We start from the raw sequence: 288,358 nt of genomic DNA on the forward strand, positions 1-288,358 counted from the left end.
TAATTAATAAATGCACAAGAATAAGTAGGCTCATAAAAACATAAATTTGTTTAGAGCAGCGCTTCTCAAACATTACTGTTCATAAGATCCATCTAAAGAGCTTAGTTAAAATACAGATTTCTGGTCACCACTCTTAGAGACTGATTCAATAAGTCTTATGTGGATCCCAAGTAGTTGTCTCCCAGATAATACTGATGATCTTGGGACGGTATTTGTAGCCAACACCCGAATGGTTAAAATATCCTCTTTGTTAATTGCTTAAAAACGAATTTTAGTGCCATATTGCAGTATAGATTGTAAATCGTAAGAGAGAAGTTATGGTGTATTCAATGATTATATTTACCAGTGCATGCAGACCAAGGTTAGAAAGACATTTAATCTAAACAAAAGATGAAACTAAAGGTTTGGAGTGCTTAAAATATTAAACTTTCACCCATTTAAACATTTAATATATATTATTGAACACCTACTAAGGATTTGTATGTTGATGTATGGTGAGTTCTATGAGCTTACACTCAAGACACTCTAAGACTATGCCTGCATGAGCTTACATTTTTGAAAGTGAGATATAAGTTAAACAAAGAAACACACAAATAAACATATACTTACACATCCTGATAAGTTCTCTGTAAGAAAAAAGGGTACTGTGGGAGTCTATGAGGTCTAATCTTTCTGAGATAAGATAGTTCATGATAAAGCTCCACATTTAAAGTTAAATTTGCATGTTGAGTAGAAGTCAGCAAGAATTAATTAGTGGACCAGGAAGAAAGAGTATCAGGCTCAAATACCCCTTAGTATATTGAAAGAAGACTAGGGTGCTAAGGTACAGGAAGAAAGCCAGCAGCAGGGTAAGTGTGGGTAGGTCTTTGTGTTCTAGGTTAAGAATTGCACATTTAATCTAAGTGCAGTTGGGAGACATTGAAAGAATAATTTTAAAGATCTCACTTTTTTTTTTTTTTTTTTTTTTTTTTTAATTTGAGAGAGAGAGAGCACCAGTGGGAAAGAGAGCAGTAGTGCAGGGAGGGGCAGAGGGATAAGGACAAGCAGACTCCCACTGAGCAGAGAGCCTGACCCTGGGCTGCATCCCTGGACCCTGAGGTCATGACCTGAGCCAAAGGCAGACACTTAACTGACTGAGACCCTCAGGTGTCCCTAAAAATTTTAGATTTTTAAAGATCACTTTTTTGAGAGAGCACACGTGAGTCAGCAGGCTTCACACCAGTGCAGAGCCCAACATGGGGCTTGATCTCATGACCCTGAGATCATGACCGCAGTGGAAACAAGAGTCAGTTGCTTCACTGACTGAGCCACACAGGTACTCATTAAGATCACTTTTACTGCTGTTTAAAATGGATGAAGAAACAGTGGAATAGAGAGACCATTTAAAAAATCTATTGGAGTTTCCCATTTAATAGACAATGGTAGTATAAGTCACTATGTCAGTTTTGGTCTTGCTTCTATAAGTTAACTCGAAAGCTAATCTATCTTGAATACCCTGTGCCTGCTATTTGACATACTGCTATTTCCAATACATGCTGGATATCTTTAAATAATTGGTGATCATCAGTGGAAAGTACATATTTTCAGAAGCTACTGTGAATTTCCTGTTTTTCTTCCTTAAATACCTATGAGGTGTCAGCTCCTGGTTGGCTCATGACACCATTCATAGGCCATGGACTGGTGAATCTGTGGTTAAGACCTCAGGTTTTGAAATCATACTGCCAGAGTTCGCAAGATCCTCCTACTAACAAAGTTATTTGGTCTTAGTCTGGCTACTTAACTCCATTTTGATTTACCATCTGCAAAATGGCAATTAAGTAAAGTACTGAGCACAATGTAAAACAGAAGATCCTCCACAAGCCTTAACTATTATTAAATTTTTCATGTATAAAACTAAAATTGAAGACTTTTATAGAATTTTATTTTTTATAATTTTGAAGCTTTGCTGGAAACATCGTCTCTGATTACAAATGCAGGTGATGATTTTCATTTGGGGAAATATCTGTTGTAAATATTAATTACATATTAAGGTTAAGAACTTCTTGTATCTTATTTAATTTCATCTAATCTAGTTCAGGTCAGTCACTGATGTGTTAAAGAGAAAGAGGATGAAAAAAAGTACTGATAGTTGAAAGTTGGAGTTTATTTCAACAGTTATTTTTTTACTAAATAGACAATAAAAACTGTAACAAGCAGGTATCTGTAAAAACAACTGCACATTATGTTAAACAAAACAGAACCTGTGATGGTGCACAGTCAAGCCAAAGGTAAACCTGGTGCACAATTCACCTGAGAGGGAATTGATCAGAATATGGGGAAAATAACAGTAATGATATAAAACAACCCAGGGAGAATAAAGTAAAATTATTAATCACCTTTGAAGTTCCGACCTCAAGTTTTCCAAATGTATCATTTAGTATCACTGAGGTGTGCTGTGAGTAAGGATCACTCGGTGAACTACTTCAAAGACTGGTCCCATTATTATGAATTATTACCTTCTAATGGAGAGAACAGAACTACTTACTGTATTTTAACAAAATGTTCTATGCTGGTATTACCCTAAGTCTTCTAAAAGCAACAAAATTGATGAACAGCTTTACAAAAAGAAATTTCACCCATTACTAATGGTTTAGGAAGAAATTTTACAGGGGTCTGATACATCTCTGCTTGTCTATTATTCAGCGAGTGTTAATATTCAAAACATGAATGGCCATCCCTGTAATAGAACAGTAAAAGCAATATCAACCAGGAAAATATTGATTACTTTCTTTATGAATATTGCTTATAACTAACAAAATCCCTTTGTGTTATGAAAACCAAACAACATAATATGAACTAAGATATGGTTTAATAAAAGGTAATGATGTCTAGGGTGCCTGGGTGGCTCAATTGGTTGAACATTACACTCTTGATTTTGGCTAGGGTCGTAATCTCAGGGTCGTGAGATCTTTCCCTGTTTCACACTCCATGCTCCTCTTCTCCATGCTTTCTCTTTCTTTCTCTCCAAAATAAATAAATATTTTTTTAAAAGAAAGAAATCATGTTTGAATTGTGATTATTTAATTTCTTAGATATATATATATGGGTATGTATATACATATATATATAAATATCTTAATATTCAAATAAACAAACATTCACATAATAGAATCATGAATCAAATCCTTTCTTTTACTCATTCAGTAAAATATTTATTGAGAGCCTACTATGCATTTTTTTTCTATATGCTTGGATTTGGGCAATAAAATTAACATATCAGACCTCATGGTAATTTCTTCAGGGGAAGATATGTAATAATATTGTTAAATTGTAGATATTATAGATGTACTATATATATACCAAATATTTTATGTAATGAAAAATAGAATAAACAAAACAAAATATTAAGGGGATCAAAGGCACCCCGGTAACTATTGTTCTAAAAAAGGTCACCGGAAAAGGACTCTGAAGAAAGTCTGAAATTTATGTTTTGTTTTTAAATTAAACTGTAAAACTTAAAAACTAAAATCTTTTTTTTGGTGGGGTTTATAGCTAAGTTAGACTAACCTCAAGATTTGTTGCTTGTCTGTGGGCAGATGTAATTTAGGAGGCTAAATATTATAGTAGTGCATTGGTTTTCTCCAACTATTCACAGAACATATTTGCACAATTTCATAACACAAACTTTAAATTTGAGCCACTTTGGACAACTGGCAATATGATTTTAAATTTGAAGATGGGATACATACCTGCTGGATATCCTTGTTTTTTGTTTTTTTTTCATTTCCTAAAGGTGGTTTTTACTTCTTGTGTCTGTATTTTTAAAAATGACCGCTGAATGATATATTTCATCTTGTTTTTGAAATCATCACACAGAGCTCCTATGAAATGCCTCAAATCAATACTGATTTAAAACAAATAAACAAACGCAAAAATGAGGAGTCTGAATAAAGCACAGGAATCAGAAAGACATCTGGTAAAAGAACATTCCAGGCTGGGGGGCAACCAGTGGGAAAGCTTTGGGTGGAAGCTGCCTTTAGATATTTGGGAACTGGCAGTACAGTCACTGCAATTGGATCAGAGTGAGTATGGGGACGAGCAGGAATAAGCAAGTTTGAGGAGGCAACTAGTGGCCTGATAATTTACAAAGGACAGTAAGTCCTAATGTGAAATTTTAGTTGTTTGTGTGCCAAGAGAAAAGGAGCCATTGAAGGTTTTTGAGAAGAAAAAATGACTATTCCAAAACATGTCTCCAAGAACATTTCTGATTGTACATGGAGAACTGACTTATAATGGCACAAAAGTAGAGGTGAGAAGACCAGTGAGTGAGCCATTGCAGTCACCTCGATGAGAGACAGTGGTTTGAAAATAATTCCAGTGGTGGGAACTGGTCAGAATCCAGGATATGGGACATATTTTGAAGAGACTTCCCTAATTTCAGTGTTTGAAAAAGGAGACAGTCCATGCTACCCCATTAATAGTAAGATAAAAATCCTTATGCCTTATGATTTTTTTCATGATCCATCCTCTGTCTCCAGGTCCACTTGCCCCGTTTACCATCACAATACCATATTTCCATACGTGTGTGATTTCCACCCCCGTACTTCCAGATCTATTTTTTTTTTAATTTTATTTATTTATTCATGAGAGAGAGAGATAGAGAGAAACAGAGAAACAGAGACACAGGCAGAGGGAGAAGCAGGCTCCATGCAGGGATCCCGATGTAGGACTTGATCCAGTGTCTCCAGGACTCCTGGGCTGAAGGTGGTGCTAAACCACTGAGTTACCGGGGCTGCCCTGGATCTGTCTATATTTAATGGTTGTACCATCCCTTCTTTCACGCCTCCAAGCAAATTCAAAGTCCCCATTTGGGACTCTCTTCTTTTGTGAAACTTCCCCCAAACTTCTAGGGCAGGATAAGGACACCCTCCTGGGCTGTTTCAACATTTTAAGCTCTCTCTCTGTCTCTGTCTCTCTCTCTCTGATGCACCTGCACACATGCAGACATGCTCCCAAGACACACATACACAGTCACACAAACCTGTATCTTATTGTATTCTACTGTTTGTGCACTTTCATACTAGAATCTATAGACTTTAGACGGCGAAAGACATGATCATTTTATTTTGTGTCATCCACTTCTAAATCGGGTCCAGACACACATTAGGTGCTCAATAAACTAATACCTCAGGACTTTTTCCTTAATCTTATATTGGTTTCATAAAGAGATATTTTATGATGCCTAATATAGTATGTAATAATTTATATTACATAAATATTTATGAAACATTGAATACTTGATGGGTTATATGTGACTACTTTATTAAAGTATAGTTTCTTAGAAAAAAAAGACTTTTTTGAGAACTGTCTAGAAAAAGACTGATTTTTGCACTCTTTGGAGTGCTGGTGTACTTAGAATACAAAAGCTAAAGGAAAGCACTCTGTATTGTTAAAAAAAATCTTCCTGTCAACAAATATAAATATCATGCATTTATTTTGTTGAATCAATTTTTGAGAAGTATACGTGAGATCACTGAATGACAAAACATAAAGCCTTCTACATTTGCTACTATTATTTAAAAATTAACAATACTATAACCTCAGCAATTTATTAACATCTTCATCAAGTAATGATATAGAAATCTCTATTTCTGAGGTATACTTGCGACATATTTCACATACACTTAATAACTTCTATTGGAATGTGAAGCTATTGATGTTGTTTGTTTGTTTCAAAAAAACACACACTTAGTTTTGCAAAAATGCATCTCTACCCAGAAGTGTAAGATGACATAAAATGTTCTCTCTTTAGGATTTCTGCCTCAGGAATTAAATGTTTTCAGAGAACACATTGTACTGAAAGGAGAAGATACTTTAATACATAGAAGTAGAAAAGAACACAAAGTTCTCATTAAATCCTGTGAAGACTGTGATGGTGATTTTTGGATATTCTGCTATTGAGTTAAAATAAAACTCTTTCAAGATAACTCTTTCCCTTACAGTATATATGCTCCACAGAAATGTTGGATCTAGTAAATATACAGGACACACATTGTCCTTCAATGATAGCCATGTACTGGGATATATTCTATAGAACACATTCTATGGTAAACATTGTGACTTGCAATTCAGATTCATAAAGGGATGAAAGATATTCAAAAAGAGTCTGTGACACACAAATAGCAAAAAAAAAAAAAAAAAAAAAAAAAAATAGCCCATGCTTCAAAAGTTTTATTTAACTCAATTTGTGAAGGATCTAGTAAGATACTACAAAAGAAAAAGCACCAGACTTCTTTACTCAGCTAAAGAATGTTGAAGTGAATTTACAAATAAATGCCAAACTAGCAAAAGTGATTCATGTCCACAGAGCAATCATCACTTGCATTTCTCTAGACAAACACTGAATTTCTATGGGCAATAATTATCTGTTATACTATGAGATTTTGTTTTGCTTTGTCTTGTTTTACAACTTAGACAGTTGTAAAATAGCTCAAAGATAACGAAAACCAAAACCAAAAACAGAATCGGGTAACGCTGAAGGACAAGCTTTAAACGATGCATAGTTTTCCTGGAAGAAACCTAATGTATTTTCATTCCTTTAGCTCTTTCATAGCAAGCTGTGGGCATGAACTGAGGTACAGGATTTTAGTGTACAAGCTCCGAGAATGCGGAATGAATGAAAAATATCTCCAATATACTGTCTGAATTTAAATTATCATGCTATATTATTTTAGTTGATAGCCTTTTCTCCTTATTGATTAATCATTTTAAATTCAGAAATTATTTTTATTTTTATAAAGGTTCTCAATTCTACTCCTAGAATTTAACCAGCAAAACACAAAAAAAGAAAAGGCATGTTAATATATGAACTTTAGCTCAGACTATTGACAGGTTTAATCATGAGATTCAGATTTAAGCAAGGGAAGAGGCGCCTTCACATGCTTCACAAAGATAAGCGTTTTAATTATTGAAAACCATTGTGGAAAGATTCTTCTAATCCCAAGTGAAAAAAAAGAGAAACAAATGAGAGCCTGAAAAGAGGCCATTCAGGGAATTAATTTGGAGAAGAGGTGAAGGTGGGAGGGGAGTTACAGTTGGGCCTCTTTCATAGCTATCTATGCTTTGATGTCTAGGACTTCTTAGTAACTACCCCTCCAAAGTGAAACTTCCGTAAGTATTAATTTATTAATTGAATGGGCTTGAGTGAATCTTTAACATCAGGATACTACTGAAACACAATTGGTGTGTTTACCCTTACATGATTATATATGCTCTAAAATGTCTAAAGAATTATATTATGGTAACAGCATGTACACTTGCACACTGCCTAGCACACTCTTTGATATTGAATATTTACAGAAAATACATGTCCCAGGAATATATTACAATTTTATGGATTAATTTAAAAAAGGGTGGTTTTGTTTGTTTTAGACTACATTTATTAAAGCATCTGTATTTCTAGGAACATTAATTATGGATTTATTTGGAAGTTCTCCAATGTAACATCGTTTAGCTTGGTAGGATAAACTTTTTAAATCATGCTTCAGTTTCCCACACAATAGTAAAATGACATGGATTTTAAGTGTTGACCTGCATTGGATTTTGATTCATAGAATTCAACTTGGACTCTCAAATTGCCATCTTTCCATTCTAACTTAGTGTAACCCTATATGCCTATAATTCTAGAAAAAATAAGCTTGATTTTCTTTTTTTCTGATTAAAAAAATAATACATATATCCAAAGAATGCAAAGAATTCCACAGTGAAGAAATAAGTCATGTTAATGGGGCAAACAGAAATACACCTTTTTTTCCTGCTTTGTATGTTTTATTTTATAGATGATTTCTCATGTCTTAGGGCACAGAGGAAATACTTATTGTGCATTCTTGTTAATTCATCCAGAATTCAGAGATACTTAATCCATTTTAAATTATGAAAGACTAGTTTACGAGTAAAATATTTGGATGTCACTTATTCTAAATTTTTCTATTTCTGGCTTCTGATAAACAATTCATTTAACACATATATTTGCATTTCTACTCTCCATAAAACATATTTCTTTTTATTTATTTATTTATTTATATTTATTATTTTTTTTATTTCTTATTTATGATAGGCACACAGTGAGAGAGAGAGAGAGAGAGAGGCAGAGACACAGGCAGAGGGAGAAGCAGGCTCCATGCACCGGGAGCCCGATGTGGGACTCGATCCCGGGTCTCCAGGATCACGCCCTGGGCCGAAGGCAGGTGCTAAACCGCTGCGCCACCCAGGGATCCCCATAAAACATATTTCAAAAACAAAATGTCAGATAGCCAGTTGGTAGGACATGAGTGGCACAGAGATTCTCATAAATTGCCAAAAGATGTTAAGTTAGAGGCTATTTCACAGATACTGACATAGGCCAGTTCAGAGCATGTGCAAAAAAGGATGCAGGTGGCCCTTTGTGAAACACAGCTACAGAGAATGGGAGAAGAAAAAAGGCCAAAGTGAAGGTTAGTGGAAAAAAAAAAAATGTGTGTACTGGCTATAATGGTCAACACCTTTATTCACTTACTTCCTCTCTTCTGTTTGAAGATTAGTAAATTGTTAAATTTTTAACTTCATATTTTAGCAAATTGGCAAGGGTGTAATTCTATAAATTTTTAAATTTTAATTTTAAATTGCAAAGGGCCACCTGCATCCTGGTAAGTTTATAAATTGTAAACATGTGGGGATCCTGGGTAGCTCAGTGGTTTAGCACTTGCCTTCGGCCCAGGGTGTGATCTTGGAGTCCAGGAATCGAGTCCCACGTCGGGCTTCCTGCATAGAGCCTGCTCCTCCCTCTGCCTGTGTCTCTGCCTCTCTCTCTCTCTTTCTCTCTCTCTCTCTCTGTCTGTCTCTTGAGAATAAATAAATAAAATCTTTAAAAAATAAATAAATTATAATCATGTAAATTATTAAATTAGTAACTTTATAAATAAAAATATAAATTTGTAAGTTACTCATGTTATGAATTAGTGAATTCATAAATTCATCCCTCTGAAGATTAGTATATTTGACTCCCTAGAAAAGCAAGTTAAGTAAAATTCAAGGTTGCCTCCCAGGGAAGAGAGAAGGGAATTGTAATCAAGAGTAGGAATCTGTTTTGCATCTGAGAGAGTCCCATTGAACTGCCCATTCTCATAACCAATGCATTCTCAAAGAAGCCATCTCCACCAGCCAGAGGCAAGAGTGCCCCATCCACATGAAAAGCCAATAATGGTTCATGGTCACAGAGTCCTTAAATCAGAGATGTGAGATACAGCCACAAATCACTAGATTTGAAAAATAACCCCAGTGGATGCATAGATAATTCAAAAAGAACTTTAAAAATCCAATAAACTTAAAAATCATGATAACAAAGAGTTACAACGAAAGTGCTAAAAATAATAATTAAAAGAATCTATGAAGTTTAAAATTAAAGACATTAAAAACTTTAAGACTTCTAGAGTCTGCAGAAAACAAAAGAAGAAGGAAATCAAAGAAAAAGCTCTAAAGTTGAAAAGAACACAAACTTTCATAATGAAAATGCTTTCTGAATGTTTCAACCAAGATTAAGAAAAATGCCCTAATATTAGGAACAAGGCAAGAGTATCTCCTCTTTCACTACCATTTCTTTTCAACATCTCTGAATTTAAGGTGGTTGCTTTGGCTCCTGCCATTGTATCTGCATTCCATACAATTAAACGGAAGAGAGAATAAGAAACACACTTGCAAGTCTTTTAAAGGCATGGCTGCTGTGTCATGCATCATTTCTGCTTTCATTCTAAGAGAATCTCATCACACTAAAAGGGAAGTTGAAAAATATAATCTTTACCAGGGTAGCCCTGTGTCTAGGAGAACTCTAGTGTGTGAAGAGGGCAAAAACCAACAGACACAGTCAGCTAAAAATCCCTGTCATGTGTATAAATCAACACCTTTTTCTCTATAGTGGGAAGATCTTAAGTTTAATTGATCAAAATTCTGCCACCAAAATTTTGCTCCTGATGTTTCTGCCTCATGGTTCTTAGAATAGCAAAACTATTTATCACTGCTCCAGGACTGTCTTTTATGGCAGTTTCCAGGTGAGCTTTTGGATTTGGCATATTTTTCTACTGAATGTAACAGGCAAATATTTCACATTTGGATGTGATAGCATTGGTCTTCTTGCGCCAAAATAAACAAAACAAAACAAATAAAAATGTGCCCATACCCAGTTTGGAGCTCTTTCTCTTTTCCAAAGGCCAAATGTAATATATAATTAATGTTTTTTGAAACAGCAGTTGCCATTGTTCTCACCACAGGTAGGACACAATCTGACACTATATTATTTTAACTAATTGTGTCAGTCAAGGTCTTAGTGATAAACAACAGAAACTGTCTAAAACAAAAACAAAGTTAATAAGAATAATTACAAAGATGTGGGAGGTTTCTAGAATGAAGGGCTAGGCTAGGAGATAACAAGTGACAAACCTGCTCTGAAGATTTTAGAGCCCAGAAAAGAAGAGTCATATTTGTGACTAGATAATTGAATGTTTGTCCTCATCACTGTCTTTGTGTCACCAGTTCAATAGTTAAATATTAACTCAAGTCAAAAATCCTCTACTGGAGACATAGAGGAAGTATTGGTCCACTTATTTTGTAAATAAATTTATAATATTATAAATATTATTACTTGTAAAGATATGAGAATTCCCCTCAAAGAGAAATATTATGATATATAATAATAAAAAAGGTACTTAAATGCTCAATAATAAAACCAAGTCAACTACTCACATCAGTGTAGTTTATGCTAAACTCAGGAACAAAATTATAATTTCTCTGGAGATAATGATCATCTTCTCTACTTGGAAAACTTGGGCTTTCTAACTTGAGATATTATAGATTTTTCCAGAGTCACAATTGGACCAACACTCTTCACCTTGTCCGGGTTGGCACCAAACAATCATGCGATGGGGAATGTCATTGCACTCTTTGAATAGCACCTTGTATAGATTCCTCAAATGTGTCTGTGACAATTGTCCATCAGAATTTTTATAGACGTCCAGCTAGTTTCCTCCTCCGTCCTTTTGAACAAATAATTCCTAAGTTCTAATCACTAGTATGCATGTTGGGAATAAAGATAATCACTAGCCCATGCTCCAATACAACTCAGGCTTCCAAGCCATTGAATGACCATTAGGATATCACCTAACTCTTATTCCCAAGGTTTTTGAAAGTGTGTATTACTCTTATATTTTAGCTTTGCTTTTTTTTTTTTTTTTTTTAATCCTTATGGGTTAGTTCTTCATAAGTCTGTTATAGTATATGTCTACTTTCAATAAACTATTTAATGTTATATAATTTGTGGTTTGAAGACTTGACCAGCTGGCATAAAGAAAGACTCTTTTATGTGTACTCACTTGTTGTTTTACTAGATATTATACGGATGTACCAGGTTTAGCAGATATGGCATAGTTCAAGAAAACCCGATTTCCTGTATTAGACTAATGTCCCTAAAAATTGGAGACTTAGCTCATTACTTGCTTACTCTTTAGCTCACATAACAATTAATTGTGGTGCGTGATCTTACATGAAATGATTTCGGCATCCTAGCTCTTTCCAATGGCGGCTTGGCCATGCCATCAATGTCAGTATTCTTTGCTGGATCTTCAGTATCTCATAGGGTAAGAAAGGGAGTACAGAGAATCACAAAGCTTATGTCCATTCTCTGTGCACTAAAACTCAGCCACATAGCCATACCTCACTGCAAGAAGGCAAGGGAATATAGTCTAGTTGTATAATAAACTTTCCGGGAAGGAAGACAAAAAGAGATTGATAAAAATAACTAGTGAATCTCTGCTATTGTCGTCTAGACAGACCAGCACTTTGGAGCCTTCTTGTTAATGGTTGTTGAAAGTTTAATCAAAACCTATTATGGTATCTCAACAACAAGCACCTCTAGATAATTAATTTCTAAAACTATCCTTTTAAACACTGTTGTGAATTATCAAGGGCTCCTATTTTCAAGCAGATAAAGTGTCTCATGATAAATAGATACTGTCTTTCCTTCGACCTTTCAGGCATCAGGGTCTTGTAATACCAAATCCTCAAATCCAGCTCTGGTAGTCCTGGCTCTCTTGACAGCAATTTAGGGCAACATGAACAGAGTACTTTTTTAACACATTTTCACAAATAGCGATACTTCACATATACCTGAATAAGGTCTGATTTATTCCTCTCTACCACTACAGAGAAAGTAGTTGGCTTAAAGGGCACAGGAGTATTTGTGTTAATCAGTAATTCTTTAATAACAAATACTTAAATTATTTCTTTAGACCCTACAACTGTGAGAGCCAGAACCATTATAGTCTTTTAAGTCGGCATCTCCCGTAGTCTTCCTCTGGTGGCACTTGACCTCTGAGGGGGTGGGAGGCCATCTTCTTGGTTAGTCTTTACACATGTGCTCAACTTTCCCTAAAATAATAATAAGTTAAGGAGTTACCTATATTGCCTGTACTCAGACTTTTTTCCTTTAAGAGCTTAACATTTTAACTCTAAAAGCCTTGGTATTCTGAGTTTTTTGAGATGGACAAACAGGGCTTCAAGGTGCTGTGTTGAATCGTTGGGGCAGTATCATGTAGAGTCTTAATGGTACCTTTTTGGCCTTGTTAATTACTTATTATTTCTGTTCTAGTGACCTTGGACATATTTCCTTTCTTTCTTTTCTCTTTCTTCATATGAAACAGTTTAATTTAAAAAAAAAAAAAAGGGACACAAAAGTCCTTGTTCTTGTATTCAGCATTTTTGCTAAATTATTCTACCTTGAGTAGCTCCAGTAATTAAGCATCCTCTAATTTTGCTCATTTTTCTCTTCTTTCTAACAAAGCCACTAATATTAAAATGAGAGATAAACTTTTCCTCTTTTTAGCACATGACTATAACTTGATGAGATCATTTCTTTTAGTTCTGATATTCACAAATGAGAGCAAACAAATATTCAGGAATATAATTTCCATTGATGAAGCAGCATTTGTCTTAATTTAGCAACCTGTATTAAGCACCAATTTAGAAATACAAAGTTCTTGTACTGAACTACATTAGTGAATGAAATTAACAAAAATCCTGGCCTTTTTTGAGCTGTTATTCTAATGGGGTGAGAAGAATAGTAAACACAATAAATAAGTAAATCTTATTGCATGTGAATTGAACAAAGCTCCATCTCCTCCCATCCTCTCTTTGACTGTTTTGTCTCTTCCTGAAGTACTTTTTCTTTCCAGATTGGCTGCTGCCTAGAGCCAACATATCACTTACCCTGGAATTTCTGGACTCTCATTTTTAAGGGCTGCCACTACCATGGCTGAAGCTGATTACCTAGGTTTCCAGTTCCTCCCATCATTTAAGGACTTTAAGAAAATTTATGACATCCCAGAAGGCCACCAAAAAGGGAAATCATTCAACATTAGCTCTAGTTCATTCATGTATCCAACAAATGCTTTTCTAAACACTTAAGTCTGACCAGACACTGTTCTAGTTCCCTTGGAGACATCAGTGAACCAAGATCTCTGCCCTCATGGAGCTAAGAATCTAGGAGGAAGCAGAGAACCAACAATAAAGTGTCTTCTTAAAAGGTGGCAACTACAACATTGAAGGAAAAAAATAAATGTAAAACAGGATAAAGGGGATTGAGACAGCTGCAGGTGGAGCAGCTATAATTTTAAAGAAGGGAATCAGGATAGATAGGCTTCAAGAAGGAGGGAGCATTTGATAAAAGACTTGGGGGTAAGGTTCGAGCAGAAGCAGTGAGGGAAGAGCAGATAGAAGAAGACAAAGAGGGGGATCCCAGGGTGGCTCAGCGGTTTAGCGCCTGCCTTTGGCCCAGGGCACGATCCTGGAGTTCCGGGATCGAGTCCCACGTCAGGCTCCCGACATGGAGCCTGCTTCTCCCTCCTCCTGTGTCTACCTCTCTCTCTTTCTCTCTCTATGTCTACCATAAACAAACAAACAAACAAACAAATAAATAAATAAATAAATCTTAAAAAAAAGGAAGAAGACAAAGAAGTAAGTAGGATCAACTTGTAGGGTATCAGAAGAATCTTGGCTTCCAGTCTAAATGAAACTAGGGATTGTTGCAAAACTTTGAGCAGTAGAGTGAAGTGTATGATAAAAATGTATATATGTGTGTGTTTGTGTGTGCATATGTATACATACCATTGGTACATAATTCTGCTGGATAAATAACTCATATCTCCCTGAGCTGGGACTTCAGGCCTTACTCTTTTATCTGTTTCCCTTAGATTCCAAAAGTTGTCAAAGGTATGATGGGCAAGAGTTCACACCTACAGTTGGCTCTACTGCCTGTCCTGGCTATCCTTCGTTGTCTTGTCAATTTCTTCTGTCCACAACTCTGCATCATATATCAGGCAACTGAGCTAGTGTATACTTCTTAGCTACCCATCAGAATCAAGGACACGTCTTGATAGGTGGCATTACTGAAATACCTTCTTGCGCAGTCTTCCCAATTTAATAATAATAAAAAAAACACATAAGTTGTATGGTAGATGTAAAAGTTAAGTTGCCCATGCGATAGCTTTGAATTATCCTTGACTTCATTTTGATCAGTTTAGGACATAATTTTCACTTTTTCAAACTTTTTCTTTGGGAGATGAGTCTTCATTATAGTTGTGTGGATCTCTGGTGACACAGATATTTCAGTTTTATCACACAGCTTTCTCTTTCCCAGGGTGAATGGAGCTATGTCTAGGCAGTTCAATTACAGTCCCATGGTGTACCTAACGCTATGCCTTCTGACATTCAGGTCCTTCAACTATGCTTATCTCTCTTAACTTCTTTGAACTTGTACTCATCTTTTCCCCTTAGAATACTCTTTTCCCTTTTTAAAACCTGGTATCCATTAAATTTCCCAGAACATCAGCGTACAAGAAGTCCAAGTATAGGTGGATTGTGCACATTCCAATGTGTATTTTAGGATGCATATATACATTGATGATGGATGAATATATAGAGAATGTAGCTATTTAACAAAACAACTGGCACATCTAGATAACCCAACCATCATACTGGCTATGTTAAAGAAGTGCTATTCAAAATAGGAATAAGTTGCCTTAAAATATAATGAATTCTTAATCACCTGATGGGTGATAGATATCTATCTCACCTGAGATAGATAGAATGTGCCCATTGTTAGGAATGCTATGGAGGAAGTCTCTGAATTTGTTCAGAATGACTGCTACCAAAAGGAAGTCTCCATGAGGCTTTTTATCCAAGGAAAATAATTGGTTACAAAACCTGTAGCTTTCACAATTTAAGACTTCTAAATTTTTGAGGTCAAGGTACAGAAGGCCAATGGCAGAACAAACATTAAGGGAGTAAGAAAGAAGTAGTTTGAATTTGTCATTTTCCCACCTGGAAACCAAGGGAAGAACATGATTGAAGTGGGGAGATTTCAGTCAGGAAATCAAGACCTTAAAGACAGGCTTTTAAGTGAGTTTTCAGCAATAGTAACAGGCAGAAGGACTATAAGGAAAAAATCATGGCACCAGGGGTCAAGAGGACTGCCATATCCAGATACTCTGTTCCAGTAACTCTGTCTTTTAGGAAATGAGGTTTTCCCAGGGTACAACTCTCTGAGAGCGTACAAGTAAGAACAGTAACAGGTGAATGCCTGAATAGGACTGGTTAGGATCTAGAGATCTGATAGCTGACCATCAATTCTGGGTTCTTCACCTATGATTACCATTCACAGACACACACACACACACACACACACACACTCACACACCACTGCTTTTAAAGAAAACCACATAACTATTTTCATCACGAAAGTTCTTAGATGGGAAAATATATTGTGTACCTTCTCAAATTTGATATTTTGACTTCATTGTTTTGGTAGCTCTATGGAGCAATATCTATACTGACAACGATTATTTAAGTATTCATATGCTGTCAGAATGATTCTGATGTCAGAATCATGAAAATATTCGGAAACATAGTACAAGTTATAAACCGTCCTTAAAACATTTTGAGAAATTTGCCTGAGCTTAATGCAGCATAGATTGACACGGTGCAGTGTTACAATCCTGAACCGGGACTGAAAGCCATTAGAATCGAGTGGATTTAAAATTTTGCATTTTGTTTATAGGGTAGCTATTATTTTAACTTCTTTTCATGATGATAAGGAGGACACATAAACTTATCTGCAGGAAACAGGCTGCTCATTTCAAAATTCCTTCTCACGTCCCACAGTGCAATCATCTAAAGCCAAGATGCAGTTATGCAGAACACAGATGAAGTTTCACTCTGTATTACAAATGCATTCATTTAAGCATGTTCTGTAGGAGACCACTAGAAGGTAAAACTATTATCCTTCCTACTATGAACATAAAAATCTTATTTTTTCCATTTAACTCTTGATAGAATAGTATGAAATTCAATTGTGACAGAGATAGCTATGAAAATATTTAACCTATTCTCTTTCTTGATGTACTATGAATCTCTAGCAAAAGTGTCTTGAAAATTGAACTCAAGGTCAAAAGTCCTGGGGTGAGGAAATGAAGAGAGGAGGTGAGGAGAAATAGGAATGGTCAATTTTAATGTCTAAGGGGACAAACTCAGTTAAGCTGTAAATAAAGAAATCAGTAGCTTCAGTCTTTGAAAGAATTTTTAAGTAGATTCTATACACGAAATATGAAACACTGAAAAGGCAGAAGTCTGAGTGGAAAATATTTGTTCTTCATGGGGCAAGGAGGTAGCTCTTATCTTAGCTATTTCCCTGCTGATGATTTCAAGTTAGACTACTCAAGTAAAGCTTTCTATTGATTTGTTTAACTTTCAGAAGTTAGCATCTGGGAATAAGACCAAAACTTAAATAAAAAAAAAAAAAAAAAAAAAGCTCTACTTCAGAAAGTTCTCAGGGAAAATCCTGGGAAAGAATATAACTCAAGTTGATATATCTATAGTATTGGGGGAAAATTTTTTTTTTCCAGTAGAAGAAACACATACAAAGATAAAGATATCTTTTTAAAATTAATGTTTCAAAATTCACCAAGGATTTATTGTCTCAGGCTTTGTCTTTACTCATTTTTCAGATCAAAGGCTTCACATTTTTTGGATTGAGGTTAGCATCCTATTTTGTGTATAGCAGATAACAATGAATAATTGCTCAAATAATTGTCTGAAGACCTTATAGTCTATTGCCTGATATATAATAAGCATATAAGACATATTTGTTAAATCAGTGAAAATGAAAAAATGCTCATATATATGCTGGAAATAAATTGATATTGAAAACATTGATTTTTGTAGATGGCATCTAAATTAATTGATAAATTAAAGAAAAATGTGAATTATACATCTCTTATATATAAGACTAGTTAATACAAAATATATGTGATTATACAGCAGATGGAGCTAGAATAGAACTTGGCAAGTAGATATTGTGTCCTTCTGAGTAATATTTGGGCTCTACATACATATTTACTATCCTACATTTTCCTCTTTCTTCAAAAAACTTCTTAGACTAAGAGTTGATACTTTCAATTCATTCATTTATCTCAACTCATGAGAATCTCGTGCCACCACCATACTTCATCAGCACAGCCTAGCTGTGGTCACCAATGGCTTAAATACAGTCAAAGGATGTACTGTCCCACTGATATTTCTTGACTTCTCTTTTGCACTAAGCATTGACTGCTCCCAGCTTTGGAATCAGTCTTTCCATGATATTATTAAATGTTCACACTTTGTGTTTTCCTTATATTTTATTATATGAATGGTCTGTATTCCCAGAGATTGCTTTCTCTTGCATTGGTGAATTTCTCTACAATTAAAGTTTAAGCTGCTACCAATATAACAAAGAATCTCAAACATATACCTATATCCAAGGGTCATCTTTAATTGTCACCTAAACACTTCTGATAGATTATCTTAAAATCAATTCACATTTAACAAATCTAAAACAAAACTTGCATTTTCTTTTTCACTTTTTATTCCTCCTATTTCTTTGCCTTAGATGTCGGCATCAATTACTCAATCACTCATCACACCACAGGGGTTGCCATGGTATCTTAAATACTTCTCAACCGACCATCAGTTTTGGTCAATGTCAAACACACTCACTCTTTTGAACAATACTCATTGCCCAGTTTGAGTTCAGACCTCTTCTTCTCACCTTCCTTTTGCCACAGTCTCACCATTGGACTGGCCTTCCATCCATCTCAAACTCACTGTGAACACCTGTGCTTCCCATATAGGGGCTAATCACAACTCAAAACAAATCGACATTTTGCTTTGAACATTTTTAAAACTACAGATTCATTTTCAGTATAAGATAGAATTTGAGTTTCTTAGCACAATATATGAAACTCTCAAAGAGCTGGCATTTTTCTGGTATTTTCTGCAAATGGTATACTCCAGTCATGTGAGACTACATGTGACTGTTTAGGTACAAGGTGATTCATCATAACTCTGTGCCCTTGAATGTGATGTTTCATCTGCATACAAGACCATCTCCTTTCTTCTTCACCAGCCTGCCTTTTAAAGTTCATAGAAGTGTCATATATATTTTTTAAATTTCTATTTATTTATGATAGTCACAGGGAGAGAGAGAGAGAGAGAGAGAGAGAGAGGCAGAGGGAGAAGCAGGCTCCATGCACCGGGAGCCTGACATGGGACTCGATCCCGGGTCTCCAGGATCGCGCCCAGGGCCAAAGGCAGGCGCCAAACCACTGCGCCACCCTGGGATCCCTAGAAGTGTCATATATTATATGAATTATTTACTAAGTTCAGCTCCATCCCATCACAATCCCTCACTCTAAGTCAAATGAACCTCCAATGTACTCCAAATACAGTTTGGGAATATCTCTGTCAGATACTCATTATGTTACACAAATATTATCCCCTCATAGTCCTCTCTGCCTGATATACTCCTAGAAAACATGGATAAATGGTATTTTGTTTACTTTTATACACAAAGTTCACTAGTTTTAGATGCTTAGCTTACTATGTGATATATATTGTAGATACTTCACTTTTTAATTGGACTGACTTGAAACACATAGCATTAGAGAAACCAAGGGATGGGGAGAACACTTCCAGGTGTGACACACTGTGATTGGCTCACAAATAGTGTGAGAGGTGTTAGTGTGTAATTGGTTAAGAATAGATTATGTAGGGATGCCTGGGTGGCTCACGGTTAAGTGTCTGCCTTCGATTCAGGGCATGATCCTGGAGTCCCAGGACCGAGTCCCACACTGGGCTCTCTGCATAGAGCCTGCATCTTCTTCTGCCTCTCTCTCTCTCTCTCTCTCTCTCTGTGTCTCTCATGAATAAATAAATAAAATATTTTAAAAAAGAATAGATTATGTATTCAGACTGACTTTGGATAGAGTCCTTGTTCACCTGCTCTGTGAACAGAGGAAAATTGCATTATAGCTCAAGATGTCAGTTTTCTCATTCTTAAACTAGACAGAATGATTCATAATAATAATAACAAAAGTAACACTTACCTTATAAGTAGGGTTGGGTGGGTCCAGATCTTTTGGGCCTGAAGCTTATAGCATTTTGTCCTTTAAGAAATGGAATACAAAACTATAAATAAAGATTCAAGTACAAAAATAATTGTATTTATAATGAGAAAGAAATCCTATCAAATTATGCATTTTAAAATCTGATAGTTTATCAACATTTCAGAAAAAATAATAGAACTTTTATTTTTTATTTTATTATTATTTATTTAATAATAAAAGTTTTACAAATCAACTGCCTCACTTATCTCTGTAGTGTTTTTCTTTCAGCATTTGGTTTCATATATTTTTATTGTTTCTTATTATAACCAAGATTTTGTAATATTCTATATAAAGAAAATAGAAGAGTCATTTAGTTTCTCTTCTTGGTTTATCAGTGTTTTTATTGTCAATGATTTAGACTTTTTTCAAATTTATAATTTTCACTGGGTAAAAATTATTAGTTCTGTCAAATATGGAAAACCTCTATTTAATTTTCATATGGCCTATGACATTTGGAAGAACTTTCTATAGGCCATCAACTGTCTTTGTACATTTCCAACCTTGTTTCTCCCCCACCATCTCCATAGCCCACTGTCTGCTCCAAGGTCTTCCTCTCATAATATTGCATGAGTTGGTAATGTGGGCTGTAAGAATATTTCTGGAAGCCAATTCTACTTCATAGAATCTAGTTAACAATAATTTATCTATATAAAGAAGACACTGCAAACCAGAGGTATCTTCAACTCAACTTCCCCTTCACTGGGATCACTAGAATGCTCAGGCCACTCTATCACCACTAGATACTCAGGCGAACTTTGACATATAATAGTTTTTGTTGCAAAGAAAAATTTCTCTCATCAGATGGCTGTTAAAATATTTCACTTTTGCAAAATTTACCAAAATATGTGATTACATAACACAGTGTTAGGATCCTTCCTCAGGCTTTGGAAAAAACCTGTTCAAGTGGGTATGAGAAAGTCAAATCCATAGTAAGTTTTACTGCTGGTATGATCAAACCTAGTAAAAATAAAATACTGAATAGTGTTTGCCCTGTTATGCAGGTGCAATAAAGATCTACTGTATATAAATTATTTTTAATGATTTATATACACTGGATCTTCAAGCTACAAGCTCTACAAGCTAATTTAGATCTGTAAAACCATACTGTTCAGATTAATATATTATGTTTTGATATACTCTGTGGAGATAATGAAGAATTCTTAATAAAAAAATGTAGCTTCAATGAGTTTATTCATTTGAAGAACTGAAAAATAAAGTTGAGAAAATAAAACAATACTTGTAAAAAATTTTATGTGGCTCATGAGAGTTTCTCTTTATTCATGGATATGTTTATGAACAAGTATTCCAATGTGTTAACTTAAAAAGGAATATATTATTACAAAGCAGATGGCAATATCAGTGTTTCTGTAAGGTCATAGACCAAGCTACATGTTTATCTGAAGTCTTTCTGGTGATCATGGACTCAGGGTAAGGGCACTTTGATTATCTTAGTAGCTACTAAATACACTTGAAAAAAAACTCTGATAATGGGGCACCTGGGTAGCTCAGTCAGTTAAGTGTCTGTCTTCATCTCAGGTCATGATTCCAGGGTTCTGGAACTAAGTCCCAGGTCAGTCTCTCTGCTCAACTGGGAGTCTGCTGCTACCTCTTCCTTTACCCAGCTCATGCTTGCTTGCCCTCTCTTTCAAATAAATACATACATACATACATACATACATACATACATAATAAATAAATAAAATCTTAAAAAATTGATGATGTCCACTGTGACTATATGTGAATCCATCTGATACCTGCCCAGGCGGAAGGATTTTTCCAGATTGTCAATCAGGGTACTCTACTAAACAATCTTGGGGCATAGTCTCTTGGAATCCAATTTGTCTGTGAAGTCATGCCATTTTACAATAGGTACTTATACAAAATGAGAAATTAAATAACTGGATAGAGAAAGGGAATTCATCAAATCGAAATTTTCCAAAGCAAGAAGTGGTGTTAGCCAGAATAAAGCCCTGACTTCAGTGTCATTCTGATAAGGTCAAGCAGTTTCCCTCAAGATGAAATATAAAGAAAGAATTATTTAAGTCTTTTTGTCATTCTGTCCTCACGTTAGACTGGTAGTCTGTATAAAAATAAAATTCTACATTGAATGTCATTTCCTTGAAGATACTATTCCAATAACTTCTACTTTTCAGTGTTGTTTTTTTAAAAAAAGGTTTATGTAATTCTAATTTTCATTATTTGTAGATTTTGGTTTTGTTTTTTCTTCCTCTCAGCTGTTATCTGTTATGTTCTTATTTACAGAACGCTGTGTATATGCCATAGATCTTCATTTACTCTCTTGGGCATCTGATACATACTTTTAATCTAGAAATCTCTTTATTCTGAAATAATCTAAAATTTTGTACCCTTTTGTTTAAAAACTGTTTCCCTAATGCTTCCTTTGTTTTTTGTTTTAAATTACTAAAAGAGAAATGTTGGATCCTTCAAGTTAATGTTCTGAATACTTTTGTTTCTCTTTCTGTGATTTTTTACTGTATTTTATCACCTAGCTTTTAATATATGTTTGGAAAAAATAACTATCATATTTTCAATTTCAAAGAGTTTATTTCTTTTACTATTACAGGCCCTTTTGTACATCTTTTGGTATTGCTTTTGAAAGTCCATCAGAGAGAGACAAATATCATATGATTTCACTCATATGTGGAATTTAAGAAATAAAACCGATAAACATAGAGGAAGGGAAGGAAAAATAAGACAAAAACAAAGAGAGAGACAAACCATAAGAGATTCTTAACTATAGAAAATAAACAGGGTTGCTGAACAGAAGGTAGTGGGGGAAGGGAGTAACAGGGTGACAGGCATTAAGGAGGGTACTTGATGAAATGAGCACTGGGTGTTATATGCAACTGATGAATCTCTAAATTCTATTTCTAACACTAATAGCACACTATATGTTAATTAAATTGAATTTAAATAAAAATAATTAAAAATAATGGAAAAAACTAAAGAAATTAGAATAAGGTATGAATTTAGTGATGTACCTTGGTTACAATTAATGAACCAATATTGATATATTATCATTAACTAATGTAAGATATTAATAATATTAGGGGAAAACTGGGTATAGGGTATATGGGAACTCTGTACTGTCTCCACAACTTTTCTGTAAATCTAAAACTGTTTTAAAAATTAAACCTGTTTGAAAAAAAAAAAATAAACCTGTTTGGAAATATGGCTATAAGGTTGCACTGAATTCCACAAATGTGTTATTAAACTATTTTTAAATTACTAAAACAACAACAACAAAAACATGAGTGAATGTAATGTCTCCTTGTATTACACTAGGATTTTTCATTTTTTTCTTCTACATCTTACATCAGTTTCCACAGTGCTTTTTACATTTTTTTATTGAGGCAGGGAGGTTGGCAACTACAAAGTATTTGTATTATATGTCTGGGGTGAGAGGCAAGATCTGGTCACTTAGACCTCCAGATTCTCTCCTTCCAATTTGATTTCTCTGAAGAATAAATTTCTGTCATATGGCCTATGTACAGCACCCATGAACATAGTTGGAAGGGAAACTGGTTGTTCCAATATTCTAATAAATTCTTGTATTTTTTACTTTATGCTACCTATCAGTTCTAAGGTCAAGGTTTTTGTTGACTGGTTTGGGTTTTTAGGTTCTTCAGGGTAAATGGTCTCTCTTCTCCATTCTTCCTAGGTTTTAGTTGCAGCTTCCTTTGCCCCGAGAAATTCCTTGATAAATTCCTTTCCACTCCTCTATCTTTGCCTTTCAAACCTCTGTTGAAAATTTTCATCTACTCTTCTCTTTATATTTCCATGTTGATACTTTTACAATTTTTATCTTAGTATCAGTGGGTCTTGGGCAGGAGAGGATAAAAAATACACACATGCCTCCATATTTTTAAGAGAAACTATCAAGTAAGCTAAAAATTTTAATGTATATTCTTGAATATTGAAGATTTTTGGGTAGGTTGAAATGACTTCGTATTTTCCTTAATTTTTTGAGAAGTTAAAAGTAATGTGTTAGATGAGGCAGATAGTACACATTCTGAGAGGAATAAATCCCTAAGTGTTTCTAGGAATATGCACTCAATTGCAAGCCTCCCTTTCCATATGCTGTCATTTATATATAGAAGCACAAACTCCATACATTTGAAATGGCCAGATGGCAGCTCTTCTCTTCATTACTGAAATGAAACAGGGAATACAAGAGTTCCCTGGTGAAAACATACTGCAGTATTTTGTTTTAAAACATATAGTTTGAATTGAACATAAGCTTGCTTCCAACTTTTTTTTAATGTGCGTTCTCTTTTTTAGAACTACACTGACAACAAAAGAAATGCACTGAATTTGGTAGCCTGATTTTTTTTTTAAGTTAAAAGGGAAAAAGCTAAGTAATATTAGCATAAACATTTGCAACTGTTACCTAAGAGAATTCTGATAGCTGCCTCAACTCTCTGTGTGAAATTATTCTTGCATGGCATTTGTAATTGTTTCTGTCAGGAAAATGGAAACCTTGCAGATATTTACTAATGTGCCTTGGAGAGCATGTAACCTTGGAGATTTGTGTAATGTACCTTTGGAAATGGAAATTCTACAGATAGTTCATAAACTAACTCCTCTGACTCGTGATAGCTAAATTCTTCTTGAGGCAATATCTGTCCTTGGCGAAACCTGTTTTGTCACTATTTTATTTATAAACAACAAAAGAAACTGGATGGTTCAAATACGATCAGATATGTTTATTAGACAACTTTATGCAGATCATGAAGTTAAAATTTTGTACTTATAAGTGCCCTTTTTAACTTTATAACTAGGGTCATAAATGATGTGTGACCCAATCTCCCATTCCTACATAAATGGTGATACAATTACATTAAAGACAATGTAGGCCTAAGGTAGATGGGCAACTCTGCCTTAATGATGTGAATAAAATCACATAAAAGCTTTCTACGTAATACTTTTATTTTTTATTTGAAATAACTCTGTGGTTTTATATATTCATGACATTTTCATTTCAATTTGATTCATAGGAAACATTACTACTAAAAAGAACTAAATGAGACTTTTCAACATCTGAGTTATAAGAAATTGGACAATGAGAAAACTGGGAAACGTGAGTCCTGGGACACCGGGGTGGTTCAGTGGTTGAGTGTATCTGCCTTCGGCTCAGGTCATGATCCCAGGGCCCTGGGATGGAGTCCTACATAGGGCTTCCTGCAGGGAGCCTGCTTCTCCCTCAGCTGTATCTCTGCCTCTCTCTGTGTGTGTCTCTCATAAATAAATAAATAAAATCTTAAAAACAAAAAAAGGTGAGTGCCATGTAGAAAGAACAACTAGATATTGATTGTTTTAGATTTTAAAATTCTGGTGTTTATCATATTTTTCTAAAATATAATCACCTAAAAGGCAAATATTCTTATATACTTTCTTTTCTACCTCTCAGGGGTTTAATACCTAAGTCTACATGATCCCAAGATTACTGCTAGGATCGGCTTGAGCAAAAAGAGGCACATTTTATCCTGATGGGATGTGACTAAAGGGAAAAGTGAGAAATAGAAATAATGAGGACAGTTATGCAGAAAAGAGATGCCAAAAGTAGAGCACTGCTGGTCTCTTGACAGCAAAGTCATCTTCTCACTGAGCTAAACAAAGCTATGCAATTTTTTAAAAATCAAAATTCAACTCAATTACTAAAAACTTGAACAGAGCACAAGCTTTTATCATGGGAATTTACTATACCCTCTTTGAGTTTTTAATATATATCTTAGAATTTTAGTTAGCAAGACTCTGGAACATAGCCATGGTCTTGGAAGAGAGCAGATGACTGAAATGAATAACCAGCTCTCTCCAGAGCTTAGCAACAAAAGGCAACCTATTCCCTAAATGCTTGTTCCTTCAAATTTTGAAGTTCCATGGTTCCTCATGGCAACATCTCTTCTTCTGAACATAAATATGAAATTAAGCATACATTCTGAACAAATAAAGCTTGTCATTCTGGCTTCCCATTCTGTTTTTCATTTTACAAAACAATAAATACATAGATGCAAACTGAGTTGTTAGGAGCATCCTCATCAATACTAGCAGTAGATGACTTCATGTCTAAGGATCCAAAAAAATAACACAAAATTTTAGAAAGTAAAGGTAAGTTTTATTTAAAAGAGATGTATCGCTTGAAAAAAATGGTAATTTTAATTTTTTTCCTAGATGAGTTATTTTCAGATTTTTTTCTCACTAGTACAAAAAAAAAAAAAAAAAAAAGAGGTGGATGGCTCTTTGCTTCTCTAGTCACATAAACCTATTCTCCTCCCTTAAAACTCCAACGGAATATAAGGCAAATAAAAAGCAGAGCTATGTAAAAACAAACAAAACTGTTCTCTATTTTCCAGAGTTCAAGAGAAAAAAAAAGGAAGTAATTGCACTTTCTCATTTGTGTCATTAAGAGCAAAAGTGTATAGATAGGTGGATGGATGAATAGGTGGATGGTTATGTAATAGATACATATGTATGTACGTAAGAAGAAAACTCATCATTTTAATATCGTTCAGTGTCTCTTTAATGTTAAGAATATATTTAGAGGATTCTAATCTCTGCAGTTCTACTTTTAATAAAAGAGCTTAAATATTAGAAACAATACAGTTCTGTTTTCTAAATATTGTTCCCATTACCTCCCATCTTGGTACCTGGACTGTTTTGTTATTATAGCACAGCAGGCCTTCCTGAAGAGGCAGGCACTTATACTTCACTGTGAGCCCCCTTTCTGGTAGCAATCATTTCCACAGCCTAAAACTTCCAATCCAGGAGCAGCTGCTTCAATAATTAATATTGTAATTGTATTTGTAATTAATAATTACAATAATTCAATAACCAAGCACAATGAAACAATTATCCTTCTGCTCATTTCCCCATTACTTGAAGACTGCAGAGAAACCCACCATTTAAGCAAAAGTAAAAGAAACACACTATTTAAGCAGAAGCATTTTATAAAAGTTCATTAAAAAAAACATCATTTGTGGGGGGGTGCGTCCTGCAAAATTTTTGTTTTCAAGGGAATTAAGGAGGAGGGTAGCTTCTTACTAAGTGGAAATAAATAACTGACCTGTGGAAGAATAAACAAAAATGAAACTTTCTGAATGTAATTTATTAACTTACAAGTAAGTTGTCTTGCAATTACTTCTCATATCTATACTACTTATTGAAAGATAGTCTTTTGTAATCATTTTAGTTCTTAATAAAAGAAAATATGACTAACTCTTGACATCATCTTCAAACTTATTTTCTAAACTTCACTTAAAAATTCTGATTTAACAAAATAATAAAATATTTTTTGTTGCAGGAAGAAACAATTTCACTATCAGTATATCATCTAATAGTTTAGCTTCAGTTAGTTTCTAGTGATCTTTGTGTTGGAGGGTGTGTATAATGCACAAAGGATTAAGACAAAATTTCAAAACAACTACATTTTCTGGCTGAAAAATTTTGATGACAACCATTTATTTTGGACTGAACATTTATTCAAATTATTTTCAAATTGAACCTTTGGGATATTTAGGGTTTCTCAATTGCAGAATTCTTGACAGTTGGGATGGAATAATTATTTGTGGAATTGGTCCTGTGCACTGTAGGATGCTTGGCCTCATCTCTGTATTTTATCCAATAGATATCAATAGTAGTCCTTCCCTTACTCATGACAACCAAATGTCTTCAGAGACTGACTATTGTCCCCTATGGGGCAACATTACCCCAGTTTGGAACTGGGACTAAAGCATTCTCTTCTCCATTATCATGGGCGTGGTTCTACTTTGAGAGAAGACTCATCTGTAGGGCTAGAGTCTGCTATTCTGTTGCTTTTATTTGTAACTTTATACTCCTCAGTTAGGACATCTGCTCTTCAGTGGCTTTAGGTGTCAGCCACTTGCTCTTTCTATCTTTTACCCATCAATTTTGTAATCATATACGTTTAGTGAACCAAATATTGGGAGAGTTAAGTGACAGCAATTATCCTCCTTAGAATCTTGGAAGTTATAATAATGACAGAAAATACTAACAACGATCTATATCATGTTAAAATTTATTAATTTATCTATATATTTCTATCTCAATAAGTGGAATATATTTATAGAATTTGTAAGCAAAATATTATTATTAATAAAATACAGTAAAACAAATAAAAATTGGTACACAATGACTTCCAGGTTAAAATATTTTTCTACTCCTATAAACTGATTCTTGCATCAGAAGATTCTAAGTTCCCCAAGAAGCTAAGTCCAGGTTAAATTACCCATGAGAGCATATTTATTATATCCAGAAGGCTAAATTTACTCAGGTATGAAAAGAGACAAGGAGCTATCTCAATGGCTTTTGTTTACATAAGTATCAGCTTCATTGTTCTTATTTTTTCATCTGAAAATTATAGGGTTTGTCATAGAATTAAATAAAGAAATAGGGATCCCTGGGTGGCGCAGCAGTTTGGCGCTTGCCTTTGGCCCAGGGTGCGATCCTGGAGACCCGGGATCGAATCCCACGTCGGGCTCCCGGTGCATGGAGCCTGCTTCTCCCTCTGCCTATGTCTCTGCCTCTCTCTCTCTCTCTGTAACTATCATAAATAAATTTAAAAAAGAAAAATAAAGTACAATAAATAAATAAATAAATAAATAAATAAATAAATACATAAATAAACAAACATAAAGTAGTTAAAATAGTACCTGGCACACAGCAAGTAGTCAAAAATCTCTCTTGATAATGTCTGCTACTCCAATTATTGAAATGTCACCAATAAGTTAATAACAACCAAAACTTATTTTGAAGCTTAGAACATTCCATGAAATCCTAGCACATATGTCTGATTGCCTATTAGGCATCTTGTTTGTTCATTCATTCATTCCTTTAAATATTATTCTACATTTCAACATCTTTTAGACACTTCAAATAAAATATATCCCACCTTAAAATTTAACCAAATACTTCTCTTTCTCTGTATTCTCTAGCTCTGTCTACATTCTTGTTTTTAAAAATATTATATAGGTTTTTTTTAATATTATATCTCTTTGATTAATTCTATTTCCCCAATTCTTCACACTTCATAGAGCCTTATCTATCTGGGATTTCTAAAATATCTCCTAACTTGTTTACCTGCTCTGATATAATCTTCACATTACTGTACACAGTGATCCTTCTAAAAGAAATAATCTGATGAAGTAACTTCTTACTTAAAATCTTTCAGTGGTTTTCAGGGCAATTTAAGATAAGATCTGACATCCTTAGTATGCTATAGAAAGCTCTTTATGAACTGGCCTCTATTCTTTCTAACCTTATCTTTTGCCTGTCTTCACCTTGAATCAATCCCCTGTTAGAGTCCTACTGAAATACTTGAAATTGATCAAGTCTGTTTGTGCTTTAAAGCCTTAATTTTAATCCATGTGTCTCTCCATCTGCTTGGAATGCCTAATTGTCCATATGCACTGCCCTATTTTCTAACCTTTTGTTGAATTAAAGACCAATATTGGGTTCCTCCATTTTACCTGAGACTTATCTCTTTATAATGTTCATTATATTACATTTATTGTACATATTTATCTAATTCCTCCTTAGATGGTGTTTCTTCAGGGCTGATTATATGTTTTTTTTCTGTAGCCCCTAACATCTCACATTTTTAAAACTATATCTATGAATGAAGATGTATAAAGTAAGAGTGTTTAAAGACATACGATTTATTGTCAGTATACTGTAAAGAACAGTGATTTTTCTTATTCAGATTGGTTCCTACTGAATGGATCCTAAAAAATGAACATGTGGCTTAAAAAGATTTATGGAAATAAACAACAAACAAAGGATAGTTCCAAGTATTAAAAATGAAAAAAATGCAACCCATTCACTTTCCTGTACTTAATTTAAACTCCTTTTTTGTATGGTGGCAACATTAATGATGCAAAGAAATAAGCTAAACATACAAAATCTCAAGAAAAATATGGGGAAAAGGAATTTTATCCAAAATCATAATTATTGAACTATGGTCTAAATTTAGAGTGTTCCTGGAGTTATTACCTAATAACAGTAGAATATGTATACAATTTAAAAATGAAGAAACATAAAAATCCTATAATTTTTGGAAATAAGGGAATGTGTTCAAAAGTTTGGAAAGTACCAAGATAGATGTCCACCAGCAACATTTACAAAACATGTTGGTAGGAAATATTCAAGAACATACTTTGAATGATTGCACAGATGCAAGAAGAAAAAGAAAGAAGAAGGAGGAGGAAGAAGAGGAGGCAGAAGAGGAAGAGGAGGAGAGGAATTATTAAGAATGATCTTGAAGGTAGTCACATTATAGAGCATCTGGTTGGTTTAAGAGCAATATGGAGCATGAGTAAGTGAATTCAAAGTGAATAGGAGACACTATTCCCAGAGCCAAACTTCAGTAAGAAGGATTAGAGATGCTTACCAGAACACACTGCGTATCCAGATTTTGTCATATACTGTATTATGAACTAAAAGTTTTAATAGATTATATTCTATCAACAAATCCTCTGTCCTTTCATCAAGTAATAATTTAAAGAATCCTCTAGGTGGATTATGAAATTCTGACATTATGCCTAATGATCAGAGTCAAGATTCTGGAATTCACATGGATTGAAAGAACAAATATTGCTAAAATGTCTATACTACCAAAAATAATCTACACATTTAATATGATCTATACCAAAATATGACCAACATTTTTCACAGAGCTAGAACAAACAATCCTAAAATTTGTATGGAACCACAAAATACCCTGAATAGCCAAAGCAAACTTGAAAAAGCAAAGCAAAGCTGGAGGCATTACAATTCCAGACTTCAAGTTATATTACAAAGCTGTAGTGGTCAAAACAGTATGGTACTTACAAACACACACAGATGGATGGAACAGAACAAAAAACCCAGAAATGAACCCACAACTATATGGTCAATTAATCTTTGACAAAACAAGAAAGTCTATCCAATGGGAAAAAGGCAGTCTCTTCAACAAATGGTAATGGGAACATTGGACAGAAACATGTAAAAGAATGAAACTGGACCACTTTCTTATACTATAGACAAAAATAAATTCAAAATGGAGAAAGATGTAAATGTGAGACCTGAAACCATAAAATCCTAGAGGAGAACACAAGTAGTAACCGCTTTGACATTGGCCAAAACAACTTTCTTCTAGATATGTCTCCTGAGGCAAGGAAAACAAGAGGAAATATAAACTATTGGAACTTCATTAAAAAAAAAAAAAAAAAAAAAAAAAAAAAAACTTCTGCACAATAAAGGAAACAATAAAACTAAAAAGCAATCTATGGAATGGGAGATATATATATATATATTATGTATTACATATCTATATATATATCACATGCTTTCTATCCATTCATCAGTTGATGGACCCTTGGGCTATTTCCATAATCTGACTGCCTATTGTTGATAATGCTGCTAGAAACATCAGGGTGCATGTATCCCTTTGAATTTGTATTTTTGTAATCTTTGGGTAGATACCCAGTAGAGCAATTGCTGGATCATATGGTAATTCTACATTAAGGTTTTTGAGGAACCTCCATGCTGCTTCCCAGAGTTGCTACACCAGTTTGCATTCCCACCAATAGTACAAGAGGGTTCCTTTTTTCTCCACACCCTCACCAACACTGTTGTTTGTAGCGTTGTTGATTATATATATAAAATCAGCCATAAAAATAAAATCTTGCCATTTGTGTATTATGGTAGGTGAATGTATAGAGTGTGTTATGCTAAGTGGAATAAGTCAGTGAAAGACAAATATCATATGATTCCACTCATGTGGAATTTAAGAAACAAAACAAAAGAACAAATGGGGATAAAAGAGAGAGAGAGAGGCAAATCAAGAAACAGACTCTTAAAAATAAAATAAGATAAAAAACAGGAAAACCATAAGAGATTCTTAATATAGGGAGCAAACTGAGGGTTGCCTGAGAGAAGGAGGGTACAGAGATAAGATAATTGGGTAATAAGCATTAAGGAGGGCATTTGACATAATGAGCACTGGTTGTTATATGGAACTGATGAATCACTAAATTCTATCCTGGAAATTAATAATACACTATATGATAATTAAATTTAATTTAAATATTTTAAATTTTAATTTAAATATAGTTTTAAAAGAAACAGACTCTTAACTATAGAGAACAAACTGATGGTTACCAGAGGGGAGGTGGGTGGGAGGATGAGTAACATAGATGGTGGGGATTAAGGACTGCACTTATGAGGAGCACCAGGTGATTTCATGGAAGTGCTTTTTTTTTTTTTTTTTTTCATGGAAGTGTTGAATCACTACACTATATGCCTGAAACTAGTATATTACACTCTATGTCAACTAACTGGAATTTAAATGAAAACTTAAAAAAAAATATTCTGGAGCTCAAATTAAGACAAAATACAGTGAGCAAAAGGCTTTCCAGAATTCACATGTAACAAGTCATACTTAACTAAGCACCTTGACTGTATATGAACATGACTGCATGAACATGGAGACGTAGAGAAGATCAACAAAATTTAAGTGAATGAATGTATTAATGTATTAATCATCTTGTTTCTCTTTAACTTCAGTGTTTTTTTTATTTTATATGTATGATACTGCAACCCTAGGTGAATTTAATCATGCTCAAGTAATTTTTTCACAAACATAGCATGTTATCCCATTTATAATAGAGAAGAGATTTGTCACATTTATTTTCCACAATATCTCTAAAAGTTTCAATAGTCTTTTGTTATATTTTCAAGAGTAAACATTAGCATATAAGCTATATACAGGTCCAGGTTTTCAATATTCCATTCAGCAATTTTCCAAGAAGTCATGTGTGATGACATTGTAAAAACGGCATGAAGTTTTCCTATCCCTATGCTCATGTCCTTTGCAGCCGGACAATTTTCCCACTAGAGGTGAGGTCTATTTCTCCACCCCTTAAATTCTGGCCTGTCCATGTGAGTCGCTTTGGTCAATGAGATATAAGCAATTGTGATGCAAGCAGAGGCATACAAAGTACTTGTGCAATGATGTCATCTGCTTTCTGGGCTTGCACTCTTAAAACCATCATGTTAAATAAAGTCAAACTAGCCTACAGGTGTGGATTAGAGACTAGATGGAAGAGAATCTAGATGCTCTGACCGATAGCCTGCCAGTCACTGGGCAGAATGAGGCCATCCTGGGTCATTCAGCCACCAGCCATTTACCAGCTGCAGGAATATGTGAGACAGCACAGACTATCACACAAGCCAAGTCAGGTCAGAAGAAGCACGCAGCTGATCAACAGAATATTGACTTAAATAAAAGGTACTTTTTAAAGTCACTAACTTTGAGATAGTTTGTTTTGCAAACTGTAACTGTTAACACAGTGAATAATCTCATAGATCAAAAACAAAGCACCTCTATACATGAATTTTGTTCTGACAAAGAAGGCTTTTAACATAATGTGTAACAAAATGAAAACAATGATGTAAGAACATTCAAGATGAAAAATAAATCCTCAAGCTTGATGACTCATTCTTAACTGCTAGATCAAATTCTACATCAAATGATACTATTAATTGATTCTTTTTCCAAAGGTAATTTATATCTATTTTGTTCTTCCATAGTGTTTTTACTGTTTTCCTTTTAAGACATTTAATTTATCACTTTACTGTATTATTTCTGCATGTGAGCATTCTTGTCTCCTCCACTTATTTTAAACTAGATGAAGGTAAGGGTTTTTTTGTTTTGTTTTTTGTTTTTTGTTTTTTGTTTTACATTACACCCTCATTCTTTTTTTTCTTTAAGATTTCATTATTTTTTAAGTAATCTCTACACCCAGTGTGGGGCTCAAACTTACAACCTTGAGATCAAGAGTCACATGCTCCACTGACTGAGCCAGTCAGGTGCCCCATCATTTCACTCTCATTCTTGTTGTGAGTAACACAGTGTTTGGCACATAAAATTATTGAACCTTATTACTTCACTGGAAATTTTATTATTATTATTATTATTATTATTATTAATTATTATTTATGTAGTGTTCTTTCAGTACCGTGTTTCAAAACTTATTCCTTGAAATAAATTTATCTATATGGAATATTACACATTAACAGGCATTTCCTAGATTTTACCTGAATAAATGCTGAAACCTTAAAACAAACTAAAAATAAATACTAGGGAGTATCTTGTGAAGGCTTTATTTGCTTTTTGTTGAGCACACCTTTTGTTATAGGTGTGCTCATTGCTACTGGGTGTTGTTTCTTTCAGCTCCCTCAGTTGCCCGAGCAAGGAAATATGTGTGTATATCAAGCTATGTATATATCTGTATCTCTAAGCATCTAAATCTTCCATCTGTATCTATATTAAATTAAACATGAGTTCCTTTATTGATGTCTGCAACTCCAACCCATGACCACATGGATCATTCTAAACTCTTCTTGCTTATCTGTAAACTCCCACTGAGAAAGTAAGAATGCTGGCTCTCCTTGTCTGTCATCAATTTACTTAATTTTTCAGTACCAGTATCAATATTGTTAACCCACATGCCCTTGGGATACTCTATTAGCTAGAAGAAAGTGCTTATGTTCAGTTCCTTTTGCTTTTAACTCACAGACTCCATTCATCTCCAAGATTACTGAGGTCAGCACCTTTTCTCCCACCTTCGTTAGTGAGGTTGTTTCATACATTTGTAATACAGTTAAATTCTCTTGTCAAAGTCTATATTCTTTACTGGGATTCCCTGAACTCCTAAATGATTCTTTTAAATTTGCATACATTAAGTTTCACTCTTTGTGCTATAAATTGCTGTGTGTCTAACAAATGTATAATGTCATATGTCACCATTCCAATATCATGAAGAACAGTTTCACTAGCCTAAATAATCTCTTGTGCTTCACCTCTTCATCTTTTCCACCATCCCCCAGAGCCCTAATATCCACTGATATTTTTCACTATCTGTACTGTTTTGACTTCCAGAAAGTCATATTATCGGAATCATACACTATGCAGATTTCTTAGACTCTTTTTTTTAAACATAATTAAGTCAAATTTATTTCACAAATATAAGGATTATTTTATTTTATTAATTATAATTTTAATTTTAACTCCACTATAATTAATATACAGTGTTATTTAGCTTTAGGGGTACAATATAGTGATCCAACAATTCTACGTATTATTCTGCAGTCATCAAAAAAAGTGTACTCTTCATCCCCTTCATCTATTTCACTCTTCTCCCCACCAAACTCCCCTCTGGTACTCATCTATTTGTCCTCTTTAGTTAACAGTCTGTTTTTCGGTTTATCTCCCTCTTTTGTTCATCACTTACATATAACACCCAGTGCTCATCCCAACAAGCACCCTCCTTAATACCATCACTCATGTAGCCCATCCTTCTGCCACCTTCCCTCCATAACTCCTAAGTTTGTTCTCTATAGTGAAGAGTCTGTTTTATGGCCTCCCTCTCTTTTTTTTTCTCCATTCCCCTATATTCATCTGTTTTGTTTCTTAAATTCCACATATGAGTGAAATCATATGGTATTTTGTCTTTCTGTGACTACCATAAGACATCATCTCACACCTGTCAGAATGGATAAAATCAACAACACAAGAAATGGCAGGTGTTGGTGAGGATGTGGGGAAAAAAAAAAGGAATCCTCTTGCACCACTGATGGGAATGCAAACTGGTGCAGCCACCCTGAAAAACAGTATGGAGGTTTCTCAAAAACTTAAATATAGAACTACTCAATGATTTAGCAATTGCTCTACTAGGTATTTACCCAAAGGATACAAAAATACTGATAGGAAGGGACACAAGCACCCAATGTTTATAGCAGCATTATCAACAATAGCCAAATTACAGAAAGAGCCCAAATGTCCATTGACTGGTGAAAGGATATGGTTATATATCCTGGTGACAGAAATGGTATATCTAGGGATGCCTGGGTGGCTCAGTCGATTAAGCACCTGACTCTTGATTTTGGCTCAGGTCATGATCTCAGGGTCTTGAGATAAAGCTCTGCTTCAGGCTCTGCACTCAGCCGGGAGTCTGTTTGAGGATTCTTCTTTCTTCCTCTCCCTCTGCCTCTCCTCTCAAATACATACTTACATACATACATACATACATACATACATATATACATACATACATAACATAAATCTTTTAAAAAAGAAAATACACACACACACATACACATACACACTGGAATATTACTCAGCCATTAAAAGAATGAAATCTTGCCATTTGCAATGATTGAAGTTAGAGACTATGATCCTAAGTGAAACAAGTCAGAGGTTTCTTTTATTTAGTAATTTATACCAAAACTTCTCCAGTCTCTTTTGTGTTTGGTAGGGTTTTTAAATTAACAGACTATTTTCTAGAGCAATTTTTGGTTTACAGAAAAATTAAACAGGAAGTAGAGTTTCCATACACCTCCTTTGCACATATGAGTGTAGTACACTTATTACAACTGATGAACTAATACTGATGCTATTATCAACCAAAGTCCATAGTACATTAGGGTTCACTCTTTGTACTGTAATGTGAGTTTTGACAAATGTATCATCATGTCATGTATCTACCATTACAGTGTTGTACAAAACGGTTTCATTGGCCTAAAAATCCCATTGACCTATTCTTCGCCCCTCTCCCTCTCCCGCCCTCAGCAACACTGATCTTTTTACTGTATTTGTAGTTATACTTTTTACAAAGTGCTGTATAGTTGGAATCATACAGTATGTAGTCTTTTCAGACTTTCCTCACTTATCAATATGCATTTAAGGTTCTTCCATGTATTTCATAGAACAATAGCTCATTTCATTTTATTTCTTAATAATATTGTTTTGTGTGTATATATAGTTTGTTTATTCATCCATTGAAGGAAATCTTCCGATTTTTGGCAATTATGAATAAAATTTTTAAAAGTATTCTTGAGAAGGGTTTTGTGGTAACAAATTTTGAGCTCATTTTGGTAAATATCAAACAGCACAATAACTGTATTATATACTGAGAATATGGATTTGGGCTTTTGCTCTTGCTTGTTTGTAAAAAGCATCTGAGCTGTCTTCCAAAGTGGTTTTTAATAATATCTTTTCCAAAGTAGTTTTTAACTTTAGTAAATTCGGCATATCAATGTTTTTTAAAACAGATTATTCTTTTGGATTTGTGTCTAAAAACTCACCACCAAATCCAAACACAGCTAGATTTTCTCCTCTGTTGTCTTCTAGAAATTTTATAGTTTTGTATTTTAACATTCAAGTCTATGATCAAATTTGAGCTAACTTTTTAAAAAGGTATAAGATCTAGGTCTAGATTCTTATTAATTTTATTTTTGGCACATGCATATCTAATTTTTACACTACTGTTTATTTAAAAGATTCTCCTTCATCCACTAAATTGCCTTTGCAACTTTGGTTTGAGGACTATATTTGTATGAGTCTAGTTCAGGGCTCTCTCTTCTATCCTACTGATTGTTTTGTCCACTTTTTCACAATTACATGCCATCTAGAGGTGCCAGGGTGGCTCAGTTGGTTGTCTAACTCTAGATTTCAGCTCAGGTCATGATCTCAGAGTTGTGAGATCCAGTCTCACATTGGGCTCTGTGCTCAGCAGGGAGTTTGCTTAAGATTCTCTCTCTCACTTTCCATTTACCTCTCCCTCTCTCTCATGCACAAGCTCTCTCTTTCTAAAATAAATAAACAAAAGCCAAACACATGCCATCTAGATTAATGTAGCTTTGTAATAAGCCTTGAAGTAGATGATGTCATTTCCCCAACTTTGTTCCCCAAATACTGTACTTCAATATTATGTTGATTATTCTGGGTCTTTCGATTTTTCCATATATAAGTAGAATCAGTTTGTCAATATCTTCAAATAATATACCAATATACTGTTTTGATCTGGACTGCATTGAATACATAGGAAAGTTTGGGAAGAGCTGACATCTTAGCAATATTTAGTCTTCCAATTCATGAATATAGGACTTCTCCATTTATTTAGATATTCTTGAATTTTTTCATCAGAGTTGATAGTTTTCTGCATATCAATCCTTGACATAATTTTTAGATTTATACTGAAGTATTTAATTTTTTGGTGCTAGTATAAACAGTATTGTGTTTTTAATTTCAAATTTCAATTGTTCATTACTGGTATATTGACAAAGCAAATGATTTTTATATATTAAAGCTGTGTTCTGTGACTTTGCTATAGTTGCTTATTAATTTTAGGAGTTTTTTGTCTATTCTTTGTGATTATTTTTACATAGACAATCATGTCATGTGTGAACACAGTCTTATCTCCCATTTCAAATATGTATTTCTGTTCTCTTTTTGTTCTTATCTTAATTCACTAACTCAGATTTCCATAATTCCTATTCCATTAAATAGGAGTGGTGAGAAGACATCATTCCCTGTTCTCAACCTTAGTGGGAAAGCATCCAATTTCTTATCATTAAATATAATGTTAGTTGTGGGTGTTTTGTAGATTTCTTTTTATCAAATTAAGGAATTTCCTTCTATGTGTAATTTGCTAAGTGTTTTTTTATCATGTATGTGTTTTGGATTTTGTAGGATACTTTGTTGGCATCAATTGAGATGACTTTTTTTTTTTAGCCTGGTAAGATTATGGATTGCATTAATTGCTATCCAAATATTGAAACCAGTCTTGTATACCTTGAATAAATCCCACTGGATTAGAGTACAGAATTCTCTTTACAGATTACTGAACTCCATTTGTTAATATTTTGCTGAGGATCTTTGCATCCAACTTTTTTTGAGAAATGTTGTTCTGCAATTTTTTTTTTCTTTTCTTACACTGTTGTTATTTCACTTTGGCATTAGGTTTATGCTGACCTGATTGAACAAGGTGGAAAGTGGTTCTTTGCTTCTGTTATCTGGGTAAAATTATAGAGTATTGATATAATTTCTTTTTTATATGCTTGATAAAATTCAATAAGAAAATCATCTGTCTGTACCTGGTGCTTTCTCTTTTGGAAGTTATTTATTATTGACACAATTTATTTAATAGATATAGGTATTTTCAGATTATACATTTCCTCTGAGGTAAGTTTTGGGAGTTTTCTGTTGTTAATGTCTATTAGGGAATTGGTCCCTTTCATTTATGCTATCAGATTTGTGGCCATAAAGTTTACATAACTTTATTACATTTATCAAAGATATAAGTGGTGATAATCCCTTTTTCATTTATAATTTTAGCAACCTTTGTCTTCTCTCTTTTTTTCTTGGTTACCCTGGCTAGATTATTATAACTATCTCTGATCTTTTCAAAGAAACTACTTTGGGTTTCATTGAATTTTTTAATTGATTTCTTGTTTTTTTTTTATTTCATTTATTTCTAGTACAATTATTATTTCTCTTCCATTCACTTTAACCTTGATTTTTTTTTCTTCTTATACTTTCCTAAGGTGCCAACTTAGATTATTGATTTGAGATCTTTCTTCTTTTTAATATGTGCATTTAGTGCTATACATTTACCTATAAACACTACTTTTGCTGCATCTCACAAATTTTGACAATTTGTAATTCACTTTAATTTAGTGCAAACTAATGTTCACTTCTCTTGAGATTTATTTTTTGGCTCATGTCTTCTTTAGGAGTTTGTTCAGTACACATCAGTTGAAACAGTTGAAATCAGAGTTCTCTCTCTCTCTCTCTCTCTCTTTTCGTGTTTTTCTTTTGTAATTGTCTTACATTGGAAAATTAAAAATTGTAATGATCCTGATGGTTTGAATGAGGCTTTCATTTCCTAGAGAAAGTTTTTGTTTATTTATTTAGGTTTATCTTGGGAAGAGGTAAAAATTAACAGTTTAATGTCCAACCATTTATCTTTATCCTTGATAAAGGCCCCTTGATCAAGCAGGCATGTCCAATGATTCCTGCTTGTTATCACTGTGACTGACACACTTTACCTCCAAAGTTAAAATATTCTCATTGTTCTTAAGAATTTTTTTTTTCAGTGGAAATTTCATTATCCATCTATCTTGTTTACACAGACAGACGCTAGTGTGATTTTATGATACTGGTATTTCATTCTTTGAAGTATTTCTTAATGCCTTTTTAAAAAATTTTTTTAAAATTTTTATTTATTTATGATAGTCACAGAGAGAGAGAGGCAGAGACATAGGCAGAGGGAGAAGCAGGCTCCATGAACCGGGAGCCCGATGTGGGATTCGATCCCGCGTCTCCAGGATCGCGCCCTGGGCCAAAGGCAGGCGCCAAACCGCTGTGCCACCCAGGGATCCCTCTTAAAGCCTTTTTAATGGAAATGTTTTATGTGGCTTCCTGCAGGCCATATTTAAGTATTGGCAGAGAAGGTTGCTCATAATACATCCATTCTAACATTTCTAACTCTCCACACCACATCAAGGAATTTCTGGCATTTTAGTTTTATTTAGCAAAGTCACAAATGAGTCCAGCTTTCAGTCCAGTAATTGTTAACAATTACCTCCAAGCCTTTGTGTTAATTTATTTGAATTTAGGATTTACATTGAATTTAGGATGTTATAGTTGCATCTGTTTCAGCAAATTGATCATATCTAAAACTGTACTTCTTTTCCTTACATTCCCAGAATCCACTGCCACATGTATTCCACAGATCTGCAGCTAACCAATTTGAAAAATCTTGCTGTGTATATTGTGTATATTGCTGTGAAAACATTTTTTTTTTAATTTTGCTTTTTTAAATTCTCTCTTCCTGACACCAAGCTCAAGCTGGGAGTTGACTCTGTTTTTAAGTCTATCAAGGTGCCATGGTGAGGGTGGATGTAAGAATTGAATTCCTCTTGCCAGATAACTGTCTTAAGCAGCAACCCCCCCCACCCCCCCACCCCCCCCACCCCCCGCCAAGATCTTAAAATAAAGCAGAAATATCTTCATGATGCAGAAAAAGAGGATAACAATGGATTGTTAGTGAATTCTGTGGACCAGGGAATCTGAGTCATCTGAATCTTCCCATATGTTTTCATTCCATTCCATAGAGTCCTTAGAGTTATATCTTAGAAGAGTTATCTTTCCCAGCAATGCCCTAACTTTCCCTTAAGGAATCTGGTAAAGGTTTAAATAAAAAATAAAATCCAGAAATTCACAAAATCAAATGTTGAGTTTACTTTTTGGCTACATTAATGCTCTGGCAGCAAATATTGAGATTCTTTATAATGCTTATGCAAATTTCATGGTTCTCAGACTATGCCTTGATCTGAGAATTTGGGATTTTGCATATATCATTCCTTTTCTGCAAGCCCTCCTGCATAATTAAAGGTGTGAAATCAATCTCTTACTCTTATACAATTCATCTGAATAGCCTCTTGGTCCCCCTATAGCTTTGCTTACAACAAATATTTTATTCAAAGCAGTTATAAGAAATTTATTTATTTTGGACTGCATGCCATGTGCTAAAGCCTCATGTTAGCTGAATTCTTACTGTTTTCAGGATTGACCTGACCAGAAAACAAAGTAAAATGTTCCCATGTATGGAAGGTACATTGCCTGGAACCACTTACAGTCTTACTTATGCATGTTCGGGGACCTTAGCTGCAACAAGAAAATTCACTTTGCCTCATTTATGCAAAAAAAAAAAAAAAAAAAAGATTTGTTAAAATAAAAATTAGGAGAAGCTTGATAGATAGAAAGTACACTGGGATAATCTTGATTCTCCTCCCCCAGAAACAGTTCCCAAGTACCACCAGAGAATAGCCTCTTGAGGAAACTACTGGTGCTGCACTTTCCATCATCAAGCATTAAATGAAAGGTATTCACCTTTACAAAACCACTTCTCAGCACCAATTCTACTTCTGCCTAGCAGGTCAATCAATCACACAAATCCTGAGGTTCTTCCAATCCTCTGTTACCATCTAGAGCAGCAACACTGGGCTTGCAACACAAAGTCTTTGCCATCAGTAATTTACTATGCACAAAATTTTTGTGTGTCTGATTGGAAAAGTATAGATCACATATCCACCTTTCATTTGCTAGGGAATCTGAGAATTCAAATTCTGGCTTCTGTTTCTGAGAGACAGGATTGATGGAAATTTCGCCAGTTATGGAAGTACTATTCAAGAGGTGATCATGAATATGACAAATGTCGATTACAGTAACATGCTACTACTGTTGGACTCACTCTTCCTGTTGTGTTTACCCATTATGATTTTTGAGTCACCTTTGCTTTTGCTTCATTTCTAGAACAGCCTCTCTCACAGGTCTGCACTGTTGACTGTCATCATGACTCTTGGCTTCAGCATTCACCATTTATTGCACTCTTGCTGGAAGTTTGTCTCCTTTCCTATTCTCTTAAGTAAATCCAATGCATGAGACTAGTGTAAGCAAGGAATATAAGGAATACAAGCAGACAGCTACTAATAAGAGTGAAACAGAGCTTTAATCACTGAATTTAGACTCTAATTTAGGCCCAGTCATAAGACTGAGCACTGATATTCTTTGGTTTTGAAAATTATCCCACCTTCAAAAAGGATTCCTTCTTTGGCCTCAGGCCAGAATTAATGGTGTGAAGAGAGCAATGGCATTAATAAAGAGCCCAGCTCCGGGATGCTGGTGTTGGTCTTTCTTTTGCCAGCATGGGCTTACCACACCTGTTATTAAAAGAGGTGCTCAGGCAGCAGGGCAAGGAACGACAGAGACAACATCGGCAGGAAAACTCCAGTTGCCAGGAAGAGCATATAATTATCTCTGCTCCCCAGAGCATGATTTCTTAACCAAGGATTGTTGAAAAACACACGTGCTAGGCTCCACTCTGTCCAAGGTACTGATTTAGTAGGTCTGAGTTAGTGCGTGGGCACCTGTAATTTCTAAACATACAAAAAAATATATGTTTCACATGAATCTGAAACATGCTCTTTGTTTTAAAATACTAGTATAATGGGGGAAAAGATACCTTTTTTGTGGAGAGAAGAATGGGAAGGCTGATGTTCTGTATTTGGTTAATATCTAGAGTGAAAGACAAAATTGGGAGGAATTAGTGTGCCTTCCGTTGTAGTCTCAGAAGAAATCTTGTGTAGAACTGGGGAGAAGGTGAGGGGCATAAATGGTCAGAAAGAATTACAGCTCTATTTCTTCAAGATTCTGGCCACTGAAATACTGAAATGGACATAAAAGTATCCAAACTCTCACTACAATGAATAGATTATAATATTTTAAAATATTTTAAGTTATAGAGTTTTGCAGTATATCTATGCTTCCTCAGCTACTTTGTATTCACTAGTAATACTTCTCTGTAAGGTGGCTAATTATTTAAATGAAAAAATTTCAGGTAGGAAATAGAATTCTTAGGGTATCTATTCAGAAGACAATTGACTAATGATATGTTTTATTTACTCATATTTACCCATAGGAAATATATGCTTCCCATTATTTTGAACACAAATAATGCTATAAAGCAAAGTATAGGAATAGGCCCATGCATGTGCAAAGTCTAATAGAACACAAATTAGTATTTTATATTTTATCATTTCTCTGTTATCTTCTTTGAGGTTCTAAGCCCTAAAGTCTAAGTTTAAACAATAACTAGACAGATACTATTCCTTACGCATTTCCTTCTAACAGCTCTTTTGGAAACTTAAAGAGAATCAGAAAGTTTTATTTTTGCAGGTATACCTTCCTACATTCAGATATTAATTTTAGCCTCAAAGCTCCTGAAAGAAGTTGTTAAGATCTTTATAGGAGGAAAAACTATAGGGTTTTGAGACCTGAACAACAAAGACTGGCAGGCACAGATCGCAACCTCTATGTATTGAGGGCAGAGTTAAGTTGATTAGTTATCTGAGTTTTATATGAGGGACTCTGTGTTTCTGTTGACCCCTTTTGTTCAGCGCCTTGTGGATGAAGCTGCTGAGTTTTTAATCTCACATATTCTATCACAGTCTCCATTAGAGATGTAATCACTCAACTGTCAAATCTATTTTGAAAAGGATTTTGGAGAGAGAATACAGTGATTTATTCTTTACTTCTCTGAAATGATCTTTTCTGAAAATCGCACTACAAGCATACACAGGGGATAGTGTAATACAATCTCTGACAGCATTAGTTTGCTAACCTTATCCAATAAAGAGATTCTTCTTACAAAGGTTTATCATATTACCTCATCTCGTGTTGGTATTGCCCTCTTTGAAAAAAAAAATCACATGTTCAAAGAAATGCAAAGAAAATAATATCTTTGAAGGGTAAACACATATTCTAGCATTTTCAGGTAACATGAGCAATGCAGCAGGCATCTGATGCTGGCACACTATCCATCTACTATCATACACAATACACAAATGCATACATTGTACTGAATGTAAAATGCACAATAATAAGCCCAATCAGAACAAGAATATTTACTTGTCATTAAGATTGAATGGCATAGATTTCTATCCAACTTTATAATTGGAGCATCGGGCACTCTAAATTAGCAATGCTATAGAGTATGAGTGCAGTGTGAAGGCATAAAGACCATGAAAACTAGAAAATTCTAAGTTGTCATTTGCACAGATAATAAAATAAAATTCAATCTAAGAAACATTAGCAATGTTGGGGTGGTGCTTTTTTAATCATTTGGAAGAAGCCTCCTACTTGAATGATAGCTGATATTTTAAGATCTTGAATCTTTTTATTTTTTTTCCTGAAACTACTATTCATCCCATGGGTGAGGAAGGGATCCTCTCCTCCACCTTAATAAATCAAGGTGGGTGAATACACAACACCCAACACCAGACAGATGGCATCGACAGCAATTTGCTTGTCACATATACCCTCCCACAGCTTGTCAGAACCACATAGGGTCTGAACTCAGGAACAGAGTAGATAAACAGAGGCTGTGGGAGGAAGGTTCTGTAGTAAGAAGAGGATGAGGTGACCCTCAGTTGGCAAAGCCTTCTTTAAATAATTCTGCAGGCTGGCAGGGAACTTATGCCTGCCACTTAAGGATAAGCAGAATGTATGCCTGGTTTCTATGATAAGGAGAAGTGTTTGGCTAAGGTATCTTATCCAAGGAAACAGAGTGGGGAGACAAACTGGTGGTTTGGCCATTTGAAGTCCTCCCAATTTTTCCAGATGTCAAGGCAGCACTTAACATTGAATCTTAATTTCAGACCCTACACCACATCATTGAATATGTTTAAAATGATTACATAAGGGATCCCTGGGTAGCTCAGCGGTTTAGCGCCTGCCTTTGGCCCAGGACGTGATCCTGGGGTCCTGGGATCAAGTCCCACATCAGGCTCCCTGCATGGAGCCTGCTTCTCTCTCTCTCTGCCTGTGTCTCTGCCTCTCTCTCTGTGTGTCTCTCATGAATAAATAAATAAAATCTTAAAAAAAATAAAATGATTACATAATATTTTACATTATTCTCTTCTCATTTTGACTCACATTCCTGATGAATGATACCTGGAATATGACCCATGAAGATGTTTTAGTTTCTAAAATCTGTGCCTACCTGGTTTAGTCATCATGGAAGCAATTTATTTCTGAGTTAAAACTGGGCTTCATTTGATACTTATGTGAAATTCTCACTGCCAAAGATTGACAGTAACATTAAAGATATATTTTACTATATCCATATAGCAGATCTATGAATTTATCATTAAATAGATAAAGAGAAATCACAAGTTCAGATTTCAAAGACCCAGGGACTCACACCCAATACTGCTCCACTAAGAAGTTGGTCTATGGTAGAATTAAGTAATGGCTTCATCTTTTCCTCATTCTGTCTAGTAGAACAATACTTATCATTGTTGATATATTATGGACATTTAGTCCTGCCTTTTACAATCATGGCATACTCTTTGTTAGTTTATTTTTTAAAATTTTTATTTATTTATGATAGTCACAGAGAGAGAGAGAGAGAGGCAGAGACATAGGCAGAGGGAGAAGCAGGCTCCATGCACCGGGAGCCTGACGTGGGATTCGATCCCGGGTCTCCAGGATCACGCCCTGAGCCAAAGGCAGGCACCAAACCGCTGCGCCACCCAGGGATCCCTCTTTGTTAGTTTAATGAATATGACTTTTCTATAAGATAATCAGACCCAAAGTAGTATACACCTCTTTGAAAAATCATACATAATTTTAGCAAATTCTGATCTAGATTTTAGAGTGACTTTTCAAAAGTCAATAAAAATGCAAATGTGTTTAGTGTGAACATTCAACATCAATGCAATTGTTTCACTACAATTATTCTGCATGCTATACTTTAGAAAACATTTAAGACATGGCCAATTGTTCATGGCATTTCACTGAAAAAAACACACTTTCACTACGCTTTTTGTGTGAAGAGAATTTTAATTCAATAAGCTCAAATATACATATTATTGAGTTATATCAGGAACATATCATTGCAAGGAAATTTTATTTAATTTTTAAGATTTATTTATTTGAGAGAGAAAGCGAGCATGTGAGCATAGCAGGGGAGGGTCAGAGGAAGAGGACAAACTCAAGCAAACTCCAGGCTAAGCACAGAACCCCACAGGGGGCTTAATCTCAGAGCCCTGAGGTCACGACCTGAACTAAAACCAAGAGATGGTCACTTAACTAGCTGGACTATCCAGGCACCTCACAAGGAAATTTTATTTTTAAATGAAATAAACATAGATTGAAAGTTTATAAAAAGTGAATAGTAAAATATTTAGGGATAAATATGTAAATAAATTCCCCCAGAATAAAAAAATTGTCCATATAATTAACAACTTGTCCATTATGAGTAGCCTTCCAAATGAATTATAATGTTATATATATATATATATATATATATATATATATATATATATATTTCTTTTGCTTGTAAAAAATTAACATGCCCATGTTGAAAACCACACTGACATTAATGCCCTTTGAATGGGGCAGTGCTCGTTTGGCAGGGTATGGTCATATTCTTATTACTAGTTTTTGTGCTATAAGAAAGAAAACAATCTCCTATAATTTTAAAGGCAGAGCATATGATCTGAATCATGGTTCAATATAACTGGATGCAAAGTTTAAGAAACTTACTATAATATTAAATTTGTTTCAGTGGTTATGCTGATAATTTTATGTAATGGAACACAAAAATTTCCTTAAACAATAGATATTTATTATTGACTCATGTAGTTGAAAAATCCTTAAGTAAGATGAGCTTCAAGTATGGCTCAGTTAGGTGGTGGGATACCAGTAGATCTGCTGTCCTCCACCGCCAACTTATTTGTCTTGCTCTTGGGAACAGAAATCATAGTGACTGGGTTTCCTACTCACTTCCAGAAGGAAAGGGAGGACTTTCTGAGCCATAGGACCTTTGTCCTAAACCTTGTTTGTATTAAGCCAATTTAGCCTATATGAATACTTCTGAAGCCACCATGCCGGGCAGAAGAATTCCAGGTGCTCACTGATTTAAATTGGGAGTCTTTTTTGACAAAATCATCCTTATCAGGTAAATGGTATTAACTTGACTGTTTTAGACTACCCAGAAACTGGGCTAGTCATAATGAGAGTAGATAAAATGAGCTTGGCAATAACTACAATAATGATCAAGGAATAGTATAAGTATTATGCCAGGAGTTTTTCAGGAAATGTAAACAATGTTAATTACAATTTTTATAAAATATTAAGAGCCAGAAAATTATATTTATATATTTATCATTATATCCATAATAACCTGTGCATTTGCTTAATAAACCTAATAAAACTTATCCTTCCCCTCATATCAGGGAAAATAAATTTGTTATAATATGATGCTTTTAATAGCCAATATAAGGCTGTTTTTGAAAGTATATTTTTAAATGGAAAACAAATCTTATAGGAATTACATTTTTATTACTTTTTTTCCTGATGATAGGATAATCTACATTTATCCAGAGGGATATGTTTCAAGACCTCCAATAGATGCTTAAAACCAGAGATAGTACCAAACCACATACAGTACCTATATATACCATGTTTTTTCTATTTTTTTCTGGTTTTATACTATGATAAAGTTTAATTTATAAATTAGGCACAATAGGAGATTAACAATAATAACTAATAGTGAAATGGAAAAATTACAACAATATAATGTAATAAAAGTTATATGCATGTTTTTTGCTCTCTCAAAATATCCTGTATTGCTCTCACCTTTCTTGTGATGATGTAAGTGGATGATAAAATGCCTACTTGATGACAGAAAGGGAGGTGAATGACATTGGCATTGTGAACTAGCATTAGGCACTACTGACCTTCTGACAATACATCAGAAAGAGGATCCATCATCTGCTGCAGGACCATGGTTACCACAGGTAACTGAAACTGCAAAGTGAAACTGAGTAATGGGGTCTACTGTACAATTTCATTTAAGACAATATGGTAACGTGGGAATCAGTAAAGAACAAAATTAATATCACTGTTATTTCAGAATTTTAGAGTTCGAACTATCAATATAATAGTGTATTTTATTTCAGTCTTTTTATTTTAATTAATTGTGTAGAGAGAGTGGGGGAGAAGGGGCAGAGAGAGAGAGAGAGAACATCCCAAAGCAAACTCTGCACTGAGCTCAGAGCCTGAAGCAGGGCTCAAACCCAATGCCAGGCTGGGGATCATGACCCTGAGATTAGGACCTGAGTCAAAATCAAGAGTTGGATACTCAACTGACTGTGCCACCCAGGTGCCCCTCAGTCTTTTTTTCTATGTATAAATATATTTATAAAATTAAAAGAAATAATTTTGGAATCACATTGTACAATCTCCTTTTTTCTCAAAATATGCTCTCTTCTTTCTTCACTCATTATATCAAATCATGACCATTTTATATTGTCATTAAATATTTCTCCAAAGCCTGGTTAATCCATGCCTGTTGCAGCTGATGGATTTATGGTTGTATATTTCCATTTCCCTTATTGTTTTGCCATCATTCTCACTATTGGGAATTATACTGCAATGGATAGCCTAACTCAAACTTCTGTTACATCTTTATTTCTATTTTAGGATTTTTTTCTTTACAAATAATATTGCTATTTTAGGAATATCTGTCTCCAGTTTTACTACTCATGCATTACTTTGGATATGTTCCATTTCAATGAGAATCTCATTGACAATGAATATTTTATCCACTATATCCTCACTTCTCTTAATTTTGATGTATAACAATTTGATGATTCCAACATTCACCTTGTGGACATAGTAAATACTATTTTGTAAATGTTTACAATTTTCTGTGCATTGGAGGTTAACAAAAGGCAGAACTCTCATAAAGGTCAAATACGGACCCTAGAGGCTATTGGCCTGAAGAATAGCAAGGGCAGAGAAAGGAAAGGAAGGCATTGGGGAGGAACATGCTAATACCCAATAGTCCCTGGTATATTATAGTTTTAAGTGGAGTATCATAGTTCAAACCAACATTCCAATTTTATGTTTCTACAGTTTTCTTATATGTAAAAGTTTAGAAAAAGTACATTATTTTTATAACTAGGGCATGTTCCACAAACATCCGAGTTTGGATAACCCTTTATATATTTTATTGACTTTACTTTTTTAAATGGTACACTAAACAATGACTATTTTTTGATGGACAAATAAAATGATACAAAATTGAAGAAATTATTTTTATTTCATTTAGGAAAATAATATTATCATTGGTTGCATTCTTATTTTATATGCTTTTAAAGAACCATGAGTATACTGCTTCGGGATAGGAGAAAAGGTTTTGTTTACATTTTGAGTACATATTTCAGTCCAATTATTTATTGGGTAAGATTTTATATTCCGTTCACTCTTGCTTTGGGATAAAGCAGTGGAGTTTTATTCTTCTGCTTATTTCAGTATCAAAATAAGCTAGCAGAATAAATAAAATACTTTGTTAAGTTTCAAGAAAATATTCAATATCTATTGTCATTTTGAATGGCAAGACATTTATCTTACAAGTTCATGTGGTGAAGTGAAAATGGAAAACAAGCCTCACTACCAAATATGGGTTTGTCAATTATGAGAAAGATACCCTAAAAATATAAAGAAAAATAATTGTAATTATCTATGTCCAATATGAAATTAATCTGTTCAAATTGCTTTTTTTGTTTCCCTAGTTTCCTGTCCTTCTATCTGAATGAAGCAGGTACTTATAATTACATGCAGCGGTGCACAGGGTCCTCCTTCTTCCCTGATACCAAGCTTTAATGAATTTCATTATTCTTTTTTAATTTACATACTCTTGCAGAATAAAGATTCCCAAATCATTAACTAATTTGATATGTCTGAAATACCAATTCAATTGTCTGGTCCCCTGAGATTTTCAAATATCTTGTTCAAACACCTCTTAACTTAGTTTCTTAATTAGATACACCGTGATGGATGGGCTTTTATACCATAGTCTCAGAGGAACAGCAAATCAGCCTAATTTTTATGACAATTTAGGAGACTTAGATTAAAAGTCATTTAAAATAATCAAGTCAGAGTTTGTGAAGAAATATTCAGGGTCCCAGGAATAAGTGTTTAATTTACAGACATCTGAAGTGATATGAAAAATGTTAAGGATGCTGATCATGTTCTGTTAATAAATGCTAAATATTACTAAATGAGGTTAAAAATATATGTTATTTGGTTTTAAGGAAAAACACTGCTTTACAAAGATATCAGGTTTATAGAGAAAAAGGATTAAGATATTAGAGATTATAATAAACAATGCTGTAAAAATTGTTAAAATTTGCAAAGGGCTTATTTTTCTCCTAGTCTCCACAGGAGTCAAAAAGTATGTCACTTTTATCTATATCATTCTTCTATTTTCTATTTCCTTTTCTGTAAAATGAATGTAAAATATCTATGGTAAAATAAAACAAGACTGAAAAAGAGTTTTGCATGTGTTTTACTAAAATTTGTCTGTTTTTTATAATGGTATTATTATATGTGTGAAGGTTTTGATATAATGATATATATGTATATATCAGAATTCTACTACATAAATCATGTTTTAGAGAATCTGATTTAAACTACTCAGAAATTTCATGCATTTAATAAGGTTTAATTTATTTTTGTTAATAAATCCTCCCTAGTCACTGAAAACAACAGGCTATCTATAATGTCACTTTCTACAAACTAATTAATAGAATGCACTTGAATATTACAGCAGAGATAATTTTAGAGGAATTCTAGAAATATTAATTTTGTCATATTATGTCATTTTATAAGGTCTTGGCAAAGAGTAGGCACTCAATAATTATGTACTAAATGAAAGAATTCTGGAATACATTTTAATCATCTGAATATCCACTAAATTGTGCATATTTCTAGCCTGACAAGGTATTGTAGTGGTGGAGAAATAATGAATTCACATTTAAAAAGCCAGTATAATTAAAAATGCAAAGGCAACTAAGCACTGTAATATTCTCTCATATTTTTTAAAGATTTTATTTATTTATATGAGAGAGAGAGAGACAGAGCACAATTAAGGGTAAGGAGCAGAGGGAAGGGACAAGCAGACTCCCTGCTGAGCATGAGCTCTATCAATCCCAGGACCCCGAGGTCATGACCTGAGCCAAAGTCAGATGTTTAACTGACTGAGCACCAAGGCACCCCTAATATTCTCACATACTTTTCACTTAGTGTGATATATCAACGTATAAACATTATTTTCTATGTTTTTCCAATAAAATAATTTGTGTTAGGAGATACCTCAAGCAAAAGTTGATGGCTTTTAAAATATAGGCAATAAATTGTTTAGTCTAAAGCTATTGCGCTTTGGAATTTCCAGGAAAGGTTTATTGAAATCTCTTGGATTACATAGAATGAAAAAGTAGCAAGCACATCAAACTGGAATCAGGACTTAGGATTTAGCCCCCTCCCATCATTAACTTTAAATAATAATTTCAACTTTTATGATTGCATTTTCTTTCTCTGTAATCTAATGAGACTAAGCAAGTCATTTTCATCTGTAAAATTCAATGAATTTGAAATTGTACATTTGTGGCTTCAGTATTATAATGTATTTATATAGTAATTATATATGTGTTGAAAGTATGTACACAGAATAAATATATTACATATATATTATATACTGAATATATATAGAATCAATGTATAAGAACCACATACATTATTTTTACAATATAGAAAGCATACATTGTATATAACATCTGTGTACCCCTGTGTGTATGGATGTATATAGAGACATGTATTATATAAACACCCAAATATAAGGTAATACATAATCAGTACCTAATAAAAATATTCAGTTACTAAACAATTGCTTATAGTATTAGTGTTAAGTTAAAACCTTAGAAGATTAGACTGAGTCATGTGAAGAAGCAATATATTAAGACCAAAAATATAGAAGTGTTCAACTAAGAAAAATAATGGAAATAATAGACAGTGACCTTAAAATAGTAATCACAAATACGCTCAAAGATTTAAAGAAAATCTTTAAATCTTTGAGCGTATTTGTGATTTTTTTATTTAATATTTTTAAACATAATGAGGAAAGAAAAGAAAAAAAAAGAACTAAACTTTATAGAAATAAAACCCAAAAGGTCTGAAATAAAAATTCATTGGATGTAATTAACTATAGATGAAATGAGAGAGAAGGAAAGATCATTGAACTTGAAAACAGAGCAATAGAAACTATCCAAAGCAAAACACAGAGAGAATATATAGACTAAAAATAATTAAGACTCTTGGTATAATTTAGGAAAATACTAAGCTGTGTAATGTATATGGAATTAGTATGACACGGATGGGAAAGAGAGGTAAAAAAGGCAGAGAGAAAAAAAAAGCCAACTAAAGAGAAAACGGCAGAAAACCTTCCAAATTGTAAGAAAATCTAGACCTACTGATACAAGCTCAATGAACTGAAAGGAGTATAGGCACCTAAAAACACAATTAAACTGAAAAAACTAGTGTCAAAAATAATATTTTAAAACAAATAAAGTCTCTATATGCAAAGGATTATGAATAGAATCCTCAGACATATTATAAGAAATTATACAGTCAGAAGACAAAAAAGGAACATTTTAAAGCGCTGGAAAAATAACAAACAGTATACCAACCATTGTTCTTATTTAGAATAACATTCTAAGATAGGGCTTTTGTTTATGTAGATTTCACTTTATATCTGTTAGAATGGCAATTATCAAAAAACCAGAAGCAAATGTGTTAGAGAGGATGTAGAGAAATTGAAAGCCTTGTGCACTGTTGTTGGGAATTGGTGCAGCTACTAGGGAAAACATCATGAAGATTTCTCAAAAAACTGAAAATAGAACAAATATATGATTAAGAAACTTCACACATAATCAAAATAATTGAAATCAGAATATCAAGGAAATATCTGCACCCCCATGTTCATTGCAGCATTATTCACAATAATAGGTATAGAAGCCACTTAAATGTCCATTGATGAATGAATGGATAAAGAAAATTTAGTATTTGCACACAATGGAACGTTATCCAGTCATTAAAACAGAAGGAAATCCTGCCTTATATGACAATGTCGATGGCTCTGGCATGATTTCATTTATAAGAAGTATTAACTTAAAAAAAAAAAAAGAAGTATTAACATAGTCAAATTTGGAGCACGCAGGTGGGGGGCTTAGTTGGTTACGCATATGCCTTTGGCTGAGGTCATGATCCAGGGTCCTGGGATTGAGCCCCTGAGTCAAGCTCCCTGTTCTTTGGGGAGTCTGCTTCTCCCTTTCCCTCTGCCATTCCCCCTGCTTGTGCCCACTCTCTCTAAAATAAATGAAAGAAAGAGAGAAAGAGAGAGAGGGAAAGAGAGAAAGAAGGGGGAGATGAGGAGATACTCAATGAGTATAGTGTCAGACAAGTAAGATAAATAAGTTCTAGAGATCTGCTGTACAATATTGTGCCTATACTTAATAATACCGTATTGTGCACTTAAAAATTCACTAATAAGATAGATCTCAAGTCAGTGTTCTCACCAGAATAAAAAAATAAAATAAAACTGAAAAAATTTAATACCTCTTTATTGATTGAAAGTAACAATAAAATATGCTATATTTTAAGGTAAGGAAATATTTCAATTAACATATGCATACCAAAGTCATTATCAAATATCACCTCATATCTGTTAGAATTGCTATTATTAAAAAGATAAAAAAATAACAAATATTAGCAAAAATATGGAGAAAATGGAACTCTTGTACACTATTGATGGGAATTTCAATTGATACAGCCACAATGGAAGACAGTACAGAGATTTTTCAAAAAATTAAAATAAAAACACCGTATAATCCAGCAGTTGAGCTTTTGATATTTATCCAAAGAAAATGAAAATACTAATTCAAAAAGATATCTGCACCCTCATGTTTATTAATGTATTATTTACAGTAGCCAAAAATGGAAGCAATCTAAATGTCTATTTGTCAATTCACATATAGATATGAATATTATTTATCCTTATAGAAGAAGGAAAGGAAATCTTACCATTTGTGACACATGAATGGACCTTGAGGGCATCAGTTAGACAGGGAAAGACAAGTACTGTATGATCTCACTTGTATGTGGAATCTAAAAATAAAGGCTCATAGATAGATAAAGAGAATAGATTGATGGTTGCCAGAGCTGCTGGGCAAGGAGTGGGCAAAACAGGATGAAGAGGGTCAGAGGGTACAAAATTCCAGTTACAAGATTTAAAAATTCATAGTATAACATGGTGACTATAGTTAATGATACTATATTGTATATTTGTAAATTGCTAAGAAAGTAGATCTTAAAAGTTCTCATCAGAAAAAAAAATTAACAACTATGATGACCCATGCTAATGATTTATTGTGATGATCATTTCATAATATATACAAATATTGAATCATTTTGTTGTATACTTGGAACTCCTGTAATGTTAAATATCATTTATATCTCAATTAAAATTATATATATAAAATGGGAGGACATTGGCAATGTCTTAGATTTTGAGAATCTCTTAATATAAATATGAGATAGCTAGATTCTCATAATTATTTCTGCATTCAATCCATTATGTTTTTTTTATACTTCAAGTATATGAAGAAAATCTCTTCCTAATACAGATAAGTAATTTGAGAAGTTAGAAGTATTCTAAAAACTTTTTCAGATAATCGTGGATGTTTTCCTTTGATATAATGTCAAAACTTGACAAGTGGTAGCTTTTTTTTTTTTTAAGATTTTATTTAGTTATTCATGAGAGGCACGAGAGAGAGAGAGAGAGAGAGAGAGAGAGGCAGAGGGAGGAGCAGACTCCATCGAGGGAGCCCAACGTGGGACTCGAACCTGGGGATCCGGGACCACGCTCTGAGTCAAAGGCAGATGCTCAACCACTGAGGCACCCAGGCGTTCCGACAAGTGGTAGCTTCTTAAAGATTAATTTCAATAAGGAATCTGAAACCATATTAGTGTACTTTTTATAATTTGTTACTTTAAAATTCATTAGTCTACTTTATACTTTGAATGGATCTTTTTCATATGAATGGTTTTGTAGCATCCTTCATTGGTCACTTAAGAAAATATCAGTCCACAGAATTATGTAGCTCTTCCAATATATAAAAAACCATATTCAAAATGAATTAATTTTAGTTTATAACATAAGTAGACATAAAATATATAATAATAATATTGTCCAAAGGTAAGAAAGGGAAAATTACATTTTTGTAAGATTCTATAACTTAAGTATAGAATATATTTTTTGAAAGTCGACTGTAAGAGAAGTATTGAAAATTTCATCCTCAAGTATAGTTTTGTCTATTTACCTTATCAATTCTATCATTTTTGGCTTTATGTAAATATATCTATTAGGTTCATAATATTTCTGATTATTTATCTTTTTTATAAATATCTCCTTCTGTCATTATAACATTTTCTTATCTATGATAATTTTTCCTGTTCTAAATTCTACTAAGCCTCTTAATTACTATGTAATATGAATGTTACTTCTCTAGGTATCTTTTGTAGAGTGTTTTGTGTAATATATTTCCTTGGCCTATTTAGATTTAAACAATGATTTTATTTTAAAAGTGATTTTCCTGTGGAAAACATAGTTCAGTCTTTTTGTAGTTCATGACAATTTCTGCCTTATACTCTTGAGCTTAAACCATTTATATATAATACTCCTATCACCATGATTGAGCTTAAACTGCTCTTCGTTTTCTATTTTTGTTTTTGTTCTTTGCTTCAGTTTTTGCATTTTCAGCCTTTATTTGGATTAATTTAATGCCTTTTAGTATTGTTTTATTGCTACTATTGGTTTAGTAATTATCTCTCTGTTTTTTCTTCCTGTTATTGCTCTAGGGTTTACAAAATGCATGTTTTTTAAAGAAACATACATTTGTTAATGTCAAATAAATATGATAATATAAATCAAAGACTACTAGTAATATCAAAATTTGATTAATTAAAAAAGTTACATTTATAAATCATCCTTGTTTGTACTACATTCGTTTTTGAATATTTTGTTAAAATATACTATTTCTGGGCAGCCACAGTGGCTTAGCAGTTTAGTGCTGCCTTCAGCCCAGGGCATGATCCTGGAGATCCGGGATTGAGTCCTATGTGGGGCTCCCTGCATGGAGCCTACCTCTCCCTCTGCCTATGTCTCTGCCTCTCTCTCTCTAGCTGTGTATCTATGAATAAATAAATGAAATCTTTAAAAAAAATGTTAAAAAATAAAAAAAATAAAATAAAATAAAATAAAATATACTATTCCTTACCCTAGGAAGTTATTGAAGCCTTGAAGTGCATATTTTCACAAATTTCAAATTAGTGTACCAATAAATACTAATTACACTTAAATCATTTTATTAATATGTAGGCTTATTATAATAGTCCTATTACCCATAAAATTCATTTTTTAAAATGGTATGTTTTTTCAGAGGTCTATTCCAAACAAAATTCATTTTATTCTAAGTAAGATTCTACAGAATTGTGCAGTAAATTTCTGACAACTTTATATGGGGCTGACAATGAGGCAGTGGTTGTAGCAAACATCAAAAATTATTCTGGACCTGAGCTTAAGTGACAGACCAAAATTGTTTGAGTCCAGGCCAAAGCTGTGCTCAGATTTGTATAAGTGAAAGATATAAGAAGCAGTGATTAGAGAGGGAAAGAATAAGAATAAGCGAACCTGAATTAAACTGGAAGGCAGAGAGTGACATTAGAGTACAGAATTAGAAGGCGGAATGAATGCAAAACAAAGACTTCTCAGCATTGTCAAGGAAGTCACTGAAATATTCTCTCTGTGGGACATTTGTAGAAATAGCTAGCCTTGTACTAATGGAATAACAATGCATAAAAGCCATAAAAAAAGAACAAAAGGTGCAACTTACCAGAAGATATATGCTCAGTATGTAAAACCCAAGGAAAAATATGGCTCTGACTACAGGCTTTAAAAGGTAGCACATCAATCTCTGAATAGGGAAGAAAAGCAAATAATTCAGAGTATTTCTTCTGAACAGATAAAACAAAGTCACAAGAAAAAGAACATGTTTTTCTACTATTTCCATATGGAATACTATGGAAAGAAACTAGAAAATAGAATGTTTTTACATTGTATATATTAAGAAGAGATATACCTCCAGCTACTTAGGTCTTTATGTTTTTAAAGAAGTTCATTTCTATACAGACCAGTGAGATCACATGTGAAATATGAATAAAATCTATCTCTTTCCTTAGATTTGGAAAAATAAAACAAAAAGTGGCTAAAATAAGGATTAACAGGGGAGCCTGGGCAGCTCAGCTGGTTAAGTGTCTGACTCTTGATGTCAGCTCAGGTCATGATCTCGGGGTCGTGAGATTGAGACCTGTGGAGGTTCTCTGTGCTGGGCATGGAGCCCGCTTGCAATTCTCTCTCCCTCTCTGTCGGCCTCTCTCCCTCACTTGAATGTTCTCTCTCTTCTCTCTCTCTCGCTCAAAAAAAAAAAAAAACAAATTATATAAATACTGATTTTTTTTTTTTTTATGGATAGACATTATTGTCAGTGACTAATCATTATCTGACGAAGTATATCACTGATTAAGGCAAACAAAAAGTGAATGCCTACTGGCACCTGGTGACCATAGCTGATTTCTAATGCAGTTGAATTCACTACATGCATCGTGACTAATCACTGGGGTGGGTGTTTTTTTGACACAGTTTTTAGACACCATTTGTTTTCTATAACTCTTATTTTCATTTTCTGTGTAACAGTCTATGGAAGAACGGCTTCAGACCACTTAATTGTTGTTCCTACCCATTCAGTGGCCTGAGCAATGGGACCTGTGGCGCAGGCTTCAGCCACAAGCTGAGCACGCCAATCTTCAGTAGGGAACAGCCAGGTAGGCCACCTGCATGCCTTCAGACTGGTCTGCTACCCCCAAATTCTTCCTCAGTCATACAGCCTTTTCAGCAGTGGCCTGCTCTTCCTTTTCAATGTCTTCAAGATCTCTGGAGAAGTACGTATCAGGCACGACCTTCTGTGTGTGCTGCCACATATGCACAGAACTTCCTAGGCCAGCATCCACCACATCAGACCCACTGAGTCAGCTCACTTATTGCGTGGGATGACAAAGTCCACAGAGAGCAGAGGCAAGTGTGTGTGTTATACAAAGCACTGGTAAGCAGATTAACAAAAGCTGCCTCTGTGAGGGGCTGATGCCTCAGCCCTGGCATCAGCTACCACCAGAAATTACAGCTCCCAGAGGCCTCTTGATCTAATTAGTGAAATTTCCAGGAGTGAAGCAGCCAGGAGTAGGAGCAGCTCCAGGACAGCAACAAACTTTAGCACAGCTCACAGGCCAGTGTTCCTGGAGAATATTGTAGCCAAACCAATGTGAATTTGCTCCTTGGCGAGTCACAGATAGAAACCACACTGGGTGAGTTGTCACGCAAAGGAAATTTTGCAGCAAACAAGCAGACTTCAGGGAAACACTCCCCAAGCTGTGACCACGCCCCGCCCCCCCTCCTACCCCTGAGCAAGGGTGGATAGGTTTCTATTATTTAAGGTTGGAATAAAAAAGGGAATCCTTGTAGAGGCAATCCTTGTAGAGGCAATCCTTGTAGAGGCATAAGGATGCTCATGTCCCTTAAGGAAATATATATATGTTGGGTGTTATGTAATTGAGGCTTGTGCTCCTCCTTGGGCAGAGATTTTAATATTACAATGAAGTAAATGTAATTGATGGTCATTCTGGAAATCATTCCATAGTTCATCTCCACAAGCATGAGTGGAGGGAGTATACTCAAACTGCCATGAGTGGTCTGGGCTTGCTAGACGTCTTGCCAGGACAGTTGCTCTTACTTGAAGGGTGGTTTCATTTTCCATTGGCCTGAGTTAAGAGATAAGCTGGAGAGGAGGGCTTAAGGAAAAATGTGGGACAAAGGTCAGTGCGTACAAGCATGTGGGCAGTAAAGGTCAGGTCTTGTTCTAGAAGGTGACAATATGACCCTGACATCATTCAAGATTCCCATGGCAATAATGGCATGAGCTGCCAGCAGACACTCCTAGATTCCCTTCAGATTCATGATGTAAATGTCATACTTTTCCTTTTGTTTAGATGTACTGTTCCATTTGGAGGTCAAGGTTGGCACTACCTTGGGTTGGATTTCTACTATAGGGATTTGAGGACATCCCCTTCCTTCATTTTCAGGACATCAAGAGCTCCGGACATTCTGAAAGTTGCCCTTTAAGTTACAATGTGAACCCAGAACAGCACTGTATAGACCTCTCTCTAGGTAACACAGAAAAGCTTGAAACTCTAATTTTGAAAGCCCTTGTATACAAAGTTAAAAGACAAACCACAGATTGGGAATAGATACCTGCAATGCACCTAACAAAGATGCATTGATGTCAAGAACATAAATAGAACTACTACAGAACAAATAGTAAAAGACCAATTATAAAAAAAAGGATATATAGGGTGCCTTTTAATCTGCTTTTTAAAAAATATTGCCACATGAAAATGGGGCATCAAAAAATGTTTGTGCCAATTGTTAAAACATTTTTTTCTGTCTTTCATCTAGTTTTGTCTGAAAGTTTGGTGGATACTCAAAGGAATAAATTATATATATATATATATATTTTTTTCTGACTTTATTCTGTTTCTCCCTTAAGAGAAAGCATTGTAGTCCATTGTAATTTATTATATTATATTTGCATTGGCCAGATCTGGTTAAGAGATATTAGAACTTGGAAAATATATTGCTGAAAATAGAGACATATGATTAAATCAACTTGCTTTTCTGTTTTCTCCATACTCTTATTTATACATATTGAAATGGACAAATGCATCGGTGTGGCAATGAGAAACTCATTGTAAAATCTTCAAGATAATTTAGTCTTAAAATCTTTTTACTTTTATTTGTGGATGGGTTCAGGGTAGAAAGAATTCCCATCATTGCTCAAACAGATAATTTTCTAATGTTTAACAAAAGGTAAGCAACACTTGTTCTAGTTTGTGACTGTAGCAGAGTAAAGTATGTTTATGGGCAGTCCATTTAGTGCTCAAGAGCAAGATGAGGGCAGGAGGACATAAATTCTGTTAAAAAAGAAACAAGCCCAAAATGGAGTCCTTGTCCACAATAGAAAACCAAGATTTAATTGCTGTTTCGACCTATCTCAAGAATATGACCTTTAATAGTCAATCTGAAATTTCCTGATCACCATTAGTGAAGTCACCTGTATCATAAGCACCCTGCCATTCCTTTTCTACCCAGAAGATGTCTTGACCTGGAACAATCCTTTCTTTTCTCTTGCAAATAACTCCTTGCCCCCTTTCTTCCTATAAGAAGCTTCCATTTTGTACAACTCCTCAGAGCATCTCTCTACATGCTAGATGGGATGCTGCCTAATTCGTAATGGCTTTGGGATAGCTGCAATAGTAGCTGGAAACAGATAAGAGAATTTTCAATGTCCTTTTGAAGCTTTTAACACCAATTGCTGGGGAAGCATATTTTGCAAAACCGACTCTAGACCCTATTTCTTTCTCTTATGCTGCTATATTCCATGGGATTTGAATTGATATTTGGACAAGTTTAATTAGGTATTGGGGGAGTAAGAAGGGGTGAAAAAGACCTCCCTTTCTCTAAGTAACGTTTTACTTTTCTGACTTTTCCACATTCTTCAGACATGTTTTCCAAAGGTTTTATTTGAAAAGTACTTTTATTTTGCTTTATTTTTGTTAAAGGTTAGTAGTACTCTAGAAAATTGAAAATTCAATAACAGCTGAAGGGGAACAGAATGTCACCCCAAAATATGCCTCTTTGGCATCAGGATTATTTTGAGCTGAATATTTTTGAGCTGAATATTTTTTTTTTCAAACAGTAGACAGGAAAAGCTCTGAAAATGACATTTATAATTACAAGAAAAATCTCCATTTGGAAGGGCCTCTCCCCTCTATACCAAAAGAGGATGACTCTAAATCTCTCAAAACTATTTATGGAGAAGGCAATGACTTCTATCTGCATAACAACTTTGCCCTTGTTTACAGTGCTTTCTCTGATAACCTCTCCTACCTGGCTCCAACAGCCTCCACTCCAACATATTTTGTTTTTAGGTAAGATGGTATTTAAGGTGACCACTTGGGCCAATTTGGGGAGTTACTCATTTTCCTGGGTATTTTCCATATATACAGGAGTATGTATGTTACTAAAGTTCTGTTCTTCTCTTGTTAATCTGTCTTCTACCACAGAGGGTGTTTCAGCCAAGAACCTAGAAAGGCAGAGGGAAAATTATTTTTCTTCCCTTACATAGCATAGGACCAAAGTATACTTAATAAGAGAAGGAAATCAGCAGCTTTTGTTTCATCAGTAGAGAGATCTCATTTCAAAAATCAATTGTTCTGCATATATATCTGTAATCAGCATTTCTTTAACCTGAAATTCTTAATGAATCTTTAAGAATATTGCTGTCTCGTGATTTAACTGGCAGAAAGATGCACATTGTAAACAAGCTTCCTTTGTTTGCTTGTATCTTTGATAAGACAAAAGGAGTTTTGCATTTTGCATTTGTTTTAAATTTAGTTTTCCAGATATTTTGAATTTTGGTACGGTTGATTATTTTTAAGTAGTCTACAAAAGGATCTCTCCTGATGCATTTATATTATATTTTCTCATTAATGTAGCCATTAGTATTCATCAAATCAGTATTGGAAGATAGTCTTTAATTGACAAAGATTTTGGTGCAACACTAATTAGAATTGAAATTTTTGAAAGAAAACTGGGTAATTACAGTTCAACACAAAATGAGAAATGAATTGAAGCTAAAGGAGTCAAGGAGTTTGATAGTTCTATGCGCTAATTCAAGTTACTAGACGGGGAAGAAGCTGAAAACACACAGCTGATAATGACTCTCAGCTTAAAAAGCATGCCTAATCATTAAATACATATGAATAAAAAATAGTAAACCAAAATCTAAGCATATCATCATTTCTTTTAATATCTTTCTTAACTGAAACCATAATATACCTGAAAAGTTGTTTCTTTCTCTTTTTTTCCATGAGTGTCCTCCATCCTAAGCAGTCTCTTATATTCTAGACTTTTGAATTTTATTTAGAAGAAAGTAACTAAAATACACACAACATACATATTGAAGTATTAAAATAAAATAAAAATCAGCACTGACTTATATATTCTCACTTAAAAATAAATGTAAAACAAAACTAACAGTAAGCATTTCTATGTTCTAAATAATATATACAAACTGACTTGTATGATAAATTTTGTAACATCACTATTATAACCTTAACATTACAAATGAGGAATCTAAGGAAAAAAGAGGTTGAAAGTTTGCCCAAGATTATCCAGTGAGCAAATGACTCTCAAAAACCTATATAATCTGGCTCCAGAAATTATATTCCAACCAGAATGATATTTTGTTGTAATCACTGTACAATACTAGTTTTCAATGTATTACAATAGTGATTTTTTTTGCACACAAATATTGATAAAAACACCTTTGACATGGATTTCCTATTTTCATTTTATTCAAACATTAACCTTCGTAACACCACAAGGCAAACTGCTGAAACTCTTCAAATTTGTCTTTCATTATTTTCCAGTAGAATCTGATATATGTAAGAACTTACTGACTAAAGTGTTTCTATATATTAAGGCATTTTTCCATATCATGTTGCTGTGGACTCAAATAAAATAGGTGAGTTTCTACATTGTGTTGTCCTTTTTGAGAAAAGAAAGAAAGAATCTTTTTTTAAGCAGTATATTTAGGTGGCGTTGTCTGTGGAGTTTTGTGAATCTTCTACGGTCCAGCCCTCTGCTATGCCAGGGAAGTTTAAAAATCCTTAGAGGATTAAGTCTATTATAATAAATATTCTTTCACTCTTCCATATAGATGACCTATTTTTTTTCTTTCTCTCTTCATTTCTCTTCCTTCTTCCCTGATATCTTATTCCATATTTTCTCCTACTTTGTCTTTCTTTCTCTACTACCATGTCTCTTAGTTCCTATGGTAGATATACAGTTTCTGTCTCATTTCAAACTACATGCAGAAGTATGACAGAATCGTTCCAAGATTAAATTTTGTCCTGAAGTATAATTATTATGCAGAGATATTTTAACAAAAGCTAGCTTTGAAGCTAAAACCTTTATATTTGTGAAAGAATTTGGATATGCATTTTCTTATTCATTCCTTATAATACTCTGATAAATAAACACTTTCAATGAAGAAAAAGAATAGATTAGGTGATGGCCCATGGCCTCAAAGTTAGTAACTAGACAAAAAGAACCTAGCCCCTTAACAGTGCCTCAGCCTGCGATTTCTCTGACACGCTGCTCATGGGCGCAACAGGTAAGCTGAATGGGATTAATGGAAAATCAAGTTGTTATCATGTGCTATGTACTGTTGGTGTTCACAAAGAAATATGCGATATTGCCTGCCATGTAATTAGGAGCCAACAATATTGACATGTACTTCTCAAAGAGAGTACAGCCTGAGTGAGTGTACAGTATAGTATACAGTAGTTTTCAGAGTCGTTTGGAATCCTTGTCCCAAATAGTTCCATCAATGGTGCTCTTCAGGCCCTGAAATTAGAGTCACTATTTTCAGGGTTTAAGACTTTTTGGTCTTTGAGAGGTTCCCATGTCCCTATATGCATTAAAAATACATGCTAAATTTTTTCATAGATGGCTAGGACTTTAGTGTATACAACATGAGATACACACCTGGTGGATGACAACATGAGATATACACCTGGTAGATGACAGAAGCACAAGATAGGAAGGATGGGATGAGGGAGTGGAGTCCCAGTTTATCATACTTTCAATTAGTGCTGGTTTAGTTGCCAGTCTTGTTTCATCTTTGACAGTTCTCATCAAAGAATAACAAGATGTCCTCTTAGAGAATTATATAACTCACTTGCTCTCTAATTCACAATCAATATCAGATGTTGTTCCAAATTATTTCTCTTTTGAAATTGTCCTATATTTCTATAAGCTCCTTGTTTGGGAGTGTTCTTATTTCAAGGACTGAGCAGTTCAATGGCCAGGAGTTTTGCCTGTTAGATTTCTCATTCAGGCCTATCTGTGATGCAAGTTTTCACATTAATTGACTGATGGATCTTATTATACATTAATTTAAAGGACATTTCCTTTGATACAGTCTATTACTTAGAAGGGAAGATGAATAAATACTGTCTTCATCATATCAAAATGTATTCATTTAGAGAGAGAGATTTTTTTAAGGTATAGAACTCAATAAAATTATACAGTACTATATCTTCTAAGCCATTTTGTCACCCAGACTGAAAGGCTTATGCTTCTTTTGTGATGCTAATTGCTTCCTATAATATTGTCTGTCACTGGTGCTTTCACCTACTACATCATCAGGCAACTAACTTCAGCTAATCTCATCATATAATTTAATCCTTGATGTGAATGACTGAAACAATCCTGATGCATTAACTGACAGTCTAGATATGGTTAGGTTTGTCATAGACTTGCAGAATTTAAACCTAAACAGCGGGGATCCCTGGGTGGCGCAGCGGTTTGGCGCCTGCCTTTGGCCCAGGGCGCGATCCTGGAGACCCGGGATCAAATCCCACGTCGGGCTCCCGGTGCATGGAGCCTGCTTTTCCCTCTGCCTGTGTCTCTGCCTCTCTCTCTCTCTGTCTCTATGAATAAATAAATAAAGTCTTAAAAAAAAAAAATAAACCTAAACAGCTAAACATATCCTTAGATATCATCTGGAATAACCACATACTACATACAGAGATAATTAGGTTCCAAGTGTCTTTCCTAAGATTATTCATTGACAAGAAAAGAACCTCTTTCTCAAATTACCAATTCTTGGCCATTTAATTCAATTAACAGCTCATAGGAGGTCTTTAAATTCCTAAAACCAAAGACTTTCATAGAGACTTCGGATGTCATGATGGTTTGGAGGGGGCGTTGGAGAAAAGGAAAATATTTTTGACTAAAACAGTTTTTTTTTTTTTAATTAAAACATTATTTAAAATCATACCACAAACAAAACTGCCCTGCTGTGACTAAGTATCAGGAGGAGGGTGTGATGTTAATTTAATTAGTTTCTCCTTTTTTTTTTTTTTTTTTTTTTGAGACTTTACCAAGAACACTGTCCTCATTTGGGTTAGTGAATTGCCCAAATGCTGTATCTAAGTGTTAATGAATTTATTTAATTTGATATGATATCTAAATGCAATTAAAGTAGTGTTTCGATAGAAGACTCCCCAAACACCTGACTAAAGATTAAACCATTGGATTTCCTGACCCTCACTCTCTGGGGTTAGGAACTCAATAGGATACAGGAAAACAAATCTTTGAGTTTCCTAAATAAAAAGGGATTTTGTATTTCAATGTAGACTTGGCATTTAACTGGTTATTCTCTCTTAAATAGAAAATATGGTCTCTGACATTAAAATGAAAAGTCTGCACACATAATATTATTTGCACTACAGTAAAATGTTTTGTTGTCAAGCATTACAAATTCAGATTGCATGGCTTCCTTATAGAGTCTGTACTTCTCTCTCTGATCAAATACTTCTATACTGAATGTCACTTTAAAGAAGCCAACATTTGAATCTTTGTGTATTCTCCTAGCTGCTAAACAAACTTCAGAAGCAAAGCAAAGCAGTGACCTTGAAATGTCCCCTTTGCCACAGTAAAATCACGGTTAGTTTTTCTGTGGTAGAGAGTTTGCAAGATGTAGTATTTCTCTTTTATATCTGGATCTCAAATCGGATGCATTTTCTCTGAAAATATCATTTTAAATGAGTTTAAAAACACTTTTTTGAAAAATAAAAAGGAACCTACTTTAGACTCTTTTAATTTATGCCCAAAGCAGCAAAGGTAAGAGTTCAGCACATAATTAGCTTAAAATATACCCTAGAACATATCTGACTCATCATGCTTTAATGAGTCTCCATAAGTAGATGATCTCTGCAAAAATAAAACAGAATACTGATTACAGAGGCCTTGACTCCTACCTGAGTAGAAAAACCTGTGAGGTGTATCGCTGGAGAAAGTTTAAATGTCACAGAACAGAAATGAAAACAAAACTTGGCAATTTAATTTTCTTGACTTGCCAATGTGTAAGAAAGATCTAAATCAATAGGAATTTAGTATGTAGGCAGAGAAATAGTTTCTTCTTGTCACATAAACTAAAAAAAATATTCAATTTTTGTTAGGAAAAAAAGATGACATGCCTCACCTACATCTCAGAGTGGCATATTGTATGAAAGAAACTAGAAGTAAAAATATTTGGTGCTTATACATAGTCATGATTTAATGTGGCACATTAAATTCTACATTTAAATCCCTTTGTTAGGCAATGTTTGCATAATTCTTTAGGTAGAAAATGCAGCAATATGCATTAGCTCATTAGTATACCTATTTCCTATACAGCATTACATGCTGCTACTAAGAACTTTGAAAATTTTAGAATATTATGTTTAAAAACTATTTTTTTTTATATCTGACGTGTGTGTGTGTGTGTGTGTGTGTGTGTGTGTACAACTATCCATGGGAAATTTGAAACTCCAAAAATAGAGAATAAAAGAAAGTGAAGGAAAGTGAAGGGAGGGAGAAATGTAGACAAAATAAAAATTATGAAAATTATTAATCTTTGATTTTTTTTTTACTATCTTTGCTTAGCAATCTGGAAAACTATTTTACGTCAAACATTAGAGGATATGACCCAGGAGGTGAGTTTCAGGAATGTGGTCTCATAAGCATGTGTAAGACATCTGTTTGGGATACAGAGGCTTTTTCCTCTCCATGGAAAGGAAAAAGTAAAGAAAGACAAATGCATTAATTATAAAGTTGATGGAATTTTTGTTTTCTCTATTCCTCTGACAGCTGGGAAAAGGGATTTTAAGTAAAAGAAATGATTTTAATATTCCCTAACAAGGGTATTAACAAACAAGGGAACATAGAATTTTATTCCCATGTATTGTTTATCTTTGAAGGAAAACTACACTGATAACTAGCAATAGGGATGCCTGGGTGGCTCAGCGGTTGAGCCTCTGCCTTCGGCTCATGGTGTGATCCTGGGATTCTGGATCGAGTCCCACACTGGGCTCCCTGCAGGGAGCTTGCTTTTCCCTCTGCCTATGTCTCTGCCTCTCTCTGCATCTCTCATGAATAAATAAATAAATCTTTTAAAAAATAACAAGCAGGAATATGAATATTACAATAGGTATAAGATTATTGCCATATCAGCTCAATCTAGAAAATAATGTCAACTGATGTAATTACTTTTTTTTCCACCAATGGCAATGTCAAAATCTTAGACAGAAACAACAAAAAAATCAGTATATTCAATCCATAATTAAACTTTATAAAACATTTTGAGTTACTACTACCTACTGGGGACACTGAAAGATACATGAGGCCCAAGAAGAAAGATATATAAGGCCCAAGTTCACCTGCCAACAAAGTAGTGGCATAATCAAATAAATTATTATAAATTATAATTAAATTTTATATGATTGCAGAGGAAGAAGTCATTAATTCAGGGCAAGTCAAGAGTGTCAAAGAATTTATAGAGAAGTGGACATCTGTACTATTCCAATGTTTGAAAAGGACTTTGATTCAAAGTTAGGGAGGAAGGAAATCATTCTAAGCATTTGTGGTAGGTTGTAATATATCAAGACTAGGTATGAGGAATAAAGAATTATGAAGGGAATGTAGTTGTGGTGAGAAAATAGAACACAGAATTTATTAAAATAGTAGCAGGTGTTTCAATGATTTTGTAAACATTGGTCAACTAAAAATGGAAGACAAGCAACTGGGAAGTTCGTGTGCTTCTCTTTTCCCTTAGCAGCATGAATGATGGGATGCTGTTGGGAATTAAGATGGAAGAAAAGACTACAAGTGAGGGCCAATGTTCTCATGAGATGTATGACATTGTGAGGTGGCATGGGGAATAGTTAGATGACATGAGGATATTCTGGTCTATCTTCTCTCACCTCTTGATATTTAAAAATCCTCTATGTAAGGATTATATGGAAAGTCATGAAAAATTCTGTAGAGACCCAGGAGGTCTCTTAGCAAGGATTATGGGCAACAGTTGGCTCAATGCAATGGTTCAGGAGAAATCAATTACAGTAAAGTGAAGCATAAGGGGTTCTTTTTTAAAGATTTTATTTATTTGTTTATGAGAGACACACAGAAAGAGGCAGAGACATTGGCAGAGGGAGAAGCAGGCTCCCTGCAGGGCCTCTGATGTGGGACTCCATCCTGGGACTCCGGGACCACATCCTGAGGCAAAGGCAGATGCTCAACCACTGAGCCACCCAGGTGTCCCACATAATGGGGTTCTGAAGGACATTTAGAACATGATAGAAGATAGGCAACGGGAAAGGCTTAAAATTTGCTTGTTAACAAAGGGTGACCATGAGGTCATATCTAGATTTTCCTGACTTCATATTTTGAGATAAACTTTTTAAAGATTTTATTTATTTATTTGAGAGAGATTGAGAGAGTGAGAGCATGAGCAGGGGGAGAGGCAGAAGGAGAGGGAGAAGAAGCAGACTTCCCACTTAGTAGGTGACTTGAGGCTCAATTCTAGGACCCTGAGGTCATGACCTGAGCCAAAGGCAGATGCTTACCCAACTGAGCCATCCAGGTGCCCCGAGATAAACTTTTAAAAATGAAGTTGTTTTATGTTTCCAGAAGCTATAAGATCCTAAGTACAAAAAGAGAATAATTGTGATAAGATTTTAAACTAAGGCATCAATTTATTATTGTCTCTGCCTCTTTTCTACCCAAATGAGGTCTAGTATTTTCCTCTTAAAATCTGTCCTGATTTTCGCAGCCTGCATCAGTATTCCATTGTCAGAACACCTGCAGTCTGATTTGTATGCATTGTCTTGCACAATCCTTAATAAGTATGTGCCTGGAGATGGCATCTTCAGAGGTGTATTATATGTTTTTACCTGCCTTGATTAAAGCAGTGCTGACTATATAAGAGCTATTCAGTAAAGGCTTTCCTCTTCTAATGTTGAAATGGCCTTAGGATAACAAGCTAATGACTGAGGGGTTGTAGGTTATGCAAGAGCCTTATAGCCTATTTCTTCTTCTGAAAATATCTATCCTTATGTCAAAAATGTTTTCCAAAGCCAGTGGATTCTTCTTTTTTGATTCAGAAAATTACATATACTCCATATACCCACGTATATCTATATGTATATACATATATATGTAACTTTAAATGGCTTGGTCAATTTTCTAAAATATTTGGAAACCTAGATGAACTGTGTAGCTTCCAGTATGACTGCAGTAAAAATGGCAGAAGAATAATTAATCTTCATTTAATTTTACTGGACATTAACAAAAGAAGAAAGGATAGTACATGAAATGGAAGTAAGTGGCTAGAAAACAAGAAAAGCTCTATTTTTGTGAACACACTCACGGGCCCACACTTGATTAAAATGATGAGTTCCCTGGGGTCCCTGGGTGGCACAGTTGGATGAGCACCCAATTCTTCTTAGTTTCAGCTCAAGTTGTGATCTCAGGGTGGTGAGATTGAGCCCTATATCAGGCTCTACGCTTAGCACAGAGGCTGATACCTTACTTTCCTTTTCTCTCTGCCTCTCCCCATGCTTGCTTTCTCAAATAAATAAATATTTGAAAAGAAAAAGATAAATTTCCTACAGGCAAGAAAACCAGACAAGATTCATGACCTGATGTTGACACAGTAGGGGAATTAGATTTAATTCAATAAATGCGTATCGAGCTCTACTATGTGCCAGATATTCCTTTAATCACTGGGATACAGTAGAGAACAAGACAATAAATCCCAGATTTTACAAACTATATTTTAATGTCATACAAATATATAATTACAGATTTATAACAATTAAATTCCTTTATAAATATTCTATATTTATATAGATGTGTGTTTATATACATCTATATCAAAGTCCACAGTATATATTAACTTGGATTACCTGGGTATTCAAAATTCCAATGTGATTTTTTTTTTTCTAATCACTTTGTGCTGGCATTAGTTCTTCACTTTAAGGACTTAAAAATGTTGAGGATTTGCAAATTATATTACTTCTGCGGATATTATTAGCTGTGGGTATCACTGAAAGGAAACTATTTAATTAACTTGTGAATAAATTGATAAGTCCATAGAGTATTATCCCCCCTAACTATTTTGGGATCTGTCCTTGTCCTTCATTGTTCTTGAAACTTGTAGTTGAAAATATAGTCATTGTCTCTTTATAAAACCATACTTTATAGGATTACTTGCTAAAGTATTATCATTATCATAAATAAAAACATGTTTGTTGTAGAAAAAGAGCAAATGATTGTAAAAAGACTTTGAATTAATCCACAAACATTTAGATTCATTATGGTGCTTTTGGTACTCAAGTTTGTTACATTTAATAAAGCCCATAAATTTGAGGAGAGGAACTAGGAAACCTCAAAATAACAGCTTAACACATTTTAATCCGACTTTTAGATGGATGAGTTAATAAAATATTCAATTATTTGAATCATTTCCTTGCCCCTTTTATAATTCTATACCAATTTTTCCAATTCTGGGATTTGGCTTTGATTTTGTTGAAATTCATAGACATTTCTGTTGGGTGGAGGTTTTATATCTCACTGAAGTTTGAGTGGGCTATTTGTCAATCATACATTTCTACCACCCAGAATGCAGGATTCCTTACCAAAGAGTGTCTTGTGTTTCCTCTTTCCTGGCAAGGGACAGCCCCTACACTCAAGTATAGTACCCCAAATTGTCCTATGTATGCTAGACATCTCTTTACAATTTTTACGATTTTTAAATACAGCCAAAAATTATTCAATATTTTTTATCATTGAACGAGTGCCTGGATACTCTCCCCTTAAATAGTAGTGGGTTTGTGACTACTTTAACCAATAAGTATAGCAGAGATTCTAAATGTCTTCTGAGATTGGGTTATAAAACCAAGTACTATCCAATATTGTTTGCAAAAGCACTTGCTGTTGGAACTCTGAGTTTCTATGTGAGAGTCTGACTAAAAAGTAATACAAATATAATTTATTTATTATTTCATACAATTCTAATGTTACTCTAATAAAAATAGATTTCCAGTCATCCTTGCCAAGATACCACACTTGTTAGTGAAGCAGCCTCAGACACTCTGCCAACAGAACAACACCGCTGACCTCCATCAACGCCACATAGATCACATGAATTATCCCTTCCAGATTTCTCTGAATTTCTGATGTGCAAAAAGATGTGATTTAATAAGATAATTACTCTTTTAAACCACTAAGTTTGGAGTAGTTTCTTATGCAGCATTAGATAACCGAAATGCTTCCTATCAAACCTTCCTTGATTTATGATCCATTTAATTAGCTCTCAGCTTTTTAGTTGGAAGAATGTTACTTGCATACCCATATCATAAAACATCTAATCAGATATTAATTGTTGGTGATACAATTTTAATATATTTCCATCCCTCAAAATCATCCATATATGAAAATGGATAAATATCTGTAGTCTAGTTACATACTTCTAATGAACATAGTATAGCCATCAGAATTGGAGAAACAGAGAAGGGTTTGAGGCAGAACATTCTAGTGAATCCTTAAAAAGACTAGTAAATGAATTTGTCCAAACTTGTATACATCTAGGATTAAATTTTTAACTAAATTCAAAGAACACCTATTCTACTTCCGCAAGAGCATATTTTCTATAGTCACTGGAATTTCTTTCCAAAATAAAATAACACATTTTGAGTAAATAATTAACGTCTGGGCTGGTTGGGGCTGATAAAGGCCTTTCTAGAATGATCTTAAACTCCCATAGCACCGTTTCCTTGGAAACAACAGAGCTCAAATAAATGAGAATGTAATATCAGCCTCATTCATCAAGCAAAACTACACCTGCATTAGGGAAAATATGAATTGGCATCCAGGCCTGAGGCTTGCATGACTGAAAAAGTATTAATGATTGGTGGGAAATAGAGGACACAGCTTCTATCATATTGCTCTTGTCCATGAGGTTGTACATAGCTCATTCGAGGGGAAGGCAAAGGAAACTGTGTACGTGGGTAGGTACCAGGAATCCTGATGAAATGATGATGTACTTACTGTATCTACTGTCTTGCATTCTTCTATAAAATTAGGTAAATGAAGTGAACAATATTAGATTAAAACTATTTGTGTCTTATAAGTCTGATTGCCCACTTGCATTTATAATCACAGTAGAAGTACTAAAATAATGAAAATGCCATTAATAATAATAATCATAGTTAATAAAACACTGAGCACTTTGTATATGCCAAACACTCTTCTAAATACATTGCTATATTAACACATTTAGGAATCACAACAAATCTGTGAGTTAGGTACTACTTACCATCTACGGTTTTTATAGATGAGAAAAGAGAATCACAGAGGGATTAAGTGGCTTGCTTACATCCCACAATAACCACAAAATGGCTGAATGAGGATTTGAATGTAGGCATCGTAGGTCCAAAATGCACACTTCATAAATGAGCATCTTGCCTCTTAAAATTCCAATAATATCTTACTAGAAATAGTAAACAGACATTAATATTACAAAGGAAAACTCCCAAATCTCCTGAGCAAGTGCTCTTAGCCAGGGAACTCACTAAGAGATAGAAGAGACATTAAGTCTTATGGGAAACTGGATGATTATCCATAAAACATAACTTTGGGGGTAAAACATTGTGTTATTAAATTACTCTACCAAGTATAAATAGTGAAAGATATCGGGGTAAATGTCCTTAGGTACTTTATTGGCAAGGCCACACATAGGGGCCTAATAAACGTTTGGTGATGAGAAGATCTTTGCACAGATAGTGAAATGTGACTGATACTAGCAGGAGTAAGAAAAATGTTATGAACCAGGAGGAAATACTAGGAATCTGTTAAAGAGAAACAAATCTTCAAATCAGTGGAGCAATGACCACAGGAAGAAACCAGATCAAGCAATTGAAAAGATATCGTATTATTTAATTAAGCTAGTAAGGTATAAACAACTGTAACAAGTCACATTGATTGAAGAAGATATGCAATTAGGCTAAAAATTAAATGCCAGAATATGTAACATGACTATCTTATAACCACTTGATATGTTGCTCAAACATTAAATAGGGTAACACTTTTTAACCGCTGATTAACCTATGTCACATTACACATACAATATAAATTATCTGTGAGTGATGAATGATCTACAATCTAATGTTGTGGTTAGGTCAAATATGACTATTTCCAAAAATTAATTTAATAAAATTCTGGGAAACATAGACTCTATGTCATAGTTAATAGTAAATGTCAATCTGAGCGTAATTGAACATTCAGCTATCTGCCAGTCAAAACTAAAAATAATGGTGAACTTCATGCAGCATCAGAGAAAATAAACACATATATGACTGTAGAAAAATAGCCAAGTAGATAATATTTGTGTTTCTAAAATACTACTATCCTTTCCCTGAAGATTATAGATGAGAGGGTATTAAACGCAGATGAAAAAGAAGCACTTCAGAGGTCACTGTAGACGTCCAACCTAGGGATGACTGCAGCAGTGAGGATGAAGAGAAGTGTCTGGAATCAAGAAGCATTAAAGGTAGAATCAGCATAACTCAGTGACTTAAAAGACCACAGGGGAAGGAAACACAGACAGTAAATGTGCCTCCTGAATTCTGGGATAAGCAACTAGCCCGTTAGTGTGGATGCTGCCAGACTGTATAAGCAGTGAGCTCTCCCCGGCACTCTGAAGATCTCGAAGGTGACTAATGTGTGGACTTTGTCAGCAGAGGGACTTGAAATCTAGTTCAGCTTATAAAGAGTACAAGGACTCTCCTGTTTGGGCTGCAATGCAGGGGACAGGTCACTAGATTAAGTGCGTTCAGTTCCATTAACACAGTAGACAATCATTCATTTGCCGTGACTACAGTAAGATAAAGACACTTTCTAGTTATTTGCTTTTGGTTACTACTATTTCAAATATTTTTGTTTTGAAAATACACTATACCTCTATATATGTTTATAATACTTTTTGTAGTTTCATAAAAATAAAAATTCATAAAGCCTTCCTTCCATTAGCTTTTTCCCCCATTCATACAGTGATGATGAATGGTTTAGATCTAAAGCTTTATTTGTGAAATTTATATATATTTATATACGTATATGTATGTAATGTTTCTTTTTCAGGTCACACTTTTCAAATGATTGGCACTTGGGATGTTTAAATAAGAGGCCTGGGGCTTCTATAAATATAGAAACAGAGCACAAATTAATAGCAATTTTTGTTATTTTCATTTATAAAAATGAAAATGTACAATAACATTTTAAAATGAGTTACTGCCTGTATTATGGAAACACCTTCTATTTATGGACTTGAGGGATAGATGAAAATCCTATTTTTTTGAAGGAATACAAAATGTTATCTGTTTTAATTCAGACATTCACTAAGGCCCTACTTTGTTCCAGGCCTGTTGGTAGCAATGGAGAGAAGATGGGTAATAAAACAGACGAGGCCCCTGGCAGAGGCATAATTAAACAAGCCATTGTATTACAGAGCATTAGGCCTCTGAGAGAGCACATGAACTATTCCTGTCAGGGAAACAGCATGTGTCAAGGCTACACTGTGCTTGGCTGATTTCAGAAAATGAAATGGAGTGCAGCCCCTCTGGGCATGTGAGAAGGTGTAAGTAGTGGGGCCGAAATGGGAGGAAGCCAAAGCATGAAATCATGGCCAGGTGATGAAGAGTCTTACGAGCCAAAGGTGTATTTGAACTGTCCCATTTGGGCAAGCGGTACCTATTCACAGATGTTACATGAGGGAGGGACATGTGATTTCTGTGTTTTAGGAAGGTCCCCTCTGGCTACAATGTGGAACTAGGTTGGGAGGGAATAGGAACGAGAAACAAAAGGAGATGCTGCAGGCAGTTGCAAGAATTCAGGCTAGAAATGGATGTCACCTGCTTGAGAGAGATGGCGACAGGAACTTAAAGACCTAGAGGGCTGAGGGGGGGATAGGAGAACTACTTGATGATAGATTGCCGAGGGGTGAGTGGTGGAGGGGGGCGGAGACCAGATGACACTCAGATTTCTAATCAACCAAAATATTTACTTAGGCAGTGCAAATAGCATGTGCATAATCTCTTCTTTTAAGTTTACTGGCATTATACAGATTTATTCACATAGATCAAGGTACTACATTCCTTCTTTAGTCTACAAATACCTCCTAAGCCTTACCACTAAGTGCACTGGGGATGTAGCAGTGAGTGACCAAAAAAGCTTTTGATGTGCCAGTATGTTGAAGAAGATGTATGTAGATCCTTGAATTCTAATATACTAATTGAATTCCTGGTGACTCTGTGGTAGAGCTGTAAAAAGCGCAGGCTGTGAACACAGTCAGGTCTTGAACTCTTAATTCTTCCACTTATTGACTGTGATGTTAATTAAATTATTCAAACTCTAAGCATCCATTTCCTCATGAATAAAAGGGAAATGATAATTCTATCTCAGGTGTTGAGATTTTCAGTTAAATTTGTTGCCATAAAGTTATTTTCATTCCTTCTGCCCCTCAGAATACAACAAAAACAACTAGAATGATCAAGAGATTAAGAGAATGGAAGAGAGGGAGAAAGAGAAAGGAGAAGGACAACTTCCAACGAAACAAGGAAATTATCTCATTGCCTCATCACATTATTTTGAAAAAAGTAGCTGCTAGACACAATCATTTTTTTGTATTAAATGATAAACGATGCCAAGAATTGACACATACTTCAGGATTTTGGAAAGGTTCTGTGTTATACATGTCTAATTCTGAGATATTTAGTGCTCAAAGGCAGATCTGATGATCCGACCACAGAATGAGAGAGTAGTATAGTAGAGACCCAGCTCAACTCCTAGAGAGGGGCGGGTAGAGCTAAAGAAAAAATGCCTCTCTACTGTCTGTAACACAGCCTCTCAGCTGAGGGATTGGCCTTGACCAAAGGCAGAGTGATGTAGGAAGGAGAAGCTGTGGGAGACAGACATTCTAATAGGTGCGGAAACTATGTCCCCAAAGCAGGGAATGATGAAAACGGAGATCTGTATGATAGGGCACAGGGCAGGGCAGAGGTGATGGAAGGGTATTGAGAATCATTTAAAAAAAAAAAAAAAAAAAGAAGAATTAAAAAAAAGACACTGCAGTTGAAATTTGGGCTGAAACAATTCCTTTCACAAACCTCACTATAGGATTTAACATATCTGAGATGTCTTTGGAATCAAGAGCTCCAATTCCTCGGGGTTCTTTTTCTTTTCTTTTTAATTAGCATTTAAAACATATGCAGAAAATAGCAGAAAACATACACTTACACTCTGACGAATGCTTCTAAAGCAAACATCCAGGTAAGTATCCAGTGAACACCAGGTTGAGAAATAGAAAATTGTCTGCAGCCGGAAGCTCCAGCTCTCTCTTTTTCATCATTTGTCCTTCGTCCTTGCCAGAAGTCCTACATGCTAATATTTATGAGAAGAATTCCCTTCCTTTTCCATAGCTGTGCCACTTCTCTATGTTCTCTCTACACAATGTGATTTAATTCCGTCTATTTTTGAACATATGCAAATAGATCATATTATACGCATTTGTAATGTCAACATTATGTTGTTAACATTCATCCATGCCATTTTATATAGGGGTAATTTATTCATTTTTATGGATATATACAATCTTCTATTGTGAATATATATCACAATTTACTTAATCATTATATCTTGATGTCTTGTTCTAGTCCTATTTCTGCTTCTACTTTTTTCTCATAACAAGTAGAGGCATTTAAAATTTGTGAGATAGTTCTCCTAATGTTTCCTAGCAGCACTACATATTTGCCTTGAGGAAAACACAGAATACATAACAGTAAAAAAATAAAAAGTTCTCCATTTAAAGAAATTCTCCTATGTTGTTGGGTTTAAAATTCATAGCAGCCCTGAGAAAGAGACCATCTCTTCATTATCAGAAACAGTAAAATCATTCTTTATATTCACAATTTGTAATTTAGAGTTAAATTATAAAGTACAGAAATATTATTATGAAGACAGTATGTAAGTTTCTGATATTAAGTCGTGAAACAGGATGGTCTGATAGATGAGATAGTGTAGTACAGGTTCTTTGGGTTATGAGGTCATAGGCCACTAAATCTAGCTTGAAAAAAATGGTATTTAATTGTGAAGCCTATCAAAAGGACATGTACTATACCTTTATGAATAACTGCAGATAAATAACTACATAAAACATGTTCTGTGGCAGCTAGAACAGGGAAGTAAGGCAAAGGTTTTGCTCTGTCTCCTGAAGATTGCAGCAGTTTCTCTCATTTTTGCCTCATTCTATATTTCCCTCTTGTAAATAACCCTCTTTCCCCAATGTTATTTGGAATTGACTGAGGAGTTGAAAATATTCGTGTTTCACTGCATGTACGTTTCTTTCCTCCTAACCCTGTTCTTTCATTTAGCCACGAATTATAAGATTATATTTAGCCCTGCCCAAGACCTTTCTTTTTCTTTTTTCTAGGTAGAAGATATGAACAATCAGTTGTATTAATTTTACAATAAATTGTCTTGGGGTTAATAATGTATTATTTTAGCAACCCTCAGTTGAAAATCTATAACTGCTTCTTATTTTTCACAAACAGAGCTATCCATCTCTTTGGATAGCACCTAGACTACCCAGTTATTGATTGTTTATAAATACATAATAGACTGTTCTTTAGGAATCATTTCCCCTATCATTACATCGATTACTTGGCCTATCTGGTAGCCTTTCTCTTAGGTTAAAAATGTGGGTGGTGAAAAGTGTGCTACTTAGTCCTCAATTGTTTCCTAATTCCATTTTCAGTATTAACTTTTATAAAATTTATGTTATTATTTTCTTCCAGTTTTGTTGAAAAGTAATTGCCATACAATACTGTATAAGTTTAAGGCACACAGCACGATGGTTTGGTGTACGTATACTGTGCAACACTTACCACAAAAGGTTCAGCTAACATCCATCCTCTCATATAGATTCAATAAAGTGAAAAGAAAGAACAAAAAAGGGGAAAAAACAATTTTTATGTGATGAGAACTCAGGATTTACTTCTTTTTTTTTAAGATTTTATTTATTCATTCATGAGAGACACAGAGAGAGAGAGATTGAGGCAGATACGCAGGCAGAGGGAGAAGCAGGCTCCATGCAGGGACGTGGGACTTGATCCCAGGTCTCCAGGATCACGTTCTGGGCCGAAGTCGGCGTCAAATTGCTTGGCCACCAGGGCTGCCCCAAGATTTAGTTTCTTAACAACTTTCCTGTAAGAGATACAGCTACGTTAGCTTTAGTCATGTTGTACCTTCCCTCCCTAGTATTTATTTATCTTATAACTGGAAGTTTGTATCTTTGACCAACCTCCCCAATTCTCTTTCAATTAATACTTCCACATTGGATAATCACAAGTTTGATCCCTTTTTGTATGAGTTTGTTTGTATAAGATTCCACATATAAGTGAGGTCATAGAATATTTGTCTTTGGCTTATTTCACTTAGCCTAATGACTTCAAGATCCATCCAAGTTGTCGCAAATGTTAGGATATCCTTGTTTGTTCATTTTTTATGGCTGAATAATACTTGATTAAATGAATATACTGCAGCTTGTTTATCTGTTTACTCATCATTGAATGAATACCCAGGTTGTTTCCATGTTTTAGTAACTGTGTAAAAGCTGCTATGAACATGGCAGGTGCAACCACCTTTTCAAGTTAGTCCTTTCATTTCCTTTGGGTATATTTCCAGAAGTGGAATTTCTGTATCATGTGGAAGTTCTTTTTTTAAGTTCTCAAGGAAACTCCATACTTATTTCCATTGTGGCTGCACCAATTTACATTCCCAACAGTGTATAAGGGTTTTCTTTTTCCACATCCTTGCTAGCATTTATTATCTCTTGTCTTTTTTGATGATGGCCATTCTAATAGGCATGAGGTAATATCTCATCATGGTTCCAATTTGCATTTTCTAATGACTAGTGATGTTGAGTATCTTTTTACATACCTGTTGGCTTTTTGTAGATCTTCTTTAGAAAAATTCTCTTCAGGGATTCCTGGGTGGCTCAATGGTTGAGCGTCTGCCTTTGGCTCAGGGCAAGATCCTGCAGTCCTGGGATTGAGTCCTACATTGGGCTCCCTGCATGGAGCCTGCTTTCCCTCTGCCTACATCTCTGCCTCTCTCTCTTTCTCATGAATAAATAAAAAAATAAAGTCTTAAAAAAAAGAAAAGTTCTCTTCAGGTTCTCTGCTCATTTTTAAATTGCATTCTATACTTTTTTTTTTTGCCACTGAATTGTATACATATTTTATATATTTTGCTTTTTTTTGCATTCGACTTAATTTTATTCATCTGTAATATTTTATATATTTTGGATATCAATTCCTCATCAGATATGTGGTCTGCGAATATTTTTCCTATTGTGTAGGTTGTCTTTTCACTTTGTGAATAGCTACTTATGCTGTACAGAAGCTTTTTAATTTGATGTAGTTTGGTCCCACTTGTTAATTTTTTATTTTGTTGCTTATGCTTTAAGGGTCACATACAAAAAAATCATTACTAGGATCAAGGATCTTTGTTCTATATTTTCTTCTAGGAGTTTCAAGGTTTCAGGTTTTACATTTTGAGTTAATTGTTTTTAGTGGTGTAAGACATGGGTCCAGTTTTATTCTTTTACATGTGAATACCCAACTATCCCAGCACCATTTATTGAAGAGACTTATTTTTTTCTTTATTGAGTATTATTGGCTCCCATGTCAAATATCAATTGGTCATTTATTCTTGGGTTTATTTTTGAGCTCTCAATTTAGTTCTACTGATCTATTTGTCTGTTTTTTTTTTTTTATGCCAGTATCATACAGTTTTAATGACTATAGCTTTATAGTATAGCTTGAAGTCAGGAAGTGTGATACCTCCTGCCTGTTTTTCTTTCTCAGCATTTCTTTGGTTAGTCAGAGTTTTTGTGTGTGCTCTTCCATATAAATTTGAGAAGTATTTTAAATTTTTTTTAACTTCTGTATTAGAAGCCATTGGAATCCTGATAAGGACTGCATTAAATCTAGAGATGGCTTGATAGTACCGACATTTTCACAATATCAATTATTCAATCCATGAGCATTATGGTGTACTTTTCCATTTATTTGTTTCTTCTTCAATTTCTTTCATCAATTTTTTTCTAGTTTTTAGCATAAAGATCTTCAACCCCTTCATAAATTCATTCCTAAGTATTTTATTGTTTTTGATACTATTGTAAATTGGATTTATTTATTTATTTATTTATTTATTTATTTATTTTTCAGCAATGTCATTGTTAGTGATTGCACACTACTGATTTTTGTATATTAATTTTATAATCTCGCAAATTTACTCAATTCATTGAATGGTTCTTTGGTTGAATCATAAGGATTTTTAAACATAAAATCATGGCATCTGCAAATAGAGATGACTTTACTTCTTCCTTTCCAAATCTGATACCTTTATTTTTTCTTGCCTAATTGCTTTTGTTAGGATTTTCAGTACTGTGATGAATAGGAGTGGAAAGAGTAGGCATTCTTTTCTTGTTCCTGGTCTTAGAGGAAAAGCTTTTATCCTTTCACCCTTATTTAAAATAATTCTTGCTATTTCTGCAGGTGAATAGTATATAACGCTGTGAAATCAGCTCTGTTTCTTCATTTACCTTTTACTGTTAATTATTTCTCATACAATTTCTTAATTTTTTAGTCACACTGAGAAATGGTATAGGTAGCTAAATTACAATGGAAGCCAGGATATATCATTTCAATATCTAAAAAGGGTTATAAGAAACCCAAATTTTTCATAGGAATAGTAAAAGCAGGTGCTAATTGAAGAATTTAGGATGGGATGATAGCATAAGCTGTGACTACAAGGAAAAATGAGAGATATGCTGCCTATAACACTGGAAGTGACAAGAGATGCCATTTTAAGAAGTCTATAACAAATGATCAAGATTTTTAACATCTTTATTCCAGTTTTGTAAGATTTCAAAGTTACTTCAATCTATTGAATAAAATTATTTTAAATTTTTATTTCAAGTTTTATTAACCTATGCCTCTTTTCCACTGTTCTCTTATTGATATTTATTCCCAAACATAGGTATCAATTTACATTTGATTGAGCTTAGAGTTTAGGATGTTCCCATTTTGTAACTAGACAGGAGTATTAAACAAAAAATACTCTTCTTTGATGATACTAAGAGGCTAAGCTTAACATCTTCTTTGGCAAATATGTTAACGTCTTGAAAAAATAAGTTACACTTTTAAAACTATTAGGGCTAGGAGACAGAGCTCTTAATCTGCCATTTATTAGTTTTATGATTATCCTAATCTTTTTGAGTCTTGATTTTACGATCTGTAAAATGAAAATAATATCTGTCTTTTAGGTTAATTGGTGGATTAGAGATAATATGTGCAAAATATCTGAGTGCCTACTTTCTAGTAGGCATTGAAAATGTTTGATATGACTCAGGAAACAACAAATGTTGGCAAGAATATGGAGAAAAGGGAACCCTCTTACATTGCTGGTGAGAATGCAAACTGGTATAGCGACTCTGGAAAACAGTATGGAGATTCTTTAAAAATGGAGCTACTCTATGACCCAGCAAATGCACTAGAAGGTATTTATCCAAAGGATGCAGACATAGTGATTTGAAGGGGCACATCACCCCAATGTTTATAAAAGCAGTGTCTACAATAGCCAAAATATAGAGTCCAGATGTCCAAAGACAGATGAACGGATAAAGAAGATGTGAGGAATATATTTATATTCATATATATATATATATATATATATACACATATATGTGTATATATATGTGTGTATATATTTTATATGGAATGTTAGTCTTCAAAAAAAAAGAAACCTTGCCATTTTCAGCAATGTGGATGGAACTAGAGGGTATTATGCTAAGTGAAATAAGTCAGAAAAAGACAAATATATTATATCGCTCATATGTGGAATTAAGAAACAAAGCTGATGAGCATAGGGGAAAGAAAGGAAAAATAAAATGTGATGAAATTATAAAGGGAGAGAAACCATAAGAGACTCTTAAGTATAGGAAACAAACAGGATTTCTGGAGGAATGGGTTAACTGGGTGGTAGGCATTGAGGAGGGCACTAGATGGAATGAGCACTGGGTGTTATATATAATCGATGAATCACTAAACTCTACCTCTGAAACTAATAATACACTATAAGTTATTTAATTGGTTTTAACTAAAAAAAAGAGAAAATTTTTGCTATGGATGATATTCTATGACAGATTAGTCAGTGGTTGGATTACAATAGAATGCTTATTTTTTAATACGTTATTATGATTAACATAATTTGTACTTTGTTCTATAATCCTGCAAAGTAAGAAATCTTCTAAGGGATGCCAATATCACATCTAAAAAATATCAGTGATGTTAAATCTTTTTCCTATTGTCTTGCCACTATGGCATGGCAGCAGACATTCTCACAGTCACTATTTTGGTGATTCTAAAATGCTTATGCTATGTATCAATTAATTGCTTAGTGAAGTAGTGCGATTGTCTCCATCTCAATGTTCACATTGGTTAGTTTGTTAGAATCCCAACAGAGAATATCATAGAATCAAAAGTAAAACTTAATCTTCTGTTGAAAACAAAAATTATTTTTTAAGACATTCCAGAGACATGGGCATTTAGTTACTTAGTTACTTCTAGGAAGTAAGAGGTACTCAGCCTAACTTACCCATGCTATTTTCTGGACAGTTCTCGTTATTATAAAAATATTTCTTATATTGAGCAGAAATTCAACTGTAACTGCTATCCATTAGTCATACTTCCATTCATTGCAGCAGCATAAAACAGATTTATATCTTTCTCCACATTATAGATATGAGGAGAATTTTTCTGTGCCTGTAAGTCAAGTTCAAATTCTTTTGGCATGGTCTATATGTTTTTCTAATCTACTTACCAGCTACTTCTTCCCTGCATATCACATTTCAGCAACAGTAGGTAACAATCTGTTTTTTTGGTCTACATGTACTCTTTCCAAGGAATATTGGAAAGTATTTAAAACTGGTATTATCTCAAATATGCCTCAAAAAACAACTTCATGCTATTCATTGGGTAGTTCTAAAACGACATCATTTCTCCCTTGATAAAATCCTATTTATAATAAATGATCCAGGTTTCCCATTTTGTGACACTTAAAATGTTCTAAATTGAGGGACACTGGGTGGCTCAGCAGTTGAACATCTGCCTTCAGCTCAGGGCACGATCCCAGCTCTGGGATCGAGTCCCGCATTGGGTTCCCTGTGAGGAGTCTGCTTCTTGCCTGTGTCTCTGCCTCTTTTCCTAGGTCTCTCATGAATAAAGAGACAAAATCTTGAAAAAAAATGTTCCAAATTGGAACATCAACTCAATTAATTTGTGTTAAGAAGAATATTTTGGAAGAATAAGGTAATATAAGCATATTTGAATATGGAAAAAATTGGAGAACTTTTAGAGCAAAAATATGCTCTCTGAGAGGAGTGAGTTCATGTGGTCTTTATCTGATGGACTGTCAAATTGCCTAAGTGAGTCCTTAGCTTGCAAAAACACTATTAAAATTGTAAATGTAAAATATTTAGAAATAAAGGAACGGTTTAAGTTTCTGAAATGAAATGAATGGATACACATGATAAATATCAAATTTAGTTATATTCTGAAACAAATCAAAGATCATTAGATGCTACACAGTTAGTTGCTAAGTACTCAGCTTTTCTGCCTCCTCCAATTAAATTTTATATTTATATTAGAATATTTTTATTATATGAATTATATATGAGTAATAGAAATAAGTATAATATAATAATTATTTAATCCATGTTTCTACATTTTGTTGCTGTTTAGCTATGGCTAAGGCTCCAGGATGCTTTTGAATTCTTTCTCAGAAAGCTCACTTAAGTATTTTGACAGTTCATCAGATAAAGGCCACCAGGAATATAACTGTAGTGTAATAAACAAAGTTTATTAGATTTATAACTTCCTGCAGCAAAGGAGAGAAAACACCATGAGAAACTATGGATTGGATATCTTAGTAAGAAGGGAGAGAGGCGTTTCATAGGATTTGGGTGTACACTGAGTAACTCCAAAGTGGGATTCCAAGAAGGCAAGGATTAACTCTGGATTGAGTATCAGATGTGAGTAAATTATTGTTAAGAAAATAGCAAAAAGATAAAGGGTTGTGTGACCTTGATTGTGTCCCATTATCAATATTTTAGTTTCTAATAAGAATACCATAGTCTGACTACTAGCAGAGCTGAGACACAGACTTAATGTGTTAAGAGTTTTGGAAATAAACATATATATCTGAAGAAAGCTCTAGCTGAAGCTTTGGATGTAGGTTGGTATCCAAGGATGCTTCTCTGTGTGACCCACTTGGCCCAGATCCTTCAGACAAGAAGGACATATTCCATTCTCTCTGCTATGACTTCATAGCAAAGTTTCTGAGAGTCTTTGGTTTTAGAAAGCAAGGATTTTTAAGCACTGTGTTCTTCATGTTGATAAACAAAAGATGTACAATTTTATTCTGATGAAAGTAGAACTATTTAAAAAAAAGAAAGTAGAACTATTTATTTAAATACACTAGAATGCTCAGGTTTAAACTATATTATTTTTACATATAGAGCAATCACACTTATTAGAAAAATAAAACTACTCAATTAAAGTAAATAAAAAGTGCTAACTTTTCATTTCATTCTCAGAAAACAATTTGAGCAACCTTCAGGAGATAGATTGCTTTGAAAGACTGTGTATTATTTTGCTTAATTGATTAATGACTTTTGAAATTTTAGCTTCAGGGACTTTTGAAGATTAATTTAAAATATAATACTGCTATTGATTAAAATAATAATTGCCTTATTATTTAAAGGTTGTCTTTCTCCTTCAAATGAACTTGTACTATTTCTTAAAAAAAAAAAAGTGCCAGATCATCAACATCTGAGGTAGAGTCAGAAAGAAGTGTAACTTGATAGTATTAAAGTATATCATTTTAGCATCATTAATCTTTACTTTTCAAGGAAAAGGCAATAACTAATGGGTGAAATTGTTATAACCCATGAAAAGTTAGAGAATCCTCAGTCTGGAAGTACAGAATATCTTTCCTACTACAATTCCATGCAAACATTAATAATTTTTTGGATAAATGCAATGTCAGCATCTACAGACTTTGAATAAAAGCAGTTTCCTTTGCTTAATGAGCTAATGTAACCTGTTAATATTTCAGGTCACTACCTTGAGAGCTTTCAGTACTTAAGTAATTTGGACTCACAGAAAATGAACAGAGAGAACAAATAGATCAATACATGATTGCTGAGGCAACGGCAAATTTGTAGCATTTCACTTTTCAACATAAGATTTTAAGAAAAGACAAAATGTACTGCGAAAATGGAAAATATTCATTGCCAAACAGCAAAGTTATTCCTGTGATAAAACATAAGCCAAAATATGTTGTAAAATTGGCTTGTTATAAAAGAATACTTAACCTTAATGAGATGCAGGCAGGAGATGTGTTATAAAACAATCTGCTATGTATTCAAATTGGGAAAAAGACAGACTTATCCTGTAGGTGTCCAATGAGGTATAGTTATGGAGACCTTGTCCTAGGGTGATTTCATCAATAGGGCAATGATCTAGCCAGCACCTAGAGGCTAATGATACTATGATGCATCAGTAATTTTTAAATTCCATTAACCAAGGACAAAAAAAAGTTAAATACCTCATTAAAAATGTACAATTACAAAATAAAATTATATGAAATTATTAAAGTTTTAGAAGTGATAATACTTATAGATTTGTATCTTAGGTTTAATCATTTATATTACTATCAAAAGCTATAATGGGTATGTAATAACTTTAATTAAAAATCTCTATACAAAGCAGTTGGTATTTGATAAAAATCAGAATGTATACTATAGATGGGGGATTGGAAAACTTCAGTTTAATTTGAATTTCTATAATGTCAACCTAAGGCTAAGAGAAGCCACATGCCTATGGGAACCAAGTTATTATCCCTTGGTGCAGCATTGTCTATGATTGCTGGCTTCACTGACTACTGGATATCAGAACTTTTGCATATTCACTTGGCAAAGAGCCCCATACTGTGTAACTGGGCCCATTGTGGTAATAAGACAAATTTTTAATTATATATGTGTGTTCAGAACTAAGGAGAGGAAATATTCATCAGCCTCCCTCAAAATCCCAATAATCTTTAATGAGAATTTTGAAGCTCTGAGAAGTCAAATAATAATCACAGTGAATTTTTTTTTGCCTCGATGCACTCTCCCTTCCCATCTTCTCCTCCTCTTCTAATAGAACAGTCTTGAGAAAATGAATTTTGAGGTATTAATTTAGCTCGAGAACAGAAGTACATGGCATATCATTTCCAAACTGTGTACTCTAATTTGGACTGCTAACGTAGTGGTTGCCTCCAACCCATGGAGATGGCAAAATTATCCATCTTCTCTAGACAAGTCTTAACAATTTTGTACAAAAAAAAAAAAAAAAACCCAAGTTACATTCACTTTCTTTTCTCTGTTCCAAGTAATTTTTTTCATTTCATGTTTTTATTTCCTTGCATTTCTAGACTTGTCTCCGAATTTATAGTTTGCTTAAAGAAGCCCCACAGAAGCACTTTCAGTATCCATGGTCACATGTCCATGAGGATTAGCATCTGGGAAAACAATGTATTCTAAACCAAAACAATACTCTTCAAAGCTCTGAGTTGGGTCTCCATCTTGATAAAATAATTTAAATGACTAATACTCTTTGGCACTGTTTATGATATTTAAGATTTAAGGCCAATAGCTAAAGACTATTTGATACGTATATTCAGGCTCAGCTTCACTTTCATATCTCATGGCTGATTTTGATCTGCATTAGTAACAACTTCAAGAGTCTTCACTTGATAGGACCTGAGCATCAAGCCAAACCCGAGGCCAGTCTGACTCTACCATGGAGCCCCAGGTTCTGCTAATTGCTCCAAAGTCTTGAGTCTAAGTTCCTGGCCTCCTGATGCACAACAGTGTTTCTGAATCTCATCCTTAATCCTTCTTTTCTTCTTTGCCATTTTAGTGTTAGACTTCTGTTTCCAGGTTAAAAGCCAAGCATGGGCTCATGCAATCCCTGCCCCAGAGAACAGAAACTAACCCATAGTCTTAATACTGGGAGAAGAGCCTTCCACCTCAAGGTAGAATTTATTTAATAAATAGGTTTGGGGACGCCTGGGTGGTTTAGCACCTGCCTTCGGCTCAGGGCGTGACCCTGGAGTCACAGGATCGAGTCCCCACATCAGATTCCCTGCATGGAGCCTGCTTATCCCTCTGCATATTTCTCTGCCTCTCTTGCTCTCTCGCTCTTTCTAACTCTCATTAATAAATAAATAAAATCTTTTTAAATAAATAAACAAATAAATAATAAATAAATAATAAGTTTGTTGTGTTAAACTGTTAGTTTCTGTAGATGTAACTTTAAATAAGGCAAATATGACTCCACTGTTATTTAAGTCAAAGAATGTGAGATGAAGGGGATCCCTGGGTGGCTCATCAGTTTAGTGCCTGCCTTCGGCCCAGGGCATGATCCTGGAGTCCCGGGATTGAGTCCCACGTCTGGCTCCCTGCATGGAGCCTGCTTCTCCCTCTGCCTGTGTCTCTGCCTCTCTCTCTCTCTCTCTCTCTCTCTCTGTGTGTCTTTCATTAGTAAATAAATAAAATATTAAAAAGAAGAAAAAAAAGAAGGTGAGATGAAAGCCAGTTACACAAAATCAGGTTATGATAGATGCTATTTAAGAGAATGATGGGATATTGTGAGTCCACTCCGACCATCCTCCTCCTCAGGACAATGAATGTAGCCTTCTTCAGATTTTTGGTTGTGTGTTCTCTTTGCCAACTAAATATCAAAAGTCAATGGAGCCGCTCATTAATTTATTCTTAAGTCATATTATATCTCACTTGAATATTAAGATTCTACTTTATGTCAGCCACTCTATGCCAGGTCTTAGGTCTAGTGATGACAAACTAAATACGATCCCTGCCTTAGCTAAAACACAAAGTATCATTAACTTATATGATGAGAAAGGACAGGTTAGTATGTGAGAGGTGGACAAGGAAATTACTCTGGTTATGTTGAACTCTTATTTATCTATCTATCCATAAATTGAATCTAACTCTTTAGATTGATTTTTTTTTTTGGAGGGAAAGTATCCAGCCCTGGCTATTCCACAGTCTGCTTTCTTACCCCTGACTACATGGGACTACAGTTTTTACCTACTCATTCTAACTTCCACTCTACCCCAATAGGTGACCAATTATGTATGTTCTGGTGAATCTCTTCATGTCATATACTAATTTGATGTTACTAGTAACCTCCAGAAATAGAGTTTCACTAATCTCTTAAAAGTGAAAAGTAAATCTGAAAGAGTAAAGAAAGTTTTGGGAAACTTAAACATAGCCAAAGATAATGGAGAAAAAATATATTAGATGTAGATGTAGATGTAGATATGTGTGTGTGTGTGTGTGTGTGTGTGTACAGAAAATCCTATACAATGGAAGTGATCTTTTAGCAATCTATTACTGGCAAAAAATATTACAGTAGTAACTTTACATGCAGCAAGAATTTGAAAATTTTATTAAATACATTTTGTGAATTGCTGCACCACTTTAGGAATCTTGTATTTTCAACAGGAATATAGAAATTGAAGCAATATTGGTCAATATTCGCAATCCTTCTGGTAGAGATGACTAACAATAACCCCAGTTTTACATTTCCATTTACATATTAGAGAAATATCCCAGAAAATAGCTTCCTACCCAGTACATTCCCCAGCTTTGGTGCATCTAGGAGTGGGCATATGACTGGTTTTTCTCTGCCAATGAAATGTAAACAGAAGTGATAGGTGTCATTTCTAGACCAAGGTTTTAAGAAACTAGTGTTTATTCCCCATATTCTTCTTTTTACCAGCTATAGTTAAATTAGATGTGACCACAGATGGAGGAAGCCTGGCATCTGCATCACAACATGGAAGGAGTGATCTGCCCATGGGGAACAATGCTTTGATATCTGATGTAAGCAAGAAATATTTTTGTTTTTTCCTGACGTATTAGAGCCTACATATCATAACAGCTGCTGTTACACTAAGACACTCTTGCCATATATTGTAAAGATAAGAAGCACTAACAGTCAAGTTTTTATTCTTATTCAAATTAACTAAGTCTCAAATCTTGGATCAAACGTTTTGATGTGAAGAGATGACTTTAAAAAGTATTCAAACTATTCTAGAGTGAAGCAGTTTCTGGAGATAGAAAGGGAGAAACAATTTACATCAAAGTTTTTGAAAATATGTGCCTGAAATCTTACTAAATATATGTTCTTCCAAAAATGTGTTTCATTGTCAAATATATTTAGAAAACAACATATAAAGTATCCCATGGCTAGAGTCACAGTGCACTTTATCACATTAAAGGTGTTAAAAGACCCGAAAACATACTGCTTAGTATTTATTAATCCCATGTTTTTCAAACTTACTTGACAAGGCAATTCTTTTCCCCTTGTAATACCTGTTAATAGCCCATGGGAATGTGCTCTGAGAAATATACTAGAAATGTTGGCTATAATTTACTCTGAAATGAAATTTAGCCTCACATGAGCCCACCATGCAAACTGATTACCAAATTTTACTGGCTGTATTTGCTTTTGCAACAGCAAATAGTGGTTCACCTCTAGTCACTGGTGTCAGAGGCTAGGAATTGAATCTCGATTTTATCACTATACTTGCACGAATGGGAACAATTTTATCTGGGCCTAAGCTTCCTCTTTGCAAGATCTGTTTGTTATGAAGATTAAATTGGTTGATGGACATAAAGTTCTTATGTGTATAGCACATAGTAAGCATTTATTAAATGTAGCTGGTAATATCTATTCCCCTCTTTAAATAGTAAAGCTACAGAGGAGGAGTAGAAATCCAGCAGAGTATAAAAAAATAAGTAAATGCCATCAGCCCAAAGAGTAAATGGGATGCAGTGAATGGATACATCCCCTTTCAAAATAAAAACAAGAGATTCATTACTAAGGGAGCAAAATGATAAGGACAAACAAAATCTGATGTTATTATTTTGTATTTTTATAACATTTCCCCAATGTGTCTTTATTTTCTTCTTTTTAATGCCTTTTCTCCTGAAATTAATGGTAAAAAAAAAAAAAATGCCCTTAGATGTAATCAAGAATGTTCGAGATTTCTTGAAGAGATGTATGAAAAGAAAGTAGTAAGAAGGAAGAGCCTGGAACTCCTCTATGCTCCTTAGAGCAATGAGGTGTGGTCAAAATATGGGAGGTGGCAGGCATAGGGAGCTCAGAGCCTAATTAAGTCTCAAGAGAAATCAAGACTACATCTGAATTATGAAGAAGAACGAATACAGAATTATAGGAGGGCAGTCTATAACAATAGGGACCTTTCATCTCTTTTTTCCTCCCTGCCTTTAGTATTTTTTTTAAATCCCAGTGCTTTGTCTTCAGCTTTTTACAAATATTTTAAAAATATTTTTAAACAATGGGATTTTTGATCTAGAAGCTCACTTTGGAAAGATGAGATCATTTGTTTTGGGAAATGAGTGTCTAAGGGAAGCAAAAGCAGCAACAATCAGGTAGACAATTTAAGTAAAGCTTTGACCCCTGGGCTCAGCACAGATGAAGAGTCCTTGTGTAAAACAACAGATAGGGAACTTAAGCACCCAGTCCTGGGCAAAATGTTTCAAACAATACAAGATATGTAGAGAATAGGAGACCTTTGAGCATAGCATGTATTTGTTATTTGTATCTTTCTTTCCGTACTGCCTAGACCACTGTCATGATTGGAGAAGGTGTTAAAGACATATATGAAACATATGTCAACATATATCAAGTTCCCAAATCCCATTTGAAGCAAACTATTAAACTCATACCAGGGAGGGACAAGGGAAAGACTCCAATACTTGTAGATAACTATCCTGTACACTAGCTGCATTTTATTTTGTGAATAACATGCCAAGTTAATCAAAATAAACGTACTTTTCTTCAACTTCTCCATAAATTAAAGGGTTTTTTAAAAGCCTTCTTGGCCTTCTCATGGTGACCTGACACCCACTTTTCTACTTTTTCTCAACCGTGTCTATAGTTTTAGTTATCCTTTGCATGAGTAAAACATGAATTTCTTCCCCAGAACAGCTCTTTTCTCTGGTTCCTGAGTAATTTTTTAGCTACACATATATGTCCAAAATAGAACTCTTGACCTCCAACCCAAATCCATTTAATTTGCAAATTCATAAGTTAGGAATTACTTATGGCAATTCTCTGATCTTCACCATCCACATGAAATCCACCATTGAGTCCTTCTACATGCCATTAAATCATCTGAAACATCAGTTTTATGATTATATAGAATTTGATTTTTGATCCAAAATTTATTTAACCATCTTTGAGGTAGTTGTTTCTCATATTTTTTGTCATATGTGACATGCTTAGCAGATTTGGTTGATATAAACCTCACCACATTTTAAATGGAATTGAATGTTTTTATACATCCTAATAAATATATATTGAATAATAAATAAATCAATTAATAAATTCTTTAGCACTTCGCTATTGATGGTTTTATTTTATTTTATTTTATTATTTTACTATTGATGGTTTTAAACCTTATAGAAGACATATGTCACACAAAAGTAGAATTGGTCTTTAATAGAGGAAAATAACGGTGATGCTAAATGTTTTGATTACTTTTGAAACTAATAGTGTTGAATTTCCTTCACTCTCCATGCATTTGTAGATGTTTTCATCAGGGTCTCAAGATTTGATGCACAAAAGACACATGACGATTGTTAACCTTACAGAACTTATAGGCGTTTCAGATTGCCCCTAGATTAAACTGCTCCTAGAGAAGCCCAATTAAATGCTTTTTTATTGATCATATTAAAGGAGACACTTGCTTTGTGAAAATGTTTTCTTGAAATGGAAAAAAAAATTTGGAACATATGATATAGAGATGGGTAAACTATTTACAGTTGTTGTTTTTCTGAACATGATTATCATCATAACTACTACTTACTGAGTACTGACTATAAGAACTGTATTAGGCACACTCAGTGTTTCTTCCTGATGATCCGTTGCAAATGATGATTATTGTTATTGTTATCAGCATTTTGCAAAGAAAAAAACCTGAATCTCATGTAGTTCAAGACATTTTTCCAGGGCTACTACTGACACAGAGAACTGGTATCACCTATTATTAAAATATTACTTAGAATGCTAGATATGGCTAAATTCACCACCTTCTGAAAATAGACCACTTCAAAGACATGGACAACAAAAATTATTTCATCTTCATTTCCTATATCCTGTGTTTGAATCAATTTATTGATAATTATGTATCCCATTGGAGTCTTATAATTTATGATGATAAATAAATTGTATTGAGCAGCTTATATCAATATATAATATATAATTATTTTATATAATTATATAACATAATTTATATAATTATAAAATACATATAATATTTATATATATATATAAATTGCACTGATTTAGTCATTACAAGAAATCTGAGATAATTTCCGCTGTTTACTCGTTCTGTGACTTTTTACTTCCTGTGTGATCTTGGACAAGTTAATTGAACTTATGGTGCCCACATTTCTTTAAGAAATCTATCTCAAAGAGCTGTTGTAAAAACTAAATTAATTAAATCATCTAAAATAATTAGCATACACCGTCCTCTGGAAAACCAGCACTGAGAACAACTGCAACAGTCAAAGTTCTAGCTGTTTTTCCTGTTGTGCTCGAACATTATCTTTCTGGCAAGACTTCCAATTCCCCAGCTCAGTTAGAAGTCTGATAATAAGGTAGCTCTGGTGGCTCAGCGGTTTAGCGCTGCCTTCAGCCTGGGGTGTGATCCTGGAGCCCCAGGATTGAGTCCCACGTTGGGCTCCCAGCATGGAGCCTGCTTCTCCCTCTGCCTGTGTCTCTCTTCCTTTTTCTCTCTGTCATGAATAAATAAATAAAATTTTTAAAAAATTTAAAAGTCTGATAATACCCTGATAATATAAGGGTTGCAAGCTAAGTATGTTGCTAGCATTAACGGAAGAAAATCAACCAGAGCACCCTTAGCATAAGCCTTTATTCTAGAATGCTAAACATGAAAAGTTTCAGAAGAACATCTAACTTGAGAAAAGAGGGTGAAATGTTTTTTTGGGGGGAGAGTGGGGGTAAGTGGTGAGGGGGTTAGCAGCAGGAGGCTGTCTAAAGTTTAACCAGAGAACTGTCAGCTGAAGTATAGAAATTTGGGAATGGGATTAAATAGATGGTTATGGTTGATTAGCAGCTACTATTTGGAGAATCTGGACTTAATTGAGAAAAGTTTTTTGAGAGTTAGCAGGCATTGTTTGGACAGTCTGGATTTATCTAGAGGGGTGAAGATGGACAGTTAGAAGTCAATGTCAAATGCGAGAGGATGGGGCAAGTGGAACTGCCAGGAAAAGGATGTTCAAAATCTTCGGGAGAAATTCTCAAGTTTCATGTTTTTACCATTTTTATGTTTACAGTTGTTTTCTTATAATTTTTTTCCTACAAGAAAATGTGACTTTCTGCAAGAGAGGAATTGTTATTTTTAATTTTTTCCTTCAATTTACATTTGTGGATTAAATTAATAGACTCTTAGGTCCCATCTTCTATATACATATAGTTTCAGAAGTTTAGGGTAACTCAGGAGTCTCAGCTAGAATGGCTTAGCCAATCCAACATGTGCAGGTCCACTTAAAATGGGAAAACTGCATTCTTAAGCCTCATGCTTGGAAAATATTTCACAAAGTACATTCTGTGAAGTACTAGGTTTGCAGATTACATATCAACAAAAGTTAATGAGGAAAGGTCGTTGTTAAAATGTTTAGAAAATGATGGGCCCCACACTGTTAAATGAATGTTCTCTATGTAAATTTTTCTAGGTTTTTTTTTTTTCTTTTTCTATGATCATGTATTATGGCTAAGGGGAATGTATTATGAAACGTATCTAAGTTCATTTTAAATGGGATTCCCTTCTTTTTCATCTAATTCCACCTTTAGGTACAAGTATCTGACAATACATTTTCTGGAAAATGTGAGTCTAGGATATTTTTTGAGACACATTTCTTAAACACAGGCTTATCATATTAGTTCTGCACAAGCTATCTCGATATCAGAACACAGCAGGAAAATAGAAAAAGCTAAGGCCTGCAAAACCCACATCAAAATCCTTGTTCCTTAGTTCTCAGTGGGAAGGAATGCAAGCCAAGGTCTTATAATTGTTTTCTTACATATAACAAAATAACACAGCAAATTACAATTCTGTAATTAGTTTACCAAACTTCTTCCTCTCAGTTCCAAATTCCACTTTATCTCAATTAGCACAAACCATCTCTCTTTTCATAAACAAATAAATAATGCCCAGAATGATTACTTTTCTTATCCAACAGCAAGAAATAGACTCAAAGATGGATAAATGCCCAGAATGTAAGCCTTTTGCTTCCCTAGGCGGCCCTATTGCCCAGGGCACCTGACTGCCATGCACTACTTTCTTTCCTCAGATTTAACTCCCATCGGTTTCTACAGAAACCCATTAGTTCTCAAATACCAGAGACCTCTATCACAGGCAGGTTACTTAAGTCTTGGAAATGTATCTACTCTCTTTCTAGGTAGGTCTTCTACAGCCACCATCTTCGGCAAAATTTAGTCCTCTTAATTCTATTTAAATCAGAGAGTCATTTTTGGAAAAAGGACTTCACCTAGAACCATAGGTATAAAACTTAATAAGCCTTTCTCACCTCATAGATCTTTCTCTGTGGATGTGTGAGAGATGAGAACATGAACAGCTCCTGACCTCAGTTATAGTAGATTTTATTTTTCCTAAAGAAGAAAACACAGGAACTGAATTAAGGTACAAGAAGCCTATATTCTAGTGTTCCTTTACTATAGCAATTACTCTTTAATTGCATATTGATAAGTGAATGTGTTCACTTGGTAAATGAATCAATAATACAGATAAGGAGACCACATGGGCTGAAGGAAGGCCCCTCCCCGTACTTGCTATTTTGTTAGTGGCTTGTGGTGTGTATGTTCCTACAGACCTATTTCTAAACATTTACTTTTATAAATCATGTACTAGCCCAAAACATATAATAGTGTTGTGTCTGTTTTTCTGTAAATAAATTGTATTTCTTCTTTTTTTTTTCTTTCTGAGCGCTGTGTATGAGATCTTTCCAAATTGGTACATATGGACTCACTACATTAATCTTAACTACAACATAAGGCATTTCTGAAGTTTCTATTTGTGTTTTTTCTAGATTTCAGTTCCTCTAACGAAAGTCTCCATCTTGTCCTTTATTGTTTTGAACACATTATATATTGTTTTATTACTTTTTGTCTACCAAAATGTAATATAAGACTCCCCTGCAGCGGGTCTTTTCTACTGGCTCTCATTTTTTTTTTTTCATTAGTAATTTAAGTTTAAATCATGGTAAGACTATTAACTTTTTATGAATGCCAATTTTTGTAAGTATAAAAAAAAAAAGTAGAGAGAATCTGTGGCTCTGAATAGTAATACAACATTCTCCAGAGGAAACTGTAGTTTATTCCCGTCAGGAATGGAGTTTCCTTTGAACTCTGCTTCAGTTCTGAGGGCTTGTCTATTTTGATGCATCATTACTCCTGGTGTGTAATTGGTCACAACCGAAAGTCTGGAGCATTTGCCAAGTCCCTTCCACCACTGCAGGATCTGAAACTGACTTCTTTCTTTCTGACCTTGGAGACTAATGAAAGCTTTGCTTAGGTTTTTGGACTCTGTGCTGCTTTGACAAGTGCCTCAGGTGGAAAAATGTTTGGCTCACATCTCTTCATGTCCCTTTTTTTCTCCTGTATCTTCATTTCTTCACTGTTTTGGTAGATCTGACCCCATCAAGCTTATAATTTTAAATATTTTTCTTAGCTCTTTTAGAGCATGTCTTATACAAATGAATCCTCCACAGCCAGAAATTAAACTACTCTCAGATGGTTTTTAAAAACTTATTTTTTTAAAGATTTTATTTATTTACGAGAGAGAGAGAGAGAAAGAGAGAGGGAGAGAGAGAGAGAGAGAGAGCAGAGACACAGGCAGAGGCAGGCTCCATGTGCAGGGAGCCCAATGTGGGACTCGATCCCAGGTCTCCAGGATCAGGCCCTGGGCCCAAGGCAGCACTAAACCGCTGAGCCACCCGGGCTGCCCCGGTTTTTAAAAACTTAAAAGATGTTCCTACCACTTGTAAATGAAATAAATAGAAAATATCATAGTAATGTAACTTTGGCAAAGATAAAAAAATGTTGACGATATTCAAGTATGGATAAGAAATCACATTCGTGGTCATATTTTAGGACTGTGAATTGTACATTATTTTTATAAGCAATTTAGTAATATCTATCAAACATTTAAATACTCACATATTTTGATCTCTTTTCTCTTCCAAAAATATATCTTAGCTGTACACTCACAAAAACGTACTATATTATAGGCCTGAAGATGAACTTCAGCACTGTTTATAGTAGCACGTGTCTACAAGCTACCCAAATATCCATTACTAGGGATTGATTTAACCAAGTTTTGTGAACTCAGGCAAGAGAATACTATGTAGCTATTAAAAATGTGAGATAGAAGTATCTAGGTAAAATTATGAATAAAAAGAACATTTCTCAAAATATATTATAATCTTCACATTATATTAAGAAAAGAGATGGGGCACCTGGGTGGCTCAGTTGATTAAGCATCTGCCTTTGGCTCAGGTCATGATCCCAGGGTCCTGGGATCAACCCCTGCATCAGGCTCAGCCAAGAGTCTGCTGCTCCCTCTGCCTTTTCTGCCACCCCAGTCCCTTGCTCATGCTCTCATTCTCAAAGAATTTCTTTTTTTTTTAAGAAGAGAGACAATATCAGAAAAGTATTGGATGTGCCAATGTTTGTTGTTAAAATGATGTCTTACTAGATGAATATGTGTACTTGTAAAGTGTGTAACTACAACAGTGGTTGCCTCGAGGATAAGAATGGTAAAGGTGACAGGAAATCTGAAATTAGGGATAAAATGTCATTTTACTTTTTACTGAACTCTTTATCCTCACATACTATTCTCAGTATTTGCTTACTAGTTTACTATTCAAATGTATTCAATTAAAGTAGGATAATTTTCCCCCAGTAGTGAAGTGGATGCAACCTAATCACTGTACCCATAGAATTGACCAAGAAATTAGTTATTGATCTCTCACGTCCCTTATGACATTAAGTACAGTGTTACAGCTATATGTGTGGTAATAGGTAAAATGAATGGTCTATAGATTCATCTCAACCTGGGCCTTCTGTAACTAACTTATGATGAGCAACATAGGACTGATAATCAATATTGAATAGGAGGGTTTTGTCTTTGGGAGAATTATTAAATTATCTCCTAACTTTTGAACATATAGTTAATATTTTAATTTCCTTGTAATAGGTGAGCGTGACCAGGCAAAATCCTTTGATTTATTTAAGAAAGTTCCTACAAATCTCTTCTTAGCCTTCTCAAGAACAAGTTTTTGTGCCATTTTTTGATGCATTTTTCAATACTAATATGCTAGCCCAGCATTAATATGTATGGAGAATACAAAGTTTAAAAAGCTTTCAAATATATATTAGCTATCTTCCAAGAACAGTATGTTTTACGATTCTAAAATAGGACAGTGTACTATATTTTTATTTTTATTTTTTAACTAATTTTTTTAAGATTTTATTTATTCATGAGAGACATACAGAGAGAGAGGCACAGACATAGGCAGAGGGAGAAACAGGCTCCATTAAGGAAACCTGATGTGGGACTCGATCCCAAGACTCTGGGATCATGCCTTGAATCAAAGGCAGGCGTCAAACCGCTGAACCACCCAGGCGTCCCAAGTCTATATTTTTAAATCTAAAACCAAAATCAGTTACTTTATTTTTTTTTATTTTTTATTTTTATTTATTTATTTATTTTTAAATCAGTTACTTTAATTAGGAATTTGGATCAATAATTCAGATCAGAATTTTGATATAAAAACAGATATCTTCAAGGCTACTATTTAAGACCTAAAACACCCTAAGGCCTTTGTATGGCAACATTATATTTCCAAGCATCTGAAAAGGGTCTAACTACCCTGCTGTATGACTGAGTTACTCTCTGATAGCTACTTCTGATAATACTTTAGAGCTGTGTAATGGATAATGTGAGAGCAAATGAAAAGACTCAAAGAAAATATATCTGCACTTCCTCATGCGATCACCGTCTGTGCAGACAATTTAAACATTATGAAACATAATTGGCAGTATCTTTATAGTTTAAAGAAGAGATGCACTTTTGTCTTTTGGATCTTGAATTATTTACCACAGTTATTATGAAACCAGCTCTGACAGTATTAAGAGAGCTTAGTTCACCCTCTCTAGGAATACAGGAAAAAAATCCAGTCCCATGTAACAGTGATTATTTATGGGCTCCCTTGTCTATTCCAAGAGAGAAGAAGGTAGTCCCTGAAAAATATAACCAGTTATATTCTGCCTTCAAATGCTGATGAAATTGGTGATGGGGGCTAAGGAGTACACTCGTGATTAGCATTGGGTGATGTATAGAATTGTTGAATCACTATATTGTAAATGGGGAACTAATACACCGCTGTATGTTAAGTATACTAGAATTAAAAGAAAAAAAAAAAGAAGGATAATGCTGATCCTAAAATAGGTAAGTGGGAGAAAGTAGAGACACAGGTACATATCAGCCATCACATGGAATAAGGTACTTTAAAACCTAAAAATCACAAATCTGGAAATTAAATTCTTTTAGAAGTCAATCATGTGAATCATACCTCACTTTGACACATGGGTCATTCATGCACTTAATTTATTGTTCTTTTGAATTTTCACTGTTACAAGAAATATGAGCTGTGCATGAAGAAATCATTACACTCTAACAGATTAGTTTTGTATAAACCTTATTTTTTAAATGAATTGAATGTTTTTAACATAATACCTGCTTTAGGTATTACACACTAGACTGACAAAACATTGTGATTTTGATAAAATTTGCATTTAGTATAAATGCCAAGATCAATATTTCATTAATATTCCACATGTCAACCAACTAATTCTGTCTTTATTTCCATATTTATCAGGCATGGTATGTTTTTCTCTTTGTTTCAGTAAAGTATATCATCTTGTTGTAGTATTTTATATTGGTATAAAAAATACTCTCAAAATTGATTGGGAACCAAGTCAATGTGAAGATAATTAAAATGGCAATTTCATAGGAAGCATGTTACTTAGTTTCATAGCAGATAATTGTCTATGTTGAGGCCATTTAATTTGGGATAGATGAAAACAAAAGTTTCATTCCATCACTCGGTTAAGTAATTGAAGTTAGTATAATCCATTTCTAAAATCAGAACAACAAAAAATTGAGAAAGGCTAATCTTTTTCTATGCTTATTATGAAAAGACAGATCTTCCCTCGAAAAGAAATATCATTGAATCATCTTACATTCCAAACAAAGCTATAGAAAATAAATGTAATTTGATAAGAGAAACTTTTTTTTGAGAAAATCTAAGCTGTGTGAGAGCAGATATTTTGTCTGTTTTGTTTATCGCTAATAAAATGAGCAGTATATATTTTATATATCATTTTGTCTGTTTATTAGCATAGGACCTGCTATGTCAAACCTCCTTAATCTATATTTGTTGAATAAATTTAAAAATAAAGCAGCATCAGAGATTTCCAACATAAAGAACTTAATCATGGAACTAATTAGTTTTAAATAAATTCTTATCTTATGAAACTATAATTATTTACTAATATTCAGTACTTATATCAAGTTTCTGCTTATAATGATGTAGTGGGATGGGTAGTGTCTACCCTAACTTCATGACCCCTAGACTCTCACAAGGTGAACTATTTATTTATTTATTTATTTATTTATTTATTTATTTATTTTAAAGATTTTATTTTATTTTTATTCATAAGAGACACAGAGAGAGAAAGAGAGAGGCAGAGACACAGGCAGAGGGAGAAGCAGTCCCCATGCAGGAAGCCTGATGTGGGACTCGATCCCCGGTCTCCAGGATCACACCCCGGGCTGCAGGCGGCACTAAACTGCTGCGCCACCGGGGCTGCCCACAAGGTGAACTTTAAAAAAAAATTAGGTATCCTTGCAAGTATAATTAAGAATCTTGAGATGATATCATCCTGGATTTAGGTTGGGCCCTAAATCCAATGACTGTATCTTTAAAAGAAGGAGAGAGGGCAGAGAGAGACACAAAAGGAAAAGCCATGTGGAGATGGGGGCAGAAATTGTAGTTATGCTGCCATAAACCATGGAACACCAGAAATACGGAATGCTGGAAAAGACAAGGAAGGGTTTTCTCCAGAAACTGCAGATGTTGCTGGGACACCTGTGTAGCTCAGTCAGTTTAGCGTCTGACTTAGCTCAGGTTATGATGTTAGGGTCCTAGGATTGAGCCTCTGATAAATCTAGCAGGGCGTTGGGCTCCATGCTCTTCAGGGAGTCTGCTTGCCCCTCTCACTCTCCCTTTCCCCCTGCTCATGCTCTGTCTCTCTGTCTCAAATAAATAAATAATATATTTTAAAAATAAATAGTAAAAATAAAGAAAAACTGCATGGTAACATGACCAAGCTGACACCTTGATTTTGGACTTCTGTTCTCTAGCACTATGAAAGGGGAAAAAAATGCTGTTGTTGTTATGGTTTTTAAAGCACCAAGTTTGGGGTGATTTCTTGCAATAGCTTTAGGAAACTAGTACAGATATAGAAAGGTAGGAAGTACATTATTCTCATGCTTACAGTAACAAAAAGTCTGATAATCCACAAAATTATAACTTCTTTTAAATCCATCAAACCACTAAGTTTGTAAGGCTCAAAAGTCTAAGAAAAGACACCAAAAAGAGACAGGAAGCAAACACTCAATTTCTTGGGGCAAATAGTAAGCAGTTGCCATATGAATTAGTAAAGCAATTCTGCTAAATTTATCTAGAGAATTTATAAAGCCTGACAGTGGCTACTGTGAGAGAATAGAACCCACGGGAACTGTACCCCACAGTGGAAATTCACAGTGACTTTCAGACTCTTACCAGTGAACCAATAGAGTGGTTATGGGAAAGATCTAGGGCATAGCAGGGCACTGGGAAAGCCTTCCTCTTGTGGTTTGATTGTGGGAGAAATGAGCTGCAGCAGCCACAGCAGGAGAGATGAGCACCTCGCCTGGATGCTCCTCTGTTATCTCTACTTAAAGTTGTCAATGGATGGGAAAACAGCAAATGCAGTCAACATTAGGATAAAAGCCAAGAAAAAAACTGTATTTGAGATAACAGGAGGGAGCAGATATTGTAGAATTCCTACTTCTGGGCAAGGGACAAGCTAAAGAAGAAGCCCCGCCCCTCGATACTGGGACATAGCACACCTAAAACAGGTAATAAATCAAAATAACAGATAATGGCTCTCCCATTCATATGCACCATCACCACTATGGGGCCAGCTGGTGTCCAGTAACAAGTAAGGGAGGTTTTCTCCTGGGATGGGTCAGAAGCATGGAGAAAGCAACTCTCTAAGGAGCAGGCATAGAAAGGAAGACTTTATGCTAAGGGTGGGGTAAATACTATGAAAAATTCTCTGGCAAATCAGCTCCCATACTAAGCACAAAGTAACTAGAGGAATATAGGCCTAGGGAAGAACTGATAATAGTCATAGAAACAACAGATCCCAAAGTCAGCTCAATTCATTATTTCTGATTGAGAGAACTGCCCACCCTAAAGACATACCATAAAAGAGGTGTGCCCACAGAAATAATTACGATTTATCACAATCTCTACCGCTCTATAGAGGACTTCAGCTTTCAACAAAGAAATTGAGACACCCAATAAGCAAGCAAAAGCAATACATTCTCAAAAAACAAATCAAGTGACAGCATCAGTCTCAGAGACCCAGAAGTTGGAACTATCAGACAAGGAATATAAAAATAGCTAAAACAGTTATGATTAATATGTTATATACTTTAGTGTAAAAAGTGAACAATGTGCATGGGTAATTTCAACAGAGATATATAGAAATAAGAAACAATAACAGAAATAATAGAAATAAATAACATGATAATAAAGACAAGAATGCTTTCAACAGGCTCATCAACAGACTCCTGTCTGTGAAAAAAAAGAAAAAAAATGAACTTCATCAAAGGCACTGTTAAGTGAAGTAAAGACAAAACTAAAGACTGGGAAAAAATACAAAAAAAATCTATTGGGTGAAAAAAATCTAGAATATTACTAGCTCTTAAACATCACTAATAAGAAAAAAAATACTAAATAAAAATGGGTAAGGACTTAAGGAGACCCTTCCCCCAAAAAGGTAAAAAGATGTGACATGAAAGGAGGCCTATCATTAGTCATTCAGAAAGTGCAACTGAAAACCCAGTAAGATATCACTGCACAATTATTAGAATGGTTAAAGTAAAAAATGGAAAATATAAGATCTGAAAAATATACAGAGCAACTCAAATTCATATACTGCTGGTGAGTATGACAATTGGCACAGTCACACTGAATAGTATGGCAGTTTCTTATAAAGTTAAACATAGGCTTACCCTATTCCCAGTAATCCCACTCATAGCAGTTCGCCCAAGTAGAATAAAAACTTTATGTTCACCCAAAAACCTATCTGTGGCTGTATATAGCAGCTTTACTCATAATTACCCAAAGAAGAACGAATCCCCTGTCCCATGGTTATGGAACAAAAAAACAAACTGTGAGATCTCTGATCAATGGAATACTACTCAGCAATCACACAGATAGGATTAGTTACTAACACCATATGAATGAACTTGAAATGCAGAATGCTAATGAAATAACAAAATAAGCCAAAATGCTGTGTGAGTTAATTCCACTTATGTGGCATTCTGTCCTTCTTCCCCCATTTCATTCCAGTCTTTCCTTGAATATAATTTCATCAGCAAGAACTTAAATCCACAGAGTCTACAAGAGCTCACAACATCCCTATAGTTCTGTAGTGCTTACTTATATATTACTTTCTACTTATGTATATCAAGTATTTACTCATTTACTATATATATATATATATAGTAAATAAGAATAAGTAAATATATATATATATATATATATATATATATATATATATATATATCCCCCACTGGAATATCATTCCTATGAGGAGGGAAACATTCTTATCCTCATTTGCCTAGAGTAAATGTTCCATAAATGAATGAATGAATGAATGAATGGTTGGTCCTGAAACAGGAGGAGAGGACTGACAGTTATATCAGCGATAGCTTCCCTGTGTGATAGAATATTTAGGTCTAAATATAACTGTAAAGACAGTGGTCTGCTCTGCACAAATTGCAAATCACAGACAAGATAATGGGAAGCCTGCCATTTGAACAAATCCCATTGCTAATGAAAGAGTCACACAAACAGGTGGAGTCTGAGGAATGAGGAATTATACATCTAAGCCTCCTGCGAGATTTCATAAGTATTTGGGAAAAATGTTTCCTGTTTATCATGTGATTATTACTCTATCTTTGTTTCTGTAAAGGTGAACACATTTTTATTATGAACTTTATCATACTTATATTTATACTTTTATACATATATACTTTACAAATCTCTGTTTACAAAAACATCAAAATTTTCATACTTTTAATATGTCTGTGGTACGTGTGTATGTTTCTGAAAGTTTTCTATAACAATAAAAACAGGTGGAACTTTACAACTCATTTATCTTTGTCCAAGATCCCTACTAAGAGAAGCTAAAAAATACTAGTCCGGAAGAATCTACATACTAAAATCTACATATTGATGCATAGATTACTAAACACCTAATAGGGATTAGTTGCCTCGATATATCTTAAAGAATGTTTTGCATGTTGCCTGCATGCATCTAACATGCTTTATGAAATGTTCATTTCTGGCTTCTTATCCATATATAGGTATTTGAAGCTCAGTAGTGAAAGCATCTCTGGTTTTAGTAAACTGCAAAATGAAGACGTGTTCTTGTCGAATAAAGAGATACAGCTTTCTGAATTGTTATATTTTATTAGGGATAAAGAATCCTTTAAGGGGCCTTCATAATAAGGTCAATGGCATGATGGGATGACAATTGATAAAAAGCCCCTCTAAAATCATAATGTTCTTAAAAGCAATCAGTTGGTAACTAAAATAAGCACAATTAATAAACATAATTAACCATGGTCTAAAGATTCAATTAAATGGAATTGTGGAATCATCCCAGTCAGATGAAAATATATCAATTCCCTTTGAGACTAGCTGGATTAAAACAAATTTTACTTCATTTGATAGTGTCTAATTTTAGTAATTAATGAATCGGACTCTTGGGAATGCTTCCTTCTATCTAACTTAAATAGAGTAAGCTAATGAGTAATTAGTCCATCTAAATGCCTTGTAAGGTGTAATCCCTAAGTTCCTTCTAGATTCTCTTTGTTCTGTTTGCATCTTAATTGTTTTACTTTAAGCTATTTTTAATTTTGTGGCACATTCCTCAATTAAAAAGATAGGTAAACATGAGCAAATACTTCATTTAATATTCTATCTCTGGTCAATGGAAGAACAACCTTTTAAGTCTTCAGAAGACAGTATTTCCTTCTTCAGCTTTCCAATAGAAAAATCATAATTCTATATTTAAAAAAATAATTTCCTGTTTGTTTTAGGTCTGAGAATTTTATTTTCTATTTTCTAAATGACTTCCATGGAAAGCCTCAAAATCCAATCCCTGGCTCAGCCCTTCAGTTGTGGGCATCTATAAAGCTACCTCTTCACTTTTGCCTTAGACCCACCCCCTCCCACCCCCCAACTGTTACAGAAAATTTACACAATGAATAAATGTTCCCCTCTACCATCTCTTCAACCTCTTGCTCACTATTGATTCTTACCATGACATAATTTGCAGGGTTCCATACAAAGTGAAAAGGAGAGTTCCTTGTTAAAAATGGGAGTGGGGAGCAGGTGTACTAAAGTACTAAGATACAAAGGTTATCTCCTTCTTTTAGTCTTTCTCTCAATCTCTTATGATATTTGCTATTTAAGGTTGATTTAAGCAAGAAAAGTTAAAAATTTAAATTATCATAAACTTTTCCATGCGATGCTGGATTTGACTGTGTATAGAGTTATTTAAATTATATGGTTTTCCAAATTATATAATTTGTATTTCGCAGCTTGTTTACAAACAAGCTTCTCATGCTCTGGCAGGTCAGAGCTGACAAATACCTCCAGATTCAGGAAGGTCGAAAGGAGGAAGAGACAATCTCCCGAGGCATGGGGCTTGTCCAGGAAAGGCTCCCTTGGCATAGAGATACTCTGCAGACACCGGGATACTCTGCAGACATGGGGATACTCACTGGACAGGTGAGTACAGACCCTCACAGTCATGTAGATGTCCTGTCCCAGGATTCAGGCCTCCTCCTTGCTGAGAATAATCAGCTGCCAGATTCCCCTTCTCTCCAGCCTCAGGACCCACGTGCTTCAGAGCCAGGCATCTCCCCTTCCTGTGGCTCTGCCATCATAATCTATGATGGGCCTGCCTTTAAACTTTCATGCCTAGATGCACTATACTACAGTTAAGAATGGGCACGAGAGTTGCCTCCACCAAGCCTAGCAGGTCACCCGCTGATCCTGCTGCTGCCAGACTCCACCCAAGATGCTCCAGAGTGCACACCCTGGCCCTAGTATTCATGCAGGTGGAGGTTGACAGCAGAATGATGGCCTCCTTTCCTTTCAAATGTCACCTGGTCACTTGCCCCAAGGCAGGGCCAGGAGGAATCGCAGGAGGTGAGAGATTACATAGTCAAACCATTTCCAGATGGTGGGGAGCCACCAGGAGGCAGGACTAGTCTTCAAGTCCCTGTCACACACTCTTTTCTCTAGCAGAGTTTACCTACAAACCATAATTCAATGATTAAATTGTTAGTAATTTCAAGACAGGAATAGCAGAGCATTTAACCAGGGTCAGGTATATTTCTGAGCCTGGGCCTCATGTAAATGCACAGTTCCCATGCTCATGGTATAGGTCCTCTTGGTATTTAGTTGTACTCAAATCTCTCCAATGCATTAAAAAAAAAAACAAAACAAAACAAAAAAAACTTCTTCAATATCACTCCCTGCTCCCTCCACCATCCCTTTTATCACTTCCCAAAACCCAAATATCAAAAATTTGCTTACACCTTTTTCATTTCCTCAAACTATACCATTTTTGCTCCAATCCAATATGGTTTCAAGACTCTCTTTAGGCCAATAATAATCTAAGTACCCCCAAATCCAGTGAAAATTTTTCCATCATGTTATAGTAGTTTTCAGCAACTTTCAAGATTTTTGACTTCTTCTTTAGTAGCCTCTGTTCTTGTTTCCATGACAACACATATCTAGGTCTCTTCCTCCCAGTCTGAGCTCTTACCCATATTCTCTTGCTGCCCAGATCTCTACTCCATTTAAAGCTCAGTTTCCTACAGATTTTGTCCTATGCCTTCATATATTTTTAGTGTATTTTCTCTTTTAAAGCAATTTTCATTCTTGGACAGGTTTTTGATGGCTACCAAATACACATCTTTATTCCTGATCTGTCCTGAGCACTTCAATGTTGTCAACATCTCTGCTTGGATGTTTGGAAGACAACTCATTGTTAAATAGAATTCAAGATCTCTCTGAGCGGTCTTCTTCAATGTTCTCTCTCTTACTGAATGATATCACCATCCATTTACTAAAACTAGAAATCTCCTCGTCATACCAGGTATCTTCACCTTATTCTTGTGTCTCATCCAGTCTTGTAACAAATTCTCACACTTAACTCCCAAATACCCCCCTAAATCTTTAACTACTGTCCTATAATCCATTTTCAACATCATCCCTCTAGTGTAAACTACAGTAATGTGTCACCTGGATGACTGGAATGGTCCCTAACTGTTGCCCACTCTTTGTTCTTTAGCATTGCAACCAACATGATCTTTATAAAATATAAAATTAGTTATATTTCTCTCTGCCTAAAACCCTTGATTGACTTCCTATTGATTCCAATAATGTATGGGAAACTAACATACTTGAATGCTATTTGTGGTAAGAATAATAGGTACCAAGATGTTCATGTCTTAATCTCCAGAACCTGTGAATATGTTGCCTTAACGTGGCAAAAGATATTTTGCAGATTAACTTAAAGATCTTCAAATAGGAAGATTATTTTGAATTTTCCATGTAGGCTGAATGTAATCACAGTGTCGGGGATATGACAACCAAAGTCAAGAATCAGAGGATACACTGGGAGAAAGACTCTACTAGCCCTTGGTGACTTTAACAAGGGATAAATGGGGCTATGGGCCAAGGAATGAGCATTTCCTTGCAAAGGGCAAGGAAATGCATTATCCCATAGAGCCTTTAGAAGGAGCAGATAATATTGAAAGCTTTATTTTAGGCAAGTGAGAGCCTGTCCAAAACTGTAACATAACAAATTTGTGTAGTTTTAAGCCACTGTTGTAACTTTTTTACATCAGCAATAGAAAACTAACACACTTTTGCAGAAAGAAGTATATTGTATAAACAGTTTAATTAGGTCTTTATATTTTGATAGAGATTGCCCTTCTTTTTTTTACATGTAATTAATTCAGTCTGTAATAAGGATTTGTTATGTGAAATAAAAACCTTGATTTGTTCTTCATTAAGCCATTTTAAAAAAAGAAACTTCCTTAAGTTCAGTTGCTCTGTAAACTTTGACTAATTCTTAGTGAAATAGTTTTCTATTCCTTAGAGAAAAATAGTGTCCAATTGATCAAAGGCATAAGATACTGGCCCATCCTGCTATTAAATTATGGTGCAATGAACCCATTACTTCCATGTCTAGCTATTGTACAATCAGGTTAGCTTGAACAGAGTTACATAGCCTGCAGAAAGAGCAGATGGAAAACGCTAGTGCAGATAGCATAAGAACCCTTAATAATGTAACTTTTAAAATGTAATCACTGCCAATTACTTTTCTATGACTGGCATTTAGAACATAACACCAATATAACAATGCTAACCCACTTAGAGTAAACTTAATTGGTCTGTGGAATGACAGCTTGCTTATTTTCTATATTTGTAAAGCATTTGGGGCTTATTTGAAAGAGTAGTTAATGTCCATCCCCAGTGTCATCTCATTAATGACTCCTTTTAACTCACACACACACACACACATACACATAAAAGCTAAATTAAGTGACAGCTTCGCATTTTTGAATTGTTTCTCAATCCACAGCTAAGACTAAACACTGTCCCTCTGAACAATATGAAAGAGATTAGAAACTTATTTCAATGATTTATCAAGTATCCAAAACTTTAAGAGATAGCTGACTTAGGCAGTTAAAATTGTAAAGATATTTCACGTTTTCTGTTTCAGTATAATTACTTTATAATTACTTTAGTTCTTTGTTTTTAAAAATTTTAAATCCTTTGTTTCTAATGATAATGAATTCCCAGGCATCATTCAATTTGATGACATGAATCAACATAGATTTTGTAATATACACACCTCTTTGTTATGTATTGAATTTAAAACCGTATTGGTGAACACAGTCCCTTAACAATCTTTACTTCCTTAGCTGAGACAAACAGAATGATTTGTGAAGGATGGACTTTTAGATCTCTTTGAATCATCAATGGCAAATATGGACACCTTTCCTTACTGTGTCTAAATATATTACTTGATATCACTGCCTTCATTTTTCCACTCAGACTTGAAAAAAAATATATTGAGGGTTAGAAATGATTTTAATTAATGTAACATTGCCATTGTTTTCTTTGTCTTTTATCTTCACATACATTAATTCAACAGTTATTGAGCACCAATTGAAAAGCAGGCAAGAAGCATTGGAAACACAACCACAAGTAAAATAAATAGGAACACTCATGGGGCACACATTATAATGGGTAGGAGAAAGAGGATTTAAAGTTCAAGAATATGAATAAAATAATTACAGATTATAAAATATTTAATGAAGAAATAATCAGATGAGGAATTAGAGAATGAGAGAAGCAGAAGCCTGATCATAATTTCAGATAGATTTGGCAGAGAAGGCCTATCTGCACACCTGAGGTTCAGATAATGAGAAATGGGCAGCTAGATAAAGAGCATATGGAAGAGCAGTCCACCCCCCAAAAAATAATGATCAAGCCTGCCTAAAGAAGAAATGAGATTGGCAGGTCCACATATGAGAAAAGAATTCAATATGGTGACTCGATTCAGAAAGATAAAGAGTGTAAAAAATCAGATAATAGTATTATGATTTACTTCTTTACTTGGCTAAGATATAAATTTTGAATTTTCATTAACTGAGGCATTTTCTATAAAAAATGAGGTGATCTATGTTTTTAAATTATTCTGGTTTAAAATCATTCTATTTTAGATCACTTTGGTTGGTAGATTGAGAATGGTTAGGGGTGGAGAAGTAAAAGCAGAGGGATGATTTGAAAGGCTTTTACATACATTAAGGTGAAAGATGATTATAGTTGAACTAGGTTACTGCCATTATGAAAAGCAGAGAAATTAAATACATGTTTTGAAAAAAATTCATGAAACTAATTCACAAAGTACTAGGAAAATGAGAAAAATAAAGGTTTTGATTTAGTATTTGAAACATTTGTGCTGAATGAAATCATCTGAAGAAAGAACATAGTGAGAAAAAAAAAAAATCTTCCAACATCTCAATATTCAGAGTCCAAATAAAGGAAGAAGAACCAGCAAGTGATGCCAAGAAATGCCTGATGGGGTAACTGGAAATCCAAATAAATGTGTCCCATTGACTGAAGAGAAAAGAGAGAAGGGACTGGTTAATAGTGGCCAATAATGCTAAGATGCCAAGATAAATCAAGAGGGGGAGAACTTTGTTGGACAATGGCCCTGTTATCACTTGTGATGAGATGGTTTGCTGGGGGTCCAGTAATAAGGCTTGGATTGATAGCCTTTCAAGTGAATATCATATTGTTGATCTGCTTATTATGCCACATCCTAAATTGAGAAAATCTTTATTCACTTCAATGAGATTATATAATTGAAGAGTAAAGGAGTAGATGATCACATAAATTTATTATACCACATCCTAAATTGAGAAAATCTTTATTGTCTTCAATGAGATTATATAATTGAAGAGTAAGGGAGTAGATGATCACATAAAATGTATTTATTTTTAAATTTCTAGGGTAGGATTATTAACCATACAAATGTATTGTTCTTTATCCCTTTCTGCCTTTGACTTAACTAGAAACCCAACTGAACATTCTCCCAAAATTCCTTTTCAGACACTGAGCATCATGGAGAAGGGAGGTGAATATTATCACTTTGTTCATGTGTTGTTGGATTCTAATGGCAACAAGCCTCTATGCTTTTGCCATGTTTTTTTTTTTTTTTATTGTTTATGATACTACACAAAACAATTGCCTTAATAAAATTTGCTTGGTTCATTTCAAAGATCAATAGTGTATGCTGATGACAAAATTGCAATTAAGAAAAGAGTTGGATTTATTCCAATGTAATTTTTTTTATTCTTTTTTTATTCCAATGTAATTTAAATGAAGTCAACAATTTCACAATTTTAAAATACTGCTTACATCAAATTATGGCCTATTTTAATTGCGTTTTTCTTTTCAAAAAGGCTTAAATGCTAATTATCTGAAATTCCAATATATATGTTTGAAAAAATCAATAGTAAAATTGATTTTGAGGTTGTAAATGAAAATCACTTTATCCATTTAAACTCTTCTCCTTCTTTACACATAAATGTCCATTTTTATATGTGTGTTTTCCTTCCATTTTGCTTTTATGTTTAAACTTCAAAGTTTTAAGTAGGGGCACAATATGATTCATTGTATTCAATGAATGGAAGTTAAAATGGAAATACACATTCTTACTAGATTTATTCATGATTGTGTCCATTATATATTTATCAATACGTCTGAATGTATACTTGCTAACAATTTCTTCTGACCATCAACGTTATCCTAGGCTCTTTTATACCTGAGATGATTGAAAATGATCCTGAATAATTGTTCCTTTTTTTATTTGGAGCATTAAGATTTGAGTTCTCTTGCTACCATGATAAAAACATTCTATCATGGATGCAAAAATCATCCTGATATTAAAAATACCTGCAGAACATTCTATTCCATGTTTTTGTTGTTATCCCTGGTTATAAAAATTCATAAATGTATAGAAATCACCTATTGGGATTGGATCATGGAAGCCCTGATGTATCAGACTCAGCTACTGACAGGTTTTTAAATTCAACTTTCTGAATGAGGAAAGCGTGACAACCCAGAAGTTGGTGATAGACACTTCTGTATAACATGTAGTGGCTAAGTGTCTCTCATGTCTCTCATATCATAGGGTTTTTGTGTTAAAGTTTCAATGAATATTAAGTACAAAGCGATGAGCAGTTACTAAGGGTTTGTCATTCTCTCGTTTTTATTAAGAAACCTGCCCTGTGACTTCTGTTTCAGAAATTTTTCCTCTCTCTCTGAATTTGTATTTCGTATTGTTCTTCCTTACACTTTATAGTTACATAAAGTTATTGGTGAATATATTATTTTTAATGTGATACTAACATACATAGGTCAGAATTATCCTTTAGAATCTTTCAAGTAAAAAACACCAAGCCATAAGTAAAATATATTTATTCTAGGAATAAATATATGTCTAAAGATAGTTAGAAAGCACAAATCATATAATCAGGTTACATGATTACATTATCTGCATAATCAGTCTTATAATAAGCCCCCAGTTATCTTTTTACCTTCCCACTTATTAGTTTCCATATCAGGTCAATTATAGAGTCATATATGACTTATTTATGAAATTTCTCCTGAATCTGTTGCTCTTCTTTATTCCCATTATCACTAACCAATATCAGATCCTAATCATCAACTTTTTATGACTCTAAAATAACTTCACAAATGATCTTTCTGCATTTTCCAACAATGAGTCATCTTTTCCCCTAGAATTAAGCTGCTAAAATAGTGTTCCTAACATTGATCACACAGCTACACAAACAAAAAATCATTAGAAAAGCATACAATGCCCTTCACCTCAACAACTCCTGCTCACAAGCTTCCTTTCTAATCTTATTTATCAAAATTCTTAGAAATACCAAGTGGTAAGCTCTTATATAATAAAGATATAATTTAATCAATAATTTCTATGCTATGATGACTGCATTTCAAGTTCTCATTTCTTGTAATGCTCTCACCTGGACTTTTATGCTAGGTATACCTGCTTGAAAATCCTCATTGCTTTCCAAAGGAATTGTCACCTCTCTCATCTTCATAATGTAATAGATGGCCATTGCTCAAATACAACCTCAGAAAAGACTTTCCTTAAACTCCTAGGATTCTTTTTCTATTGTCTATTCTCTTACCCTACCTTATTTTTTTTAATATCATTGACTTCTTTCTCATGTTACATATTTATCTTTTTTATTGTCTTCTTCATGAAAAAGTTAACTTTAAGAGTCTTTATCACTACTTTATTCCCACAGATTAGAATACTGCTTGTCACATATTATGCCTTCAAAACTGTTTTTTTTTCTTAAAATGATGAATAGCTGTACACAGTACAAGTATTAAAGAAACATATCATTTTATGGCAAGTATCCATATAAGGTTACATTTCAAATACATTAGAAAACTATAGTATGTTATTATTAGTGTATTATTCTTATGAACACTGGTATGGGAAAAATTGTACACCATAAGTGTCTTATCAGTGAATATTGAGTTATATATCAATTTTAATATCATAATTAGTTATATTCTGCAATAATATATTGTGTTATTCATATATCCTACTGATTATTTCTTTTATTTTTTATTAGGTAATCATTGATCATTTCTTTCTCTCACTCCTATCAAATAGTAAAAACAAATTGTTGTCCCCAAAAAAACAAAATACCTAGGAATAAGCTTAACAAAGGAGGTAAAAGACATATACTCTCAAAACTATAAAACATTAACAAAATAAATTGAAGATGACACAAACAAATGTAAAGATTCCATGCTCATGGATTGGAAGAACAAACTTTGTTAAAATGTCCATACTGTCCAAAGCAAACCACAGATTTAATATAATCCCTATCAAAATACCTACAGCATTTTTCAAAGAACTAGAATCCTAAAATTTGTATGGAACCACAAAAGACCCCAAATAGCAAAAACAATCTTGAAAAAGATTGAAAAACAAAACTGGAATTACCACAATTCCAGATTTCAAGTTATCCTTAAAGCTGTAGTAATTAAAACAATGTGGTATGGTATTGGCACAAAAATAGACACGTAGATCAATGAACCAGAATAGAAAGAAACAAACCAATGATTAAAGTCAACTGGGGCACCTGGGTGGTTCAGTTGGTTAAACATCTTGCTTCAGCCCAGGTCATGATCCCGTGATCCTAGGGCCCTGGGATCCAGTCCCTCTGCAGGCTCCCTGCTCAGTGGGATCCTGCTTCTACCTATCTAACTGCCCCTTCCTCCACGCATGTGTACACACACACTCTCTCATATAAATAAATAAATAAATATATTTTAAAAAGGTCAATTAGTCTGGCAAAAGAGGCAAGAATTTCCATGGGAAAAAAATCTCCTTAAAATATTGGCATTGGGAAAGCTGAACAGCTACATGAAGAAGAAAAAAAAAAGCAAAAAGAAACCAACCACATTCATATATCATATACAAGAATAAACTCAAAATGGATCAAAGACCTAACTGTGACACAGGAAAACATAAAAATCCTAGAAGAGAGTACAGGCGATAATATCTTTGATATCAGCCACAGCAACATTTTCCTAGCTACGTCTCCTGAGGAAAGAGAAATAAAAGCAAAAATAAACTATTGGGACTATATCAAAATGAAAAGCTTCTGCACGACAAAGGAAACAATCAACAAAACTAAAAGGAAACCTACAGTGGGAGAAGATATGACATATCTGATAAAGAGTCAGCATCCAAAATACATAAAGAACTGATACAACTCAACACCCAAAAAACAAATAATCTAATTACAAATCAGAGGACACGAACAGACATTTCTCCAAAGAAGACATCCAGATGGCCAACAGACACATGAAAAGATACTCAACATCATTCATCATCAGGTAAATGCAAATCAAAACTACAATGAAATATCACCTCATACCTGTCAAAATGGCTAAAATAAAAAACACAAGTGTCAACAAGTATTGAAAAGGATATGGAGAAAGAGGAACCTTAATGCACTGTTGGTGGGGATGCAAACTTGTGCAACCACTGTGGAAAACGCTATGGAGATTCCTCAAAAAATTGAAAATAGAACTACTCTATTAATTGGTATTCACACTACTAGGTATTTACCCACAAAATATAAAAACACTAATTCAAAAGGCTATATGCACCCCTATCTTTATTGCATCATTATTTTCAATAGTCAAATTAAGGAAGCAGCCCAAGTGTTCAACAATATGAATGGATAAAGGTGATGTGTATGCAATGAAATATTATTCAGCCATAAAAAAGAATAAAATCTTGCCATATGGATGGAGGTAGAGAGTATAATGCTAAGCAAAATAAGACAGAGAAAGATAAATGCCATATGATTTCATTCATGTGTGGAATTTAAGAAATAAAATAAAGGGGAAAAAAAGAGACAAAGGAAAAAAACAGACTTAATTATAGAGAACAAACTCTTGGTTACCAGAGGGGAGGTTGGGTGGAGGGATGGGGAGAGATAGATAAAGGTGATTAAGAGTACATTGATCATGATGAGCACTGAGTAATGCATAGAATTGTTGAATCACTCTATTTTATACCTGAGACTAATATATAACATTGTATGTTAACCATACTAGACTTACAATTTTAAATTAATTTCAAAACCCAAATCATCAGTAAAATTGAAAATTTTTCTATTTTGAAAAAAAAAAAAACACTATGAATGCCACCTCAAATATTAATAGACCACATTAACAGACCACTAAATGGAAAATAATAATGCTATTAAGGCAGGTATAATTGTTATACTGGGCTTTATTATAATTTATTTCTGAGTATTGTTTGAGAAGAAAATCTTATACATACTTATAAAACTTAATTGATATTTAGCATGTCTATATAAAAAATAGTGAATACTTACATAATGAATATACTACTTTAAATAAAGTGCATCTGTACATTTTGGAGCTTTTATCAGGAACTTTCTGCCAAGTATCTGACTTCACAGGGCACCAAAGAGACCTAGCCTGAGGGTGGGATAGGAATCAAAACGTATCTATACATAGTCAAATGCGATTAAATCAGTTTTCATGTCTGAAGAGCTTGTTCTTATCTGCTTCTAGGACTCTTAGTACATAGACAAAAAATCTTTTTGATTTCTTAATCATGAATAAAACTTACATCATTTTCTTTCAAGCATACTGTGTAGTATGCCAGCATTTCCTCCTTGTTAAAGCCTGTCAAGCATGGGGCCTTATCTCACAATTGATATACATTTTAAATTGCCTGACTTGCCTGCAGCTATCAACTCAGACATACTTTCTATCAGATACAAAATATCACAGTGAAGCAACACTGTAAAAACTAGCTTTATTGCCTTTTCTTGCAATTACCATGCTCATTCTTTGTAACTATTGAGATTTAACTGTATTTGAACTTGCTTTATAATAATTGTTTTCAATGAGATGAGGCAGCAAAATCCATTATCTATATGTTTCTCCATAGACTCATAATATCTTCAGATGCAGAGTTTTCAAGCTTTACATTAATAGATGTTGGTAGCATCAGCAGCACACAGACTGCATAGATTCTACAGAAAAAAAAAAAAAAAAAATCAAGTAACAAAAATTAGTACCGAAGATCTTTGGTTACCAAATTATTTTGTGCAACATATCTAGTGTCTCTGAAAAGTAAAATTTATCATGAGTAAAAACTAAAATTGTAATATATATTTTAGCAATTAACATTTTTGGCCCAAATGAGAATATATTTATGCATTACTTCACTGCAATAGACAAAATATTTTTGTCTATAACATGTGTAGATATATTTCAAAATCAGACCTATTCCATAGAACTCCACGTTTGAAACTATTTTTCTTAGGTTTTCCGAGATTACTATCTTATACTTAATTATACATGAGATAACATGGAATGTTAAAAATGTTATAGAGATTTGTTTTTTCTTAATACATTTTTCCATTTCCTTCTTCCTATAAAAACACTATTTACCTCTCCCATTTTATTACATTTGCCTCATTAGCATAACATTCTGAAGAAAAACATATTCACAGTTTCTTGTCTCTATATTTTAACTTGAAAGTAAATACTTCTGATTTTTGTTGTATTTGTTATTAACATATCTAGCAGTACATAGTTTCACAGGCCATGGGGTATTGTAACTAGGTCTGCAAATATCTGCGTGTGTACTTCAATGCTATGAGAACCGTCGTGTCATAAAGATCTGCAGTTCTGTTAAACTTTCATGAAGTCTTTCATGAAGACTTCTCTAAAATAGATCACATTAGCCTAAGAACAAAGGTGAAAATAAAGTTTGACTCATTTTCTAGTAGTGAAACTTGATAGTTCATTTTCACTGAACATGCCATTGTTTAATATTTATACACTGTTTCCTAGAAATAAGTCTCTAAAAAAGCAAACAAACAAGCCCAAGAAACAAAACCAATAAAAACCAAAACAACAGCAAAATGAAGATGGCTATGGGGAAAGATCTCTTTTCTGGGATGCAAAAAAACAGAAGTTACCAAAAAAAAAAAAAAAAAAAAAAAAAGCAACGTTTGGGCATAACAAAGACCACTGGTGGGAGTTGGAAAGAATATGAATTTGGAACCTAACATCTGTTGAATATTAGGTCCTCTTCCTCTTGTTTTTTTTTATTACATTTTTATTGCCATATTGCAATGTGGCACTATTAGAAACACTCAAAAAGAGAAGGTATGAAAAGATTAAGACATCATAAATTGACCAAATAGTTGAATCTTATCAAAAAACACACTGTTGACATGTAGTACTCTTACACTACAACAGGCAGACTTGTGAGTTTACAACAGAAGTCTTCTGTATTTAAATAGGACACAAAAATGAAAAAGATTGAGTCAAAAGACTACTGGGACATCCTTAAAAATGGAGTAGGGTCGGTAAAGTATCCTCTAGATGGAGAAGGCATATGAAGACTGAAAAATGATGCAAGCTACTCCATAGCATTTACACAGCTCTATCGAGGGTAACTTACAGGTAGAGGGAATCAGGCCAACAGACGATCAATGCTCCAAAACCATCCTCCCCAATGTCCAGACCTTAATCCACAGCTTTTATAGGGCAAGGGTTGGTGTGGTATTTGTAGTGAGGTCTAAGGGTAGTCATCTAAACAGGCACATTCTGTGTGTGGGAGGATAGCTGCTACTGATCGGAAATGTTGCCACCTGTGTGCTGGTCATCTCTACTAATTAGCTCAAGTGGCGCCTTCTGTGTGCTTTTAGGGAAGCTCAGAGCAAGCCTTCCTGCATTCCAGCCTGGGCATACCTTAACCTTCAAGGGGCTTGGAACATATAATAGCTCGAAGGGAAGTCACTGCACAGACATGAACACAGGAGGGCCAGTGTTGTCGGTACTCCTACAGAGTAGTAGGTCAGGATCTGAGCTTTCATTAAATATTTTTCACCGACACAGATCTCTAACCCTTAAGTTTTTTGTTCACACTTCATGATAGGTACTTAAAATTATCAAAATTAAATGTGAATACGATACAAATAAATCAACCATTGCAGTTTGGCAACCGCGAAAGTAAAAACCACAGGCCCTGCTTCCCAGCATGTCCAATCATACCTTCAAGAGGCAAGTTCTCATAACTCCAATTTTGGCTTTAGGTAGTTTTCTCCAAACTCTAAAAATAAACTAGATTGCTTTCTAGATTGATGACAAAACTTAGTACAATTTGTTTACCTATCATAAAATGTAAAAACAGCTTATGTATTGTCTCACTCTACTTTTCCATTTTCCTCCTTTGTCTCATTGTTAAGTTTCATTAATACTTTTGGTTTTTATCTTGATTACCTTTATATATTTAAAGAAAACACAGATATGTATTTTTGTTCTATCAAGTTTGAGTAATATGTTTTGACTCACAAAATTGGAACATTAATCGATTGGCCTTACCACTCAACTCTTTTATTGGTTTAAATTACATTGTCCAATACAGAAATGGCTAGCATGGAATAACATAGAATAAAGGGGAGCATCTGTAAATAATGAGTAGTATTTAGCCAATAGGGAAAAATTTAGGGGAAACACGTTGAATGCATTAAATAATTTATCTTAGGAGAAAAATGCTGTGAGATCATAATATAGGAGTTAAGGGAGCATTAGAAATCAGGTTGTAGAGGCAAGCAACTGTGAGAACATGGAAAGATTTTTATGCCTTAAAAAATACCTTGGGAACAGCCTGGGTGGCTCAGTGGCTTAACTCCACGTTCGGCCCAGGGCTGATCCTGGAGACCCGGGATCCAGTCCCACGTGCTCTGCCGGGATGGAGCCTGCTTCTCCCTCTGCCTGTGTCTCTGCCCGCCCCCCTCTCTGTGTCTCATGAATAAATAAATAAAAATCTTAAAAAAAAAAAAAGTACTTTGGACTTTATCCGTGTGCAAAACAGAGATACAGAAACAAACCTCACAAATTTATGACAGTTCTTCCTGTGAAAAGCAACAAATATTTGACTCAGAAGGAGCTGAAAGGGAGAAAGAATATGAAAGTCATTCATCTGCCTTAACTCCACCTTTTTGTCCTGCATGGAGGTCTGTCCTGTTTGGTGGCCTCTCCACTGGATACAGTGCAAGAGCCTGTGTATATAAGGGGATTGTTATTGTAGGTATAGAAGATTTTCCTTCTTCAGCATCCTCTAATTACTATACATTCTGTACATAAATCGTACATTAAACTCATAACTTCCTACACAAATAATGAGATTTCAACCCAGAATACAATCGCAAATGTGGCCTCTTTGGCTGAGAGTGTCTTCTTCCTGCCACATACTTTTTAGATACACCTTCATTCACTTGTCAAACATATATTCACCTTTGAATCTTATTTTTGGGGCCTTAAAATGTGCCTCTTATAGGAGAGGCACTTAAAACTTATGTTGCATCTTAAAACTTGCTCTTATAGGAGGCCTGCTGTGCCACCCTAAGGTAATTAATCCCTGCTTTCGTCATTGTCTTACAGTGACAGATCCATCTGACATTACACACAAAACGGAATAGGTAATCAATAAATGTTGCTTAAGAATTGGATGACCAAATTTCTAAAAATGTATTAATTAAATATGATTGAAAGCATGAGTTGGGAAGGAAACTTCATTATGCCTGATTTTATCACTGTATTTCAGCCTGTCTGGTCTATTCTTGATAATTTACAAAAAAAAATTTTTTTAAATAAAGAAGATTTATATTTTTATCTTCTAAGGGGAAGAAAATCTCAAGAACCCTCATCATTTGATAAGAAATAGGTCCCAGGGAAGCATTTGAGACATTTATAGAAACAGTATCTTCACTAAAATGATACTCAAAGTAATCAGTAGTATCCAAAAAAGGGCATTTTTAACTATGCTTTTTATCATTTAATCTACTTTAATGAAGCTCAATGAGAAGCTAATATCTATGCAAAGTATTATTATGATCTACTTTACACAAAGGAAGAGGCACAATGTAGTAAAGATTTTCACTTGTCTACGTTCATTTGTCTTTTTGCTATTCCTTTGCACACTAGAACTACTGGCTTTTAGCTGAGCACAAATGCCCCTTCCCTGTCCCCAACTAGGCTCTTTTTCCCTGCTTACCTTGCAGGAGGTATGGTTAAGTGATGAAAATTCTGGCCAGTGCAATGTGAGCAGATGTGAACTCTGCATTTCCAACCATGCCCTTCAAATATATGTATTATGAGTGCCCTCTGTGTTTCTTGGTCCTGTTGACTGGGAAAGTGAGAGATGGATCAACCACTCCGGGTGCAGAGATGAAATCCACATGCATACGATGCTGGTGTCATTTTGCCAGTCCTGCAATGTTTACGTCTGGATTGCTACATGACGGAGAAATAGGAATCTATCTTGTTTGCACTACTGTATTTATGGATCTCAGTGTTGCAAAAGCTTTTTGTAAATCAATACCAACAAAACAGAGAAAACTATCATAAAAAAAAGTCTCTGAAAATGCAATGTAATTAGAGAGGAGAATTACATTATAGGACATTTTGGCTATTAGTCTAGTGCTTAGGCTACTAATAACTCTATTTTTTTGTAGTGGGGTTATAAGTAAAACAAACAAATGTGTTCGTTCAATGAATATTCACTAAATAGCTAGTGTGTACTATTTACTGTGCCATTCAAGTAACCACAGGGAGTACACTTCTATTCAGACAAATTAGGTTAGCCTGGAATCACATTGATTCAAGTTGATTTGGGAGGAAAAATTGCTTTTTGCTAAATGATCATTGCCTAGTATGTTTTGGACTCAATATATGAGAGGCAGAATAATGTGAAAATATATAGCTGAGAGGAACCTGTCTCACTCATTCTTTTATATCATCTCCCCTTGCTTCTCCTAAGTAGTAGAATATTTTATACCCATATATAAAGCAGTTTATACATGTTGATAGAACAGGATTCATAGCAGGTGGGTCAGAATAAGTGAATCGAGGGAGTTAGGAGTGGATAAGAGGTTAACAGAATCATGCAGGCATGAGTCATGCATAGGCAGCTATATCATCACTCCTAGATGCACTTTACTTGGAGTTATCAACAGTGGCTCAAGGAAGGCAATTGTAAAATTAGATGGTGTCAAAAATCTAATCTTGCAAGTGCAAGGGAAGAAATTAACAAAATTAGCCTTCTTTATAATGAAATTTCACGTTAAAATGTTTTAATAAATTAGGTTAAAGAAGGTAGCTAAAATTTAACAGGCTACTATAATCTTGATAGAATATGAATGGCTAATAATGCTGCTGCCTGTCTTATCTTTGAGCAACAGCTTTATGAAAACAATTTTATACAGACATTTAAATTTAATAAACTTATGCTGAGCTGTATGCAAGGCACTATAGGAGATAGAAAGATGAAAAGGCATTGCCTCTGCTCTGCTATGGATCATAAGTGATTAGAAGAAATTAACAAACATAGAGACAAGATAAACTGATGATTGTTATTGTTTAATTGAAATATGATCATTTCTTTGACAAATTATGCATCTTAGAATCCCATTCTCAGAGGAAAATATGAATATACTTTGCTGCTAAATTAAAAAAAAGACAATCTAAACTATATTTTTCTAAAACATTTAGGGCTCCAAGCAATATTTGTCAGAGTAAATCACAGCACAATGAACTTAGCAATAAGATATGTCTAGTATAAAACACTGGGAGTCAGTCTAGGGAAAATTTTAAAGTTTATTTTTTAAATGGAATAAATGCTTTAGTTTCAAATCAGGCAAAATATTTTAAAGTAAGTTTGAGAAAACTCTGGGAATACATCATTTTACAACTAGGTTGATCATAAAAAAATATGATTCTTTAACATGCTCAGATGTACCTTACAATGACTCACTGGGCTGTGGAAACCAACACATTTTCTTCCCAATTATTTTTGAAGGGTTCCTGACAAATGTTTTCTTAGGAAAGAATGACAGACCGTCTTCTTTATTTTGTTTTTATGAGACTCTTATTTTTATCCTGTCATAGAGGCAAATGGCAGACCTATGATTTGGGTAAGCTACGTAACAGAGGCTCAATTTGCAAAATTTATGACATAGCTTTCTTTAATCTGTCAAAGAAGGCAGGTTATATGGTATTTCGATAAAAGATTAAATTTGGTTATATATGTTAATGAATTCCCTCCTGACAATCTTAAAAAGGTGCCAACAATTGCTGAAGTAGAAACTCTCCATGATATTGAAAGCCTAAGAAAACTCTCCCAAGTGTAAACATTTCCACTTACTTTTGTCATCATTTTGAAAAGTTAACTATTGATAAAAAAATAATTAACAAATTCAGTAAAATATGGCTATGTGTAAATGCATGTTTATTAGAATATCTTAATATTTGGGGCACCTGGGTGGCTCAGTTGGTTAAACACCTGCCTTCAACTCAGGGCATGATCTCAGGGTAACTGGGATCGAGTCCCGCATCAGGCTCTCTGTTTATCAGGGGAGGCTGCTTCTCTTTCTCCCTCTATGTGCTCATGCTTTTTTTCTCTCAAATAAATAGATAAAGTCTTTAAAAAATACCTTAATATTTGAAATTTAAAAGGTCTTGCTTTAAACAACAAAAGATTATTATTCAAATAATAACAAAATATTGTTTTAGAGTGTTGAAAGTTAATAAAATTTTGAAAATATATTGTTTTAAACCGACATTTTATTGCTCTACTTATAAAATATGTTTTTCTTTGAATGTTTAAATTGACACATGACTAAATCATATAAGGCAAATATTTAAATTCTTAATTTGGTGAATTGCATGGTGAATACTTCAATTTGAATCTTTTAAACTCCTTTTAGTAGTTATCTAAAATGCAGTCTGCTCTTTTTGCAGTTGCATTCATTGATTTTCTAATAAATTTCATTCTTCTGAACACTGATGCTCACTTAGTCTGATGAAAAATGTTGCTAAAGGCCCTTGCACTGTCTGTACTACGAAGTATGTCCACTTCTACAAATCATTTCAATCTTTTGCAAAGGCTGACATGGAGGGCAGAAAAAGAAAAAGAAAACTGTTGGAGAAAACCCTTTCAACATGGAACTTAACTTGGACAGTCATAGCACTCATTCACTATTAAACAAACAAACAAAAAACAATGAGTTTTTTAGAATGGACCATGACATTTTCTAGACCTAGCCAGGTATGGGTTGAACTATTTTCTCTTCAGAGTTACTTAGTACAGACGCTCTCCCAGTATCTACCTAAAAAAAAAGTCATTTATTTCCAAGAAAGAATGCTATTGTATGCTTCTTTCAAAATATGTGTTTGAATTTCAATTATTACTACCTACTGCCCCTGGCAATACTAAGGAGACATTAGTAAAGTTAATGATTGCCAAATGACAACTATATTGATATGAAGGCCCTCAAGAATGGGTAAATTCAATCTTAAATACAAATACCATATTTCTCTGAGTTCCTCCAACCAACTATGCCTTCATGCAGCCGATAGCGAGCAAAGGGCAGCAATTAACTGATGTCACCATTCTCATGCAATACCTTCTGGCAGAAGATTAAGACATGACTGTGGGGATGTTGATGCAGACGGTGATGATGATGATAATAAAGATTAAAACTTTATCACATATTTATCGTGTGGGCACATGAGATTGGATCATACACAAAGCTTTTGAAAATCTAAGTCTTTATAGCTGAACTTGTAGCTTCTAAACCTTACAAAGAAAAAAAAATAGAAACCTGGCTACATATACAATGACAACAGAAAACAAAGATCTGTGAGGACTTGGGGCTCACTGTTAGCCTCCAGTTACTTTTTAACTTATTTTCTACAAGGTTTTATTTTAATTCAAATTTTAACCAATTTAGTAGAATCTCAAAATCGAATTTCCCAGTTGTAAAGTTCTTTTAAAAATAAGCTAGGATTTATGCATGTCTTCTGAATATGTTGATATTAACTACTGACTTTCCATCTTCTAGCCTTCATATCACTAGTCACAGAAGAGTACAATTTTTACACTACTATGACTATATAAATATACGCAAAGTCAAGTAATAAATTGATTATGGCTCTTTCTCATGACACTTATTTTTCTTGGACTTATAAGTTGTCTGTTTTTTAAAAGATTTTATTTATTTGAGAAAAAGAGAGAGAGCACCAGTGGGGAGAAGTGCAGAGGAACAAGCAAACTCCCCACTGACTGGGGAGCCCCATGTGGAGCTCAATCGTAGGACCCTGAGACTGATACAGGAGAGCTTGGTTCTTGTCTCACAGAGTCGAAGAATGAATCTCCTGGACCACAGAGAGTGAGCAAAGCAATACAAATTTATTAAGCAGAGATACAGAGAAAGCTCTCAAAAGTGAGAGAGGTCCCGACAGGGTTGCCATTGAGGGCTTTTATGGCCTCTTATAGGGAACTGACCAGAGCACTTGGTAAATTTCTTGTCAATACCATGTTGGTTATTTAGAACAAACATGGTGGACTTGTAGCTATCCTAATAACAATCAAGATGTTTTTGTAAATATCATGAGCCCAAACAAGATATTCCCTTATCTCTGGTTAATATCACCTCCATAATATTTCTCTACATTTGGGATTTCTGTGAGCCTAGTCAGGGAGCCCATGGCCTTGAGATTCTTGTGCCATCTTGGTTTGAGCAGGAACTATAGATAACACGTTAATCACATATTTCTTTGTGGTCTGGTGAGTTTCTGTGATTAGTAGTAATTAAAGGGGGATACTCCCTAACACTTTGGAGCTAGGGAGCCAGGTTTTGTTTGTTTGTTTGTTTGTTTTGGTTTGTTTTTTTCTGTTTTTACTGTCTTATCTCTGTTTTCCTGGGATGGGTAGGGGCCTGACTCTGGGACCTTTCCCTTATCTTTCCCTGCCTAGCCCCATCTGCCCCTCGCTCTTCCTACATTGAGATCATGACCTGAGCCAAAATCAAGAGTCAGATGCTTAACCCACTGGGCCACCCAGGTGCCCCTAATTGTCTTAGTTTTTATTTGCTTAGTTTTCTAATTATTTCAAGCATTCTTACAGTTGGGTGACATACTAATCACTAATTTTTGAAAATACTCAAATGTCTTTCAAACACTCAAAATATTTATGATTTCTCTTTTAAAATTCTCTTTGTCCTTTTATTTCTTCTCCACCTGCACTTCCTCTTCCCTTTACTTTTCTGAGAACCTCTTCCCACAGCTCTCTCTTTCCACTGTAATAAGGAGTGATTCACTGTAAGTACTGACATCTAATGCCATCTGGGGACTCTCCTTCCTCCATGTCCTGTATCCCATAATCTTATTTTTACTTTACTGCCTCACTTTAGTGGTGCCCACCTTTCACAATTTTATAAAGAATGGGAAACAATGACAGATTTAAAACAACAAGACATTTTTATGATTCATTGCTGAAAATTCCTTTATTTGCCCTCATCTTTGAGTTATAGTTTGATAGGTCACGGGATTCTTAGGCTAACAAGCAGTTTCCTTTGAAATACTGGATATATTACATCTTAATTTTCAGGCTTATTGCTGAGAAGATGGATGCCATTCTTCAATTCCAAAAATCTTTTAAGAAGTTTCCTCTAAACCAAGGTGTTCTGAAATTTCACAAAAACGTGATATGTATGTGTGCATATATATGTGTAATTCATCATGTAGTACATGTAGCAGGCCCATTTAACCATCTAAGGACTAAAATCTGGGGAATATTTTTATATTTTTATTTTATAATTACTTCCTTTATGTTCTCACTTCTTTTTCATTCTTTTTTTCCCCCCTTTTCACCACATGTTCTTAGTGTCAGAGGTTGGAATGTCTAAACTTTCTTTTCTAAATTTCATCTGTTGATCTTTTTTACTATTTTCAGAGTAATTTCCCTGACTTTATCTTCCAACTTTTCCATTGCTTTTATAGTTTTGCCATTATTTTTTCTTTAACATATTTAAATTCTAAAAGCTAACTGTTGTTACTATAATGCATGTTTATATATCACACTGTTCTAGCTTCACAAATATAATATTACCTCGTAATTTGAAGTGATATCAGTGACCATTTGGAAACTTCCTACACTCTCTTTTGTTATTTATTTTTTAAGATTTTATTTATTTATTCATGAGATACACACACACACACAGAGAGAGAGAGAGGCAGAGACACAGGCAGAGGGAGAAGCAGGCTCCATGCAGGGAGCCTGATGTGGGACTTGATCCCAGATCTCCAAGATCAGGCCCTGGACTGAAGGCGGCACTAAATTGCTGAGCTACCTGGGCTGCCCTCTCTCTTTTGTTAAATCTCTTTTCGGTTGATGTTGACATTGCCATTGTTTTATTGTTGATGTTTCCATCTGTCTCTTTCATCTTGGAGGTTTTTCTAGGTCCCATGGTTATTGATTCTCCACTCCTGGTTAAAATGGAGTCTCTAAAAGCTAATTTAAAACTGAGTTAAAAAAAAAAAAAAAACTGAGTTCATAGGTCTCTTATATAGAGGGTAAGCTAATGTAAAACTATGACAAGAATTAACATACATTAACAGAGAATGATTAGTTATACAACTTTTTTGTTGGGAAGTCCCAAATATCATGATCTATAAATTCTCAAAGAGTCCAATTTCTCAAGCTGAAGTTCTCTAAAATATTGGCTGAGGTGTTTGTGGGGTGAGGTGTACAGAGGAGAGAACTATGCCTCGCTGCCCACATTCTAGTGCTATCACACATACTTTCAACCAGTCTTCCTGCTTTTTACTATATGGTTACCCACTAGATGGTATCTACCACTTTTGTGTCTCTAAGATTTTATAGCAATGGAATTGCTAACTCTTGTTATAACTTGTTCTCTGTAGGGATTAGGCCAGAACCTCTTTTGTTGAGTCAGTTGCCATTATCCATCTGTTTACTCTTTCTCAAAATGTTGACATCATTCATCTCCTATCATCTACTCTTGCATTCTTGATTGGTGGATTTAAACAGTTGGTTAATCTATCATTTTATTGAAAAAAAAAATCTATCATTTTATTGACTGAATTGCCTAAAAAAATTTGCTGATTTCTCTTTTCTATAAAGCCAAGTCTGATAACTTGTATTTTCCTCAATTATTTTCAATTATATCATGACTTTAATTTGCACTGCCACAGAATGAAACATGATTTGGTGCTGAATTTTAGTTTCTTTTGTATCTGTGTTCATGTTCCCTCTTAATTTATAAGGGTTTTATTTTTATATTTTTATTGGATTAGATAAGGTCTGTTTAAGTTTGATTTTTTTTCTTTTTTTAACACAACATACATTTCTAATACTGAGTCTACCAGTAATTGTAACTTTGGCTAACTGGATGTTATATGTGTTAATACTTGAGTGCACAAGAGACTACTGAGAACATAATTTTCCTTTCTTCTAAAATGTCATATCATAGGTCCTTTTCCCCCCTTTTCTTTTATAATGATTATTATTGTATATTCTTTATTTTGGATATTTCATTTATAATTCATTTAGTTCACCTATAATTCAATTTGTAAACATTGTAAAAGTTCCATGTTGTACCCCTCATAGTTATTATTTATTAAGCCAAACGCATTAATCATATTATTTAGAGCAATTATATACTCATTCATTTCTTCCCAACTTGATTTGTCAAAGGCTGATCCATTTTTATCATTTTCTGTTAATATATTTTAATTTCAGAATTTCTTCTAGTTTAGTTAAAACTAGATGTAACTCATTTAGTTACAATTTAGTTATTACTCATGCAGAAAGATACATGATTATTATATTTTAATCATGGATTTAATATAAAAAATGTAAATTATATGTTTCCCTATCTAATGTTTCTGGACTTAGAACATAATGAGTCATTTAATAAATGGCAGTTTTTACTATTATTACACTTTCCCAAGTTTTAATTTTTATATTTTATAATATGATGTTAATAATTATGCTGACACTACTCATTACTTCTGAAAATTGTTGCATGTAAGGTGTTTCAAAATGCCTGACGAATATTGAGAACCCCAAAATTTTAGCTTTCTTCTTCTGCCAGTTTTTTATCTCCCATCCTCTGATCTTTTTAATTTTCTTTTCATCTCTTTAATACTCATACAATTATATTTCATTCTTTGAACCAACTTTAAAGCTTTGCTTTTACTGTAATACAGGAGCTTAGCCATAGATCAAACTTTATGTTCATGATATCAAGCTTTCTTCTGCCTTCCTCTTTTTACTCTATAAACCATATTTCTATTAGTTTTTTTTAGTAACTTTCAACAATGCATTTAATTTTTATATTACTGTAGTTGCTATGTTTAAGGAAAATGTTTTTCTAATTATCAGATCAAGATTGAAGTAGCTTTTATCCTCATATAACATAAGAAAATTAACTTTTTATTTCTACACATGACTTTTCCATTACTCTGGTTATTTTTAAATGACTAAATTGCTATGTGTTTTTATTATGTGTATTTTATTATCAGGATACTTCTAACCTTAAAGTTTGCCTTGGAATCTATACATGACACTTATGAAAATAAATTAACTGATGCAAATCTACTTGTGTTTTTCCTCAATCTTGCATTCTGTTTTGATCTGCCTCTGATTGACTGTGATACAAGCAAATTCTGGTAACTGTTTTCAGAAAGCTATATATTCTGAGTACTTACATACCTAAGAGGGTTTTTTGTGTCTTAAACATAAGACACCTGGCAACAGTTGATGGTTTATTGATCTTTTTTTTTCTTATTATGAAAATGCTAAATTTGCTTCATTTAGTTTATTTTTTAGAGAGAGAGTATGGAGAGGGACAGAGGAAGAGGGAGAGAGAATCACAAGCAGGCTTCCCACCCAGCATGGAGCCCCACAAGAGGCCAAACACAGGGCTCAGCTAATGACCCTGGGTTCATGACCTGAGGCAAAAACAAGTCAGATGCTTAACCAATAGAGCCACCCAGGACCCCTGCTTCATTTAGTTTTTGCAGTAAACATACCTGATCATAGTTTTAAAAAATATCTTCCCTTATTTTTTATTTATTTTTATTTTTATTTTTTAATATTTTACTTATTTATTCATGAGAGACAGAGAGAGAGAGGGAGGCAGAGACACAGGCAGAGGGAGAAGCAGGCTCCATGCAGAGAGCCCGACATGGGACTTGATCCCGGGTCTCCAGGATCAGGGCCTGGGCTAAGGGCGGCGCTAAACTGCTGAGCCACCGGGGCTGCCCCCCCTTATTTTTTAATGTATGTTTCTTTTATTTAGCCATTGTTCCCCGCCCCCCTCCCCCGGGTATCTGTATCATTCTTTATTTCCAAATTCCAAGATTTTTAATTTTGTAATCAGCAGAAACTTGTCATATGAGGAAACTTTTCACTTCAATTAAGTTTTGGGGCATAGTTTCTATTAATTTGTCCCTGTGTTCTATTTTGACGTACATAATTGACATAATAGTTCCTTTTTATTCTCATAACTTTTATTTTTCACATTATTTCAACTTCATTAATTTTCTTTATTTTGAATCATTTTGGAATCCATCTTAGGTTTTTTTTCAAAAAGTTATTTTACATTTTTCTGTGATATTAATTCTATACTGAAATGCGATTTGTTTTATATTTTAACGATCACATAATGATGGATGGAGTATCTGAGTGATGGACATTAAGGAGGAAACATGATGTAATGAGCACTGGGTATTACATAAGACTGATGAATCATTAAACTCTACATCTGAAACAATAATATATAATATGTTAACTAATTGAATTTAAATAAAATAAAAATTTAAAAATACATTTTATCTCATAATAACTCCTTAGTGATGGAAAGCAACGTGTTATTTTGATAGAAAATAGTTTCAAGCAATTTAAAAAATCTTAATGCAGATCTTTACATTTAACTATGTGAATGTTATCATGCTGCTTTTGGCTCATTATTATAGCCATAGTTGAGGTCCCATTTCTGGATTCTCTATTCTGTTCCATTGATCTATGTGTCTGTTTTTGTGATAGTACCACGCTGTCTTGATGATTACAGCTTTGCAATAGAGCACAAGGTCCAGAGTTTTGATGCCACCAGCTTTGGTTTTCTTTTTTCTTTTTTTAAGATTTTAATTTTTTATTCATGAGGAACACACAGAGAGAGAGGCAGATATATAGGCTGAGAGAAGCAATCTCCTGCTCAGAGCCTGATTCAGGATTTGATCCCAGTACTCCAGGATCATGACCTGAACCAAAGGCAAACACTCAACCACTGAGCACCCAGGCGTCCCTGGTTTTCTTTCTCAACAATCCTTTGGCTAGTTGGGGTCTTTTGTGGTTCCATATAAATTTTAGGATTATTTGTTCCAATCCTGTGAAACAAAGGTGATGGTATTTTGATAAGGTTTGCATTGAATGTATAGATTGCTCTAGGTAGCACAGGAAACATTTTAACAATATTTGTTCTTCCAATCTATGAGCATGGAATGTTTTTCCATTCCTTTGTGTCTTCTTCAATCTCCTTCATGAGTATTCTATAGTTTTCTGAATACAAATCCTTTCCCTCTTTGGTTAGGCTTATTCCTAGGTATCTTATGATTTGGGGTGCAATTGTAAATGGGATTGACTCCTTAATTTCTCTTTCTTCTGTCTCATTGTTAGTGTATAGAAATGCAGCTGATTTCTGTATATTGATTTTATATCCTGCCTGCCACTTTGCTGAATTCTTGTATCAGTTCTAGCAACTTTGGAGTGGAGTCTTTTGGGTTTTCCATATAGAGTATCATGTCATCTGTGAAGAGTGAAAGTTTGACTTCTTCCTTGTCTATTTGGATTCCTTTTATTTCTTTTTGTTGTCTGATTGCTGAAGCTAGAACTTCTACTACTATGTTGAACAAAAGTGGTGATATTGGACATCCCTGCCATGTTTCTGACCTTAGAGGAAAAACTCTCAGTTTTTCTAAATTTCAGATGATATTATCTGTGGGCTTTTCATATATGGCTTTTATGATATTGAGGCATGTTTCCTCTCTCCCTACACTGTGAAGAATTTTTATCAAGAAAGGATGCTGCACTTTGTCAAATGCTTTTTCTGCACCTACTGAGAGAATCCTGTAGTTCTTGTCTTTTCTTTTATTAACATGGTATATCATGTTGACTGATTTGCAGATATTGAACCACCCCTGCAGCCCAGGAATAAATCCCACTTGGTTGTGATGAATGATTCTTTTTATGTACTATTAGATTCAATTACCTAGTATCTTGTTGAGAATTTTTACATCCATATTCATCATGGATATTGGTCTGTAATTCTCCTTTTTATCGGGGTCTTTGGTTTTGGAATCAAGGTAATGCAGGCCTCATAGAATGAGTTCGAAAGTTTTCCTTCCATTTCTATTTTCTGAAACAGCTTCAGAAGAATAGGTATTAATTCCCCTTTGTTTTGTAGAATTCCTCTGGAAAGCCATCTGGCCCTGGACTCTTTTTTGTTGGAAGATTTTTGATTACTGCTTCAGTTTCCTTGTTGGTTATGGGTCTGTTCAGATTTCCTGTTTCTTCCTGTTTTAGTTTTGGTGATTTATATGACTCTAGGAGTGCATCCATTTCTTTCAGATTGTCTAACTTGTTTACATATAGTTGCTCATAATATGTTCTTACAATTGCTTGTATTTCTGGGGTGTTGGTAGTGATCTCTCATCTTTCATTCATGATTTTATGTATTTGGGTCCTTTCTCTGTTATTTTTGATAAGTCTGGCTAGGGTTTTATCACTTTTGTTAGTTTTTTCAAGGAACGAATTCCTAATTTTATTGATCTGTTCTACTAGTGGTTTTATTTTTTAATTTCTATATCATTGATTTCTGCTCTAATCTTTATTATTTCTTTTCTCCTGCTGGATTTATGCTTTATTTGCTGTTCTTTCTCCAGCTTCTTTAGGTGTAAGGTTAGGTTGTGTAATTGAGACCTTTCTTGTTTACTGGGGAAGGCTTGTATTGTTATATACTTCCCTCTTAGGACCACCTTTGCTATATCCCAAAACTTTTAAACAGTTGTGTTTTCATTTTCATTTGTTTCCATGAATTTTTAAAATTATTCTTTAATTTCCTGGTTGACCCATTCATTCTTTTGTAGGATGCTCTTTAGCCTCCATGTATTTGAGTTCTTTCCAAACTTCCTCTTGTGATTTAATTCCATTTTCAAAGCATTGTAGTCTGAAAATATGCAGGGAATAATCCCAGTCCTTTGGTACCAGTTGAGACCTGATTTGTGACCCAGTATGTGATCTATTCTGGAGACTATTTCATGTGCATTCAAGAAGAATGTATATTCTGTTGCTTTAGGATGGAGTGTTCTGAATGCATCTGTGATGTCCATCTGATCCAGTGTGTTATTCAAAGCCCTTGTTTCTCTGCTTAGATGATCTGTCCACTGCAGTGAGTGGTGTGTTAAAGTCCCCACTATTATTGTATTGTTATTGATATATTTCTTTAATTTTGTTATTAACTGGCCTATATAATTGGCTGCTCCCATGTTAGGGGCATAAACATTTACAACTGTTAGGTCTTTTTGTTGGATATCCCCTTTAATTGTGATATGGTGTCCTTCCTTAACTCTTATTACAGTCTTTGGTTTAAAATCTAATTTATCTGATATAAGGATTGCCACCTCAGCTTTCTTTTGATGTCCATTAGCATGATAAATGGTTTTCCACACCCTTACTTTAAATCTGAAGCTGTCTTTGGTGCTAAAATAAGTCTCTTGCAGAAAGCATATCAACAGATCTTCCTTTATTATACAATCTGTTATCCTATGTCTTTTGATTAGCCCATTTACATTCAGAGTAACTATTGAAAGGTATGAATTTAGCTATTGTATTTCCTGTGGAGTCACTGGTTCATGCTGCTCCTTTCTGAACTATGTTACTTTAGGGGTCTTTCTTTGCTTAATGGATCCCTTTTAATATTTTTGGTAGGTTTGGTTTGGTGATATCAAATGCTTTTAGTTTCAGTTTTTCTCAGAGATTTTTATTTGTTCTTCTATTTTGAATAACATCCTAGCTGGATAAAGTATTTGTGGCTGCATATTTTTCTTGTTAAGCACCCTTGATATATCATGCCAGTCCTTTTTGGACTGCTAGGTCTCTAAGGATAGATCTGCCACCAGTCTAATGTTTCTACCCTTGTAGGTTATAGATCTCTTGTCCCAAGTTGCTTTCAAGATTTTTAATTTGTCTGTGAAATTTACAAGTTTCACTATTATATGTCAGGGTGTTGACTTATTTTTTATTGATGGGGGAGGGGATTCTCTATGCCTCCTGGACTTGGATGTATGTTTCTTCCCCCAGATAAGGGAAGTTCTCCACTCTAATTTGCTCCAATATACCTTCTGTCTCCCTCTCCTTTTCCTTCTTCTGGGATCCCAATTATTCTAATATTCTTCACTGTACGGTATCATTTATATTTTAATTCTCTCCTCGTGATCCAGTAGTATTTCTCAGCTCTTTTATTCTCCATCATTTTTTCTTCAATATCACTAATTCTCTCTTCTTCCTCATTTAGCTTCCATTTTTATTGGATTTCATTAATAACCTTTTTTTTATTTTGACTTGATTTGATTTTAGTTCTTTTATTTCTCCAGAAGGGGATTCTCTGGTGTTGTTTATATCTTTTTCAAGCCCAGCTAGTATCTTTATAATTGTTATTCTGAACTATAGTTCCAACATCTTACTTATGTCCACACCAAGTAAGTCTCTGGTGGTCAATATAGTCTCTTGTTCTCTTTTTTTGAAGTGAATTTTTCCATCTTGTCATTCTTGCAGAAAATGGTCACTTTTCTATTTGTAGAATTGCAGCTATTCTTTTCTAAGATCTCCAGTTGAGTTTGAAGGTGTTCAAAATGATTTAATAGCTCTCTAGTTAAATTTCTGGTACCAGACAAAACTAAGGTCTCCTATTCTTCCACCATCATGGACTCCAATCAAGATAAAATGTATTTTTAAACAAAATATGACAAGTACACCTATTGTATAGTTTTTCTCTGATAAAAATAATAGCACTATATTTATGCACTGCATTGATCACACAAAACCTGAAACATTATGTTTCTATTAAAGTAGTTCTTTAGAAACAAGAAAATCCAAAAATCAACCCTAATATAAGAATTCTGAAGATCTTGTCATAGAAAATAATTTAATGAAATGAATAAGTGACCCACAGTGTTTGAAGGCACATTAAATGAAAGGACTTGTCTTGTTTTGTTTCTCCAGAAGGCTAAAACCTGAATATCCATAACAGTTCAACATAAAGAATCATCTCAATTTTAGCTTTCCCCAATGCAGTGAATTATTTTCCTAGAAATAGTCACATAAAAACAGGATTATAGAAGGGGTTTTACAGTTTCTTTTCTTACAACATCAAATCTATGCTTGGACTCTAAAATAGGATTTGGTTTCAATGATAAAACTATTGATAAAACCTGACAAATTTTTAGTAACCAACATACAAAAATGGGTGATGGACTGTATAAAGCTTGCTAAGCTCTTTATCATTTCACCACTGACTAATTCATTCATTTAAAAATATCAATTATATATAGCCTGTTCAAAGTGCAATGTTCAGCACCAAGAACACAGCAGTGAAGATAGACGTGGGCTTGGCTTGTTTGGATCTGTGGTAGGTGGAATAATATTCCTCTCCCCAAGATATACACGTCCTAATCCCAAGAGCTCTGTGAATATATTACTTCACATAACAAAGAGATTTTGCACATGGTTTAGTTAAGGATCTTGAATTTGGGAGATTGTCTTGGGCTCTTCAAGTGGGCCCAATTACAAAAAAAAAAAAAAAAAAAAAAGTCCACATAAAAGGGATGCAGGAGGATCAGAGTCAGAGAAGGCAATGAGATGTTGGAAGCAGAGGGAGAAAAGGTAATATGACAATGAAATGAGAGTTGAGAGTAGTATGGAGCCATAAGCCAAGAAATACAGATGGAAAAGATCACTGCTAATTACAACCAATATATATATAACTTTCTTTTTTTGATATTACATTAGGTTTTACAAATACATTTTTTATTTGTTACAAATTTTTCTTTGTATAAAATCTAAAAATACAAATTAAAGAAGTTAGTTTTTCAGAAGTAATTTATGACAGATAATCAATCCATTTGAGATGGAAACAACCTTCTTAATTTTGACTTCATGTATTGCATTATTAACAGGCAGTACATTTTTAAGTGGGATAAAAATAAAAATAAGGCTATTGATCATTTATTACAGCAAGGTAATACATTTTATATATCATGTTATAGTTAATCAGTTCATGGGCTTAAACTTCTTATTTGGTTTTACCTCTGAAAGACCTGAATGCCCCCAATATCCATTCCTTATAACTAGAAAATAAGAATTTAATTTGTTTCATGTTTTTACCTACTTCCTGGCCATTTGGATTGTGTCCATAGGTGACTTTCATTGTATCCATCAACTGTTTCATGATTCCATGGACTAAACTGGCTTCTACATCTTCACTAACTCTTCCTTTGTTCTGTGCACCTTCTGAAATCCAGGTCACATACTCAATTTGTTTTATGAAACCACCAACCACAATTTTATATCAGTTTATTTTCAGATATTGCCTTTTCAGGTTTTGACCTAAAAAGTTAGATGTCAAGCACTCAATTATTTCTTCATACCCACTAAAATCTTTCTGCTATTGCTGTATTCTTCTCTGAAAATTCTTTTCTTGATACACAACAGACTTTTATAAGATTATTTCAGATTGTATAACATTTAAAATTAGTATGGCTATATAAGAATAGTTTGGCCTTTAAAGTATAATTAATTGTATTAACTGATTTACAAAGATACTTCAGAGTAACATATCTATATTTGATTCAAAAATAATATACAATTTATTTTTACTAAATGTACTAAGATGTACTAAGATTACTAAATGTACTGAGAAGTTAAAATTATCTTTGAGAGGTGGTATTATTAACAATTTAATATTTTCTCTTTTTTAAAATTTCAAATAATTCATTATTTATAAAAATGCATCATAAAAAGTCTCTGAAACATTTACAGAAATTAGGTCTAACTAGCATTTGGAACAAGATTTTTTAAAAGAGAAAGCAGAAGTCGCTAATAAATTAAAATTAATTTTCCATGGACTGTCAAAGGCTTCTATCCATTAAAGATCCTACTTTTAAAATTTTACATATTACTGTAAATATGCACATGCTTAAATTAATTTTAAGAAAGAAGTGAAGTATATCACTTTATAAAATATCCACAAATATTCTCACGCATCTCTGCAATCATATAACTAAGAATTTTTAAATTTCACTATCATTCTGCAAATTGTGCATATAATGTACTTTGAATCACTCTTCCCTAATAAAAGCCCACATGCTACTTGCTGATTGCTTTGGTTTTTAGCACCATTAGACAAAGTTCAAAGAAAGCTCTGTACTTGTGCTCTTAGCTTGAACTTGACTTGTTCATTAAATGAATAAATGGATGAGAACTGGTTGCATTTAGCCTGAAGTATAATAATACTTTTTGATTACTATTTATATGTATAACTGATTCTTTGAAGTAAACATGTTCCTTGTTAATAATTAATTGGGACTATTGTTTTATCCGATTCATCTGTTAACAGGATTGGCAAAGGATCTATTTCACAGCAATTGGTTATTATAATTTAAACACAAATCTTTTATGTTATCAGCATATATTCATACCTGTAGGGCTCCAAAACAAAACGAGGAATGCAAGGTCACAAAGAATTTTATTTCCTTCACTATTGCATCGTGGCTTGAAATGAAAAATTTTGGAATTGTTTCCCTATTGAGATGGCTGTGTTGATGATGACAAAGAGAATCTTGAAGTCTAGGAGGCTTTTTGTTTTCCAGCTTTGTTGAAATATAATGAATAATATTGTATAAGTTTAATGTATACCATGATGATTTTGTATACATATAGATTGTAAAATGATTACCACAATAAGGTAAGCCAACACACTGATCACCTCACATATTTATTGTGTGCGTGTGTGTGTGTGTGCATGTGTGTAGAGGGGCCAATGTGGAGAGGTGTGTGTGATAAGAACAAGATCTACTCTCCTGGCAAATTTCAAGTGTACAATACAGTATTATTAACTATAGTCATCATACTGTATATTACATTCTCAGAACTTATTCATCTGATAATCAAAAGTTTGTCCCTTTGGCTAACATCCTCTCATTTGCCAACCCCTTCAGCCCTGGAAACCACTAACCCACTCTCTGTTGTCATGAATTCAACTTTTTTAGATTTATAGGATGTTTTGAGAAGATAACCTTTTTAATGTCTCTCCAAATATCAATACCAAGATGGTATTGGTCTAGAATAATAAACTTTAATCATTTGTTGACAATTACATATAGTTAAACTGACTTGTTATCTGACAAGTTTTATATACCAAGACTAGAACTGATGAGGATTCATTTTTTTTTCAAAGAAGTCAGATATGCCAAAGGAAAAGTCATTTCTGATGCTTCATGAGTTAGAATCAAGTGTACGATTTACACTTTTAAGGGTTAGATTTGGAAGTCAAGGAACATGTCTTTATGTCTTTACAATTCCTTACTTGATCTAGATAAAAGCTCAATGCTCAGGTGAAATAAAATATAAACAGCAAAACAAAATAATTAAAAATTGAAAATCAAAAAAATATGTATTTTGGTCCCTTACCTTAGATTTGAGTCTGCACACAGAATTCAAATAGAAACTGATTGATAAAGAAGGCCACTATCTATAATAAAGAAGTCTATCCAATAAGAAGATCTAACAATTGTAAATATTTATGTCCCTAACTTGAGAACAGCCAAATATATAAATTACTTAATAATAAACATAAATAATCTTACAGGTAATAATACAAAAATAGCAGGGGACTTTAACATCCCACACAGCAACAGACAGATCATCTAAGCAGAAGATCAACAGGAAACAAGGACTTTGAATGACACTGGAACAGATCGACTTAACAGATAGATTCAGAGCATTTCATGCTAAAGCAGCAGAATACACATTGCTTTCAAGTGCACATGGAACATTCTCAGAATAGATCACATGCTGGGTCACAAATCAGGCCTCAACCAGTACAAAATGATTGAGATCATACCATGCATATTTCAGGCAATAAAGCCAGTTGAGTGTCTGCCTTTGGCTAAGGGTGTGATTCCAGGGTCTCGGTGGGGAGCCTGCTTCTCCCTCTGCCTGTGTCTCTACCTCTCTATGTATGTTTCTCATGAATAAATAAATAAAATCTTAAAAAAAAAAAGAAAACCTGGAGACATCACAATTCCAGATTTCAAGCTGTATTACAAAGTTGCAATCATCAAGATAGTGTGGTACTGGCACAAAAACCAGAAGCAGATCAATGAAACAGAATAGAGATCCCAGCAATAGACCCAAAACTATATGTTCAACGAATCATCAACAAAGCAGGAAAGAATTTCCAATTAAAAAAAGAACAGTCTTTTCAATAAATGGTATTGGGAAAACTGAACAGCAACATGCAGAAGAATGAAACTGGACTACTTTCTTATACATAAGAAGAAATTCAAAATGGATGAAAGACCTAAATATGAGACAGGAAACCACTGAAACCCTAGAGGAGAACACAGATAGCAACCTCTTGGCCTCAGGTATTAGCAACTTCTTACTTGACACATCTCCAGAGACAAGGGAAACAAAAATGAACTATTGGGACTTCATCAAGATAAAAATCTTCTGCACAGCAAAGGAAGCAAAAGTAAAGGCAACCAATGGAATGGGAGAAGATATTCGTAAACCATCTACCTGAAAAGGGGCTAGTATCTAAAGTCTATAAAGAACTTATCAAACTCAAAACCCAAAGGGCAAATAATCCAAAGAAATGGGCAGAAGACATGAATATCCATTTCTCCAAAGAAGACATACAAATGGCAAAAAGACACATGAAAAAAATTCTCATCATTCATCATCAAGGAAATACACATTGAAACCACAAGATATCACCTCATATCTATCAGAATGGCTAAAATTAACAAGTCAGGAAATGACAGATGTTGGTGAGAATGTGGAGAAAAGGGAACCCTCTTACACTGTTGATGGGAATGCAAACCGGTGCAGCCACTTTGGAAAACAATATGGAGGTTCCTGAAAAAGTTAAAAATAGAACTACTCTACAACCCAGCAATTGCACCACTAGGTATTTATCTAAAAGGTACAAAAATACTGATTCGAAGGGGCACATTGACCCAATATTTATAGCAGCATTACCAACAATAGCCAAATTATAGGAAGAGGCCATATATTCATCAAGCGATGAACGTATGTATGTATGTATGTGAACAGACAAACATACACACATAATGGAATATTATGCAGCCATCAAAAAGAATGAAATCTTGCCATTTGCAATGACATGGATGGAGTATATTATGGAGTATATTATGCTAAGTGAAATAAGTCAGTCAGAAAAAGATAAATACCATATGATTTCACTCATCTGTGAAATTTAAAAAACAAAACAGATGAACATAGGGGAAGTGAAGGTAAAATAAGGTAAAAAACAGAGATGGAAGCAAATCATAAGAGACTCTTAACTATAAGGAACAAACTAAAGTTTGTTGGAGTGGAAGTGGGTCAGGGGGATGGTATAACTGGGTGATTGAGCATTAAGGAGGGCACTTGTAATGACCACTAGGTGTTACATGCAAGTGATGGAGCACTAAATTCTACTCCTCAAACTAATACTATACTATATGCTAACTAACTTGAATCTAAATAAAATCTTGAAGAAAGAGACTGATTTATTCAGAAGCAAAATATTATATTTCTGGTACACAGAAGTATAAAGATAGAGATATCACCAGGTGGCACTGCAATTCACTCATGATAAAAATAATAAATGTATAATCAATACAGAGCTGAGAGATGGTCACTTTGTCACCTCACTCCCATTTAAATACTGCAAAGATAATGGCACCCACCACATCAGGTACTGGTTATGGACAATTATATCTGATGGATGCAGTGGGCAGATGCATTTTAGTGGATGAATCAGAGACAGGTAAATAACACTTATTCTACAAAAATAAGAAAGGAATACTTATTTTTTTAAATAAAAAATATATATAGAGATTACTCTTTCCTCAACTCAACTCTAGGTAATGTATCTTTTCTCAATCTTTACAATTTTCAACAGGCTAGAAGAAAAGTGGTTTAAGTTTTAGCAAGTAAATTTGGAAGAAAACTAACACTAATTGTAGGGTTTTAAATAGACCCACATAAGTGTATTTCTCATTTTAAGAAAGGAAGCTGGTCTGAGCTACAGATCACTAGATTTTTGTCCATAATATCAATATTTTTTAAAGTTTATGCTGATTTTTTTACAAATCATTATGAAAGCTTTAGAGATAGTGTTTTTACAAATCTGTATTCATAGCATAGAAGTCATTGGATTGCACAAATCACAGTTTTTGCTTTTGTCGAGAAAAATATGATTTTTCATTCCTAAGATAGCCTCAAGAAAATTACAGATGTATTGTACTTACAGAAGATACAAAATGAGTAGAAAACATCAATTATAACCATCAGTGCAGTAAATTAGTTTATACACTTAGCTAGTTTTAAACAAAGAAGTTTTGCTCTTTGTATTTCTCATAAAAAACGAAGGGTAAAATGTAGTGTGTCCCCTTCTCTGTTACATCATAGGTAAGCAATGTCTTCTAGAAGAGTAGAAAAAAGTTCCTAGTTCAATTGGCATGCATTTATGTTTTAATGTATTGTGATATGTTTAAGATTTCAACAATATAGATATTTTTGTATGGAAGTTTTATTATTCTGATAAAAATTCTTGATATTGTATTTATGAGTTTTTCTGAATTATGTATTTTGGTAGGTGAAAATTGCATTGACAGAGTAACTTTTGTATAATTTCATGTGAAGTAGGGTCAACAGTTTATCTGTGTAACTATTCAGATGATTTCCAGTTACTAATCAACCATGCACATTTCTTCAAAAACCTTGTTTTATAACTAATAGATTTTCTCATAATGCAATGAGCTTGTCAATATTTCAATGCAAATTGGTGTGACACTATTAAGTTCTATACTCACTCACCACTAAATTACTCTTAAATTTTTTTAATTTTTCTTTTTTTTTTCTTTTATGATAGTCAGAGAGAGAGAGAGAGAGGCAGAGACACAGGCAGAGGGAGAAGCAGGCTCCATGCACCGGGAGCCCGATGTGGGACTCGATCCCGGGTCTCCAGGATCGCGCCCTGGGCCAAAGGCAGGCGCCAAAACGCTGCGCCACCCAAGGATCACTAAATTACTCTTGACTCATAATTAAACACTTGTTCTAAGCATGTAAACTCCTCATTCTCCACAGAACAACCAACTTGCTGCACGTATTTGAATACCAGGAACTGGCTTCATAAGTTGAGTCTCAGGTCAAGATATTCCCCAGGCTTATCAGAGAACACCTGCACAAAATTCATTGTGATCATTACCCTCTTAAGCCAATGGACCAATATTCTGATTATGAAAAGTGTTCCTACTAAGATATCTCAAAAACTTTTAGTTGTCATTATGACTTACTAGGGAAGGTAAATTGCATCATGCATCCAGCGGCCCCAGTGCTGCACATGAGATCCCTTTTGCCTTTGCAAACCAGCCTGGCTAGAAAGCCTCAACATTTGTACTGGCTGCTTTCAAAGAGCGTTGATCTCATCCCCCGCGATGGTCACGTCATCATTGTGCTGATGAAGGCAAGTAGGTGCTGCGAGGCCACGGTGCAGGAGGCAGCTGGAGGCTTGTCATTCGAGGAAGTGAGGACTTCATTCCAGCGTCACGTTAGCTCCTTGGAAGGACTGAGGACCCTAGTGGCAGCTGAGGAAAATTGTTTCTTGAATTATAAGTGCATTAGCCAGCTATGTATAGATGGATCATTTATTGGTGATTATGTTAAGTGGTAAAATACAGTTTTCGTTAATCCAGAGTAAAGGAGAATTGAGGGATGAACTCAATACCCAATCCCATACTGAATCTTGTACTGGCAGAAAAAAAGCGGGGGTGGGGGGTGGGGGGAGACTAGAGTGGGTTTATTGACAAAATTGCAATTAGGTTAGTAGATTAGATAAAAATATTCCTTTAATAAATTTGCTAAAGTTGGTAGCTCTAATATGGTGAGATAAGAGAATTCCTTACTTGTAGGAAATATGTCCTGAAATATTAAAAGATAAGGTCTGGGATGCATGCCACTCACTTCCAAATGGTTCAGAAAAAAGGTTAAGTAAATAAATGAATCAATGATAAAGACAATGAAGTTAAATGTTAACTGTAGGTCAATTTGTATAAAGCATCATCATTTTTTCTCCTCCTAGTCTCATTACTTTTCTGCAATTTTTTAGTTATTCCCAAATAAAATGTTTCCAAAAGAAGAAGATAGTAAAATTTCACCCCCCCACCCTTTCTTTTTGAGGAGAAATTACCCTTTTAAATGAGAGGATAACACAAAGCTGTAAAAATAATACAAAGTTCCAAATTATTTGTTCAAATAAGGACTGTAGTGGAAGGGGACTGAAGAGAACCTCTGACCACCCCCCTAATTAGGACTCCCCCTGCCCCTGCCAGCCTTTCATCACTTCTCTGAATCATTAATTTATACAACTTTAGTGAATTATGAGCATACATGTTTGTTTTGATATTGCCCTTCTTTTTAAGATCTTGGTCTAAGACAGGAATCAACCAACTATAGCACTTTGGGCAAATTGCAGCAGAGCCTGTGAGCTAAAAATGGTATATATATATTTTATATATATATATATATATATATATATATATATATATATATATATATCTTTTACATTTTTAAAAGGTTATAAAGGGTGGAGGAGAAAAAGGAGAAAGAGGAGAAGAAATGTGTCAGAATCTTTGTATGGCTTACAAAGCATAAAATATTTACTATCTGACCCTTTATATACAAAGTTTGTAAAAGTTTGTCTATAAATTTCTTAAGGACCGAACTGTATGCTCCACATAGGAGCATGTGCCAGTTACTTATTGAATAAGGAAGAGATCATTCAGATCTAAAAAGTATTGAAGACAATTTCACATAGGATGTAAGATTTATACTCAACATTCAGATATATGCATTGAATATATAGGTTAAAAAAAGCAAGATGCTGTGGCATTTCTGGGAAGAAGAATAATGCAAAGTCACTAAGGTATAGAACACATAGCACTTAGAGCATTTAGAAGGAAGTCCCAGTCATATTTCTGAAAGTTTAGAGACCCATTTTGTAATTGGCATTTATTTTTATGAAATATTCATGTGGATTTATTTATTTCTTGTCTTCACAAGTAAGGCTTTCTCCTCAGTTAACCCAAGGCTTCCAATTCCCAATGGTAGAGGGAGGGGCGTGTATTTTACAATTAATCTGGAAAGAATGCAAATACAAACAAATTAAAATTTAGATTCTGAGAGTAAAAATATAAATTTTGCAGAGGGTTAACAGTCTTAAAATGAAACTATTGAGGAAAAAGTATATGTTGAGTTCCTTTATCATTTAAAATGTTATTGCATCGGGCAAGTAAATATAAGTGCTCTTTTCAGACTGAGGGAATTTTTTTTTTTTTTTTTTTTTTTTGTAAATCAGGGAAATGAGGAAGATGGACAGTAGAGGGGAATAAAGGCTTAAAAGTGCATTTCCCTGCCCTTTGGGGTCCATGCAGTAAGAGAGAAGCATATAATAGAGTCTAGGTGAGTAAGGTAGAATCCAGCTGTATCTTTTGGGTGGAGACCTTGATGTTGGCAATTGTTATAAGTGGTGCGGTAATGGTGTACAGACAGTCATTATGGCTAAATAGATGTGTCTGTATCAATTTCCTGGATCCCCATGGCCAGGACAATTTCTGGTGTGTGGTGAGAAGCACGGAAGAGCAAGCAAGACCATTGGGTCGTCAAGCACTGCTACTTGGATACCTAGAACATGTCTGGGGCTATGAGCCAAGTGTGACCCCCATTTCATAGGCCAGACATGAGATGGAGTTAGTGACCAAAAGCAAGGATTAGTGAAGATCCTTTGGGCTCTAGTGGATACTTTTTTTTTTTTTTAAGATTGTATTTATTTTTTCAGGAGAGACACAGAGAGAGGCAGAGATGTAGGCAGAGGGAGAAGCAGGCTCCCTGTAGGGAGCCCAATGCGGGACTCGATCCCAGGATCCTGGGATCACGCCCTGAGTCAAGGGCAGACTCTCAATCACTGAGCCACCCAGGATTCCCTAGTGGATACCTTTTCTACTGCATGACCCTTCCCCTGCCATATGAAAAGTAGGGGAAAAAGTTATTTTTTGAACCAATAACAACAATAACAAACAGAGAAATTCAACTTAAAAACTGTATTAATGTCTCAGTCAGCTGCAATAAAAAAAATACAAGAGACAGGGTGCTTAAACAGCAGATTTATTTCTCACAGTCTGGAGGCTGAGAACCCCACCATCAAGGGGCTAGCAGACTCAGTTCTTTGTAAGCATCCTCTTGGCTTGCAAACAGCTACCATCTAGCTGTGTGCTCATATGACCTCTTATTTGTGCATAAATAGAAAGAGAGGTTTCTCCCTTCCTTCTTAATTACTCCCCAAAGATCCCAATTCCAAGTACTGTCACTTTGGGGGATAAAGCTAAAACATATGAACTGGGAGGGGGAGGGAGGGCAGAAGGCGCAAACGGTCAGTCTGTAACAAGGAACAAATGTTTAGATGATGTGATATCAGAAGCTTTAAAATTGAATTGACTAAAATTAGTTCTCTCTCCCCACCTCTATGTCCCAATAAGTGGGAATTTTTAATGAAATATGATTTAGAATTTTTTTAAAGATCTTATTTATTTATTCATGAGAGACACAGAGAGAGGCAGAGACACAGGCAGAGGGAGAAGCAACCTCCCTCTGGGGAGCCCAATGCAAGACTGGACCCCAGAACACCAGGATCATGCCCTGAGCCACTCAGGCACCCCATGATTTAGAATTTTTAATATGGCTTATGATTTAAAAAAATAGCATAAACTAGTGAAAGAGTATGGCATAACAAAAGAAATGTGGATTTTAGGGTTCATTCGGGTACTTAGTTTCATTGTTGTTGTTACTCTTGACTCCAGCATCTACTCTGTAACTGGGCAAGATATTGAGTTTCTTTGATTTGGAATTTTCTCTTTCTTTAATTGAAATAATAGCACTTAATTCACAGGGTTTCTTTCTTTCTTTCTTTCTTTCTTTCTTTCTTTCTTTCTTTCTTTCTTTTCTTTCTCTTTTTTTTTTTAGAGGATTAACATCTCTGCCCAGAGGTTTCTCAGAACCTAATAGTTTCTCAATATTTGTTATGCTCACACAGCACAACATTGTGGAAAGTGTACAAAAGAACATTTTGGGGAGCCAATTATTAATGCCCAATCATTGAGAGACACATAACGTCTCTACCATATTTCTCATATCTCCAGTCAGATAACAATTAGAGAAATACCATAAAAATTATTATTATTATTATTATTAGGCCAGAGGGGAAAAAGAATCATTCATAATTCTACAATTCAGAGAAACACCACCACTAATATTAAACATTTTTTATATACTTTCAGTAAGATACATTCTAGCAGCTTTTATTTCTGTATATATGTATTTTAATTTTCTTGAGTAAATACTTAGAAGATTCATATAATGGATGGATATTTACCTTATGAGAAATTGACAGATTAATTTCCAAACAGGTTGTCACATTTTCAATCCTAGAGATACTTGAAAACTTCAGTTGCACTCAAAAATTAACTTAGTCCTCCCCCAAATCCTTTGAGGTCAGTTTTATCATCACAGACATTTATAATGAGCAAGTCAGGCTTTGAACCTATCCAGTTTGATCCTTGCTTGGGTTCTTAACCATTATGTTACACCAGCTCACAGCAAACCCATTTTAATTCTATTCCATCTGATTGAGAAGGTAGAAATTAAATGTGATGGGGAATTTAATCTCTTGGTTTTCAGAAGGAACCTTCCACTTCCTCTGGCAGCATTTGCTCCCACATATGACCCCTCCTCTGCTATACGGGCTTCTGCCTCAGTATCTGCTCATTTTTTGTTCTTCATTCCAAAGGCAGACTAATCCAATGTCCTGCTCAAGAGTGGGTCCCTCTGCTGTTCTGCTTTAGGTGCTTTACTGTGAGTCTCCAACAGCCCTTGAGTGATTCACAGTGTCCTCACTTGAATGAGAGAAATCATCTTCCCCTCCTATAACCCTACGTTTTGGTGATCAGGCCACAAAGCCTGCATGCAGTCTCATGTGCTCAGATTCCTAGATCTTTTAGTAAGACAATTTCTTAAAGTGTTCACTTCTTTGCTCTCCAGTCTTATTGTACATGACCCTAGATACATGGAAGAAGCCAAAGAACAATTCAAGCAGCGCAAACTCTGACCTTGAGCCATCCTAGTACATCGGACTTTTACCATCATTGACTGAGTTAAATAAATCTTAGGAGGCCCTGTCAGTCACTCTCTCTTCTGCTATAAACATGCTCAGAAATGATGAAATCATTCTTTTAAGCTAACGTGAAATCCAAAAAACAAATTCAGATTTAAAAAAAAGTCAAGATTGCTCTCTAATATTGTAATATTTCTTGTTTGCTTGAAAATTTCAGTTATACTGACATTAAAGCCATATTGATATGGTGGGGAATATCCAAGGATTAATATAGTTCGAATGCTCATTCTAGAAATACAATATTATTACCAAATGGTGGTTCTGACTTCTAAGGCATAGATATCATACTACACATTGGACTGTAAGACAGTACCAAGACTGTCAATAGTAGGTCTTGCCCTTTTACTGGCATGTTCCTGAAAAGTAAGCGTAAGCTATATTTTTCAAGGTTCCTGATGTCATTGAAAAATAAGCTTTTGAAGTCATGGAATTGGGGTTATTAATATATAATTAATATAATACATATAATATATATTTTAATATATATTAACACTTAAAATAGTAACTTTTATTCAAAGTCTTAAAAACATAAAAGAAAGAAAGGGAGAGAGAGAAGAAAAAAGAAAAAAACAAAGAGAGAAGTTATATCTAAGTAGCACCTATACTGCACCTATCTCTGTTCTAAGTACATTTATAAAGTCAACTAATTTCAAGAACAACTCTGTGAAATAGCTACCATTTTTATTCCTGCTTTCCAATGAGGAAATGAGGCAAAGATATAAAGTTCCTCATTTAGGATCATATAGCTTTTGGGATTTGAGCACATGCTTTCTGGTCCCAATGTAAAAATGATTAGGCTCTAAATCCATTGACTACTTTTCATTCTTGGGGGAGGGGAGTACATATTTTCTTGGAGCCAAAAATAGAAAAATCACTAATTTGGAGAATATGGATAATGACATCTTTGGTTCTTATTCTACAGATTTGAACTTAGTCATGGACTAACTGCTCATTGGCCATCTGACAGGCTTTTATGTTTTTTCACAGAATGAAATGGAAGGACTTTTTTTTTAATTGTTGCTGCTACTCTCCCTAACTAATTATGCTTTAACTTCATCCTGAAGGAGAGTTTCCAAAATGGAGAAATTATAAATAATACTTTCATGCATATCCAGTCCTTGTGTGGCAGAAAGCTTAAGTCATTCTTACTCTTTCATTGTGGAAATGAATGCACTAGATACCACTTCACTAGTCAATTGTGATCTGCTCATGGGTGTTTGATGACCTAGAAAAGTTTGTGAACATGGAAAATAGAGGATTTTACCCTATGTTTGCTGTGTGTCAGTACTTACATATATGTAGCCTTAACAGTGGCATATTTGATAGAACTGGGCATTGGACAGTATAGTATGTTTGAAAAGGAGGGCAATACATTTGCTGATATGCCAAGTGGACCAATTTGAGGCTGGTTAATAGATGACAAATGGGATGGAGTCTAAGAGTATTTGGTCTCTGTCCTAACTGCCTAGCTTCCAGTTTTGTATCTGATGCTTATTAGCTATGGGACATAGGAAAATTTAAATAATCTTTTGAGGTCTCAGTGTTATTGACAGTGAGGTGGTAATAATAATAATGCCTACCTAGTATGGCTATTGGGAAGATTAAAAAAGATGGTCCGTGTTGAGTTCTGTATTGTGTCTGACTTATGGAAAGCCTTTTTTTTTTTGGAAAGTCTTAAGTAAGGGTTAGCTTTCATTTCCTCTTGATAATTAAATGTCTCCTATTGTATCTTCCACACTCGTTATTTGATCTATTTCAGGAACAACAGATTATAAGACAAAAAATATGCAAATCATGGTTTTCCATCTAAAGTCTACTGATAACTGGATTTCTGACCTTTGTCAGGTCACTCCTTTTCTCAGGCTTTCAGTTTAATTATTGGCAAAATGGAGTAAGACTAATTCTAGTCTCCACCAGGACTATAATTTTATAATTTCTTATTGTCTAAATCTTCACATTATAGTCACCAAAATGTTGGACGTTATAAGTCTTAAACATGATTCAAATAAATCAGTGATTTGTTTTCATAGAAAAATATTCCTTTTGTTGCTTTGATAGTTCTATGATTTTCAGTTTTATTTTTGCTGAAAATACATACACTTTGTTATTTTCCAAAAGAAAAATATTTTATGGGGTTAAATACATGCGACATTATGGTTTTCAACATAAAGAAGTGGGTAAATCTAGTACATCATATTATTAAAGGACAGATTCTGAGACAAAATTAAAATCAGTGTATTCTTTTTTAAAAGGATTCATTTATTTTAGAGAGTGAGCAGGAGTGTACACATGCAAGTTGGAGGAGGGGCAGAGGGAGAGAATTTGAAGCAGATTCCCTGCTGGGCCTGGAACTCCCATGAAATCATGACCTGACTCAAAATTATGAGTTGGAGGCTTAACTGACTAAGCCACCCAGGTGCCCCTAAAATCAGAGTGTATTCTTATTTCATCCTTATATTATAGACACAAAATGAGTTACAAAATCTGTATCTACTGTTATCACTAATATTCTCAATTCCTCCATTGCTCACAAATGATATAGTAAACTGATAAAAACGTAATCAGTAAATATATAAACTTAAATTCTTTTTTTTTGTTGTTTTTAAAGATTTTATTTATTTATTCATGAGAGACACAGAGAGAGAGAGAGGCAGAGACATAGACAGAGGGAGAAGCAGGCTCTTCACAAGGAGTCTAATGCCAGACTTGACCTGAACCAAAGGCGGATGCTCATCCACTGGAGCCACCCAGGTGCCTCAAATTCTTTCCTTTCTGATAAAAATTTTCAGTGAATTTCCAACCCTTAGCGTATTTGCTTCTCACAAAATAATTCCTTAAAGTTCTACTGAAGTTATCCAATATTCTTTATATACAGAAAGATGAATATGTACATATATTTTTATTTGAAAATATGAGGATTTTATTTGCTTATTTGAAAGAGACTGACAGAGATAGTGACAGAGATGGTGAGAAAGAGCACAAAGAGGGAGAAGAGGGAAAGGCAGGCTCCCTTCTGAGCAAAGAGCCCAACTTGGGGCTCCATCCCAGGATCCTGGGATCATGATCTGAATCAAAGGCCGACGCTTAACTGACTGAGCCACCCAGGTGCTTCTTGAAGTGATTTTCAAGACTTGTTGCTTAGAAACTTCTTTGGTATCAAGAGCTAAAATGAGAAAGATAATTTCTAATATATTTATTATGTCCATTTTCAAAACAGTATGGGACCATATATAATTTTGATTTATTTCTGGTTAGTCCTGTGTTGCAATGAGGGGCAAAAAGTAGGGAAGCTAGTCATCATTGCTCAGTTCTGACCTTTCTGTGCCATTTGCTGCAGAAGCTGTGGTTTCGCTTCTCAGGGTTGGTTGTGGTAGAGATTGTGGGTCAGAGTTCTACTATCCTATAGAGCCTGGATATTGTCCTTTTGTATACTTGGTCGTTCAATAAGTTGAAATAAATCACTTTTCTCCAGTGTTTTAATGGAATCTAGCATTTTGGTAGTTGCATGCATTCTTTAAGGTATTCATTATTTGTTCAAGAATGACTGGCTGAACACGCTTAAATCCTCTAAATCATTGCTTGGAAATATGCAGTGCATTTAGAAAATCTGGTTTACTTAGAAATTATATGGATTAAAGAACAGTCTTACCAAAAATATCTACTCTTTTTAAAAATAATGCTCCCTATTATGAAAAGCCATGTGAGAATTTATTCAACATATTCAATGTTGCCTATACTGAAATTTTATGAACAACATTTCATTAAAACTTTATATCTTTATGCGCAGCCCCAGCGGCCCAGCAGTTTAACCCCACCTTCAGCCCAGGGCAGGATCCTGGAGACCTGGGATCCAGTCCCACGTCGGGCTCCCTGCAATGGAGTCTGCTTTTCCCTCTCCCTCTGCCTGTGTCTCTTCCTCTCTCTCTCTGTGTTTCTCATGAATAAATAAATAAAATCTTTAAAAAAAGAAAAAGAACTTTATATCTTTGATGTTAAAAAGAAGGAGGTCAATGAGTTGACGAAAAAAATATTTCAAAACCGAAAACTTTCTAAGTTATGTTAACAGAGACATGCTCTAATGCTCTAATCCAGTGAGTTGTCACTGATGTTCTGTGTGCAGGTTTCTTGTTTTATAAATAAAGTGTTATTGTAATACAGCTAACCCATTCCTTTAAGTACTGTGATTGCTTTCTATACAACAGTAAATTGAGCAATTGCAGCAGAGATCATGTGGTCCAGAGCCTAAAATATTTGCTCCTCTATCCTTTACAGAAAAAGTTTGCTATAACTCCAAGAGGATAAATCGAAATATGTAAAAATATAATATATGAGTTCATACCAATGACTTGAGGCTGCGGAATCAACCCTTGAGATAGATACAATTTATTAAGCATTACTGAACAAATTAGGACATTATTAGAAAAGTAAAGTTCTTTATTTTCCCTATTGCAAACACAGAATTCCATTAGCTCTTCAGAGGAAAGACTCCCTTCGAGCTGGTTTTGTCTTCTACTTATAGGTTGCATCTGGATCAATTAAATCTTTGTCATGCATGAATAATTTCAAACCCTTAGGTAATTAGAACATTCATTCTGCCTCACAGTTAACTCTGAGATTAAAAAGGTAACTTTATTTTCTTTAAGCCCACTCATCAAGCTTCAAAGTGCTCACATTTTCATACTAATGAAAAGATGACTGAATAAGAATGAAAATCATTTATTAAATACATCAATTAGCTAATAAAGTAGTTTTCTAAATGTTTGTATGTCTGTATGTATCACAGAACCTGAATTTTTATGTTTTAGTTTCTTACACATAAACCATTTTTTAAAAAGATGACTAATTTTTCTTTCAATTTATAAGCATTTACTAATGACTGTTTTTTCTTTATATATTCAGAAAAGACTGCTAGGTGTTATCACACGTGAGCACACACACTCCTACACACCTTTGCATTTGTTGAGCACCACATAAGTAGATTTATTAGATAACTGAGTCCTTATTTTGTAAGCTACCAAACTACACACTATAAGCAAATAGTAAAATATGAATAGATTTTTAAAATCAATCATATAGATAAAAATCACTCTAGAAAATATTAGAAGAAAATAAAAATAATTTCTTATTTTCAACATATGTATTTTAATAACATTGTAAAGGGCTTTTTTATTGTAGTACATACTTCAGTCTATCACAGTCTATTTTATAGACACAAGTATACTTGTGTCTATAAAATAATTTTTTTGAATAGATTTTCAGCCTTCTAATTTTGCTGAGTCATCAAAACCTACCATGATTTATTGTATTGCCTTGTGAATTAGTAATATTTAGGAAGCAAAATATGTATCACTATGTGGCTCTAAAAAAATTCTGTACCTTTGGTTCTTTTTATTTATCAGTATTTCTGTTTTTTTCTTGCTGGAGATTATCCATTTTTATGCCACATATGTTTAATTCTATATTGATTCTGCTTGCTACTTTTGTCTAATTTCACAACATAAAAATATTTTTAAGTACCTATGCACCTAAAAAGTGGAGTAGCTTTTAATGATTTAAAAAAAAAATCACATTTCATGCTCTGAAAGAATCCAATCTGTTTGAAGTGAACGGTATATATACAAACAATTACATTCCTCTGATAAACGTTACAATACATTAAAAAAAAACGCAGAGGCGAGAGAGAGTAATTTTTTGAAAGCATATTAGAAATGTATCATAAAAGTGGTATGCATAATCATCAAAGTAAAAAATATGTATGTATATAGTAGCTATCGACTTTTTAAAGCCACAATAGATGTTATCTGTACTCATAAAATAAGTAAAATTAATATATCTTAATGTATCTTTTTCATGCTTTATTTTCCCAGATACAAACCTTCATTACATGCCTGAATTAGATATAAACAAAATATTAATACAAATAATGTAAATTATGTGCTTATTTAATATCTATGTTTATCTATCAATCTACCTATGGAGATATACATCATACTTTCATATAAAATTTATAAGAGAAGTAACCTTTTTGTTTTTGTTCATAAATATAAAAAGAAATATCTATATCTACTTTACCTGCATTGATAACTGTCTATCTCTCAGAAATCATTCTTATAACTTTTTATTTTAAATACTGGTTGCTCTACTCATGAATTGTATGAATAGAAATGTGTATTCCACACTGTGATTTATCATAACATTGAGTAATGCCAGCATTGTGTTACTGTTTTATAGAAATACACACAAAAATGTGTGATGTATTTCAATAGTTGAAGAGTACCTCCCCCAAAAAAATTACAATTGAAGATGACACAAAGAAATAGAAAAAACGTTCTATGCTCATGGAATGAAAGAACAGATATTGTTAAAATGTCCATGCTACCTGAAGCAACCTACATATTTACACAATCCTTATCAAAATACCACCAGTGTTTTTCACAGAGCTAGAACAAACAATCCTAAAATTTGTATAGAACCACAAAAATCCCCGGATAGCCAAAGCAATGTTGAAAAAGAAAACCAAAGCTGGAGACATCACAATTCCAGATTTCAAGCCGTATTGCAAAGTTGTAATCATGAAGACAGTATGGTTCCAGTACAAAAACAGGCACAGATCAATGGAACAGAATAGAGAACCCAGAAGTAGACCCACAACTCTAATGCTCAACTAATCTTTGACAAAGCAGGAAAAAAAATCCAATGGAAAAAAGATAGTCACTACAACAAATGGTGCTGAGAAAACTGGAAAGCCACATGCAAAGGAATGAAACTGGGCCACTTTCTTCAAAAATAAATTCAAAATGGATGAAAGATCTAAATGTGAGAAAGAAAATCATCAAAATCCTAGTAGAGAAGACAGGCAGCAACCTCTCTGAACTTGGCCATAGCAAATTCTTACTAGACCTGTCTCCAGAGGCACGGGAAACAAAAGAAAAATAAACGAACAAAAAACAACCCCAAAAAACCCCACAAACTATTGAAACTTTGTCAAGATAAAAAGTATCTGCACAGTGAAGTAGACATTCAATGAAACTAAAAGGCAACCCACAGAATGGGAAAAGATATTTGCAAATGACATATCTGATAAAGGGTTAGTATCCAAAAATCTATAAAGAATTTATCAAGCTCAACACCCAAAAAAACAAATAATCCAGTTAAGAAATGGGCAGGAGACATGACTAGATGTTTTTCCAAAGGAGGACATCCAATTGGCTAACAGCCACATGAAAAGATGCTCAACATCACTCATCATCAGAGAAATACAAATCAAAACTACAAAGAGGTTATCACATCATACCTCTCAGAATGGCTAAAATTAACAACAGGAACACCCTCTGGAGAGGGTGAAGAGAAAGGGGAACCCTCTTAGACCATTAGTGGGAGTGTAAGCTGGTGCAACCACTCTGGAAAACATTGTGGAGGTTCCTTAAAAATTTAAAAATAGAACTACCCTATGATCCAGCAATTGTCCTACTAGGTATTTACCCAAAGGACACAAAAATATGAACCTGCACTCCAATGTTTATAGCAGCCTTATCAACAGTAATTTCCAAATTATGGAAAGAGCCCAAATGTCCATTTGCTGATGAATGGATAAAGAATATTATATATATATATATAAAATATGTATATTTATATATGTATGTATATATGTGTATATATACACACATATAATACATATAAAATACATATATATATAATGGAATATTATTCAGATAAATAAAAGAATGAAAGATTTGCCATTTGCAATGACATGAATGGAGCTAGAGTATATTATGCTAAGCAGAATAAGTCAGAAAAAGACAAATACCATAATATTTCATTCATATATGGAATTTAAGAAACAAAACAGATGAACATGGTGGGGGGGAGAGAGTGAGGCAAACCAGAAAACAGACTCTTAACTATAGGAAACAAACTGAGGGTTGCTGGGGGAGGTGGGGATGAGTTAAATGGGTGACGGACATTAAAAAGGGCATTTGTTGTGATGAGCCCTGGATGTTATATATAAATGATGAATAACTAAATTCTGCTCCTGAAACTAATATTACACTATAAGTTAACTAACTGGAATTTAAATAAAAACTTGAAACAAACAAACAAAAATACAATCATTTATTTGGAATTCAATTCCGGTGACTGCTCAGAAATTATAAAATGACTAACAATTCAGTTTGCATATTTACTGTAATAACCCCCACTTGCATGGTGTTATGTATAGTTCTTCAAGGAGTTTTTAATTAAATCAGCATCTTTTGTCCTGAAACTACCTTTGAGATTTACCAGACTGGTGATTATTATCATTTTTTTAAAAAGAGGAAGCAAAAAAAAAAAAAAAAAGAGGAAGCAGAAGTTCAGAGAGTTTAAACGACGTTCCCATGGATACAGAGTGCTCTTAAAAAGAAGGGCCACAGTAGATGTATATTTTTTTATAGACAGGATTCAAGGACAGCAATATGTTTATAATTTAATTTGATCTATAAACTGAATGCTAATGTTTTGTTCTATTGTATGTTTATGTGAGCAAACTTGAGAGTAAAATTAAGAAAGTATGTGTATTGTTCTCTTGAAAATGAATATTATCTAAAATAATCAAAACAACAGCACTTTTTTCTTTACTCAATCTTTCTTGTGATTATTTTAAAGTCTTTCAGTTTACAGTCTATTTGTCAAATTTCTTACTTTGTGTTAGAAATCATATAATCGGTATGATATTGGACTTACCACATAGATGAACGTGTACTTATAAATTAGTTTTCTTAAAAAATACATATCTATAAAACCTGTCAGCAATAAATGTGAATTCTGCAGCTAATTCCAAAGATACAAAATTAGAAATAGAAAAAAAAGGAAATACAAGTAAAGTTATATTTAGTATACTTGTACATCTTAAGGTACTTTTAAATATAATGATGTCACATTTAAAGATAAACATTCAATTATTGAATGTGTTAGCTAATCTTTTAGATCCTTTTGATCACCTTATACACGATCATGTAAACACATTTTATAGGGAGCCATTTAAATAGAAATCCCACATTTTAAGAATTTACATTCTAAAATATTCTGACATAACTAGAAGTACTACAGAAATCCTAGTAACTAAATAAATTAGTTAAGAAAGATGATATATTTGCTACAGTTATGGCCAATTTTTTTATTATCTTGGGAGGAGATAGAAAATGAAATCCATAGTTAATCCTCAAATCTGCTTTCTGCAGTTACATTCGATCTGCTGCTGCCTTGCTAAAACTTTCAGCAGAGCTGATCAGACGTCACATCAGCCGAAGAGAATAACCTTGTTTCTCCTTTCTCTTAGACCACTTTAAGGAGGAGGGCAAATGGAGGGAGGCTGACAGCAAAGAAAGGAAGGTCTCTGTCTTCGTTATTCACAAGACAATTTAGACCTGCCATTCTGAATGGCTGCCTCTTGCGTTGCTAGGCACATATGGGTAGTTCTAGGCATCAAGTTTACTTTGTGATTGGAAACCTAAAACAGGACTTGGATGGCCCTTGAAGGGCCGCCACAACTGATACTTGACTGTGTTTCATGATTGGAGAAGCAGCTGAATGTGTGGAACAATTCACACAGAATTCTGTTGGCATTCAAGCTTTGCCATTTGTAGCCATCACTTATGGACAAGTACCTTCAATCCTGTCAACCTTGGTTTCCTCAGTACTTTAAAGGAGCTTCTAAAATCTACCTCAGTAAGTTTGTTGTTTGGATTACAGCCTGTGTGCTTTTCCTGACACGGTGGCTTAGACATAGAAGGGGAGGAATGAAAGTGCCCAATACCATAAGAATGATCGAGTTAAGATGAATTTAGTCTGGGGCACCTGGGGAGTGAGCTCCGATTCTTGGTTTCTCCTCAGGTCATGATCTCAGGGTTGAGATCAAGCCCTGCATGAGGCTACGTGCTCTGTGCAGGGTCTGCTTTGGGTTCTCCTTCCCTCCCTTTCCCCCTGTCCCTACCCCCCTCAAATAAATAAATCTTAAAAAAAAAGGATGAATTTAGTCTTCCTTTAACAATAATGGGCTATTTTCCCAATTATAAAAGAGGGGAGGAAAGTATTTCCCAGTTCTAAAACATGTCCACTAGTGACTTCTTTCCAAAAAAAAAAAAAAAAAAAAAAAGGAAGAAAGAAAGAAAGAAAGAGACCCACAACTGTTAAAAATATATTTGTAAGCCTTTTTATTTTTATTTTTATTTTTTTTAAATCTTTATTTTATTTTTATTTATTTATGATAGTCACAGAGAGAGAGAGGCACAGAGACACAGGCAGAGGGAGAAGCAGGCTCCATGCACCGGGAGCCCAATGTGGGATTCGATCCCGGATCTCCAGGATCGTGCCCTGGGCCAAAGGCAGGCACCAAACCGCTGCGCCACCCAGGGATCCCTGTAAGCCTTTTTAAAAGAGATTTATTTATTTATTTTGGAGAGAGAGAGAGAGAGACCATGCTCACAAGTGGGGGGGAGGGGCAGAGAGAGAATCTCAGGCAGACTGCTGGCTGAATCTGGAGGTCCACGCCTGTGATCTCAAGATCCAAGATCATGACCACAGCTGAAACCAAGAGTTGGACGTTCAACCCACTGAGCCACCCAGGGAACCCTATTTATAAGACTTTTTGTGAACTATGCTTTCTTATTGGAAATAGTTTAACATATCTGTCTGCTTCAATAGATGTAGCAAGCACTACAAAACAAATCTGTTGGACAAAAAGGAACTTGGACTAAGATTATGGTCTAAGTACAAGAATCAAGAACTATTCTATTCAGTTAAATGATGCTTGCAGGACCTAAACCCTGGTCCTATGCAGGATGGGGCAATGTCCAGAGCAGGAATGCCAATGCCCTATCATGAATTATCTGAAGTCCATGGCTTATAACTCACTCCTCTCTTATAGGTAAATATAAGAGTAATAGGATGATCAATGGCTAAGGTCATCTTGTTTTAGAGAAAGCATTTGTGGAAGTGAGAAGGAGGGCATGAGAGGGAAGAGCAAAGGCATGTTAGAGAAGGAGGCAGAAAAAGAGGAAGGAATAAAAGAAGGAAAAGCATTAGCTGAAAGAGCAAGTGAGCATAAAGAGAAATATAATTTGACTAATTCATTTAATATCTTAAGTTTATGCTCTACAAAAGCAATTTGTTGCTTTGATTTTTCTAGGATTTAGACTTTATGGTCCCTTCCAGCAAAAGTAACTCCAAGGGAGTGGATTATAGTACTGATTTTAATAGACTACCGAAAAACAAAACCTATCTTCCTTTTGCCCTACCAAAATTTTACTTAAAATAAGCTTCAGTGCCAATTCAAAATAGAGAAGAGGGAGAAGGTACAGTGCATGCAGGGGGTAAATTTCTATTTGCCAGTGATGTCCTGTTTTCTAAGCACTTCCAATACATAGATGGGGTGAGGAGGCTGATTTCCCCCAGAAGCATTCCAGTTACCTGGTATGTGACAGTGGCAAGCATTCTTCCATCAGACCCAGAGCACCACATACGAGTTGTAAGTCAGGAGACACTGTACCCTTTAAGCACAAAATCAATCTCTCGAATAACCCACCATCCCTATGGGCCCAGGACCAGGCCTAACAACCCCATTTCAGAAACTCCTTTGAGTTATGATGTGACCTTCAGAAAAATCTTTGTTAAATCAAAGTATATGACTTGGGAGGTTTAACAACCTGGTGTCTTATCAGTTTGAATTAGATAATTAGCTGTCATAAGAGCCCCTTGAGAGAGAAACAGGTTAAGTACATTTAATTGAGCAGAAGAATGAATAGACATGGAAGGATTTTCACATATCACAGCCATGCTGCCATCTGTACTAGTAGCACACAGAAAGCAGGAACCTCAGAAGGATTTAGAGTATCTACTAAGGAGAAACCTACAGAAAGAAAAGATAACAGCAAAGGCCAAAGTCGCCACAGAGGAAAAACAAAAGCACAATTGCCAATCCTCCGATTTTGCCTAGACTGCCCCTGGCCTGGACGTGACCTGTTCATTTTTACCCTTGTTCTAATGGCAGACTATGAACAGTGGCATGCTGGAGACAGCAATGAGTAGTCACATAACACAGCAGTAATGCAACTTCTAGAAAAACCTCCTGTGTAATTCTAAAGATAATTAGGTTGCAGATTCTCTACAGGCAGAAAAACAAGCAAAAGCGGTACAGTGGAGTTCTCAGTTTTCTTGATATTTTTTTTTCTCATTTGTCCTTGCCATCTTAAAGAGAAAAGAATGGCTATATTTCTTTCAAAACAGTAGAGTTCCAATTTCTAGATTTTTTTCCCATCCCTCCAGCTAGTTACAACTAAACCTTATAGACATTTTACAAAACACAAAGATGAAAGGTCTGTGAGGTGGACAGAGGGTGATGCAATGGAAAGGAACCTCAATACCTCGGGACTGATATGGTGTTAAGTTCCTTAGGTTTTCCTTTCTCCTCATACATCCAGACCAATAACTAGAGAGGTTAGACACCCAGAAATGCTAACAGGTGTAGACGAGAAAAAAGACTCACAAAAGACTCACCTCTCTGGCCAAAAACCCAGGAAAGAAAGAGCCTAGCAAAGCAGAAAACCTTGAACAATAACCACTCTACTCCAAACAAATACACAAAACAAACACAAAGAAACAAAATCTGTAACCTTCTCTCAGCCCTGACAGCAAAGGCTGGGTGGCAAGTTTAGATGTCCACCTTTGCTAGATAGTTGAAGTGCCCCAACACTCCGGCCAGGGTGTTGCTAGAGAAGGTAGAGTAGCAGCTATCACCTCTAGGAGTTGAGTGAGCTAGAGCTCACGACAGTGGAACCTAGGCAGTCACCATCTCCAGGTAGGAACAAGTGATGTCCTACCTCTTGCTCCACCAATGTCACTGGAGACCACATGGAAGCCTACATCCATGACCATGTGGCAGTAATCAGCTGGCATCCATCTTCATCCATAAGAGTAATAAGATGTAGTAAAAGTAGTAGAAGTAATAAGTGATAGAAGAGGAGGCCTACTGAATCATGAGATTCAACAGGATCCTGAGTCTTTTAAAACAATACTCAACACATTCAGGTTTCAATGGAAAATCACTTGCTATATCAAGAAACTGATCTCAGAGATTTTCCCCCACAAAATTTTGGCATTTATTCATCCATTTATCATTATTCTTATTTTAAATATTTATTCTTTAATGTGAAACCTAAGTCATTTCACACAAATACAGAAATATGTATGTTATATATATAAAATATTCAAATTATATCCAGAAGTTTTATATATATATTTATATATTTATTTATATATTTTATATTTATTATTTAAATTTTATTTTATAAGCCAAATTATATCCAGTTTTATATATGTAAATATATATTTATATATTTATTTTTATATTTTATATTTATTATTTATTTATATATTTATTGTTTATTTAATATTATATATATATATATATATATATACCCCTTATGGACTTGAGCTTCTAGCCATGATATAGTATATGGATCAGATTTCTCTTCCTGTCATAAACAACTAGAAAACTAGACAAAATATATAAAATGCTCATTATTAAACATTAATAAGCCAAAAGAAATCCTAAAAATCTTCAACTAATCCAAAAGAAGGCATAAAATGAGGAAGACATGAAACAGCAACAAAAAACACACATAGAAAAGAGAAAATGAAGGCAAGATGATAGACTTGAATCCAATCATATTAATACATTACACTAAAAATAAACGGTCAAATACTTCATGTAAAATACAGACGGTTAGATTGCATTTAAAAAAGAATGAATGAATAACATACTATATGCTGTCTATGAGAAACTCACTTTAAATAAATGGAACATATAGATTAAAACTGGAAGAAGGAAAAAAATGGTGCTCATTATGTATCAATAAGGGCCCAGTGACAATAAGGGCCCAGTGAAGAAACAGACACCGTAGAGTAATTTGAACAGAAAATTTTTAGTATAAGGAATGATGATAAAAGGGAATTAGAATAAGGAGGAATTGGCTAGTAAATACAGGGAACTCTAGAGAATGCAGGAATCACAGAGGTTAGATCCAGACCTTGTAGGAAAGAGCACAGCCAGCAGAATTTGTTAGAAATCTGACTGCTCAATTTTGCTAGAAATTCATCTTCTAAGGCAAGAGTTGGCAATCTTTTCTATACAGGCCATAAAGTAAATATTTTAGGCTTTGTGGGCCTCACAGACTGTGACAACAGTCAGCTCTGCAGTTGTAGTACGTAATTTAAAGGAATAGGCATGGCTAGGTTCCAATGAAACTTTATTAACAGAAACACCTGGTGGGCTCGATTTGGCATGTGAGCCATAGTCTTCCAACCCCTACACTATGATATCAGGGATTTGGGTTCAAAAGTTGATGTCTCACTGGAGGTGCTCAGCCACAGAACAACTTATGGGGGAGAGTGGATGCTGGAGGAGCTTTCAGCTGCTGAATGCTACCCAGAGCCTGGTGCCAGGGAAGCCCATCTTGCTATAGGAGCTGGGTACTGGGGAAGCTGTGCGTGCTGCAGGAATCGCTTATTTTTCCAGTGTTTTTTTGCCAAATAATTTTTTAAATCCCATTCAGATTCTTTTTTTTTTTAAGATTTTATTTATTTATTCATGAGACACTGGAGAGAGGCACAGACATAAGCAGAGGGAGAAGCAGGCTCCCTGTGGAGAGCCTGATATGGGATTCAAATGCAGAACCCCAGGATCATGCCCTGAGTCAAAGGCAGACACTCAACCACTGAACCACCCAGGCATCCCAAAATCCCATTCAGGTCCTAATATAATTTAAGAATTTACAGTCCTTTTATTCCTCTATTTTCTTTGTCTTTTATAGCTTTTGTTTCAATAAATTATTATATATTTCTTCATATTGATGTGGCTTATTTCCTGACAACTTTCCTTTTAAATATATATTTTTTCTTCTTGCAATTCTTAATATGATCCCTTTTAAAATACAGTTTTAACTGCTTATTGCCAAAAGATGCACAAGAGGGACTAGATGCAAATGATTGCTATGCCTTATCCATTCATTTTTACTTCATAATTTTATCTTATTTTTTGAAATCGCTACAGCTTCAAATTGTAGGGTTGTCATCCCTCTCATAGTGATTAAGATATAGAATGTAATTTGAAAATATATATCTTAGGTACAGAAAATATTCTTTTTTTTTTACAGAAAATATTCTAATCTGAATTTACAAAGGTTAAAAAATCAATCGTGAATCCTGACTTTTAGAAAATGTCCTTTTGCATCAATTAAGATATTCCCATTTTTTTTTCTCCCTCAAACTGTATATATAACTTTAAGGAAAAGAAATTACCATTAAGTGGGTTGTTTAAATTGTACATTTGGTTTTTATTTTTTAATATAGTTTTAGAAGCAACACTTATTGTCTGACATATAGACAATATGGATATATATTAACGTAGTTTATTATCTAAAAGTTAATTTGGGGATTATCCTGGAAATTATTTTTTGAATAAATTCATATTATAAGTAAATATATAATTTGGATATTTAAAATCCAGCTGCATTTCTTTCAATCTTATTTTTAGTATTTTTCTAGTTCACAAGGTGTACTTTAGATATCAATGCAGAGAAAATTAAAATGATTAATTGCTCTATCAGAGAAAAACAAAAGTCACAATGTCTACATTCAGCATCTATCATGTTTTCTATTAGTCTTTCAGAGCTAGTTTCTTTAAGATTTATATTCTACTTCTATGCAATCATAATCATCAAAGAGAGTGTAATGAGACATCGTCAATTTAATTTAAATTTTCAAAAGTGCCAAGTTGATTGATCTTTTAAAGTGCCACAGGGATCTTGAAGGTAAACATCCTTTTCAGTATTATTAGTTCAAATTCGGTGGTACAGTGGATCCTATGAGAATATTATGAACACTGAATCCTACACAAGGTTTTATATGCTACTGAACTAAATTATAACATATGCTTGAAAGACTAACAGTTAATTAACACAATCCATGCAGGAAAATCAAGAAGTCAATATGATAATCTCACAAGAGGTCTTCAAGCTGTTTTTTTTTTTTTTTAAGATTTATTTATTTGAGAGAGAGACAGAATGTGTGCACAAGGGGGGGAGGGGCAGAGGGAGAGGGAGAAGCACTCCCCACTAAGCAGGAGGTCTGATGGGAAGCTATATCCCAGGACCCCGAGATCATGATCTAAGCAGAAGGCAGATGCTTAACTGACAGAGCCACCCAGGCACCCCTAAACTATTTTAAATATGCAATTTAAAATATCATATCTGCTCACAAAGCATGAAAAAAAATCCATGTTGCAAAGGTCCTAAATAAATAAATGTAATTTAAAAGTATAGGCTAGGAAACTGGCGGTATGTTGTATGTATTCAATTATGTGATAAGTAATTAGTCAAGCTTCTTTCTGATAATCAAGACATTGATGAATCATACTCGCACTGAACTTGAACTTGATCCTCCCACTGTTTCTGGGTCTAAACTTTCCTTCTTGACAAAAAGCTTCATATGGCAACAGTTTAGCTTGCTGGCAAGTAGGTTCCTAGAATAAATAGATTTTTTTGTTTTTGTTGTTCAATACTAAAAGTCTCCCATGTCTTTGAATTATTTTTTAGGTTTAAGGTAAAAATAGCAACAAGTATCCTATATGACTTTAAGGTTCTAGGAATAGATACAGAAAAAAAAAAAAAAGATTAACGCAGGAAAAAATATTCTTAAAACTAAACCAAACTTTGTTTCTTTTTTTGTTTTTTAAAGCTTTTATTTATTTATTCATGAGAGACACAGAGAGAGAGAGGCAGAGACACAGGCAGAGGGAGAAGCAGTCTCCATGCAGGGAGCCCGATGCGGGACTCAATCCCGGGACTCCAGGATCACACCCTGGGTCAAAGGCAGGCGCTAAACTCTGAGCCACCCAGGGATCCCCAAACCAAACTTTGAAAGTTAATTCTCTTTGATCAGTTCACAGTATGGAGAGGGAAAACTACCCCCATGATTTTAACTGGCATGCTCCAGCATAAAGAATCATTTGCCAGCTGTAGAATAATTAAAAAGGGGAAAATGGGAAACAGAAATACTAACATGTAGAAACAATGGGAAGCAGCTGCCACAAAGAAGTGTTAGAATTACTGATGTTTACAGGTTGAGAGAGGGGCCCCTGGGAGTTGGGACCCAGACCTCACACAGCCTCCTGGTGCTATCCCGAGAGCTCACCCAAAGCTCGTTCAGCAATTGTTAGCAAAATGAAAATGGGAATAAACTACTGATGTAAGAGTGGGGAAGGAAAACATAAAAAACATGCTTCAGAGAAGGATGCTGACAAGAACAGGAAGATGCTGTGTGTTCCTTTTTCCTTCGGAAGTCAATCTCCAGTGTGCACCATTGTCCGCAGAGACCCAGCCCCTGATCACAAACCCAGTAATATAGAAAGTGGGTTTGAAACCTGGATAATATTTAACAACTGGCCTAACAGTGCAAGAAAATCCAATATCCTTGAAGTCAATCCAAAATTTGAAAACATCACTCTATCTGAGCATTTTTGTGAAAGAGTGCTACATTTCTAACTCATTGTGGGACTGTGTCTCAGAAATTCCAGTCGAGTGGACTCTTTTAGTTTCCCTTGCAATGTTTCCATTCACCTACAGGTGAAAAGGTTTTCTCACTTCGTGTGTTGGTAATTATCCAATATGATTGAAGCAATTCTTATTTTCTTTTCAATTATTTTACAGTTTTGATATCCACATTTCTACTTGTTTGATTTACCTGGAACTTATTTCCAGTTTGATGTGAGGCATAGTTTTATGTATCACTGCTCCCTCCCCACGTGGGTAGGCAATTACCTCAGACAATATAGTGAATAACCAAGATAGATATCCCTGCTCCTAAATGCCACTTCTGACATACATCGAGAACCCAAACAGCTGTAGGTATGTTAGAACCAATTTGTTCTGTTTGCTTGCTCAGCCTCTATTCTTAGTTTTTATTTTTCCATATGAATTATAGTATAAATTCTATCCATTTTTTGAAGAAAATGCAATTGCAACTTTGTATGTAGATCAAAGTAATTTGAGAAATATCTATTTTTACAATATTTAGTTTTCATTTGCATATCCTTTTAAGTTCTTACTTTATTTCTTTCCTTTTCTTCAATAGTCTTAGTAAAACACCAACACATTTTCATTAGCTTTGCTTTTTGGTGAATTATATCTTTTGATATTATTATACATGGCATTTTTAAATATAATAGTTGTAACTGAGTTCTCTTATACCCTGAATCCAGGTAATATTTATTATGGTACAATTGTCACAATTAATGAATGAATATTTAATGAATCAATATTTAACATGTTGTCATTAACTAAGTGCCTATACATTATTTGGATTTCATTAGTTTCCCCTAAAGTAATCTTTTATGTTCTGGTATCATATCAGGGACACCATATTGCATTTAATCCTAATAACTCCTTAGCCATCTCTGGTTGGTTTCTCAGACTTCCTTGTTTTTGAACATCTTAAATGTTTTGAGCAGTACTAGTCAGGTATTTTTAGAATATCTTTCAAGTGAAATCTGTTTGATGTTTTTCTAATGACTACACAGTTATGGGTTTGGAGGAGGAAGATCAGAGAGACACAGTGCCATTTCATCAGATCCTATCCAGGGCACCTACTATCAATATGACAATCATTACTGATCGACATTAACCACGGCTTGAGGTAGTGTTTGTCATGCTTCTCCATTGCAAAGTTCTTTTTTTCCTCTTTTTTTTTTTTTTCTCTCTTTTTTAACCTTTTCATAAAGTAGACTTTGGAAGGAAATCACTTTGGTCAGCACACACTGCAGGGCAAATGAGTCATACATGAATGGTGTACATAAAATTGCATTTTATATTTCTTTGTGGTAGATAAAAATACTTTCAATTTCTATATATTAATGTTCGCATTCAGTAACTGTTTTAATTTTTCTCTAATTCCATCAATTTGTAGATTTTCTTTCATTTTCTACATAGACTATTATGTCCTCTAAAATTTATCCAGATCCATTTCTTCCTGTTTCCGATCTTTGTACTTTTATTTTTCTCTCATATCCTCATTTGCTGGCTCTGCCTGTTAGTAAAGTGGAAATTTTAAATTTTCTTTGCTTTAAATAGAATAAAATTCTACAGTTTCACAATGAAGCATAATGTTTTCTGCATATTTTAATATCTTTAGCAGCATATGGAAGAGGTCATTTTCTTCTAATTTTCTGAAAGGAATTTTTATCTCCTTTTAAAGAATTAAAGATACATTTTTTGGAGGTTATGCAAATCTTTATAATATTTGGTAAATTTACTTTTTTATATTTTTTTATTTTTTAAGATTTTATTTATTTATCCATGAGAGACACAGAGAAAGAGGCAGAGACATAGGTAGAAGGAGAAGTAGGCTCCATGCAGGAAGCCGGACATGGGACTTGATCTGGGACTCCAGGATTATGCCCTGAGCCAAAGGCAGGCACCAAACTGCTGAGTCACCCAGGCATCCCTATTTCGGTAAATTTAAATTAAAAATATAACTTGGACACCCATAAAAATGAATTATTCTGTTAAATTTTAATAAATGGTTTTCTGTTGTTATTGAAATAAAATGTTTTCTCTTTTAATTTGTTAATATCATGATATAAGGTAAAAGTTTCCTCAATATTTAGCCATAATATGTTCTCCAGATACACACACACACACACACACACACACTCAGTTTTATTAGTTATTATAAGTAATATTTTTAAAAGCTTTCATTATTTTACTATTTATAATGCTATCTGAAGAGCTTTAAAATATGATTTTGGCTTTATGGTGTTCTATTCAACGTAAGACAGAGTGTATTTCTCTGGATATTTACAGGTATGGCCAATCTTATGACCAATCTATGCTTTCAGAATAAGTGATTTCAAAGTAAGTGAATGACAACTATTTTCTCAAAAAAAAAAAAAAAGTATGTAAAATACTACCAGATATAAAAATTTTTATAAAGAATCAATGTAGGGCAACCTGGGTGGCTCAGTGATTGAACATCTGCCTTCAGCTCGGGTAGTGATTTTGGGGTCTTGGGACCAAGTTCCCCACTGGGCTCTTCCTGTAGGGAGCCTGCTTCTCCCTCTGCCTATGTCTCTGCCTCTCCCTCTCTCTCTGTGTGTGTCTCTCATGAATAAATACATAAAATCTTAAAAAGAAAAAGAATCAATGTACTATGAGATTTTAATTATATTTTAGATTCCCTATTCTCTAAACTTCAATTTGACTCTTCAAACTTGGTATATAAGCAAACAGGTTTGGAAATGTTGAAGGTCAGATAAAGTTCAAGAAAAAATTTCAATACAATGTTAGATTTGAGAAAATTATGTGGATTTTGATCAGAAGAGATATGTTTTTGCTATATAGACCAGAGCAGAGACAAGCGCAATTCAAACTTTGGCTCTTCAAAGAAAAACATTGTAAACTGACTGCATGGAAAAAAAGAAAGCAATTGAAATCTTGAGCATTGAGAAATTCATTTTCAATAAGAACTCTTCTTAAATCAATATAAGAAAATTAAAAAGTATAAATTTATATTCATGCTCACCATATTCTTAATAGCTTATTTGTAACCCCCAAAATACAGATAAGACTTTTTTTTAATAGAAAAGAACAATTTGCAATTTGGTTCTAAGGATCTCTTGGTCATAGTGATTATTTTATAATGTATTTTATTAGAGAACTTAGGGGATTTCTTTTTTTTTCACTTTTTAAAAAATAAATTTATTTTTTATTGGTGTTCAATTTACCAACATACAGAATAACACCCAGTGCTCATCCCGTCAAGTGACACCCCAGTGCCCATCACCCATTCACCCCCACCCTCCGCTCTCCTCCCCTTCCACCACCCCTAGTTCATTTCCCAGAGTTAGGAGTCTTTATGTTCTGTCTCCCTTTCTGATATTTCCCACACATTTCTTCTCCCTTCCCTTATATTCCCTTTCACTATTATTTATATTCCCCAAATGAATGAAAACATATAATGTTTGTCCTTCTCCGATTGACTTACTTCACTCAGCATAATACCCTCCAGTTCCATCCACGTTGAAGCAAATGGTGGGTATTTGTCATTTCTAATGGCTGAGTAATATTCCATTGTATACACAGACCACATCTTCTTTATCCATTCATCTTTCGATGGACACCGAGGCTCCTTCCACAGTTTGGCTATTGTGGCCATTGCTGCTAGAAACATCGGGGTGCAGTTGTACCGGCGTTTCATTGCATCTGTATCTTTGGGGTAAATCCCCAACAATGCAATTGCTGGGTCATAGGGCAGGTCTATTTTTAACTGTTTGAGGAACCTCCACACAGTTTTCCAGAGTGGCTGCACCAGGTCACATTCCCACCAACAGTGTAAGAGGGTTCCCTTTTCTCTGCATCCTCTCCAACATTTGTGGTTTCCTGCCTTGTTAATTTTCCCCATTCTCACTGGTGTGAGGTGGTATCTCATTGTGGTTTTGATTTGTATTTCCCTGATGGCAAGTGATGCAGAGCATTTTCTCATGTGCATGTTGGCCATGTCTATGTCTTCCTCTGTGAGATTTCTGTTCATGTCTTTTGCCCATTTCATGATTGGATTGTTTGTTTCTTTGCTGTTGAGTTTAAGACGTTCTTTATAGATCTTGGAAACTAGCCCTTTATCTGATACATCATTTGCAAATATCTTCTCCCATTCTGTAGGTTGTCTTTTAGTTTTGTTGACTATATCCTTTGCTGTGCAAAAGCTTCTTATCTTGATGAAGTCCCAATAGCTCATTTTTGCTTTTGTTTCATTTACTTTTGTGGATGTATCTTGCAAGAAATTACTGTGGCTGAGTTCAAAAAGGGTGTTGCCTGTGTTCTCCTCTAGGATTTTGATGGAATCTTGTCTCACATTTAGATCTTTCATCCATTTTGAGTTTATCTTTGTGTATAGTGAAAGAGAGTGGTCTAGCTGTTTGGAAAGATAGAAAGAGATGGAGTACTTCCAAATTCATTCTATGAGGCCAGCATCACCTTAATTCCAAAACCAGACAAAGACCCCACCAAAAAGGAGAATACAGACCAATATCCCTGATGAACATGGATGCAAAAATTCTCAACAAGATACTAGCCAATAGGATCCAATAGTACATTAAGAAAATTACTCACCATGACCAAGTAGGATTTATCCCCGGGACACAAGGCTGGTTCAACACTCGTAAAACAATCAATGGGATTCATCATATCAGCAAGAGAAAAAACAAGAACCATATGATCCTCTCATTAGATGCAGAGAAAGCATTTGACAAAATACAGCATCCATTCCTGATCAAAACTCTTCAGAGTGTAGGGATAGAGGGAACATTCCTCAACATCTTAAAAGCCATCTACGAAAAGCCCACAGCAAATATCATTCTCAATGGGGAAGCACTGGGAGCCTTTCCCCTAAGATCAGGAACAAGACAGGGATGTCCACTCTCACCACTGCTATTCAACATAGTACTGGAAGTCCTAGCCTCAGCAATCAGACAACAAAAAGACATTAAAGGCATTCAAATTGGCAAAGAAGAAGTCAAACTCTCCCTCTTCGCCGATGACATGATACTCTACATAGAAAACCCAAAAGTCTCCACCCCAAGATTGCTAGAACTCATACAGCAATTCGGTAGCGTGGCAGGATACAAAATCAATGCCCAGAAGTCAGTGGCATTTCTATACACTAACAATGAGACTGAAGAAAGAGAAATTAAGGAGTCAATCCCATTTACAATTGCACCCAAAAGCATAAGATACCTAGGAATAAACCTCACCAAAGAGGTAAAGGATCTATACCCTAAAAACTGCAGAACACTTCTGAAAGAAATTGAGGAAGACACAAAGAGATGGAAAAATATTCCATGCTCATGGATTGGCAGAATTAATATTGTGAAAATGTCAATGTTACCCAGGGCAATGTACACGTTTAATGCAATCCCTATCAAAATACCATGGACTTTCTTCAGAGAGTTAGAACAAATTATTTTAAGATTTGTGTGGAATCAGCAAAGACCCCGAATAGCCAGGGGAATTTTAAAAAAAGAAAACCATATCTGGGGGCATCACAATGCCAGATTTCAGGTTGTACTACAAAGCTGTGGTCATCAAGACAGTGTGGTACTGGCACAAAAACAGACACACAGATCAATGGAACAGAATAGAGAACCCAGAAGTGGACCCTGAACTTTATGGTCAACTAATACTCAATAAAGGAGGAAAGACTATCCATTGGAAGAAAGACAGTCTCTTCAATAAATGGTGCTGGGAAAATTGGACATCCACATGCAGAAGAATGAAACTTAGGGGATTTCTGAACCCTTTCATCTCAAATTTTTGACTCAAAAGATACAGCTAGACTTTCATAATTTGCACTTAGAAATAAGTTTACAAATGTTTGATAAGTACTACATGGTTTTGTCAGAGCTCATATTGTGTTTTTTTTTTTTTTACATTCATCAATTCAAGATTAGTTTTGAAAGTGAATAGGAAATTCCCAAACTGGGAAGATGGGAAGAGCATCTGAGGCAGAGGGAAGAGTGTATGTGTATTCTCTGAGATAGAATGCATTTTTGGGGCATCTGGGTGGTGCAGTCAGTTAATGTGTCAGACTCCTGGTTTCTGCTCAAGTCTTGATATCAGGGTTAAGATCAAGCCCCCGTTGGGTTCTGCACTCCCTGTGGAGTCCGCTTGAGTTTCTCTCTCCCTCTCTCACTGCTTCCCCCTCACACCTGCCCCACATTTGTGTTCTTGTGTGTGCTCTCTTTCTCTCTGGAATAAATAAATAAAACTTTTTTTAAAAAAAAACATTTTATTTATTTGAGATAGAGCACAAGCAGACAGAAGGGCAGAGGGAGAGAAACAAACACACTGCTGAGCAGGGAGCCCGATGTGAAGCTCAATCCCTGGACCCTGAGATCATGATCTGATCTGACCAACTGAGCCACCCAGGTGCCCATAAATCTTAGAAAAAAAAAAAAGAATTCAGTTTTAAGGAAAGGGCAGTTACATATATCTGGAAAATCGGGTTTATTGGAGCAACTGCAGATGAAGCTAAAAAGGCAATCATAGCCAAATTATAAAAAGACATTTTGCCAAAACAAACTATCTTATATACATCAATGTCATTCTCAGTAATTTTGTAATTGTGCATAACAACTAAGATTTGCAGTATGCTTCACCCACAGACAATAAAAACACTCGTAGATTCAAGTCACAATTATACTTCTATTGCCAAAAATTATTAGTAGTTTGAAGCTCTGTAATATGTCTCACTATAGCAATTTAATACATATTGGTGAATGATAACAAGTCTTTGATTTCCATGAGTATATTTGGATATAGGGCATTGTGTTTATTCATTTATTTACATATATGTGCAGGCATTCAACAAATGTGTTAGTTCTCTTGTATGCTAAGCACTGTGCTAAAGCCTGTGGTGTAAAGATGAATCAATTCAATTGACTCCCTAAAGTGGTCAAATCGATAGGGGGAGATAAAGGTAAATGTATGTCATTAGTCAGGTTATACATTTTTTTAGCAGGAGTATATGCAAAAAATTGTGGAAGTAACAGAAAAAACATTAAAGAGAAGAACCTAGAGAGGAGGATACTTAAGCCAGGACCCTGGTTGGATCAATACTTAAAAATGTTTTTACAAAAAAGAGCAGCGCTGCATTTCACTTAACCTAAACTACTTATTGTTCGCAGAAGATACGAGCCATAAGCTCTTTTAAAAATATATTTTTTACTTCAATATAATTTAAATTTACAGAAATATTACAGGGGTTCTACAAAGAGTTCTGGTATTTCCACACATCCGATTTCTGTTATTAACATCTTATATTAGGATGTTACCTTTACTATAATTAATGAACAAGTATTAATATATTTTAACTAAAGTCCATACTTAATTCAGGTTTTCTTAATTTTACCTAATATTCTTTTCCTGTTCCCATTCATGATGCTACACTACATTTCAATGACTACATTTCCTTGGCTTCTTTTGGCTGTGACAGTTTATCAGAATTCTTATTATTTGACACCTGTGAAATGTTTTAGGCATTCTTGTCAGGTGTTCCTAAAAATATCTCTCAATGAAAATTTGTGCGATGTTTTTCTCAGGATCAGACTGGGATTATGAGTTTTGAGGAAGAAAACCACAAAGGGAAAGGGTCGTTCTCATTACATCATACCAAGGGTACATATTATCCGTATGACTTATCACTGTTGCTATTGATCCCCTGGCTGAGGTAACATTTGTCAGGTTTCACCACTGTAAAGCTGCCTTTCCTCTCTCAATTTTACACTGTATTCTTTGGAATGAAGGCCCTATGTACACTCCTCAGGTAAAGAGTAGGGAGTGTACATAGCTATATAACTTATTTATGTAAAATGTAATATATATATGTAATATATATATACTATATATAATATATATTATTTTAAATTTTTCTTCATGAGAGATTTGTCACTTCATATTTATTTATTTACTTACTTACTTACCTATTTATTCAATCATTTGTTTATATTATGGATTCATGGATGTTTATTTTTCTTTGGATTATAACCCAGTAACTTAATTTAGTTTATTGCTCAAATTTCTTCAGCTTTGGACATTGGGAGCTTATAGTTGTCCCATTGAATATCTTTAAAATTTTTATTTACTTATTTTTAAATCCTTGTTTACTTTCTGGCACTGCCTCTGAGATGCTTCAGATTCATTTTGGACATTTCTCTGTGCCCTGAATCAACCATTTCTCTGAGAAGCCCAAGCTCTTTTTTAATGGAGAATGGTATTATAATCCAAGATCTGGGTACTAAATGTGTTCACTGTTACTGGGGTGTCATTGCTTCTGGACCCTCTCAGCTGACAAAGTAAGGAAATACATACATATTTATGCACTATATTTTTATATGCATATTTTGATTGCTCCCTATTATACTAAATTTTCAGTTGTATCTCTACTATAGCTGAAGCGAACATTAATTATTTCAAGTAAAGCCTTAGGAACATCTATCTGTTCAGTGAACATTTTAATAATATCTTTAACCTTTCTCCATTCCTTGAAATAAAATTTATCAGAAGGTATGAGAAATTAGAAAATAAAAGAATGTAAATATGCCTAAAAGGATAGTCTTGCTGCCACTGAAAAGAATTGAGCCAAGATTGTATTTCCTCTAAAATGTAGTTTTACAATTACTGAACATATATGATTAAAATATATTAAATTATAGCTATAAAAGGCATTCATTTTGTTAGAGCTGTATATGACCACATGCTCACCTACGTTTCTCTCCATGGACAATGACACAATTATCTGTACTCAGAAAACATACACAGTACTTAGAATTTTCTTAGTCTGTGAAAGCTGCTTATATTTGAAATTAATGTCATCAATGTCAGTTAAATTAAGTGTCTCAATAAGATGATCTTCCAAGATAACATGTATATAAGCTCCAGCACGTGGAGAGCTCACAAGGGAACCCTAGAGTCTTTAACTGAAGATAACTGATTTATGTAAAATGTAAACGGATTAGACAATTAGTAGATGATCACACTGCTTCTCATGGAGTGAGGAGCTACCATCATGCTGGCCTGCCTTGTTTACCATGCCAAACCGATTGTGTTTTGTGTTTAAAGATAATGGCTAAAGATTGTAATTTCCCTTTAAGAAAGAGAACTGGGCTGAAGGTTGCATTTTTGTACCATTTCCTAAGAAAATCATCAAACTTAAAATAGTATTGCTTGGATTTGAGGATGTATGTAGTAAAGAAATATTAAAAAAAAAACAAAAAAAATAAGGCTGTTCTTTCATTGTAGGGACATTTGGAGCTTTTCCTACTAATGTGCTATGTAAGAGAATGTTTATACCCATTCTTTAAAAAAAAAAATTAAAAAGCTACAAGCTGTATTGAATCATCCCTCTTTCCAAAATTCTTATTTAAATTCATTTAATATTTATGTTCTGGTAATTGATCACATGTCAAATTTATATTGAAAAAGCCAAGTTTTCCATTTTGGGAGTTGATGGTTAGCAGAGAAAGTATTTTAGTTTTGATGAACTGGCTAATCTTTGTGGGTACTAGAAAATCACTTTAATAGATTTTCATACCAAAATATGTATTTTTTATTTTCCCATGAGAGTTTTGCTGATTAACTTTTAGAAATTTAGATTGAAATAGTTGTTAAATATAATGGGGATATGGTAATTATGTTGAAATATAAAGCCTTAATCCTCTAAGCCATACAAGAAACTATGAAAGAGTATTATTTACAATGCATATGGTGACACTGGAAGCCTTCTGTTTGTTTCACTAGACTTTCTGCCTTTCAGACATAGCCTTCTCTCCGTAATCAAATACTCTACAGGATTCTCAATTGGATAATAAACTCTAAAACTACAAATCCTCCCTTACTTTCTTGAGACCTTCTGGTCAAGGTTTTGTAATATGTCTGAACCATAAAAATGAATCTCTTTTTTCAATTTGCTATGCTCTCTGCTTTTGCAAATCTTGTTGGTATAGTCACAGACTTCATGAAGGATAACTGTCAAGAATATTGGTTGACTTGAAATATGTTATTGAACTGCATGTCCAAGATAACATCCAGTGGCACTTGCTGAAAACTCTAAAATATTCTTTGGTCACTGATTTACTTGTGTGTGTTCAGTAGATCAGAATTCAGTCTAACTTGCACAAAGATTGAGTTTTAGGTTACTAAAAGTTGCTCATTTTTTTTCTTATTCAGTATGAATTTTATTTTGAAGTAAAATGAGATGCTCAACATAATGCACTTAACCCTGTGTCCAGCATGTAGTATGTGTTTAATAAATATTAATTATTATTATAATACTGTTTAATACAACCACCTAAAATGTTTACACTGAATGGATATTTATTTATTTATTTAATTTATTTATTTATTTTTTAACAAGTTTAGTATTTTATTTTATTTTATTTATTTTTTTTTTTTTATTGGTGTTCAATTTACTAACATACAGAATAACACCCAGTGCCCGTCACCCATTCACTCCCACCCCCCGCCCTCCTCCCCTTCTACCACCCCTAGTTCGTTTCCCAGAGTTAGCAGTCTTTACGTTCTGTCTCCCTTTCTGATATTTCCCACACATTTCTTCCCCCTTCCCTTATTTTCCCTTTCACTATTATTTATATTCCCCAAATGAATGAGAACATATAATGTTTGTCCTTCTCCGACTGACTTACTTCACTCAGCATAATACCCTCCAGTTCCATCCACGTTGAAGCAAATGGTGGGTATTTGTCATTTCTAATAGCTGAGTAATATTCCATTGTATACATAAACCACATCTTCTTTATCCATTCATCTTTCGTTGGACACCGAGGCTCCTTCCACAGTTTGGCTATCGTGGCCATTGCTGCTATAAACATCGGGGTGCAGGTGTCCCGGCGTTTCACTGCATCTGTATCTTTGGGGTAAATCCCCAACAGTGCAATTGCTGGGTCGTAGGGCAGGTATATTTTTAACTGTTTGAGGAACCTCCACACAGTTTTCCAGAGTGGCTGCACCAGTTCACATTCCCACCAACAGTGTAAGAGGGTTCCCTTTTCTCCGCATCCTCTCCAACATTTGTTGTTTCCTGCCTTGTTAATTTTCCCCATTCTCACTGGTGTGAGGTGGTATCTCATTGTAGTTTTGATTTGTATTTCCCTGATGGCAAGTGATGCAGAGCATTTTCTCATATGCATGTTGGCCATGTCTATGTCTTCCTCTGTGAGATTTCTGTTCATGTCTTTTGCCCATTTCATGATTGGATTGTTTGTTTCTTTGGTGTTAAGTTTAATAAGTTCTTTATAGATCTTGGAAACTAGCCCTTTATCTGATATGTCATTTGCAAATATCTTCTCCCATTCTGTAGGTTGTCTTTGAGTTTTGTTGACTGTATCCTTTGCTGTGCAAAAGCTTCTTATCTTGATGAAGTCCCAATAGTTCATTTTTGCTTTTGTTTCTTTTGCCTTCGTGGATGTATCTTGCAAGAAGTTACTATGGCCGAGTTCAAAAAGGGTGTTGCCTGTGTTCTTCTCTAGGATTTTGATGGAATCTTGTCTCACATTTAGATCTTTCATCCATTTTGAGTTTATCTTTGTGTGTGGTGAAAGAGAGTGGTCTAGTTTCATTCTTCTGCATGTGGATGTCCAATTTTCCCAGCACCATTTATTGAAGAGACTGTCTTTCTTCCAATGGATAGTCTTTCCTCCTTTATCGAATATTAGTTGCCCATAAAGTTCAGGGTCCACTTCTGGATTCTCTATTCTGTTCCACTGATCTATGTGTCTGTTTTTGTGCCAGTACCACACTGTCTTGATGACCACAGCTTTGTAGTACAACCTGAAATCTGGCATTGTGATGCCCCCAGATATGGTTTTCTTTTTTAAAATTCCCCTGGCTATTCGGGGTCTTTGCTGATTCCACACAAATCTTAAAATAATTTGTTCTAACTCTCTGAAGAAAGTCCATGGTATTTTGATAGGGATTGCATTAAAGTGTATATTGCCCTGGGTAACATTGACATTTTCACAATATTAATTCTGCCAATCCATGAGCATGGAATATTTTTCCATCTCTTTGTGTCTTCCTCAATTTCTTTCAGAAGTGTTCTATAGTTTTGAGGGTATAGATCCTTTACATCTTTGGTGAGGTTTATTCCTAGGTATCTTATGCTTTTGGGTGCAATTGTAAATGGGATTGACTCCTTAATTTCTCTTTCTTCAGTCTCATTGTTAGTGTATAGAAATGCCACTGACTTCTGGGCATTGATTTTGTATCCTGCCACGCTACCGAATTGCTGTATGAGTTCTAGCAATCTTGGGGTGGAGACTTTTGGGTTTTCTATGTAGAGTATCATGTCATCGGCGAAGAGGGAGAGTTTGACTTCTTCTTTGCCAATTTGAATGCCTTTAATGTCTTTTTGTTGTCTGATTGCTGAGGCTAGGACTTCCAGTACTATGTTGAATAGCAGTGGTGAGAGTGGACATCCCTGTCTTGTTCCTGATCTTAGGGGAAAGGCTCCCAGTGCTTCCCCATTGAGAATGATATTTGCTGTGGGCTTTTCATAGATGGCTTTTAATATGTCGAGGAATGTTCCCTCTATCCCTACACTCTGAAGAGTTTTGATCAGGAATGGATGCTGTATTTTGTCAAATGCTTTCTCTGCATCTAATGAGAGGATCATATGGTTCTTGTTTTTTCTCTTGCTGATATGATGAATCACATTGATTGTTTTACGGGTGTTGAACCAGCCTTGTGTCCCAGGGATAAATCCTACTTGGTCATGGTGAATAATTTTCTTAATGTACTGTTGGATCCTATTGGCCAGTATCTTGTTGAGAATTTTTGCATCCATGTTCATCAGGGATATTGGTCTGTAATTCTCCTTTTTGGCGGGGTCTTTGTCTGGCTTTGGAATTAAGGTGATGCTGGCTTCATAGAACGAATTTGGAAGTACTCCATCTCTTTCTATCTTTCCAAACAGCTTTAGGAGAATAGGTATGATTTCTTCTTTAAACGTTTGATAAAATTCTCCTGGGAAGCCATCTGGCCCTGGACTCTTGTGTCTTGGGAGGTTTTTGATGACTGCTTCAATTTCCTCCCTGGTTATTGGCCTGTTCAGGTTTTCTATTTCTTCCTGTTCCAGTTTTGGTAGTTTGTGGCTTTCCAGGAATGCGTCCATTTCTTCTAGATTGCCTAATTTATTGGCGTATAGCTGTTCATAATATGTTTTTAAAATCGTTTGTATTTCCTTGGTGTTGGTAGTGATCTCTCCTTTCTCATTCATGATTTTATTAATTTGAGTCTTCTCTCTCTTCTTTTTAATAAGGCTGGCTAATGGTTTATCTATCTTATTAATTCTTTCAAAGAACCAACTCCTGGTTCTGTTGATCTGTTCCACAGTTCTTCTGGTCTCGATTTCGTTGAGTTCTGCTCGAATCTTTATTAACTCCCTTCTTCTCTTGGGTGTAGGATCTATTTGCTGTTTTTTCTCTAGCTCCTTTATGTGTAAGGTTAGCTTTTGTATTTGAGTTCTTTCCAGTTTTTGAATGGATGCTTGTATTGCGATGTATTTCCCCCTTAGGACTGCTTTTGCTGCATCCCAAAGATTTTGAACGGTTGTATCTTCATTCTCATTAGTTTCCATGAATCTTTTTAATTCTTCCTTAATTTCTTGGTTGACCCTTTTATCTTTTAGCAGGATGGTCCTTAACCTCCATGTGTTTGAGGTCCTTCCAAACTTCTTGTTGTGATTTAGTTCTAATTTCAAGGCATTATGGTCCGAGAATATGCAGGGGACAATCCCAATCTTTTGGTATCGGTTCAGACCCGATTTGTGACCCAATATGTGGTCTATTCTGGAGAAAGTTCCATGTGCGCTTGAGAAGAATGTGTATTCAGTTGAGTTTGGATGTAAAGTTCTGTAGATATCTGTGAAATCCATCTGGTCCAGTGTATCATTTAAAGCTTTCGTTTCTTTGGAGATGTTTTGCTTAGAAGACCTATCGAGTATAGAAAGAGCTAGATTGAAGTCACCAAGTATAAGTGTATTATTATCTAAGTATTTCTTCACTTTGGTTAATAATTGATTGATATATTTGGCAGCTCCCACATTCGGAGCGTATATATTGAGGATTGTTAAGTCCTCTTGTTGAATAGATCCTTTAAGTATGATATAGTGTCCCTCTTCATCTCTCACTACAGTCTTTGGGGTAAATTTTAGTTTATCTGATATAAGGATGGCTACCCCTGCTTTCTTTTGAGGACCATTCGAATGGTAAATGGTTCTCCAACCTTTTATTTTCAGGCTGTAGGTGTCCTTCTGTCTAAAATGAGTCTCTTGTAGACAGCAAATAGATGGGTCCTGCTTTTTTATCCAGTCTGAAACCCTGCGCCTTTTGATGGGGTCATTAAGCCCGTTCACATTCAGAGTTACTATTGAGAGGTATGAGTTTAGTGTCATCATGATATCTATTCAGTCTTTGTATTTGTGGACTGTTCCACTGAACTTCTTCTTAAAGGGGAATTTTAAGAGGCCCCCTTAAAATTTCTTGCAGAGCTGGTTTGGAGGTCACAGATTCTTTTAGTTGCTGCCTGTCTTGGAAGCTCTTTATCTCTCCTTCCATTTTGAATGAGAGCCTTGCTGGATAAAGTATTCTTGGTTGCATGTTCTTCTCATTTAGGACCCTGAATATATCCTGCCAGCCCTTTCTGGCCTGCCAGGTCTCTGTGGAGAGGTCTGCTGTTACCCTAATACTCCTCCCCATAAAAGTCAGGGATTTCTTGTCTCTTGCTGCTTTAAGGATCTTCTCTTTATCTTTGGAATTTGCAAGCTTCACTATTAAATGTCGAGGTGTTGAACGGTTTTTATTGATTTTAGGGGGGGATCTCTCTATTTCCTGGATCTGAATGCCTGTTTCCCTTCCCAGATTAGGAAAGTTTTCAGCTAGAATTTGTTCAAATACATATTCTGGCCCTCTGTCCCTTTCGGCGCCCTCGGGAACCCCAATTAAACGTAGGTTTTGCTCCTCCTCCCCTGCGCGGCTGGCTCCGCCCTCCTCCCCCTCCCCCTCCTTTAAAAAAAAAAAAAAAAAAAAAAAAAAAAACGTAGGTTTTTCTTTCTCAGGCTGTCGTTTATTTCCCTTAATCTATCTTCATGGTCTTTTAATTGTTTGTCTCTTTTTTCCTCAGTTTCCCTCTTTGCTATCAACTTGTCTTCTAGGTCACTCACTCGTTCTTCCACCTCGTTAACCCTCGTCGTTAGGACTTCTAGTTTGGATTGCATCTCATTCAATTGATTTTTAATTTCTGCCTGATTAGCTCTAAATTCTGCAGTCATGAAGTCTCTTGAGTCCTTTATGCCTTTTTCTAGAGCCACCAGTAACTGTATAATAGTGCTTCTGAATTGGCTTTCTGACATTGAATTGTAATCCAGATTTTGTAACTCTGTGGGAGAGAGGTCTGTTTCTGATTCTTTCTTTTGAGGTGAGGTTTTCCTTCTAGTCATTTTGCTCAGTGCAGAGTGGCCAAAAGCAAGTTGTATTGGGAAAAAGAGAAAAAGAGAGGAGAGAAAGAAGGAAAGAAAAGAGAAAGAGAAAAAAAAGGGAAGAAAAAGAAAAAAAAAACGAAAAAAAAAAAGAAAAAAAAAGGGAAGAAAAAGAGAAAGAAAAAGAAAGGAGAAAAAAAAGGGGGTGGGGGAAGGATACAAATCAAAAAGCAAAATAAAACAAAAACAAAAACAAAAACAAAAACAAACAAAAAAAGAACCCCCGGGGAGTATCTTCTGATTCTGTGTACTTTAAGTTCCTTGGCTTCTCCTGGAAGTTGTCCGTCTCGCTGGTGTTCTGGGGGAGGGGCCTGCTGTGCTGATTTTCAGGTGTTAGCAGTTGGGGGAGCTGCTGTGCCCCTGCCTGGTGCAGGGCTCAGTGGGGGTTGTTTACCCCGTGAGGCCGCAGGAGGAACAGCCCCAGTGGCGGGGCAGCTCTGGAGCTCTGGATTCAGCTCCGGCAGGAACTCCGTCTGCAGGGCCTGGAGGCTCCGGGGCGGGGCCGCTGATCTGCTCAGCTGGGGCAGGAGCGTCCTCGCTGTCCTGGGCCCTCCCGGCCTCTGCCTGTCCCGGGGGAGGCGGGATCCTGGGCTGTGTCCCGGCGCCCTGTGCTCCGGAGCCTGCGCTGGTGGATTCGCGCTCCCGGGCCGCGCAGCCCCCTCCACGGAGCCGCCGCCCGAGCCCCTCCGAGCTGCTCCTGGAACCGCGCAGCCCCCTCTGCACGGAGCCTCTTCCTCTGCCCGAGCCCCTCCGAGCTGCTCCCGGGGCCGCGCAGCCCCCTCCGCGGAGCCGCCGCCCGAGCCCCCCGAGCTGCTCCGGGTCCCGCCGGTCCCGCCCGGTCCCGCCGTGCGCGCTGCAGCCCTTAGGGAGCTCGGCGCACTCTCCCGGGGCGCAGGTGCCTGTTAGTGTCCCGGGAGCCCGAGGGCATCCCCGCCCTCCTGGGTCCTGCTCCAACTCCCCGCGAGCCCCTTTCCCCCGGGAAGGTCGGTGCAGCTCCTGCTCCTCCGGGACGGGGCTCTCCTGTCCTGGGGACACTCGCCCCGGCCTCAGCCCGGCTCCTCGCGGGGCCCCTCCCCCTTGGAGGCCTTTGTTCCTTTATTTCTTTTTCCCCGTCTTCCTACCTTGATAGAAGCGCGAACTCTTCTCACTGTAGCGTTCCAGCTGGTCTCTCTTTAAATCTCAGGCCGAATTCGTAGATTTTCAGGATAATTTGAAGGTTTTCTAGGTAGTTTGGTGGAGACAGGTGATTTGGAGACCCTACTCTTCCGCCATCTTGCTCCTCCTCCTATTTAATTTATTTTTTAAAGATTTTATTTATTCATGAGAGAGGCAGAGACATAGGCAGAAGGAGAAACAGGCTCTTCATGAGGAACCTGATGCAGGACTTCATCCCAGGACCCTAGTACCATACCGTAAGCCGAAGGCAGATGTTCAACCACTGAGCCACCCAGACATCCCTAAACAGGTATTTATATAATAGATTAGGTAATTGAAACTCAGATCATTTGCTACTTTTCCATATCTGGTAAGTAACTGAACTTTTTTTTTTTTTTTTTTTTTTTTTTTTTTTGAGCACAGATATCTCTGACTTCCTAGTCCTCTGAAATGGTCAAGCTATACCAGCACACACACATAGGTGCACACACACATTTTCTTAGTGTAATTAAGTCAAATTTATTAGTTTAATTTTCTAATTATTAAGATGGGACTGAAACACATTTTTATTTTATTTCTAAATGAACGGACTTTTCACAGTGAACCAATTTACATGGGATGCCATTCATGCCAATCATAGCTCTAAAGTGGGAATATAGAAAGGTGACAGAGAAAATTATGGTCAAGTTGGGGGAAAGTTTCCAGTTTCTTACCAACTTTGTTGGAATAGGGTTCATGATGTTGGTGATAGAGCAAGGGAGATTGAACTATTCTGCTGTCTGTCTGTTCTTGAAAAGCTGGGTCTGCCCTATGTAGGAAGAATAGGAAAGGCCCCAGGAATGACATGGGATGGCTTCCCTAAGAAAGAGCCATGAAGGGGAACTTTTTTTTAGTAGACTAACTGGATGCTGTAGACATTTAAAAAGGCTAGTTGTCCATGAAAAATAAGCCACTCATACATAGTATATGGTCAAAAGCTGTTCATCTTTTTTGCTTCAAACATAGCATTTATTCTTAGATGCCAATCAGATATTATTTACTTAATTTTAATAAAAGGTTTACTGGTTTCACCTAAGTTAGGGCATAATATAGTGGCTGGAAGAAGAAAAGCTCCTTATGGTATGTCCAATGTAAATCCTCTTTGGAAATTGTCCAAAAGGCAATTTTCCAAGATTTTCACCAATAGACACATGCACACACAAACATTATAATTTCAAATAATTATGTTAAGCCTTGCCAGTATTGACAAAATTAATTTGAAAACTTCATTTTCAGATTACACAGCATGGTTGACGATGAATCGCATTTAAATTTTACTAACGATTTTGTGAGCTCATGTAATTGTCCCCTTCCTCCATTATCATTTGATCTACATTCAAAGAGTTGTAACCTTACTCAGGAGAGTGGGACCTCTTTGGTATGTCTGCTAGGTCTGCAAAGCAGCATATAATTCAATTTGAATGTTTTGAGGTAAATCAACACAATGTTTAAGTTTAGAGTAATGATTATAGAACATTTGAACCAATCTGTTAATTTACTGAGTTCAGTTTCTATTTCATTTTGTCTTATAAGCTATATATTGAGATAAGAGACTATAAATGTAATTCATAAATTTCACAAGGTTTTTAAAAATTTTATTTATTTATTTATTTATTTATTTATTTATTTATTTATTTGAGAGAGAGAGTGAGAGAGAGAGCATGAGCTAGGGAGGGGCAGAGGGAAAGAGGGAGAATCTCAAGCAGACTCTGTGCTTAGCATGTAGAGCCCAATGCAGGGCTTGATCTCATGACCCTGAGATCATGAGCAAAGTTGAAATTGAGTCAGATTAAAAAAAAAAGAAAGAAATTGAGTCAGATGCTTAACCAACGGAGCCACCCATGCACCCATGCACCCTCACAAGTTTTTAATAGTATGCAAGTAGTAGATTAAGGCTCTAGGGATGTTATTGAAGGCAAGTTGAATATTGTGAACTCTATATTTTGTGTCCAGCAGATGAGTCATGTATTGAGAAAAAAGGATAATCATTTTATAGTGTTACTTGAGAATATTTTAGAAATTCTTCTCCTCTTCATTTTGATATTTCTTTTTAACTTTGGCAAGTTTAGAGAAAAAAGAAATTGAGACACTTTGCATAAAATCCAGGCAAGGGAAAATGTGGTAAATTAAAATTCAGAAATATCACCTCAATAATTTCAGATCATCATAAATGTTCTGAAAGTAAATTTAAAATATGGCACAAGAGATTTAAGTAGCCTAATGTGTACCATGAAGAAAAATAGGGTGATTTAACTAAATAGTATGAAAAGTAACTCTATAGGAAATTCCAGTGCTCTATCTCATGATGGAGCAAAATGCATGGTACTATTGGACCAAAAATATTTCCTGGAAAAAGTAGCACCACTTGTTCAAAGCCTTATAATCTACTTGGATAAGATAGTATGACTTATTGAAGGTCAATTTGCAGTAACAGCTCCACCGCCAAAAACTTAAATGACAGTTGTCGACACAGAATATGGTTAAGGAGCAAAGATTGAAGAAATTTATTTTGAATGAAACTCTAAACTATCCTTGAACTAAATAAGTAGGAGTACTGCTATTAGTCTTGTGAAAGATAAAATTGTGTCAGAATTTATTTTTCAATTGACTTTAGTTTTTCCAAAGGGAGCCTGCTACATGCATGGGGTTTGTCAAAGTCTATGCATTGCAACTCAAATGTGCCCCTTGGTTTTTAGAACTGATTGCATCCACTGCTGGAGCTCCATTCTCACTGATGGGGTTAGAGGTTGGAAGAGCACTTAAATATGTCACTTCAAGGTAATTCAGCTCTTCTTTCTATTGAAACAATCTGTGTGTGTGTGTGTGTGTGTGTGTGTGTGTATTTAGGCTCATTTTTGTACCTCCTGTTTTTTTTAACTACTCCATCCTTCAAGATTTTTTTTTCTCAACACACTCTCCTTAGTCCTCAGATGCTTAGCTTTTTGGCACAACCTTTGCTGGCTCCTTTTGATGCTTTGCTGTCTCTTCTCTAATGTCAGAACTTTTTCCTTCACTTCTTTTACTCAAGTAACCCACCAACTGTCCTCTCAGTACAGGCAATGCTCATTGGTTGTTCCCAAAGAAGTTCAACAGTCCTCCTCTGCTGACCAGGGTCCCCTCCTGGAAGTTTACTGATCTTCTCACCCACTGAAAATCAGCCATCAGTGCCTTGGGGATGTTCACCCTGCTGTTTCTGCTACACACTGCTTGCCTCTCACCAATTCACCTCTCTGGAAGGCAGACTGACTCTTAATAACAAGTTGCTTTACATCTGCCCCTGGGGTACTGGTGGAGATTTCACCTCTTATATTAACCACACCAGCCACTAGATTAGAAATAAGCGAGTTTCTGTCCCAGGTCATATTATTGCCCAATGATGTGATTCACCATTTATAATTTACTGTAGCCATTCTTCTCTGTCTTGGCAAAAGATTCCCTAATGACTTGTTTTTGTTTTTGCTGTTGTCTCTTGTTTTTTTGTTTGTTTGTTTTTGTTTGTTTGTTTGGCTTTGGTTAAGCAAGAGTAATAAGAAACTATATTCTATCTCTAGTTCTGAAAATCTCTCAGATCTTTCCCTCTCTATCTTCTCTAGCACACAATCCAGAGTTTTAAAGAGTTTTATGGGGAGGGTAACCAGGAAATTCATCAGTCACTTGTCCTTTCATTTTCAATCTTTCCATCTCTCTGTGATTATACATATTAAATACATAACAAATATAATATGTAGGCATACACAATAGATGAGATAAGTGAAAAAAATATATGTAATCACCAGGGGTCAGACCTGTTTCTTCTCACTGCAAAATGACCTACTAGTATTATCATTGTTTGCAGTTTCAAAACCCACTTTACATTTATCACTGTCCACTTATCAACTGATGTTATTTTATGAAATTATTCATTGCAATTTCTTCGCAGTTATTTGAATTTGGTTCACTAGACAACAAATGAGTCAAAATGTTACATGTTCTGATCCTTTGGGATTACTTATGAATAGCTGAATCTGTGGTAGTCATTATCCTTTGTCATTATACTTAATGATTTTTCTAAATTATATTTCCCCTTTCTAACATTCTGTAACCCGTTCTGTGTTATTTAGGAATGGCTCCATTTGCACACTGTATAATATTATAAACTGTTTTGATTCATCCTAATTGGAGAGCTTTTTGCTCTGGCTTAGTATGGTAACAGGAGAGGGACTTGAATCCAACTAACTATCAAATTTACTTGATAGTAGCACTATGTCCAAGCTGAAACCATTTTTTGGTAACTAAATATAGAGCAATTATATTCGATGTGTAACATCATTACATGTACTATGGCTCTATGTTTTGCCAATCAATTTAACCTTTAACTTTCTAAATAGAGTTATTGATATTCAGAGAGCTCTTTGTCACACAATCATTCCACTTATTTCACCAACTGTTTAAGTAATAGAGAAAGCATTATATTTAACAGAAAGAAAAAAAAAGTTTTGTAAAGAGGGGACAATAGAGAAAAATGCCATCTAAATAAAAATACATAGCAATATAGTAATTGTAAATTTAATTTTCTTAAATCTATCAAGAATCTAGATTTCTTTCACAAAATAATGGACTGCACCACTTAGGATTTCATTTTATTCCACATTTATGTGAACTTGTAAAATGGTACTATCAATCTATATGTAATATCAACCTTTTATATTACTTTTTTTATTAGTACTGTTTTTACAAAGCATTTTACCTGTGTTTCTAAAGTCTTTTTTTTTTTCTCTAGAAGATATAACCAGCAAAGACACACATTTTCTAAAAATAGTGTGGCAAATTATATCATTGCCTTTCCTACTTGATGATAAACTGATTTTAATTTTTCAAAGGATTTAAAATTAGGTTCCTGTGACTTCCAGCAATAACTTTTAGATATGTATCTCATGAGAAAATCACAAGGAAACTTAATTTTATATATTAAAATGAAAATAAGTTTTACTGAAATGTTTTGAAATCATTTTAATGAAATGTTAAATGGAAAGATCCCAAAAACTCAGGAATAACATATTTCTGTGCACATACTTCATGGAGAATTGGAATCAACATACTTTGCAAATTTTTCAGATGCTTTCTGTGATACTCTAAGAGATCAGAAGAAGTAGACGCTAGGTGTATGGAAAGATACAAGTGGTAGAAGAGAGGGCCTCTTCACTGTGTTTTGTACACTTGACCAGAGAAGAACAAAGAAGAAAACCCAAGTGGGTTTTCACAAAGCCTATTTTTATATTATAATAGCTCCTGTTTTGTTTAAGTGGCAAATTTTACTTCCGATGGAAAGTCAGATTCGGTTTTGTTATAAGTTCAAAATATCCAATTTAAAAGGCCTGAGAGAAGATTAATAAACATTATTTTCTTTTGAAAGAAAGAAAGGAGGGATGGAGGGATGAGGGAGGAAGGATAACTGAAAGTCTTCTATTGTCCTACAAAATAAAATCCTTGGCTTAACCTTAAGATTTCATGAACTTGGCCATACATAGATGGTATGCCTTCATTTTTCAGTCCATGTTTTTGCTAAAAAAAAAAAAAAAAAAAAAAAAGTGAGATATATTCTTGTTCCTAATTTATATTTTCTCAGGGCTCAAAAGCATTGTCCATCCACCAGTCTTCCTTTCCTGGTAAATGGTAATCCCGTTCTGTAGTTTAAGATAAAAATCTGAAAGACACCTTGACTTCTCTTTTATAACCCAGATTCTGTTTGTCTGAAAGTCCCATCAAATCTACCTATGAAATATATTTAAACTTCAACTTTTTTTTCTTTTTTGTATCATGACTGGTGTACCACTCTGGTTCAATCCACTGTTCTTTCTCCCAGGTGACTGCAATAGCTTCTTAGTAGGCCTTAATCTTTTGACCCTTGAGATCCTACTCTCAGAGACCAGTGTGATCCATTTAAAATAGAAGTTGAGGGATCCCTGGGTGGCTCAGCGGTTTAGCACCTGCCTTCAGCCCACGGCGTGATCCTGGAGTTCCGGGATTGAGTCCCACATCAGGCTCCCTGCATGGAGCCTGCTTCTCTCTCTGCCTGTGTCTTTGTCTCTTTCTCTCTCTCTGTCTCTCATGAATAAATAAATAAAATCTTAAAAAAAAATAAAAGTTGAATCATGTCATACTCTGCCAAAATCCCTCTGCTGTTTTATCAATGACAGTAAAAGCCAAATCCCTTACAATGATCTACAGACCTTTGCATGTGCTGTCCCCTCTGAACACTTTCCTCCTAGATATCAGCAAGCCTTCCTTCATGATCTTTTTTAGATTTCCACTTAAATATCATCTAATCATAGAAATCTTCCCTGGCCATCCTCTACCAAATATTCACATACTCCTCACTACTTGCCTTAAACCCCTTAAACCCTTACCCCCCAGTTCTTATATCTATATAATAAATTGTGTTAATAATCATAGCAGGTATTGCTTTAACATTATGTTCCACACATTATTCCAGGAATTCATTTAATCCTTATAACAACACTAAGGGACAGTTTTATTATTCCATTCTATACACGGGAAATTCAAGGCATGGTGATATCAAGAATTCACTGTAGATTACAAAGCTATAAAGTGGCAGGGCTGAGATTCAAACCCTCACGGTCTGTCTCCAGTTTCTGTGCTTTTTTTCAGTATGTGAAAGGGACTCATATTATAGACACTCTTCTAGATAATTCTATTGATTTGTTTATGGTTTGTGTTCTCTTGCAAGAAGGAAAACCTCGAAGGCAGAGATCTATGATTTTATTAACTACCATATCCCAGTTCTTAGACCACTCCCGGCTCACAAGAGATTATCAATAAATATTTACTGATGGATGATTCTGCGTCATCATTCACACTATTCCTCTAACTAAATAGATGGGTTTGCTGACACCCCTGGTTAATTTTAGCTTGAATTTTAGTTATATCTTCAACTATAAGGTCAGTTGTTTTAAACTGAACACATTCCTAATGTTCTCTGTTGGTTATCACAAATCTTTGTACATGATGTGATAAATTAGTCTTGTTCTGGACACAAATGGATAGATTTATCTGGAAGAAGGTATTACTCAGGATAAAGAAATCTCAAAGAGTAGTTACCAGACAAGGAAACATGTTTATAAGGATGCATCCTAACTATACTTAGAATTGTATCTATGTTCTCTCACTCCCAAAGGGTGATAAAACATAAAATAATCAAGCATATAGTTTTGTCATATTGTACTCAAGTAGAACATTGAAAGAAACTTTTCTGGCCATATTCAGTCGAATAGGTTCTTTTTTTTTTTTTTTTTTTTTTTTAATTGTGATAGTCATAGAGAGAGAGAGAGAGAGAGAGAGGCAGAGACACAGGCAGAGGGAGAAGCAGGCTCCATGCACCGGGAGCCCGACGTGGGATTTGATCCCGGGTCTCCAGGATCGCGCCCTGGGCCAAAGGCAGGCGCCAAACCGCTGCGCCACCCAGGGATCCCTCGAATAGGTTCTTTATCCATTATTTTGTTTTCACTATGTAAAAAATATGTTTTAAATTACCAAAGGAAATTCTTATTTTTTAAGAATGCATATATTTAATTTAAATTGTATACATATATGCAGTATGTATAGTCAACATTTTTATGCATGGCACGTTTTGAATATACTAATGAAAAATTACTGGAATATGCAATTTAGTAACTGTAATTGTAAAGAATAATAACCTAAGAATCTAACCAGATTAAAAATCAATTTAGTAAGACTTTGTTACATTCCCTTCATATCCTAATGGTTTTTAGGTGTACACTTTAGTTAATAGATAGGTATGCTAAGTAATAATTTCTCATGCAACAGTTATTCTGTTGACAAAATGAAAATGCTTTCATATTGCCCGTGGAACAACTCCATGATGAAGCCATACTAACTTTTATGAGTTATGCAGACAAAATGAACTTCTGTGACAGATGACTTCATAATTGCTTGCTTTTTAAATTACTTTTACAAATCATTCAGCAAAACTTGGTAACAGAGATCAGGATATAATATTCCATGGATATTGATATTAGTAAAAATGAAGTAACATTGATTACCTAAAGTTAAATATGTTTCCCCTATTGAGAATAGAAAAATCTTCCAAAATCTTTAGAATGCAGTTATTGTTAAACTTAAAATCTAGAGAGTATTATCTTTTCTTTTTTTTTTTCTCCTCTATGTGCTGGGCACACATAGTGCTGAAATTTCCACACATTGTCATGTTTATTCCTTATAATCAATATACAAGGTTGAGATACTTATCATTTTACAAATTAAGATTGCATGACTCAGAGACATTAAATATCTTACATAAGACAATACACGGGGTTATCTAGGATTCAAACTTTTTCCTCAACTCCAAAATCCAGCATAACTAATAGTGACAACTAATATAGCTAAATTTTGTAATTTTCATAAATGAATATTCTAATACATATTGTAAGCCTAATTAAAAATAAAATGTTGAGCTCACAATCTCTGGGGGCCATGAGAGCTTCCCCTTCAGGAGGGTAACTGCACATGGGTCCCAGCTGCTGCCCTCTGCCATCCTTGGTGCTAAGGCCAAGTCCCCAGGGACTGCTCTCAGCCAATCACTGAGCATGGCACCTTGTTCCTGGGAGACACAAGATTCCTCGAGGTTGATACTGGCCACAGAGTGCATAGTGATTTTCCTCTCCTCCATCGCTCAGCGTTGGATTTGCCCTCCCTGACTGCTCCAGACCCCTCCATATTTTCTCTCAAGTCTTTTGTCACTAGTATAAAACCCTTATACACTGAATTCTGTCTGGGCACGTGCTGTTAGCACTCAGAATAACATACAAATCATTCATCTAATAAACGCAATAATTCTTGGCCTCTAGTCTGTTCTCACTTTGTACCCTCTTTCAAATTTAAGTATTAGATTGAAAGAGAATCTACTTTAATCTCCTTCAGTCAAAAGTTATATTACTTTTCTCTATGTGCACCATTCTAGTAGCACTTTTGTTCTAGAGAAATGTGGGTATATGGTTTGTCATTTCTAATAATTCATAAAAATACATCTGTTTTAACATTATACAATTCATTGTGCCTGGTACAATGCCTTATATAATTAACATTGAAGAATTCTTTGTATTTATTCATAGGTTGGGAAACCATAGCCCATGGCCAAATTCAGCAGGCTGCCTGCTTTTATAAATAAAGTTGTATTGGACCATAGACACACCAATTTGCTTAAGGATTATCTGTGGTCACCTTCCCATTACAACACCAGAGATGTTGTCCTTCACTACAGACCCCAAACTAGCCAATACTGAACTATTTCTTCCAGAAGATGGAGTTAGTTTCCTGCAGGCCTCTGGTAACACATTTCCATTAACTGATTAATAAATAACCATGTTTTACATGTGTTTCTGTTAAAGATACCATATTTAGTATGGATTGTTGATTCGTTAACATTGAGCTCTTGGCCAACAGCACTATAGCTCATGCCTGAAAGAAACTTATCTAACACATATATTTTTCCCTAACACATCACAGTCCTCTTTTGCTTCAGAACACCAGACAGCAATTCAGCAGTGTGTATAGGGGCCAACTTAAGCAACAAACTCACCAACAAAAGTCACAAAAAAAGCAAAAAAAAACCATAACACTAAATATATCGCACAAAGGACACTTGTTGATGCATGAGAGTTGAAACCAAAAGGCAGAGAACTACCTTGTCAACTACAGTCAGGAATGTATGTTGTCTGCAAAGTGGGCAAATATTGATCTGAGGGTTATAAGTAAATTTGAGTAAATAGACAAATTTGTGAATACAGAATCAGCAAATAAGGAGGTTTGACTGTAGTTGAATCTGAAAACTTATGGCCTACAAAGCCTAAAATATTGACTGTCTCGCTCTTTAGAGAAAAAAAAAAAGTTTGCCAATTCCTGAACTACCTGAAAAAATAAAAGAGGATTAGAAAAGTGGTGGAGGAAATTGTAGGTTGTGTAAGAAAACTAAGTTAGATAAATTTAAAAACCACCATGGACTTTAATAATAATATGTTAAAAGTTTATTCTCCTTGGGGCACCTGGGTGGCTCAGTTGGTTAAAAATATGACTCTTCTTTTGGCTCAGGTCATGATCTGAGGGTCCTGAGAATGAGTCCAGTGTTGGGCTCTGTACTCAGCACAGAATCTGCTTGAGATTCTCCCTCTCTCTCTCCCTCAATCCCTCCCGTCATTCACTCTCTCATGCTTATTGTACTTATTTTTTAAAAGATTTTAATTATTTATTCATGAGATATATAGAGAGAGGCAAAGACACAGGCAGAGGGAGAAGCAGGCTCCATGCAGGGAGCCTGATGTGGGACTCGATCCTGGGTCTCCAGGATCACGATCTGGGCCAAAGGCAGGTGCTAAACCGCTGAGCCACCCAGGGATCCCCCACTTATTGTACTTAATACAGGAGATTATAAAAAATGTCTGACATTCAACACTCTATACATCTGTCAGTGATGTGACATCCTTTTTAGTCTGTATTCTGATTCGAGAAGATGGAAACATTCTTAAGTATAATACTATAGATAATATAATTCTTTCGGTATGAGTAAGTATGATTTAGGTTTAAAAGGCTTGCTTACATATCATATAGTCCTAATAATTTAAGTAGAAATATTTGATGACTGTCACTAAACTGTTTTTAATAATTATTATTTTTTTAAAGATTTTATTTATTTATTCATGAGAGACACAGAGAGAGAGAGAGAGAGAAACAGAGAGACAGAGAGACAGAGACACAGGCAGGCTCCATGCAAGGAGCCTGATGTGGGACTCGATCTCAGGACTCCAGGATCACACCCTGGGCCAAAGGCAGATGCCAAACCCCTGAGCCACCCAGGGATCCCCCTAATAATTAGTATTTTGTTCCTTAAGTAATTAGATGATCAACTAAATCACATTAAATTGTATTGCAAAGATTTGGTCATATCTGATCCTTGCTCAAGGTAATCTTTCACTTCCCTATGTAACTGAAATTCTGACACATTTATGAAAATTTGGAGACATTTTTAAATTAGGAGAAATTTTCATCCATTATAAGTAGAGTGTGCATTCTTAGCCTTTAAAAAACATTCTTATTAAGAACATTAGCATTATTAATGTTAATAGTTAACATTAATAATTAATGTTAACATTCTTATAGAGAGCAGTAACATTATTTATGTTCATAATTAACATTATTACCTTAACATTAAAAAGGTTTTATTTTGAAAGTGTTCTTAATTGATTTTTAATCTTTTTCTTGGCATACCATCAGCATTCAAATACATTATAACTCAAATTTTTTGTATTTTTCAAATAAACTAAATCAAATTTGTTAAAGATATATTTATTTATTTGAGAGAGAGAGCATGTGCATGTGAGAGAGTGGGGGAAGTGCAGAGGGAGAGCATCTTCAGGCAGACACCTGGCTGAGCACAGAGGCCAGCATGGGGCTCCATCTCATGACCCATGAGATCATGACCTGAACCAAAACAAAGAGTTGGACACTCAACCAAGTGAGCTACCCAGACTCCCCTAGAGTAACTCAAATTAAGAAAAAAAAAATTCAAATCTCTTGGTTAAGGATAATCCAAGATAAGTAAAAATGGAAACGTGGTAGGAAAACAAACATGTTGATTAGGAAAACATAAAGCATTATTCCTTATTTTATGGTCTTCTCTGCTGAAAAAAAAAAAAAAATAGATGCCAAATAAAATAGTTCCTTGATTTCATTACAGGTTCTCATGGCTGCTCCTCTTTAGAACAGCATCCATTTCTGAATACTTGCTTGCTAGTTGTCCAGCTTTTCCATCGTCTAAACACTGTTTATCTGAATGTTTCAGCTGTTTTCTAAGACCTTCAATAAGACAGGTTGCAGCACTCTGCAATTACAAGCTGCTATTTAGATGTGCTCTCCACCATACATTCAGGATTGTTTCTCACCATTTTGTGTTTGAAGCTACAATGGCAATCAGACCCCCTCCTTCTAAACTAGGTATGGAATTCACTACATCTTTTATCCTATCATTTTATATGTAAAACAACTTACTTTTGTTGTTTAAACTATAGCAATTATTCATGCACCTTCTTTTATATAACAGAGCTTCTTTACCTGCCATCTGTGTATATGCATAATTACATCTGGAAGGTAATTAAAAGCATTTGGCCCGGTATAAATTTTAACTTATCATTTCTGTTCTGTTGTGGGTATAAAATTCACTTGAGCATTTCTTCAGAATTACTCTAAATGATTTTCAAATATTTTATTCACCTATATCCAAAATTGATGAAATGCTATTTAATTCAGAAAGAGACCAACTACAAAACATTTGTATGGATTCAAGACGTTTACTTTCATTAAACTAATACAAAAGACTAGAAATTAAAAAAAAAAAGTTGCATTGAGAGGTGCATTCAGAGAGTACATACAGAGAAAAAATAAAACATTTTAATCATCATTCTAAAGCTTTAAGCTAGTTGATAAAATAATTAGTATAGCCCAAATTCACTTTTTGTCTCCTATTACATTTCCATAATAATAATTATCACAAAGACATTTTTAAACCAATGTGCATCAGTTTCATAGGCTACTATGAATATTGCAGTCTGAGTACATCTTTTCAGTAGACTCATAGCTTTTGTAGATTAGGGGCTTCCATTAATTATTTTAAATTAGAAATCTAGAAGCATGGATTTTTCTCTTCTCATGCATACTATATATGTAGTACTGAGAAATACACCACTGCATAGCTTTGGGAAATTATATTGGTTCCTTATTTCCAAAGTTTTTTCAATTCACAAATTTCATGATTCCATGGTTTTCTTTCTTTTTTTTTTTTTTTTTTTTGATTTTATTTATTTATTCATGAGAGACAGAGACAGAGACACAGGCAGAGGGAAAAGCAAGCTGCCAGGAGCCTGACAAGGGACTCAATGCCAGGACCCCGGGATTGAGACCTGAGCCAAAGGCAGATGTTTAACTACTGAGCCCACTCAAGTGCCTTGACTCCATGGTTTTCTATACAATACACACAATCTACAGAAACACTTGTTTCTTTCTGGAAACATACCTCAAATTTCCCATTGCAGCAATCTTATTTCATGTACATTTCGCTTACTACTTTATTGATAATGCATTATTGGGATATATAATATTGGGTATTTGGAGTTCTTCATCTATAAACCCATTTCATATGCATCTAATAGACACATGTATTGATTTATTCCACACTTATTGAGGGCAATGCAAGCCTCTCAGGATACAATAATGAATGAACCAAAAGTGATTCCTGAGTAGAATTTGTATTGTGGGATACATAGGCAAGTGAACAGTTAATGCCAATTAAACTAGGCTACACTACAGAAGCTCGTCAGAGTTCAGAGCCCAGCAAGAACGGTGAATCAGAATCAGATTAAATAGCTTTCACTTTGTTTTACTGCCTATCATGAAAACAAAATTGCAAAGGACTTGTGATATAAGAAGTCAATTAAAAGTAAGCAAACAGCTCCCAGTATTTCTCTCGTTACTTTAGTTAATCCACTCAATCAAGGCTGAATGAGCAAAGAAACCCATGGACTCGTACCTTTTATATCATTAGACTACAGGAAGTGACACATAAATAATCAAGTATCTATAAATACCATATAAATGAATTCCTTGTGTACTAGAGGCACATGTCAATGGACCATTTTTTGCAAGAACCTTAGACACACAGCAGACCTGGACATGACCCACCATTAATTCACTTTTTTTGTTTCTGGCCTCATTACTTATTCCCAGGAAATATTCAACAGTCATGGACAATGTGAACAGATGTAAACTTTTCAGTCCTGTATACAGACCCCATAATAAATGGGTGATACAAATCACTATGTAACCCTCCACCTTGAATTGTCTAAAATTACACAAATCTTGAGGCGACTCTCTGAGGTCTGTAGGACATCTGATTCTTCTTACTACACAGTGTGTCCATTGTTTGTAGTCTGCATTCAGACTTATTCAGGGAGACTTATTTTGCACCTCAGGGTGGTGATAAATTGTGGGAAACCCTTGTCATAGTCCAATTAGGCTGCTAGAACAAACCACTATAGGCTGGGGGGCTCAAACAACAAACGATTATTTCTCACAGTTTCAAAGGCTGGAAAGTCCAACATCAAAGTCCCAACAGATTCAGTGTCTCGTGAAGGCCTGCTTCCCGGATCATAAATGTCTCTCTTTCTTTTCTTGGTGTTTTTCACATGGCAGAAGGGGCAAGGGATCTTTCCAGGGTGTCTTTTGTAAGGGCACTGATCTTGTTCATGAGAGTTACTTGCTAATGACTTTGTCACCTCCCAAAAACTCCTCCTCCAAATAGTATCAATTGGGATTTCAAAATGTCCACCACCAAATACTGACAGGTGGGGCTAAAACACTAGCATAATAGTTTGTGAGATGTCAACACTGATGTGGGAAGAAGCAGAAGGACGAAGCAGAGACTCTGCTAGTTCTGAGAATCAGAAAAACTCAAAATGACTGTCAAATATTCATTAGATAGGACAGAAGGTCAATTTGAGACCATTACCTGAACCGTGAGGACTTTTTTTTTTTCCAGTCCAACAGTGAGTGAGTGCAAGGGTTCTCTGGTAAGGCCTGGAAACACTAAGGCAGAAATCCCTGAAACCTCTTGAAATAACATTCCCAGTTCCCTTGGCCTCTGATTAAGAGGTAACTTTCAGGAGTGGTTTAAAACTGAACAGGATACTGGGACACCTGGGTGGCTCAGTGGTTGGGTGTCCGTGATCCCAGGATCCCAGATCGAGTCCCACATCCCACATCGGGCTCCCTACGGGGAGCCTGCTTCTCCCTCTGCCTGGGTCTCTGCCTCTCTCTCTGTGTCTCTCATGAATAAATAAATCTTTAAAAAAATAAAATAAGATAAAATTGAACAGGGTAGGACTAATGGAGAAGAAAGAAAGATCTCAGGTAAAAGTGTTGAAGAGAAACAGTCAGGGTAAGTCAGAAAGTCACCATATTTTAAACACTACTCCAAAACAACATGAGGCAGTATTAGACAGCTAGAAAAACTTTTGAACCACAGTTTCTTCTGAAGGTGAGGAAAACTAATATTTAAAAAAATAGGCAACCAAAAATGATCAAGGTTATATCTCATACAAAATTGTTACAAAGGTAAAAAAAAAGAGAATAAAAAGAATAGCATTACACAGATAATGCTGGGTCTCTAGACAGAATACTCATAAAACAGATGAAAATAAAATCTCCTGCTTCATACCGAACCAAAGGACATTAGGAAATACATATAATAAATGAAATGATAACATAAATCAGACGCAAATAGTCACAATTCAGAAGAGTTGCAAATACAAGAAATGAAATTAGAGGAATTCCAAAAGCAAATAAACACAATAGATACTGCCATGAGACAAACAGATAAAAGGGATGCCAATCCAAAAACTGAAATAAAAAAAAAGAATGAAAGAAAAGTCTTTAAAAGATTTGAGTGAAATTTTCAAAGGTTAATAATAAAATCCAACATATGAATGACAGGAGTCCTTAAGAAGAAAAATAAATCACTTCAAAAGATGCAAAATAACTTTCAATTTACTAAGGACAAAAATAAACCATTATCAACATGCAAAAATATAATAGCTCCATTGCATAATAATATTTCCAGAACTAACATGACTAGAAGGACATTGACATAAAGATGGATAATAAATAGTAAGTATGTGGCTGCTTACAGAACTAAGTGTACATGATAATGGAGATATGGTATATTTTTTAAAAATGTGGAAAGAATAGGAGAACATAAATAAAAATGAGTTTTAGTAATCAATATTAGTAATGCTGTAGTGTTATTTTGAGACGGCTGTGATTATAATGTGCTATAACATAAATTAATTCTTTTAAGATATTCTAATTTATCGCTTCCTGGGTCTTTGAGAACTAAGATTCTTAGTTTGAAAGAAAGAAGGATACAGATGCAACAGAGAAAAAATTAAACAACAAAATCCTATAGACCTGATTTAATAGAAAATAACAGTAGGCATATATGAAATATTTTATCTTAAAAAATCTAGATGGAGATCTTCTAGCTCCTTTGAAACAAACAGCCTAACTAATCCAGGTACAAGGAACATCCTTGTTATACATATTAACCTTGTAATATAAATTGCTTATAACAAAAAAAACCACTTGCTTGAATAAATGGCTGATTCCAGGTCTGGGACAGGCATCAGAGGAGCCTAGGACTTTTCTATATATAGGAAGAAGGCAGTAAAAGTAAATATGTTATGATAAAAGGACTTAGCCTACTTGAGGGGTTACTCTGGGCTAAGATGGGATAATATGATCTTCAGTAAGGATAATAATTACATTGGATCAAATTCAAGAAATAAACTTATATCTGAGTTTATAAGTATGTTAAAAGTAATTGTTTATTTTTGGAAAGTTATAGTAAATCTATTCATTATAATAAAACTAGTAAATAAATGAATCATTCATTTATTTTGCCTTTCCTATATGAGCTCTATAACCAGGAAGCCCAGTAGGAGGTGAAGGAGGGATGTCTTTTTATAAAAAGTATTCCAACTAAGTATAAAAAATAAATGAAATACTTAGAATACCACAATTTTGCAATCCCAGCGAATTAATGAATCTAAGCCTTGAACAACAATGACTTCTAATATGATGCAAAAAGGGGAAATCTAGATGTCACAGGTCTTCTGAAAGAAGAAAATAATACTTTCTAGAGTCCTGATAAAGTGACCAAACCTGGGTTTGATCCAGCTGCCATATTGCAGGAGATACAGAGGACACAGGAACATGTGGATCTACTCTAAGACTATACAATCAATTGGCCGAGTGACAGGATACAAGTCATATGCCCCAAGTCTTTCACAGAAAAGAAAGAAAAAAAGGTAGACAGAAAGCCTATAGACTAAAGAGATTTAATATATATCAAATAGAGAAAAATTTCAAGATGAAACCATATTGTGTAGGGACACACACTTAGGTGACATCATTAAAGAAACACAGAGAAAGATTATTATGAGTTGGGGATGGTGGTCTTTCTAGAGAAAGAAGGGGGCTTGTGACTGGAATGGGGCACCTACCTAGTGGTCTAGACAGTGTTCTGTTTTTTGACATGGGCTGTTGTAATAAAAGCCTAGACTTTATAGTAATTCATTAAGCTTTTATATTACTTTGTTATTTATTTCTATAGATGTATTTCATTTTACAATTTTTTTTTAGATGAAGCTGCACAGGAGAGGACAGTAGCAGTCACTCATTTCACTAAGTAGCCATACTAGTGTTCACTTCATGAGATATGATTGGGCTCCTCACTGGCTCAGTTGCTTTCCCTCAAATTAGCCCTGAGAAGTGAATGACAGGAAGCCAGCAACGCAAACCAGAATGGCAGGCTGAGGAAGAAAGCCATTTAAGCCTCAGGCTAAGTCAAATACAGGTAAGGCCAGAACCCTGCCGGTAGGGCACTTTATTACCAGCACCTGCAGCCTCTTTCCCATCCTGCCAAGTGTTGAGCCCCTATCTGAAATGGCACCATAGTTTGTTCAGGAGAAGGGAGACAACTATAGTGAATCACTCATCTACCACCTCCATGCCCACCCACCACCTTTTGGGGTCATACAGCAGACAAAAATCAGGCAGATACTTCTTGTCCCCTGACAGGGTACCAGCCCATGTTCTTTACCCAACCAAAGAGATAGAAAATAATTCCCCACTCTTTCAGTGGTTTAAGGCTCTCGGTTATTCTTAGTTTATTGACAAGTGTGTGTGTGTGTGTGTGTGTGTGTGTGTACAAAAAGCAAGAGCTTTCCCTTGCCTTTTGCTGATATGACAATAACTAGCTAGGCCTGGGGCACCTGGGTTACTCAGTTGGTTAAGCATCTGACTCTTGATTTCATCTCAGGTCACAATCACAGGGTTGTGAGATTGAGCCCCATGTAGGACTGCTTGGGGGTCCATGACCGCTGGGCATGGAAACTGCTTGAGATATCTCTCCCTCTGCTCCTTCCCACCCACCCCTTCTCTCTCCCTCCCTCTCTAACAAATAAACAAACACCCCAAACCATTAGCTGGAGCAGACCAAAAAGCGATGGTTTAAAGATATTAAAAAAAAATATCTGGGGCACCTAGGTGGCTCAGTGGTTGAGCATCTGCCTTTGGCTCAGGGCATGATCCCGGGGTTCTGGGATCGAGTCCCACATCCGGCTCCCCACGGAGAGCCTGCTTCTCCCTCTGCCTATGTCTCTGCCTTTCATTCTGTGTCTCATGAATAAATGAATAAAGTCTGTAAAAAAATAAAAAAACAAAAACAAAAAAAACAACCCTAAGTTCTATTCTTGAAACTAATATTATCCTATACGTCAGCTAATTAGAATTTAAATAAAAACTTGAAACAAACATTCTTAAAAAATGGTGACTCTATGATAGTTCAAATTGCCTTCTTCTGGGTTTTCTAACACATTAACAACATAAGCAATGTAAAGATTTATTAAAGAAGATGCCAGTGAAAGAGCACAGAGTCCCCTCAGTGCTTCCTTAGCTCCTCACCAAGGCTCTCCTTGTGTTCACTGTTAAGTGAAATGCACAGAAAGACAAATTCACCCAGAGAGGGGCAGGTAAAGAACCATGGGCTCATTGATTTCTACACCATTAAGCTGAATGAGGGGGACACATTAGCACTCAAAGGTGTAACAATTACCATAAGTCAATTTCCTGCGGTAGCCAAGGTATTTATTTCTGTGCTCTGGGTCTTTCCGAATCGTTGCCTGATGGTACAAACACCATTTGATACCGAACATAGTGTTATTATGCACATGGCATTATAATGAAACAGATTTAATTACTGCTTCAGATAGTACAGCTATTCGATGGATGCAACAGAAGGTACACCCAGTTCTGTGCTGACTTCAAAGTCCTTGACCTTTCTTTTCTCCATACTCCTTTCAAAATGACTTTATTTTCCATTCCACCTAATTAGACTTCACTCACTCTTTAAATCCTAGTTCAAGTCTTGCCGTATACCCAACTCTCTTCTTTCTCTGGCACCTATTGAACTTTTCAAAAATTCCATGCTGTTGGTCATTCATTGCTTTCAAGTGTGTTATGCCTGAATTCTTAATACTTGCCCGCTTCCTTAGCGGCAGGCAATATTCTTAACAACAGAAACATGTTTCTTCCTATTTTCTAATGAATCTAGCACTAGATTTCACACAATTAAAATCTTAAATAATTGTGGAATGAATGAGTTGTTTTTACTGCTTTTGCGTCCACTGTAGAGTCTATGCAATTAGATGCTTAAATTATTAAAGCAATCATCAATCTACTGATCCAACCAATTGATTGATTCCACCTATTAGTCTTCTTTCTCTAACTCCCATTACTGCCACTTACTTAGTGTTTATAATGTACAATTTACACTTCACATATGTTATCTCAACTAATATTCAAAAACACTCTGAAGAACAGGTGTCATTATCCTCATTTTCAGAGAAAGAAACTGATGCCTAGAGAGAGTAATTAGAGAATAAGTAAGAGAGGAAGAAATAAAAGTAAATAAATAAGAGAGTGGGCAGCCCGGGTGGCTCAGCGGTTTAGCGCCGCCTTCAGCCCAGGGTGTGATCCTGGAGAACTGGGATCGAGTCCCACATCAGGCTCCCTGCATGGAGCCTGCTTCTCCCTCTGCCTGTGTCTCTGCCTCTCTCTCTCTCTCTCATGAATAAATAAATAAAATCTTAAAAAAAAAGAAAAAAAAGAAAAAAGAAATGAGAGTAAGTAGGCCTCCACCACAGACAAAAAAGGACAGAGCTGTAAGATTATCAACTTATATGTGACGAGTAGGACTTCACAACTAATCCTTATTGTGATCACATTCAAATGTCAAGAGCTTTCCAAATTCATTCATTGATGTTATTAATTTGAAGACATGAATGGAAAAAAAATATTGGCAGATTTTCACTTGTTTTATAAAAATTAAACCACATCTAAAATACAACTTTCTAGTATTTCATCCCTCTTGTGGTAGCCATACCAGCAGTAAGTAGCTGCATTGCTGACACTGTTCTGTCAAATTTAAGACTGTTTTTAATGTAAGTCACGATAATGATCTGTTTTGAATGAAAAAATGACACTTTTATAAACTTGAAAATATTCTTTTTTTTTTAAAGATTTTATTTTTATTTACTCATGAGAGAGAGACAGGGACACAGGCAGAGGGAAAAACAGGCAGAGGGAGAAGCAGGCTCCATGCAGGAAACCTGACACGGGACTCGATTCCTGGTCTCCAGGATCACACCCTGGACTGAAGGCAGCACTAAACCACCGAGCCACCAGGGCTGCCCAAAAATATCCTTAATAAAATAAATCAAAGTTGTTTTCATTTACTTTCAGTAGCATTCTAATATGTCTATTTAAAATTTATGTTATATTTTTATTTCATAAAAAAATACCCAGTGCTAACATACTTTTTGAGGGCCATAAAGGCTATATTTTTAAAAGAACGTGGTTTTTAAACATTTTTCTGCTTTATTGAGGTATAATTGCCAAACTGTAAGATATTTAAATTGTACCTGATGATTTGAACTACATATGCATTGTGAAAGAATTCCTGACATCAAGTTAATTAACACATTCATCACTTCATGTACTTAGCTTAATTTTTTTCCCCAGATTCCACATATAAGCGATACCATACAGTATTTGTCTTTCTCTGTCTGGCTTTTTCATTTAATTGCCCTTTTGTTTTATTCATGCTGCCACAAATGGAAGGAATTCCTTCTCTTGCAAGGCTGAATAATATTCTGTTGTGTACATATACCACAATGTCTTTATCTATCTGTCAACAGACATTAGGCTGTTTCCATACTTGGCTAAAATGCTGGATTGAACATGAAAGAATAGATGCTACTTTGATATACTGATTTCATTTCTTTTGAATATATACCCAGAAGTGGGATTGCTAGATCATGTGGTTGTTTTATTTTTAGTTTTCTTTGGAACCTCCATATTGTTTTCCATCCTGGCTGCCTTGATTTATATTTCCACCAACAGTGCACAGGAGCTTCCTTCTCCCCAAACTTCACCAGCCTTTGTTATCTCTTGCCTTTTGATAAGAGACATCCTAATTGGTGTAAGGTGACATCTCATTGTGACTTTAATTTCCATTTCTCCAACGATTAGTGACGTCACACACCTTTGCATGCATCTGTTGGCCATTCATATTTCTTCTTTGGAAAAATACCTATTCTGGCTTTTGGCTATTTTTAAATTGGATTTTTTTTTTTTTTTTTTTTTGCTATCGAGTTGTATGTTATTTGTATGTTTTAGATATTAGCTCCTTATAAGAAACATGATTTGCAGATATTTTCTCCTATTCCACAGGTCACCTTTGGTTTTGTTGATGGGTTTGTTTTGCTGTGCAAAAGCTTTCGAGTTTAATGTCACAATTTTTGATTTTTGCTTTAGTATCAAATTTAAAATCAAATGTTCAGGTTTTTTTTTTTCATGGAGTTCTTTGTTGTTGTTGTTGTTGTTGTTGTTGTTGTTGTTGTTTTCAAACTAGTTTCCATGACCAGCGTGGAACCCAACATGGGCCTTAAACTCACAACCCTGAGATCACAACCTGAGCTGAGGCAAAGACTCAGATGCTTAACTAACCAAGCCACCAGGCACCCCACAAATGTTGTTGTTGTTTTTAATCTATTCAGCCACTCTATGTATTTTGATTGATGATTTTAAGCATTTAGGTTTAAAGTAATTATTGGTAAGTTTGGCCTATTTACTATTGCTATGTTGTGAATTGTTTTCTGGCTGTTTTGTGTTTTGTTTCATTCTTCACCTCTTGTTTTCTGTCTTTATGATTTGACGATTTTCCTATAGTAGTATCCTTTGACTCCCCTCTCTTAATTTTTTGTATATATATTGCAGGTTCTTATTTTGTAAATACCATGAGGCTCACATAAACTATCTAATATTTATAAAACTATTTTAAGCTGAAAACAACTTCACTTTGAATGTACACGAAAGCTCAACACTTTAACTCTCCTTTCTCTCCACATTTAATCATTTTGATGTCACAATTTACATCCTCTTCTATTGTGTATCCATTAATAAATGATTGTAGTTATATTTTTACTTCTTTTGGCTCTTAATCTTCATATTAAATTATAAGTGATTTACTCACCATCATTACAATACTCTAGTTTTCTGAATTTATCTATATGCTTACCTCTACCAGCGAGTTTTATGCTTTCATATGTGTTCATGTTACTAAATAACATACTTCATTTCAGCTCAAAGTACTCCCTTTCTCATTTCATATAAGGCTGGCCTAGTGATAAACTCTCTCAGCTTTTTGTTTTGTTTTGTTTTGTTTTGTTTTGAAAACTCTATCTCTTCTTCACATCTGAAGGATGACTTTGCCAGGTTGAGTATTCTTGGTGGGAAGTTTCTATTTCTCAGGATTTTTTTTTTCTTTTCTCAGTATTTTGAATATATCATCCTACTCTATTCTGGCCTACAGAATTTCTGCTAAAACATCTGCTTATTGTTTTTTTTATAAGTTTTCCTTGTATGTAACACATTGCTTTTCTCTTGCTGCTTTTAAATTCTTTTATGTCCATAACTTTTGAGAGTTAATTATATTGTCTCAATGGTCTTTTTGCATTCATCTTATTTGATACCCTCTGGCTTCATGGAACTGGATGTTTATTTCTTTTCCCAGATTAGGGAAGCGTTCAGCCATTATTACTTTAAATGAGCTTTCCACCTTTTTCTCACTCTTCTCCTTTCAAATATCTATCATGCATATATTGGTCTGTTTGATGGTGTACATAAGTACCTTAAGCTATCATTGCTCTTTTCTATTGGCATTTGTTTTTGCTCCTCTGATTAGATGAATTCCACTGTCCTATCTTCAAGTTCACTGATCCATTCTTCTGATTGACCTAGTTTGTTGTTGATTCCCTCTATTTATATTATTGTATTCTTCAGCTCTATGATTTTTGTTACTTTATTATATTTTCTATCTCTTCACTGAATTATTTTAGTTCATGAATTGCTATCTTGGGTTTAGTGAGCAACTTTATGACAATTATTTTGAATTCTATATCCAGTAAATCCCCTATTTTTATTTCATTAAGATCAGCTTCTGGAGATTCATCTTTGTCTTTCACTTGGAACATAGTCCCCTGCTTCTTTATTTTCCTTAAAGCTTTGTATTGTTTCCTACACACTAGAAAAAATAGCCACCTTTTCCAGTTTTGACAGACTGATCCTGTGTACAAGATGAACCTCTTTAATCAGCCTGGTCCAAGCTTCTGATTGTCTATATCCTTATCAAGAATGATTCCAACTCTTCAACTATTTGCTAAATAGCTATACCTTTTGATAATTTAATGTTGCTAGCATAAATAGTTTTAATTTAAAACAATATAAAATATGGTAAGAGAGATAAGATGTATTTATGAAGTAAAAATATGCATTATTAGCAAAATATATTTGTATTTTGGGGATCCAAAGCATTAAGTTTCATAAATAACTGCTAAGTATGAGAAATCTTCAAATTTACAGGATTCCCTGTCTCCCATAAAGAAATGTAAGAAGAAAAAATTGAAATGTAATACTTTAAAATAGAAGGATTCTGGACATTCTAAATGTTAATAAAGTATTTCAAACCTTAAGGCCATTATTTAAAATATTTTAAATATGTTAAAGAATTTTAGAAAATATTTAAATTTCAAGCATACCTGATTTTAAAGATAGGAATCAAAGTTGGCACCTTAAAGTGATTTTTCAAAATGCACATTTGAGTCACTTTTCCTCCCAGTACTTAACACATATTGCTAGAAAATTGCTTACAGAAATTACATTTAAGTATCATTTTCTCAATGTGCCTTTGCCAGAATTGTGTTTCTATAAAAAAAAAGTATGGTATAGATAATATGCCCACAACATACTGACAGAAAATTTTAATAATAAGTTTTCTTATGAACCTAAAAACAAAATTGTAGTTTTTTTTATGAACAGGCAAACAGTCATTATTATCATTGTTTGGCCCATGGGCATCTATCAGAAAAAATAATACATGAATTAATAAAAGATGTTTTAAAAATTGTATGCCTATGAAAGTTATTCTCATTATTATTTACATAAAAATACAGAGATCTTAAATTTCAGATAAGGAGGTGTAGTTAATGAAAACCTGAAGCACAGGTATCACAGGTTGTATTTTAAAACCATAAGGCATATTTTTGCTTTGATAGAAGACCAATATATAATATTTTATTTACATTATTTCTGTAAATATAAAAAATATTTACCAAATAAAATTAATATTAGTATTTGATTAGCGATCAGTAACAGCCAGCAAGGGATGATCCCTTACTTATAATGGTTTGACTTATAATTTTCAATTTTATGATGGTATAGAAGCAATATGTCTTCAGTGGAAATTGTACCTCAAATTTGGAATTTTGATCTTTCCTGGGCTAGTGCCATGTGGTATCATACTGTCTCATGATGCTGAGCAGCAGCAAGCCATAGCTCCCAGTCAGCCCTGTGACCATGAATGTAAACAACCTACTATACTTACAACCATTCTGTACCCATACAACATTGTTTTTCACATTCAGTTTTTATAATATTCAATAAATTACATGAGATATTCAGCACTTTATTATAAACTAAGTTTTATGTTAGATGATTTTGCCCAACTATAAGCAAATGTAATTTTTCTGAGCATGTTTAAGGTAGCTTAGGTGAAACTACAATGTTTAAGTAGATTAAGTATATGAAGGCATTTTAAACTTGGACTATTTTCAACTACAATGGGTTTACCAGGACATAACCCCATTGTAAGTCAAGGAAGATTTGTATAGCTTTTGTTTTCTCTATCAAAATTGTTTCATTTCTTATATACCTCTGTGGACTTCAGTAGCTTATTAAACCTGATTATGTCATTCTGTCAAAAATTGTGACAATATACTCTAGACTATGTTTCAAAAGCTTTTGAGTACTGAAATTTTAATAGAGCTTATTTAAGAACTCCTTATTAGATATTCTTCTTCCTTTTGGGAAAGAAATAGAATGAGCTAACATTTCATTCATCTCCCTTAATGATTTCAAGATCTCTAAGAACAGAAAGTAAGTGGAGGAAAGTTCCTAAATAATTTTTGGATAGTTTTGTAGCTGTACCTATTGAATACTGAACAGCAAAGAAGCTACTGAAATGCTCAAATACACAGTGTCCAGTCCACATGATCTAACTTGAATGGGAAGAAGCAAAATACATACTCAATTTTGTAATCTTGCTCCTGTTACCATTTGTCATATTCACACTGAAATCTAGTGGTAGTGATCTTAATACTTGTAATGCCATTTATATTTTGCAAAGCATGGAGGATAATAAAATGATTTAAAATATGAAATAAGACTTGACAAAAGGAATTATATGTCACTCAATATGAGAAAGAAATAAATATTCAATAGAGACTTTTTTTTGAAAATTAGAACTAGAAGATTGCATGAGCAGGATGTCTAGCAAGAATAAAGAACACAAGTGATGGAAATATATTTAAAAATTATAAGTGATAAATATACTAGCAAGGTAAAATTATGTGATAGGATGAGATTTATGAATTGGTGGAAGAAGTTGTGGTTTCAGAGATACTAAGCAAGGATAAGATACCAACACAAAAAATAATGCACTCATCTTTCTAAGTGATATATGGAAACCAAATGGAAAAGCATCTTTTGTTCTGTGCAAGATAGCTCTACAGTGCACTTATTATATTATGGATTCAGTTTCCCCACTGGTCTGTAAGCTACCTGAATGATACAGATAGAGCCAATATCTTAATTACATTTGCTTCCCCAGTGCCTTTTATAGAGTTAGGCACTTAGTAGGGATTCCATTCATTTTATTGAAATCAATGGGAAAAACTGTAAGAGCAATGCTATACTTTTTTTTATCTTCATCATATCTGATCTTTTAGTATTCCTAATATGTAGCAATATTTTTCAGATAATGGGAAGCAGCAAAAGATTTTATAATTCATATATTTGGTAACTTTTTGTGTTGATTTTATTATCTATGCTGGTTAGCTGGAAGTAAAAGAAACTTAATTGGGCCTCAGAGAACTTAGGATACAGTGCCATCTTTCCCACTTATGTTTCCTACAAACCACAAGAAGACCATTAACTTTTTCATTTTTCTTTTTACTTCCAAAATTCTGTTTCTGTAAAAGATAAAACCTGTCTTCAGGGCAAATGTTCAGTTTCATATTTTCTGCAATTATTAGCTTCACTTTTACTGTTGAAACCAGTTAATAAATTCAAACTCCAGTAATACTTAGAGCAAAAAGAAAACAGGACACTCAGCACATATGTATAATAATAAGTCACTAGTAACACATTCCAATCACCATACCTATGCTTGTGGAATAGCCCTGGATTTTGTAATCAACAAAAGATCCCACATCTGCTGCTAGTACAAATAATAAGTTTTGAAGAGCTGCAGGTGACCAATGAAAGAGCCAAATATAGTAAACAATTCACAGTTTGATTATCCATGCATCAATAATTGTCATTTATTGAAAAATCAGAACTGATGCTTGTAAGTCCCTAAGAATAGCTCATGGTTTTCACATTACTCCCTCGACCTTGTTTTTTTTTTTTTCTTTACCATCAGTGTGGGAATTAGAGATTATGCTGGGTCAACATCAAGCCTATTGGGTCACAGCTGTGAAGGTTTGAAATATCATGAAAAAGAATTAATAGCATTTAATCCAAATTTGGGTAATGTCTCCTATTGCTTCTGTCTTTTATTTCAAAGCTGGCTGGTCTTGACATGGATTTGTCAATAAGTTATGGCTGGGGGACTAAAATTTATCAGGTAAACTTCTTTCTAAAAACAGATAATGAATTGTATTATCCTGTAGCATGTTTACAAGCCACAAGTTTCCACATGGAATTATCAGGATCCCATATTACTGAGAATAATTTCACTAATGGGAACAAGAATGGCTCATACAAGGCCATGAAACTAAGTACTATAGTGTTACATTTTAATCCCGTTGTCATACTTCAGTATATTGTTTTAGTTATTTTCTTAGTGGAAGTTCTGGAGATTAAAGTTATGATCTTAATTTATAGCAATCAAGTTTGGATCAATGCCAATTTAATTTCAATTGTATATAAACTTTGTAAGTATGTAGCTAGCTCAGTTCCATTCTTCTTCCTTTGTTCTGTTGTTATACAGATTTTATCTTTATCCATTGTGTGCCTATCAATACAGATTTTTAATTTTTAGGTTATCATTTTCTTTTAAATCTGATAGAAGAGAAAAATTATAAAAGAAAAATAAATTTGTATCGTCTTTTATATGTACTTATGTTTTACCTTTACAGGCACTATTTATTTTTACATATGTATTTTATAATGTTTTGACCATTTCAGGGCTTTGGGGAGATAGCACCTAAGATTTATTATTATAGACATTGGGAGATTTAACTCCTTATCTCATGGTTTTAGATAGTTGTTTAGCATTGGTACAGATTGTGAAGTGGCCCCATGTAGGGGTGAGTAGAAACTTATCTGATTGATATTTTTCACCTTCCTTCAAGGAAGGTAACAGTTCTGTTGACTGATGTGAGTCAAGCCCATTATGTCCTCAGTGATTATCAACTTTCCCTCACAAGGTAGCCCTTAAAAAAGGACATTGCTCAGATCCTAGCCACTGAGATTATAATTCACTTATTCTCAGGTGGAGCACTGATGATGTTATTTTTAAAATTCTTACAAGCAGCTAATATTGACAGAAATTGTGTTGAAAGATATGAGAAGCTCCCTCCAATGACCTCACACATCCACCCCCGAAAACAAGTACTTAAAAGAGTGTTGATAATTGCAGATCAAGATCTAAGGTGTTTCCTAGGCATTGGTATTGAGCATAAAGTATTAGGGTCCTTTTGTTTTATTTGTTTTTGTTTGTTTATTTTAGAGAGAAAGAAGGATGAGAGGCAGAAGGAAAGAGAGTGAGAGAATCTTAAGCAGGCTCTATGCCCAGCATGGAGCCCAAGACAGGGCTCAATCTCACAACCCTTATGACCTGAGCTGAAATCAAGAGTCAGATGTTTAACTGACTGAGCCACCCAGGTGGCCTTGTGTCCTTTTAAAGGCCTAGGATGAATAAATTGGATTTAGCATAGATTTTAAAGGAAATTAGCATAGATTTTAAAGGAAATCCTCACCTTCCTCTCTTTTGTGTACCCTACCCCATTCCTTGAAGTTCAAAGAATACAATACAAAAGAATAGCAAGTAGATTTCAGTTTAGGAAAATACATAGAAATGGAAGCTACAAGATATGTTTCAGTTCTAGTCTTAGATCTACCTATGCCTTGGCAAGACAAATTTTTGTAGCTTTACATGGTCCACCCAATATCATCAAGCCTATATGTTTTCAGTAATACCAGCAAGTAATTGCTACATATGCCTTTGCTCAGCCACATATTGTGCACATCTGTCCATTTATATTCCTCAGTGACCCTTTGACTAACAGGGGATGACAGCATTTTGTTACTCAGAATCCTGACACTCCTTTAGTCAAAGCTGAATCTACTTTACGATTTTTTTTAGTCAAAGTTTGGGTTTACTTGCTGCAACCAGGGAAAACACACAAGAAAATAATGTGCATCTCAGGAAGATGGTGATAGCATGACTTCATTAACAAATTTGAGTTTGTATTAGCTGATTTTGAGAAGAATACAAGGAAGTGAAGTTTCTTTGCTCTGAAATGGGTGCAATTGAAAGATGCTGTTAATTATGTTATTGGTTACTTTAATGTCTTTCATTCAGGATGAGCACAGAACAGAGCAAGGGTACAGCTGTAACTGGTGAAAAAGCAGCCATCACTCTCTTTTGCTGGGAAAGAAGTATGGTGGTCCTTTTGTTGTGGCACAGTATTCTTGTTTTGTCTGTGCTCAGACATGGTTGCAGGATGGTCTTCTTTTGGTCTTTCTCAATTACAGTCATTTTTTATTGATGTTCTGTGAAATTGTTTATGTCATGAGGGATATATATGGCCAGCTCCCAGCAGTTGGCTAAAAGGAATCCATTTTTCCTTCTCATCTCTATTAAAATATCTGGTGTTGATGTTCTTTCGCTGATTGGACTTTGAAACAGCAAATTTCATCAATATTTATCTTTATTTTAAAAAATTGAACGACTTCACAATACCCACCTTCTGTTAGCCTTCTTTCTTAAACCAGGTCATTGCATTAGGATGATGAAAATTAGAAAACTGACTGAGTGGAAGGTAGACTAAAATGTCATATTTCGGCTGATTAAAAAAAAAAAAAGAAATCTGCAAAAGTAGAGGATATGACAGGTTTTGGGTGATAATTTTCTAAAATATATATGCAGGTGAGAAACAATAGGAAATTATTTCTAGGTACAAAATCCAATTAGCAAGAAAGAAAGAAGTAAAATGAAAGTGATGAGATATTTTGAGAGGTTCTTGCTGTCTTGGGGTTTATGATGTCAGGGAGAGATATCTTCATCATCGTACTCCTTTCTTCTTTCTTTTTTCCATTATCAAAGTGTCCAACATTACTTTTCCGGTATATCTCTATCTACTCCATCTTTGCCCTAGATACAATGTCTTCCTGTATTCTCTAGATCCTTCATTTACAAAATACATATTTTTCTTATACGTAATTATACATCACTCTAAATCTCACTTCCCTATCATTTTTATCATGTACCTATAAACTCATTCTGTAAACCTAAGAATTATCCTTAATTCTGCCCCCCTTACTTCCTTATTGCACTTCTAAACATTTAAAGAATCATTCCTCTCTCTTTACATGCCCACTATCACAGCCTAAATTCAAAACATATTATCTCTATATTTCATTATGAATTACATATTCTAGGCCTATAAAGAACATAAAATATTACAAAGCATCTGTATCAAATGATGCCAAATCTAATGTCAAAGCCTCATATTTTCCCACAATTGTATCAGAGTAAACCAAAATAAAACATTACACATACAGGGGCACCTGTGGCTCAGTTAAGCATCTGCCTTTGGCTTAGGTCATGATCTCAGGGTCCTGGGATCAAGCCCTGCATCAGGCTTCCCTTCTCAGTGGAGAGTCTGCTTCTCCCTCTCCCTCTGCCTCTTCCCCCTACTTGTGTTCTCTCTCTCTCCAAAATAAATAAATTCTTTTTTAAAAATAAATATTACACTGGGTGACGGGCACTAAGAAAGACACTGGATGAGATGAGCACTGGGTATTATACTGTATGTTGGCAAACTGAATTTAAATTAAACATTTTAAAAAATTAAAAAAATTAAAAATAAATATTACACATACAGCTGAGCCCTGCTGAATGCCTTTCTTCCTCCTCACTTCTTCTTTCCATCTCCCTTTCCCCATATTAACCTTTAGGTAGACTTCTGCACTCGATGCTAACTGGACCTTCTATCATTTATTTATTCACATACACTGCAGACCTAAGTAACACGAACAAAATCAAACTAAGTCAAATTTCCAGATTTAAAACTCTTCAGTGGTTCCTTGACTTCTCCTATAGTATGAGTCCTTTGCCATGGTCTTTTATGAGATTTGTGACATCTCCCTTTGCTAATGAATTCATGTTCTATCACTACCAAAATGCATGGCATAAACATAAAAATACATGTTTAGTAAAATGCCGTGTAATAGTAATAGATGAGCAGTAGACTGGAAACTGTAACCACAGAGATTAACCACAGAGTTGTCATTAGCAAACCACATCACATTGAGTAGATCATTTAACTTTTCTGTGCCTCAGTGTCTTATCTGTAAAATATGACAATGAAACACTAGCTGTCACAAAATGAAAACATACACAAAGAAACGTTTAAACTATTCACCCAGTCAAATATTTATGGAATAAAACACTTGAAACTTTAGTCTGCATTTTTGTCTAGTGATAGAACTAACTTTTGTAAAGTACTTATTACACTATCTAATTTAATCATCTCACTTTTTTAAAATACAATTACTAGCACTATCAATCAACGGATGATGAAACTTGAGCTTAAAACATTAAACATTCATTCATGTAGTTAACCATTGAGTCAGTATTCATTGGGTACTTATTTTGTGCTGGAGAATTTTCTAGCAACAATGGATATAAGTGTGAATATATGAGGCATACAAGGAATATCAGTTAGTAATTTGTGGGCTTATGTTAAACTCACATAGGTCTTACTTACTCCAATGTTGATTCATATCTCAGTTTGGTCTCAGTAGCATATTTCTAAGCAGAAAAAAAGATGCTAAATAGAAAGAGATACTCTTTTTTAAGGAAAATTTTTCCAATATGAAGAAAATTATGAAAACAGTGACAAGATATGAGTATTGTGTAATGAAAGGAAGTAATAACTATAGAATTGGATAGAGTCCAATTAGATAGGCATGCAGATTTTCATGTATATTGTGCTTTTTCTATAACTTCAATCACCTCCAAATTTTCTGAATTTTTCTTTAAAGTGCCTGCTGAATTTGCCCTGTCCTTTTTTCTACTGCCAACCCTCTAAGCTTGCATTACTTTATTCTTGGATAAATACAATGACCTCCTGACGGACATTCTTTCTTATCTCCACCTCCCAGCTCATCCTGAATTGTAAGTCATAAAGGCATATTTCAGGATGCCAATTCCATACTTCAGCCTGCCTCGTGGGTTTTTATGCAATATTAGGTATAGTCCAAGCTTCTCATCTTAAAATTCACGGTATGTCATTATATAATTCTCTTAAAGCCTAGCACATACTGCCTAGAATGTGTGCACTTTTCTCCCAGTGAGGCGGATCCCCTTTCCAAACACTCTTCCCTTTCAGGGTGGTTGTGATTAGACATCTAACTTGTTACAGTTTAAAATTAGCTTAAGGTTGTTACATTTCCAGTTTAGGATTTTCCTAACATCCTCTTTCTCTATTCATTGATTATATGATCATATATATTATATAGTTCATTAATTATTGTAATGCTAATTTTTTTGTTCTTCAAAAGGTTTGCAAATGACTTGAGAACTGGTATTACAGTATATATATTCTTTAAATATACCTTAAAAGTATCTGTGCTTAGATATTTTAAGCTGATAATTTACCCAAAATGATTTTAAAAAGTTGCTGTTAGACTTACACTTAGCAAAAGAAGAAAAATAATCAATTGGCATAGTTGTAAATATACTCACAGATATTCATTTCATCAAATAACTCTCCTAAAAAATGCTGGTAATTTGGAAAATTATTTTTAAAAGAGAATTTTCTTATTTGAGAATCATGGATAATGGACACATGAATAATAATTCAAGATAATTTTAAAATAAATATGTTTATCTTGCATTTTGCTTAGTTGCATGATATAACTCACTTGAAGTATAAAGTATAAGAACACAATATTATTAAATGTTCATTGGAGTGCTTCTGCACTGACAGATTTTATAATGACAGATACACAATATTTGTTTAGAAATGCCTATATATATGTATTTGTACATATTATTCTAAAACCTTTAATGTGTGAGTTAAAATCTAATAAAATAAACAGAAAGGGATGAATTTAACAACATTAAGAAATGTTTGCAAAAGAATTTATTGTAGACAAACAATCTAGCAACGATTCTATTCATAATTTAGGTATTTGTTTTGGTAAACAGATTAAAATCCCTTTTTATAATTTCTTGTTCCTCTGGTTATCTGTAAAATTGAAACAATAAAATACTTGATATTTCATTGATTTGAATCTCCTTTTTCCCAGGAATTACTGAAACCGAGGTTAAATGAACAATTTAATTTAAAATCCACATGTACTATATAACATATAAGGTTCTTGTTTGAATTTCACTGTTTGCCATGCATTAAAAAGCACTATTTTAAGGCTGTGGAAGATGCTCCCATCGTATCCCTAAGCACCTATTTTTTAGAAGGATTTGTGGCCTTCTGTGCTACTGAAGATAAGGAATTTCATTGTTCTCGTTTTCATACTCAGCTTGACCTATTCATCCTAAATAAGCTAATCCTGAAGAGAGTTCTGCTTCAGGCATAAAATGATCAACACAGGAATGGAAAGCAAATCGACCACCACACATGCAAAAACTGATAGAAGCGCCAAGTAGAGGGTAATAGCGATGGAAGCAAAGTTTCAGATCATCCTCCCCCCTAAAGTCAAGACATTCATTTTAAGAAATGTTATCATTGGCAATACTTTATCTGAGCACCAAAAACTGATGTTACATAGAGTATGACAGAGATATCTTTATATATAACATGCAACTGTTGACAAGGTTATGATTCAGAGAGAAATTATCCAAGAAAAGACAATATTTAAAAGGAGAAAAATGAAAGGATGGCAAGAACTTGTATATATGGTGTTAAGGACTCCTACTTTTCTTTAGGGCTTGCTCTTGTAATTGATACCAAATCTGAATTCAGAGTATGAAAATATCTTCTTTGATGAAAGAGTTGGCCAAGTGTCAAACAAACTTTTCTCCTAACTCAGCACATCTCCCTAAATGCACTATTATCACCTACCATCTGGAAGGAAGCTTCCACCAACTAATGATCTGCCTCATTAATATCAGGAACCAAAGTCCTAAAACCACTCTGAGCTGGAATGATTCCTATTCTAAAAATATTCAGGATAATCAGGGCTTGTGATAAGAGCTACATCGAAGGACTTCAAGTCAAGCCAACTTCGTTGGATCTAAGTATAGAATGGCCGATATCAAAGATGCTTTGCATAAATATAGACATATTGGTATACAGAAGATGGAAGAACACTTGGCATACAAAAGTATTGAGTTCTGGTATTAGCATATCTTTTTATTTTAATGTAAGCATTATTTCTTGGAAGATATCTTTATTGGATTAAAAAACATTTCATTTAAACTTGAAAATATTTTCTGTAAAAGAAACACATCACTCAGCCAAATCCTTACACTTGAGCTGAGCAACTGGAACAGAAATATAAAGGTTATATTATCATTAATATATTCAGATGCTGTTAATTTCTCATTCAAGTATTATAATGGTAACAAGTGGCTTAATCTTTTAAATGGCATTTGAAAGCCGACAATTGAGTGATTTATAATTATAATGAACAGAAATTGTGACTTATTCACAAAGGTAAAAGAAATCATACCAGTGTAGTGCATGTTACTCCCTCAAATGCTAAGCCCATATTTCCTATTCTTGGATGTAGAAAATAAAAAATTGACTAAATTTCTGTTCATTTTATTGAAAATATCCCGGAGTCCACTGTGATATAAAATTGAGGAAGTAATACCTGTTCTTTTTGATACAGATCATTTGAGTTAATTATTCCAAAAATAACTTTATATAATTAATAACTAACTTTACACTATTGCCATTAGATTCATCTTTTATGTCTCTTCTCCTAATATCTAATCAGTGGAATAACTGTAGGGATCTGTGGGACTTGGATAAACACACACAGGTTTTGAAGCACATTTCAGATTTTAAACTGATTAACTTTAAATATCTACTGCTTGTATCAGACCTGGAAGTTTTAATTCAGCTTTAAGGAAGTAGTTTTTGCAATGCACATAGACACATACATACACACAGATTATGGATTTTGTTACTATGGTAAACAATGGTTTTAGAAATACATTTGCCTGCAATCCTGCATCCATGAGTTTACTCCTCAGGAAGTAAACATGCACATACGATTTCACTCATATGTGGAATTTAATAAACAGAACAGGGAATTGTAGGGGACAGGAGGGAAAAATAAAATGAAATCAGAGAGAGAGGAGAAACCATAAGTAACTCGTAACCATAGGAAACAAACTGGGAATCGCTGGAGTGCAGGGGGGTGGGGAGTTATGGTAATTGGGTGTTGGGCATTAAGGAGGGCACTTGATGCGATGAGCACTGGATGAAACTGATGAATCACTAGACTCTACCTCTGAAACTAACACACCACATGTTAATTGACTGAATTTAAATGAAATTAAATTAAATTTAAAAAAAGAAGTGAGCATGCAGTTGGTTTCCAGTGACAGCCTTGCTTCAGATTTCTGTAACTGCTCTTACCCAAATAATGGTCTTACAGACCTCAAGTTTGTTTTAAGAGCATACAAGGCACAGAAATTGAGTTGAGTGATTCTTAAAAAGGGATGTAATTCTTAATACAAAATCCTAGGGCACAGAAAATGTTGAACCTCTTGCATAATACAGAGGACTACCTTGTATAAACAATATCGGTGGTAAATCTGATACATATTCTTCCCAAAATTAGGGAACATAGGTATAAGAGAAGTACTGCTATGCTATACTAGATCCCCTCCTGCTCTTTGCTTCAATTTCACATTAAATACATCCCTGTATCTTAATTTATTTTTTTAAGATTTTATTTATTTATTCATGAGAGACACACACAGAGAGAGGCAGAAACACAGGCAGAGGGAGAAGCAGGCTCCATGCAGGGAGCCTGATGTGGGACTCGATTCCAGGACTCCAGGATCACGCCCTGGGCTGAAGGCAGGCACTAAACCACTGAGCCACCCAGGGATCCCTCCTGTATCCTACTTTAAATAAAACAGGATTTTATCTCAATCTTAGCATCTTTTTGTATACTTTGTAACTGCCAGCCGAAAACCACCAGAAGTGATGCAGAAACATGAACAAAAAGTTAATAATCACAACAACACAATGAAAGAAAAGCAAAATAAAAAAATAACCATACTCTTATTATGCAAAAGGTCTATTAGAATGAATCACAGGCTAGAAGAATCTGAACATTCAGGATGAGTTAGGATCCCAGTGGTAGTCTGCTCAAACCAATAGATTACTTCTCAGAATAATGTCTTTAAAATGTATAAATAAATTATTTAACATTTAAAGAAAACCAATTATATTTAATTAGAGTTATTATTCATGGAACTTTTGGTCATCTTTGGACATGCAAAGAAACTGAATGATGTGAATGCAGTACAAATAAAGAAAATACAGGTGTACAGCAAATACATTTATGAGGTGGAAATGATAGAACTTTCTGATGGAAAGTATTGGGTGGAGGCGATTGAGAGTGAGGTAGTTAACAGACGAGAGTCAGTTTCATATTAAACAGTAGTGTGGGTGGATGCTGAGAATTGGTTGGTAGATTTGGAAAGGCTGTATGTCTTGAAAATATTGATGGTGATAGTGTGGTAGATTTAAAAAGTTCCATTCTGGCTTCATGATTTTTGGAATGCCTTGTAGGTTTTCAAAGGAAGCTGTTAAACAGGCATTTGAAAGTATAAGTTTGAATATCAGAGGAGGGTTTGGGCTACAGAAGTACAATGATAGGCCAACAGCATATAGATGGGTTTTAAGACCATGAACTTGAATACGATCATATGGAAGAGAAAGCAAGAGAAAAAAAGATCCAGGATTGAGTCCTAAGGTAATCCATCACTTAGATGTTGAGCAAAGGAGAAGCAACCATAAAAGGAAACAATAGGGAACAAATTGTGAAAGAGAATTTTAAACTCATTAAAGAAACTATTCCCAGAAACAAAAAAGTTGTCAACTGGATCAAATTCTCTGAGACGGTGGGTACAATGAGAATGGACAAATTACTTTGCTTCAGAAAATTTAGCTCATTGGTAATGTTTATCCACTACACACACACACACGCACACTTCCTGGTGGAGTGAGATGGGTCGGGACTGAAATGCATTAGGGTCAAGAGTAAATTGAGAATGAGGCAGAACAAGCAGCTCTTTTAGGGATGGGCTGTAAAAGAAAGTAGAGAAGTGAACAGTAGCTGATGGCAATAAGGAAAAGGGAAAATACATGTTTTAGAACAGGAGATAAAGGATATTTATAATTCAAAGTAATCTATTAGAGAAAAACTGATCATATCATTCTATGCATAGAACCAGAGAAGTTAACATAAGTCTTTGAAAGGACACATTATAGAGGCTCCAAAATAATTTAAGAGAATAATGAAATATTTCATTATAGCGCTACCAAAATAAGTATTATTATTCACTATCGTTTTTTAAGTGCTTACTTTTCTATGGTCACAGAGATGTTTCATGAATCATATCTCTAAACTTCATGGTGGCCATTCAAAAATGTTATTTTCAGGGACATTGGGGCGGTGCCATAAATCAAGTGGCTAACTCTTGCTCTGACTTGGGTCATGATCTCAGGGTTGTGAAATCGAGCTCCTGCATCAGGCTCCACGCTCAATGAGGAGTCTGCTTAAGACTCTCTCTCTCTCTCTCTGCCCTCCTCTTGTGCTCCCTCTCTTTCTAAATCAATCAATCAATCTTTAAAAAATGTTATTTTCATTCACACATGAACAAACTGAGGCACATAGAAATCAAGTAAAATATGTACAGCATTAAATTCTTTGACATTTTGTCACTACAGATGGAATGTTTATATCTCCCACAATTCATATGTTGAAACTCTAACCCCCAATTGATGGTATTTGGTTGGGGCAGTAGACTCTGGGAGGTAATTCAGTTTAGATGAGGTCATGAGAGTAGAGTCCTCACAGTGTGTTTATTCACTATATAAGAAGAGACCAAAGAGATAACTTTCTCTCTCCACCAGGTGAAGATACAGCAGGAAGGGCCCCATCTGCAAACCAAAGGAAGCCCGCAACCAGAACCCTACCAGGCTAGCACCCTGATCTTTCAGGTCCCAGGACTACAAGAAATACATTTCTGCTGTTCAAGCCACACAGTTTATGGTATTTTTGTTATAGTACCCTAAGCTGAATAAGATATCTATATTCCATCTTTACATAAAGACTAATATAATCTAACCTCTTCAATGCACCTGATAATTATGTGAATATTAACATTTTTTTTCTAAAAGTTCGTTTTTAAGATTTTATCCATTCATGAGAGACACAGAGAGAGGGAGAGAAGCAGAGACACAGGCAGAGGGAGAAGCAGGCTCCATGAAGGAAGCCCGATGTGGGACTCGATCCGGGGTCTCCAGGATCACGCCCTGGGCTGAAGGCAGGCGCTAAACCACCTGGGCCGAAGGCAGGCCACTCAGGGATCCCCCTAAAAGTTGGTTTAAAGAAAACCAACCAGTTCTATAAGATACAGCTGTGCGTAATGCACACACACACTATAAGGTCAAATGTGTGGGAAGCCATGTTATTTTTTTTTTCAAATCTATTTTTTTCAAGGTTTGCTAAAGGATTTTAATGTAACTCCAGATAAATTCTGATAACAAGATTTCTTAGACTTTCTGATATGCTAACAATAATTATGGGGCAGCCCGGGTGGCTCATCGGTTTAGCGCCTGCCTTCAGCCCGGGTTGTGATCCTGGAGACCCAAGATCAAGTCCCACATCGGGCTCTCAGCATGGAGCCTGCTTCTCCCTCTGCCTGTGTCTCTGCCTCTCTCTCTTGCTCTGTGTCTCTCATGAATACATAAGTTTCAAAAAATCTTAAAAAATAATTATGAATTTCCAAAGGGACATTAGCAAAGGTGACTTCCATATACATTGGGGTATAGATTGTGCATAAATGTCTCTATGATGACATTCTTTTATTCCTTCCCTTGAGTGTTCTACTATATACTGCTCTTCAATCTTACTTTAACATAAAATCTTTTCTTTTTCTTATAAACCTCAAGGGACAAGAATTAAGCCAGAGATTACTTTAGGAATTGCTGACATTTTACTAATTACTCATTCTATAATTCTATAATATATACTAATGTTTGAGAACATACTACATGGCTGACACTGTTCCCAGGCCCTGTAATTCTCATGTATCAATTCAAATCATGACATTTTGCAAATTTTTTATATGAAGAAGCTGAAGCTCCAGATCTATTAAGTATCTTTTACAAAGTTATACAGTGGTTAGGTTTCTAACTAAAATTTTAACACAGGTCTCTGTGACTTCAAAGACCATAATGTTTCTGTGGTATCATGTGTTGTTTTTTTTTTGTTTGTTTGTTTTTTTGTCATCTATTCTATTTCAATTTGCTTAAACTTCTAATTTACTAGTTCATTCAATTTATTCTCATATCAGGCTGAAACAGAACTTTTTAATAACTCAGATGATAAATGGTCTTTCTATAGCTCAGTAGATAAATTTATTCGTTCCAAAATGGGACTCAACTATTGATACTTTATTGCCTATTTGATGGTTTGGTATACCATCGAATTTTTTGCATAAAATAACACTGACAACAGGATTTTCCTTTAAAAAAAAGGAGTATCCCATAGTCATTATTAAAGAAAGAAAAAAAGAATTCCTCCCCCTAAACGTTGGTGGGAGCAATCATCTAAGCATTCCCCTTTCCTGTAAAATGAAATGAGAAAGCTTAACTTTTCAGTGGATGCTGTATTCACAGACATAATCATAAGCCATCCCTGCAGAGTTATAGCAATGATTGGCTTTTTTTGTTCCCTAGGAGACATTTTTTTTTCCATTTTTATTCCTTGTTGTTTTATTCCTCTGAAAGCTTTTTAAGTCTTGTTTACTTACTCACCTGCAGTTAAAACTTGTTTTCATAGGTAGGTGGTAAGGCTTTTTTTGGTGCCAGTTTTAACTTACTTTATTCTTTAAAAGAAATCACTTTGATTTTTCCCATATCTAGAGTTATAATCTTCAGAAAGTATTTTTAAGAGCAATTTCTGTGTATTTATCTAAGGGTTATCTTTGGTTTTGCTAAACATTAGTACTAGGCTGGATGTTTATATCTCAACATTTTCTCCCATTTTGAGGATGGTACCCTAAAACCTTCAAAACACAAAAATACATATGAGTGGAAGTCATTATTTGGCTTCTTATCGTTAAGTTAACTTCTATAGTCTTGCTGTGAAATCCACTTTCTGAAGGAATTTGGTTACAATAGAGTATTTCCAACTATAACAACCCCACTACGAGACTACTTTTGATTTTTTTTTAATAGAAAGACCTACCAGATTGCATATACTCGTCGGTTATAAATGTTAGACTATTTTGTTGTGTGATTTAGTAAACCCATGGACTTTTACCTGTGGAATGTTTATTTTAAATTTATTTGATTAAACTGACAAAACTCAAATAATATAATTAAAAAGGGTTTGGAATAGAACAGTGTCTTCCAAATAATGGTTTCATATTTCAAATAACCATTTCTGCTTTGCAGAATGTTTGGGATAATACTATAGACCTCACTGATGGCTAGCTAGTCAGAACTTTCAACTAAGTCTTAATGACCTTATATTTTCAGGGTTTTTTTTTTCCAGGTATTTTTTTTAAGATTTTATTTATTTATTCATGAAACATACAGAGAGAGAGGCAGAGTCATAGACAGTGGGAGAAGCAGGCTCCTCATTGGGAGCCTGAGGTGGACTCAATCTCTGGACCTGGGATCACACCCTTAGCTGAAGGCAGATGGGCAGATGTTCAACCACTGAGATACCCAGGCGTCCCTCTTTTCAGGTATTTTAATAAAAAGTTTGATTCTACTTTTGATGTTTGCTGACAGCTTTCAAGCCCCACCCTTCCCTCTTTCAATCTCACCCCACATGTGAGAGCAAAGACCATGCATTTCTTCCTTTGACCCCAGTAAGAACTTCAAACCAGGTAAGTCCTGGCCAGGAAGTAGGAACTCTCATTCCATGCCCACTTATTAACCAAGCCACCAGCTACTCCCTGTCTTTCAAGTTATTTTCAAACCAGCTTGGGAACCAGCCCTGCTCTCCTCAGAAAACTTCATTCTTGTGAGTAATGGGTCGTTTCATGTCTTCTCAGTGTCTGTGTAGTTTCATCACTAACATCCAAACCAGTGGAGCATTGATCCTGTCCCCTGCAGGGCAACCACAGGGTCCCTATCAATCTTCACGATATCACAATATACTCAGTTTTCTACTTTTAAATATTTGAATTCAAATATGGAAAACTTTTACTATTGTTAACATTTGTTGTACTTTAGAGGGTAACTAAGCTCTTTGCATATGCTCCAAACATCACACAGCCTCACTGATTTCAGGCATATTTCAGTATCAATAAAGTGGAATTCTTGAATTGAGTAGTTCAAGTCACTTAGAAGCACCATGCTGGAAGTGTGGATTCTTGGGATATGCACCAAATCTCCTGGAACAGAATCTCTGAGGACAGGGCATAAGAATCAGTATTTCTACTGAGAGCCTAAGGTACCTGTGTATATTTTATTTGAACACCATGGGACTTGTACAACCTTGGAAAATCCCAACTGTATTTATTCATAGTCTTTCTGCCTCTTTCCAATTTCATTTTAAACATCACACTCAGGTCCTGTTTTTTGTTTTCCTATGTAAATTACCTTGAATATTCCTGTGTGCTATGAGTTTAGCCAGAAGAAATTTCTAGGAATCTTTGGGAATATTTGTGTTCATTTTTATTTCCATGCATTCCATGAGAAATGATAGATTAAACATGAGATATTTTAAAGGAGCAGAAGTCACAAAAAGGCTGAAGATCTCATTGCTTTTTCACTTTCAATTTTTTTGAAATTTAATTTGCTATTTAAACAAAATAATTTGCTATTTAAACAAAATAATTTGCTATTTAAACAGAAATTCTCAGGAAAGTGTCAATGCCAAAATTATACCTGCATTGCACCTGAGCTATCTCTGATAGTTCATTAACTAGATGACCCTAAAGATTTATTAATTAAATTTTATGAATTAATTGATGATAAAGTAATTAAGGTTGTTTGATATTTATCATATCTGGTTAACTCAATCACAACACAAACCGTGTTGTGACTGTGGGAAGGAGGCAAAAGAAAGTAAGAGAATCAGAAGAAAAAAGAAAAGGAACATTCGCATTTACCTATGCAAATTTATTTTGTTGCCTGAAGTTTGATTATCTTTTGATATTTTTTTAATTTAAATTCAGTTAGCCAACTGAATTATAGTACATCGTTTCAGATGTAGTTTTCAATAATTCATCAAAATTGTTGAAAGAGACTATATTTTCATTATTGCATTGCAAAGCACTACCTAAGCATATAGGTTTCAAATCTATTCTGTTTTCTATTCTGTTCCAATGGTCCATTTGGGTATATTTGAATGAATACAAACTATCTTAACTATTACAGCTTTATAATAATTTGAATATCTGAAAGGGTAAGTCCTCCATTTTTTTTCCTTTTCAAAATTGCCTTCACTAGTGTTTGTCCTTTGAAGAATAAGCATGTTCAATTCAACTTCAAAAACAACAAATCTGTTGAGATTTTTTATTTGGATTCTATTAAGCCTATAGATTACTTTGGGTATAACCATTTTGAGTTGTGATATAAATCTTTAGCTATCATTAAATTCAAAGCATTTTAAAATTTCCATTGAGATTTCTTATTTTACTTAAGGATTATTCAGCATTGTATTGCTTAATTTACTACAGGTTGTGGTTTATATTTTATCCTTTTGTTATTCATTCCTAACTTAGTTCTACTATGCTCAGTGAACACACTTTGAAGGATTGAATTCTTTTGAAACTGCTTAATGCTTTATGGCCTAGCATAAAATGTATGTTTCCAGTTTTAAAGAATGTGTACTTAGTCTTTATTAAGTGTGCAGATATTTATAATTGTTAGATTTTCATTTGAGGAATTAACTGATTGTTGTAAGTTCTCTTTTTATTTTGTTTAATTCTTCTCATCCCAAAATATATCTGTCTGATATGAAAACTGGAAACTGCTTTATTTTTGTTTGTATTCTTTCTAGAAACTCTACTTATACCTTTATGTCTAAACTGATGATCAGTTGGTTTTGATTGTATCTGCTATGTATAGTGTACAGTTAAATCTATAACCCTTTACATTTATTGGTATAGCAGCTGCGTTTTCTTTTTAGTTTTTTTACTCTAATTTAAGGTTCAATTTCCCTTTATATTTGTCACATCATGGTCTCTTTGTTTCACTTTATGCTATTGTTTCTTCCAATATTTATGAAGATCTAATTTTAATTCACTAATTATATGCTAGACATTTTTTTTTCATTTAAAAAAGTTTACATTGAATACTATGAAAATAACAAAACTACTATATATCAATTTCCTCACCTTAGGCTTGCATAACCAGTGCTGCCATTGCTGTGTCCATATTCCCTTAATGAATCATAGAAGCCCAGTGTGAGTGGAATAGTGAACAATTCTTGTCACTGAGGTCCCAACACCAAACACCTGTGACTCTCTACCTGAGAACATCCTCTGGTTTACTTGAGCATTCTCTGCCTGCGTGTCCTTTTAACCTCTCCTCTAGTGACTTTCAACCAATTTCTACAGTGGAATTGGTAGAAAAATATCTCGACTTTGCTCCTCTTGGGAACAATTTTGAATTTTGTTTTATAGATGATCTCAGGGTCCTCAGTTGAATAAGTTTCTTACTGTCCACAGGAGTCCCCCTCTACTTAGTAGGCATTTTATTGGCTTTTTTTCACTTTCCTTTAAATTTCTTATTTCTTCACCTACTCCTCCCTAGATTTTACTGACCTCTAAAGAGGGAGGAATTAAAGCAGCTCATCTTTGTTTGTGTGTGTTTTTTTAAAGATTTATTTATTTATTCATGAGAGACACAGACTGACAAAGAGAAGCAGAGACAAAGGCAGAGGGAGAAGCAGGCTCCTTGCAGGAAACCTGATGCGGGACTCAGTCCCAGATCCTGGCATCATGACCTGAGCCGAAGGCAGGCGCCCAACAGCTGAGCCACCCAGGCATCCCAAAGCAGCTCATCTTTGAAGGGCAGATGTCTTAGGGAAAGAAAAAAGGCAGCTGCGCAAGCCTTATCCTTTTATACATGCGATGACAACTAGACCTCTTTCCTGACAAAGCACACTAACGCTGTTTGCTGGGAGAAGAGCTCTTAGAGTGCATGAAATGCTTTAAGCAGAATATTAAGTAGACCATGGTTTAGGTCTTCTTATGGTGAACTGTGGATTTTTTTTTTTTTTTAAGGCAGAGGACCATTTAAGATTCATTTATTTATTTTTGAGAAAGAAAGACAGGGAGAGATAAGAGAGAGAGAGAAAAAAAAACCCGAGTGGGGGAGGGGCAGAGGGGGAGGGAAAATAAGAAACTCAAGCAGACTTCCCGCTGAGCATGGAACCCCCACCCCCCGAACCTGAGGCTCGATCCCAGGTCCCTGAGATCATGACCCACGCTGAAATTAAGAGTTGGTTACTTAACTGACTGAACCACCCAGGTGTCCCTAGAATCTATGTGGATTTTGTGAGCTTTGACTCCCTGGCAAATGTCCCATACACTCTATAGTAACCTACGTTACTAAATGGCTGTATTTCACAAACTAAACACTTTCTACTGTGTGATATAACACATATGACTCACAGGTTATCTCCTTTATTGCTCTAGATTACACAGCATGTGTACAACATGCAAAAGAAGGTCCTGGGAAGCAGCTCTCCCCTAGACCTCTCCCTAATTCATCTGTAGTAGACGATTGCTTTTATTCTTAAACTTTTTCACAAAGCTTGTTAATGAATAAGCACTGATTTTTGTGAATCTGGCTTTACATCTGAACCTTTGTGTTAGTTCATCTCCTAAATAAATTATTTACTTAACAGTCTTAGAGTCTGATTTGGGTGGAACCTCAGCTAAGACATGTATTTTCCTCTTTACTTTTGTTGTAGATTGGGTTCCCAGAAAGCAGATTCTGAGACAAATTGGTATGTAAGATAGGTATTAAGCAGTGCACTATGGGCTGTGTGGGGGGCTTGGTCAGTAAGGCTTTTGAGTCTTGGTTTCTGTTTGGTCCTGATCTCTGGGTCATGGGATCGATTGCCATCTCAGGTCTTGTACTCAGCAGGGAATCTGCTGGGGATTCTTTCCCTCCCTCTGCCTCTACACCCCCACCTCCCAAACTTGCACTCTCAGTCTCTCAATAAATAAATGAATTGTTGAAAAAAAAGTGCACTTAGGATACAAATTTGTAAACAGGAGGATTAGGAAACAGGACTGGGTAGAGGGAGAAGTCAAGCTGAAATGTAAGCCGTGGAACAGCCTAGTCTGATGACTCTGGGAGTTCGGGAGCTACATTAGTCCTGCAAGGCTGTTCTGAGTTGAGCTGAGCTGAGCTGAGCTGAGCAGTCATTTATACTTTACTACCTCAGTCATTGTTTGTGGCAATGGGACTTGGGCTACATGAGCCTCTGCGGTTGAAGCAACCTTGGAAAAAAGTAAACGGCTAAAGGTTATCAATCAGTAATACTCTCAGCCATTCAATAAGGGTGAATCCTTCATTGAAAGGCTACGTAGGTGGCGTATCACCTGGTTTTGAGGACTATATTATTTTTTTCTAATACTCTTTTTTACGTTTCTTTTTTCTACTCTTGTTTAAGCCTTTGAATATTCTCATTTTTTTTTAACTGGGTTATCAGTTTGAAATGAGATCATCAATGTGATTTCACAACCTCATAACTTTTCTCTTCCTCTTTAATATTACTAATTATATTTCTTATGGATCTGTATTGATTGCATTTACATTAAAGTCTGCTTTATTCTTAGTGTTGTTATTAAATAAATTGAATTGCATGTCACAAGTCATCTTGCTTTAATTTCTCAATTCACTTTATGTTCAACTAAAGATTTTAAATTAGTAGTTTCTTTAGAAAGGGCTTATAGAACATATTCATTTTTTTGTACGTTCAAATGTGTTTTCTGATTTATTTTAAAAACAATTTTATTAGTCAACTTTTGCTACAGCAACAAGCAGCTCTAAGATGTCAGCTCCATATTTGCGGGGCTCCACTGGCTTCAATTGGCTCAATAGGGCTTTATGACTTTTTCATTGTGGAACATGGGTTGAAGAAAAGTCTACTATCTTGGTTTTGCTGTTCTCATGACGGAGGATAAGAGGGCATATAAAAAACTGATGGTAATACAGAATTCTTCTTGGAAATCTCTGTTGAACTGGAATCCTGACATTTTTGCTTACATTTTACTGGCTAAAGTAGATCATACGGTGAAGCCCATGTGGCAGGAAGTCATATGGCAAAGGGCATAGATAGAAATGTATTGGAGAAGAGAGAGTGGACGGCTCTGACAATATTATAATCTAACAAGTATATTCCTTGAACACAACAATTGAGTTATATCCCTTCTTCACACAAAATATACTCACTCCTCCCTAAGAAAGTTACCACAGATGGTTCAGACACATATGACCTTAGGTTTGAAAGCCAGAGTCTCTCTCTTTCTCTTTCTAGGGAGTGAAGGGGCAGCAGAAGAGGGAAAGAAGAGAGAATCTCAAGCAGGTGCCACACCCAGTGTGGAACTCAATGCAGTGCCCGAATTCACGACTGAGATCATGACCTCAGCTGAGATCAAGAGTCAGACACTTAACTAACTGAGCTACCAAAGCACTCTATTTTTAGAAAGTGGGAATATTCTTTATTTAGATTTTAGTTCTACTCCTGATAGAGACTCTCAAGTCCCTTTTTATCCATGGTTCTTAGATGTGCATTCTGAGAGATCCTTTCCATTGGTTATATCTGAAGAAGTTCTGCTTTTTGTCCATAGGATTTTGCATATCTAACTGTTTTTGGTTCTTGAACTATTAGGGTCTCTTTTAATCCACAGGTCAGGTTCATTTCAAAATATGACATTACTAAGTCCTTCTTTGATTGCTATTTGATTCCACTCAGTTCTAAATGCAAGTGGCCATACCCATAAGATATGCATCTTTCCTTTAGACTTTTTTTTTTTTTAGATTTTTATTTATTTATTTATTAGTGAGAGACAGAGAGGCAGAAACATAGGCAGAGAGTAGGGAGCCCGATGTGAGGCTTGATCCCAGACTCCAGGATCACTTCCTGGGTCAAAGGCAGGCACTCATCCACTGAGCCACCCAGGCGTCCCTCCCTTTAGACTTGATATAAGTATCTGTGTCTATCAAGTTTCCATGTAGCTACCTTTTATCTCCTTCCCCTGAGTCATTTTGTTTACCTGAAAGAATCTGCTGAGAGTCACATTAATACAAGCAGGAAGAAAATATGCATTGTTTCTATTATTCCTGGTAAGAGTTGAGACCATCCAAACTTTTCTTTTTGTGAAAGTTTTTCATTATCTCTAAAATATAGTACTTTTATATGGACATGTTGCAGGGTTCACTTTTCCATATTCATTTTATTCCTATAGAATCTTCCCTTAATACTTTTAATTCCCAGGCAAGAATAAAAATTAAGCCCCAGACACCAAAAATATACATTTCTAGAAGTAAGTTAACACATATGTTAAATAAAGTGCTATCATCCTACTTTGAAAATATAATTATGAGAAGAAAAAAAAGAACCACCACCGTTCTAGTTTCAAAGTTGGCAGCATATCAAAACCACTGAATTTAATCATTAAGAAGCATTTTTGTAGATATTGCTTTTGGCATGACAGAGTTTGGGCAATTCATAGTGTAAAGAAAAAAATAGTTTTTAAATTACCAAATATTTATTGTATTGAACTTATGCCTTTATTTTAGGCAGAACCGGAATTATGTTCTTATAATTAACATCTTCACACTACATGTTTTATTTATGGTAATTTCAAATTCTGATTAAAGTTCCTTAATTTTTTTATTACTGTCAATCTGAAGAAGCTATTGTCTACTGAGGCAGTAGCCCTTGAAATTGTCCATAAGTCTTAATGCCAAATTTAGATTTATAAATAAACTATATACTTAACATATAATATTCAAATATTATAATGGATCACATTATAGACTCTCATTTTGCATAAAATATTACAAGTTTTATAAATTAATCTTGTAAATTATCAGATACCATAATTTTTCATTGTATCTTAAAGTAAAGTAGATCAATATAGTATTTCATGAATTTTTCTTTGTATGAATTTTATACTTTTGGATAACACTTTTTTATATATCATGGGTATTTTCACTTCAGTTTACTACCTTTTCAGTTAGATTTTTTTTGTCTTGTTCTAAGTTTTTAACAACATCTAATAAATTATTCATTGCCTCAAATCTCCCATAATTTCTGGGATAATATATTTATTTTCCTTCTCCAACATTGCTAGGTTTTTCCAGCTCATGCTGCATCAATTTTTACTGTTTTGCCATAGATTTTACAAATTCTCTTGTCTGTACTTTTTGCTTTTACTTTAGAGAGGTAATTTATTCCTTGAGCTATCCTCTAATTCTTGGCAATACATTTGAATAAAACTTTCAAAGTTCCACAGAAATATATTTTTCTAAGAATATTCTTAAAACTTTTAATTCTTTCCTTCTTTATTGTAGTAATTTTTATATATTTCATATAAGTTCTTTTTGTTCTCATTATTACTCATCTATGAATGTTTTTAGATTTTTTTGTGAGCTTTTTGCAAGATTTACATGAGAGATGAGCCACAGACATGTACTATTAGGAATTCTCTGGGAAAGAGAGAGGGAAAGAGAGAGAAACAGAGACAGAGACAGAGAGGTAGAGACATAGAGAAGAGAGATAGGAAATAGAAGCAGGTTTGATGTAATTTCTAATTTTGTCCAAGAAGATCCTGCACATGTTTCAGATATAAATAATATCTATAAATGGAAAGATGTGTACTTCTGTCAAGATGTTCAAGAAAATCCAGAGCTGCCTTAAACACAAATATAAAATTATCAATGATTACAAGTCCTCCATTATGGCCCATGACCTATAGCCTAGGCAGGTTAGAAGTAGATCAATATTCCCTTTTAAGGTAGTAATAATAATAATTGCTAATCCTTTATAATGCTTACTATGTTCCAAGGCTGTTATAAATACTGTACATACCCTATGATGTAGTTATAATTATTATTCCATTTTAGAGTTGAAGAAAGTGAGGCACAGGGAGATAAAATAACTTGGCAACAGTTACAGATTTCCTGGTTTCTATTTCCTCTCTCCCAGTAGATTATATTAAGACTAAGTAGTTTGGAACTTCTTACAGGAAAAAAAAAAGGATTACATACTCAAAGGTTCTTTAGTCTATGGCATTCTGTCTGGGGCTGGGGAGTAACCCTTTGCTTATCCAGTATATGTTGAGCTCCTAAATATTCTTGAGTTTCACAGCCTTCTTTATTACTTTTGATCTTTGTAGTATAGAGATCCCCTTGGGAGACACTTTGACCAGGAAGAACAGGATGGGATTCTGAGAGCAAGTTGGTGGTAGTTTCTAGGCCCATGTGAGAAGAAAACTAGTTCGTCATGTTTCTTCTTCAAGCTATTTTCTTCAAGAGACAGGAACTCAATGAAAAGTGTTTTTTTTTTCTTTTTTTCTTAAGATTTTTTTTTTTTTTTTTTTTTGAGAAAGAGAGTAGGAGAAGAGGGAGGGGTAGAGGGGAGGGAGAAGCAGATTCTCTGCTGATCAGGGAGCCAGGACAGCACAGAGCTCAATCCCAGGATGCTGAGATCATGACCTGAGTCAAAATCAGATACTTAAAGGACTGAGCTACCCAGGTGCCCCAGGAAAAACTTCCTTTCGGTGACCTTTATAATTTTGGATAATGCTTCCTTGTTTTATCTCCTGGGACTCTAAATATCCTAGGATTTTAAGAAGAATAAAAATAATTTTAAAAATTTAAGTTCTACTAAAAGTAATCAATATGCTTTCAAATAATTTTAAAATATATTTTTTAAACGTGATATTTAGGGGACGCCTGGGTGGCTCAATGGTTGAGCATCTGCCTTTGGCTTAGGTCATGATCCCAGGGTCCTGGAATTGAGTCCCGCATCAAGCTCTCCATGGGGAGCCTGCTTTCTCCCTCTATGTCTCTGCCTCTCTCTCTGTGTCTCTCATGAATAAATAAATAAAAGCTTTAAAAAATAACAAACGTGATTTTTAGTAACTGGATAAATTAGTGAACACTTTCTGAAAATCTTTCTTCCTCTCAAAAATAGAGCTGTACATTACATATGATTATAGAATCATTCTAAATTAGTAACAATTACATTTGAAATAAGAAAGAACTCTATGGAATAGGAACATAGTCAGCAAAGTCTGACTATTCATAATATTCATAATTCTAATATTTGTATTTAAAAATTACTCAAAAATTGCTGACCATGTAACAATAGCAATTTAATATTTTTCAACCAAATCTAAAAGTATTTTCTTCCTCTTTTATAAAAATGTTTTTTAAAAACTATAATAATATACTGAAAGCTCTAAAATGCACACTACCTAACAATACACACAGAAAAAAAAAAAACTCATTCTATTTTGGAGAGTACACCATCTAAGTTGACTCATGTAGCAATCATCTTATTTTGACAGCCATCATCTGTATAAAATGTCAACCTTTACCTGAAAAATAGACAAGTGAAGCATGATCTGTCACCGTTTCTGAGTTCAAAAGAGCAAATGCACATCCCATCTGAATAAGAAGTATAAATCTGAAAATGCTATAATTAGTTTTGTTAGCCTTATTTTGCAATAATGAAGTTGAGGACAAGTCTAATATAATTAGTCAAATTTCCTAGGATAACAGAAAAAAATGACTTAAATCACAAAGTGTATTAAATGGATCTAGATGAAAAAAAAATTTTAAAAATCTGTATTAGCAATTCATGCCACAGATTATTTTCATTGATAATATCCATGTTAATAACAGAAACACATATAGTTTACTGTTACTTATGTAAAAACTTTCATGTGGTAAAATTTTTCCATTATGTTCCATTTCTATAAAAGTTGGAAATTCAAATATTTTAAATACACAAGCTAACATTTATATCTGCTTTCTCACCCAAAATCCATGAAACAAGCATCCAAAAAAGTACCCTCAAAAAGACATCTGAGGATAAAGAAATCATTTTTTAGCCATGAGTTTTCTGTATTCTGATAGGTCCAGCTTTATCAAGTAGTAGATGGATGGAGAATCATTCAAAGTTTTTAAAAAGAGAATGAGGAAACTATTCAATAGTTTAAGGGGAAAATATTAGAGCTTAACTGGTGACAATGGTAATAAAAATAAGTAGACAGATTTATATATATTCATATATTTGTGTAAGCATAGAATAATTACATAATGATGCACAGTAAATTATCAATAATAATTAGTAATCAGGAGGGAAGAGTAAGTCTATCAATGTTTCTTTGGACACTTCAGTATTGCTGCATTGTTGCATAAGTATGAATGATTCTTTTATTTCAATTATTGAAATTAAGATAATTCTTGAAAGAAAATAAGTAGATGACCTGAGAGATATTTAATGAGTAGAATCAATAGGACTTGGAGACTAATTACGTGTGCTTGAGGAGCAAATGCATAGAATAAAATATCTGTACTAAACTGAGATTTCTCACTTGGATGAATATGCTGAATTTGATGGCTTTAACCAAGGTCAAGGATACAAAGTTAGGGGTGTTATGTAGTAATTTTTTAAGGGAGAGGCTAACATGAGACAATACACCTCTTTTAGACATATATGAGCAGGGTATGTTCAAAAGGTGGTGGGGAATAGGAGCCCGTAATTCTTAAGAGGTGTGGAGATAGAAAATGTAAAAAAGGGAGTTGTTAGAGATGAAAACATGGGCGGAGGAGACGGCCCAGAGATAGAGCAGAGGGTAAGGGATACGCAGAGTCAGGAGCACAGCCCTTAGTACTCACTACTATTTACATGATGGTTTGAAACTCAAGAGTTTTTAAGAACAAAGAAGATGTGAATTATGTTGTAGTATAAGTTAGGGAAAATGGGAGAGAGGAAGAGAAAAATATTTTTTAAAAGTTAAGAATCTGAAAATCACAAAACACATAAATCTTTCATATCTGCTGTGTTCTGTCAAATTGAAGACCTATTCCTTGAATAAATCACAATTACTTTACATATCACTAAGAAAGGGAAAATGCTGTCATTAGAATTTGATAATGATGCTTTCTTACAGTATCCATTGTAAAATTCATTCTGACAGTAGAGGCGTTGAAATGTAAAAACAATGACAAATGGTGGTTGCGACGATGTGCCCTACTGTATCTAGAACAGGGCTTCAGCAATCATCCTCTTTCATTTGACACCTCCATCTTTCTGATGAGCCTGGATCCTTCTCTGTCTGCACGTTATTTTATCCTCCCTTTCATTATGAAAACAAAAACGAAGCAAAGCAACTATGAAGTGCAGCTCAGCTCAGTAACTCAATTTGCTCAGCTTCAACTGGCCTAGCTTTCTGTTCTTTTCTTTCCTTCTTGACTCATGAAACAGAACCTAGTAAATTCTCCAGAAATCATCTTGACTTCATAGGACATCTCATAGGATTTTGCAGTTTCTCTTCTCACATCACATATTCTTTTTTTGCCTGCATTTAAAATGTGTTTCTTGTGAAAATTTATTTTGGGTCTCATCTCCATGAGACGGGTAGGGAATGTTGCTTGTAAGAAAATGATATGATGCACTGGAAAAGCATACGTCTTGCCAGATAGAACATGTAACAGCTGTGTGACAGCGGATAAGTTGCTTGTCCAATTAAACTTCCCTGAAACTCATTTGTAAAAGAGGAATACTAATATCTGTTTTATGGTGTTTCATGGTGTCATTGGGAGAAATAAATACTAGTAAAGCATCGTGAAGGGCGTTTGGTACCATGTGATGAAGGTTATTAAACTCTCTTCTTGTTCTTTGTATCTTTTATATCATTTCCCATGTTTCTTTCTGTGTACATATCTGTATAAATCTATAACTACATACACATTTTTAAATATGTATAATATTTATATATAATCTTAAACAATTTCTTGATTGATTTTTATATGCAAGGCATTGAGGAGATTTAAAAGATTCTTAATATTCAACATTTAACTCTGACAATCTAGGTTTGTGGATTTTTTTATTTTGACTGCCTCCAACATCCAACACTTTCTCGGTGAGGTCTTCCTGACAATCTTATTGCTAATTGCAGCCCCTAGCTTCAATCTGGGGCAATACTGTCCTTCCCCGTAGCTCTATTACTGTATTTATTTAATATCTCACCGACTAGAATAGATTGCTCCCTGAGGCCATGGATTTCAGTTTGTTTTGTTTATTGATGTATCTCAAATGCTTAGAATTGTGCCTGGCACTATGTAGTCATTCAATATTTGTCAGACGACTGGAAAAAAAAAAAAAAAACCTTTGTATATATACAAAGTTGTGAGAGGTCTGCATATTAAATAGTCACACATCAATAGCTAATATGGCTTCTAACCCTTTCAATGGTTAGATTGGAAACTACTTGGCTTATGCTAGCATTATCTGTGGTTTTATGACATTTTCAAAGTTCTCTTTCCCTTAATGTGCCAAGCTTAAAACAGGATTTAATTTCCTAAACTACTTGTCTGCTTTCTATGCACGTGCCACCAAGGAAGTTGGTCCATCTTTCAGCTCATTCATGTGTTTTTGAAAGATACCTTGGGGGTCAAGTCTTCAGGTGTGTGCATACACACACACACACACAATGAATTTTGCTTTCCCTTTTGATATAAGCAACAATTCATAATCATAATGTAAAGAAATAAAAGCCTGATGTATTACTGTACTTTAAGATGCTTTCCTGATGCTATATATCAAGAAATATAATCTTCTTAGACAATAATTGCATTATAAATAAAAATACATGTTTATAAATATATATATATATATATATATATATATATATATATATATATATATGACTCATTGGATTGTTTTGAAATTTCATTCCTTTCTGTACATTTAAAATAAATATAAGCTCACATTTAGCATTGTTTTTAGAGAAATGTCCATGGTCTCTAAAATTGATTAAGAAGTCTGTACTTGAGGAGTCCAGATCTTAAAACATTAATACAAGTTATAAGAAATGTCATTTTGACACAGTGCCTTGTTAGCTATAGGAATCTGTCAGGATTGACCAAATAGCAAGCCTGTATAAAGGAAAATAATTTCATAGAATCCATTGCTTTATAGGAGGTCCCAAAGTGGGTTATAACTGCAGTTATTGGGGGCTGACAGGGTTTGGGGGGATGCAGCACAGGAGTGAGGGAGAGTCTGTGGAAACAAAAACAAAAACAAAAACAAAAACAAAAACAGAAAACAAAGCCATTTGCCCTGCAGAGCATCCATCTCTGTGTTAGCACATTGCCTTCTATGATAGTTCATAAAAGCTCACAAGTATGGGATTACAGGTAAATATCACAAAGAAGATGTTTTTATTAAATCAGTTTCTCTTCTTTCACCTTCAAGCGGGAAAATAAATGAGTATTCCAAAATACAATTTAAACTGATCCATGGGTAAATGTCAACAGTAGTGTTTTACTCAGTGGTAATTATCCACAAATGGTTAATCTTTCTAGTTAAATAGTAAGTGAAGGACTAAGCATTTATGTGTTTTTAATGCTACTGTAATAACATCATGAATCATTTAATTGTAATACTCAAAGTTTTCATTTTAATGGGAGCAATCACCATCACAACAATAATCAAGAGGCCCTGGTAAAGCTCCTCTCCCCGAGCACGACCTTGCCGACAGAGAGATTTAAAGGAAGCCTACAGAGCCCTCTCTTTTGTTCCTGGCAAGTCATTTCCCTCTGCCATGACACCATCTGTCTCACGATTTACTCTGCCCAAGAGATTAATTCCTAGAAGGAGGCAATGATTACTGTGATTACTTCCACTACCCTAAGAGAACAACAGCACTAATGCCACCATTTGTTTCAATCCTATTTATTCAGCTCTTACCCTAAGTCAAAACTTTCAGATGACCTATTATCATAAGGGCATTTATCCAAATGGCCCTGTATTTTACATAATCTGACCTAATCTCCCATCTTCCCAAATCCCACAAATACTTCCATTTTGAAACTCCTTATCTTGCATATCTTCAAAAACTTCTCCAAACATTCCTTACACCTTTCTTGATCCAACTGAAATATAAGGAAAAAAAAAAAAAACAACAAAACAAAAGGCCATCACTCCTCTATTTGCCTCTCAAGTGGACACTGATTTCTTACTCCGACTTTGTGTACAAACCCTAGAGGTGGCTTCTTCCTCCTTTCCACTTCCAAACAATTGCTTCTTCCTCTCTTCTAGAAAAATACAAAGCAAAAAGAAAGAAAGCTGTTTTTGTTGGTCATCAGATCATAGCACTTCCTTGTGACAACCATCTATAAATTTCCCAGTCATTCTAAAACACTCAAGTTGTTAAGATCTTAACACCAGGCTCACTCCTCACTCTACATCTCTCAGTAAGGGAGGCTATCATTACTCTTGGTTACCTAAGCAACCGCGTTAACAAAACCTCCAACTTTAGTGACATCTGAATCTCCTTATCTTCAAATACCTTCTATTTCTCACCTCCGCTTCCCACTTTCATGTTTATAGCTTAGAATATTTTGCTACTTAGAACTTCATACTATTAAAAAAAAACACTCGCTTTTAAGTATTCTGCTTCTATCAGCTCTTATTTTTCTTGCTTATTTTAGGCAGTAACCTGAAATAATTAATTAATGAATAATTACCATTATTCATTTTTATTGTAATGGCCGGTAATTTTTTTTTTTTCTGAAATTGTGTTTATTATCCTGGTCAAAAGTTACTCATCCGATACAGTAGTCTTGAATTTTCATTTTGCATGGTTATAACAGAGTGAATGATTAGCTTGCAATTCAAGGCGGTTTTCATAAGCTTTGCTCTTCAAAATGGTGTTAGTGCTGTTTTTGGGCAAAGTCCTCAACGGCAAAGAAATTACATTAATGAAATGAAATCAAGAATGATGTGCTGGTACCACAGATTACAAAGTGGCTCTAAGCAAACCATTTCCCCCACCTCTCACGGCAAGAGAGATCAAGAGCTACTGATCCTGATATTTTTTTCCACTATCATTGATTATCCTACTAGGACATACCTCCTTATCTATCTCAGATAGTATGTGACCAAGGAAGTCTTAATGTTTCCCTCAACCTGACTATACTTGAGCCAAGTTTGTTTTGGAAGATAGATCCCTGACCTCTCTTTTCATAGAGCATTTACTTTAGAGATTCACAATTTTAAATTCTTTTCCTGCCCTACTGAGATGTAAATCTCTCAGCTTCTTGCCAGTTATGGAACCTAAGAATGTCTTTCTAAGGACCTAGGAGCTACCCTTTGGAAATACAATCACCAAGTAGGATCGCACCCCTATCTCAGAGTCTCTGTGGGTAGGAAGATAGGGGCCCAACGTCTTCCATAACATTAATTAGCAAACATAGAGAGCCTAATCACCTTGACCAACCCACTACAGAGTTTTCTCATTGCTTCTACTCCCTCTTTTCCCATTTGCTCCTGAATTCATTGTTATCAGGCTTTCTACCTTTCCAACCACTCATGTTGATGTTACCCATTTCCTTTTTTGTTACCAAAGTTTTTATTCAAATAACTTCTTTCCATCCCACTTAATCTCCCAACTAACTACTCTCTTCTTTTTAAAATATTTTCTTCACTTTTTTCTCTAACAGGATATTTCTGGTTACCCACCTACATTTTGACTGCATTTTCCAAGTCTCTTTTGCTAACTTCTTAAACCAATCCCTTTTGCATTAAAAGGGGGCATATTTGATGGAAAGCATTCTCAGTCGTGTTACTTATTTCACTCATTAAACACTAATTCATCAAATTTATATATATATATTATTATTATTTATTTGACAGAGAAGAGGGAGAGAGAGGGAGAAAGAGAGAGAGAGCATGTGCATGCAAAACCAGGGAGAGCAGCAGAGGGATAGGGAGAAGCAAGCTCCTTGCTGAGCAGGGAGCCCAATGTGGGGCTGGATCCCAAGACCCTGTGATCATGCCCTGAACTGAAGGCAGATGCTTAACTGACTGAGCCACTCAAGTGTCCCCATTAAATGTTTTTAATGCACATTTTCAATACATGTCAGTTTTGTGTAGATTAGGGATACGTTAACAGTAAAATAAATATGACCTCGCCCTCATGGAGCTTATGTTCTAGAGGAGCAGATAAACACTAATCAAATACTTTTAAAAATGTGTGTGTGTAATTTGGTAAATTCTAAGTAACCTTACAAGATGGCATGGCATGGCATAACTCACAGGTGAACTGGAATGTAGAGAAACATTCAATAATTGGAAAGTTGAATCACTAATAAAAGAAAATAGTTTATCATTTTAAATAAGTAAAAGGTTAAAATCATGATTATTTTAAAATAAAAGCTGCTTTTATATTTAGAGTACAAGCAATAAAAATGTTACTTTATGAAACCTCCAGGGGACTTTATTTTAATGACTATATCAGAATAAATTATAATTGGGCTTTCTACGGTTCCATGTACTATGTACTTTTGAAGTGCTCATGTAGCTCTAGGGTATATTTCTTACATTCTTAATTATTTCTACAAAAGTTTTCTTCATTATTAATTTGGCCTCTATGAAGTAAGAATGTGCTAAATCAATTTCAGCTTAGCTGTTTTTCAAAGGATCATTGAATTTAGAAAACACAGAGACCTTATTATATCTAGAAGTTATAAATATTAAAGCTTAGATTTAAATACTAAACATAAATAAATATAATGGAATACAAAATAAAGTAACACTTTATGTTGGTGCCAGGATATTTGAAGCCCAAGTATATCTGAAGCTCAAATCCTAGTACTATTAAAATCATCCTACTATCATGCAAGGTCAACTTTTTAAATTTTTCATGTTCATGTGGAAAGATGACAAACCTACATATTAAAAATTAATGAACAAAAAGTGTTTTCACAAGGTAATCATCCTTTTTTCTGTTGTTTAAATCCAAAGACTAACTTAAAACAGTGAGACTGCACTGTTTTTAATACAGTAAACATAATTGCTTTTCCACTAACACAATACTGTAAACAATTATCTAAAACAAAGGAAAATAACCAAATTATTTTACTGACTAGAAAAAAAAAAACTGATACAATTCTTTTTGTACAGACCTTTCATCTTTCTTTCCTAAATTCAGATCATTCTCTCAAGAAAATTTTGAATGAATGAAATGGCTAAACCAATGTTCAATGCAGTTAAATGTTGATATGTTATCAACTTCATTGTAATATTTCTTCTATTTTTGCTTTTTCTTTATTTCTTTTAAATCTTCACTAACCATGCTTCATAGATAGCTAAAGCCAAGGTACAAAGAGAAAATATTTGTGCTTCAAAAAATTTGCATGTAAAGGCTTTAAGAATTATCTTACAGAATTATGTATCCATACTATATAATATTTAGAAAAAAAATTACCTCTGGGGTAATTTGGTTATTCTAATCAAGGATACCTGCATCTTCTCAGATTAATCTATTGTAAGCCACTAAGAACCTTCTTTTTCAGTTTCAATATTTATTTATTCATAACACTGTATTTAAAATAAAAATTAAAATAGTTCATGATCCTGCAACATTTTAATATTCTCCTACAGGACATAGGGTCTTGTTGGTGAATTAAAGTTTAAACTTGGAAATTCTTGAATGTACTTTTATCTCATTTCTAAAAACATTTAAGTAATACTTTTTTTTCATTTAAGTATTACTTTAATCTTTAAATATATGAATACCTAAAGATGTTCTTCCCCAAGAACTTGAACTTGGAAATCAGCTGGCCTTGTTTAAATCCTGGATCTTTACATAATCTTTTTTTTTTTTTTTTTTTTAGCTTCAAGTGTAGGATTTAGTGATTCATCACTTAAATAAGACCCAGTGCTCATAACAGCAAGTGCCCTCCTCAATACCCATCACCCATTTAACCCATCACCCCCCCCACCTTCCCTCCAACAATCCTCAGTTTGTTCTCTATGGTTAAGAAAGAGTATGTTTCATGGCTTGCCTCTCTCTTTCTTGTTCTTCCTATGTTCATCTGTTTGTTTGTTTTTTAATTCCACATATGGGTAAAATCATATAGCATGTGTCTTTCTCTAACCGATTTATTTCACATAGCATGGTACTCTCTACCTCTATCCATGTTGTTGCAAATGGCAAGAATTCATTCTTTTTTTATAGTTGAGTAACATTCCTTTATACAGCTGAATAATATTCCTTTATATTGCTGAGTATATATACATATATATACACACACATATATACACCACATATATACCATATACTTATATATAGCTGAATATATATATATATATATATATATATATATATATATATACCATGTTTTTCTTATCTAGTCATCAGTCTATGGACCTTTGGGCTCTTTCCATATTTTGTCTATTGTTCATAATGCCCCTATAAACATCAGGTGCATGTGTCCCTTTGAATCCATATTTTTGTATTCTTTGGGTATATACCTAGTAGTAAAATTACTAGGTTGTAGGGCAATTCTATTTTTAACTTTCTGAGGAACCCCTATATTGTTTTCCAAAGCGGCTGTACCAGTTTACCAGTTTGCATTCTCACCAACAGCGTAAGAGGGTTCCCATTTCTCCACAACCTCACCAACATCTGTTGTTTTTTGCATTAATTTTAGCCATTCTGACAGTTGTGAGGTGATAACTCACTGTAGTTTTGTTTGTATTTCCCTGATGATGAGTGACGTTGAGCATTTTTCATGTGTCTGTTAGCCATCTGGATGTCTTCTTTGGAAAGATGTCCATTCACGTCTTCTGCCAATTTCTTAACCAGACTATTTGTTTTGGGGGTGTAGAGTTTGAGAAATTCTTTATAGATTCTGGATACTAACCCTTTATCACATGTGTCATTTGCAAATATCTTCTCCCATTCCAAATACTGCCTCTTAGCTTTGTTATTTCCCTCAGTGTGCAGAAGCTTTTTATCTTGATGAAGTCCCAATATTTCATTTTTGCTTTTGTTTCCCTGGCCTCAAGGGACATATCTAGTAAGAAGTTGCTATGGCTGATGCCAAAAAGGTTGCTGCCTGTGTTCTTCCCTAAGATTTGGATGGTTTCCTGTCTCACATTTAGGTCTTTCATCCATTTTGAGTCTATTTTTGTGTATGGTGTAGGAAAGTTTCATCCTTTTGCATGTTGCTGTCCAGTTTTCCCAATACCATTTGTTGCAGAGACTTTTTTTCATTGGATATTCTTTCCTGCTTTGTTGAAAATTAATGATCATATAATTGTGTGTACATTTCTGGGTTTTCTATTCTGTTCCATTAATCTGTGTGTTTGTTTTTGTGCAAGTGCCATGCTATCTTGATCATTATAGCTTTGAAATATAATGTGAATCCTGGAATTATTATACCTCCAGGTTTTCTCTTTTTTTTCTTTTTCAGCTTTCTTTTCTTCTTCAAGATTGCTTTGGCTATTTGGAGTCTTTTGTGGTTCTGTACAAATTTTAAGATTGTTTGTCTTAGCTCGGTGAAAAATGCTGGTGATATTTTGATAGGGATTGCATTAAATTTGTAGATTGCTTTGGGTAGTGTAGAAATTTTAACAATATTTGTTCTTCCAATCCAGAGCATGGAAAGTTTTTCCATTTTTTGTGTCTTTTTCAATTTCTTTTATAAGTGTTCTATAGTTGTCAGAGTATACATCTTTTACCTCTTTAGTTGGGTTTATTCCTAGGTATCTTATGGCTTTTGGTGCAATTGTAAATGGGATTGATTTCTTTATTTCTCTTTCTGATGCTTCATTATTGGTGTATAGAAATACAACAGCTTTCTATACATTAATTTTATATCCTGTGACTTTACTGAATTCACATTTCAGTTCTAGCAATTCTTTGGTGGAGTCTTTTTTAGTTTTCCTACAAAGAGTATCATTTCATCTGTGAATAGTGAAAGCTTGACTTCTTCCTTGCTGGTTTGGATGTGTTTTATTTCTTTTGGTGTGATTGCTGAGAGTAGGGCTTCCAGTACTATGTTAAATAACAGTGGTAAGAACAGACATCCCTATATTGTTCCCAACCATAGAAGAAAAGCTCTGTTCTTTCCCATTGAAGATGATATTAGCTGTGGGTCATTTGTAGGGTCTTTATGATGGTGATGTATATTCCCTCTAATACTACTTTCTTGAGGGCTTTTATGAAGAATGGATGCAGTACTTTATTAAATGCTTTTTTCTGCATCTGGTAAAATGATCATATGGTTCTAATCCTTTCTTTTAGTAATGTAGTATATCACAATGACTAATTTGCAAATATTTTTTTAAAGATTTTATTTATTTATTCATGAGAGACAGAGAGAGAGAGAGAGGCAGAGACACAGGCAGAGGGAGAAGCGGGCTCCATGCAGGGAGTCTGATGCAGGACTCGATCCTGGGTCTCCAGGATCACGCCCTGGGCTGAAGGCAGTGCTAAACCGCTGAGCCACCTGGGTTGCCCTGATTTGCAAATATTGAACCACCCTTGCAACCCAGGAATAAATCCCACCTGGCTGTGTTGAATGACTCTTCTAATGCATTGTTGGATTTGATTTGCTAGTATTTCGTTGAGTATTTTTGCATTCATGTTCATCAAGGATACTGGCCTGTAGTTCTCTTTTTTAGTAGAGTCTTTGTCTGATTTTGGAATCAGGGTATTGCCGACCTTGGACAATATGTTTGGAAGTTTTCCTTCCATTTTTATTTTTTTTGAATAGTTTGAGAATAGGTATCAACTTTTCTTTAAGTACCTGGTATAATTCCCCTGTGAAGTGTGCACTTGAAAACCAGGCACTCCATAAAAGATGGAAGCAAACCAAATACTTATGTCAAAGGGAAAGGGTGGGAAAAGAGGAGTGAAGGAAAGATGCACGCACTTTTTCCTCCCAACCATGCATGATAAAAAGAAGGCTAAATGAGCTAAGTAAATGCTCAAAGTGCTGAAAAGACCTTAACCAAATTAGAGATTGTACAACTGGCACCTTGGTAATATTAACTTATTTTAGTTATAAATATCCCATTAATCGCTAAGACAAAGTGATGCCCAACTTGGCATGCCCCCTCTCCCCAAATTTCAAGGTATCTTGAAAATCATTATTGTGCGGCAATTATGTTGCCAGATAAGGGTTGGTTACATACAGTGGTTAACATACAAATGATCCATTGGGCAAACAGGAATCATGACATTAGAAAATAGGTAAAGAAAACTTAGTTGCCATCTATAGACTGGTGGCACTGTGACTGTAATTGGGGTGGTGATGTGTATTCTGCTGCTTTGCGAGGAAATGTTCGGAATATGTCTAAGTCCATCTGGTTCAGTATGCCATTCATAGCCTTTGTTTCTTTGTTGATTTTCTGCTTAGATTATCTGTCCATTGACATAAATGAAATGTTAAAGTCCTCCACTACTATTGTATTATTGTCAATGAATTCCTTTATGTTTATTGTTAATTGTTTTATATATTTTGGTGCTTCCAAGTTAGGGGTATAAATATTTACAATTGTTAGATCTTCTTGTTGGATTGTCTCCTTTCTTATGATGTAGTGTCCTTCATCTCTCGTTACAGTCTTTGGCTTAAAATCTAGTTTTTCTGGATTAAGTATTTTGACTCCAGCTTTTTTTTTTTTTAATATTTTATTTATTTTTTCATGAGAGACACAGAGAGAGGCAGAGACATAGGCATAGGGAGAAGCAGGCTCCCCCCAGGGAGCCTGATGTGGGACTAGATCCCCGGAATGGATCACATCCTAAGCCAAAGGCAGACGCTCAACCACTGAGCCACGTAGGTATCCCTCGAGTGGTAAATGTTTCTCCAGCTCCTCACTTTCAATCTGCAGGTGTCTTTAGGTCTAAAATGAGTCTCCTGTCAGCTGCATATAGCTTGGTCTTCTTTTTTTCATCCATGTTGACAATCTATGTCTTTTGATTAGAGTAGACCATTTAGTCCATTTATAATTAGAGGAATTACTGATAGATATTAATTCAGTGGCATTTTATTACTTGTTTTGTCATTGTTTCTGGAAATTTTCTCTGTTCCTTTCCAGTCTTTGTCACTTTTGGTCTTTCTTTCCCACTCAGAGAGTCCCCTTTAATATTTCTTGTAGGGCTCCTTTACTTTTTATTTGTCTTGGCAACTCTTTTTTTTTTTAATTTTTTTTTTTAATTATTTATGATAGTCACACAAAGAGAGAGAGAGAGAGAGGCAGAGACACAGGCAGAGGGAGAAGCAGGCTCCATGCACCGGGAGCCCGACGTGGGATTCGATCCTGGGTCTCCAGGATCGCGCCCTGGGCCAAAGGCAGGCCCTAAACCGCTGCGCCACCCAGGGATCCCGGCAACTCTATCTTTTTCTCTTTTCTGAATGATAGCCTTGCTGGATAGAGTGGATGAAGATTTTTCCCATTCAGCACATTGAATATATCATGCCTCTCCTTTCTGGCTTGCTAAACTTATGTGGAAAGATCTGCTGCTGATCTTATTTGTCTTCCCCTGTAAGTTAGGTACCTCTTTTGCCTTGCTGTTTTTAGGACTTTTTTTTTTTTTTTTTTTTTTTAATCTTTACATTTTGCAAGTTAACTACAGTATGTGTTGGTGCTGGACTGCTTTTGTTGATTTTGATGTGAATTCTCTGTGTCTCCTAGGAAAGGAAGTCTGTTATCTTCCCTCAAATTACATTAGGTAAGTTTTCAGGTATAATTTCCTCAAATAAACCTTCTGCCTGCTTTTCTCTTCTTCTGGGACTCCTATGATATGAATGTTATTACATTTAATGGAGTTACTGTGTTTCCTAAGTCTACTTTCATGATCCAAGATTTTTCTCTCTTTTATTCAGCTTCATTATTTTCCATAATTCTTTTTTTTTTCAATATTTTATTTATTTGACAGAGAGAGAGAGAACAAGTAAGGGGAGTGGCAGGCAGACGGGGTGGGAGAACAGGCTCCAGCTGATCATGGAGCCCTATGCAAGGCTCAATCCCAGGACCCTGGGAACATGACCTGAGCTGAAGGCAGACACTTAACCTACTGAGCCACCCAGGCATCCCCATAATTCTATCTTCTATATCACTTATTCATTTCTCTGTTTCTTTCATCCTTGTAGTCACCACATTCAGTCAGTTTTGAATCTTGGTTATCGTATTTTTCATATCGACCTGATTGGTGTTAAACTCTTTTTTCTCTGCAGTAGGATACCTCTGATGTCTTCTATGAGTTTCTCAAGCTCAGCCAGTATCCTTATGATTATTGCTTTAAATTCTGGATCAGGGATCCCTGGGTGGCGCAGTGGTTTGGTGTCTGCCTTTGGCCCAGGGCGTGATCCTGGAGACCGGGGATCGAATCAGGCTCCCGGTGCATGGAGCCTGCTTCTCCCTCTGCCTGTGTCTCTGCCTCTCTCTCTCTCTCTCTCTCTCTCTGTGTGACTATCATAAATAAATAAAGAAAAAAATATTTAAAAAAAATTCTGGATCAGACATATTATTTAACATATTACAAAACATATCTGTTTTGTTTAGATCATTTGTTGTGACCTTTTCTTGTTCTTTCTTTTGGGATGAATTCTTCCCTCTTGGCATTTTGTCTAGGTCCCTGTCCTCTTCTGTTAGGAAAGCCTGTTATGTTTCCTGCTCCTGAGCATAATGGTTTTATAAAGAACATGTTATATAATATCCAGGGCCTGGCACTATAGGAGGTGTCTCTGGTGTGTGCTGCATGCACTCTGCTGCTGTGTTTTGGCTGCTGTATCCCTCAGGTCAGTCCTCTGAAGTTTCTCTCCGCCTGCAGTAGGGAGTATTTGGACCTTGCCTAGAGTATGGCATGTTTTAACTAGGTGTGCTCTCACATGCCTATCAAAAGACACCTGATGTTATTCCCACTAGAGCTGAAGCTTTGCAGAACTCTATGGGCAATAGATATGGGGTGTGTGGGGACTTGTGTTGGTCTTCTAAGGGAGGGGCTCACTATGCTGGTTCTCAGGCACACCTGACTGAGAAAAGCAGTTCCAAAAGAATGCAGGGGGCAAGGACTTGGAATAAGCAGTTTAGGCTATCAGTGTCAGCACTGTGTTGTTTACTGCGTTGTTCCCCTTTATGCTGAGGGGCAGGGGAAATTAATGGCTCCAGACAGCTCCTTCGTCTCTTGAAAGGGAAGTTCATGCTTGCTGCTCTCAGGGAAGCTATCCCAAAAAAACAAATAATTTCCCCTCATGAGCCCTAGGTGTTTTTCAGATTGCAGTTTTCACGCTGTCTGTGACTAGGTTGCTTGCCTACCTGGAGCAGCAAGCACAGTGCACTTTGCTTCTCTCTCTCTCTCTCTCTCTCTCTTTCTCTCTTTCTCTGTCCCTAACTAGGGTCCCTCCTCTATGCAGCATTTGTGATCCATTTCTCTCCCAAACCACATCTCTGCACCTACTACCTTCTATGATATGGCTGGCTTCCTCACTCCCTCTAGTTGCACAGTCTGTCTTTCAGTCCTCAGATCAATTTCTCGGGTATTCAGTGATTTGATATTTATCTAGCTGCACTCAAGGGACAAGGGAAACCCAGGGTCCTCCTAACATTGTGCAGTCTTAGCTCCTTCTACCCTTTTATGTACTCTTTATGCATCCTTCGACAAGCTATTCAACCTTTTTGTTTCAGTTTCTTCATCTGTAAAATGGGGTAATAATAGTGCCAATCTCATAGGTTAAAGATTTAGAGATGTATATAAAACTTTTAGGAAAGTGGCAATTAAAATCTCATTGATTATTTTACGAGCATCATGAAATCTAATAGAGAAAGAGGGAGAGGTATTTTAAGGACATGTTTTAAATGACTGTGGAGACTTGAAGCCTAAGATCCATAGGGTAAGCCTGCAGGCTGGAGACACAGAGAAGAGTTGTAGAAAGTCTTAAGGCAGTCTGCTGCCAAATTCCCTCTCTTCGGGGAGGACAATATTTTTCTTAAGGCCCTCAGTAGATTGGATGAAGCTCACACATATTATGAAAGTCAATCTATTTTATTCAAAATCTACTGTTTTAAATATTAATATCACCTTTAAAAAATGCAGAAACATCTAGAATATAGAGCAAATACATGGGTACTGTGGCATAGCCAAGGGGCACATAAAATTAACCATCATACTAGACTAAGACATATTATTATGGTATAAATGATTGTATCTCTTGCTTCTCTCATTCAAAATTATGTTGTCACATGTGTGTCTTTATTGATAACTAGTATTATTTAATAACCTTGTACCATAAAAATGAGTTATGCCTAATATTTGGCTATTTCAGATAATACTGCTATGAATAGTCATTTTAAATTTTTTGGTCCAAAAGTACACAGTTTTCTGTATGGTATATATATTTTATACCATAATGTACCATATATTCTGTGCTTCAAAGGCTTATGTATCTTCAAATTTTTAGATTGTGCAAATACTGTCTAAGGGTATGCTATTAATTTCTAATTTTATTGGCAATAGGTAAGAGTTCCAGTTGCTGTATGTTCTCACCAGTTCTTCGTACTGTCAAATTTTTATATATTTGCTAATATAGTTAATATATACTAGGCTGTACAGTTTGTCTGGTATAGTCATGTTTCTAGCTGTTTCCCCAGCATAATTATTATCAGCAGCCAGTATCACTGGCCTTATTAGAGAGGAAGAGAGATAGAAAGAGGGAGGGAGAGAGAGAGCAAAATTTCTTGCTCTTTACGAATGCACACAGCACGGAGGACAGACCATGAGAGAACAGAGACAGAAGCTGACAGTCTACATGCCAGGAAGACAGCTCTCATCAGAAGTCAAACTCTGCCAGACCTGATTTTAGACTCTCCTGCCTCCAGAACCATGAGAATATAAATTGCTATAGTTCAAGCCACTCAGGCTATGATATTTTGTGATGGCAGTGCAAGATGACTGATACAGCTGTCTGGTTTTATAGCTTATGATTTATTCTTTGTATATTTTAGATACTAGTCCTTTGTTAGCTATTGACATTTTTATTTTTTAATTTTTATTTATTTTTGCTATTGGTATTTTAAAAAAGATCTTTCACTGTGAGACATGCATTTGCTTTTCTAATTTCTTCCTATACATATCAAGTTTTAGTTTTAGGAAGTCAATTTTATCAGTCATTTCCTTATTTAATTTTTAATCTTTCCTTATGTAATTTTTAATCTTTCCTATTTTGAAGTCTTGAATATATTTTACTAACTTATCTGAAACTATTAAGTATCACCATTAGTCTTTAGATGTATAAACATGTATAAACATATATATGTATATTTAATGTATGAACATCTCTTTCCAAGAATTTCTGAGTTCTTTTTTTAGAGGTTTATTTAATTTAGAGAAAGAGAAAGAACACGCATGTGCCCATGCCAGTGTGGGGAGGGAGCGGTGGAGGGAGAGAATCTCGGCAGACTCACTACTCAGCATGAAGCCTGATGTGGGTCTCTATCATGATCCATAAGATCATGACCTGAGCTGAAATCAAGAGTTGGACACTCAACTGACTGTGCCACCCAGGCACCCTTCTGAGTTCTTTTTACTTCTAATTATTCTTGTTTCATTTCTCCTCTTTTGGGCTACATTTTTATATTCTTTTTTTTTTTTTTAATTTTTTATTTATTTATGATAGTCACAGAGAGAGAGAGAGGCAGAGACACAGGCAGAGGGAGAAGCAGGCTCCATGCACCGGGAGCCTGATGTGGGATTCGATCCCGGGTCTCCAGGATCGCGCCCTGGCCCAAAGGCAGGCGCCAAACCGCTGCGCCACCCAGGGATCCCTACATTTTTATATTCTTTTTAAGAGGATATTATTTCTTCATTTTCTTAAGTATCCCAGAAACATCATCATCATCGTTATTATTATTATTATTATTATTATTATTATTATCCTAAAGAGTCTTTGCCATAAAGTTATTTTTTTTTGGAGAGAATTCATGTGCTTATTGTGGACTTGTTGAGATATTCTATTAGCATTGATTTCCAGAAATAATTTAGAATTTTAGGTTCTACTATCGTTTTGAGCAGGTTTTATTTTCCAAAGTATCATAGTTTTATTCCACTATGCCTTTGTTCCTATTTCTTTTTTCACTTTATTCCATTTCCTTTTTTCCTTTTTTTTTAATTCCACTATCCCATTCCCCACAATTTTGCGTGTGTGCCCCTCACCCCTTCTCCCCTTCCTGGACCCTCAGCACGAGAAATGTCTTGGATCTTCCAGTTACCAATCCACAATTCAATTCAGAGCTTAATCTCAAAACTCTCTGTTCCTCCCATGTCTCTGTTCCAGTTTGACATGCTAGGAGATAGATCCAGACATTGCTTCACTGTGTCTTCAGATTCTTTCCCAAGCAAAGAAATCTACCCTAGTTCTTAGCTAAGAGTAAATAATCTCATAAAGAGTGATCCTTTACAAGAACCAGGCTTGTGTTTGGCTGTTTCCACTCTGGACCCAGAGCCCAGTAGTGCTGTGGTGATATTCCTACTAATTTCTTTGCATCCTCACTCAATTTCTTAGCTGTGAAAATGTAAATCTTCCTTTTTAAAATGACCACGATGCCTTTTTATGTTTTATCTTACATTAATTTTTATTTGAGGATAAGAACATACCAGAATATCAACCTCCTCAGCTGTTCTGGCTAAAAGTATGGATTTATTTTTAAATAGAAGATATTTTTATTCAGAAGTCAGAACTTGAAAATATTCAGAATAATCTAATCCCTCATTTTCATGATGTTAATCTTCATTCCCTGGGCTCTTTTTCATAAGGAAGAGATGGGTCACTATTGATCATTACTGAATCTCTCACTTCCCCACCAAATTGATACGTGCTCTCTTGATGTGTATGGTGAAGAAGATTTATTCCTGTTTCCACACACACTGTCAGGAAGAAAGGGGATCATTAAGAGGAAATTTTCATTTTTAAGAAAGGAATTACCATTTAGGGATTGTTTTAAATAAAACATGCTTTTTCTTTTTAAGAAAAAAAATCAACTTATTTGCTATCAGGGTAATGCTGACCTCAAAATGAGTTTTGGGAGAATCCTCTACTCTTCTATTTTTGTAAGAGTTTGAGAATGACTGGTATTAATTCTATTTTGAATGTTTGGTACAATTTACCAATAAAGCCCTCTGGACTCCTGTCTGTTGGAGGGCTTTTGATTACTCTTCAATCTCCTTGCTAGTAATTGGTCTACTCAGATTTTCTTTTTTATCATGATTCAGTCTTGGTAGATTGTATGTTTCTAGAAATTCATTCATTTCTTCTAATTGATTCAACTTGTTGGCTTTCCAACTCTACTGAAAGTCCCTAGGTCATGATGTTACCACTATAATAAGCATTGTAGTGGCCCTCACTTCATATTTGGTCTTCTCCAATCCATTCTCACAAAAGAACTCAGATTACTGCACTTTTCTGCTTAAATCCCTCAAGGACTTTTTAGTGCTTTTAAAATAACATCCAAATTCCTTAAAAGACCATAAATCCTTGAATGCTGTAGGTGGTTTGAAATCTTCTATCCTCACTCTCCTCCAACAATGTAAATTTCCTACTCAACTCTATATTTTTTGAAAACTACATTCTAGTGTCACTTAGAAGCATATGAAAATCTTGGTCTCTCTCGATGTAATATTCTTCCCTCAGTTGTTTGCTTGGATGGCTCAATCAAATCTTTCAGATCTCAGGTCAAATGTCACCTCTTCAGAGAAGCCTTTCTTGATTACACTATCCAAATGAATGCTCCCTATTTTCTCTCTTATCACTCTATTCATTTTCTTTTATTTAATTCATTTAAAAATTTTATTTATTTATTTATTTATTTATTTAGTATTTTTTATTGGAGTTTGATTTGCCAACATATAGTATAACACCCAGTGCTCATCCATCAAGTGCCCCCCTCAGTGCCCATCACCCAGTCACCCCATTCTCCCACCCTTTCCATTACCCCTTGTTCATTTCCCAGAGTTAGGAATCTCTCATGTTTTGTCACCCTCTCTGATTTTTCCCAATTCATTTTCTTAATAGCATTCAACACAACCTGAAACCAATCCAAATATTTGCTTCTTGTTTATGCTCTTAATCTCATCTAAAATATGAATTTCATGAGTCAAAATATTTATCTGTATTTTTCATAATTTCATTCTGAGAACTGATATAGTATCATCATGTAGTAGGTGCTTAATAAATACTTGCCGCTTTTCTTAAATTTTGAGGTTGCATAACACAAATACTAATACTACACACTTCAGAATCACAGCAATGTCCTTTCAAGTACTTTTTTGAATTTTTAACTTTTGTCCTTGGAAAATTTACTTAACCAGTTTGAGCATGATTCTTCATCCTGATTATATAGGTTAAAATAATGGTTAGTTATATTCATTGAATATTTTCCACGTGTAAAACATTCTGATAAAGACTTAAATGGAGAGGTACCTGGGTGGCTCAGTCGGTTGAGTGTCTGACTCTTGATTTCGGTTCAAGTCATAATGTCATGGGTCTGAGATCAAGCCCCATGTGGGTTCCATGCTGGGCATGGAGCCTGCTTCAGATTCTCTCTTCCTCTCCCTCTCTCTTCCCCCTCTGCTTTTGTACACATTCTCTCTCAAAAAAAAAAACAAAAAAAAAACAAAAAAAAACAAAGAAGTTAAATAGATTAAATTATTATTTTACCTGCTAAAATATTTTACCTGTTAAAATAATCTTATGAGCTAGACATTTTAACACTCCCATTTTTTTAGACTGAGAAAACTCAGCCTAATGGTAACTTTCCCAAAGTTACACAGCTACCAGTCTTATTGCAGAGGACATAGTCTGAGAATGAAGTGTGATACGATTTGTAAAGCTGTAGTGTTGGTGGTTATTGTACTTATTATTGAGCCAAGGAACTATTCCTAAGACTGGAAACCATTTGAATTCAACTTTTTAAATAAAGCCGGAGTTTTCATAGCCATGGAACATAAGATCTGGGGTCTTTTCTCTATTTTGCTGTGTGCCTATTGTGAATCATCACAGTTGGTTTCCTGATATCAGATCAAGAACACTTTTTAGGTTGTATACTATCCCATAAAGCATAATTTGTAATTTTCACATCATTGCTTTAATTAAATCGTTTGAAGTTCAATAACATTCACATGATTATCAGATTTCATTTTCTCAGTCTTTTTTTTGTTTGACATCTTACAAATCAATGGAAGAGCTCTCATTTCTGAAAAATGCACATACAATCATTACATTATACAATCATTACATCTTCTCAGAGACTACACATCCCCATGAAAAATAAATCAGTTTAAAAATTAATGTCATGATTATTTTCACTATTTTTCAAAATATTTCATATTTTGGCTATATTTGTACCATTCAAATTATCCAAGCTTAAATTATTAAAATAATAATAATTATTAAAATAATAACTTAAATTATTAAAATTAATAATAATAAAATAAAAAATAAATTATTAAAATAATAATAAAATAATAATAATTTTAAATTATTAATAATAATAATATATTAATAATAATAAATATAATAATTATTATTAATAATAAAATAATGATAAAATAATAATAAATAATTAATAAAATAATAATAAAATAATAATTAAAATTATAATAATAAATAATATATTATTAATATAATTATTAAAATTATAAAAATAAAATAATAAATTAAAATTATTAAAATAATAATAGTTGAGTAATTCTCTACTTTACTATTTCAGGTCAAAGATGTTTTCTGTGTCAGGTTAAGTTTTTTCTCCTTTAATCTCTTACAGTAGTTTATTTAGATCACAGCTTGTCATCAGTCGGGAATTGTTTTTGTGTGTTGCTTATTTGTTTGTTTTGAATTTTTACAACCCCCATTAAATTCTAAGCTCCTTACTGAAGAATGCTGCAGGAGTATAGACTAGCTGCATTATAAGGGAGTACCCTGATGCTCATTATCTGATGGTCTCCCTCTCACAAACTCCTAAATGTCCATGGGTTTTCAAATTTTCCTTCAAAATAAAGCATGGAGGGTGTATAGTAATGAAACGTGGCTAATGAAAATCTATTTGGGGGTCACATTCTGGTGCCATTATAGTATCCCTGTGAAAGGCCCGCCTTTTGGGGAGTAAAAGCTACCATGTAGTAATGTAAAGTAACTGAACAGGTAATAGCAAACAATTGCAAGTAACATTCGTAAGTATTTAACTGGGCTTTCAATACAAGGAGTCAAGAGCCACAGACTCCAGTCCTGCTCTAACTATTGCATTAGCCTCTGAATTATGAGCCCAGGTACATTGTGACTACCGGTGAAGTACAAGTACGTTGTGACTACCAGTGAAGGCAGCAACAGAAAGAATGTGAAACAACCTTAATTTATGAATGATCACTCTTTTCCCACTTATACATCCTCCTCCAGGGAGAGCTGCAAGGACAATATTTTATCATTCACCTATCAGTAACATTTGCTGACTATATCCCTGTACAATAAATAATTCTCCCTGTAATTACAGACTCAGATTTCTCCTCAAATAATTTGTACCTAAGGTCATACTTAACTGGAGATGACAACACTGGTGTATGCAGAGCACCTCATGAATGACAGTGATGTAAAAATCCCAGTCCTACACCTGACTGCCACCACTTTAATGTACGGAGCATGTCCTTTATACATTAAGTATTTTACGTTAGTTTCTTTAATAACAGAAAAAAAGTTGGTGAAATAGATACAGCTTCCACCCTGTTTTGCAAGCGAGCAAACTGAGGCTTTAGACAGCTTAAATGAGAGTAAGTTAATAGAACAGGGATAATTCCAGGTTCAGTCTGACCCCAAATCCTGGATACTTAAGTTTTAACCATTACTTGCAGTGCTTCTGTATTCTACACTGTAATAAATTGGGACTATAGAGATGTTTTTACTTTTCAGTATCTTTCAGACTTTTCTGAAATCATATAGTAATGCAGGATAGTAACACGATATGTAGGGAAGTGAAATGAAGTGGATTGGAAAAAGGAATGTCAATACTGTATAATCCACTATTCTGTAGGGGCAAAATGCCAGAGCTCCTTGTTGCCTTTTGGAATTATTATAAATACAGTATGTTTTCTTTTAATCTTTGCAATCTAATAGTATTCATTCTTTACCAACTTCAAACATTTTTATTCCAGTGCATGAACACATTTCCACTTTGCTGTCCCTGGGCTTTAACTCTTTTGCTCTTTATTTAACATCACAGTCTTTATTGAGGGCCTGAGCTAGGATGTGTTAGTCATAGTACATGGCACTAAGATTCATGGATGAATGAAATATTGCTTCTGTTTTCAGAAATACTATAGGCAATAGTGAAAAAATGACAGATCAACAGATATGTAGGATTGAATGAAAAGAAGTACTAGATCATAGATAACTGTATGTGATATCTTCATTCCGTGCTCCAAGAACCAGGCAAAAGAAACAGGAGGAGGAGGAGGAGCAGGGGAAGGACTCAGCAAAAGAATCAAAGCAAAGCTATTGCTCAAATTCAAATCATCTTCCAAAATGTAGGTCAAGTTTCACCTTCTCCATAATATTTTGTGACAGTTCCACTTGAAAGTAAACTTTCAATTTTCTGAAGTTTTCATAATATTTTAAATTTTGTGTTGGTTGGCATATATAATTGCTATGCATGACTTATTTTCTTGGCTAGATGGGAAAACATATGTTATACATTTATTTATTTCCTAGAGTAACAGCATGACTACATTAACTCAATAGCTGTCCAGTGCATATATTTTGATTAATGAAATAAAACTATAAATAGAATAAATATAATAATTGAATGCGTTATAGCACCATCTGTCAAATCTCAATATTCCTCAAACTCCCTCGCTGCTCCCCCAAAATGCTATTTTTATTATTCAGACTTTCAGAGATCTCATTGTCCTCCCCAGACCACCATTAGAGATGTGGTTGTATATTTTTAAAGTTTTTTTATATTTTAACTTGTGTTATATTGATCTTAGATTTATATGGGATACAATCTTTCCACACATAATACATATCAATACAGGATATTATTAGCTAAATCTACATTTTCATTCTGTGTTTTGTTTGGTTGTTTGTTTTTAACCCCCTGGGATTCCTTCAAGTGTTCTGAAGATCTATGTATTCAGTGAATTGAATGAGGAACATTTTTCTTTTCCTAGGATGATGACACTAATTAAAGTCATAGCTTTTAATTGATGGCTTTTAAATCATCCTTCTGTTTATTTCTAGATTTCCCTTTATGAATAGAACAAAGGAAATTATTTTCAGATTGGCAAATAACAGTAATGGTTTCAAGCACTCTACTTAGTGTTTGCTACGTATATTTATCATTTTCTGTGCATACTCACATACTATTTTACAGTTAATTACTTAGAACAGTAGGTTGCCCCTCCTCCAAGTAGAATAAACTAATTTTAATTTGCTTTCTAACTAGAAACAACTGCTAATAATATGGAAATTTAATGAACACAAGGCAAGATTTCTTTCATAGAAACTATTTTCATTATATCCACATCATATTCTTTAAAAAACACTACATTTTAGAGTTCTTTGGTAATGGAAGAAACAAGTCATCATAATTTCATGCAATCATGCTGTTTTTCTAAATAGTTTGTGGCTGTGACAGGTCATTTTTAATCCAGCTAGCTGTGTACATTATATTAATGTGAAAAACCCAAACTATAAATTTGCAAGCTCTTTGTGCTGAAATAACGTCTGTCCTAAAATAGCTTATTTCCTGATCCATCAGGAAAACAATTTTAATCAGTTTATTGTCTACATCAATGTTCATTAACAGCAGGACAGAGTTGGTTTTAAGTAAATACAGTGAACCATTCTTCAGTCCATTTTCTGCATTGGTTCCTGGAACATGTATAAGAATTGGGCAGTGAGTGCTTTGTCATAACATGGCCAAGCCTGGAGGAAAAGTGAAACCTGAGGCATCTAACCAGGAGTAAGAACAATTCCAGACAAGAATTTGCAGGTATCTCTGATGGGAAGCTTATACTGTCTGCCCTATTTGCTCATTGGTAAGAAAAAAACAAAAAAACAAAAAAACAAAAAAAAACAGGTGGGCATAATATACATGCCTTAGCCAGTAGTTTTGATAAGGAAAAACTTACTCCTGCAAATATTCTGGATCCTCACAGGTACATTATTTCACTTTTTTGCCTGGGGTTGGGAAAACACAGAGCCATACACACACACACACACACACACACACACACACAATTCAAATTACCAACTCATATTAAAACTGTCCAACTAGTCTTCTCCTTACTGTACTGCAAACTAAGGACACAGCTCTTGTTATTTTACATCCTTCTGTATCTAATTGCAGGGTCTATACTTAACAATAGTTGAGGATGAAAATACATTGGTAGATTCGAGATTAACTGAAACCAAGAAGTCAGAGTAAAGAAAATTTCCCTCCATCGTGTTCAAAGAAGTGATGCTCAAGAGCTTCACTCATTCCCTGCAGTTCTTATCTCTGGGAATGTAGCATCACTGGTGGACTGAAATGAGCCAGGGCTCTTAAGCCACATCACCCCTGAGCCCTCTCACACATGTACTTCTTCCTCATCCCTTTCACAGAGATGAGGGCAGGTGCTCTGGGCACCAAGTATTTTCTTCAACATTCTTCAAATGTTCTTTAAACATTTTCAAGCCAGTATGTAATGTCAATCCATTGTAATTTATAGGAATGGACATTCATCTGACTTTAAATAAAAAAGAACAGTTCTAACTTTTATGTTCCTTTCAGCTCAGAGGATGGCTGAAATAAGTAGGTGAACAATGGCTGTGCAAATCAAAGGTGGACCTACTTCCTCAAATCAATATCTTGATGTCGGAGACCTTCATTTTATTTATCAAAAATCTGAGACTGCCTCTGGACTGGCACAGGGTACCGATAATCAGAACATTTATCTGATACCATGTTTGTTGGTCTGGGAGTATGGAACACCAAATACTTAGCTGAATAACTCAGCTGTAGGAAAAGGAAATATTTTCCAACATTGAACTTGCAGGAACAAAAGTATGGTAAGCCCAGAACTTAAAGAAGAACTGAAGAATCAGGAGACAAAAGTTTAAAAGCTGCCATAAGTCTTAAACCACAACTTTGATACCACATGGCCTGGACTGCATACAAATAGCCTTCTTCTACTATTTTGAAGGAATATTGCAGAAAGGTTGTCTCTGTTACTATTGCTATGTCACAAAGCACCCAGAATATTAGTGGCATTGAATGTTCTTCATGTCATGCTCACAAATGATGGGTCAGGAAGTTGGACAGGATGAATTAGGAAGAGCAGAGGTGGCTGTCTGTCTTTAAGATGTATGGGGACTCAGGTGGGAATATTGGAGCCTCAGGGTCCCTTGCAGTTTAGAGGCTGGATATGGACACCCATTCACTTACAGATGTAGCACCTGAGCTGGAACCATCAAATGGTGCACTCAGCCAGGGGCACCTGGGGGTGGCTTTTCCTATGGATTGGGCTTCTCAAAGCATGACAATTGGCTGTACGGTCATACAGAAAGTGACGATTCCCAGAAAGCCAGGTGGAAGGCCTTTTCTGATCTATTGGTTACCAGGAAGTCAGCTCAGATTCAAGGAAAGGGGAGATAGAAGTTGCCTTAAAGTATTGGCACTCGTGGGCACCTGAGTGGCTCAGTGGTTGAGAGTCTGACTTTGGCTCAGGTCATGATCCTGGGGTCCTGGGATCGAATCAGATTCCTTGCAGGGAGCCTCCTTCTCCTTCTGCATGTCTCTGCCTCTCTCTCTCTCCATGTCTCTCATGAACAAATAAATAGAATCTTAAAAAAAAAAAAAAAAAGTATTGGCAGTGGTGATCTGTTTTCCATAATCAGCAGGTAACCTAAATCAATAAAATCTCCCTTAATTACATTAAATTGAAATGTAAACATTTTAATGCCTTCAATTAGAAAATAAGTAAACAAAATTAAAATCACCAATAGTGAACATTTATAAACTGGAGTTTAAAAGATAATTTAAGACTACAGAGGGTCCCCATCTTACAATTATGATTGTAAGCTACAATTTTTCAATTTTATGGGTATGCAGAAGTGATATGTATTCAGTAGAAATCATATTTTGAATTTTGACCTTTTCCCGGGCTGGTGATATGCTGTGCATTCCTCTCTTGCGCTTGATGCTGGACAATGACAGTGAGTGCCAGCTCCATCAGCCATGAGACCACAAGGGTAAACAACCAATACAACCCTTGTGTAGCCAGACAACCATTCTGATTGTTGCTTTCAGTACAGTACTTAACAAATTACATGAGCTGGTCAACATTTATTACAAAAATAGGCTTTGTTTTAGATGATTTTGCCCAACTCTAGGCTAATGTAATTATTCTGAGCACATTTAAGGCAGACTTGGCTAAGCTATGCTGTTTGATAGGTTAGGTGTATTTATATTTTCAACTTATGATGGGTTTATCAGTATGTTAATTGGGGGAGATCTGTATTTAAAAGTGTTCGCTTTCTTTTTATATGATTCTTCTGATAACTTTTTCAAGAGTGACCTTGCTTCATTTCTGCTCTTAAGTAGCTCTCTAAACTTTGATCCAGTACTTTCTATTAACTCAAAATCTATGGGGCCATCTCAACAGTAGGATGATCTTCTGAACTGGATTATGAACAGCCCCGGTTTCTTGAATGTTAATAACCTCCCTACTTAGGATCTACATTAATAGTCTTTCTAACAGAGACGTGCCTTTCCACTTACAGACTTGAAAAGCTCCACTAATGTTTTTAGGAGCCAAAAGTCAGATGGGAAGAAATATATCATCAAGCGATTGCTGCCTTGAAATTGCCCAGTAGGATACAAGGTTTCTATGAAATTGTCTGAAGTTAATTGCACATTTTTATTCCCCTTTACAAAGAGAGGTAGTGATACCTACAGTAGGTTAATACTTCCACTTGAGAGCTAAATAAAAGGAAAATCTTTCTGAACTTAGCAAAGCACAGCAATTAATTTTGTCTGTTAGGATACAAATTAAATGTACAGCTACTAGTTAAAAGCTGTTTTGAAAGCAAAAAGCTAGTTAGTCTTAGACCACAGTATGGTGCACACTGAACAGCGGATAAAATGGGATCTCTTCGTTACAGATTAAAATTTATCTTCATCTCTTTGAATTTTATCGACACTTGTGAGTCTCTTTTCAAAGTCAACTGCTATGTGACACCTTTCCCATTAACTCCAGCTGGTGCTAACTTTCTTCTTTTACCCTCTTTTTGCAATATATATGTATGGCATTTCTCACACAACGTGTCCTGTCCTAGACATTGTGTGCCTATCATGCATTTCTTTTTTAACATTTAAATTGAATGCTGTAAGGCATAAAATACAGGAGTGGAGTGGTAAAAGCACTTTTTAAACTCATTTGAAATGAATAAGCATTGCAATTGGTGTACAGATAAAAAAAAAACTTTATTGTTTAAACAATGTTGTCTCTTTCCCAAAGCAGCTTGGGAAAGACTATGGTCAACTATCTCCTTGTCATGCTTATACCCACATATCTTCCTCTCCTTACACAACTTATGTCTATATCTGCTATGGACTGAATATTTTTGTTCTCAATTTCATATATTGAAGCTCTAATCCCCAGTGTGGTAGGATTTAGAGGTGAGGCCTTTTGGAGGTAATTAGGTCATAAGAATGAAGCCCTCATGATGGGATTAATGTACTTCTAAAAAGAGGAGAAGACGTAAGATCTTTCTTTCTGCCATGTGAAGACACAGCAAGAAGGCAGCCATCTGCCAACCACGAAGAGTCCCCACCAGACATCCAATCTGCTGGCACATTTATCTTGGACTTTTCAGCCTCCACAACTGTGAGAAATAAATGTTTGTGCTTAAGCTACTCAGTCTATGGTATTCTGTTATAGCAATCCAAACTGATTGAGACAACATCTATATGTGTAAACACATATTTTATGACTTTTTTTTGCTGAGTCTATACAAATATGGAATAAAACAGAATGATTTCTATAAATAAATGAGTTAAAATGTAGGTATGTGTACACCACTAGCCAAAGTACTTTTTAGTAAATTTTACATTCAATGTAAACAATATATGTAGAGAGAGAGAGCTGTAATAAATACTTCAACTTGGCTAACTTTTCTCTTGTATTGTCAGTTCAATGTTATTTTCCTTCATGCTCTAGCCATATGTTGGAAATTAGCCCCAAGCAAATTCTCTACATATCACTTCCTTTTATAATCTGAAATTCTCTACTACTCATTTGTATATAGTGCACTCAGATCTCATTAATTGTAAGAGCCAAATTTTACTGCCTCTTTGCCTCCATTTATCAAATATGCAAAATCTTCAACCCTCCCAATATCTCAAAACTGTAACTTAATACACCCAGCTGGATGTTTTATCTATGTTCACGACCAATTTTCCTACCAGGAGCCACTGACAGTGCATGCAGTTTTGCTTGGCATCATTACTTTTCCTGCCATTCTTCCAACCTTCTGAGGTTCTATGTCTTCCCTATTTATAGAGTGCAGTCTCTACTGGGCCCTTCTTATGACAAAATTAAGTGCTATCTGTTGAGTATTCATTTTCTCTTAGTAAACGCCTTCTTGTTTTCCATTCTATGAGTAGGTGTGACTGAAGGAGCCGATTTGTGTTCTGTGGCCAGACTTGGCCATGTGCTTTAGAGGTGGGGATCCTCTAAAGGGAAGCACATGGCCAAGTCTGGCCACAGAACACCACATGGCCCTGGACAAAGTGATAAATTAATTTATAGGCATGAGCATTAGTTCAGTCCTAATCCTGGGGCTTTGGCTAAAAATGTGGAGAAATACACCCTCATTTCACCTGGTCTTAAACTTGGGAGAATGATAGTCTGAATCTACTGCTGGTGACAGTAAGTAAAGCCAACCCTAAGGAAAGCAGAGACGGGGGATGCAGAAAGACTAGCTTTTTTTATATACTGTTTGATCCTGCAAAACAAATGGTGTACGAAAGCTTTTCAGCCACTGTATTTTTCAATTACATGTACCAAGTCTTTCTTCTTTTTTTTTCTGCCTAAAGCTAATTTAAGTTGGGTTTTCTATGACTTACAAGTAAAATAATCCTAAAACTCAGTTACTATACTTTCATTGTTCTGCCATCATTCATCACATTCTGAGGATATCTTAGGGAAAGAGGGTGGGGGAAATAATTCTTTCCGCATTGTTTAACTCTCAGAGTGTTGTTTATACTCTAAATTTATACAGACTTAGATAAGATAGTTATTTCAATTTTCTTTTTCAGTGCCTTCTGCTTCAGGGACCCGAATATGTATCCAAGAGCTAGATAGTTTTGAATTCCTTCTATGCACTAACAAGGGAGTTGGGGAACACTTTCAACACGGTGATTTTTCATTCCTTTGGATGAGTTCTCTCTTAAGGGCTCCTTGCTATCCATTGCAAATACCCTTCTGTTGGGCTCTCCTCTTGAGTTTGTTCAATTTACTCTAGATGTATACTAGTTTTTATTTAATTCTTAATAAGATAACTCCTTAGCTTCTATGTTTTACTAGATATATTTGAATATCTCTCATATATTTAAGCTATGCTTTGTATCCATCTGTGTTCTTCTGCATGTGTTTTCCCTGCTATCAAAATCTCTTTCATTTTCTCTACTGCTCTCTATAAGCTAAATTAATTAAAATTAAATAGAATTAAAAATTCAATTCCTTAACTTCATTAGTGAAATTTCAGGTAATCAGTATCTACAGGTGACTAGTAGCTATAGTTCTGGACAACATAAATATAAAACATTTCTATCATTGCAGAGTCATATTGGATGAAACTATTCTAGATCATGTTTCAGAACCTGGTTTCAAATACAAATTACATTTTAAAAATATTAATTTCTGAGTCACATCCCAAATACACTGACCCAGAGTCTCCAGGTGTGAGTAGGGCCTTTGCTGTTTTGTTTTTTGTTTTGTTTGTTTTGTTTTGTTTTTTTAAGGAAAGTTGTTGCTAAGGACTTGAGGCTACTTCTGCTGAGCCTTTGGGAAAGATGTCAAGGTCATGGCATAACCATCTTATCTCAGTTTTTACCTGCTCTGGAAATAAACCACCTTCTACTATTTATTATGCTGCGATTTCTAATGTCCCTGTCACTCTTCCCCCTGTATTCAATTTCAGCTGGAACTGAAATAAAAACTAAAATCTAAATATCATCAACTTCTTTTTTATATGCCAACTCAGTAATTATTTTGTGATCTTAAGTCACTTAACCTCCTGCATCATTTCTTCACACATAAATAAGTGGCAAGGGAAGATGAATTAAATTACCTTTAAACTTTAAACATCAATCATGTCTGCTTTAGCACCCAATTTCTTTTTCTTTTTTTTTTAACCATCCTATTTCTTAAAAGATATCATATTCTACATTTTTTCTTGAAAAAAAATTCAAATTTAGTGGAAGGATTATTTTAATTAATATAAAGATTATTACTAGTGATTAATGTAGTGTGTTTCTTGAAGACACATGGCCCCAATTAGAGTAAAGAAAATAAGAGCAAATATAGAAGGGACAAAAAAAAAAAAAAAACAAAACAAAACAAAACAAAAAAAAAAATAAAGGAGTGAGAGAGGGAGAAAATTAAAACAGAGAATTTTATCACATAATCTCTGCTTTCTTCCATCTTCCAGTTTCTAAATAACATCTATTTGAACATTCATAATGAACAAAATAGATTTTTTTCTTCCCCTTGGAGATAATAACCTCAAAGGTGATCATTAGTAAGAGATAGGGTGATTTTGATGATTATATGTTGCATCTCATGTCTATGTTATCAGTTTTTATATGCTTGGTTATTGAAATCAGTGTACACAGACAATTTGATAAAGAAAAACATAAGTATTGTAGGTTGAACCAAAGTCTTATAGGAAATGTGAAAAAATAGTAATAAAATATAGTGCATTTCTTTCCATTTAATATTGTATTTCTTACAGATTTTTCATTTTTAGGTATATAATGTTGCAATGCTAATTACCTGGATTTAGGCCAAACTTTGCAAGTTAAGAGCACAGACCTCTAAAAAACTGTCTTCACTTCAGATACCAGCTGCAAGCTTTGGGGTTGTCAGGCCACTCACACTTCTGACCAACATAAATTTGGAGTTTCCTATTATCCTTTCAGGTTTGATAATTTGCTGGAATGACTCACAGAACTCAAGGAAGCATTATACTTATGATTACAATTTTATTACAGCAAAAGGGGATACAAATCCAGACGAACCAAAAGAAGAGATGCACAAGGTGAGGTCTAGGAGGGTACTAAATTTGAATCTCCCATATCCCCTCTTGTGGAGTCAGGATCCCTCACCCTCTTGGCATATCATATGGCAATATGCATAGAGTATTGTTAACCAGGAAAGTTCACCTGAGCTCTGAGACTAGAGTTTTTATTGGGGTTTCATTACAAAGGTAAGATTGATTCAACCATTGGCCATGTGACTGAATTCAATGTCCATTCCCTCTTCTCTTCCCTGAAGGTCAGGCTGATATCACATGCTTCAAAGTCCCAACCTTCTAATCATATGACTTCTTTCTGGCATGGCAGGTTCCCATTCTGAGTCATCTAGCTAGCATAAACTTAGGTGTGGCCTGAAGAACCATCATCAATCTCACAAAGACACTCCTGTCACTCAGGAAATTCCAGGAATTTCCAAGGAAATTTTTGGAACCATGGACAAAAGTGAGTGAATATATAGCAGGTGAAATAGTGATTTTATCTAACTATTTCTCCATAAATTTTATTAGAACTTTTTTGATGGCAATTTACTTGAATGATAAACTAAACTATATAACTGATATTGTGTAATGTAAATTGTTATCAATAAACATTTCCCCTTTAAGCAGTAAACTTATGCTTGAAAGTAGTGACGTAAATATTTAACATACAATCTTTGGGGGAAACAGTCCTGATTTGTGGCATTTGTCACGTTCTGTAGTACGTATGTCAAGTTACCAACCTGCCATTTCTAAATGTGAAGTTGGGAAAAGAGGCATAGGATACTTGCCAGCCTGAGGTGGCTCCAGCACTCCAGCCACTGCCTAGGAACATTATGCTATTGAAGATCTGATGCATATATTTGGATATACTTCAATGTTTTACTTAATCAAAGAGTATAAAGAATAGACATTAATTCATATGTATTTTAACTTAGCAATTTGTTTCCCAAAGAGCAGTTTGTGATTCAGTAGATTTTAACCAGTTATATAAGTTAATGTCACAGACACTGCTTCCCAGTGACAAGAGATGGAAAACAGCATCCACACTTTCCATCAAGTTTCTATTCCTGGAGTTCCTCAAACTTATTGCTGGTTTAGAGCTTGAATAACCCTGAGCTTTAGCTTCTAATTATTACTGGTATTTCTCCTTATCATTGAAGGAATTTTTTTCTATGACAATTATACTATTTGCATTTGTATCTATATTCTGGAGGTGGGAGGGGGAATGCAGTATGTGGAAGTTTGCCAGCAAATGACTTTCCCTGGAATTTCAGATACTTCTGGATTAAAGTTTATAGAGGAGAGTGGGACAAAATGGTAGATAGACTGTTAGGATAGTATTGATGTAACTTTCTAACAATTATTTAATTTTTTTTCTTACTTCCAAGTCCCTGCTGGTATCATTACTAATATTCCTTCTATACTGTTCTCTCTCTTCTAATCAAATCTTTTTTTTTTTTTTTTTTTGCCTAAAATAACTTATCCTGTCTACATTATTTATTCAGATTACTTTCAAGTTTTTTATGTTTACTTCTATGAGTGTGTGGTTTTTAATGTTATGCATCAACATAGCTAAACCCATACGTCCAGTTTTGAGTCAAATGTCAATATAGATATTAATGTGAAAGCATTTTTTAGATGTGATTAACATGTAAGTCAATAGATGTTGAATAAATCAGGTTACCCTCCAAAATGTGGGTGAGTCTAACTAAATCAGCTAAAAGCCTTAAGAGTAAACTGATGGGTCTTTTGAGTAAGATGGAATTCCACCGCCCAACTGCCTATAGACTTGACACCAGATCTTTCCTGGGTCTACTCGCTGTCAGCAGCCTGCCCCGCAGATCTTGAACTTGACAGCCCCCACAATTGTGGCCCAAGTACATGTATATCACACATCCCATTCTTCTGTTTTCCTGGAGAACTCTGACTAATCCAGTGTCCATGGTCATTTCTCATTTATTTCATTAGCAGTACAGCTATATAGATCCTTGAGGGCACAGATCAAATACAGAAGAGAAACCTATGTACATGTGGCTAATATTAACGATCAGACAATTAGGATCAAATTCATGACTTGTTTAAAAAGTACTATCATTTTCTTTTTCCCTTTTTCCTGAAAACTTCTCATGTAAGAATAATCCATATACTATGAATAGGGCACAAAATATGCCATTTAATCTAAATGCAGCATGGATATGTCAGCAACAACATGTATACAAAGTGTATAAAGTCTATGGGGAAAAAAACCCATTCCCCAAAATGATAAATGAATGCCACACATTCATTTAAGTGGTACAAGCACAATTTTCCATCCTTGATCAGTTCACTTGGATTATCTGAAGCACCTCATTGTCTGCCAGCTGTCAGACGTATTTTTAATTAGGCACTAATGAAGTAATATATGTATGTAAACCATTTAAATCTTGTTCCAGTTTGCAAGGACATCTGTGAGGTGGAAAGTGAGAATCCTTGATCTTTGCCAGACGTTACAAATTATAAAACTATAAAACATGAAACTCAGGTACTCAGAATGACTCCATTTAAAACAGGGGAGGGTGCTATTAAGAAGGTTAAAAAGGACATTTTGCTTGACTTAGTAAAAAATAAGAGGTTTCTTTTCCTTCAATTTTTCTCTGCAGCTACGTTTTGGGGCTGCTTTATTGCTCAAGCATAATATATTTCTAAGTGTCTCTAAGTGTCCTGATTTGCTTGAAATTTAAACTTTGAATAGAATTTTGGAAAAGTAAGTGTGCTTTTTTTGGGTTCAGTATATTCCAACAAATGTCCTTCTATAATTGTATATAACATTTGTACTTTGGCACAGAGAAGGAGGCAGCTATCATCCGAACTACCTTGCATGCAACAGATTCCAGCAGTGTTTTTGACTTATTTTTATCTATAAGATTACTTACAACTGCTGAGAGAAGTAGAGATAGAAAGAAAATCCCTTGGTAGTCATCTGTAGGTGTGAAATCAGCCATAATTATATGTTTGTTTGTTTACTTGTTTTTGTGGGAGGTGGAAGGAAAGCTCTAGTCCAACTGAGGTCATTGTTAAAAACAGGAAATAAGGTATGCTATTTTTTTAAATAACTCTCTTATGATCTAATCTCTGCCACTTCTAGCTACTATTAGTTTATCTATTTAGTTATTTTTCTTTTCAGTAACTAATGATAACCTATTCACTTTTCCATTTGCTCTCTATAAAGCATCCCATTCCCATGTGCAGCCATGTTGCCAGTTCCCTATGATGTAGGAGACCAGCAACTGTGTGTGTGAGATCAAAGCATTGCCAGGCTCTCATTGGTTAATTTTTGGGGTCCAGTCCAACTGGCAGTTAATAGTGTACCTTCAAAAAAGAATTATAACTATATGCACATTTTAATGGGAATACTTTAAATTTGAGCGCATAATCTTCTCAATTAAGAATCTTTGCCACATTTCAAAGACATTTAAAAGGAGATGTTACTGTTAACATCAAAACTCCTGTACCAAATTATCCTCAGCATAAATTGATCCACAGCTCCTCACAAGTTACAAAGACATCCCTGATCTCTGTCAGTTTATAATTCAAAATTTGCCCTACTTTTCTGCCAAATGAGTTTATGATGACACTTGCATTTCCCCGTCCATCCATTCTTACCACCTTCTCTATTAGTTTTTCTTCCATTAGTAATGCTTTGCCCTTTCTTATATAGATTCCAAGCCTTTTTTATTATAAGCTATTATTAGTTCATTATTTGCAATAGGCCCTAAGAATGAAGCTAGAGAAGCAGAATTTGGTGTTTTGTGGGAGAGATTTGTGAATGTTGAACATTTACACATTTCCTATATCAGGGGCTTTTAAGATGATCTTTGAAATAAAAACATACAATTAAAAATAAATTATTAAAATGGTTAATTGTAGATAATATATTCATGATTATAAAAATATATATTGTATCTGGTGTTAGGATTGATCACTGTGTCCTCTCATTTAAAAAGGAGCTAGAAAAACTATTTGCTTTCAAAGCAGTATCAAAATATTTTTGTCAAAAGAAATCATAGTCCTCATTTAACAAGCGACTAAAGTAAGTTTAACATGCTGATGCTAAAGCAAAAATCATGCTAATTTGCTAATTCCTCTATAAATATCGAGTTACAATTGCAACATATTACTAATTTCAATATAACTTGAATATAACGTCTCTTTTTTGCAAAAATATATTTTAAGTGAAAAAATATATTAGATAGGAGTATGCTCATATTTAAACTCTCTCTTCTTAATAGAGATTGCTTTCTGCCCTCATTCCTTGCTCTTGCTCTTGATCTGATCTAAGAACTGTGCTCAGAAATTGATAATGGAAGATAATGAGGAGACACAGCGTATTAAAATAGATGTGTGACTGATGAATGGATAAAGAAAATGTGATATATATATATATATATATATATATATATAATGGAATATTACTCAGCCATCAAAAATGAAATCTTTCCATTTGGATGAAGCTAAGGGTGCATTATGCTAAGTGAAATAAGTCAGTCAGAGAAAAACACATACCATATGATCTCATTCATATGTGGAAATTAGTAAAGAAAACAGATGAACATAGGGGAAAAAAGGAGAGAGTGAAACAAGCCATAAGAGTCTCTTAATGATAGAGAACAAACTTAGAGTTGATGGAGGGAGGTGGGTGCAGGATGGGCTAGATGGGTGATACGTATTAAGGAGGACACTTGTTTTGATGAGCACTGGGTGTTGTATATAAGGGATGAATCACTGAATTCTACTCCAGAAACTAATATTGCTCTGTATGTTAACTAAAATAATTTAAATTAAAAATAAAAAAAAATAACAGACAAAAAAATAAAATAGATGGGGAAATGATCAAGAGATTAAATCATTATACATGATAAAATATTTTTATTTTACATTGAGGCATTAGACATGAATGTTTTATTATATAAACTTTTATATATATTCATACATATTACATGTTTCTATGTATAACTTGGAATAAAATTATTTTTAAAAGGTTAAACAGAGACACCAGGGTGGCTCAGTTGGTTATGCATCTTCATTTAGCTCAGATAATGATTCCAGGGTCCTGGGATCCAGCCTGGGTCAGGCTCTCTGCTGAGAGGGGAGCCTGTTGCTCTCTCACCCTTTGCCCCTCTGTGCCACTTGTACTCTCTCTTACACTCTCTATATATGTCTCCAATAAATAAATAAATCTTTAGGAAAAATAAAGGTTATACAACATGCACTGTAAAAGCCTTTCTGGATTGAATAGAATCAACAGAGGTTGAAGTTAAAAAAATTCAAAGGTGAAACAACAAAAACTTATTACCTCTCTCTTATTTTTCTTCATTTATGTAAAACATGTTCAAAACTGCAGCTAATAACAGGGATGCCTGGGTGGCTCAGTCAGTTACGCATCTGACTCTTGATTTTGGCTCAGGTATGATCTCAGGGTCATGAGATCCTGCCTGCCTGAGGCTCTGAGCTCAGAGTGGAGTCTGCTTAAGATTCTCTTCCTCTGCCCCTCCCTTGACTCCCTCCCTCTCTCTCTCTCTCTCTCTCATTCTCTCACTCAAAGAAATAAAATTTTTTTAAGAAATTCAGTTAATATTATTTACACATAGTTATATGGTTATAGCATTGTATGAATAATCTAAAACATTCTATTGGAGAAAAGAAAAACATCCAAAATATTATTGGCTTTTCGAATTATGCCAATTTTTCTTTCCTGAATATATCTATTAAGTGAATGCTATCCATCTCCCAACACTGAATCTGTTTTTCTTCACATAAACCGAGAGCATTTTAAAAGTGGGATCTAAAAGAATCTAGTATATTAAAAGCCAATGAAGATGCTTTTATCTAAGAAATTATTCCAAAAATGTAGATATATGTAAGAACAAAAGACAGAACCAATAGCTTATTAAGATATTTGTCATATTTAAGATTTGCTTACAGCAGTATTTACTTAACTTTGTATTGACAAACTCATCACAGCATTAAAAATTGCTACAAATCATTGTCGCATCGATATGAACATGGCTGGACTCGATAAACTACTGGTAACATCAAAGCAGCTGATTGTTTCAGTGCTTGAGTTCATCTGAGGAACCACAGAAGATGTATTCATTACAGTGCACAACCCTCTGGCCAGAGTGTTACTGGGAAGTCACTTCAGCAGTTCTGTGTACTCTCAGCCTGTGTCTCTTATTTCCTATGTAAAATATGACTTAATTAAGAAACTGCATTTGAAAGTAAACTTCAGAGTATCTGGTGACATTTAAAGTAGAAGTTATGGCTTAAAATAATGCTGGACAGTAGTTTTAATAATACATGCAGTATTCCTATGGAATGCGATGATTTTTAACACCGTTTAATAGGAAAGCTACAGTCTGGTTAGCACTTATAAATCTGTTGGTTTCTTTAATCAGTCTTGGGCCTGGAATTAACAAGCAATTCATGTGGCATTTGATGATAGAAACTTAAGAGCAGAATATATAATTCCATGAAGACACTCAGATATATCTTAAAGGAGAAAATTAAAGTTCGGAAGCAACATATTTATATAAAGGAAATTTGATAGCTGCTTGGCCTATCTTTCTCTATTCAAGTTTTCTCAGGCAATTAGAGCTTAGGAAAACCTCCATCTGTTTTGTTTATTGTTGGTGCTGTGGCCCTTCTTTAAATAAGAAATAAATATAGTCCTGACGCGTACTAAGAAAAGGCTTAGATGAATAATGGGGCATAATCTCCAGTTACTGGCTATGCTAATTAGCATATGACCTTAGGCAATCGCTTCATTTATTTATACCTTAGTTTCCACACCTTAAAAGGAGATTATGCCACATAATCTACACAGTTTTCTCCAGTTTTAAATTGCTAGGGATTTATTTATACACTAGAGCTTAACTTTTGGGCTGGAAAACAGATGATCATAGACCTGTGAAGGGCTGAGGAGATACTTCAAATGGATTATTTTATCTTTTATTGAAATGTTTCCTGGGTCTGGGTTAATGTGCCCACTCATTAAAATGTAGCATGACACTCTCTTTCCGATGTTAGAGGATAAAAGCATTTTCTACGAGTCCTTTATGATCTCAAGTATCTATTGTCTATGACTCTGTCATAGATACATAGCAAATGCTAGTAGAGATGGCAATTAGTGATTCACACTGCAGAAGAGAGAACCCAAAAGGGTCTTTGATTCCTCCTCAATTTTACTGTTTAGTACTCTGTTTGCCAATGGTGGGACATAGATACCATGGATTTTGGATGATCTAAGGCAGCACATGGATAGATCACTAAAATTTACTGAGAAACAGAAAGAGACATAAGGGGAAAGATACTCTCATCAATTCCATTTATTGTTTTCTGATAAACTCAAATATAAAAGTCTCACTCTGAGCTAATATATTTTTAATATTTCTCTACCATGTATTAAGCTCCATTTTTAATAGAGCTCCCCTTGGACTCAAAACATTTAGGAGTCAGCATTATTTTGTTGTCACTGAATTTATTGTTGTGATTAGTCTATTTATGTAAGAAGGTATTTGTTTTAATTTCTGAGAATTATATCATTTTATTTAAAAATAAACACATTTAGGGGCTTGTGGCTCAATCAGTTAAGCATCCAACTTTTTTTCTTAATTTTTATTTTTTAATAAATTTATTTTTTATTGGTGTTCAATTTGTCAACATACAGAATAACACCCAGTGCTCATCCTATCAAGTGCCCCCCTCAGTGTCCGCCACCCAGTCACCCCCAAACCCGCCCACCTCCCCTTCCACCACCCCTAGTTCGTTTCCCAGTTAGGAGACTTTCATGTTCTGTCTCCCTTTCTAATATTTCCCACTTATTTTTTCTCCTTTCCCCTTTATTCCCTTTCACTATTATTTATATTCCCCAAATGAATGAGACCATATAATGTTTGTCCTTCTTGATTGACTTATTTCACTCAGCATAATACCCTCCAGTTCCATCCACGTTGAAGCAAATGGTGGGTATTTGTCGTTTCTAATGGCTGAGTAATATTCCATTGTATACATAAACCACATCTTTTTTATCCATTCATCTTTCGTTGGACACCAAGGCTCCTTCCACAGTTTGGCTATCGTGGCCATTGCTGCTAGAAACATCGGGGTGCAGGTGTCCCGGCGTTTCACTGCATCTGTATCTTTGGGGCAAATCCCCAGCAGTGCAATTGCTGGGTCGTAGGGCAGGTCTATTTTTAACTCTTTGAGGAACCTCCACACAGTTTTCCAGAGTGGCTGCACCAGTTCACATTCCCACCAACAGTGTAAGAGGGTTCCCTTTTCTCCGCATCCTCTCCAACATTTGTGGTTTCCTGCCTTGTTAATTTTCCCCATTCTCACTGGTGTGAGGTGGTATTCATGGTGGTTTTGATTTGTATTTCCCTGATGGAAAATGATGCAGAGCATTTCCTCATGTGCTTGTTGGCCATGTCTATGTTTTCCTCTGTGAGATTTCTCTTCATGTCCTTTGCCCATTTCATGATTGGATTGTTTGTTTCTTTGGTGTTGAGTTTAAGAAGTTCTTTATAGATCTTGGAAACTAGCCCTTTATCTGATACGTCATTTGCAAATATCTTCTCCCATTCTGTAGGTTGTCTTTGAGTTTTGTTGACTGTATCCTTTGCTGTGCAAAAGCTTCTTATCTTGATGAAGTCCCAATAGTTCATTTTTGCTTTTGTTTCATTTGCCTTTGTGGATGTATCTTGCAAGAAGTTACTGTGGCTGAGTTCAAAAAGGGTGTTGCCTGTGTTCTCCTCTAGGATTTTGATGGAATCTTGTCTCACATTTAGATCTTTCATCCATTTTGAGTTTATCTTTGTGTGTAGTGTAAGAAAATGGTCTAGTTTCATTCTTCTGCATGTGGATGTCCAATTTTCCCAGCACCATTTATTGAAGAGACTGTCTTTTTTCCAGTGGATAGTCTTTCCTGCTTAGTCAAATATTAGTTGACCATAGAGTTGAGGGTCCACTTCTGGATTCTATATTCTGTTCCATTGATCTATGTGTCTGTTTTTGTGCCAGTACCAAACTCTTGATGACCACAGCTTTGTAGTACAACCTGAAATCTGGCATTCTGATGCCCCCAGCTATGGTTTTCTTTTTTAAAATTCCCCTGGCCATTCGGGGTCTTTGCTGATTCCACACAAATCTTAAAATAATTTGTTCCAACTCTCTGAAAAAAGTCCATGGCATTTTGATAGGGATTGCATTAAATGTGTAAATTGTCCTGGGTAACATTGGCATTTTCACAATATTAATTCTGCCAATCCATGAGCATGGAATGTTTTTCCATCTTTTGTGTCTTCCTCAATTTCTTTCAGAAGTGTTCTGCAGTTTTTAGGGTATAGATCCTTTACCTCTTTGGTTAGGTTTATTCCTAGGTATCATATGCTTTTGGGTGCAATTGTAAATGGGATTGACTCCTTAATTTCTCTTTCTTCAGTCTCATTGTTAGTGTATAGAAATGCCACTGATTTCTGGGCATTGATTTTGTATCCTGCCATGCTACCGAATTGCTGTATGAGTTCTCGCAATCTTGGGGTGGAGACTTTTGGGTTTTCTATGTAGAGTATCATGTCATTGGCAAAGAGGGAGAGTTTGACTTCTTCTTTGCCAATTTGAATGCCTTTAAGGTCTTTTTGTTGTCTGATTGCTGAGGCTAGGACTTCTAGTACTATGTTGAATAGCAGTGGTGAGAGTGGACATCCCTGTCTTGTTCCTGATCTTAGGGGAAAGGCTCCCAGTGCTTCCCCATTGAGGATGATATTTGCTGTGGGCTTTTCGTAGATGGCTTTACTTAAAGGATCTATCCAACAAGAGGACTTAACAATTATTAATATATATGCCCTGAATGTGGGAGCTGCCAAATATATCAATCAATTAATAACCAAAGTTAAGACATACTTAGATAATAATACACTTATACTTGGTGACTTCAATGTAGCACTTTCTACACTTGATAGGTCTTCTAAGCACAACATCTCCAAAGAAACAAGAGCTTTAAATGATACACTGGACCAGATGGATTTCACAGATATCTATAGAACTTTACATCCAAACGCAAATGAATAGACATTCTTCTCAAGTGCACATGGAACTTTCTCCAGAATAGACCACAATCTGGGTCACAAATCGGGTCTGAACTGATACCAAAAGATTGGGATCGTCCCCCGCATATTCTCAGACCATAATGCCTTGAAATTAGAACTAAATCACAAGAAGTTTGGAAGAACTTCAAACACGTGGAGGTTAAGGACCATCCTGCTAAAAGATGAAAGGGTCAACCAGGAAATTAACGAAGAATTAAAAAGATTCATGGAAACTAATGAGAATGAAGATACAATCGTTCAAAATCTTTGGGATACAGCAAAAGCAGTCCTGAGGGGGAAATACATCGTAATACAAGCATCCATCCAAAAACTGGAAAGAACTCAAATACAAAAGCTAACCTTACACCTAAAGGACCTAGAGAAAAAACAGCACATAGATCCTACACCCAGCAGAAGAAGAGAGTTAATAAATATTCGAGCAGAACTCAATGAAATTGAGACCAGAAGAACTGTGGAACAGATCAACAAAACCAGGAGTTGGTTCTTTGAAAGAATTAATAAGATAAATAAACCATTAGCCAGCCTTATTAAAAATAAGAGAGAGAAGACTCAAATTAATAAAATCATGAATGAGAAAGGAGAGATCACTACCAACACCAAGGAAATATAAATGATTTTAAAAACATAATATGAACAGCTAATATATTGCCATTATATTAGGCAATCTAGAAGAAATGGACACATTTCTGGAAAACCACAAACTACCAAAACTGGAACAGGAAGAAATAGAAAACTTGATCAGGCCAATAACCAGGGAGGAAATTGAAGCAGTCATCAAAAACCTCCCAAGACACAAAAGTCCAGGGCCAGATGGCTTCCCTGGGGAATTCTATCAAACGTTTAAAGAAGAAACCATACCTATTCTCCTAAAGCTGTTTGGAAAGATAGAAAGAGATGGAGTACTTCCAAATTCGTTCTATGAGGCCAGCATCACCTTAATTCCAAAACCAGACAAAGACCCCACCAAAAAGGAGAATTACAGACCAATATCCCTGATGAACATGGATGCAAAAATTCTCAACAAGATACTAACCAATAAGATCCAAGAGTACATTAAGAAGATTTATCACCATGACCAGGTAGGATTTATCCCCGGGATGCAAGGCTGGTTCAACACTCGTAAAACAATCAATGTGATTCATCATATCAGCAAGAGAAAAACCAAGAACCATTTGATCTTTTTAATAGATGCAGAGAAAGCATTTGATAAAATACAGCATCCATTCCTGATCAAAACTCTTCAGAGTGTAGGGATAGAGGGAACATTCCTCAACATCTTAAAAGCCATCTACGAAAAGCATCCAACTCTTGATTTCAGTTCAAGTCATGATCTCAGGGTGGTGAGATGGAACCCTGCATTAGGCTCTGTCCTGGGGGCAGAGTCTGCTCAAGATTCTCTCTCTCCCTCTGCCTCTGCCTCTTTTCCCCTCAACCCCAACTTGAGCTCTGTCTCTTAAAAAAAAAAAAAGTAAAGTAAACATGTTTAACTAAAATACTAAAAACATTAGTAAATAGAATAAGATGTTTTACATAAATAGGTCATATGTGGATATAGCAAAATATTGATGGCATTATGTAAAAGATGAAAGTTTATGAACTACAAATTTATGGAAAAAATCACAAACTTTGAAATGAAAGAGAAGAAGAGTAAAGCTCCTCTCTCCTAATTTTACCGTAGGTAACTGAACAAGTTGTTGAAACATTCTAAGACTCCATTTCCTCAGTAATTTAGAGACTATGATATTGGTTCTTCATTGTTGTGAGGATGAAAGCTGATGTAAAGTAAAGTGTCTGGGGACTGGCGGTGCTGAAAAATGTCAGGTTTTCCTCCCACATTAGACAGGAATGGACCACTAGGCTCACTAGGATGAATCAATATAGTGTCAAACAGTTCGAATATCAGGAGAACTATATATAGCACAGAGGAATTAAAACTTTATCCTTATTTTAATCTTTTGATTATTTAGTAGTAAATAAGTATATAAACAAATAAGATGGAGCAAAAATTCATTACTGATAAAAAAAGGGAAAATCTGAAACACAGGAAGGGAAAATAAACTCTGTTTTATAGTAAAAAAATAAAAAATAAAAAGGACTACATATTTAATAAGAATATATTCATAGATCCTTACCTTATACGTCATTTAAATAGCAGAAACGATAAATATTTGTGCATAGAACTTAAATTTCACACTGCCATATTGTCACTGTCAATGACAGTGAAGTATAAAATGCAAGAGTAAAAATGAACATTGCAAATACACCACAGTAGTATAAATTGTGTAAGGAGGACAGTGGAAATAGCAGGTTGCTTTAAGAAGGAGAAAGAAGAAAGTATGGGCACATGTAGCAAAATATTAAGTAAGAGTCCTGACTTTTGGTTTAACAGATTTTAAATATTTACCTGGATTATTAAACACTTAAATATGTCTTCCCAATGTTTCAGTTTAAGAATAGTAGGTGGTAGGTGATTAAGTGGTTGATCAGCAATGCCTATTACCAACCACTTTTTTTCCTGATATTAATATCATACTGACTTAATTTTTCCTCATCATCTCTATTAGAAGATAGACAAGAGGAAGCAAGGCGAATTAACTTCCATAAGGTTTGCAGATAATTTTTGGGCTTGCTTTCATTCATGTTATTAGAGCTAATCATGTTAAATATAGTTTTCTCCGTGAGAATGGATTTTTAATAACTTTGTCTTCATAATTAATCCTCTTGAATATACTGTTACGGTATGACTTTCTTTTAATTTAGGTGTAAGTTCTCATTTGGTTTTCCATTTTTTCCTCTTGTTATAAAGCTGTTCAAAAATAAAAACAATAAATTGGTCCCATAAAGGTCATCTCAGGTATGGTGCAAAGTTTTGCATGTCCAGAAATCTGGTTCAACCAGTTTGACAAAGTTGATCAGTCTCTGGGGGACTGAGAACACTAATCAAATCCAAAAGTTTGGCAAATCAGAATGGCAATTATTAACTTTAAAGAAAAGCTATCTTCACATCAATCTAACTCTGGAAATTGTTAAGGAAACTTCCTTTCCATTATCAATCTACCTGTAGCTCAGAGTAACTAGAAATTCACCAGTTACTTGTAATTGCAAGCAGAAAATGTAGCAAAGGGAACTACAACTGTAGTAGACAAAATAATATATGAATACATCAAATTTATTCTTTATGTTAGAAAAAAACTGAGAAATTCTTCTAATCCATAATCTTTCAAAATTAACAAAACCGGGGACACCTGGGTAGCTCAGTGGGTTAAGCATCTGACCCTTAATATCAGCTCAGCTCATGATCTCAGGATCGGGTGATGGAGCCCCACATTGGGCTCCATGCTCAGTAGGGAGTCTGCTTGAGATTTTCTCTCTCCCTCTCCTTTTGCTCCTCCCCAACTCTCGCATGCACTCTCTCTAAAATAAATAAATAAATCTTTAAGAAAAATTAATAAAACTTAGTGTATCACTCATATCCAAATTGATACAACAATATCTGAAGTTATGGTACATCCAAGAATATTCACTGATGTACTATAATGGTCCCAATAACAATATAATATTTTTAAACTACTTCAAAAAATATATATATGAGTGACTTACATATATATGTATATATTTCACAAATATATATATATATTTCACAATGATTGAGGCACATGTAGCAAAATATTAGATTTCTATATAGACTTCTATAATATATAGACTTCTATAATGTACCTTCATGTTAACATGAAATATTTTTTTCAGGATGTCTCATATGAGCCCATATATTGATATATATATATATATATATATATATATATATATATATTGATATATATATATGTATCACCTCAATCATTGTGAACTTGTACTTTCCTTTGCTTTATTTTTTTAAAACTTAAATTTTTTAAAAGAAGTTTTAGGTTTACAATAAAACTTGATAAAAATTTGAGACAATTAAACTTTGCTATATAGCCCCTGCTCCCACACATGCATAGCCTCCCTCTTTATCAACATCACTTACTGGAATGGTACATTTTTACCAAGGCTAAACCTACATTGGCACATCATAATTACTAAAGTCCATAGTTTACCTAAAGGTTCACTCTTGGTGCTGTACATTTAATAGGTTTGGACAATTGATAATGACATTTATACACCACTATAATATTAAATAGGCTGTTTTATTGCCCTCAAAATGCTCCGTGCTCTGCCAATGCATCTCCCCCCACCTCCTCCAGCAACCTCTGATCCTTTTATCATCTTCACAGTTTTGCCTTTTCCAGCATGTCATGGAGTTGTCATATAGTAGTATTTGGACTTTTCAGATTGGCTTCTTTCACTTAGCAATATGCATTTGATATTCTTTCATGTTATTTCAGGTTTGATGGCTTATTTCCTTTTTAGTATAATATTCCTCTGTCTGCACATACTACAGTTTATCCATTTACCTATTTAGGAACATCTTGGTTGCTTCCAAGTTTTCGCAGTTATGAATAACGCTACTGATAACATCTATGTGCAGATTTTCATGTGGATACAAGCTTTCAAGGAGTGCGATGGATCATATGGTAGGAGGAAGTTTAGTTTTTTAAGAAAACACAAGACTGTCTTCCAAGGTGGCTGTACCATTTTGTACCCACCAGCAATAGATAAGAGTTCCTGTTTTTCCACATCCTGCCAGCATTTGATGTCAGTATTCTGGATTTTGGCCATTCTAATAGGTATGTAGTGTATCTCATCTTTGTTTTAGCATGAATGTCCCTGGCCTGTGATGTGGCATATATTTTCATATGTGCTTTAATTTTTAAAAGTAACTTAATTTTATTCTTGAAACCTGGAGAAATAACCTAATGTGGAAACTACACAAACTTAGCTATTACTTATACTTAATGTGCAGGTGACTATCAAAGTTGAATTTAATTATTATTGATGCATTTGGAATATTACAGATTCAGGGCATTTGTGTCTGTTCAGTAAAATGACAGATGAGTAACACTATATGACACCTAAGCATTATTAAAAACAAATAAAAAGCCTAAAATATATTTCTCTAGTACTAATGCCCAAGTTCCCTGTGAAAACATGTTATTTAAGTGCAGTGGTTTTTATTGTAAATAACCTTCCATATTGAGACTCCCTGAATTCTCCAGTGTTTGGTCAGTTATAAAACAGAGCTCCTATTGACAGCAGAGTTTCTGTATAGGCATTCATTTATAACCTCCAAAATTCTAGTTATCTAACAAACACAATTGAAAAACCAAATAAATACCAATTTTTCCACAGTTGAATGATTGTCACTGTTGTTCCATCTACAGAGCCTGTTTATGACAGAACCAGTTATGCACCCAGTGGATTGGAGGAAGAAATCATGGAGAGACAGGGAGAGATCGGTAGAGAAGAGGGAAACAGAGAGATAAAGAGAAAGAGGGAAAGACTGGTGGGGGACAAGGAGAGAGAGAGGAAGGTTGAAAAAGAGAGACAGAGAATATAGCATAATTAGGAAACCATATGTTTTCTTGCTGCCCTATTTTTTCTCGTACTTTAAAATATTCTCTTGAGTTCAATTATCCTAACCTAGGCTCACAGCAGGTAGAATTTGAAAAATATTTATAAAAAGAAAATGAGCTTCACTGAGATCTCACAGCACTAAAAGATAAAACAAGTTAGCCAAGAAATATTGATATAGTTGGAGAAATATAAAAACAAGGATATCTTTGTTTTTTTTTAAATAAATGCACTGTTTGTAAATTTTAGCACTATTCAGACTAAAAAGCATTATTTTTACAAGAGGAAACATGTATTAATAGATTGATATACAGCTTTTTAGGACTATCTGATCTTTAAATTCTAATGGCTTCACTACATATAAAATATTGGAATTATGATGTATACAATTTGATCAAAAGTATAGGCGCTCTCTATAAAAAGGAGCTCACATGAAGTTATTAACACTATAATGAAACACCCAGAATGCTGCTAACAGCAAAAATTAATTTGACAAAAGGCAAATATGTTTGGAACCATTCCAAGATTGATTTGTAACTTAAACAAATATAAACACTATTCGCTTTGTGAGATGACTCTTGTTTATTTTTTCAATATCCACCTTTGCCCAATTACTATAAATTCAGTAGCTCCAAATACAATCTTTCAACAGAATTCCAGTCCTGATTTCCAAACATCTATTTACTATTTCCACTCCAGCACTTTGTTGAAATCATCAGACTTCAGGAGTCCAAAACTGAAGTGATCTTTCATTTCAGTGTAGTATTATTATTGCTTCAGCTTCATTAATATTATTTACATTTCCCAGCATTGGAGATTTTTTCTTGTTCCAGGTATGTAAATGTCATGAAGTCTTATGAAATACAATGTCTCTCAAACATTGTATCTCCTTAATTTTACTCTAAATGAGTAAAGTCATAATGTCTTACCTAACAGACCAAGTTGTTCATAGTACTTCCAATCTCCTCATGTTTTACTCAGCATTATAGACTTCTGTAATGTACCTTCATGCTAGCATGAAATATTTTTTTTCCTGACATTTCATATGAGCCTTATAACTGAGCAAATGGTTTCTCTTTACTATCCATCTCCCCTCCATCATCAAGGACATCCCTGAGCTACCTCCCACACTCACCTTTCATTCTATTCCCACCCTCATCATCATAAAAACCATTGGCCATCCTATTCCTCTCCCCTTTTTCAGACTCTCGGACTACAAAAACAGCACCCATTCCCCCAAAATTAGATCAGATTTCTTTTCAAAGATTTCCCTATTTCCTTCATTCACTTATGCATTTACTTGTGTATGCAGACAACACATATTCATTGAGTCCCTAACTCTGATGACCCAGACTGACATGCTGCTGTCCTGAATGGGCTGACTGCTGAGGATTAAAATCTTCATTTTCCAATCTCCTTTGTATACACCGATTTCTTCCTGCTGAAGACCACTGCACATATTCTATAGCTTGGGTTTGTATTTTGTCTCTCGTGTTAATGGCTTAAAGCTCTTCTGCAAGCTTGAAATCAGTGCTGGAACAGACCATATGACTTGCAAATTTTGGGTGCACCAAATAGCCCAGAGTCCAGTACACTGCTAATACATGGTAGTGTCACAAATACTTCTGATTTAATTATTTGGTCAGAGTGTCCCCCAATTCTTAAAAACAGCTTTGTCTGTATGTTTCAGTAGATCATAATGACAATGGTCTAGTGACTCTCTGGTATGTTATTTCAAACATCAGTAGTACCTCTATTTTTTATGAGCTAATATATCAGAGAAAAACAATGGCCATAGTTTAAAAGGACAATGCAAGAGCGCTATGACAGTAAAATTCCAAGTCTGGCAAGATAATTTTCTTCAAAAGTTTTCCTTAATGTTCCTCTCCTCCGGTTTTAAATTCAAAAAGACAAAAGCAGCATTAGAGTCAATTTCCTTAAGTATCAAGTAATCTGTATTTTGCAAAACTGATTATTGTAGAGTGCAATGAAAAAAAAGAAAAAAAAAGGATATTTCAGCGATCAAAGCCTCTCCAGGGACAGGTTAGAGGAATTGAAGATCATAACAGATGTTTTCAGCTATCTAGTTAGCTAGGGCTATGATGCAAATAATTGTTACTGCCATTATCTTTGAAACCAGCTGTCTGATGTCCCTACGAGAGACAACAAAATAATAATAATAATGGTATAGATGATTTTCAAGCCTATTGCTGAGTTACAACTTAATACTGATTTTTGTCTGTAATAACAGCTGATAGGCACATGAAAATGTTGAGACCAGAAACACTTTTTTTTTTCTCAATTTCATAGAATATCATTTACAATTAAGGCCTAATTTATTATTAGTAATGGCTTTTACTGTCACAATATGCTAATAAGATTATAGAAATAGAAATAGGGAAGTGAGGATCTCTCTAGAATTTCTCTGTCAACTGATTTGAGCTTGAAAAACTGTTAAATTAATTGCATGGCATGTTTATCCAGAATTTCCTCTGTGGAGGGAGTGGAGTGCCTGGCAGTGTTTTTGTTACTCTGATATTGAGGCTATGCTCAGAAAAAGAATAAGGCTTTTTTAGTGGGGTTTCTTCAGGGGCTCAATTCATTTTGAACATGGCACATTGCCTTCTAGCTAGCATGTTAACTGGCCAGAATTTAACGTAGCAGGTTGACTGCCAAAGGACAAAGGATTCCAACGGCATAAAGGTGTTCACAAATGCTTGACAAAGTATTATCTCATGAAGTTAATTGGAAGACAAACTTGTATTTTAAACAGGTTTGCAATACGCTGGTTTGCTTTACCGTATATATTAAATTATAATCTATAAGCAGATTATTTTTTGTTTGTTTTAAAAACTGATACTATTTTAGGTACAGTAATATTTTTAAAAATGATGAATGTAAACAATCACCAACTAATTAGCTCAGTATGTAAAGCTACCTTTTAACGTGTTGCTTTTCCTTATATTTACATATGCTTGTAAGTAAAGACATGTAGTTTCCAAAATTATTTTTAAATCTTTCAAAATAAGAGATATGAAAACAAAATTGATAAAATACCAAAAGCAGTGCAGCAAATAATGATGTGTGCTTTCTGTAAGTTTTAATCGATAGTCATGGAAAATGCAAACAGTGACAACTCAATATATATAAAGATAGAAATCCAAAATTTGAAGGAACTTAACAGATCATCTCATGAAAAAGTCAGTTTATGACTTTGTAAATACAACATAATGGCAAGTAGTATTTTTGCCTTCGCTTGAACTCCTTCATTGACAGGGAACTCATTATCTCCTTACTGAACATTTTCTATTGTTGGACCACTCCAGTTATTGAAAAGGTTTATTTTCATGGACATTATTTATCACTTCTTTTTTTTAACAATTTCTGAAACATTTCTCCTACTTGAAAAAAGTCATTCTTCTGATAGTCATTCTTGTGTGCTAATTTTTGAATTTCCTCTAGTGAGTATTAGAAATACCAGAAATATGTGCCTGCAAAGAGTACCTGGCTTCACAAAATCTACTAGGTTTACACAAAGTATATGAGTCTCAATTAGAGCCTGGGACAATTTCCCACATTTTGCAGATGAGAGCTAGAGTCATCAGTAAGTTACAGTGCAAACAAGTAAACCTCCTTGCACCCTTTCTGCAGTGTGGTGGAGGGGCTTCCATGCAGCAGGAAAAGTGTTACCCAGGTGCTCAAGAGACAGATCTGTAGTTTTATTTCTGGCAATAGTTCTGCTACGTGTTATATTATTAGTCATTAGCTAATAATATGCCTCTGGACAAATAACCTAATTTCTCTGAAATTAGTTTTCTTAAAAAGACTACATAACCAACAAGATTTTTATGACAATATTATATAATAATATTAGTATAATAATGTTACTATATTAGTATAATATACTATATAAAAATGATGCCTACAGATACTATCACAAAATATTTGTAACTGGAAACATCTGTTTTGCTATTTCCTATAATTCACTTTAAGATAAGACTTTACAACAAGCTTCATGTTTTTTTTTTCTTTTTGAAGAAAAAAAGAATTTTTTTTGAAGAAGAAGACTTGAGCTGATATTATAACTGGAACTCAGTGATGGGAGATGCTCTCTACATATTTTAGAGGTATATTTCATGTTAGTATTTCCTTTCATAGTAGTCGATAAGATTAAAGAACAAATATAACTGGATATTTAGCATGATGAAGTAGGAATGAAGCATGTGTCATCAGAACACTTGGGTTTTTCTCTCAGGTCTGCCAGTTACCAACCAAATAATCCAAATCTATTAAGCTTGTGTCCTATGAATGGAAAGGTTTTTAAAAAGTTGAAAGGAAAATATGAATATTCAATTTATAAGAAAGCATCACCTAATAAAATATTTCAAAGACTTCAAGGGAATTTTTCTTTTTATTAGATCTGTCTGAAATAACTTTATCTCACAATTTATGGTAGTAAACATTCAATAACTAATTTTAATGTATATATAAACTGTATATGTATATACACACATGCTATATATGTATATGTACGATATTACTCAAATGTATATCTATCTCCTTATATATTTTATTGTTGTACTATAATACATCTAATTTTATATATTAGATATATTCAAATTAAATAATCTAAATAATGAAATAAATCTAATAATGAAACAATTCACTTCACTCATAGTATTTTAATGAAAATAATGTGGAATGGTTAGCACAGCTAATGAACTTAGGTTCAGTCCAAGAAAATTCTGGAAGCATGGAAAGTGAAGAGAATTAGTTATTTGCTCAGTTGGATGAGGAGGTAGTGGTGAGGGTGTCTGTGTATCTGTAATGTGGCATTCGTTCATTCTGTATTTGATGCTTATTGCTCAGTCATGCTATTGTTTCTCTAAAACATGTGTACACATTGCCTCAAACCATATAAAGTATTATGATTACTTGTCTTAAATGTATTTAAAACCAAAAATCTTGTGGTGGCTGTTGTCATGCCGACATGAAGTTTCTCCAGAGCCTCCAAGAAATAAAGTAATTTGTTAAAAATCTCTTCTGTGGGTATTTTAATATATTTATACATCCGAATTGAACTCCCAAACCATACAAAATAAAACCCCAATGTTCTTTCCCATAAGACACAAACATACAAGATATTAAAAGATATAGCAATGTTATAGCTTCTTCAATTAGGAAACATCTTGATTCTAATAAATGTTAGAAGAGAAAAGCTTTGCCACTTGGATATTTTCCAAACTCATTTATACTCAATTAAGAACTTTATTTTTAATCTACAGAACCATTCAAATCAGTAATTAGAAAGCATGGTTGAGCAACAACAAAAAAAGCCCACTTGCATTTGCTGAGAATAACAAGAACCATTTCTTTTTTCCAGCTGGATGCCAGCTCTTGCTGCCTGCATTAGAATATATTGAACAGAAATGAGCCATCGGTATCTGTTAATACCTATCACACCAAATACTTATAATAAGAAAAACACAGTGGTTGTGCAATACTGAAAGGACAAGAAGAATTTGTTATATTAAGAAGGACATGCAAAATAGGTGTCTTATGAAGATTCTTTTCAATCACACTTTACATATATGGAAAAGAAAGCAAATCTCACATGTGGCACATTTGCTCCCTCAAAAGAAGCCAAATAACTCTTTCAGAGCAGAGTAAAGGAATCTTATTGCTTCAGTTTAGAACCCTTTAAAAGCCATATCCCGAGATAGATCTGTATAATTATTATAAATTAGCTTAAGTAGCAGACTCTGATTTTTTTATTCAAATTATCCACTATTTCTCATTTCTCACAGGACTCTCACTATAGAACAGATGCATTAACAAGAACTGTTGTTTTGTTCTTTTTTTTTTTTTTTTGAAGCCACAAAAAGATTGGAAGACTATAAAAGCAATTGTAGTTATGTATTCTCTGTGTCAACCTTGTGATGCTTGACATGATTTGCTAGGTTTTTTTTTTTAATTAATTTATTTTAGAGATGGGGGTGCAGAGACAGAGAGACTCTTCAGCAGACTCTGTCTTAGACATGGAGCCTGATGCAGAACTTGTTCTCATGACTCTGACATCATGATCTGAACTGAAACCAAAAGTTGAACACTTAGCCAACAGTGCCATCCAGGAGCCCCTGATTTGCTAAGCTGTTAAACAGCTAGGGTCAAATAAAGAAAGTAGCTTCTTCTGTGTAAACATATTTATGTCCTTGTTCAGCTAAAACTCTTAAGAGAAAGAGTTGTATTGCTGCGGTATGAAAATTCCATCTTCAATTCCTATCATAACAGATAAACTTGAAGTAACATAGACTGTGAGTACTCTAAAACCATGGGTGATATGATAAAGAAGTAAAGTTTGATGTGTATTCAATAATTCACTGAGTTGTGATATGGAAACAACTAAAGTGTCCAGTGATAGATGAATGTATAAAGACGTGGCATGTATAGACCACAATATGTCAACTACAACTAAAACAAAAGAAATAAATCATCTAGCCAATAAGCTAAATTAGAAAAAAGAAGTAACTTGTGAAGACAAGCTGTATTTGTGGTTGGCATGTTCACTGAAATAATTGATAAGAATTTTCTAATTAAAGTCAACCTATAATCATCAAATGCACTTCACTGTATTATGCTAAATCAAATAAGTAGTAGGTGTGCTCTCAACTGCAATACAAATGTGGATGATTTTGTGATTGGTAAAAATGCCAAGCTTAGGACTTATTTTTGAAACTATGAGAGAAGTTGATACGAATCTGAGTTTTTTCTGAGCACAAATTTTTCAAATTGTGCATAGTAGTTTAGATTTATCCTATTCTAAAACCGCATATAGCTCAGTACAACATAGTTAAGAAACATGTTTTTTTTTTTTTTCAATATAATCATGCCTAAAGCAAGTGTGACCAGGAAGTCTGATTATTCGGATTCCGTGATATTCTAAGACTGTCTAAACAAATTATAAAAAACAAAATAAAATTTCAGATATTTCACAATTGTCCTATCATTGTCTAAATGTACTAAAATCCTTTGGGTTGAAAATATTCTGACTTGATTCAATGTGGCCAATTAATCCAATACAGTTCTTAAATATAGTCCATAAGGTAATGAGTTCTGTCGTCCAATATTGATGTCTTTCTTTTCATATCCTTTTGATATTTCTTAGTGTTGTACTGGAGCAATTAGCCAAATTGATCTCTACGGATTGCTTGTGTGTGTGTGTGTGTGTGTGTGTGTGTGTGTGAATGTTCTAACAAAGATTTTGACTAAAAGTTGCTGGTTCCTTCTAGCACAGGTAGATTTCGAAGACATAAAAGTCTTCTGAATCTGTGAAACCATTTAGCATCCACTCAACTAAATTTTTAGCCTTTGTGCTCCATTATACATTCAGAGAATGAATTTCTTTTTTTCCTAGTTGTACTTCATTGATAATGCCAAGAAAACCAGAGATTTTTCCCTTTGGGGTGATTCAGCTCTCATACAAGTAAGGTGCCATAGCATCATCTTGGTACCTCAAAGAATACTGCTGTAAAGCCTTCCAAATGAATTGTTTTCTTGTGTCAAAGCTAGATGACAAGAACACGGCAAAGAAGGGGGAAGCAGTGCCAGAGTTCTGTGGTGTGCCACAATTTCCTTGTTTTATAATAACAATTACAAATAGTGAGCAAGTACTTTTAAGGATTCAGGAACTATTCTAAGTCCTTTGGAAGTGTCTATCAAAACCCAACAACAATTGTATTGGGTAGAAACTGTGATTACTCTGAGGTTACTTCAAGGAATTTGAGGCTTAGAGAAGATAAGCAAACTGCCTATGGTCACGCAGCTAGCAAGGGGTATTCCAGAAATAAATTCCAGAGTCTATGCTTTTAATCAATACACAATGCTGCCTTGACACTGGATCGGACATGATATTCAGTTGAATCTGTATGTCCTCACAGTTGTGTAAGTTAGCATCTGAAAAACATGGGTTCTTTTAAATTGTAAGAAAACTAATTAAGAAATGAACAGTAGCAAAATTACATTATGGGTGATCTGTGTATCGATTTACTGAATAATTAAGACCTATATAGAGCACACAGAAACTTGTTTTGCTTTTCTCCTTCTGCCGCATCAAAAGGTTTGTGTCGTAAGAGGCTTGGCCTCAGGCCTGAATGAGGTGGCCATTCCTTTTGGTTTCATGTTTGTGCAATAGTTCTATCTGCACAAGTATTTTGCCTTTAAGGACTGCATGTTGGCCTAAATTAAATCTCTGCCATGCAAAACATTCTGTCCCTGTCACAGATGCTGCTGTTATTCTGATGCCTTTACTTTATACTCTGCTGTCTCCATCTCTTTGCATTTTCATTATATGGATGAGTTATGGAGACTGATTCCTTTTTAGGCAGAAAAAACATAAACTTTTATGTATTTATATTTTGCATAACGTATTGCAATAATCTATTTGGGCTCAATTCCTATGTTCTAAATTACTTGGCATGCTACTTTTTAATGTCCTCCTCTCAATATATATGTATATATAAATAATTTAATATAATATATTAAATTTTATATCGTTTTTTAAAATTGAATTTTGTTATTGAGCTCCAGTTTGCTAAGAATAGTTCACAGACCTCTTTGACACTGTCTGTTCACTTCTATGCAAGAGGTATGTGCAAATGTTATTCTGGTTTTGGGACATTTCTTTGAGTCATAATGTTCAACCCTAGAATTCTGCACTGACTATACCTGTTTGAGAAGGTAGGAAAGGACAGCCTCCACTGGCTCTCATGAAGACTGAAGAGAACATTCTGTTGATATGTATCTCAGTCTTCTGAGAAATCTTTCTTTGTATTTTAACTCGCTGGAAAGAAAAAATTGCCTTTCCTTGATATTATGGTAGAGAAATGAAAGACTGTAGATGGATTTAGAAGGAATAGAGTCCAACTAGATTGTTCATATTTTGCTTTGTTTGTATTTCGAAGTTTGGCTGCTCTATTCTCAGCAAAAGGAAATTGAGTTACGGTCCAGTAGATTTCACTCACATTCTACTTTGACAATTCAGAAAAAGAAACTCTAATAATTATATGAAAAAAATAATTATATGAAAAAAGCCCAATAAAAAAATGAAACTAGTTTGCCCTCTACCTTCATTCCTGATAATATTTCTCTAGAGGATACCCTGTTTTAGGTCACTTTGGCTTTTTGTCCAAGTCTCTGGTATCTCTCTACTGAAAATACTTCAGCATCAACAGTTCAACATACATAAGATAGTTAAACTATATGTATCTGTGTGTGTGTATATATACAGGGGCTAGAGAGGGGGGGGGGGAACAGGGGGAGGAGCAGAGGGAGAAGGAGAATCTTTTTTTTTTTTTTTTTTTTTTTTTAAAAGATTTTATTTATTTATTCATGATAGTCACACAGAGAGAGAGAGACAGAGAGGCAGAGACACAGGCAGAGGGAGAAGCAGGCTCCATGCAGGGAACCCGACGTGGGATTCGATCCCGGGTCTCCAGGATCGTGCCCTGGGCCAAAGGCAGGCGCCAAACCGCTGCGCCACCCAGGGATCCCGAGAAGGAGAATCTTAAGCAGGCTCCATGCCCATCTCGGAGCCACATACAAGACTGGATTCCAGGACCCTGAGATCACAATCTGAGCCAAAATCAAGGTAGATGCTCAATGGACTGAGCCACCCAGGAACCCCATTAACTCAACCTATATTAAAATAACAAGTTACTCCAGTCAGGAATGATCAGAAAGTCTACACTCGGATCTTATCCAAATGTCTGACCAATCACACACATTGCAAATTATCATGTTAAAGGCTTAAAATGGGCCTCAGTGGTGAAATTTGTCTTCTGAACATGCTCATTGTTAGATTTAAGTTCTCATTGGTGAAACTAAGGATTTTTAAGATTACAATTTGGCTAAAATAACTTTAGCTATATTCCTGAGCCCTACATGATCAAAGTACTCAAATTGAAAGAGAGTCCTAATACCTCTTTTTTTAAAAGATGGAATCTGAGTCCCCATCCCACAGCAGTCCTGGGTCTAGTCATGTAAAGTAAGATTTCTGGTTG

General features: G+C 34.8%; 1 long non-coding RNA gene across 2 annotated transcripts; it reads left to right on the forward strand.

The window, feature by feature from the left end:
* The first annotated feature begins 32,601 nt into the window (after positions 1-32,601).
* Positions 32,602-218,365, forward strand: LOC144307195 (uncharacterized). 2 transcript variants are annotated; one of them, XR_013374129.1, is made up of 6 exons: positions 32,602-32,847; positions 88,894-88,997; positions 180,691-180,848; positions 183,274-183,355; positions 197,837-198,050; positions 218,233-218,365. It is a non-coding gene; the product is annotated as an uncharacterized LOC144307195 (long non-coding RNA). The 2 variants fall into 2 exon arrangements; XR_013374130.1 differs by lacking the exon at positions 32,602-32,847 and adding an exon at positions 71,740-71,937.
* Positions 218,366-288,358: the final 69,993 nt, after the last annotated feature.

Source organism: Canis aureus, chromosome 38 (assembly GCF_053574225.1).
Source record: "Canis aureus isolate CA01 chromosome 38, VMU_Caureus_v.1.0, whole genome shotgun sequence".
Classification (NCBI taxonomy): Eukaryota; Metazoa; Chordata; class Mammalia; order Carnivora; family Canidae; genus Canis; species Canis aureus.